Source organism: Sebastes umbrosus, chromosome 6 (genome assembly GCF_015220745.1).
Source record: "Sebastes umbrosus isolate fSebUmb1 chromosome 6, fSebUmb1.pri, whole genome shotgun sequence".
In the NCBI taxonomy this organism is placed as follows: domain Eukaryota; kingdom Metazoa; phylum Chordata; class Actinopteri; order Perciformes; family Sebastidae; genus Sebastes; species Sebastes umbrosus.
This window is the reverse complement of record NC_051274.1, coordinates 14103322-14322645: the sequence shown is the minus strand read 5'-3', so window position 1 is coordinate 14322645 and position 219324 is coordinate 14103322. Positions and strand designations below refer to the sequence as shown.

The 219324-nt window shown below is 39.4% G+C and overlaps 13 protein-coding genes and 2 long non-coding RNA genes across 25 annotated transcripts; 9 read left to right on the top strand and 6 right to left on the bottom strand.

Moving 5' to 3' along the window:
- Positions 1–420: 420 nt before the first annotated feature.
- On the bottom strand, positions 421–3230 carry oard1 (O-acyl-ADP-ribose deacylase 1). 2 transcript variants are annotated; one of them, XM_037771527.1, is made up of 6 exons: positions 3077–3230; positions 2912–3004; positions 2584–2749; positions 1033–1091; positions 826–938; positions 421–714 (listed from the first exon to the last, which is right to left on the bottom strand). In XM_037771527.1, the coding sequence occupies exons 2-6, from the start codon at positions 2954–2956 to the stop codon at positions 567–569; spliced, it is 531 nt and encodes a 176-aa protein (XP_037627455.1). In that variant the 5' UTR covers positions 2957–3004; positions 3077–3230; the 3' UTR covers positions 421–566. The 2 variants fall into 2 exon arrangements, with proteins under 2 accessions (XP_037627455.1, XP_037627454.1); XM_037771526.1 differs by having other exon boundaries at positions 2912–3208.
- A 1453-nt stretch (positions 3231–4683) lies between these two features.
- guca1b (guanylate cyclase activator 1B) lies at positions 4684–7461 on the bottom strand. The gene is made up of 4 exons (XM_037771663.1): positions 6958–7461; positions 5900–6049; positions 5642–5756; positions 4684–5457 (listed from the first exon to the last, which is right to left on the bottom strand). Exons 1-4 carry the CDS (start codon positions 7159–7161, stop codon positions 5333–5335), a joined length of 594 nt encoding a protein of 197 aa, XP_037627591.1. The 5' UTR covers positions 7162–7461; the 3' UTR covers positions 4684–5332.
- A 2343-nt stretch (positions 7462–9804) lies between these two features.
- On the bottom strand, positions 9805–16215 carry LOC119490344 (serine/threonine-protein phosphatase 4 regulatory subunit 2-A-like). Of its 2 annotated transcripts, XM_037773676.1 has the most exons (9): positions 16065–16215; positions 14746–14827; positions 13872–14042; positions 12988–13081; positions 12853–12890; positions 12605–12679; positions 12240–12389; positions 11726–12015; positions 9805–11000 (listed from the first exon to the last, which is right to left on the bottom strand). In XM_037773676.1, exons 1-9 carry the CDS (start codon positions 16096–16098, stop codon positions 10693–10695), a joined length of 1242 nt encoding a protein of 413 aa, XP_037629604.1. In that variant the 5' UTR covers positions 16099–16215; the 3' UTR covers positions 9805–10692. The 2 variants fall into 2 exon arrangements, with proteins under 2 accessions (XP_037629604.1, XP_037629605.1); XM_037773677.1 differs by lacking the exon at positions 12605–12679.
- A 1546-nt stretch (positions 16216–17761) lies between these two features.
- LOC119490102 (eukaryotic translation initiation factor 4E type 3-like) lies at positions 17762–24701 on the top strand. 2 transcript variants are annotated; one of them, XM_037773311.1, is made up of 7 exons: positions 17762–18327; positions 19852–19924; positions 22289–22383; positions 22477–22537; positions 22619–22685; positions 22807–22962; positions 23225–24701. In XM_037773311.1, exons 1-7 carry the CDS (start codon positions 18164–18166, stop codon positions 23266–23268), a joined length of 660 nt encoding a protein of 219 aa, XP_037629239.1. In that variant the 5' UTR covers positions 17762–18163; the 3' UTR covers positions 23269–24701. The 2 variants fall into 2 exon arrangements, with proteins under 2 accessions (XP_037629239.1, XP_037629240.1); XM_037773312.1 differs by having other exon boundaries at positions 18259–18327; positions 22286–22383.
- A 1664-nt stretch (positions 24702–26365) lies between these two features.
- On the top strand, positions 26366–42245 carry LOC119490203 (forkhead box protein P1-B-like). Of its 2 annotated transcripts, none has more exons than XM_037773437.1 (16): positions 26366–26515; positions 29090–29230; positions 33899–34036; positions 34142–34231; positions 35357–35477; positions 36722–36824; positions 36960–37067; positions 37369–37456; positions 37839–37916; positions 38014–38209; positions 38439–38515; positions 39283–39384; positions 39535–39662; positions 40889–40943; positions 41145–41311; positions 41414–42245. In XM_037773437.1, exons 2-16 carry the CDS (start codon positions 29105–29107, stop codon positions 41574–41576), a joined length of 1740 nt encoding a protein of 579 aa, XP_037629365.1. In that variant the 5' UTR covers positions 26366–26515; positions 29090–29104; the 3' UTR covers positions 41577–42245. The 2 variants fall into 2 exon arrangements, with proteins under 2 accessions (XP_037629365.1, XP_037629364.1); XM_037773436.1 differs by having other exon boundaries at positions 38014–38215.
- A 518-nt stretch (positions 42246–42763) lies between these two features.
- LOC119490125 (myoD family inhibitor domain-containing protein 2-like) lies at positions 42764–46408 on the top strand. The gene is made up of 4 exons (XM_037773338.1): positions 42764–42832; positions 43068–43152; positions 43565–43798; positions 45156–46408. Exons 2-4 carry the CDS (start codon positions 43068–43070, stop codon positions 45416–45418), a joined length of 582 nt encoding a protein of 193 aa, XP_037629266.1. The 5' UTR covers positions 42764–42832; the 3' UTR covers positions 45419–46408.
- A 710-nt stretch (positions 46409–47118) lies between these two features.
- Positions 47119–49140, top strand: LOC119490179. Its single transcript, XR_005207348.1, has 3 exons — positions 47119–47772; positions 48424–48498; positions 48993–49140. It is a non-coding gene; the product is annotated as an uncharacterized LOC119490179 (long non-coding RNA).
- A 1752-nt stretch (positions 49141–50892) lies between these two features.
- LOC119489657 (microphthalmia-associated transcription factor-like) lies at positions 50893–88949 on the bottom strand. 3 transcript variants are annotated; one of them, XM_037772388.1, is made up of 11 exons: positions 88607–88949; positions 71510–71750; positions 61108–61323; positions 60905–61000; positions 59940–60048; positions 59563–59655; positions 59424–59474; positions 59146–59221; positions 58476–58532; positions 57423–57570; positions 50893–55984 (listed from the first exon to the last, which is right to left on the bottom strand). In XM_037772388.1, exons 1-11 carry the CDS (start codon positions 88708–88710, stop codon positions 55589–55591), a joined length of 1587 nt encoding a protein of 528 aa, XP_037628316.1. In that variant the 5' UTR covers positions 88711–88949; the 3' UTR covers positions 50893–55588. The 3 variants fall into 3 exon arrangements, with proteins under 3 accessions (XP_037628316.1, XP_037628318.1, XP_037628317.1); XM_037772390.1 differs by lacking the exon at positions 58476–58532 and having other exon boundaries at positions 71510–71747; positions 88607–88948; XM_037772389.1 differs by lacking the exon at positions 58476–58532 and having other exon boundaries at positions 88607–88947.
- A 7593-nt stretch (positions 88950–96542) lies between these two features.
- frmd4bb (FERM domain containing 4Bb) lies at positions 96543–122448 on the top strand. 2 transcript variants are annotated; one of them, XM_037772386.1, is made up of 24 exons: positions 96543–96739; positions 105729–105794; positions 107152–107246; positions 107361–107453; positions 107790–107874; positions 108222–108278; positions 108381–108403; positions 110611–110694; positions 111281–111346; positions 111620–111677; positions 111770–111856; positions 113364–113440; positions 113633–113771; positions 113870–114011; positions 114711–114844; positions 115019–115135; positions 116404–116632; positions 116710–116763; positions 116868–117012; positions 117216–117383; positions 117571–118349; positions 119783–119921; positions 120317–120436; positions 121559–122448. In XM_037772386.1, the coding sequence occupies exons 2-23, from the start codon at positions 105729–105731 to the stop codon at positions 120432–120434; spliced, it is 2955 nt and encodes a 984-aa protein (XP_037628314.1). In that variant the 5' UTR covers positions 96543–96739; the 3' UTR covers positions 120435–120436; positions 121559–122448. The 2 variants fall into 2 exon arrangements, with proteins under 2 accessions (XP_037628314.1, XP_037628315.1); XM_037772387.1 differs by lacking the exon at positions 120317–120436 and having other exon boundaries at positions 96544–96739.
- A 1486-nt stretch (positions 122449–123934) lies between these two features.
- Positions 123935–127447, top strand: lmod3 (leiomodin 3 (fetal)). The gene is made up of 3 exons (XM_037772449.1): positions 123935–124497; positions 124641–126245; positions 127037–127447. The coding sequence occupies exons 1-3, from the start codon at positions 124210–124212 to the stop codon at positions 127082–127084; spliced, it is 1941 nt and encodes a 646-aa protein (XP_037628377.1). The 5' UTR covers positions 123935–124209; the 3' UTR covers positions 127085–127447.
- Positions 127448–127828: 381 nt separating this feature from the next.
- Positions 127829–132707, bottom strand: LOC119489703 (PRA1 family protein 3-like). The gene is made up of 3 exons (XM_037772450.1): positions 132409–132707; positions 130684–130901; positions 127829–129194 (listed from the first exon to the last, which is right to left on the bottom strand). Exons 1-3 carry the CDS (start codon positions 132588–132590, stop codon positions 129019–129021), a joined length of 576 nt encoding a protein of 191 aa, XP_037628378.1. The 5' UTR covers positions 132591–132707; the 3' UTR covers positions 127829–129018.
- Positions 132708–135473: 2766 nt separating this feature from the next.
- Positions 135474–144928, top strand: LOC119490245 (NEDD8-activating enzyme E1 catalytic subunit-like). 2 transcript variants are annotated; one of them, XM_037773514.1, is made up of 18 exons: positions 135474–135554; positions 135658–135696; positions 138535–138658; positions 138813–138893; positions 139002–139084; positions 140021–140101; positions 140200–140243; positions 140332–140396; positions 140481–140636; positions 141196–141298; positions 141404–141514; positions 141681–141734; positions 143698–143734; positions 143820–143901; positions 144021–144121; positions 144205–144268; positions 144358–144412; positions 144518–144928. In XM_037773514.1, the coding sequence occupies exons 1-18, from the start codon at positions 135535–135537 to the stop codon at positions 144604–144606; spliced, it is 1389 nt and encodes a 462-aa protein (XP_037629442.1). In that variant the 5' UTR covers positions 135474–135534; the 3' UTR covers positions 144607–144928. The 2 variants fall into 2 exon arrangements, with proteins under 2 accessions (XP_037629442.1, XP_037629443.1); XM_037773515.1 differs by having other exon boundaries at positions 135503–135554; positions 135658–135725.
- A 2676-nt stretch (positions 144929–147604) lies between these two features.
- Positions 147605–150523, top strand: LOC119490246 (chemokine-like protein TAFA-2). Its single transcript, XM_037773517.1, has 3 exons — positions 147605–147818; positions 149939–150094; positions 150339–150523. The coding sequence occupies exons 1-3, from the start codon at positions 147671–147673 to the stop codon at positions 150482–150484; spliced, it is 450 nt and encodes a 149-aa protein (XP_037629445.1). The 5' UTR covers positions 147605–147670; the 3' UTR covers positions 150485–150523.
- A 4022-nt stretch (positions 150524–154545) lies between these two features.
- Positions 154546–158280, top strand: LOC119490207. The gene is made up of 3 exons (XR_005207359.1): positions 154546–155220; positions 155614–155616; positions 158268–158280. It is a non-coding gene; the product is annotated as an uncharacterized LOC119490207 (long non-coding RNA).
- A 10314-nt stretch (positions 158281–168594) lies between these two features.
- On the bottom strand, positions 168595–198277 carry LOC119489969 (chemokine-like protein TAFA-1). 3 transcript variants are annotated; one of them, XM_037773048.1, is made up of 6 exons: positions 197829–198277; positions 196495–196636; positions 170675–170815; positions 169463–169587; positions 169169–169289; positions 168595–169041 (listed from the first exon to the last, which is right to left on the bottom strand). In XM_037773048.1, the coding sequence occupies exons 2-5, from the start codon at positions 196634–196636 to the stop codon at positions 169257–169259; spliced, it is 441 nt and encodes a 146-aa protein (XP_037628976.1). In that variant the 5' UTR covers positions 197829–198277; the 3' UTR covers positions 168595–169041; positions 169169–169256. The 3 variants fall into 3 exon arrangements, with proteins under 3 accessions (XP_037628976.1, XP_037628975.1, XP_037628974.1); XM_037773047.1 differs by having other exon boundaries at positions 169203–169289; positions 196495–196639; positions 197829–198276; XM_037773046.1 differs by having other exon boundaries at positions 169203–169289; positions 197829–198275.
- Between the last annotated feature and the right edge of the window lie 21047 nt (positions 198278–219324).

Genomic DNA, 219324 nt, shown 5'->3' with positions numbered 1-219324 from the left:
CTTTCTTTCTTTGACTCACATCTGGTACCTCCAATGTGTCCCAGCTGCATTCAAAGTACAATAGCCAAGCGGATCAATAATGGATCACACAATACCTCAACCATTTGCAGAGGCTACAATGAGCACTCTGGAAGTTATATGATCCCCCACAAGAGAAACGCAAAGACGCTGTTTGCTCAATCAACAACATGATTGCCTGGTGGATGAATGTGCAAATAAAAGAGATGCCCGATGTTTTTAGGCTGGTGTAAAATAGCATGTGACCTGAAGGGACAGGTGAACCAATTCCAGTGTCATCTGGATGTAGCGACAAATCTAGATTAGCATGTTTTGGAAGCATCTTGTCAATAGCTGAAAACCAGTATAATAGATGAGTAAAATGTGTCTTCTACTTGCAGAAGTTCATGAGAGTTCAGTTGATTGTGATGTGCAAAAAAAAGAAAATTTTATTTTCAAGTAATCTATATACATTTGTTTCAATGAATTACCATCGTGGCCACACACTGTGGGAATAATTCAGAAAAGTGAGAATACTTATAATTACAATAAACAAACTTTTCCATCAATCATCTGCGCCAGTTTTCCTTCATCGTCGTGGTCTCTGCTCTCTTCGGGAGGCTGTAGACTGTGATGGAAATGTTTGAATCTTTGAAGACCTGCTCCAGTATCTCCGACACTTGGTTCCATCGCAGTCTATCCAGGCCACAGCCAATACTGTCGGAAAGAAAGAGCCAACACATGTCTTGTCATACAGTATTTAAAATGCATTTGTAGAACAAATTAGCATTAGAAAAGTATCACTAAATGACTGAAAAAGATACAAACCGAGGTATTGATATTCTTGTCACTCCGTTCTCTGCACAGTGGGACTTCATGTCCTCCAGGCTCTGTGTCAAACTCTCATAGGTGGGCTTTTGGCTGTACTTTTGCTTTGTGATCTGCAATATAAGAACAGGAACGATAATATTAACTACAATATTAATGTTAGGATGAGAATTTACACAGGGAACCATTCTAATTAAACATCTTTACCAGATAGTAGACAAAACGTCTGTCTCTTTTCAATACAGCACACTTTCCTGTCACCTTTTCTGTTTGGAGATAAAAAGATAATAGCCACATCAGAATAAGACACAATACAAACTCCAGGCATTTTTTTGAACCTCTTAAACCTCACTGACCCACTGGTGGACAAGTCATAACAAATTCATGCATGCTGTACAGCAAAAAAATAGTGTAGATACTTTAAAGCTTCAGTAGGCAGAATGTTTTTGGCATCATTGGGCAAAAATGCCATAATAACCTGCCAGCATATTGTAATTCAAGTGTTCTGAGAGAAAACTGGACTCCTGCATCTCCTCATGGCTCTGTTTTCAGGTTTTAGAAAATCTAGCCTGTGACGGGAGACTTTGGCCAATCACAGGTCATTTCAGAGAGAGAGTGTTCCTATTGGCTCAACATGACTGCCAGGTCACAAACTTTCTCATTTTATAGCTACACTACAAGATGTTTCTGAAAACATTTGGGGCGAGAAATAGGCGAGAAATAAATGATGGATAAATGTGTACAAACAACAATATTTTCATGTGATGGTGAAGCCCATAAATACATCCAACTTTTCTATCAATTGATACAGAGTATACAGCATATGTGATATTGTGTAGAATAAGATATTTAAAGGGACTGTTTGTAACTTCTTACACGTATAAATCACCCGGGTCAGTGTCCCATGCGCGCTCGCATATGCGTGCTTGTGTTTGGCTATCCTGTTCAGACAAGACTCCAACACAAACTACACGGAAGCACCAAAACCGCAAAGTTATATCTAGTGAAGCCCGTCTTGCAAAACAGTGTTGGCCGCGGGCGGAGGACGCGGGGGAGACCGTAGCTTTGGTCTCCAGGGCCGGAGTCTCTGCTGTACTCTGCTCCTCTGCTGCTTGCCTTCACTCAGCTCGCTCCACCTCACGTGCATGCTCGTACACTACACACTGCAGAAGACTTCGTAGCTCTGAGAATATCTAGTGAATGTACAGAGGACGTTTGTGCAGAAATAACTGCTGCAGCTCCTCCAGACCAACAGAGGTTTCCCATGTCTTGTGAAGTGACGGGGCTCCGCAGCGAGAAACGTTATCGTCTCTGACCGGGTGCCGGTGTCTCCCCTGTTCCCTCCGGCCGCGGTCGGGAGGCTGAAGCAGGAAAAGCCAACACTAGGATCAGCATTGATTCATGGAGAGACCTTCGTCTGGTCAGCTAACATTACTGCCAAGCAGGTGAAATATAGAGTGATATTGTGGTTTTAGCTGACGTGTGTCGCCTCACTGTTTTGAGCGATGCTCGTTCACGTCTATTTAGAGCGAGCACAAGCGCGAGCCCGACGCTGACTTTCGTTGACTTAACGGCCACAGGTGTCGCTGTTAACGAGCATTTCTGACTCTTAAAAACAATCCCTTTAAACTTTGAATTTTCAAAATCAAAACATGGTTTCTCTGTCCTAAAAAAAAAATGATTGCCTGGGATTTAATAACCCTAAAAATAAGACATGTTCACTACTGATGAATTTTTAATAAAAAAGGGCTGACTCACTCTGTGCCTTTAACTCATCTACCCCTTTGAACTTCCTCTTGAACAGCACTGCTATGCCTGCCCCCATGTGGCAGTCCTCACTGATGCAGTGGGCCAGAGCCTCGTCCGCAGGGCTCGAGAACAGGTCCCCGGTGACATAATCAGGTCTCCAGCTGTCTTCTGCAGCCTGGACAGGAGGGGGCAGCATGGCACCGTGGGATGAAGAAGCACAATGACAGAACAAGAAATAATACACACTGGAGTCTGGGACTGGTATGTCAGAAACATCACTTTTAGTGCACGTAAAACTAAGACATTAGACGTGTTTTCCTGCAAGTGTAAGCTTTACCTTCATGTCGTCAGTGTGGACTGGTTTCTGCAGTTCAGACGACATTGTCAACAGTGATTGGAGCACTTGGTGAGTTGATGTCGGTGTTACACTCATTAAAACAACTGCTAGAAGACTTGCTGGCTAGCTTATCATGCGACAGTAAAGTGTCTTTGTATAACTTACAAACCGTTGACTGCAGATGGCCGTTTTAATGATAAATAAAGGTACTTTTCGGGATGCTCTTTGATAGCGAAAGCAGACTAGTCACTTTGTTTTGAAGCAGCCACGTATATCCTCTCGCGAGAAAACACGAGACTTTGGAGAGGGGAGGTACTTCCTGAATGAATGGATGATATTCTGTACAAACAGCATATATTAACACCAGAAGATGACCCCTAGAGCTACTATGGAAGAGTGCAGTATTATTATTATTTGTTTATTTATGAATATCTTTTTTGTTCCTTGAATTATTTTCTACCCCCTTTTTTATTTTTGTTATTATATTAATTTTTATAATTTAAGTTATATTTCCTATCCAATTGTGCCTTGTATGTTAGATGTATTAAGTTTAGATTACAATGCCTTAATGTTTGTAAATTAATTTTCTTCAATTAAAACAAAAAACACCAGAAGCCATAATTTGACTACCTATTTGTACAAAACTTTTTCATAAGAAATATTTACAAAAAACTGAAATCTACCACCAATGTTTTTTTTGTTGAAAATCATGAAATTGTCTTTACTAAATCTGATAAGGAAATGTAATGCCTTTTGAATTAAATTGTATTATTCTCAATTCTCAAATTAGTGCATTGTTTACTTTATGGAAAACATCAGATTTCCATCAAACAAAACCGACAGTGTGAAATTGGTATTTATGTATTGTTCTTAAAGACCCTGCAAACCCTCACAGGTGTGTGTATTTATTCAGTTTTATTAAATGTCTATTCAAGTTCAAGTTGGGCCAAGCCATGATGGAAATAACATTATAGGTCACCAAATGAAAATGATAGTTATAAGGAATCAGCTCCATACAAATGTGTATTGGTGTAGAAATCACAGTTGAATGATGACTGGACATATGATCTTAAGGCTGCTAATAATCTCTCTTGACAGAAATAATTTCCCACACACAAATCAGTGCTTTCCATTCATAACAGTACAGAATCATCTTTTAAAGACTTGAAACATGTAGAGTAATTTGTCAAAGAGAGCAAAATGTCAAAATTGTTCCTGCTTGTAACTTAGCTTCAGTTTGACAAAGAAATAAACCAAATGTAATATTCACTGTAATAGATTACTACATTTTCTATAAACATACCTGACAGAATCATTTGTCTGCACAGAAAATATTGTCAGGAAGACAACGCCATTTCTCCTTACAGACTTCCAGGTTAATGATAGACACATCCACCACTATCAGCTCATCAACAACTTCACCACCGCTACTTGTGAAACCCCATCCAGCTACATGCCACTTTATTTTTTCTTTTATATTCATTTCAGATATGTGAAGTGGAATTCTTTGTACTCTGTTATCCAGTCCAGCCTTCCCAGACAGCTGGAGACGCACAAAATCAGAAAGCAAAACTTAAAAACTAGCAACGTCTTATTCCATAACATACTTCTTCAATTTAACAAACAATTGCTGGAATATAGAGCTGATAAAAAAAAAATTATGATGTCACCTGAGAATATGTGCTTACTTTGAGGAGCATGGTGTCATTACTAGTTCTTACATTCACATAGATGGGTGTTTATATCTCTTTTCAATGTATCTACAGTAGCACTAGCACTAATGTGTTAACAGTAAATTACCACAATTTTAAATGACATATAACATCTGTACTATAGCCATAATGCTAGACAAATTACAGTGACTAACTGTGAAGATGTTTTATGTTAGGGTTATTGGGCATCTTGTGGTTTTTAACTGTAAAAATTACAGTAAAGGCTAACAGTGTAGGTGCAACAAAACTATGAGTGAATGAGGAAAATGTCAATCAATCTCAGTCACACAGTCCTGAGAAGAGGTCGGATCTTCCCTTAATAAGTAAAAACACCTCTCTGTGGTTGTTAATTTAGTTTATTGGATCATTTTTATGCTCATTTTGTGACACAAAGCCAAAAATAATATACAGTTAGGCACCTTATGTCTGCAGCATCTATAAAATACAGACATGTAAACAGACATACAAGAACATTGCTGGCAATAAATGGTCAAAATGACTGTTGCGCAATTGAATAAAGAAGTAAAGAAAGTATAGCATTGTTGTGGACATGCATCTAAATCTTATACGACAGCATACAGAACAATGTCAGGATGACTGTGGTGTTGTCTTTTATATACAAACTGCAATATATACAAAATCACAGCATGTTTGGTCACACATGAAGGATGCGCGTTATGTGACAGATTGGCAGTTCCATGTTCCAGCCTCAACAATCAGAGCTGGGTGTTCGCTCGGTCATCCAGTCCCCGGGGTTGACGTCCATCTGCAGCATCTTCATCACCCACTTGTCCCTCCGTGCTCCATCAATGAACTCATCCAGCGAGAGCTCTCCTACGAGTGACGAGGGAAAGTCATTATTTTACAATACATTTCTCCGTTCCTGAATTCATGAATTTGATAAGGAGGAGATGATTGTATAGCTACAACGCAAAGCCATTACAGCAGCCTGACACTGACCTTTTGAATCATTCATGAAGTGTTTTAAACTGTCAGGAAAACCATGACAAATACTCACCATCTCCATTTTCATCCACCAGCTCAAATATCCGGTCAACCACTTGGTCTGGGGTCAGCAGATTACACTCTGCATCCAGCTCTCCGTGGCAGGCTTTCTTCAATCGATAGATAGACTGAGAGTGACATGAAAGTAAGTTCTTACAACCACTCTGACTACGTTTCATTACAGCCCACTGATTTATCAGGAAATATTCTTTAAAATGTTTTTGAAAGCTGTACAGATCAATAGTTGCACATAGTTACTAGTAAATATTACCTCCACAATTTCAAGAAGCTCTGTTTTATCGATGCATCCGCTTCCGTCTTTGTCATACATTTTGAATGTCCATTTGAGTTTATGTTCCAGTTTGCCCCTCAGGACTAAGTTCAAGGCTGCTACGTACTCCAGAAAATCAATAGTGTTGTCCTGTGTACATGAAGAGAAGGCGTTAAAATGTTTATTATGAAGCTTCTTTACTTTGACAGGCAAAAAGATGAAATATAAATAGTGCTCTTACAAGATACAATAATAAAAGAAAATATGCAGGGCTGCAACTATTATCAGTATTGATTTATCTGCCGATTATTTAGACTATAGTTTAGCAGAAAATATTGAAAAATGCCCATCGTAATTTCCCAGGGCCCAAGATGACATATTCAAAAATTGTTTTTTGCTTGTGTTGTCTGATATTCAGATAAGATAGGACTATGAAAATCGGCAAATATTCACATTTCAGAAGCTGCAACCTGTACATGTACGGCGTTTTTTATCTTACTTTCCCCAATTAATCAACTTCTTTACAAATTAATTTTCCATTGATCGACTATAAATCAACTAATTGTTTCAGCTCAAAAATATGTGCTCAATAATGGACATTATCAGCAATTGTCACACATGCTTCCAATCAACAAATCTTCACTATTACTGCTGCAAGTGTAGTGTTGTGTCAATACTAAAATGAGACACATGACTATGTACAAGGCTTCTACTTCCACATAAGCCGGTATTAACGACATCCATGATATTTAAAAATGAAATATTGATACCATGTTAATATACATATATGATAATATCATGTAAATAATCCAGCACCTCTTAAATCACTTTATACATACAGTTATGGCTACAGACTCTCTCTCCCTACACTCGAGTGTAATTCATTTGCCAAAAAAGAGACAAAATGGCAAATAAACAAAGTTAATAATGAATTTGAATATTTTTTTTTTCAAATGTTCTATAGATATTGCGATAATACCGTATCGTGAATTCTTTCGGCCACGATAATCTGACATTGTGACAGCCCTACATTCCACACAACAGAAGTTTGTACTTACGCCGTTCTTGTCGAAGGCTCGAAACATGTTTTCAATGTAATCTGAAGCCTCCTTGTTATCAGCGACGCCAAAAAATCCCTTGAACTCGTGCATGAAGAGAGTTCCACTCGGGCACTGCACGACAAATTTTTTGTACCATTCCTGCAGCTCGGCCACTTCGATTTCCTTGTCTGGGTCATTCTCCTCGCTAAGGCGCTGACCCATTGTGGAAATCTGTTCCTTCAACTCCCTTAAAGACTGAAATGATTTCTTACATTACATGAAACTGTTTGAGCCGGGGAACTCTTTTAGAGCTTCCCTCTGCATTACAAACTCCACAAATGTTAGTCCTCGGTTATCTAGCCAATTACTGCAACAAACTTTGTGCAAATCTGCAAAGACCAAATTGATCAAAATTACATGAAAGTCCATGCAAGCTGAGTTGTTTTTGTTTATTGTGGCAAATCCCCTCCAAGAGTCAGGATGAGACTGTGAGGCTGTTATGGATTACATGATAAGGGATTAGATATGGACACCAGTCTAAATCAATCAGTTCACAGATAGATCATGAGAGGATTTCCATGTGGCCTTTCTTCTACCTATCCAAGGAAGTAGGCTACATGTGTTAGATTTGTAGAACCACACTGCACACAACAATACATTATTATATGAAGAAATGTTTGCTTAGTATGACTTAACAATATATGTGTGTAAAGGTACAACAGGATTAAGCCATATGATGATGTCAGAGGGGAAGTGTCCAATTAAGTGATTTTTACACACCAAGGTCAGTTTACAATCAGAGAAGGTCTGATGAAAAGATGCCATTTGTTGCATTATGGGAAATGTAGGATTCAGCATTTCTGGAAGAGCTTGACCTACTTCTTCTAGCTAATAAAAATCATGTACTGCTGTTTAGATTTTGACAATTCTTCCGACTCTTCCAGGTCCCCAAACTCTATGAGAGTGGAATACTAAAATGCTGATGTGCTCCTTTAAGTATTCGTTCCTAGTATTTGAAGTTCCTAACCAGTCTGATGATTCACACAATCAGGCCAAGCTCTGACCTTCAGAAGCCATGTTATTTACTGCTCCCCCTGATTACTGTTTACGTGCCTGCTTCGGTCTCACTGAAGCCTATAATAAATGTGTTGTAGCTAAATTCCCTAATGATAGACATTACAACGTAGGCGTCGAGAGGGATATATATTTGGGAAATGTGTGGAAGCATCTCGCAAGCTTTTGACCTTGTTTGGGTATTGGGCAGCAGTACGTGTAAATTTGGAAATAACTGCATTCATTGGAAGAAGAGTGTCACTGTTTGTTAGTGGTAACCGTAGCCATTGTTTACAGGTGAAAGCTTGGCCTGGCACTGTACGTTCCAGTGCTGACAACAGGGATGATGATAATCATAGCTTAGAGGTGTCAAGGCCACATGACGTGTCACTGGATGTTATCCTCACATGATTAAAACGATTCGTACTTTCTGTTCTTATACAAGAGATATTTTAAACCCACCCATGTTTTCCTTTATACAATCATTTTACATAAGTTGTATTACTGTACCCAGGTGTTAAGACCCCCCATTTCTGTACCCATGACTGGCTTGCATTGACAGGACTGGTCCCAGGTATCATCTCTATATCACTGCTACTTCCTGTACTGTTTTGTCTACAGCCATGCTTGCAGCTTTGTGAGGCTGTGCTTGAGCTAAATGTTCACATGCTTATAGTGATAATGGTAGCATGTTTATGTTTAGCGGGTAAAATGTTATCATGTTCACAAACCGTGTTGGTTTAGCGTGTAAGCATGCAAACAAATAGCAAACAAATAGCACCAAACTTTAAGTTAAGTTTAGGCTGATGGGAAGGTCATGAATTTTGCAGACATTTGGTCATAAACCAAAATATTGGACAAAATTAAATTTTGACCAGATGATGGCACCAGATGAGAAGTCAGGAGAGAGAAAACAATTCATCCTCTGGGGACCATGACAGTGTGTATGTAAGCATGCAAACTTTAAAGGGATAGTGTGTAGGATTTGGCGGCATCTAGTGGTGTGGTTGCAGATTGCAACCGAGTGCCCCTTCGCTCACTCCTCCCTTTTCCGAGACAGCGGTCACGTGAGCCGCCAAGTGTCAAACTGTGGTAATGGTGATCACCTCGCTCAGAGGCAATCTTTACCATAATAACACTACTTTAGGAGCAACGGAAGTCAGACGGCGGCTGGCGGTACCACGGTTTTGCACTCTGCGGCCCACATTACCGCAATTTCACAAGCGTGTCGGAGAACTACGGTGGCCTTCAGGAATTGTAAAAACACTTTCTCTAGAGCCAGTGTTTGGTTTGTCCGTTTTGGGCTACTGTAGAAACATGGCGGACTCTGTGAAGAGGTTCTTCTGCCTATGTAGATATGAAGGGCTCATTCTAAGCTAACGAAACGATTCTTAGTTTCAGATGATTATACACTAATGAAAACATTCCATTTCTGCAAATAGATCCCCCAAAATGTTACACACTGTTCCTTTAAATATGAAATGGCTCATAATGCAGCATTTTGGCTAATGTTGGTATGTTTACATGTGAAGGCTATGGTGTGCAATCGGCATGTTAGCATATTATTAAAGTCAAAGTACAGCTGAAGACAGGAATCTCATTAGTTTCAGAGGTGTACTATGATGAACTTAGTGTTCGACAAGAGAAATTTTTAGCTATTGATGGGTGACTATTACAAGAGTGACACCCCAAGCGAGGCTAAAAGGTAATCCCCAATAATTCAGTGTCCCTCATTGTTCTGCAGATATGAAACACAACTGGATTTGCAACTCAAAAGAACAACTCCCCTGATATTAACTGAGCACACTACACTTTAAATTTTAGCATTTATTGCTTTCCATGAATACTATGATACAAGCTCAAGCATTCAATTTCCAGCGATCATCAGATTTATGAAGGCAGTGGACATGTATTACAAGTCTACAAAAACTGATTTACAGATGCGTACTGTAAAAATCCAAGCTATCAAAAGAGACATTTTGTACAACTAAGGTATGATCTAGAGAAAGTGTAAAAGTACCTTGTGTTCTGTTGACTGACGTTGATGCAGAAATGGCTTCCCTTGAGCCAAACCAATATTCTATCTAACCAAATCCGGTTACTACTGGCAATACTGTGTGTTTATATTGGCTTCATACAGTGACAAAGGAAAACTGTGACATTTTACACATCCTTCAGGGGGTAAATGCAAATAAGTGCAATATAATGTTAATAAGAAATACATTATTATGTTATGTGCTTCATAGAAAAAGCAAACAGACATCTGTGAAGTGTCACATTCTTAATGGCATGGGTCAAAACAACTATGCTTATAGGCCAAAACACAACTCAAATTGTCAAATGTATCTTTTTTTGGAAATACATGCCAAATGACTTAAAAATGAAATTACTGAATACATCAGTTATCAAGGTTAAATTAATATCGCTCATATAAAAATCAGGAAAAAAAGATTAGAAAATGTTTTAGTCAACAGTGAAAAAAAGTCTCCATAATCTTGAAATCATTTCCTTCCAGTTTAAAGACGTGTGTGGACTTGAGTAGTTGAAACTGAAGAGGACAAAAAAGATCCTTCTGTGAGGGATCTCGAGGTTCACATCGCTCCTGGTCCTGAAGTCCAGAGGTCCACAGTGCTACAGATATACCCTTGGTGTGGTATCATACAGTGTAAAAAACAGTCAGTTGGCAGGTTGGGCTTCCAGTTAGTCATGTTCCCCTGGCTCTACTGCAGTCTTTGCGCTGCTTGAACTGTCAGCGTCGCCCTCTGTTGACAAGTCAGGTGAACTACTAGAAGAGGGGACCTGCTTGTCGCTTGGTAGGCCCTCTCCATCACTGCTGCTGCTGCTGCTGCTGCTCTCTCCATGTTCCTGCTCAAAGCTTTTACTCGTCTCTGACGGAGCAGGCTGTTCGGGTTGATCCACAGCGTTGTCCTTCTCCACACTGTGGACATCCCCCTTCTCAGACGAGTCTTCCTCACTTTCAGGAGGTTCTGTCTGTGTGCTGCTGGGCTCTGAGGACCAAAGTGGACAACATTAGGGCTGAACTAATGATTATTTTCATTAGAAGTTAATCTCTTAATCTGTAGTTTGTTTATAAAATGTCAGAAAATAGTGAAATGCCTATCACAAATTCCTAAAAGCCCAAGGTGACTTCTACAAATGTTTTGCTTTGTCCGACCAAACACCCAAATATATCCAGTTTACGATCATAGAAAACTAAGGAAACCAACAGACATACACATATGAGAAACTGGAACCAGAGAATTGTTATTCTCTCTTAAAATAATGACTCAAAGTGATTAATCGACTATTATTAATATGTAATAAGAGTCTGTGGTTGTTAACTAATAATTGTATTATTTATATGATGATAGACAGTTAAAAAAAAGACTAAAATTGATGCAGAAGAACTCGATTTCCGCTTTTTATTCCATGCATCCTCCGTTTTTTTCTTTGTGAATGCAGAATCTGTTTATAAAGATTACCCACAATACAACCTGACTGAAAAATAGGGTTGTGCAGTCAATCTAATACCCACATGTTAATGTTAAGATTTTCTAAAATTCACTTTGTGATAACAAAAAGCAGCCAAGAGATTTGAACCAGACAGATCCATTCTGTTTCTTTTGGTCTCTGTGCAGACAGTCTGAAAACAGTTCACCTAAACTAGACTATGAAATACTTTAATACTTAAATATACATACGTCAGCCTACATGAAGATGAGTTAACACTTACCATTATCATCTGAAACAGTCGGTGTATCACAAGATGTTGCACTTTTGTACTCTGCGTCACAAGATTCTTCTGAAGAATCCGGTGTCTCTGACGAGCTCTCTGACCCTTTACAACAAGACGACTTCTTTTCTTCACTTTCTGTTTCGTCCTCTTCTTTTTCATCAAACTTGAGCCTCTTGACCTCATGCTTGCCAGCATCAGAATCCTCCTCCTCCTCTTCCTCCTCCTCGGAGTGTTTGTTCTTTATCCCGCTGTTTGGTGCAATTTCACCCTCTGACGGCGAGGAATCACTGCAGTAATGACAGAAACACAGTCAATTCAGTTGTATAAGATTAAATGAATGTGTAGCTCCTATATATCAATTTTAAAGATAGGGTCTTTGGAGGGAAATGTCAGGGCTTGACAGATATCATCAGTGTTCCTGCATTTTAAATAAAAAATATTGAGTAGGCTCACTCAGTACACTACACCGTCACTCACGATGACACACATGTACCATACTTATTTCAATTACCGGATATGGTGCTCCTCCACCTCCTCTGTGGTTGCCTCTGGCTCTTTACTGACTGCACAGTCAGGGAGCCCGTTGGTGGAAAGCGAAGCCGACAATGACAGCTTTGGTCTGGTGAGCGGTTTTGGCGTGTCTGGTCCATTTACATTTCGACTGCAAAAAAAACAGAAACGACCATTTCTTACGTCAGATAACAAGATGGCAAATCAGCAGAACTCCTAAGACCCAAACTGACAGGCCAGATATAACTGCCCTTACTATATAGCCTTGTTGGATTTTGGATATTTTACTTTAACTTTCCACTTGGTGGTGTATGAGGCAATTTTAGATTTGTGGAAGTCAATAACTGACAAGTATGTGGCTCCCACCTGTCTGAATATAGAGAAGAGTTACCAGGAAACATCACTCCATTCATTCTGTTTACACTGGATGCCCCATTTTTCCTTCGAAAGAAGTAGAAAGGCACAAAGACAACTGGCTGTTAATTGTAACTTTGTTAAGTGTGACTGAATAAGCAAATTCAAGGGAGCTGCCAATGTGCATCAGAAGCAGCTTAACAGAAATACTGCAGCCAGCAGAGCAAGGGGAGCAAAAGCTTCACGGCTGATGTACTTACTCTGATGTGGGGTACACACTGCTGACCACCATTACATTCTGCAACACATAAACAACAATAATATGTATTAGAATTCAATTTAAAGCCATGGAAAGTATGTTTAAAACAAAATTCATAGTGCAGTGTAGTGCTCACCTTCTCTAAGCCCATGAGAAACTTGTCTGTTCCAGTGTAGTTGCGTTTGGGGTCCGTAAGGAGTTCACATAGACGCTGGATAGTGAATGGGATTCTGGAAAAGTTATCAAGATATATATTTAGGATTAGCCATCACACAGCCAGCATCAACACCTGGCAGCACAGGAGCCGAATGAGAAAAAACTTGGATCAATATGAGCAAACTTGGTTGACCCTAAATTTTAACATTTAAACGTCACAGTTATTCAAGTATAAAGAAATGTAAGAAAATAGAAATAAAGGAGTATGCAACATGTAAATTATGTACATAATGCTACAATATATAACACAATATATGTAGAGAAACAGAAATAAGAATAAAAAATAAGAATAAGAAAAGAAATTAGAAATATGTACAAATATGTGCATCAAACATACAATATATAACCACACTGTAAATAAGTACAAAATGCTGAGAAGTGTGATCTATTTAGTGTGTTAAATATAAATGCAAGAATAGAATAAATAAGAATTTAAATAAGAATATTTCTTGACATGTACAGTAAATCATCATCATTAATTTTCAAATCATGAAGTTATTTTGCTATGTTGAAATTCAAGAAGAGATTTCTAGGCTTGAGGATGAATGGTGTTTATGCAAATATGTTTTTGGGAGAGTCACATGCAAAACATTAAGTTGAGTATCTTTCTGTCTCGTGAAAGGAAAACTAGCCCATTATAGATAAAAAGACACTGAAGCTCAGTTTATAGTGAATTTCACAAATAATTTTGCAATTGATGAGGAGGAAGTGACACAACTCTGGCAGATTGAAATGAATGAATTACAGCACAACGCGGGTCAGACCTGATTGCAGCTAATTTGGCTTATTATCAGGTTTACTCACCCATTGTAACCATCCACTATTTTCAAGATCCTCGTCTTCATGTCTTCGAAGGGCATGTAGTCTACATTAGGATTATGTGGCGCTCTTTGCTCTGGCGTTGAAGTGTGGAAATCATCCATGACTTTTTCCAATTTAAACACAAAGTATGTTTTGAACTGTGACCACGAGATCCTGGAAGATATGGGAAAAACACAAGTCTGCGTGTCATACAAACAAAAGAATGGAGGAAAAAAAACAAAAAACATATTCTCAAAGACTGGAAGACTCCAACTCCACTGTGCTTCAGAAACTGGTTGCATGAATGGTCTCAGTTATCCACATGGAGAAATTGCGAGCCAATAATTTAAAATATCAACATAAATGGGAAGAATCTTGGGGCCCCTTTCTGCAATATTTGGACTCAGTTTGACAATATTTCTATTCATATATTGATTGTTTTGTTTTTCCTTTTCCCTGTTCTGATGTTGAATACTCCCATTATGGACAGCTTACATTTAACTATCAATTGGATGATGCTGTATGTAACAATATGTATGTTTTGTCCTTGACATGCGGTTTAGATCATTTTTTCTTAGTTATTTGTATCACTCCTCCCCGGGTGTAAATGTGTGTGGGTGTGTGTGTGTTAGTGCAGATGCGTAGATTTTCGGGTTGGCTTTCGGGTTTTGATTTTTGTTTGGTGTATGTGTTGTCGTTAAAATTTGTCAATAAAAATAATATACCAAAAAAAAAAGAATGGAAAGTCTTGAGGCACATTTTTACTGATGAGAGTGATAAAAAAAAGTTCAGCAGGTTTCATTTGGAGGAAAACTGGTGTGTCTATTGCTGTGTGTGAAGTTTTAATGTTATGTGTGAACCCTTGAGGACTACTCACATTGTCTGGCCTGTCTTGGCAACATGACATAAGAATTGCTCAAGTTCAGGACAGGTCTCTTTCTTGCCTTTCTTCTCAAAATCTGTAAATGACCACATGAAAAACAGAAATTAGTTTATTGGTAATAATAACATTAATCCAAAAAGCACACAAATCTGACCCAAACTGAACCAAACAATGTTTGCACCTGCATTAACCTAAAGTTGAAAATGTTCAAAACAACCCAGAAGCATATAACAATTAGAGAAGAATGTATTCTGTAAATTACTTATAAGATAAGATAGAACTTTATTAATCCCGAAGGAAATTCTTGTGCCAGAGATTGCTCAAAAATACAACAAAATTACAACAAGTTCAATTGTATAAAATACAAGTGTATGAAATAAGAAGTACTATTTCTAGCACCAGTGCCTGATAGAATAACAATTAAGTAAGATACATTTAGTAAAATGAGTAAATAAGATAAGTAAAATAAAAAAAGGTAAAGTAAGCTAACAAACAGAAAAATAAGTAATATTGCACATGGACATTAATATTGCACACAATGAACAGTTATATTGCACATGAGAATTTAAAAAGTAGTATTGCACATGACATTGATATGTTACATTAATTATAATGTCAATTCAGTTCAGTTCAGACAACTTTATTTATTTCCAAGGGGGCAATTCATTTGTAGCATTCCCAGTCCATACATCCATACATACAACAGACAACCAATAATTAGGGCATGGGGCAGTTGGAGGGACAAGTTACAATAAGGACCATATAAATACATAGGATTATGGCAATAAAAGCCAAAAAATAAGGAACAATATATAAGAACAACATATCATAAAGTTCCTCTACATAACAGTCAGTTATTTATTTATTATTAGTAGCTCTATCAAGTGGAAATATGCTAAACAGGAAAAAAACACCACATCATTAATCCCCAAAACACCAATTCCATCTAACTAACTGGAAAGTTGATGTAAAAGTTAGTAAGTGTTAAAGCATGTGTATTGTGATGCTACACAGCTAGCTGTTTACATAATCTTCCAGATTAAAATGGGTCAAACGTAAACAACGTGAAGAACTTATTCCTCTCAGAGGATAATCACTGAACTATGTAGGCCAAGCAGAGACAGGTCAGCTTGTCCCTATAGGAGCCTCCTCTTCTCCTAAACAGCCAGCTTCACCGCTGCTCAGTAAGCTAACGTTAAGTTACAGTACGTAGTTAGCAAACATGAACACGTTGTTTCTGCTGGCATCACAACAAATCACAACATTCATTCACTCATAACCAAAACGCTTATTGTAAGAAGTGTAAATATTGCCTTGAAACGCCTCCAGTAACGCGTCGATGTCCATAGCTGTGTCCAGTCACAGGCAGGAAATACTGAGCGTGCTAGTTAGCATGTAGCATGTAGCATGTAGCAACAGCAACAAAGCTGCTGGCAGCAGGGACGGACTGCGCATGTCTGGAATGACGTAGGCACCATATGCATGGAGAAGGTCAACCTTTTTCCTTTTTTATTGAACAAATTCAAATTCACAAACAACATGGCTCATAGATCATTGCATTAGAGTAAAAGGACAAGGTGCATACAGAACAAGAATAAATAAAATATGTAAAATTATACATGAAAATAATAATAAATATATATAAATATATTTATTTATTTTTATTAATATTTCAAAATGACAGTATACATAGTATCAGCAGAAAACATTAAAAACATTTACATACAAAAGAAGCATAGCGAAAACATAAACAAAGAGCTGTGCCAAACATAAAAGGACAACAGAAATTAAACAAAACCAACATAAAATTAAAAAAAAAACACAATAAAAAAATAAAAATAAATAAATAATAATAAAAAAAAGGCAACGAGAGAGTATGACAATAATTTCACTTAAAAACTTTAAAGATATTGCCTATATTCATTGTGTTCATTGCTTTTTTGTTTTATGAGGAAGAAATTGTTGACAGATATAGATCCATTTCTTTCAGAAATACAAAGAAATTAGGCTTTTTTTGGGGTAAATTTACACTTGTGAATGTGGAACTTCGCGAGACTTAAAATTAAATTAATAAGGAAAAATGCATTGCTGTCTTTGTCACTGTAATCGTAGCAACCAAATATAATATTTATATAGTACAGTGCAAAATCTGAGAAAATGTTAACAACTATTAAATTATTGACATCTTTTCCACAATTCACATGTAAATTTTACAGGACCAGAATAAATGAGAGCAAGTTTCAGGATGTGATTCTACAGAAGGAACAATGGTGGGTAGAATTTAGAGGGACTGTTTGTAACTTTTTACAGGTATAAATCTGCCGGGTCGAGATCCCATGCTCGCTCGCGTGTGGCCGGACTCGCTGCTCCTCTGCCTGCTTGCCTTCACTCACAGACCGCGCGCGTTCTCACTCCACCTCTACACATGGATGCGCGCTCACTCCACACTGCAGAAGAGTTAGTTTAGCTCTGAGAATATCTAGTGAATAAATGCTGCAGCTCCTCCAGACCAACAGAGGTTTTCCGTGTCTTGTGAAGTGACGGGGCTCCGCAACGAGTTACGTTATCATCTCCAACCGGGTGCCGGTGTCTCCCTGCGGGCGTAGTCGGGAGGCGATAATGTTTCTTTTCCTTACTTCAGCCCCGGAGGCTGAAGCAGGAAAAGCCAACACTAGGATCAGCAGTGATTCATGGAGAGACCTTCGTCTGGTCAGCTAACATTACTGCGAAGCAGGTGAAATATAATAGTGATATTGTGGTTTTAGCTGACGTGTGTCGCCTCACTGTTTTGACCGATGCTCGTTCATGTCTATGTAGAGCGATCACAAGCGCGAGCTCGACGCTGACTTTCGTTGATTTCACGGCCACAGGTGTCGCTGTTAACAAGCATTTCTGAAAGTTACAAACAGTCCCTTTAAGAGTAGCAGTAAGGACATGATGTTAAACACTTGTGTACAGTAGGTGGCGGTATATGCAGCTTAAAGTTGGTTGCGATCCGCCAGTAAACTGAGAGAAGAAGAAGCACTTGAATGCTCCCCCCTGCAGCAGCAGCAGCAGCAGCAACGGGAATAAAAGCAGCCACACTTGAAATATTGCTTGTTCTTATAGCGTTATAATATTTCGAGTGACAGTTATGTGTCGACTTCTTCAGTGAGAGAAGCGTGTGTATCTCTGCGGTGCTGCTGTGGACTGTAGGTGCTGCAGGCAGTCAGCGGGCGTCATCGTTTCTCTGTTGTTGTTGTGTGACGGAGCAGCAGCAGACCGGTGAAGCGGCCAATGAGTCAGCAGCTGATCATCGGGGGTTTATGAAACCTAACCAACCTATATATATATAACGATAACAGCTCTGGTGGAAAACATTTGCAAAAAGACAACCTTTAACGAAGTCATTCGGGTTTTGCAGAGGTAAACAATGTCAGTTCCAGTAGTAGCTGCGTTACAGCTGAGCACATCATCATCCAGCCCGGTGCTGCTGGAGCACAACAACATCCACATCAGGGACAGAGATCTGATTTCTAGAGACAATGAGATCGACACTCTGCCTTTACATTCACCGTGGACCTTCTGGCTTGACAGGTAAGACAACTGCCTACTTATTTCCCCCCTTCAGTTGTTCTATTATTAACCTTTAAGTGCCAAGTAGGTGAACTCTTTGTTATTGACCTTTTAATGAGAACAAAGAGGGGATATGAGGAATGTATCATAGGCCTGCTATTTAAGTCAGCCTTATCTGCGACCCAGATAATTATAAATGTGTTTAACAGTTTTGTCTTAATAGATCACATAATAATAATAATAATAACATAACAACAAACACCTTGCTTTATGTGATCTATTAAGACAGGCAGCTTTATTTGTATAGCACATTTCAGCAACAGGACAATTCAAAGTGCTTTACATAAACATTCAAGAACATTGCGACAAAGTGCAAAAGAACATTAAGACATAATTAAAACAGTTATAAAAACATTAAATATTAGAAAATAAAAACAAGCTAAAAATAACAGCTAGGATCGAAGCTCAAATAGAATATAACACACAAGAGTAAACGTTATAGTGCAGTATAAGATCAACATAATAATAATAACATAACAACAAACAGCCTGTTAATGGTGTTGATTGAGCTTTTCTGCCAACATGTTGTCTCTCTGACCTACATACAAGTCCTCCATTTGTTTCTCAATATAAACAAAATTAATTATGACTAACTGGATAAACATAATAACTCAACCTGATTTCAGTTAGTTCAACCTTATAGCTTTTTACTTGTATTTTTATGATTGGACATTAGTACTGTCACTTGCTAACCAGCTTTTAAGAGTATTTATTGCTAATGCCTATTTTTTTTAATCTTATTTATTCTTATTCTATTGTTGATCTTGTTGTGTGCTTGTTCTATCTATACTTGTAGTCTATTTTTACCTTATTTATTCTTATTCTATTCCTAATCTTGTTGTGTGCTTGTTCTATCTTTTGCTGCTGTAACTCAGATAATTCCCCTTGGGGATTAATAAAGTATCTACCTACCTACCTACCTACCTACCTGATTATTATGGATGTTATTTTTAAAAACCTGTTGTGTCACTCCTCATGTGTCTGTTAGGTCACTGTTTAGTGAAGCATTTTTTTTTCTGTTGTTGGATTAACACTCATGTAGCTCAAAACAGGCTTTAAATTGCCGGATACAAAGTTCCTAATTTAAAATGAAAATGTTTTTATTATTTAAAAGTGATTTCAGCATTAATGTTAAGCAACGACAACAGAATTGAACACAGGTGACACACAGTGCGTTACACAAGGCCCGTCATCCACAGTGTGTACAAATCAGAGGGTGCTGTGTTCAAATGGGGTCAGTGTTGTTTACTGTTTACTGGCTTATTTGTCATCTGATCACCCCCCCCCCCCTCAACCCCTCTCACCCCTTCCAACCTGTCTGCTCAGAGGGCAGCAGCTCACTGAAACATGTCTGAGTGACGCAGCACTGAAACATGTCAAGTGAAAAGGACCTGATATCTTTACAAGCTTGTGATTTTTAAAGAAGCAAATAAATTAAATGTAATTTAATTAAATGTGTGTATCTGTTTTTTGTGTGTGTGTCAGATCTCTACCAGGAACAACAGCAGCTGAATGTGAGTCAAACCTGAAGAAAATCTACACCGTGGAGACCGTCCAGGTAAGACGCTTTACAGTCTTGATACAAGAGCACAGCTCCAGCCGGCACAGTGTTGGTGCCCCACTAGGAGTGGATGTGATGACGCATTTCAAAAATAAGTTTTCTTAATTACACTGAAATCAAGATTTTTTAAAATTCCATTTAGAATTTTTTTAACCAGGAAAAGCTTTACTGAAATTAAAAATCTCCTTTTCAACAGTGTCATGGCCAAGACAGCAGCAGCACATTAAACAAAGTTTCAGACATACAACAAATAACAGTTACAGACAATAAAAAATTCTGTTACAGCATGAGAATACAAGCATGAGTCTCAGGTCATCATATTCTAGACCACATAGGGTCATGTAGTTTAGACAAAGCATCTACAGCCTGCTGACCCTCCAAATCCTTCAGTCTATTTTTAAAGAAACCAGCTCCCCCAAACCCGAATCACTCTGCAGGAGCAGGGGCAGCGTACCTAAACGCCCCTTTTTCCATTTCAAGACGATAGCAAGAGTAAGTTTTGCGAATATATATCACAGAGCTGATACGGTAGCTTGCAGCATTTTTCAGATGGATACATTTACATACAGTAGTTATGAAGGAGGCAATTTAAAGGAACAGTGTGTAGCATTTCGGGGGATCTGTTAGCAGATAATGGAATATAATATTAATAACTATGTTTTCATTAGTGTATAATCATCTGAAACTAAGAATCGTTGTGTTTTTGTGAGCGTAGAATGAGCCGTTTATATCTACATAGGGAGGGGGTTCCCGTCATGGTCGTGTCTAGAAGGTAACCCCCAAATTGCAAAATCTGATCTGAGATTTTCAAAAACTCTAGCGAGTTTTGCTGCCCGACGACCTATCCTAACCTTAACTATTTGAGATCAACGCCTATTCATAACCATCTCGCGAGAGTTTCCCCAACTTGCAGGTTCCCTTTTAGACACTACCCCTTTTCACAGAGTCCGCCATGTTGCTCCGCCATGTTTCTACAGTAGCCCAGAACGGACAAACCAAACACTGGCTCTAGAGAGAGCCTTTCATGTTTTTACATTACCTGAAGGCCACTTTAGTTCTCCGACACGCTTGTGAAACTGTGATAACGTGAACTGTAGTGTGCAAAACCGTGGTACCGCCAGCCGCCGTCTGACTTCCGTTTGCTCCTAAAGTAGTGTTATCATGCTAAGGATGACCTCTGAGTGAGGCGAACAGCGTTACCACTTTTTGCACTCCGTCTTTGAAAGGGAGGAGTGAGCGGAGGAGTACTCAGTTGGTTGCAATCTGCAACCACACCACTAGATGCCGCCAAATCCTACACACTGTCCCTTTAAGAATAGCCTTATAAATAAGGACATCCCGGTGATTAAGTCTACGGATGGACAAAGTAGGCCAACCAACCCTAGCATACAGGGAGCAATGGTGAGTTAGGGCCTTAAGATTTGTAATGAACCTCAGCGCCCCACGGTATACAGTACAGTATCAAAGGAGTTAAGGCACTGAGAAGATGCATGCATATATAAAACATCACCGTAGTCAATCACAGGCATGAAAGTAGCAACAACAAGTCTCCTCTTTGACTTATTTCTGAAATAACAACCCATCCACAGCTTCTTCACAAGTTGCTGAATGTGAGGCTTAAAAGAAAGAGAATCACCAATTAAGAATCCGAGGTGTTTATATGAAGATACAGACTCGATGACATTGCCCCGAAACTTAAAAATAGACGGAAGGCTCAGTGGCTTTTTCTTTGAGTTTGTAAAATGATATGCTGATTTCTTTCCACGCTGCTGTTGGAGTTTCTCTTTTCTCCCGAAACACTCCAAAACCACTGCCAAACCACTAATTAAGACACATATCAGGAGAAACTGAATGTTTTGTTCCTCAGCTATGTCTTTGTGCTTGAAAGTAAACAGTATTCAGGTCAAACCACATCATCAACCTGAGGTTTAATAGCGTCACATATTTTTTGTCAGTGTGTCATTATGTGCTATAACTTACTAATAAAAAGTTTAGAGAGGTACTGATCATATGTTAAAATGAGTCTGTTGACATGGAAACACCTGTTAATTACATGTTAATCTGTTTAATTACTGATTACTGACCTAATTAGCATGGCAGGTTATTTTAATTGCAGCAATGTGATCATGGCAGGACGTTGAAGTACCACTTTATGAATCCCCAACCACAGCCGTGTTGGATAAGGACTCATAAATGTGTGTGCGTGTGGTTAAGAGCAATGAGGAAGAGACCTTTGGCAGTGATTTTCTACATCGTAACACATGTGAAATATTAACAAGGCCAGCTGTCTGCATTCCATGTGCCAGTAAACGGTTCAGTAAGATAACCTGTTTCCTCTCTTTCACCTTGGCACTGGAGTAGAACTTCTGGAGAGTTTACAACAACATACCCGGCGTCTCCAGCTTGCCGTTGAGATGTAGCTATCATCTGATGAGAGGTGAAAGAAAACCACTCTGGTAAGTTCAAAATTGAAGATAAATACATGTATGTGTTCATAGCATTTGAAGCTGTTTAAAATTGTGTAACGTTACGTGCTGGTTTGCATCCAGGGAAGAAGAAAGCAATGCTAAAGGTGGTGTTTGGAAGATGAAAGTACCCAAAGACTGCACTGTAAGTGACATAATTAATATATTTATGTAGTATTTTCTTATAATGATTTACTATTTAACACATTTGTCTTCATATTTACAGTCTGCTGTATGGAAGGAGTTGCTATTGGCCACTATTGGAGAGCAGTTCAGTGATTATTGTGCCACAGGTACATTTCTTGATTGAGTTATATGAAAATGCATTGGGTTTTGAAGAGAATTGCATTTTATGTACACAATACCGCAAGTCTGAATCGCATTAATCTCATTCTCTGCTGCTGTTTCTTGCAGACGATGAAGTGGTCGGGGTCAGCGTCAGCGTGAGAGACAGAGAGGATGTGTTTCAGGTCTGGAATGGAAACGCTTCTTGTGTTGGCGAGTCAAACATTGTCGGAAGGATCAATGAACTACTTCCGCAAATACCGTTTAAAGCAGTGTTTTACAAACGTGAGTATTTTTTCTTGGAATATTAAAGGGATAGTTGGGGTGTTTTGAAGTGGGGTTATATGGGGTACTTATGCTTCTCCAAACTGGGGGTGTGCTGACTGTCATCTACTGTAGCTAATACACTGACTATGGATAACTACCTCATACAATCCCACTTCAAAACACCCAAACTATCCCTTTAACACTGACATAATCGTTTTTAAAATGGATTGACAATAACGCCATAAAATGTGAGTCATTGATGTCTTTGTTTATATTCCAGCACACGAGGAGCACCACGCTTTTGAAGGAGGCCGAAGACATTAGCACATTTTGCACATCAGATCCTTCGACATATACTGTACATGTCTTGTTGCTTATGAGCATATTTTGGATAATATTTGGGCACATTTTGACTCGATTGAGTTCATAGTTGCTTAATGTATCATCTTAATTACCTCAAAATGTAGCCCGTGCATTATGATCTCTCAATCATTGGAAATTCCCATCTTCTGAGCACTGTCATTCATAATAATATTCAAAATACTTTTATTATAGTCGAAAACCATTTTAGTTTGATTTTATCTGTGGCAGTGTTTGTGTGTTTTTATACTCCCAAATTTTGCAAATCCTAAACCAAAACACCAGATCGCGTACATGTCAGATTTTTGTAGATGTATTATAGCATATTTTGTGCAGTTTCCTGAGCACAGACAAAGCTATAGGTCTTTGAATTAAATACATTTTTTGGATATAAGAGGAGGCATGGTTCCACAAAGCAAACCTTTTATCTTAACAATACATGACAACGCTTTTCTAGTGAGCTCTTTTCTCCCTTTTGTATGTTACAGCCAAAATACCGTTGCCTGACATAAACATTTAGTATGCTGTAATGCTCATATATGAGCAGAAAATTGCACATTCTTTTTTTATTTTCTTTTTTTAGGATATGAGCAGATTGTCAAAAGGAATATGTTCTTGTTACAATACAATGACCTCAGTACACAAATCGTGAGTAGATGCTGAGAAATATATGCAATCATTTCTATTCTGTAGAATTTGCAGCAAATTTGCAGTGTTGTTGTGGTTGTCATTGTGTTCAAGCATCGGTCCCAAATCAAGCACTTTGTTTCTTACTGTGTGTGTGTGTGAGTCGTGATAACTGAGACCAAATCCACTTTGGTTTTGTGTCACCTTTTCTGATGAAGTGTAAAGCTGTTTTCTCTGCTTTTAATAGTAACTTGAGATGTGTAGATGTTAAAGTTCTAGGCCGAATAGAGCAGAGCAGAGCAGATTTCTTTGAATACTAGTACTATAATACTTAGACATTTGAGGTCATTTCTGCATAGCTATGGAGTGTATGCATAGAAACCCACAGAAATACTGCTGCTATGATTTCTCAATCAAGTCAAATGTTGAAGTATTCATGACGCTGGTGTCTTGGCTCGGATTCTCTGCTTGAGAATATTCACAGGAGGAAGTTAGTTTTCAGACCACTGACTTTGCCAAACTTGTTTTATTTTCCCTTTATTCATGTAATATAAGCACATACTGTAGGATAAGAGAATACTGTACCCTTGCACATAATACAGTTCACTTCAGATCTCAGACTTTGTAACTGATTGTTGATCTTGGATGGTGCCTTGTGTTTACCAGCAGTTAGAATGTCATCCGTGTTCAGCATGTTCAAATTGTAAATAGTCATGTTTCTCTGTTTTAGTTTTACACGTGTTTGAGAAATAAAGACGCCTAAACTTCCACCTTTTACTGTTTGGAACACTTACTGTATGTGTGATGAGAATATCAATATTACTATTAGATTAAAAAAAACAGCATTTAGACCCAATTTTCCTAAGAAAGATTGTCAGATCTTTGTCTTCAGGCTGTTCATTGGCAGACAATCCTTCAAGGCTTGCTGTTACGTTCCAAAATGTGTACATGGATTTGTTAATTTTTTTTTTTGCGTTGAATCAAATATAAGATAAAATTAAACTGTATTTATCCCAAGGGACATTTTTCTGCAGCATGTATTAGACATATTTAAATAAATTCAAGTCTTTTCATGGCCATGGGAACAACAATGACTGTGGATTTTAAAGTGAGGCACTAAAAGGCCTTCATTTCACATGAACTCATCACAACCCTAGTTTACCTCAGGAATTGTAAGCCACCATTTCATGACAGCCAGAAGGAAAATGTCTCCCTCTAGAGGTTGCATCAATGCATGGATATAAGATAGTTTACAAGTAGGCTACATTTGGAAAGACACAATGATTTCATCTCCATGTAAAGGCAGTCTTAAGCACTTAGAAATAGCCTATAATTACATACAGATGAATATAACATATGCAGCACCAATGGCACCATGTTCACAGTACTGAACAGGATGCTTGTATTGACTATATTTGGATTGTAAGCTATGGATGAAATGCCTTTTTATGACCGAGACTCTGTATGTTGAGTGATACAGGGGGGCATTGTTTTGCACATCAGCCTTTGCACTGGATTGAGAAGCCTCCCTGTGCACTGCAAGCTTTATTTGGATGGGGGATGTCACAAAATGTAGGTTTGTTAATTAGGCTACAATAAGTTGTTTTAAATGAGGCATAATATCACATCTTACCCCAGGGATATGAAAAGTAAAAGATGTAATGTTTCCAGGATGGACTGAGCTGAACCATTAAAAACAATTTCTTGATTGTAGAAATCATTAAGTACAATGTGTGACAATATGTGACAAAACTTAGAACAATAGGCATCATACTGAAATACAGGCACCAAAACAGGCATGACTCCATACTATGCTGATACAATCACCATTCAGGACATAATGGTAATTATAGGAAACTCTGAAAACATAAGATAAGATAAGATAAGATAAGATGAACCTTTATTAATCCCCGGAGGGAAATTCAGGTGTCGAAGCAGCAACATCAGCAAACAGAGCGAAACACAGGAGAGGTAAAGGTATACAAAGATTATAAAAACAATAATAGAGATATAAATAGATAGAAAGATAGATACAGAGTGAATGGGTGAACATAGTGTGTAGGCTACAGTATGTACAATAAATAAATGTAGTATGTACAATAAATAAATGTAATATGTACATATGTGCAGTCTATAAAGTGGTATAGCCTATAGGATGTATAGTGTAAAGTAAGTGTAAAGTGCACCAGTGGTTAGAGTCCAAGATGGTTGCAGATAGTGCATGTTTAAAGTTCTTAAAGTCCTCATAATAATAATAATACAATAAAAAAGAGAGAAAGAAAAAAAAGACAATAATATTAATTTTATAAATAATTATTTAACAAAGAAGGTAGGCACTAATACTTGTTTATTTTATTTGGGATTATTTTACATTTGTGTCAGTAACAGTATCGCACGTGACGTCACCAATGTTTACTTTTACCTAAGCCCCGCCCCCCATGTTAGCATCTAGTGGCTAGCTCGTTAGCAGCCACAGGGAACGAGGCAGCAGAGCACCGAGAGACCTGTTCATCTGTTCCTCAGTCAGACACCACCACCACCCACCGGAGCCACAGACTGACTGTCCGCCCGGCCACTCAACTCGGTGAGTTAACGTGAATTCAACAGCGCGCTGACACTCACTGACTCATTGTGTAAGTCAACGGTAGATTAATTGTTATATTACCGAGAGAGAGGAGAGAGAAACGGTTATCAGCAGCTAGTCGTTCTGCTAGCTGTTGTTGTTTAGCTGTTAACGTGAACACCTCCCGACAACAAGGTGGGTCAACAACTGTTGTCCAGGCTAGCTAACACACACATTAACGACACTTGGTATTTAATACTGGTTAACTTTAAACCTCCTGTTTTCTCTCCGTATAAATACCCAGTTAAAGGCTCAAATGATCAACCTCATGCGATGGTTGGTGTTGAAGGGATATCGATCCCATTCATATCAAGCTAATCTATAATGATAAACCAGCAGAACTACAATCAGTTGCATCAGATAACGTTCATAACGTGTTGGATGCTGGTTGTATTGTTTTGTAGGTGGATTTAACGTTAAGTAAACTTAGTGAACCCAGCTTTTTAAAATGTGATTATATTATTGAGACTTGATTTAACAACAAAGTATAACTTTCTACAGTATTAAATCTGACTGACGATCAATCAGATCAGACAGAAGGTGATAACAATCTAGACTGAAACCTAGAGAGAGCAAATAACTGGTTCAATGCAAGACAAACTATCATATCCATTATGAAAAGGGTTTTGATCATTACAAGTTGTAGTTGTAGCTAATATACTTGGCCTTTGGTTGTGATAACGCCTGTCATCTCATCAATATACATATTGTATTTTTATATTTTATATTATATCAAATATAATAGAGATAATATTATTATCTTTTATATATATTTTTTTTAATATTTATATTGCACTATCTCTTTTTTTATTGTATTATCTTTTTTAGCACCTATGGGATTGTCACAATTTAATTTCGTTGTACTACACAATGACAATAAAGGGCTTGAATGTTGAATCTTTACCTTAATATAATGCAAATATTATATTATTATATTGTTATTTTTTATCTAAAATTGGGTGGTCTGCTGTATCAGCAAATGTTAACTTGCCAAAAACATTAAGTTTATTCTGCTACATTGTGTAGAATCTTGTGGATTTATCTGTATACCAATCATATCCAGCTGTTATACATATATATTTAAACATCCGTGATTTTAAAGTATATTATTTTGCTTTTTTTGAAGGGCACTTCATGATGTAAGCTTCTTTATTTTGACATGGGTAGACATTTTGATGAATAGTTCATGTGAAACCAGTTGTCAAAAACTATATTGTTAAGGAAAAGGGTGTATATTGTTTCTTTAGGAAAGGCCTCTTGGCAGTGTTTCCTCTCCATTCTTTGAAGAGTGGTGCCCCCCGCTACCGCTGGAGAGTTGCCCCTGTGGTGAGAACACTTTAAATAAAGTAAAAAGTAATCATTGGCTTATTACGCAGTTCATCCCGAAAACAGTTGCACTGCAGCATGACCGTTCAATTATCATAATTCTACAGTATCCAGATAATATCTGTTTTTATGCATAATGGAACTAATGTGGAATGTACCCAGTAGTCATCCTGGTTCTTACGACCAAAATTCACCCCTGACGCCTTCAAAAATGTCTACAGGAAACACTGCCCTTTGTCTCCCAGAACTAATCCTGATCCTGAAAGCAAAAGTAAACAGAGTGGAAACTTCACCAACAACTGTCTGTTTTGATTAGATAGGTTTTAGGTTTACATTACAAGAGTTAACCATCTAAGTTATGACGCATCGCTGCAGCTAGACACAACTTACTGTTCAGTAGTCGTCTATTAGTCATTCTCAAATGCAGGAAACACTGTGTGCAGTTTTTCTTCTGTAATTCGTTTGTAGCTAACTGTTACAGTTTTGAGTTTATCTGTACGGATGTCTAATCAGATCATCTGCCAGATGTCGGTTCTCAGTGGTGCTTAACTGATTGATTGATTAACTGATTGATTTCAATATTTTAATTTAATAGTTAGGAAACCCTGAAAATAACATTATCCTTAAGGCTGTCTTCTTTTCATTTGAGGCTCTCTGTGTAGCTTTCCATCTGCTCACATTATTTGTTTGCTTACTTTATTTACCTTTGTTTATGCTGCTTAGCGTTTGACTCCAACACGCCCAAGCTGTATACATAAAAGCCTACTTGTGCATTGTACTACCTGCCACAGCAGTTTATCGCACCACCTGGTTAATGGTAAATTGTTCCAGAAGGAAGATATGTTTGCACATAAACACGGACCCAGGGCCCCTGTGTTTACAGTAGTCATGGCAGCACTCGGTTATTCAACAAATAGACCTAGCATGTTCCTCTCTCACTTGTAGAAGAGAATGTTTGTCTTGGTGGGTAGAGCTGTTACCGTGCAGTTCTTAACTTTTACATTCGACACAGGTTTCTTTGACATGGTGAATGACTACATTATTGGGCCGTTTCAGAGATATTTAGTTATGTTTTTTCTTTCTTGGAGAATGGACCTTATCACCTTTGTGAAGTAAAGGGCTTGTCAAACACATCTGTTTGTCAGCTCCCTGTATTACACTGCACTGCTTTATCCAGCTGTTTTCATTTATATGTGTTTCCTTTCACAGGTCAGTGAAGTCCAGATGCATGAGTCTGGGTCAGAACCAACAAGCCACATCATTCCAGCAAGTCACACAGAGAACGGGAATAATAGTGAGAATGAAATCCGAGTGAGGAGCAGTCAGACTCCTCCTCCAGAGGCACCAAGGGTCAGTCATATCCAGCTGCATCGGTTCAACACATCAGCAGTAGTTTTTAAATGGATATACTGTATATAGATTTTTTTTTCTTTTACAAATGTTGCAATATATGTAGTGCTAATCATTTGCATATTCCACCTAATTATGACATAATGATAATGCTGTATATGTATGTATGAGCTGAATATGGTTTGATAAATTGATTGTAGTTCAACAGAAAATTAAGATGCAGCTATTTTGCTTATTGGTTAGTTGTTTGAGTCCTCTTTCAAGCCAAAATGGCACATTTCCTGGCTCCAGCCTTACAAATGGGATGATTTGCTGCTTTTTTTTATGCCTTACATGAACAAGATATCTTTGCACTTTGGACTGTTGGAGACAAGTCACTTGAAGATGTCACCTAGGACTTTGTGATAGGCATTTTTGCTTACTATTCTGTCACATATTATGGACAAGATGAATTATTGATAGATGAAGAAAACAATCTGCAGATTACTTGAAAGTGAAAATAATCTTTAGTTGACTTTCATCGCTTTTCAAACACATTCGTTTTCAGGAGTTTCACTGCTTTCGATGCATTACATGATTGATTAGAGCATGTTGTTGATGTTATTATAGAAACATTTGCTCAAGACATTCAATATTCTAACAAACGTGTGGGTGACGTTGAAAACAAGGAACACATAGGTTTGTGAAGTCAGGATTTTGGACAGCTAAGTTTTGATTTCTGAATATGCTTGATTTAAAAAAATGTGGACACAAGTGAGTCATATGAGACAACCGTTGTGATGATTGGCTGCTTTTCTTTGCTTCATGTGATAGTAAACTGAATGTTTTTGAGTTTTGAACGAAACAAAGAATTTAAGACGTCACTTTGGTGCTGTAGGAAATCGTAGTGGACTTTTATAGACCAAATAATTAATCCAAAAAGAATGATTGGCTGATTCACACATAATGAATAGTTAGAAGCAGCCCCATCAAGCGAACAATGTTGTGTTCAGAAAAGCTTTTTTTGCTGTTGAGTGCAGTTCTATCAACAGCTGCATAGGGGCATGTGTAAATGTTTGTTTTGTGAAACTAAAAATATGTGTTGCTGCGACCGATGCAGCTGCTTTTACTTCACTAAAGTGTGAATCACAATTAGTTATGCTACATTTGAATTAATGTCCAGCCGGTCTGGTATCCAAACATCTTTTCTTGTCAGCATTCATAGACATAGGGGCAGACAGCATAGCCTTCTGTTGTGTGAGAACGTGAGGTACTTTGTGTTTTTCTTCTGTTTTTTATATATTAATGCTGAAGGGGAGCACAGCAGGGATGGGGGGAGGTTATACTGGGGGTTGAGAAAGGGAGGGAGAGCACAGCTCCTGCTGGGCGGAGGGATCAGGGATCAGTGTTGTATTGTTAGTTTGGTTCATGCTCACATCGTGTAGGTTAGCGAAGCTCTGTTAGATTGTCCGGTAGAACGTTATTGCTGTTTTTTCATTGCCAAGACAGACTTTTCAATGGAGACTATCAGGTTTGTCCAACTCCTTCTGTATTTGTTTTTATAATAGCAGGCTATGTTTTAATCAGGTTTCTATATTTGTCTTAGTTATAATCATTGTAAATGATGTCACATTTCTGTGGCTATTTATATTTGTGATATTTATTCAATCAGTCAAATTTGTTACCAAATATCAGTATGTTTTTTGCTAGTGACACTCTTTTTCTCGTGCCACACCCATAAAAGGGCCATATTAGTAAATATTAAATCTCATAAGGGAAGCAGGCAGATTGTGTTTGTTTTTGCAGCAGAGTTTTCAGCGTTCCTATTTGCTGTCAGTCATCTCAGAGTTCACAAGACCAGTCTTGCGGGAACAGATCCGTGTTTACACTCAGTTGCTCACTGGTATGACTTTCAACAATAACAACAACAGAAGATGTTTGGACTCGCTGGCTGCCATGGCAACAGGGATTAGGCAAAGGCTGTTGTTGTGTTGATGGTGTCCACAGAAAAACTAGCGGGGCCAACTGGCTCTGCTTGTGGGATAGACCTGTTTTCATTGCTTTTGGTGGCCACCTCTGGAGCATTGAATTTCATAAGAAAAGGACAGAGTAGGAGGCAGTCATCTGTTATTGTTAGCCCAAAGCCTGTGTGAAATTCACTGTCAGTTTGTTTACCCGATTCCGAACAGACTCTGCCTTGGAGAGAAATGTTTGTTTGTGGTTCAGACCTTAATTAAAATACGAATCTCAAGTTCTGTTTTCGTAAACAGGCTCTGTATGCTTTTTTTTTTATTCATTATTTATATGTCTGTGCAATTTTGATTACTCTGTTTATGTTTACTGTAAACATCCCTTGAGCTGTGAGGCTTGACAGTGAGGGGGGATGGTGTGTGGTAATTGCTGCGTGCCTAAGCAGAGGATGTTGTTGTTGTTTTCGTGGTACGGGTTGTTGTTGTTGTTTTGATGGAGTTCAAATTCCCCTAAGACTTTCAATGTTGTTGTTGTTTTTGCTTTTGAGTTCATTTTAGCAGAAGTGGCAGTAAATTCAGATGGCAAGATTGACCAGTGAACTGGGAATAATAAATAAGGAGTACTGTGAGTTACTATAAGTTATTTTTTTTGTATTTGAAGAAGAGGCATGGGAGTAGAGCTGCAATGATTAGTCGACCAACATAAAATTAAATGGCAGTAATAATTTTTTTAATTAAATGGCAGTTTAATTTTTTTTTTTTTTTTTACTGGCAGTAGTAAAAAAAAATGTTTAAACCACAATGTCAAACACGTGCTGGTTCCAGCTTCTCAAATGTGAGGATCTGATTCGTTGCTTTGTCATACACGATAGTAAACTGAATATCTCTGGGTTTGGGACTGTTCTGAGTGACATCTGAAGATGTCGGCTTGGGCTGTGGGTATATTGTGGAATTTTTCATTATTTTCTGACATTATATAGACAAAACTAATAGAATAATCGATTGATCAAGAAAATAATCATCAGATTATACAACAAAGAAAATAAACGCTAGTCGTAGCCCTATATAGGAGTAGGTTTGACAGTTTGCCATTACACATGTGTGTGTATATTGGGGTCCCTAACAAGTCATTGACTATGTACAGTACACTCACTACATTTACATGAACGCAATTACAGGGAAAAACTTATTACTGCCAAGGTTTTGGACAACAAATCTATGGCTGCTACAATTATTCTTTTGTTTGCTATTTTCATTCTTTTTTACATTCATAGGGATGTTGATGAGACAATGAATATTTAAGTAAACCACCTTCTTACTCTACCTACTACCATATTAACCAAGGCTGGCATATATTAGATGTAACAAGACTCGGTCAAAACCGAATATATGGCTGGACCGTGTATGGTCAGTCTGTGAATTTGACGCTAAATTGTTACACAAATAGTCAGTGGTCATGTTTATAATGTGAAATCCAGCGGTCTTATCCACCAGGTCCAGCGAGGACACTAGGAGACGCGCTGCCCCACTCAACGGGCCGTTCAAGCGGTGACGCACACCATCGTTGAATGCACGTGATTGGTCCCTGGTGTGCTGCTTATCGTTTCAAACAGGAAACAACATGACGGCCTGCTAGTAAACTTTGTTATTCCGTCAAAACAAACCACCAAAATCTACTTCTTCTTAAACAATTCAAGCGAGAAATAGGCTATGCCACTGCTGAATCCAGTCTCATTTTAGAACTACATTGTCTAGTTTGACAGCTCGGTCCAAGTTTCGTGAGTCGGAGGCGTCGTGCCACTGAGGAAACTCCAACACTCGGCCGACCAATCGTGTAACTTCAACACTCACTCAGTCACTCAGTGGCAGACTTTTGTGTTTGTAGGGCTGCCCCCTCTTAGTCGATTAGTTGACTAATCGGTCATTTTGCTCTTAGTCATCTAAAATTTCCGTAGTAGTTTTTTTTTAAGCTGAATGACTTATTTCCAAGAAACTGATGAGCACATCTCTGGTAATCACAAGATTTAAAGTGGTGCTTTTGTGTGATCCTTTGTGGAGAAACTCAGATTTACAGTTGACAAAATCGTATGAGTGTTAGTCGACTAAGAATTTCTTTGGTCGAGGAAAGCCCTAGTAAAAACAAGACTTATTTTTTTCCTTTAACATCAGAACACTTGGACTGACGGTGCTGTTGAGTGAGAGAACAGACTCTGTAGTGAGAAAGCACATGATTTATTTCTGTGTGTGTGTACGTGTTACATTTTACAAATAACCTACTGTTTAGCTGTGTGTAGACCTGTTTGTTTCAATTTTAGTTGAACTTTGGATTTAATTAATGCACCACAACAAGATCTTCTTTTTATCCTGCCACTCTGCTGTCACACAGTGAAACTTTTCCTTTCTGGTATCTTTGTCTTGCACATGTCCTTTTGTTAAAATCTCTGTTAGAAACTCTGTATGCTGCATACATGACCAAGAAATCAGGTTACTGCCGGAGAAATGTGTCTCGTAATCCTTTAACCTGATTAAAGAGATACGGTTTCTTGTTTACATGTAAACACACTGATTGTCTGCTCTAGAATACAACACAAATGTTGTATATGTTTGTCTTTTAAATTACCCTTTCTAAGCGGTTCTGTCATAGTGTTTTTTTCTTTTTTTTTGTGGTATGGATTTTAACTTACCATTCTGTTATGTTTTTTTTCTCTCGATGATACAGTTTCCAGTGTCTTTATCCATGATGACCCCACCAGCAGAGGCCCCACAGCAGTTACAACAGACGCCACAGCAGCAGGTCCTCAGTCCCCAGCAGCTCCAAGCGCTGCTCCAGCAGCAGAAAGCACTCATGTTACACCAGGTAATGTATGTTTAAAACAGCTATGTGTTCTTCATCATCATAGCCCACATCAAACACAATGCTTTTATTCCTCTTTACTCAACATTTTGCCAAACATTTCTGCAGCAACAAATTCAAGAGGTCTTCAAGAATCAGCAAGAGCAGCTAAATATCCAGCTGCTGCAACAGAAGAATGCTGGGATTGTTAGTCAAGAGGTAACTATTATTCATTATAGCATTACTTTTAATCAGTTCATAAATGTTTAATCATTGTAGCGATATTCATCATGTAACCAGGATCATTAATTCCTGAATAAGGGGCAAGTCTGATCCAGTACATTTGTACTAAAGGTTGAATGGCGCCATTACTTAACACGGAAATTATAGTAATTATTATAACCAGTTACACATACCGTACAGTCTGGAATATTCTCTGTGGCACACAAAGGAGTAGCAAGTTCCTGGTTCGACATAGTGTGTCAGTAATACAAAAAATAGGACTTAAGGGTGAAGCTGTGAACGTAATAGACCTTGATTACACAGGAAGTGTTTTTAGCTGCGGATGGCACTTATTTGTAATGATTTCCAATTAGTTTCAAGGCAGTTTCGTGTCGTGTCTCCAATTTAAGTGCCTCTAGTTTAAGGTGCATTGCATGTTCAGAAACTACATGTTGCTCTGTCCCAGTAGCCAAACTTGCAGTCTTTGTGAAGGTGTGTGTCATATGTTTAAAAAAAAAAAAAAAGCCAAAACACAGTGCCGTTATCAGCTTGAGTGCATGTATTTGCATAACATCATCAGTTAACACATAGAAGGAACCTGGCTAAGTGCACGAGGCAAAAGGTGTTGGAGACACAGAAAAATACTTTCATGTACTCTACATAGTTGTTTTCCAATTAGATGAAAGCTAAAGTGGGCATTCCCTCCATTAGGTCTGCTGGACGCAACCAAAAATGGAGGACAAATTGGTAGCATTCGTTCATGCTCACAATGTTTGACCTACAGAGAATATCATGATGAAAACAAGCAGCATCAGCCCTGCTCAAACAGATGTTTGTTTCTTCTTTAAATAGCTAATGACATTAGCTGATTTCATTAACTTTGTAAGCTAAGTGATTGACAGCGCCTGACTTTATGGTTGCACAGTGAGACAGAGCTGTGTGTGTGTCACGTTTTCATCCAACCCTACAAAATATGTCCATCGTGTTCTTCTGTCATATCGTCTTAGAATTGATTTATCTTAGATAAAGATTTCTTGCCTGAAACTCAAACTGTTGAGAAATCCCAGAACAAGCTGTATTCGTCATTTTGCTGACGGGTGTTGTGTCGTCTCTCTGTCACAGCTGACAGCCCAGCAGATTGCCATCCAGCAGCAGCTCCTTCAGGTGCAGCAGCAGCATCTCCTCAACCTGCAGAGACAAGGCCTGCTGTCTGTCTTTCCCACCAGCCCCATTACACTCACAGGTATGTTGCATTACAGTCCTTACTGCATTGCTATTTTAAACACTTAAAGGGATAGTTTGGGTGTTTTGAAGTGGGGTTGCGTGAGGTACTTCTCCATAGTCAGTGTATCAGCTACAGTAGATGACGGTCGGCACGCCCCCAGTTTGGAGAAACAAACAGGAGTTAGCGCACGGAAGCAAAGCAATGTACTGCTGTGGACGGGGCCGGCAGCAAAACGTATTTTAGCCACCTAAAAAGAAAGGCTCACCTAAAAATCAATAACACTTTAAATGTACGCCATATTTAGAATATTTTCAGCACTTTACCTTGCCATGAGACAGCTATACCGTATATGTTTCAGTATATGAAGCCGTTATCTATGCTCTCACCAAAGCAACCAGACTCCTTTGGGGAAAAAAAACTGTAATTTTACCTCGCAGAAAATAGGAGTTGCTGTTCTACCGCTGCCTTGGTTGGTTGGTTGGTTGGTTAGTTAGTTTGTGTTATTGTGTGACTTTGGTTAGTTCGGATTCACCAAAGTCACACAATAACACAAACAAACTAACCAAATCAAGGCAGCGGTAGACCAGCAAGTTGTGTTGTGCTCTGCGAGGTAAAATTATAGGTTTCTTCAATAGAGTTTGGTTTGCTTTGGCGAGAGCATAGATGGATACAACAGCTTCCGTTCCCCGTCAGAAAGGGCTGTCTGACGGCAAGGTAAAGCGGTGAAAATATTCTAACTGTAGTGTACACTTAAACTGATATTGATTGACTGTCATCTACTGTAGGTAATACACTGACTATGGATAAGTACCTCATACATCCCCACTTCAAAACACCCAAACTATCCCCTTAAACACTTGGGGAAAATACTTGCAGGGACCATACTGAGGTATGGGTGAATGTAAATTCTCAAATATTGAGCCTTGTAGGCATTATACTGACCCATTTATATCAATGCCAGTAACCTAAATAACAGAAACACCTCTCAGTTCAGCAGCACCACAAACTACATCCTCCGAAATGCTCATAAAGCTGAATCACCTCTCTAAAAGAGTTTCAACACAAACTGAGCATTATATCCTTCACATGAAGATAGGATTTATTGCAGGGCTATAAGCTGCATTTGCCTAATAAACTCAGTGTGTATCCTCAGATGTTATGATGTTAAGTTAATTTGGTTGACATAATAAAGTGACTCATGCAAACATAGTGGCACCCCAGTGTATTCTAACACAACATTTTATTTATATATGCAATTCCAGGCTGTGAGAATGGTAGCATCCTGTGCGCTGGTGGAGACACCAGAGAGTCTTCCAGTCAACAATCCACCACCAACGGTCATCACGCTCTTCTGAGGAAAGAAAGGTGCTTAAGAGATTTATACTCTTCCTGTCGGAGCTTTTCCTCTATATCCTGTTTTTAATGTGCCTGAGCAGGAACAGCATGTTGACTCAGCGATGTATCATTAATTAATGGTTGATTTTTTTGTACTTTTTGCAGTGGGTCGCTGGATGAAAACACACAGAACAGCCACGCACTGTATGGAAATGGCATGTGTAAATGGCCTGGCTGCGAGACTGTCTTTGGAGACTTTCAGGCATTTCTCAAGTGAGTGGTGAAACTTCTGAGCTGGCGTAATGTTAATTCTATCAATCATGATGTAGTATACAGTAGATCAGCTATAGGAAATATATAGGAAATATGTTCTTTAATTTGTAATGTATATACGTTGGAGCTGTAAATGTCACATTTTAATCAGATCTTGCTGTTGCCTCCTCTTATTTTACTATTATTATTTCCTATTTTTGTGGTGTAAAACCCCGTGTTTTCAAGTTGAAATGAATTTATTCTTGAGGTTATTTTTTGCTCACATGGTTTCCATAAAGCATGTCATGATTTTTGTCTGCAGACATTTGAACGGTGAACATATACTGGATGACAAGAGCACAGCACAGTGTCGTGTGCAGATGCAGGTGGTCCAGCAGTTGGAACTGCAGGTACACATTTGATTTATTTTCTTTATAACCTTTTATATTTCTTTTTTTTTTATAATCAAACACCAAAAGGGACAGTACATCTTTTGATTTATTAACAGCAGTTTTTTGTTTTTTTTGACAAATATAACTTAACCATTGTGGGGTATCCAGTCCTTTTTTTGGAACTGTTGGAAAAAGAAAAAGGAGAAACTTTCTACTTTCAACTCTGACTGTAGCAGTGGTGGTGTGTTTTCACACCGGGGCTAGAAACAGAAGTGATGTCTTTAGATAATTACACTTTTCAGGATGCCAGAAACCAACACTGAAGGTGATTTTGTCATTTAACGCAAGCCGTGAATTCACCGACTCTCAACTTCTATTTCTGTCCTCTCATCTAACACAGTTGAAAAAGGACAAAGAGCGACTGCAAGCTATGATGGCTCATCTAAAGTCCTCTGAACCCAAACCCGCAGCGCTGCCTGTAAGTACCTGCTGTTTGCTTCAATTAAAATAAATATTGTTTTGCTTGTAGTTACGCTGACGTTTTCCTGACTTAACTGGTTTGTTTGTTTTTTCAGGTGAATCTGATGTCGAATATATCCTTCTCCAAGGCAACATTGCCCAAAGGCCCTCCTCCTATGAGTTTGTCTCAGAGTGCCACGGCGCCATCCACACCCCTGACGCCGCTCTCTGAATCCCCCTCAGTCCTCACTCCCAATAGCATGTTCACTGGAACCCCTGTAAGAAGGCGATATAGTCGCTCTGTGAGCCAAGGTAACGGTGAGATCATCGACTGAACTTCATTCTTTTTGTTGTTGTTGATTTCGAGCTGGAACATGCCTCTGCTTAAATGCACATACCGATAATTTCATAGGGCCACAAGGGGCTTATTATCTTATTTACTGTATATTACTTCTATTTTCCACAAATTTGAAATGTTTTCTTCTTTGTTTCATGTTCATTCTGTAAATGTTTATGTATGAATATTAATGTGTTTCCACAGATATAGTTGATAATAAGGAGTTCTACTTGAGCACAGAAGTTCGACCTCCATTTACATATGCGTCTCTCATAAGACAGGTAATGTGTACTTTGCCCATTTTACACGGCCACAAAAATATTATAATATATTATTTATAATATGAGTAGGGCTGTCAAAGTTAACGTGATAATAAAGCGTTAATGGAAATACATTTTAATGCCACTAATTTCTTTAACGCATTAACACGTTATGCAAATTTTGGTGAGAAAAAAATGGCATGGCCATTTTCAAAGGGGTCCCTTGACCTGAAAATGGGTTATGATAATCACGTGTAGTTTGGGGCAAGTCATGGTCAAGTCAACCCAGTGACACACTGACAGCTGTTGTTGCCTGTTGGGCTGCAGTTTGCCATGTCATGATTTGATCATATTTTTTATGCTAATTGCAGTACCTGTGAGGGTTTCTGGACAATATATATATATTTTTTTGTGTTGTTAATTGATTTCCAGTAATACATATATATATACATTTGCATAAAGCAAGCATATTTGTCCACTCCTTTGTTGATCAGAATATTAAATAATGGACAAATCTCCCTTTAAGGTATATTTTGAATAAATAAAAAATGTGTAATTAATCATGATTAACTATGGACAATTATGCGATTAATCGCAATTAAATATTTTAATCGATTGACAGCCCTAAATAGTATATTATAAAAATATTTTGTAAGTAAAAAGTACTGTTGAAAATAGGAATTCACATTTTTGCACAACAATATTGTCCTTCTAAACTGAAATGAAGCAGATCCATATTTTTTTTTTTATTATAACTTTCTCTTACCAGCTCTTTCTCTCTCTTTCAGGCGATATTTGAATCACCTCGCAACCAGCTGACATTAAATGAAATCTACAACTGGTTCACAAGAAACTTTGCATATTTCAGGCGCAACGCAGCCACTTGGAAGGTATGAACTGTAATACATGTTAAATTTCTTTGGATAATTAATATATGAAACAGGAAAGGTCTACGTCGGTTGCATTTACATTTTCATGTGCAAATTCAACCCTTAAGGCATTTAGAAGTCCTAATTTCATTCTTTTCTTTCATCTCCCAGAATGCCGTCAGACATAATCTCAGCCTCCATAAATGCTTCGTACGTTTGGAAAATGTGAAGGGAGCCGTGTGGACGGTAGATGAGATCGAGTTCCATAGGAGACGGCCCCAGAAGGCTGCTGGTAATGGGTAGGTGTTGGACACGTAGCCAGAGCCCTGTGTGTTTTCATAGAAGTCAGATAAGCCTGACATTTATGACCTTCTAGCTCCACCCAATAAGTACACACACTATTTACTGTAAGCGAGCTTTCCCAGGCAAAGTTGGGCTACAACCAATATCAGAATAGCATGTTCACACAAGCAAATGGACGCCTTTGCGAACCAAGTGAAATTCCACACTACTGTCAGCAGCTTTATGGTACAGTCAATGGTAAATGCCACATCATTGTTTTATCTGGCTTGTCATTTCTTGCAACAGTGACTCAAACTCTTTAACCGGTGTGGATTCAATTAAACAAACAGACCTGGAAGTGCAGTGTGTATGTTGGCAGTTGCTCACAGTGCCAGCAGTTTAAGGATATCCTACTAAGCCTCGCCCGGCCATTTAGTTTCTGTTGCTACGCCAGTCAACTTTCCCGTTCATAATATGCAGTTTATTCGGATTAAGCATACTTTATTGTCCATTAGATTTGCATAAACTCGAAATTTGTCTTTGGCACTGGCATATAAGATATAATGATAACGGTGGCAGAATTACCTCTTAAAATTCTTAGTAATTGATTCTGATTTCAGATCATGTTAGCTCCACTAGTTGGTTAAAATGAATTCTGTGGACTTTTTAATGTTTGCAACGGACCTGTTATAAAATGAGAACCCTATAAAAAAGGGCTTTAAAATATGCCTTTTAATGGCTACATGCAAGATATAGTGTTAAAAGACTAAAAGTCATCTTCACAAGTTAATGAACCACGTAGAAGAAATAAAGAAACGGTGTTCTTATACAGGGTAGAGTAAAGTAGTATTATAAATATGAAGAGGAAAAATGTAAGATCAGACTAATATTTCACTCTAGTAGTTTTTGCTTGGAATGCACATCCCTAATTTTTCAGTATGTTTCATTTTTAAGGTTACAAGAGAAAATGCAACCAGTTTGGCTGTGGTTGCTCCAGTGTTAGCTGGGCATCCTAATGTTCGCAGCTTTACGTTAAAGGAGACGAACACACTGAAATCCGTTCCTTACACTTTCACTCTTTTGTTCTTGGAGAGGCTTTTAAAACATCCAGCACCCTCCAAATTCTTTAGATACCGAGTATCAGCCCCCCCAATCTATGATGCTTATCGTCGGTCCTTTTTGGTGTTTTGATACTAAATTAAATGGGTAATTAAAACTTTCCGTTGCCTCTCTGCACTAACAGGTCTCCGCTGAAGAACTCACAGAATCTTCAGAGCCTAGCTGGGTCTGCTCTTCAGGTAAGAGACGTCTGATGTTTCAAGCTCTATTTGTCAATAAGTGTATCGTAAATGAAGATGACGTATATAACATGAGGCTGCAGTGTACATACAAAGCTGCACTATTCCCGCAGAATATATATCGCAGTAGCCTGAGGATTGTCACAGCTATATCTGTTATGTGTTGATGCAGTGTTATAACGAGAGTGTTAACTTTTTCAGAGCGGCGGTCTCGACGGCAACAGCTCTTTCTACAACCCGGCCTCTATGGGCAGCATCCCGTTTCACTCCCTGCCTCACGTTCTCCAAGAGCAGATGAACGGAGCCCTCGCTAACGGATCCGGATACCAAAGTGACAGCAGCGCGACGCAGTCCCCTCCGCAAGCTTTGTAAGTGTGTCCTCTCCCAGAGCTACTGACCTCTGTGATTGAATGTAATCATGTGATCTCAAGTCCTGATTGTTTGTTTTTTCTGCATGTTTATCAAACCAGCATTAAAGAGGAGCAGGAGGACGAGGAGATAGGCGAAGGTTACCCCTACGAGTCTCCGGAGAGCACGGACGAGCACGGCCACAGCCCGGAGACGAACCACGACGAAGACAACGGCAGCCCGGAGAGGCTCAATCTTCACTTCGATCGCGTGCCTTCTCTCTGACTGTGAGGTCCATATCCTCCGCTCACAGCCCGTGTGACTTTGTGTTCCCAAAAAAACAACTGTTTCATCTACGTAACCAAACATTCTTCTTCTTCTTCTACTTCTTCTTCTTGGGGACATTTTTATCAGCATTTCTTATTTTATTTTTTGTTCTAAATCTAGCTCTCAATTCTCTCTGTACAGTAGAGTGACACATAAAAACGCATCTGTTCATGATTTGTCTTATTTTATACATATATGTGTGTACACAAAAGGACCATGATGAGCAGAGAAGCCAAAGGAAAGGGAACATTGATAGTTAGCACTTCAGAAATGAAAAATCCCCCCTACCCTCCTCCCCCCCTGTGTGTAGCTACTTTATGCTATGTTGGGGCCACACTACCTGATTTTATTTTAGTAGTCATAATATATATATACAAATTTGTAGAGGTAAAAAAAAAAAATGTTGCTTTAAAAAATGTTCACTGCCAACATGCTCTGATATATTTGTATTTAAGGTATAATCGATTGATCAAAAGTAGCTTCTTTATACTTGTCGGTCTTTTTCACCCCTTCCACGAACATTGCTGAATTCGCTCTGATTGAGCTTGTAAGAGTAGAAAATATAGATTTACCATTATTGTAAACCGATGCATCTCTATGGATAATAAATCCCTCATGAAAAATGTGTATACTGTGTGTGTCATGATTGCTTACTGGCGGTAAGCTGTGTGTTTCACACAATGAAATTATGGCCGTGTGACCTGATAGCAGCACCACTATCTCTCAGTAATGACTTTCTTAATGGAAGGTGATGGATGAAAGCAAAATGGTCTAGCTGGGGAGAATTTGCACTGTGGTCTTGTGGTATGTCCGGTTTTATGAATGTCATAAATCCACCCGTGTACTGTCAGCAGATACAAACCATTGTGGTGTTTTGAAGCACTGCTTGCGGCAAGATAATACATTGTGGTAAGATCATTTTATTATATAAATGTTATTGTTTTATTATCTGTCATTATTTGCAGGTGTTTAAAGAAGTGGCCCGGCTTGACTTTCTATTGATACAACGCCATAATTGAATGGATCTTTTATGCATTATGTATCACAGTATTGTAGTTGGGTGCTTCCTGATTGGCTGGTATCGATTGATGTGGAGTGTGCTCACAGTGTGGGTGTGTGCATGATGATGGGAGGCGCTCAAAGAAGCTCACAAAGGGGTTCACAGTTGCAGATGCTGCCGATCACACTGCTGGATATTTAACCAGTACAGACAGGTAATCTTAAAAAAAAGGTATAATTAATTAAGGAATATGTGTTTTTATTCATTTTCAGCCTCAATATACGGGCACATTTCTTGCATGATTTTTTTTTTTTACTTAAAAACAGGATGTTACAGTGATTATTTATTGCTATCTGTCTTTAGTCAAGTTATTTAGGTTTATTCTGATATTCAGGCAGCTTTGCATACGTGTCTCACTCTGTGTGTATTCTCTCTCCACTTTCCATAAGATGACAGCTCCTTTAAAGCTCCCTGTGAGTGATCATCAGGATGGTATGGCGCTTGAGAGGATAGAGGAGGACCATGTGTCTGATGGTATGCTGTTGTTGTTTACTTCATGTCTGATCAGGCTGCTTGGATGAAGTTATTGTTAGTTACAGCTAGAATAAAACTGCAGTGTGATTGATAGGTGCGGTGCGTGCCAAATGTTACTGGAGGAGTATATATCCACACAGTGTATCGCCTATTTTCCTCCTGCCCGATTCAATCCAGGAAACTAGATCCAAATAAGAGCTTGCAAATCAATAATCTCTCCTCGCTGAAGTTTTATTGAGCAAAAAGCCTCCTCCATTATACACTCCGAGTCTCACCTCCCTGACTTACTGCATGTTAATGGTGCTCTGAATTATTAAAACTGCCTTCGAGAGGATCTGAGGAACTCATGTAGCTGAATTTTTATGATTTTTTTTTTCTCCTTTATTGTTTTCCATCATTCTTCTTTCAAAAGGCAGCATCCCTGAGCCAGTGATGGACGGTCCACCTAGAAAGATGACGGGCAAGTTGGTCAGACTGAGCACCATCTCAGAGCAGGAACCGGACAAGCTGGACACCGATCCCAGTTCCCATGATGCCCCGGGGGGCGGTGAATGGGGTGGATCCAGCTTCTCCATGTGTTCTGACAAGTTTAAAAACAGCAGCAGCCATTTCTCCTCTGATGATTCATACCAGCCTGGCAGTGGAGGTATTGTTTAACTCCTTAAGCACGGCAGTTGATGAAATTGAGAGGCCCCTGAAAAACTGTAGTGTTATCAGTCATACAGTCAGTGTCCGTTCCAAACATGCCTGTTCAGAACGGGCTGAATGCTTTGCCCTTTGGTATTGCTACTTGCAGCTTTCTCGAGGAACCGCTCATACAACTTCACACTCAACACTGCACTTCATTGGGTACTGAGCAATACACCTGCCAAGACATAGTTGCATCACACATCGCAGCTACTCACGGTCAGAAACACAGGTGCACGAGCGTGACCTCTATGTTCACGGTGTGTTCACTGTCACGGGAAAAATTACACCCAGGTTGCGGTTACTCGGGGACATAAACATCGGTGAAATACACTTAGCGGAGGCAATTTCCAAAAAGTTTCTTGCTTTGACTTTGCTTTGAGTATGGATATAATTAGCGGAGGTATTTTGCTGGCGGTGAAGTTATTAGTGTTATAAGTTAGTATCAAGTCTGACACCGGGGAAATACCTTACTCATGGGGGAAAAAACACAAACAGGTCGCAGCTTAAACTCACGGTCACACTGGTGAAATACACTTTGGTTTGATTCTGCTTCCTGCCTGTTCAGAACGGGCTGAATGCTTGCCCTTTGGTATTGCTGCTTGCAGCTTTTCTCGAGAACCGCTCACACAACTTCACACTCAACCCTGCGCTTCCTTGGGTACTGAGCAATACACCTGCCATGACATAGTTGCATCACAAACCCAAGTCGCAGCTACTCACGGTCAGAAACACAGGTGCATGAGCGCGACCTGTATGTTCACGGTGTGTTCACCCGTTCATGGGGAAAAATCACACCCAGGTTGCGGTTACTCGCGGTCAGAAACATTGGTGAAGTACACCTAGCGGAGGCAATTTCCAAATAGTTTCTTGCGTTGACTCTTCTTTGAGTATGGATATAATTAGCGGAGGTATTTTTGCTGGCGGTAAAGTTATTATTGTTATAAGTTAGTATCAAGTCTGACACCAGGGATATACCTTACTCATGGGTAAGTGCTTGTTTATTCAAAGTATATTATTAATATTGAACATGTTGCATGTCCAAATTGCCCCAAATTCAAAACTTGGGTCCCAAGCAATGCACCCGTCGATCGGATGAACGGTTCTCGAGATATGCAAATAATACTCAGACGGACAGACAGACAGACAGACAGACAGACAGACAGAGAGATTCCTTGCTTTATTGTTAGATTAATTATGAATGTAGTGTAGTCGATATCAGGTCAGAGGTGCACTGGACGACACTTTAAGAGGGTGTTATTTCTTATTTCTTTTTCCACTTCTCTTTCTCTATTCCACCTCGTCACTGCCACCAGATGACTGCGCAACACTTGTCCTCGCCTGTCTGCACTGTCGTTCCCACGAGTTTATGGTCCTCCTGCTGGATTCATGCGAGAGGGCTGTGAGTTGCTGTTTTCCCTCCTACAAATACATCAAAGCAGCCAGTGAGGCAGACCAACAGGGACTGGACTGCTGCAATTACAAGCTGGAGCTGGACTGTAACTGCTGTGGCTCCTGTCAGGACGTAGGAGAACTCATAGAGCTGGCCATGGAGATATCAGAGGTCTGCTATCGCTGAGAGATTATGGAAAATCACAAAAATTATAAATGTTAAAAACTTGAATGCTCACCAAACATAATTACGGTCTCATCTTATTCACATTATGTAATAAATTGCCTGCATTACTAAGTTTTTTTTAATATATATATTGGCCTCATGTGGAAATTCACATGCTCTGTAGCTTGTGTGTGCCTCAACATTATTCAAGCAGGTAACTACTGCCACCCTGTGAAACAGTGGAGAGTTAGTTGTTATAATAAAAGAGCTCAACTGTTGTTACAGCCACACTCGAAAGTCATCAAATGGCAACATCCTGTCCATAAAGCATGCCAGGGTGGGCTGAAGACACTCAGGAGACCGGGGATCTGGGAGAATACTTTCAAATAACAACTCCAGTCATTCACAACAAACTGAGTTTAATCTGGTCCCAGTGAAAGGAACATGGATTCAACAAACTGAGTGGAAGTTATCAGATGTTAAAATGTAAGTATAGAATGGAAATAGATTGATTATATGCATTAAAAGGATTTTTTTTTTTAAATGTAATGTAAGAAATGATTCTGTAGTATGTGATAGTAATGGGTTTATATGTTCAATGCCATTATATATCAATTTAATTAGGCTGCTATAGCAGAATAACGGCATGCCTCTTTAGAAATATTGCATCTCTTTTTCTCAAAATACGTTTTCATTTATAATTTGTTCAGCTTCATTGGTTATACGGTATGTTCACTATATACACTCTGTGGTTACAGTATACGTCCATTAGTATGCTCCAGGGGAGGTGAAATACCTTTCTATTTTAGGCTGCTGTCACTTATGTGTGAAACATGTACAGCGGTGGTGGAAGAAGTATTCAGATCTTATACTTCAGGAAAAGTACAATAAAAGTACAAGTAAACCTGCTGCATTAGAGTTCTCCACAGATTTAACATTGCACTCCTATAACATTGTCAGACTGATGAAGGACAGTTAAAAAAAAACATATAGTGTTTTTTTATGCCATGCACACTTTCCAACTCCACACCCCCAATTTCTTAAAATGTTCAACTCTTCAAACCCGACTGACGCTGCCTCCAGTGACATCACTCGATGCAATTTTTGCTCGCTCCCTCTGGAGCCACAAAGCCTTATACAACTTTTTTCCCCCATAGGTAGTAGTACTTCCCAAGACCCGTAAACAGATTTTGATGTGTAAAATCTATGGAGTTCACATTTAGGTAAAAGTACTGAAGTATTAAGGTATCAAAAGTAAAAGGAGGTGTACTCGCTAATGGAATGACTTAGATATTAAAGGTACCATATCATACTCATTTTCAGGTTCATACTTGTATTTTGTGTTTCTACTAGAACATGTTTACATGCATGTAATGTTCAAAAAGCAATTTATTTTCCTCGTACTGTCTGCCTGAATATGCCTGTATTTACCCCCTGTCTGAAACGCTCTGTTTTAGTGCATTTCAACAGAATTGTGTTGCCTGGCAACAGCTTGGGTCCATGTTTACTTCCTGTCAGCTGATGTTATTCAAATACACTGCAACAGGAAACACACTGGGACGCATTTAGAATGTTTACGTTTAAAACCGTGTAATGATTTAAATATTGTATATTTGTGACATCACAAATGGACAGAAATCTTAACGTCTTGTTTCAAATGCACAATTTCTGAATACGGGCTGTGCGTATTTCTCCGTATATTGAGCGTTTTGATAGTTTAACAGTATTCATATAGCACTTAAACCTCCTTTATAATATAAAAGCCATGAAAATCTCACTTTTTACAATATGGGACCTTTAAAGGTGCTCATCATTGTGTGATCATTGATCAAGAGAGTGACTTTCCTGATGCATGTGGTAGCCTCTGAACACCAACACACTGTGCCCATACTACCATACTGTTTAGTATGAAAGAAAAAGATTTTGTATATTCCAATACATAGTATGTGAAATGCAGTATGCCAAGAATACCAGGATGTCCTACTACATCCGGTCGCATATTGCAGTATGTAAGGCAGCATGTATATATGAGCAAGGGGGTCAAACTTCAATGTTAAGAAGTAGTATGTCCCAATTATATGCATACTGCATGCAATGTACTTTGTATGGGCAGTTGCAGTATGTACTAAAAGTAAAAGAAAAAGTATAAGATTTGGAACGTGTGTGTGTTGAAAGTCTTCCATGTCTGCCATGATGACCCTGATGAGCTCTGGGAGGAGCCACATGCTCACCTGTTGCTGTCTGGAGTCAACTAGACACAGGTGAACTCAGTCAACCCTGAATCAGTGCTCTTATAACTAGGAGGAGAAACCATTGCTCTGATTGCTCTGCCACCAACCAGTGTGGTACCTTATGCTTGTTTAGTGCATCCAAAAGTGAGTTATTCTTCAAAGTTCATCAGTTTGATAATGCCGTGCGTTCACAGTGTTTATTCGCAGAAATAAAAAAAAAAAACTCCTGGAGTTTCCCACAAGCACTTGAATGCGCCAACAACAAAAACCACAGTTCGTTCTTATGAACAGGATTTACAAGACACAGAGGCAACCAAAAATATTTATTGAGGTGAAGAACATACCGAACAAACAAGTTTCAAGTCTCTTGAAGCTGATTTGCATAATGTCCAAAAATGACTTCAGTTCCTTAGCAACAAAGGCTAAACACCACTAATGCATTTAGCATATTTCTGAGAACTTATCAACATTGATTTCCAAGTTTGGACAATTTTAGCTTGTTTTGCTCTGCTAACAATGCGGATGGATTTGTGTTTCTAAGGCAGCTGCTGTTATTACATAACAAACAGTGTGTAGTAGAAGCAAGCATGCATGTTGTGACTAAAACACTTGTTTCCTAAAGGTCAACTGAGCTGATTCTTCTCTAAAGAGGATTATTTACAGAGTCCCTAAACCTTCCTATAAAGCTTGCAAACTGTGCAATAGCTTCTGAGTAGATTTATGATTATGTAAAGGTATATCAACTGTGATTTAATAATATTTTTTTTTACATTTCCATCTTTTCTGACTGCACAGAGGGAGTTGCCAGCGTGTGCTTCAACATGGACATGTCCCTCATGTCCCTCATGTATATATGTATATAGTATTTTTGTAAGTATTTGTACTAGTAAATATGTGTTAATGATTAAGATCTTTTTCAACTTTAAAGAAATTGTTTGTAAAACAACATATATAAACATCACATATAGATATTTGTAATACTTTGTTAATTGTTCACAATTGGTTTGTAAACCATCTGTAAACATTATTTGGATGACTATTATAAAGTTGCAACTAATGATTATAATACATTGAATTCAAATCAAATGGTTAATAAATACTTTGTAAAGCGTCTATAAACCATATTTAGATAGATACTTTGTCAATGGTTAATAATTGGTTTCTGGCCCATCTATGTAATGTTTATAGATGTAAAGTGTTACCAATATTTTATATGTCCTCATGTCCCTCATGTCCCTAAACCTTCCTATAAAGCTTGCAAACTGTGCAATAGCTTCTGAGTAGACTTATAATTATGTACAGGTATATCAACTGTGATTTAATAATGTTTTTCTTTTACATTTCCATCTCTTCTGACTGCACAGAGGGTGTTGCCAGCGTTGCTTCAACATGGACATGTATCCCTCATGGTGTGTGTTGCCCAGCAGAGGGGGCTGCTGACGGCAGACGAGAGGAACCGCAACCTGCAGCCCGGCCCTGGTGCACAAAGCCCTCAGGGAGCATCTGAAGAACTGTGCTGGCTCTCTCTGAGGATGCCTCTCCCCACAGGAATGGGACGTGCAGGTAAACAGGTAAAACACAATTCCTCTGTTAAGATGAAATGTGTTAAAGGTCCCATATTGTAAAAAGTGACATTTACATGGCATTTATATTATAAAGCAGGTTTAAGTCCTATATAAATACTGTGAAAGTATCGAAACCGCTTAATCCACAGAGAAATACACACAGCCCGTATTCAGAAACTGAGCGTTTGAAACAAGCTGTCAGGATTTTCTTTCCATTTGTGATGTCACAAATATACAATATATAGACCATTTCAAAGTTTTAAACGTAAACATTCTAAATAGGTCCCAGTTTATTTCCTGTTGCAGTGTATGTAAATAACATCAGCTGACAGGAAGTAAACATGGACCCCAGCTGTTGCCTAGCAAGGCAATTCTGTTGCAATTCCATTGAAATGCACTAAAACGGAGCGTTTTAGACAGAGGGTGAATACAGGTATATTCAAGCAGACACTATGAGGAAAATAAAGTTTTTTTGAAAAATTAAAGTAGGTAAACATGTTCTAGTAGAAACCCAAAATACAAATATGATCCTGAAAATTAGCATAATATGGGACCTTTAATTAAAATGTTTCTGTTCTTTTTTTCTTCTTTAAGTCCCTCTATTTACCATTTATTAGCAGCAAATAAACATTTACAGGGTTCAGAACACACTACAATGTAGTTGTAAGCAGATATAAATGTTTGTTAATGTCGTTCTGTGGGCACCTATTAGTGGAAGCTGCGGTATAAACGGATAATGAATGACATTATAGTAAAATACAGTTGTAATAAAATGTCTTCATAGGAGAGGTTATAATTGTGGACGAATACATTAATAAACACTTAAAATATAAACACTTTACATCTATAAACATTACATAGATAGGCCAGAAACCAATTGTTAACCGTTGACAAAGTATCTATCTAAATATGGTTTATAGACGCTTTACAAAGTATCTATTAACCTTTTAATTTTAATTCAATGTATTATAATCGTTAGTTGCAACTTTATCATAGCCATCCAAATAATGTTTATAGATGGTTTACAAACCAATTATTAACAATTAACAAAGTATTATAAATATCTATATATGTGATGTTTATATATGTTGTTTTACAAACAATTTCTTTAAAGTTTACAAATAATATCTTAATCATTAACACATATTTACTAGTACAAATACTTACAAAAATACTATATATATGTGTGTATATATGTGTATACTGTATATACATATATATATGTGTATGTGTATATATGTGTGTGTGTGTGTGTGTGTGTGTATATATATATATATATAGTATATAAAACATGTGTGCAACAATAAACTGTTGAAATAAATATAATAATAAATTATAGCATTACTAATAATTAGTAAAAATTATTAACTGAATTATTATTTCGCCTTTTGTTAACAGTAAAATAACTATTAACTAAGTTTAGTTAAATATCAATTTACCACTTATAAATGATGGTTATTATAAAGTGTTACCAAAATATCCATATATCTGCTTATAACTTCATTATAGTATCTTATAAACCATTTATTTAGTGTTTGTATATGGCTTATAAATGTTTAATAGGGGGACTTAAAGTAAACCTTTTTAATAAATAACTGGATCTTTACAAAAAATAGTAAGTACTAGCAGATTTAGCTTTTAGATCATATCTTAAATCATTAGAATTTATATTTTGAGGAAGAAAAACACAAATTCTACAAACATTCAAATAAAACTTTTAATATTTCTCACAAGATAGCTTCCACATTGAGTACCAGTGTTTGAGTTCACTAATCTGAAACCAATGTGTACAGTAACTATTGCTACATTCATCTCATATAAGCTGTAACAATAAGAACAGTAGCAACATCAGCGGAGAAACGTAGTCTGTGTGAACCACAGGAATGAGAGGGATCTAATCTGAGCTAATATGGTTCTTCATTAGTGGTTGACCCATAATGTGCCATAATAATTAACAGCTGGAAGTGTCATCATGAGGAATCAGTCGTAGTGATGGCTTTTAATTAAGTGGCACCACCATCAGGTACAATGCTGATGTTCATTCGTACCTGTCACATTTCAGGGTTTCGATGATTTATATTCCATTAAAGAAAAAGCTGATTTGGGTTCAGTCAAAGGGCGGCGTTACAGGCCTGTGTGTATTGCACTATTAAGGCTCAGTAGCTGGGATTGGTGTCACCATAAAGGCCATTCTGCTGTCCACTGAGGCAGTAATTCACCCATGACACACAAAAATAATCAACTTAAGGGCCGCTTACTTGCTTGTTCTGGGCTTTCAACCACATCTCACGGTCTTAGCGACAGACGTTTCATACTACTTCACTGTCACGTGATGACAGCTGAGCTATCTCTATCTGCTGATAAAGACTGCGAGATGCAGTTGAAAGCTCCAGAAAGGCTATCATGAAGCAGATCTTCAGATCTTCTTTTGTCAAACTACTGTTTCCGAGGACAGAATTTTGACTTTCACAATGTACTTCACCTATTTGTAGTTTACTTGTGGCCTGATTGCCGTCATGTTTTAGGTATTGCTCTATTGTCACTACAGAAGAGAAACTCCATTAGGTGCATTAGCTAAGCTGTTAAAATTGCTATTTATAACTTTTATATAAACATATTGTATATTTAATTTTGGCAACACATTTTGGCAGTTGTCACTTTGAACTACATTCATACTAGTCTCGAAAGGATGCTGAATATTCAGTACAACTTTTAAAAAAACTGCCTTCAGTGTCAAATTTGACCTTAATAAAGATAAAACAGAATAAACAGCCACGCCAACGTGTTCAATATTAAATAAATAAAGACATGAAATATATAATTATGTGAATAAACAAGTCTACAGCCAAGCTATAGCGGCTCTGTGAGTGCTGGTTAGCACTAAACAGAAAATACAGTTGAGGCTGACTATGCTTCCGCAACAACGCCATCGGTCAAGGTGTTTTAGTTATATATATATTTATATATTTTACATATTTCAGTCTGGACCAAAGTAGTGGGCTGACCGACATCGTCATCCCAAAAGACGCGCGGCAAGTGAAATAATTTTATAACTTCATCAAAACTCAACTCATCACTACGAAATGTTGTTTCATCATTCTTATTTTCACAGCATTGTACTTTTCCAAATGACACTTTTTATTTCAAAATGATAGTTTTCATGTCAAGGTAGTTTCAACCAATCACATGTTTCCCTCTCAGCAGGCTCAACAACTGTCAGCAAGCTCGCTAGCTCCTCTTGGCTACAACAACCAAACACATTTGTGCTCTTTCTCCTCACAGAGTTATGTGTCTTTCTCTGAGGAATAACTTTGGACACACAACATGTTGTGCGAAATAAAAGTAGTGGTTAGCTACTGTGTCCATGCACGGTTTGGTTGCTGCAGCGGCTATAGTCAGGGTTAGCTTTGGCATTGTCGTTGCTCTAGCTAACGGAAGCTCGCTGGATATATTTCGTGGCTGTTGTTAAGCCTGTAGCTACAAGGAGGATTGAGAGATTGCCTGAGGGGATGAAGCGGTGGTCATATTTCTTAAATAAGGGGGGTTGTGACAATTTTGAAATACAAGTGTCATTGGGGAAAAATGCCATTATTAAGTAAAAAAACAAACTTTTGAAAAAGGGCACTTTGAAATAAAAAAAAATCTGTACAGAAGTAAAAAAAACCAAAATAAATAAAACACTGTTAATATGAAAATACTAATGATGAGATAACATTTAATAATGATGATGAGTTTTAATCATTTATTAAATGATTTACTTGATATATTTGACTCTGTTTACTTTTATAATAATTTATTTCATAATGCCTTATTTATTCATTTAGTACTGAACACTTTGGGGTTTCCATCATAAACCTATTTGTTGTGGCTCGAGGCCGAGAGGTTATCTTGTACTGACAAACGGCCCTTTCCTACTACTTTTATAAAGTACTTTGGCACTCTTCAGTAAATCCACAAAGCACCAAACACCAGAATAAACATCCACAAAATATTGCATCACTGTCTAAACTCCTCTTACATCACCAGGGTAACAGAAACGACTGTAAGGCACTTAAATCAATCAGAAAGAGGATTACTTTGACACTGCTTTAGACTAATTCATAAGGAGATCACATTGTCGAGACATGATGCGGCTCTGCAGGCACAACTTCAACCATTGCATAGTTTAACAAAACGGAGGCTGTGCTGTAACAGGGCTCTCAATGTATGGCAGGTAGTTATTAACAAAGGCATATACTTACGCAATGTGCTACAACTGTTGAAAACAAACTGCTGAAATATACAACAACCGTACACCGTGAAGAATCTACAATCTCATACAATATTCTGTATGCATTTGAAAAGCCAAATACAATAGTTAGTTTATGCTTTTGATAAAAAAAAAAAATAAAATAGATGAACAAACCACGTTTCAAATTGCAGAGGTCATTCCAGTGTTTTGACAATGTCATACAAAATCCCAAAGCAGTCTCCTTATACTCCTTGGCAATATAAACGTTCACATACTTGAAAAAAAAAACTTGTGAAATGTCACCACAGTGGTGTAAAAAAAAATAATTTAGGAAATGGATGGACAATTATATAAAAACTCAGCACTTGCATCGACACACGTCTGAAGTATTACACTGTATGTGCTCAAATAGAAGCAGTTTTACCAGTTAGTGTGATCGCTACAGACAAGAATACAACAACAACTTAACTGATTCATCTTCATTTTGCATTAATCATCTATTAAAGATATATAGAATTATGTAACAATCAGATCTATCAAGTGAAATCAGCTTCTTGTGCGTGTGTCAGAGCTGCAACAGGCTTTTTCATTTTGATTTGAGCTACTAGTTTTGAGTTGCATTATATAAAAAATCTTTTACTTAAAGGGGAACACCACCTAAATTAAGAATTCCAATATGTTATTACTATGGCCGAGGAAAGTTCAATCAATATTTGTGAACATGAGCTACTCTCTCTCAAAGTCGGAAACCAGAAAAGTAAGTCTCAAACTTGTGATGTCATAGGGTACAAAGTCTGGAGCTGCTCCACGGACAATAAATGGGAGACAGATTTTGTGGACACACAGAGTGTTTGTTTTCTTTTTTATACCCCAATTAGCTTTATTGTTTTAGTGTTGTCAGTTGTGAAACAGAAACTGTTCCCATATACTCAGATCATTGCCCTGGGTGCTCTCAGTGTCACCTGTAACCTCTCCCCCAATTCATTGTCTTTATGGAGCAGCTCCAGATTTATGCCCGATGACATCACAAATTCCAGTTTTATCACTCTAGTTTTTGGATTTGGGAGAGAGTTGTTCAGGTTGACTAATATTTTTTAAACTGTCTTCGACCATAGGAATAACATGTATGAATTTGGAAAATGGGCTTAGTTCCCCTTTAAAAAGCATTTCAGTGGTTTTGGCAGTGAGGAATGTATATTTATAATATATCTGGTACACACTGCTGAGCAGTTGGCACTGGATGGTTAAAGGTTGCATCAGTGTGGTGACTTTTCTCTCTTCTTGCTCATTATGACACTGAATAAAAGACAATTATTATCAATGCTGATTTTGTTCATTTTAATTATCTTGAAGGAGTTTCCTATTTTAATGTGCTTTTACTTATTTTTATCATCTCAGTTATTTAAAAAAAAAAGGCCCTTTTAAATGCCTTGTTATAAATAAATTTTGTTGAGGGGAATGTGTATATAAAGTCCTGTTTACATATAGATACATAAATAATATCAAATCTACAAATGATTAATATTTTGTCGAGGAAGAAATTTCAACTGGAAGACTGACAAAAGACTCAGCTAACAGCCAAAAAAAAATGTGCATAGCAATACAACATCGATGTGTACACATCTTAATAAGGCATTGGCACATTCAAGTTCAATCTAAGACACGAGGAGTGTAAAGCACTATACTGTAGTAATAAATAGATTTGTTTTCTTCTATTATTGCTTGTGATTTAAAAAGCAGTGTTCACCTCAACACAAAATATCTACATATCTGACCATGATTTCTAAACTTCCCTAGATTCTTTGGAATCAATAGAAATAAACATAATCTAGCCTCTATTCAAAGATTTTTTTTTTTTAAATATAAAAACTTCTATTTTTTTGTAACTCATTGTCATGAAAGTGTTGATTAAAGCAAACATACTTCATAATCAGTCCTTGAAATCAAGTTGGAGGGCTTGAAAAGACAAAGATATCACAAAAAAAACTAACAAAAAACATGAATGGAAAAGATTCAGTACATGTAAACACGGGTGAGGGAGAAAAAAAACCAAACAGAAACAAATGAGACAAAACAGGAGAACGGCTCTCCAGCAGCTGGGAGTGTGTTAGCTACTGACAGGGACACTTGGAGATGCAGGCGAGGGGTCTTCCAGTAGCGGGTGCTAACAGCACTGATCATTCTCATCCATGCTCACGCTGCTCTTACGACTGCTGTCCTTTGAGGTGTCCGGGGAGACGGACGAGAGCAACGGGTCCACCCCTCTCACCGGTGACAAGGTGTCTTCCATGAGGATGTCGTTGAGCTTGGAGCCCGGCTTTCCGTGAGCGCTGTAGTGACCCTCTGGGAAGTTGGAGTGGCCTTCGTTGACCTCCAGGGCTCCGGGTGGTTCTGGAGTGCAGGCCGGGTGGTGTTGGTGATGGGGGTGGAGCGTGTACAGGTCCTGGCGACAGTCCTCCAGAGAGGACTCCTGCTTGATGGACCGGGCCGTGAGTTCAGCGGCGCAGAGCGCTGAAGACGTGATGACCAAACCGTGAGCCCGCGCCTGCATCTCTAACTCCTGCAAACCAAATACAGGTTAGTCACTGAAGAGTCTCATAACGTCAGGGGTGGATTTAGTGATTTTAGGGCCCCGGTAAAACGTTAGTGTAGCTTTACTTTTCACCCTTTCTAACTGGGAATGTTGGTATTGACACTGGTAGAAGAAGTACTCCAAAAAAAGTAAAACTAACCACTATAAATAGTAAAACTATTATTACTGAACAGTAAAGGTCCTGCATTCAAATGTTTACTTCAAGTGAAGAGTGAAACAGAGGCATCATCAGCACAATGTACATAACGACTGTCCAAGGTGGAGCTTTCATTTAATTGATTAAATGAAAATGTGTGATTAATTGCAAATTAATCACACATTTTTTTATCTGTTCAAAATGTACCCCAAAGGGAGATTTGTCCATATTTATTACTCTTATCAACATGGGAGTGAGCAAAAATGTTTGCTTTATGCAAATGTATGTATATATTTATTATTGGAAATCAATTAACAACACAAAACAATGACAAATATTGTCCAGAAACCCTCACAGGTACTGCATTCAGTATAAAAAATATGCTCAAATCATAACATGCTCAAGCCCAACAGGCAACAACAGCTGTCAGTGTGTCAGTGTGCTGACTTGACTATGACTTGCCCCAAATTGCATGTGATTATCATGAATAAAGGTACAATAATCCAAATTGGTTAGCGGAGGTGTGAAGTGCTCGTGACTTTTTTGTTTTGTTTTAAACCCCCAGCTGACGGTGACTGACTGAGCCGTTCGCCTTCACTTTTCCCACTTGAAACAAGAATCATCGCCTTGCGGTTGTATGCCTCCGCCAACCAGTCAAGTGTCAGTTTACATCCATGTCTGTCCAAAATGTCATCATGATTTTATTAGTAAAGAAAATATTGTCAAATTGTCATAATTAGCATATGAGTTCTTGAGTTATGGCCAAAAACGTATTTTATGAGGTCACAGTGACCTTTGACCCCCATGTAATCAGTTCATCCTAGAGTGCAAGTGGATGTTTGTGCCAAATTTGAAGAAATCCCCTCCAGGCGTTCCCGAGATATTGCGTTCGAAAACATAATGCCTCCGGCCTCGGCTGTTTATGGCGCTAATAGTGCTGCTCTAAATACTCACCATGACGCAAACGCACAATGTGATCAATCAATCAATGTCCGCGGAGTCGAATCACACAGATCCTCTTGTCTTGTGATCAATTAGTTACAAGATGATGGGTCTAAACAGCCGCCTCCCTCTTCAAAATACGTAGCCTTTGCTGTGCGATTTAACGTAAGTACTTCACTGCTGAAAATCCTGTGTAGTTTTTCCTTTTATTTTCATTATCAGTATGATAATAAAGTAATCGTGCAAATAGCGTGGTTATGATGCGATTCAACAACTCTGGGACTCCACCTTCCAATCACTAGACTATAGTCTGTGCAGTCGGTTTACCTGTATCCTCAACATCAGGTGTCGATTGGCGTGCTCGAGCTTCTTCTGGCGAGTCTCCAGCTCCTTGGCTCTCTGCTGTTCCCGCTGTAGTTTCCTGATGTAGTCCACCGACGCCTTCAGGATCGTGCCCTTGTTCCAGCGCATGTCCCTGAAAATCCCAGAGAGAGGAGCCATTATTTGTACATCCTACATACAGTCTCTTAGATCCTATATAGTTATGCTTTTATCAGACTATAATAGACCGCTCGCTACCATTTAGCTCTGCTCAGTTAGAAAAACAAGAGATTAATGAGGAGGAGCAGAGCTGCTCCGGAAGGTCACAGAGGTGACCAGCAGTTAAAAGTCTGCATCATAAATGTGTACAGGGGAGGTCACTGAGATCACAAGCCGTCATAAGGATGACCCCGAGCTCCCTGAAGAATTGAGGGTCGCAGCGGAAGTTTTGCAGGGTTTAAAATCGATCTTTACGAGACTAAACAGGAAAAATCTGCATTATAGATCCAACAATTATGCTGAGAGGTGTTTTAGTTTTGAAGAGGGAACAGAGAGATGTTTTTGTTTAATGATTGTATTGATGAATTCAAATTTAAAGTAGTTCTAATGCTAACAAGTACATGTACAGCATGTTTTGTTATTCATTGTGTGTTTATCTATAATACGAATTATGTTAAGCCAGGTCTGTTTGTGAAAAGCAGTCTCTGAGTTTGTGTGTATGTATATGTGTGCTGGGATTTAGCAAAACAACCCTGGGTGGATAGCCACAATAAAAGGGGGCTGCTGGGATTTTCCCACGCCCAAAGCAAGGTCAAAGGGCAGAGGAAAAGAAGAGTGAGCTCAAAGTAGTCAATACGTACAGAAAATACGATCAATATACCCATAATCTGACCATTTTGTGTATAATTTATATTGTATGTGTGTATCAGAGTTTATTCCTTTTACAACTTTGTGATTGATTTAACAAATTCAAATGATGTAAAAAACCAACAGATCTGTGTAGCCAAATAGGTCCATTGCTTAAAGGATAGGTTCACTCTTTTTTTAAAATATACTCACATGGAATAGGAGATGGGGGATAAAATCGACAATTCCTCTTTGTGTTCCCTTGATTGGCTGTGTTGGAGGCATAGTAACACAAAGAGGGGAATTTGTACTAAGAAGATGGCAACTTTGGTAAAATGTTGACTTGATTTGTCCAACTACTGAAGCCTCATATGAACTTTAGTTGAACTTTAGAATACACTTTTACACAGAACAGGGTCCGTGTATTACAATAAAATCACATTAGGAAGGGATCTCTTTGCGGAGCAACGATTACAGTGACTAGTAACTCTTTCAATGAACATATACAGTATGGGCATGTCAGTATAGTTTGAAGACACTCTTTCAATACTCTATTTGGTTGTCTCTGAGCTAAAACATAATTGTTGGAATAATCTCCTCTACCCCAGCCTATTTTGCCATTATGATCATGACTAATAATGTAATAATTAATCATTTCTTGCAGACAGGCTACTCATCTTATGTTAGATTGATGGCTGAACTGGGTGTTCATGGTAGCCAGTAACTGTAGTACAATTACAGGGTGAATTACTCAACTGTATATAAGCATTTCACTTTTTAAGTGACAAATGGTGAGTCTTGTTGTCAAGGAACGTTACTAATTATGTTTTAAATAAGAAATAAAGTTTAATAATCATGAGAGTGAATAAAATAAGTAACTTACGGGTCGTTGGATTTAGGAATTAAAGTGCCCAATTCCTTGATTCGATCATTGATGTTAAACCGTCGTCTTCTCTCAACTACAGAATAAAAACAGAAGAGAAAAAAAATCAATGTTTAGCTGACAAAACACCATCTAAAAATGTATTTTCATAATTGTTTGTATAGAGTAACAAAGAGGCTGACACTATTGCAACCATAACCACATCGAAGTATTTCAAACATTCACATTTACAGAGTATATATAAAATTAAGAACAATTAAAATGCAATTAAAACTCACTCAAATTATGATTATCCTTCTTCTGCCTTTCCTTTGCCATCGCTCTTACCTCTGCGTTGGAAAAAAAAAAAGTTTTGATTGATCAATATAATCAATAGTGTACGGTAAATATGCTTGAAGCTAAATTAACCCTACGTACCCACAGGGAACCCTTCAGGTCTTTGATAGTTGTCAAACTTGCCGCAGGATCCAGACTTATCCAGCATGTGCATGATGGCCGGGGATTGTGAAACTGTGATAAATAATGTTGTTTTCAATATCAAAATGTGCAGAATGGATAGAAATACATTGAAAAACATGTCAGTGGTGCACACAGGGGAGGATTACAAAATTATTTATAAAACGCTACATTAGTTGTAAAGCTTCATGTGTGGGTGTTTTCCACGCAATAGAGAAGCTGAATGGATATTACTGTTTATTTTAACAGCTCACAGATCTGTATTAACATTTGATATATTTTGAGGACAGAAGCCAAGTGTTTGTACGTCTCTTGCTGTGACAGACTGCGCTGCTTACCGGAGTATTCCCTTTTGATGTTGGCAGGGCAGGAGTTGCTGATGGGCAGACACTGCTGGGACATCCCCTGATTACCGTACATGTCCATGAGGTTAGCATTCAGGGGGTTCTGAGGGGACACGGCAAAGACATTAAGCAAGAATCACACCCCCATGTATAGATGAGCATGATAGGGAGGGTGGTGACATAAAACAAGCCTATTATGCAGAGAGAAAAGATGTTATAATATACAAATATTTGTGATGTCACTGTTAAAGGAATAGTTCTACATTTTGGGAAATTTGTTTATTTGCCTTCACCATAATGTGTAATAAAAAATATTAATTCAACCGGCTAAACCGATCCCATACCAGTGTTTAATTAATAAGCTGTATGCCTCACTGTGTGGAAGTGACTGGATCAGGCTTGATTTAAACATTACTTTTCTAACTTTGTAAAACAAAATGTAACAAATAAATACATAGATACAATTTTTACTGAATTTTATTAAAATAATAAAATCGTACACCAGCAACTTAGTAAAAAATAAATTATAATTCAATTGTAAACCTTTTTAATGCAGCAACAAATTAGTCAAAACTTAAAAATTCCAGTATATAATGTATATTGTATACAAACATAGAATTGAACTGAATAAATCGGCCCCATACCACCGATACCTGATCCAGCTATTTGAGTAATCGGCCCAATATCAGATCTAGTATCGGTATTGGTGCTTCTCTAATTTCTTTAAATGTGTGCAGCTACAGATTGTTGGTCTTCCAGGTAGTAGAGCAGCGGTTAGCTTTAACATTCAAATAACTGTAGCCACAGGATTGAGATTTTATTTTTTCACAAGTTTCATAGAATTATTTTTTTTACCTCAAAGCACACCAAACGAGACGCCCTAATTAAATATGGTGACCCTTTAAAAGAAGTGCCTGGTCTGATGCAGGCTAAGCACACATCACACATACTGTACATACCGTGTTAGCCATCTGAAGCCCTGGGTCCATCAGGCCGAGGATTTCATCACTGTAACTGGACTCCAGACTAATAATGTCATCGATGACATCATCCATCTAAAACAAGGCAACATAGAAGGCAAAGGACATTCAGATAAAGCCCGATTAAATGAGAGAAAGATCACAAAAAGGCATATTCCATGTGTCAAGTCACAAGCAGTCACCTCTTTCTCGCAGTTAGCGTTGAGGGTCAGTAAGGCCATAGGGCTGTTGGGGGCGCTGTTGCCCGGCCCTGGCGGCATGCCCCCGTGGTCAGAGGACTGGTTGTGGCAGGGCAAGCTCAACACCTGAGAGCCGAGCTTTCCCAGGTATCGCTTCACCTGCTGCTGCTGGGAGTGCTGGATGTGGTACTTGGTTGGGTTCTCCAGGTGAGTCTGGACCTATTGGTGGGAGCAGAGAAGGACGATGGGAAAATGAGAAGACAAAACCAATAAAAGATGTGTATTGGACAGATATTGTTGGATGGTTGCAGGTGCAACATGGGAAATAAATCACATAAATGTTCATTTCAAATAATTCCACTTTAAACAGAAACTATATTATTCTTGTAGTCTTTTATTAGATTAAAAAGACTAAATATATTTAGATATATACAGAATAAAAACACTAAATATACCTCAAAGACTAGTACTGCACTGAACAGACTGCAATATTAAAATAAACTTGGCACAAAGTTCAAATCAGAAAATGCATTATGCATTTTTCCTTTGAGCTGTCAAGTGCTGTTATCTCAAAGAGTCTCAGTAGAAAACTATTTCTACATATTTTTCTTGCGTTCTGCTTTTCTTTTTTTTTTTTACATTTTACAGCCCGTATATTTTAAGTAACAAAAATTACACGCACGCCCGTCTCTGCACTCCACCGGTTACGGATGCATTTGATTTCTGTGGATCATTAATCCTCACACGCAGCATTAATGATCCAGAAAAAGCTACTGCAGAGGCACATAAACAAACTTCAGACGCTGTGTTTGTCAGGCTGTAACACATTTTAAATGGAGCAGTGCTGCTGCATTCCAGCTGACATTTGGAGTCTATATTTAAACCTTCTGTCTGTCTATTGCCTGAATGTTTTGGCGGATTCTGTGGTTTATGAAATAACGACACAATAGATACATAACACATGCAGTAACGTGTAGATAGAGAATTTAGTCTCATACTGTCATGCTATTTTCCAAATACCGCTCAAAAGTTAACTTTCATTTTAAAACATACCTCATAAGGTTGGTATCCAAGCAGCTCAAGCATCATTTACAGTAAACTGATCCGTCCAATTTAAAAAAACTTCTGTGTTTAACTTCTATCTAATCTAAGAAGTGCTGCAGTTGCTTCCCTCTTGCTTGCACCAGAAGACTACTAAGGAGAGACACATCCAGCTTGTCTTTTAAAAAGACAAGAAAAGTGATTAGTTATGCACATCAGTGAAGCACAATGAGCTTTTTCAAATTTGTGTTGTTTTATGTAAAATCTGAATTTATCACTTGATGTCAGGATGTGCTGCTATAACAGTTAGTGCCTTTGTATTGCAAGGCCACCCTCTTTTACTGAGACTCGCCCGGGGCTGTTGCTTTGCCGCATCCACTTTTCTTTTTTTATTATTAACCCTGTGGATGCTAGCCTGAGAGTTCCCAGTTCAACACAGCACAAAGAGTAGAGTCTCTTACATGCGTGTGTGTGTGTCTGCATCTTGCCTCGCCTCTCCTCGTGTCTCTAAAAGACATTTTTAATCGGCAACAACAGGCATGCCGTGTCTCAAAAGCAACGGATAACAGCCATTGCTACTTCATTTTATAAATTTGTGTATTTGTTCTGCTTAAGCGCAGAGGTTCATTATTAAAAGAGCTGAGGAGGGCACAGACTCCAGACAAACTCTAAGCTACCTCTGACATTTCCTCTGCTCCTGTGAAAACCCCCGTAGTCTGCACACTGCACTCGACAGTTTAGATGATATGGTTATTATTACACATGGAGAAAATGAACAAAAAGGCGTTGACACGCTGTATTGCTGAGAATGGATACTCAATATCTGTGACTGCGAATTAAACTTAGCGATGATCACAATAACACAATGTGACTAAACTAGGGATGCACAGGTCCGGCTTTTTTAGTCCCGATAGTGATACCTGGGCCTTGGGTATCGGCCGATACAGAGTACCGATCCGATACCAGTGTTTAATTATTAAGCTGTATGCCTCACTGTGTGGAAGTGACTGGGATCGTTCTTTTATGTATAAGGCAACATCAGGCTTTGCTTTAAACATTGCTTTCCCAACTTTGTAAAATAAAAACATAGATTTACATTTACTGAAGTTATTTTATTAATAAAATAATAAATCGTGCACCAGCTACTTGGTAAAAAATCTTCAAAATTAACAGGAATTACAATTCAAGTGTAAACCTTTTTAATGCAGCAACAAATTGGTCAAAACTTAAACAGGAATGAATGAATAAATATAAATATAAAGTCTATAATGTATATAGTATATAAACATAGAACTGAATTTAATAGATCTGCCCATTGTCACCGATACCCGATCCAGCTATTTGAGTCAGTATCGGCCCGATATCCAATCCGGTATCAGTGCACCCCTAGACTAAACACAATCATGCATCTGTCTAGTTCATCACCTGTCACACCTGCCATCTCTTTGATTGTACTTCTTATATATTAATATTAGAATCAGTCAGGTTAAGTTGTCTTTCTGTGACTATTCCATTTCTCCCCTCCTCACCAGAACAGACACTCTTTGAGAGTCTCTTCTCCATGCTAAGAGATAGTAACATTGTTCTACGGGGGGATGCTCATGTGAGAGGTGCATTAACATTCATCACGCAGGTATGACGTCATTACAGGGTTGTAAAGCCGGCATATTTACCGCACATCAATTAACTCATTGAGAAGAGCCGCGTCACGCTTTGGGCTAAAGGGCAAAACAATGACATTCATTAATGTCAGTCACTACAGTCTGTCAGTCTTTACTTTGCTCTCATTATGGTGTTTAACTCAACTGTGGTGTCGTTACTCATGATTATTTCTTGAGGAGCGTTTCCATCGTTGTCAGATCATCAACAATAAATCAACTCCTCTGCAAATCCACAGTCATCACCATCCGGCACGCAAGCATTACTTTATCCAAAATGATACGCTTTATACATTACGGAGCACACAGTGACGTTGATCCTGAAAATAGACTGAATGCTTGTAATGAGTATTTAGAAACCTAATCCAGATGGATAATACTTAAGCCATGAATGAGCGGTTCAGGTTGTTTGCACTCACATGCGTAAACAATGGCTAAACAAACCATGACTACTAGTTAACTATTACTATAGACCCACTGATTCTGATACACAAGTTGGAACAATACCCTGAGTCTAATAAATTGTAACGTATTCTAAGATCATATACTATAAACATTATAGTTTAAGTTTTGAAATCGATGTTGAAGTCAAGCGTGATGTTGCCTTGCACATAAAAGAATGATCCCAGTCACTTTCACAGTGAGAAATACAGCTTATTAAAGACAATTTTAATTTTCTTTCCTCTCTCATATCTCTGTGTTTTAGGTCTGTTGATTTTTTTGATCAATCTGTTGATTATCTTTTTGATTAATTGATTAATCGTTTGGTTCATAAAATGTCAGAAAAGTTGACATTTAAATTGCTTGTTTTGTTCGACCCACAGTCCAACCCCCACATACTGTAAATTAGGATTAATATCAAAGAAGATAAAGAAAAGCTGCAAATATTCACATTTGAGAAGCTGGACGTAGTGATTTTTGTAATTTTTTATTTAATAATAAAATGAAATAAAAATGAAATAATAATTTCAATATTTTGTTGAAAGCCAATTGAAAGTCCAACTTAAATAGATTGAATAAGGGCTTTGAAATGATTCATGTTGAATAAGGATATTTGAAAAAATAAAGTGCTGTTGAACTTCAAGTCTAGAGTGAATACCAAAAACAATATGCATATATTATGTGGTTGAATTGTGTGTTAATAGTTTATTTTATTTTATTTGATATGGACATCACAGTAGCATTAGAATTGTAACATACATGTATGCACAAGGACGAGATGCACTGTGTTTAGTATTTGTAGAGTAATGCTAATTTATAGCACCTGTCCACCGGAGGCTTTTTAAAAATTATATAATATAATAATAATAATAATAATAGTGTTAAAATAGAAATGTTTTGAATGTCATTTCATTTATTTTTTCCAACAAAAGCACAGCCATAAACACACAATGCTATTTCTTTCCTTCAGTCTAAGTGGCATCTTTTAATTAGCGGTCAGTCAGCTACTGTCATAATATTGAAATTTAATATTTAGCTTGCAGGAAAATGTACAGAAGAAAATAGTTAATCCTGTCCGTCTCATCGGTTGGTTCCCGCCAACACTTGAGGTGTTCCCACTGAGTCTGCCGTCCTTCTCTGTGTGGGAACAATTGCTATTTTATAGCAGCTGCTGTAGCAGAAAAACAGTGACCAGAGCAATGGCAACTTTTGTTATTTATCCTGAAAACACGCAGACAAGGGCAATTAGTAGTATTGTGTAGTATATACAAATATTAAAGTATGCTTTTTCCTATTTCCACATCCTGTTAATCACCTTATGACTCTTCAGATTTATTTTAGGACCACCAGGTTGGATACTTCTGCTATATGCATTCATGTTGCCTACAGCAAGATTTTTGTTACAAGGACCCAATGACCCTGTATCTCTCTCTCGGTATGTTCACGTGCACTTACAGAGAAGTTCACACATCCACAGAACTGATAGCTGTTACTGTCTAAAAATAGAAACAACCCCGATGTATAAAGGATTACTGCAGGAGCCCCGTACAACCATCTTTCTCTCCGTCTCTCACTGAGATTAGAAACAACCAGGTCATTAAGGACATTACAGGTGTCCCCAGTATGACTATATCGAACTAGTATTTCAGTAGATGCAACAGTGTCAGTCTGTAAAGTCTTCTCTTTATGATTTCCTCACTGCAGAAGTTATGTTTATGTCTAAAATTATTAATCAAACGATTTGTCTACTGATGGAAAATGAAAATGCTACTCTATTTTATCAATTAATCATTTAAGTCAAGGCTTAGGAAATCATGAAGGGCATTTTTCACAATTATCTAACATTTTACAGACTGAGCGATTATTCGCTAAATCCAGAGAACAATCAGCAGATTCATCGATGAAGGGAATTGTGGGTTACAGCCCTAAATGGATTCATCATTCAAGCATGTTTCTTTGCTGGTTTCAGCTTCTCAAATGTGAGGATTTGCTGCTTTTCTTTATCGCATATGGACTGAATAGCTTTGGGTTTTGGACAGTTGGTCGAACAAAACAAGCTGAATTGCATCAACTTGGGTGCGCATTTTCCTTTATTTTCTAAATCTATAAAGACCAAATGATTAATCAATTTGTTTAGAAAATAATAAGCAGATCAATCAATTATGAAAATATAAAAGCCCTAAAATCTGCATGTCATTGATATAGTAAATCACAGCCTACAGTAGACCTCTTATATTTACTTAAAGCTAAAGTTTGAACTTCTTCAAAAAATGTTTTTTGATATATTTGTTGAAATTCTCTTTAAATCCCGACAGCCATCAATAAATCAAATGCGCTGACAAAAAAAAAGAAAAAACGGTATCTGTGGCTGTCACCGGACTGTAATAAACCCGTCCAATCATTTAATTCAGCCTTCCTGCGTGCACGGAGGCCTGAAGCGACGGGCTGCCAGTGTTTCTGAATTGGCAATTTTCTCGCTAGATTTAGTGACTTTTGGAGCTGCTGCTGCTGCTAACTACTTTTATTGGAAAAGAGTTGGCACCACTGGGCTCGGTTTTTCAGTTGGATAATTAATCAAATTCAGTGTACCGTTGATAGTTTCTTAGGATTACCAACCCCAGCTTTAACTAGCTGAGGCAGTTAGTTTTATCTTTACGTTCATGTGCATTTGTTATTTTTTCAGAATGTTTTTGTCCGGAGGGATTTCCTAAATTATCACAGATGATTAGATGATCTCATTGCTCTGACTTCATTCGAGCCCCTTGGGGGTCACAGACCTCAGGATGGACCATCAGTATGCTGTAACTTTTGTCAGGATGAACTGGTCTGAGGGTGAAAAAATATCTGTTTTTAAAGACCTGGGAAAAGGATCCGTTTCTTGGTGTGTTTACAAAGTTGTCACAGTATATAAAGTATGCATAAGGAGTCTAAACACAGTGGTGTGCATGTAATAAGCCTTGGTTTAAGTCTGAGATACACTGCGATACATCTGTAATAATGCTAATCATTCAGTTTGTCAGCTTGGTTAAGAGCCAATGAGCTGAACAATGGATTATAGAGAGATCTTAGCGCCAGCGGGACTTGAACTTTACTTCGCCCAACTTCACTTAATGTACTCTTTCCCAAAATACACAGTTTGGAAATGTGACGTCAACTGCTAACTAACGGCAACTGCAACCACAGCAAACAAGCCAGCTTGTTGTTTATCAGCTCGTTTTTTAGCCTTCGACAGCGCCGAGGGCATCGGCAACATCAACCCTCAAAGAGTCCGAAAACACTCCGCAGAAACGCGCACAAAGCGCCCTGCTGTACTGAGAGAGGACGCAGGGTGAAAGCTGACAAACACTGATCTGTGTTTTATTTTATGACTTGCATGCTTTGGGCATTCCATGATGGGCCAACCAGGATACATTAACAAGAATGCCCCCATTTGCTCTGCAGCCTAGAAGAATAGGCCACTTTGTCTCACAGTTAAGCTGCTAACGTGCTCTGTGAAACTTGCAGACAACAACTGTGATGCTAATGTGAAGCAGCTACATCAGTGCAACCTGTGGTCACCTGCACCTCTGATGTTTTGTTATGCTGTTATGCAAATTACCCACGGAACGCAAACCTGGTGTCCTTCAATGGGAGATGTTAAAATCTTAGAAAATATGTCTTGACTGTGTGGTTTTGCTGTTTTATACACTCATAATGTACAGCTGTAACATTTAGAAGGCTAATAATAAATTGCTAGGGGTAGGGGAAAAAATCTATACGGCATAGTATCGCGAAATGTGTGCGTGGGAATACTGTATTGACACATGGACGTCTTGCGATATCCAAGTGTGATATTCTGTCTTTCAGAGGTTGTAGCGGGCTCAGTCTTAAAGAAGAGTGAAAGTACTGACATCATATGAATCTAGAAATCCTAAGAAATCCTAAAATCGCAACAAGATCGTATTGTGACTTAAGTATCGTGATAATATCGTATCGTGATAATATCGTATCGTGATAATATTGTATCGTGATGATATCGTATCGTGATAATATCGTATCGTGATGATATCGTATCGTGATAATATCGTATCGTGATGATATCGTATCGTGATAATATCGTATCGTGATGATATCGTATCGTGATGATATCGTATCGTGATAATATCGTATCGTGATGATATCGTATCGTGATGATATCGTATCGTGGGGCCTCTGGTGATACCCACCACTTTAAATAACAGTGACTAAATTTATTAAGCAATATTGTAGACAACAATGCACGTAAGGTTTTATTTCATGAAATGATTACACTGCACAATACACACTACATATTTTTACACCAGTGTTTTACCAAATAAAAAGTTTGTTTTAGATTTAAAGGTCCAGTGTGCAGGATCTGGCGGTATCTAGCTCTGAGGTGAGGAGATTACAACCAACTGAAGTCTCTCCTGTGTGCCAAGCGTGTTGGAGAGCTACGATGGCCGACGCGAAAATGTGTATGGCCTTCTCTGGAGCCATTTGGAGCAGAGACAGTGCATAGAGTGTGTGTGGGAAGTGAGTGGTGAACCGCGATGCACTGTGTGTTCTGACACCTTTCTATCAGAACCAGCATTAACTTTTTCAGCAATTTCAGCTACAGTAGCTCTTCTATTGGATCGGACAACACGGGCCAGCCTTCGCTCCCCACGTGCATCAATGAGCCTCGGGTCTGACCCTGTCGCCGGTTCCCCGGTTTTCCTTCCTTGGACCACTTTTGGTAGGTCCTGACCATTGCAGACCGGGAACATCCAACAAGAGCTGCAGTTTTGGAGATGCTCTGACCCAGTCGTTTAGCCATCACTATTTCACATCACAATCCTTACGCTTGACCATTTTTTCTGCTTCCAACACAAAGTTCAAAGTTCAAAATGTTCACTTACTGCCTAATATATCCCACCAACTGCCAGGTAGCATTGTAACAAGATGATCAATGATATTCACTCAGTGGTCTTAATATTATGGCTGATCGGTGTAAACGGCTCATTCTAAGGTAACAAAAACACAACGGTTCCTATCAGGTGATTATACACTAAAGAAAACCTACCTGTTAATATTACATTTTGCCAATAGATCCCCTAATTGTTGCACACTGGTCCTTTAAGATTACAAAATGTGCATTTTCTGTCAAATGTCCTGTTGCATTAGCTCACAAATCAACCGAAATGAGACACTGTGTGGCATCTTTTGCAAACTTTCTGATGCGTACTGGTCACGAGCTGCACCGATTTTATAATCCAAAAGAAACGTACATTTTGTACAGGGTTGAAGAATACTTTGTTCTTTTCATGGCACCATAAATCCTTTGAAAAAGAAATCATTTTTTAACCCTTTTAGGAAGTTATCCTACATACATTTCAAAGCAGTGTTTTTTTTTTTCTTCTCTTAAATATGCCAAGGAATGAAGGCTAATTACGAGCATTCTTTGCTGAATTAGCGTTCGGTGTGTGGTAAGGCTGTGCTCGCCTTTGTCTTGATCCCTAAACTGATCCCTTACTTAGTCCCCTGGGGGTCAGAGGTCACTTGGTTAATTAAGGGTCCAATCAGTCTTTAGATAAACTCATCTGAGCTTAATGTTTGCACTTTTTGAGGTCCAGCAGCTCTGCCTGGTACCCCTGAGCTTTTTGTGGACTCTGCTAATCTACCCACAGACAGGGGAGTAGGTTAACCCAGCTCAACAGCGCCAAGCTGGAACGGCCTTTTCATTTGACGACTTCAGTCAATGAAGAATGTCTGTAAGCTCTCGCCAAAGCGGAGAAATTACTCTAACTTGATGTATTGTACGCGGGGCGAGGGTTCGGGGGGTGGGGGGGTGCCCTAAACCTCTCAAAGAGCTCCTGCAGATTATGGGGAGTAAGTAATGTTTATGCTGCGTGTTTTTCAATGGATACACTGTATTTGTCCGTCGCTGCTGGCTCATGCCACACACATCCAGGGTGATGAAAGTGTGGCTGAGCAAGTAACCATGAAATCTCTGGCTGTGTTGTGGATGGATTTAGTTCAACAGTGATTACTCAATGGCCCCTAGCAGTACTTTATACAACACCTAATGTGAGGTTATACAATTAAACCTTTGATGATAATTAAAGCTCCTCTTTTCCATCGAGGGGTATAAACAACTGCTTATGAGTTTAAGTCGTTATATCATCATCTTGGAAAGTCAAATGCACAAACACAACTATATATTTGTGCAAAGATTTCCCTAAAGTGTCACAATATTTTCATCTATAATAGCACAGCCCTTAAAAAATCAATGTAGTGGAACAACACATGTAATTCTCTCACAAAACCAAAGCTTAATTTGTGTCTTTCTTAGAGATATGGGAAGTCTAAAACACATGGAAAAGCAAATACATAGAGTACACAGGTATGCATATGTCCTCATGATAAACTCCACAAACATTTCCATCACCTTCACAATCACCAAATACTTCAAAAAAGTACAAACACAAAACTGAAATTGAAGCGACTCACTAAACTGTTTTGTCAGAAACACAAAAAAAAAAATCCTTAAAATCTTTGTATTGTGCAAATCTTTCCAAATCACAATCACACACCAAGTTTTAAATCCTATCAATCGCTTAAATTAAAGAAAAATGTGCGAGATAAAAAAAGTAAGGAAGTGACCACAAAATAGAAATAACACATAAATTCTCATACACATGTTCGCCGCCACACAACACAGCCAAACACATTTCTATTGATATTTAAAAAAAAGACTTAACTCTAAGAGAAGACAAACTTACCAAACTGCCTCGTTAAAATGATCCCTCAAACAAAACAGTCTCTACTCTTACAGAAAATCTCCACGGTCTCCTGTCCCTCGGACTGCCAGGGAATCAAAGCTATGAAAAGATGTGAATCTAGCTGAGCAAATAGGATTAAAGATGGCTAAATCCAAATGGCTGGAAGCACAGCATGCATTAAAGAGGAATTCTCTCAGGAAAGATAATCCCCATATACGCATTTTAACACACTTCACTCACTCCTGTGTTTTTTTTTTGTTTTTTTTTACACACTCATAGTAAAACCACGATTGCCTGACTGTCCACACACACACGAGTCAATAAAATCTATAAATACAGCGGCGCTGCCTGGACTGTTCAGACTGCAACCATGACACATGCGTCCTCTAATTCCAGAGGTGGAAACTTTATATGTACACTGTTTGACAGCCTGCTAATCGTACATGTTGCCATATATAAAGTATATTATTCCCCTACCATGACAAACTAGAACAAAGGTTTTACCTTGAGCACCTCCATTGGCACCTGGGAAGTCGGCTGTAAACTGGCTGGGACGCTGACATTGATGGCAGGGGTCTGGGCCGCTGTGGTTTGTGGGTACTGGGAGGCCTGTTGTCTCTGCTGTTCCCGCCGCTCCTGCTCCTGAAGCTGCTCCCGCATCAGCTGCTGCCGCAGCAGGATGCGTGATGTCATGGCCGAGGAGCTCAGCGGGGGCTTGGAGGAGCCGTGCTGGCCCGTCGGGCTGCTGCACGGGGAAGAAAAGATACCAGATGAATGAGCAGAGACGGCGAGAGATGTGAAGATAGCGAGAGAAAGGTGAAGAGAGGCGAAAAGACAGAGAGTGATAACAGAGAGAGGGTAGAGAGAGGTCAGACAGGGAGGGAGAGGTCAAGCAAAAGAGACGAGAGAGGAGGAAGATTAGAGAGCAGGAACGATAGAAGAAGATGAAGGGAAAGTAGATGGAATAAAAGGTTAATATGAAGATGACTGAAGGGGCAATGATCAAAAGAAACATCTTAACTGTAGAGCTGCAACAACTAGTCCATTAATTTGAAAAGAAAATTAATCTAGGGCTGCAACTAACGATTATTTTCATTGTTGATTAATCTGACGATTATTTTCTTGAATAATCGATTAGTTGTTTGGTCTATAAAAAGTCAGAATATGGTGAAAAATGTCGATCAGTGTTTCCCAAAGCCCGAGATGACGTCCTCAAATGTCTTGTTTTGTCAACAACTCAAAGATATTCAGGTTACCGTGATAAAGGAGTAAAGAAACCAGAAAATATTCACATTTATGAAGCTGGAATCAGAGAATTTATTTTTTTTTCCTTAAAAAATTACTCAAACCGATTAATCGATTATCAAAATAGTTGGCGATCAATTTAAAAGTTGACAACTAATCGTTTAATCGTTGCAACTCTTAATTGATCCGCAACTATTTATATAATCTTCTAGTCATTTTTAAAGCACAAATGTCAAACATTTGTAGGTTCCAGCTTCTCAAATGTAAGGATTTTTATAGCTTTTCTTTGTTAGTTATGAAAGTAAATTAATTGTTTTTTGGGGTTTTGGACTGTTGGTCGGACCAAACCAGCAATTTGAAGACGTAGCTTTGAGCCTAGGACATTGTGATCTGTATTTTTTAAAATGTCTTTTGACATTTCATAGAAAATTAAGAAAATAATTGGTGAATTAAATTAATTAGTTGCAGCCCAGTATTTCTTAGAAAGACAAATACTACAAATTAAACCACTTTAGCGTCAAATTTCAAACAGCTGAACCGTCTGATTCGGATGATTTTGGAGAGCAACAAGCATCCAGCTGAACACACTTTATATTAGCAGAATTAAACTCAGCAGAAAAGAGGAACAGTTCTTCTCATAAAAAGGTTGCTTCAGTTTTCCCACTCTCTTAAATTTAGACGGCGACTCCCCAGACAGAGCCCTGCGCTCCTAAAATAGAGCGACTCTGCTGAAGCAGAAGTGGTCGGGACGAAGCCTTCATCGAGTGAGTGATCCTTTTGACAAAACTCAGTAAAACGTCTGGCCAATCCAGCTGTGCAGTAATCGCACTAATTAGCCAGCGGAGTCAAACACAGCTTCGGTCTGCAGCGTATTCACTGGGTGTTGAGCCCTCAACATACCATAATTCTCCCCCCAGCGCTGCATATAATCTCATTGTCTGATACCACACCCACTGAACCCTGCACAAGAGCAATAATACTGTAAACTAAGGTATAACATGATGAAGCCACATTATCAGATCATTATCTACAAGATTACACCAAGGACTTTAACATAGATAATGCTGATGTTGATAAACAGATTATTGATCCTGGATAAATCAATTAATAAGTAGATTTAATGGCTGAATTACAGCAGAACAACGACTCTGAAAGTACTGTAGCAGTTTGGATCTCAAACTTGTTTTTGGTCAGGTTTCTTTGTACTTCACCCAGTACATAGAATCAGTGTTTATATGCATAATAATTCATTTGTCTGTGTGACTTTGGCTGATTGTGTTTCCTTTCATCCACTAAAAATAGTCACTGTATCTAATGTTAAAACAGCTTTATTTGTTAATTTCCATTCCAGACCTTTGATTTTTCGTTCTTTAATCTGCTTCACTGTTTGAGTGGTTGAATTTCAAGAAAACAGTAGTTTCATTTCTTTCTCCTGCTCATATCTAGTTAGAATAAACTGAGAAAAAAAGTCAATTTCTTTCAAAATCTAAAATTTTGAAATACAGATGACATTAAAAATATTAAATATATGCTGATCAGCTTTATGATCTTTACCATATTACGTCTTAAATAGTGTCTTGTAATGTCAAATGTAACAAAGGACAAGTACAGTGAGGTACTTTACTGGAGTATTTCCATTTCATACTTTATACTTCTTCATTACAATTGTGAGGAAAATAAAGTAGTTTTTACTCCACTACATTTATCTGACAACTACTTTGCAGATTCTGATTAAACTTTCTATTTTATTTTTTTTTTTTTAAACTTTTTATTTATACAAATACAAGCAACAAATAAATTATGATGTATTATTACAGAATATAAATTAGGTTTTCAAGCAGTATATAAATTAGTTAAAATAGGCAGCTGCCACATTAAAGTGATGCTTACACATTAATGCATCAATAATTATAATCCAATGATATAATATATATTATTCTGAAATAATAGGTACTTTTACTTTGAATATATTTTGATGCCAATATTTGTGTATTTTTACTTAAAGGTGCCCTATGGAGTTTCTACAAGTTGGTCATCGTTTTGTTTGTGTCGCTCAAGCATGCGGGCATCGCGATTAACATCCTCGTCTTTGGTTTCGCGCTATTCTGCTGATGAGGAGTTGCCGGCGATAATGCACCAACAAAAACAGTGAAGAAGAAGAAGACTGCAAGTCAGCATACATGTATACAAACACTGCACAATTTCAAATATTCAAAAATATTGGCTTTGCAAATGTTTTATGAGGAAGGAAATACATCCAACATGCCTGTTAGACCTCAAAGATACACACAATGTGCTCTGGTGAGAAACACTCAATGTAAACACAACTTTTGTTTGTTTACGATAAAACTCCACAGAGTGTCTTTGAGTAGTAGCCGCCGCTAACAATCTGTCTGTCCTCTGTTTGAACATGAGGAAGTTTATTTTTATCAAGGTGGATAAAAGTGTAGTAAAAATATAAAAATGTAATGTTTACACACTTCACTGACAGGCTATGCCTGATACAGTTTGAGTTTTAATAGTTTTGTTATTGACTCATCTGATTACCCTTAGGCAATCTGAGCGAAAACAACTTCTCCGTCACCTAAACAACAACCTGAAAGTGTAGTAGTGCTTCCAGGCACAAGAGATGATACACCAGTTTCTGTCTCCACAGACACACAACTGCTGTCTTTCACCACATGGACCCCAACGTCTCTTTAAAATCAGACTATACAGATTCCCACACTGCTGCGCAAAATTATGTATATTGCAAATATAACACACATCCGTTTTATCCACTACATTTAAATTGAGCTACGTAAACAAATCCAAGAGAGCGTTCTTACTAGCTGCGCCCTGACCTGTCATTTCACACATTTCCCCTCACCTTGACTTTGGAATGATAATATAATAATTATAAATAATAAAGTGGACATTTTAAAGGGAGTAAATGACAGTGTTGTGAGGCTTTGGAAGGCAGATATCGTGACATTAACCCAACAGACACAAGATTTTTTTTTAAGGCAAACTCTGATATTTACCGTAATTAAAGCTTAAAACATACTGTATGTGAAATAATGCACAGCTCAATGCTAACACCAGCACCAACATGTTTAGCAGTTGTAATGTTTACCACCTTCCCCATTTTAGTTTAGCATGGTAGCATGCTAACATTTACTAATTGTCACTAAACAAAAAGTACATCTAAGGGGAATATTGTTAGCTTTGGATGTAGTTGGTCATAGACCAAAGCATGATCTGGTGGCGCTAGAGAAAAAGTGAGGGGATCACCAAAGTTATTAGGACTCATCGTGTGGCCACTATGTATATCTGTACAGTATTTCATAGTATGGTGTAGCATGTACTGAGCGGGACATGATTTTACAGTTATAATATCAATTTATCAGCACTCTCTGGTGGACAAAAATGGCGACACTGTTTTCTAATCTTTGTTTTTTCTGAATTTTCTTATTTCTTGTTGTTATCAGCCAGCACATACTGTACATCAATATCAATATATCTGTGATAAGCTAATATCAGCCGATAAAATCAGCCATGTCAACGAACCAGTCAGGTTAAATATCACAAAGTTTACAATATCAGCCCCATCAAAGGTCTGAATAGTTTAGCTACACTTGGATGATTACTGGAATTCAATCCCAACCTGTTTCCAAATAGAGGAGATCTATTGAGAGTTGTAGCCACCTCATGATTTTCTTTAATACATTCCTGATTATCAGATTGACTTGTGTGTGTTTGTGTGTGTTTGTGTGTGTTTGTGTGTGAGCATGAATGACCAGAAATCCTCTCTACAAAGCAAAGCTCCACTTTTCTCTCTTTCTGTTTCTTCATTTCGACTGTTTGGTGGCTTTTTTTGCCAAACACTGAACACATAAAAAGCTCTTTTGTCCTTTTTAACATTTTCACTCTTGTGTGTGTCTGTGTGTGTGTGTGTGTGTGTGTGTGTGTGTGTGTGTGTGTGCACTTCCTCTCATGTTTGTGTGTATCTCAAAGGGAAAAAAAACAACAAAAAAACAATGGCTGTACAGTGCTGAAGAGCCCCACCCACCCAACTCATGATTCCTCTGATTCTGCTCACTATGCTACTCCATCATCCTCCATCATTGGTCAAACAGTCAGAGCTGATGCGTCTTTGATACAGGTTTTAATGACAAACAGCAAACAGGGAAATTAAGTAACTCTGCATCAAGAGAGAAGAGATGGCAAGCGACAATATTCAGTGCAGCGACAGAGGTGTGATCAGAGTCAAAACACTGAGCTGTTAAAGGAAAACTAATGTGCAGAACAGACACACTGCACCACTAATACTGCTGATGATATTACTGTAGTTAGTGCTGGAGCTAATAGCTCTGCCTAATAAACAATAATGGCATAACAGCATCCTTATCTAAAAACTAATGGCATTATATTAAGAACTTTACTGTTACAAACGTATACTGTATATAAGAAGTGGACGTAGTCACCATGACGTCACCCAATGGTTTGTGGACTGCTGTTTTGAAGCCTTGAGTTTGGCATTTTGGCTGTCGCCATCTTGGTTTCTTGCAACCAGAAGTGACATGAGGGGGTGAAGCTAAGTATGACCGAACACTGCAAGGCCTCGATCAGACAGAGACGTGTCGCCTCAAAAACACCCCTTGGCCAAAGGAGTCGGGTTAAACAGCTCATTAACCTGGCTATCAAATGTGAATAACAGAAATGTGCGCTCTCTTTCTCTCAAAGACAGCAGTGAAACTATCACGACATGAGGTATGAATTCCCCCTTCCCTCTCACATACTAAGCAACTCTACTACAGTCCAACAGCTATCTAGCTAGCTAGCTAGCTGTTAAGGAATTCCCACAAGTCAAAACAAGAGGACGGAAGTTGTAAAGTAGTAAAGCCCGCCTCTTGCTTGATTTGATTGGCTGCCTGGATCAAGTGTGACATTGACGAGCGGTGCGGAGCGTTGAAAAGTTGAGAATATTTTAACTTTTATTCCCATCTAAAAACCACTAGAAAAAGCGGCGCAAGAAAAGAGTGCATGCCAGGCGTGCCGTACCACAAGAAAACAATGGTTTTGCGAGCGATGGGTCTCAGTGAGATCGGGGCCTAAGACACAAAAACATGGACAACTCCCAGACCGGACAACACCGTGGTAGCGAACCTGTCAATCAGAAAGTAGCCCTAAATCATACCCTGCTTTATGGTGTATTTTACTTTAAATTAGACCATAATTTACTAAATGAACATCATGCTGTATTGAAGAAGACTTGAAACTAGTGATTGAGATCATAAACTCATGTTTACAATGTTTACTGAGGTAATAAATCAAGAGAGAAGTAGGGTCATTTTCTCATAGACTTCTATAAAATCAGACTTCTTTTTGCAACCAGAGGAGTCGCCCCCTGCTGGCTATTAGAAAGAATGCAAGTTTAAGGCACTTCAACATTGGCTTCACTTCTCAGACCCGGTGGTAGCCCACTGGTTACAAACAACTTCAAACTCCTTTTGTGGGCACTCAAAAAGGGTGAGTATTATTTGTCGCACAAAATCATTATAGGTATTAAAAATCAATAACCAACTTTAATCAAGTCTATGCTTGTTTGACAAACAACTAATTATGATGTTGACTATTAACCAGAACCAGTTTAAGCCCAAACTATTTGACACAAAACACACAAGGAGAACCGTGCTGAAGCTGTGATTGTATATACTTCCCACACATAGCTCTGTGCATGTCCTTCATGTGTACATAATAGCATTGTACACACACCAAAACACTCCAAAATCCTGCCTTAACACACGCCAGCATGCCGAGGCACCATACTCACAAACGGTCAAATGAGCAGGGTCTGTACACTTGCACTCCTACGGCCTCCATATTTGTTTGTTTTTTCCTGAAGGTGCACCACCCGCCCTTGGAGAGCAATGAAAGTCATGCTGGTGGCGCAGCGCTGAAAGTGTGTCAGAGGGGGGAGGCTCCGGGGCCCGGCCTGAAATCTCCAATCGCCACACAGAGTCCCAGTCAGAGGACCAGCCCCGTCCAGTGCAACAGCAGAGGACAAGGCATGCTCCCACTGGAAACACACTGCCCATCAACACGCTGCTTGAAAACCACACAGATACTGTTTCATTTGGAGACATGTGTCGTCACCGTTCAGTGGACGGCCTGCAGACAACTTTTAGCCACTGCATGTATCCAAAATGTCAAGTTTTTCAGCGCTGTTTTCACCTTTGTGATGCATTTCTCAGATAATACAATTGTTTTTAAATTAGCTTAAAGTTCAGCTCCTCTCAAAAATGTGTTTTGCTTCACTGTGCAGAATGATGTTTGTGCAGATGTTGATGCTAGAGGGCTGTTTTTACACTTATCTGCGGAAGGGGGAAAGTTTCTCTGTGCTCACCTTAATCTACGTGCATGCATGATTTGTGCCATCTCAACTATTTAGTGGAAACCAGGGTTATTTTAGTAAACTAAAACTAAAACTAAAATAAAAATAAGCAGTGAAAAATATTTTTAATAAACTGAAACTAAATAAAAACAAAATCCTTTAAGAAAAAAACTAAAACTAAATTAAAATTATATTTCCTGGTTAAGAACTATTGAAAATAAAATTAAAATGAACGTAAATTCATTTCAGTTTTAGTTTTTTTTAGCTATAAGATATTCACTACCTAAAAAAAGGAGATGGCATGAATTAACTAAATACATAAAAACTAAAACTAATCCTTTCTGAAAAACTGAAAGTAAACTAAAACTATCAGACACGCTCTGAAAACTGAACTGAACTTGAAAAGTCAAAACTAAAATAAAATAAAAAATAAAACAATGAAAATTCAAAACTATTTTGGTGGAAACTTGAAGCCTCCAGTATACATACACTGACTGGGGATGGACTTTTCAGAGAAGTATGAGACATCTTGTGTCCAGTGGAGCTGCAACAATTAGTCGTTTCATGAATTTGAAAATCAAAGTTCTGCAACTATTTTGATAATTGATTTACTGCTTAGTCATTTTTTAAGCAAAACAAGCCAAACATTTGCTGGTTCCAGCCTCTCAAATGTGAGGATTTGAGTGTGAGAAGCTCACTTACACACACGCATGCTTACTTTTAGCATAATACATGGTGATATACAACGTATAAATATAACGGTATAAAAACAGCACACTGTGATTGATTCAAATATCTTCAAATTAGGTTTATAAATTATATCTCAGAAAATCATACCCCAAATTATATAAAACACAACCACTGAAATCCAGACATTAAACGTCATTTAAGCCCTTAACTGCTCTCCCACCAGGGGGCTGCTCTTTCATCTCTTAGCTCAGTGCAATTTCTCTCACTATCATTCTGTAATTGTGTACTGTGGGGGGGAAAAAAGTGGCAATACACAATGACTAGTGAATATCACATAGCTATGAAGGGAGTGCAGCGTAAGAACAATGAGAAAGGACAAACTAATCTCATGTTAGACTATAGCCAAGAAATGGCACACTGCTAAAGCACCGTCCTGCAACAAGCTGCCAGTGATGATCGAGTCTTCTTTTGCTCGTCTGTACCAGACTGCAGGTGCAGAGTAGATCAGGCCCTCCCGGCTGACTACACTACACAACCTCTCAGCTGGAACACAGCTCGGTGATTACGACCCTACATGACAGCACATTGATCCGCTCGCACTCCCCTGCTGATCACAACACCCCCGCATGCTGCAGCTGGCATCACCCCCCAGGAGATACTAGCAAGCAAATCAGTGATAATGGGAAGCATCTGTATGCAGGTGTCAAGTCTAAACCGTCAATTATGTAGGCTTTGCAGCCAGGGGGAGGTGAGAGAGAGGGAAGAAAATAACAGCACAAACAACTACAGCAAGGTACAATAGTTGAACCGAGCAAACTACTCTGAGTACAAGCTCTGTATTTACATATAGTAAGTGGGACTAGTTAAATACACAGTTTCACACAGTCAACATCACCAAATAAACCAACGCAGCATAGTGTCAAACGATAAAACATGTGCATCCTGCAGCTGACAGGCCAAACCAATAGAGCCTTGCATCTAGAGTTGAGATAATTTGTCCATCAATGAATTAATTCACTGACAGAAAATCGTATTTCAAGCAAAAAATTATAGAAATGTATCTTAAGTGCTAATAAATTGAGTATATTTGGGTTTTTAACCCATTTTTTAGACATCACTCTGGGCTTTAGGAAATGGTAATGCACATTTTTCACAAAATGTCCAACATTTTAAACAATTACTCAAGAAAATAATTGGCACATTAATCAATGAAATATTATTATTGTCAGTTGAAGCCATGCATATTTGCACAACACGTTATTGTTTAGTGCAATTTACTGTGCAGTTCATAATAATATCAAACAGACATGGACAAATCTATAATTAGGTGGGTTTTTTTGTGACAATTATTTATCTGTATGAAGTATAAAGGATATAGATACAAAGTCCTATAATTAAGAGATTCACAATAATAAATCCTATTGCTTAACACATCTAAATGTAGATATGTCCATATCTGTTTGATGTCATATGTACTAGGCATATAATCACACGACACAAAAGTGCGTGATGCAAGTATGGCAGCACTTTATGATTATTTTCATCACTGATTAATCTGCCAATTATTTTCTCAATTATTAGTATAAAATGTCAGAAAATGGTCACAATTTCCTAGAACCTAAGGTGACATCTTTAAATGTAGATATGTCCAACCCAGCATAAAATCAGTTTGAGAAAGTCTAAATTCCTCTAAGAGAAGTAGCTCAACCTGCCCCTCTGGTAAAGAGCAAAACAAAGCAGGGTGAGCTGTTAAAAACATCCAAAGAGATAATCAGGTCCTTTCCAGGAATCCAGGAGCGGTTGGGATAACTTGAACTTGCCGGGTCTTATTTCTGTAATTACATTATGTGCCCTGCTTCATAATTCCCTTTCCAGCAGGACGGCCCTTTGCTTGCTCCTATACTCCCATCTCATCCCTCTGTGCTTCAGTACGGATAAAACAGAGCATCCAAGGACAATTCATACACTTCCCATAAGGTTTTCAGGTTCATTCAAATAAAGACGTTGTACAAACACAACAAAGCAGCTTTTTCCGGAAAATCTTAAGGCTGAGTTTTCCTTGATTTTCCTTGAATGTGACAATAACAGACAACCAACACATTCTCACATTGTAAAGGAAACAGTTCACATCTGAAAAATGCGCTTAAGCCCCCATTTTTCACACACAATAACCATGAAAAAAACACATGTAACTGATTGTGACTTTTCTTGACCTTTTGTGAAAATGACTAAAGTGCGTCTGAAAGAGTTTTTTAGAGTTGTGACCACCACAACTGTGAGGGGAAGAGTATATAAATTAGATGGTTTAATACTAAAAGCCCTGGTAAGGTTAAACTATCCTTGTCATTCATGCTTTTACTTGTTTGCCATGTATAGTTTCCTGTGGCTGACTCTGGTCAGGTGGTCTGTTGATCACAGGTGTGAGGGGGCGTGGCTGGGAGAACAAAGGGAAGTGAATTGTTTCGGGGCACGGAGAAGGAAACATGCTTTTGGAGGTAGACAGAGGAGTTATGTGAGATCCATGGCTGCCAACAAGGGAGATGGGAAAACACATTCAGCTCTTTATTTATTTATTCACATTTATCCATGTGAAGAAAAAAGGGATTCTGTGAGACGTGAGGACTGGAGATCAACTCTAGGCCGGACTACTTATTCCTAGTTCTACGTCTGGTAAGTTTGATTCTTTTGTAATTGCCACAAAGGTTAGTCCAACTAAAAAAAAATCCTCCTCATAGAGTCTGCATAGTCCAACCAAAATGTCAAAAAAACAAAAATGTAAAGTATGTTCTTCCTTCAAAATTCACCCAAACTCTTTAAATTCCCTCATTGGACCAGATCTTAATAAATAGATCACACTAGTAGCTCTCAAATTATAAATGTAAGTAGGTTTAAAACTTCAGCTGATTGTTAGAGAGTTGTTGACTGATATCTTTATTTTTCAAATGCTGAGCAGTGGTGGACGTGCAAGGCTGCAGGCTCTCACAGAAGCTCGCAGAAAGCAATGGGTCATTGTACTCATAGTCACATCATTTTAGAGCTAAAACGATTGATTGATGGTCTCAGCTTCTCAAATGTGGGTATTTTCTGCTTTTGAGTGTCTTTGGGCTTATGGGTTGGCCAAAACAAGCAATTTGAAAACGTCGCATTGGATCTCTGGGATATTTTGCTCGTCATTTATCACTATTTTTCAGACCAATTTCATTAAATCATTCTGCAGACGAACCACTTCAGAAAATAATAGTTCTACAATAGCTCTACAATATTTAGCATCAGGCAGGATGTGACCTAGGAAGTGTTTTCAGTGTTGTTGCAGTCCCTAATGGTCACCAACAGAGGCTGACAAAGATCACATATTGCTATTATTAATACTCATGAAGCAACACCTGTCTCTCTTAGATCATGGATGAAACCCTTCACCCTCAGGCATCTCTGTCTGGGACTCCCCCATGGGAACAGGCCGTTCCCAACGCTGACTTTCATAGCCCTCCAGCTCTGACTCAGCTTTCTGACACAGGCAGATTTAAATGTCATTATTTTTCTATTGCCAATTTCACAAACAAATCTTGACACACGTTTATAGACAAACTGCAGCCTACTATAAAGGTGCAATAACCATGTATGTCATATTGCAATATTTTAGTATTAAGTGATACGTCTTCTACCAAGGCAGCCATATTGAAATATGAGTATTTAACCTCAATGCTCTCGGCATACTGACTGATTTTCATCTATAGCAACCTGTCAAGTACATAAAGTTGTCAATGAATGTTTGATGACATTATCAGTCTTGTTGGTCTATTCTTTGATCAAATATTTCCCAACTTAAATCCGAATTTTGTTATATTTCAAACTGAATATTTTTAGGCAAAGCTATTGCACGGGTCATTGTGTTTATACGGTATTAACCTTTTCCACTCTCCTCCTCTTTTTCATAGACCCGTTTTTGTCTTTTTTTAGGGGGGTACAGGGTGTCTATAAGGGGAGATAGCAAGTCAGCAGTAGATGTCACATAGAAGTGGTGTACACCATCTGTAAGCTGGGAACCTGAAGATTAATTTGAGATGCAGCTCAGCACTGTGTGTCAAGTTGTTCTAGTCATAAATCCTAAATAAAAAATAATTCATTCATTCATTCATTCATTTAAAAAAATGTTGAAAGTCTATAAGAGCGTAGAATATTATGATAGAAGTATATGATGGTCATTCCCATGCTCTATTATGCCTCATAAGTTGTTGCAGCAATTTTGGGGTTGAAACCATTTGTTACACAGATTTGGTGCTAAATTTAAACATTTTTTACCACTTGAGAATTAATAAAAATGATCACTAATCCCTCCAAAATACCACATTAAGACACCAAGACTTTGAGGGACACCATAGAAAAAGTCATGCTGTGATTTGGTATCAAAAACTTCTGACATTTGGAGATTTCTACAAGAAGTGCATTTTTTGGCGATTGGATGGCAAGCACTGGAAACTGCTCAGAAACCCCCTTATTGTCAATCTACCTAGGAAAGCCATACCTCCTCTGAATGCCCTAAGTCTGTAGTTTGTGGTTGTAAAGTTCCATGAGGCTGTGATTATCCTAGAGGTCACCACAGGTCATTTTATACAGTGAGGTCAAGTTTCAGAAAATAGTCTCACTATATGAAATGGCTACTATGGGGACTTACATCTTCAAACATGAATACAGTTGGGCTCATTGGATCCACAAGAGTCTCAGCTTTACAGTGATACCGAATTCATGTAATTCCAAGACTGTTTAAGGACCCCAGTATGCAAAAATATTAAAATTCACCATTTTCGAATATAGGCGAAAATAACACATTTATACTGCATTAAAGAAACCACATGGTTTTTGCCCCAAACTGCATGTGATTATCATAAGTGGGCATGTCTGTAAATGGAAGACTCGTGGGTACCAATAGAACCCATTTTTATTCACATATCTTGAGGTCAGAGGTCATGGGACCCTTTTGAAAATGGCCATGCCTGTTATTCCTCACCAAAATTAGCATAACTTTGGAGCGTTATTTATCTATTTATGATTCCAGTATCTTCACTCTAGTTCTAAAACTGAGCCAGCTACAGCCTCTGGAAAAGTTAAGTCGGCCGAGGGCACCGGCGCGGTTAAACAATATTACACTTCAAAGGTTTGGCCTCGTGTGAAGTAAGTAAGTAAGAAATAGGCAAGTTCAGCATAGTAAAGAATCTCTTTTTGATGCTGCTGATGCAAAAACTCTGAGATAATATCTGAATTATGACCATTTTAAAAAATATCCAGCTTCTGTCTTAATTTGCCACATTGCTATAGAGAGCCTAAGACTTTCAGCCTCAATTTCACTTTGCATGCCAAGTAAGCCTGCACATAATGATCCCCCGACTCCCAGTTTCAGATATAACACATCCCCTGCTAAATTTACACAGCTTATTTACACTGCATAGAAGACGAGTTTCTGTCTCGCGTCTATGTTTGGCTCATAATGTCTGGCACGTCGTCTGAGCGCTCTGTCACACTGATAAATGAATATCTTCAAAAAGCTAAAATGACATTTTGTCACACTTCATATTTTATACTTAGAAACAGCATGGGAGTAGACATGACGAGACATCACACACCTCAATAATCAATCAAACTATAATTATATCCGTTTTGCGCAACAAAGTCCCACATCGACACAGTCATCGTGACTATTTTTGTGAAGCATCATCCTCATGTGATGGGAAGAGGAAGTGGGATACCTTCAATCGAAACAAAACAACTTCATATATTCCAAAGTAAATGGCACGACATGAAATAATCTGTGATACTTCACTTATACAGAGAGACTGACTGGCTCTGCTGCTCTGCCAGCAGCAACACAACACAGCTCAGATTCAGTGTAACAGTATAATGACATTTCACTAATGAAGAAATTAGTTTAAAAAATGCAGAAGTGGGTTAAAGGTTAGGACTGTGCAAGATGACAGCTTTCTTTTTTCCTCCCTGAACTGGTGTTTTGGTTGAATTTAAAGAAAAAGGAGATAAACTTCCAATCTGCAACAAAATGCCCAGAGGGGGAAAAAATAACCGGAGTCTAAGCAAACGTCTGCAATAAGAGCTCTGTCTGTCTGAACACAGAGGCGTACTGTCTTCTGTATGTCTCGCCCTGACAATGAAGCCATGTATTACTACCGCTGAACGACATAACGGAGACGCGTGGACACAAAATACAGATAATGAGACACCATTCTGTTAATAGATGTATTGTCGTCATCGTCGCCGTCATCGGCATCGCAGAGGCAAAGTGTTGAGTTTCGCAACTTCCCAGCTCTCAGCATCACAGCTGAAAAGTGTTGCATAATGTATTAAAAACACCCAGCATAGGGGGTCATATTTTTTCATCATAACTAAAAATAAACCTGGTTATACTTTGTTAGTCAATAACTCAAAAATATTCCGGTATTTATCTATATTTAGCACCAACTGAGGTCACAATGCATCCATTACATGATGAGCGTATATTACAGGTCTCTGCCAGCTAGTAAGGAGAGCATTGACTAAGTTTATACTCTTTTCCCTAAAGAAACAGTTTGACATTTTGGGTAATACTTTTTTCCGCTTTCTTACACATAGTTAGATGAAAAAATTGATATCACTCAGGTCTGTCCATTTAATATGAAGCTACAGCTAGTTAGCTTAGCCCCCCAACTCGACTGTTATCAGGCCATTAAATAGGTGTTATCAGTCACTATAAGCACCATAGATGTGGGTCATTAGGGGCCTACTACGCCTACTACGTTGTAAAAGTGAAAGTGAAACTTCCAACACACTATAAAACTGCATGAAATGTTACGTTTAGAACACAAACAAAAGGGCTTCTTTAGGTTTAGACAAAAATAATACAACTTCTTTAGGTTTAGACAACAAAACTACAACTTCTTTAGGTTTAGACAAAAAGACTACAACTTCTTTAGGTTTAGGCAACAAAACTACAACTTCTTTAGGTTTAGACAAAAAGACTACAACTTCTTTGGTTTTAGGCAATAAAACTACAACTTCTTTAGGTTTAGGCAAAAAAAACTACAACTTCTTTAGGTTTAGGCAAAAAAAAATACAACTTCTTTAGGTTTAGGCAAAAAAAAAAACAACTTCTTTAGGTTTAGGCAACAAAACTACAACTTCTTTAGGTTTAGGCAACAAAAAATACTTAGTTAAGTTTAGGGAAAAACAGTGTTTTGGGTTAAAATAACTACGAACACAAAGACAACTATATATTGTTGGTTTCACACAGGATGCAAACTCCGGTCTGCTGGGTGAAAACCCTGTGTTTTGTGGCTGTCGTGTTCTTTTATACCTTCTTACGGGGATCTACCATGTGACTGAATGATAAGACCTACTGGTGGGTGTAGCTGGCCCCTACAGTATTGACCCACATCAATAGGGCTTATAGCAACTGATAACGCCTATTTAATAGCCTGACAACAGTCTAATTGGCTAGCATAGCATAAATCCTCTTTATGACAGCCCTAAAGCTCTCTAATTAACACATTATATCTTGTTTGTTTAATTTGTACAAAAACTGAAGTGTTAAAATTATATGTTGGGGTTTTTATGGGAGTCTTGTCTCCAGCTTCACATTCAACAGACAGACAAAAGAGCGGTATCAATCTTCTTCTAATAACTCTCTGCAAGGAAGCAAATAAGCGTATCTCCCCAAAATGTCAAACTGTTCCTCCAGTGAATTCCAAAGATCCCGGGACAGATTACGACTGCACTGATAGCCTATGTGACATCAAACAGACATATCAGACAACACACAGTACTTCCAGAGGAAAGGGTGAAAGGTCAAATCAGACCACATAGACCTGACTCAGCTCAGTGCTGACTGTTAGGAGAGGCCTCGACATGTCAAAGCTGAAAATAGCTTTCTGATAAGTCAGTGTGTGAGTTCATGTCCTCAGACACCTTCATGTTTGCAACATTTATTCTAGGTTTGTTTCATCTGTAATACTATGATAATTAATATAAATGCACAGATAGGCCAACATTTGATTCAAAAGATTGAAGATTGTCTGTTTACACTATTAGAGCTCTAACCAGCTATCAACTAGTTGATATTAACTGCATTTTTTGCAGTGTATTTCAGGAAAAGCTCCACTACAATAAACATATAAATATATATGTATATATGTATTCCACTGTAGATGGATTTTAAGTATTCAACCACACAATATTGTTTGACTAATCAAACCAACCTGTGGGGTGATCGCGCTTTTGCTGTCGCTGCTCCTAAACTATGGAACAAGTTACCCCCAGATATACGCACTGTCACTGACCTAGTGCTTTTTAAATCTAAGCTCAAACTTTTTTATTTAGATTGGCTTTTAATACCCAGTAGCGCTGTGACATTTTTCCTATGCTTTTTATGTACCTTTTTATGATTTTATGATATGTTATGTTTTTATTCCTGTTATTTCTTGATATTGATGTAAAGCACTTTGGGTACCTTTTGGTTATTGTAAAGGTCTATACAAATAAATGTTGATTGATTGATTGCTATCCTGCATATTGCATTTTTTTTTCTATGCACATTGCCACACAGAGATAGCCTATAATGTCCACAGACACCTTAACTGTTTGTAAAATGTATTCTAGGTTTGTTTTCATCTGTAATACTATAATAATTAATATAAATGCAGAGATAGGCCAACATTTGATTCAAAAGATTGAAGATTGTCTGTTTCCACTATTAGAGCTCTAACCAGCTATCAACTAGTTTTTTTGCAGTGTATTTCAGGAAAAGCTCCACTACAAGAAGCATATATTATATATTCCACTGTAGATGGATTTTAGGTATTCAACCACACAATATTGTTTGACTAATCAAACCAGTTATTGCTATCCTGCAGATTGCATTTTTTCCATGCACAGAGATAGCCTATAAAAAGTATTTTTTAGGAGAATCCATCAGCTTTAGCAGCACACCAGAGTGTATGGCATCAAAGTGACCTGTCTGCTCCTCTACAAGCTAATATTTGAAGTTCATGTTGACAAGACAACACCCAAGTGTTGCATAACCATCATGCCAGCAGCAGCAGCAGCAGCAGGAGGAGGAGGAGGAGGATAACCAGAAGGAATGACAGGCAAGTTGGATCCCAGTACAGAGAGCTCAGCACCAGCAGCTCCAGTAACATCTGTGCAGAAAAGCCTCATACATGCTCCTCAAGTCTGCAGCCTAATTATCACCTCAACACCAAAAGCGCTCCGGCTGTGGGAAATAACTGTCCTCAGCTACTAAAACAACTGACCTGTTTTTCAAGGGTTGACTCTTCAACTCGTAATATGTTTTCGGCTCCTCTTGAAACTCCTCTCCGACCTCGAAGTCAGGAACTATTCCCGACTCGGACTGCATACTTGCAGATGTGCAACTTTTTGGTAAAAAAAAACAAAACCCAGCAGCAGACGGACGATATTTGTGCTCGTACTTCGCCTCAGTACCAACCGCTGTCAACGCTGTGAGCCGCCTCTGTGTCCAGGACCCGGAGCTGTGTAGTTCCTCTAGGGCGGAGGACACAGCGCTGCTAACGGGCTGCAGGCGGAGAACGGACTACGACTCCCAGGATGCACCTGGGCTGTCAATGTCAGCATGGTTCTCATTGGCTGCAGCCTTTATTTGCTCTGCACTGTGAAACTCGAGCGTCATAAAGTTTAATTTCCTTCAGTGATAACTATTAATAAAAGTGAACAGCTGTTTTTTTTTATTTTATGTATTAAATCTAAAAAAATGTTTGTTAGAAAAAAGAGGTTGATGACACTTTATTAGCCTATACCTTTTACAGACAATAACCTCACATAACACCTGACTGCACTGTAATAAATAGGCTACATATTTTTTTTAAATATTGATATCAAAAACGTATACAATCTGAATTAAGGTGAATTATCCTCCATTATATCCCTGGGCAATTTCACAAACAAATGGAGGGAATTAAAGCACATTTGCATGAGAGGACAACATCCATAAATGGTCAATTATTATATATTTTTTTATGCTCAAGGGACCAAACTCCCAGCATATGTATAGAGTGACCTTGAAAAAGCACTACACACCCAAAGTATGAATCAGCCACTGATGATGATGTCATGCTCAATAGATTTCTCTTAATAGAAAAAAAAACAGATTGCAGTTCGCCGCTGCATCTATTCTGATTAAAAACAACAACAAATGTCCACTTTTGCAACCAAAACAACACACAATCATCATTCCATTGTTAATAAAATATAGCCTGGATCTTGCATTTCTCTTATCATCAGCTCAATTATGCAGGTATTACACCCAAATCACAACAAACCTGGAGACTCTGTCGACCCTCATGTTTCCCCTCCGTTTCCTGTGCAGACAGACTGACCTGACTTTGCTGCTCGTCTCCTCGCGCAGCTCCTCACTCCTGCCTCTCTCTGCTCACCAAGTTTGGTCTCCTCACTGATCTCCTCTCCTATGATCTACCACGTGGTGGCAGTATATAGCTGGAGAAGACCAGTGTTGTGGGCTCACTGGGGGGGCACTTTCTATTACAAAATGGAAATTCAACTTCAATATTTGCATTCGCCTCACCCTGCTGAACTGGTTTGAGTCTGCTTTTTACTTATGCAAAATATCATGCAAATGTGCTTCTGCATGGAAAGCACAGACTTAAAAAACACCTTAAATGACACGATCATAGATGAAGACAGTCATATCTAGAATAGGAAACAGAATTTGCCAGAGGTTTTGTGACAGGGAAAATGAGCAAATACAGAGTCCTATATTGAAAGCAAACTGAGTTACAGTCAGAACAGGAGATGTGATGCAGGACCTGCAGGGCTTCACGTTCAGTCAAAGAGAGCCAGACGCACAATAGACGAGACAACACATATTATTCTTGTGTTGTTGGTGGGTGAATGGCAGCGCTGATTACAAAAGGCCTCCAGCTGAGGGAGGCCCCCAGAGTTTGTAGACTACAATGCCCTTTGTAATTCCTCAAGTGGGTATAGTGTATAAATATTTAATACTTCGGTTCAAATTGTTCGGTCTTTTGAAGCATGATGTGGTTGAAACTTATAAGAATATCATTCTGGGTTTCAACCCTATGACTATGGGCTGTTTTGACCCACATGTTAGTGTTCTAGCTAAAATATGGTTTGGTGTGTTATTATCTACTCTAGTTCTTTTTAAACTTACATATTACTATTTGTCACCGATTGTTAATAGTGATGCAAAATGGGAGGGATGGGATACTTTGAGTCAGGGTGAAGATTGGAGTTAAACAAAATTAATATATAAATAATGTCAATAAAGGTCAACTAAAGGGATGTAAATATGTCCTTTTTTTTCAGCTGAATGGAATAAATAATTCTGTAAGCGAATGTATCTAAGTGGATATTTATATGAACGCGTGTTTAGAAATAGACATATGTATATACTGTATGTATATGTATCTATATATGAGGTTGGTTGTATGAATATGAATATGTATGTATATTAATATGAACTTATCTCTTGACACTGCACTATTACAACGGGTAGTACTATTTTTTCTTTTCCTTTTTTATGTTTTTTTGTTTGTTTATATATGTTGCTGCTGCTGTCTGTATGTCCCTTTACATGTATGTGTATGTATTCCTTTAACCTTAAATAATTTTAAAAAAAAAACAGTGATGCAAAACTGAACCATAAAAAAACGAGCCATTCAATGACCGTACAAACCGAGCTGTGGGCTTAATGAACCGTTGCACCACTATTAAATACAGGCCTGCTAATTATCTGACGAGGTGCTGGAGACATTGAAGAGGAAACCAATAAGTAGCCTGCCTTATTTCATGTATAAAATTAGTCTTATGGCTTCATATAATGTAGAAATATCATTCATTACTATATCTATCTATTTATATATTTTGGAGTTCATACACATTGGAAATGGTTGTTTTTCTTCTCCTTAATGTGCAAAGCAAACTGAACCAAAACCGTGACACAAAAACCGCAATACAAACTGAGCAGTGGGATTGTTGAACCGTATAGCACCACTAAGTAAGGGATAATGTACACAGCTAGCTTATTACACGGCTACTTACTTAAGAAATCAATAATTTGACACAAAAATGGTCCTCCAGAGTCCGAGATCATAACTGCGCCCATAGCAACGGCCTGTTATACATAGCAACGGCCTGCTATAATGAAATAACAGACCGTAGAAAGCCGTGATTGACTTATCAGAGTCGAGTATTCAACAAAGTTGTGTAATAAGTGTTAATAAGATATATCCTTTGCAGTTTGGAATGTCATGTTCACACTGTTTTGTTCAACTAACAATAAATCTGTTTTAAGGTCAAATCTGAGCTTGTTGTGTCTAACACAGGGTCAAAATAACCAAATTGTAGTTTGGGTAAATAAGAAAACAGTAATATTAAAAAAACTATCACTAAAACTGGATCAAAACAGCACACTGTTTTAGGATTGATTGGTGACCCAGTGGTTTCCTAACTTTGAATAATGAGATAACGTATTGTGTCGCTGCTATATTGACCCAAATTGGATTAGATTATAGCATTATAGCAAAACTGACATATTCTGAACCAGGGACTGATTACCTTTGACAGACAAAACGTACAATCAGGGTTATATCAAACCCCAGAAATTCAACAGGTTACATACAGTATGTGATAACTGATTAAGCCCCTTATTGTGTGCAATCATTTCAAAACCTCTCCCTCCTGCGTCCACATCACACATTCTACCATTACAACATGTGCATGAAGGCTGTAGCACACAAATGCAGTGGTGGAGACTGATATACTGACATACATAAATGCATACATACTGGCCGTGTGCCATGAGATGACTGAACACACGGATGTAATTACAAGCAAGATTATTACATCATCGTTTACACACTGTTGTGCAGATTTAATAAGCTGCCGCAGCCAGTGCAAACACTGCCGGCTAATGAGACAGAGCATGACCTGAAATTTAGGCTAACAACATCAGAGAAAGGTGTGAGACAAGACAGTTCTCTTTACCTTTTTTGTGTTCATGGGAGACAGCCGTCAGCCAATCATCAGACAAAGAGCTCTTCCTGTTTGTTGCAGTCAAAACAAGATCCTGGAGCCAAAGGTGTCCGTGTGCTCCAGGATATAAGTGAAGTTTCATGTTGACTGTCATCTACTGATCTGTTTGTCCTGGAAGGGAAACTGAAAAACGGCCAGGAAGCAGAGCCAACAGCCAGTACGGATAACAAATAAAGACTATGATAGAAAATGAATTGGTCCATACAACTGCAGTGTTTCACTTGCATTTTAAGTTCTTTTCTCTTGGGAAAGTTTAAATATATAATACACATTATTTAAAATGATCTATGCAAGCTAATGATACTTTTGTATTGTAAGGAAATTCCTCTATGCTTCTTATAACTATTTCAAAATGTTGATCCCACATGTCGCACCGTATTTGCTGATAGTGACGCGTCCAACTTTCCAAAACTCTCTGATCACGTACATGAGATTATTTTCCACTCATTGCAAATGTTTTTAGACTTTTTGTACATAACATTGGCAGCACTCTTATTCAAAGTATTTCTGTATGCGACCACAGATAGTTATGTTGTTGTTCAGCTCCTTCAGTTTCTATTGTTGTTATGGGTGTGGTTGCGTTTGCATAAAGCATTTGCCAGGCAACATTTGACTATACTTAAATGGGGACTGAAAAGTAATTACACACAGTGAAATTATGCATAAAAATACATCCACACATCACACACAGCACATTTTGCATTTTTTTTTGCAAAATGATGAAAATATACAATATCCTGCAGATTCAAACTAACTTGGCATACAAATGAAGAGCAACCAACAGTGTTAAATGCATACGTTCCTTCTGACTTAAGCTTGTACTATAACATGTACAGGATCTGGTGAGAGTTTTACATGCCAGTTACAACAACAAAAGCACTGTCTTGGATGTATTCCCTGCATTTATTAAAAGTCCAGCTTGCCATTGATGATATAATTAAATTCCTAATGAGGGTAACGAGGGAATCCTACTCTTTTGTTTATGGGAAGATTTTCCTGTAAGGAGGCGACTCAATGGACAGATGGTTTTGGGGGATCTTAATGAGATACTTATTCATGTCTGATGTCAGAAATCCAAAAGGGGGGGTGGGGAAGCCTCGCTCTGCTCTGCTGACAGCATTTACTGTAGAGACTGTGAGGACGTACTGTAGCAATACAGCTCCTTTATCATTTATTTGAATTGTTAGGTGCTGATTGTCAGAGTATCCATCATATATACTATCTCAATATTTACTTGTGTAACAGAATTATGTTTTGGGGACTTTAACAAGGCCGCTGTGCTTTGCGTCTTTGGGAATTTACCAGCGGAGTAAAGAATAAAGAATAAAGACGGTGATGAATATTTCAGAGGCACCGTCACTCCTGAGCTGAAATGAATATCACATGTGAAACACACACCAGTAGTCTGGTTCAACAGTATTGTGTCTTTCGAATTGGACGTGTCAAAGATGTTATCTGATGTGTAAAGTGACATAACTTAATAACAGCAACCAAACTGGTTTTATTGTAAATTTGCTCAGCATATACGGTATATATCTTCTGCACAACATGAAGCAAACAGGGACATTTAAAAAAAAAAATGACAGAATAATCAGTTTTTCCTATTGAACAACATGTAAACTTTCTTCTGCTGAATGTTGACTTTGACCCATATTTCAATGTAGGTCAACTTAGGTTAAAGCTGTAAAGTCCTTTTTAAATATGGCAGTGGTTTTTGACTATTACATATGCTGAAAACAAACCTCAGAGTCAGGGGCATACATCACAGTGCCAGTGTTCAACAGAGAATAGTCATTTCTTGAAGCTAGTGTTGATGGTTATACACATTGTGATAAAAATGATGTGTGAACTGTCAATGGTTACCATTTCCTGTGTTTTGTCAGTTAAATAAACCTTCTCAGTAGCTCACGTTTGTTTTACCTCTTACATCCTGTTTTATAGCCGCGGGTCAATGTAAGTAAGGAAAAAAAAGTCCTTGTGCAAATAGTGCATCCAAGCAGACTAAAACATACATAAAAACCTGTTAGCTTGATTGTCGGGAATCCCCTTTAGTCACATTTACTAAAAGACAGAAACAGTACGATACATATTTAAAAGAAATGTGTTAACATACTACAGGGATGCAGTAAAACATGATTATTTTCTGGAGGTACCCACAGTTATTGAACAAGGCAGGTGAGGAGAGGTCACATTACGCTACCTCACCACAGACTAATGCAATAAAACACACGAGGGTAACAAATGTGCATTCAGGGGGATATAGAACGATAATACACTGTAAGTACTTTAATTACCCAGTACATATTGAATAGTTACAAGGTACAAACAGGGTCCTTTTCACAACAGCTGCGTCATGAAAAGGAGATAAACTATACTGCACTTAAACTCAGCTAAAAAGAACAACAGACAAACTTTACAAAATATACTTTAATGTAATGTAATTTCCAGTCAGGTATTTGATCATTAAAAAAACCCAGAAATTTACCTATAAAAGAGAAATTTAACATGCAATTTCCCAAAGTAATTTAGTAAACATATTATTTTGAAAAAGAAAGATAACATTAATAATTTCACTTCAATATCAGTGTTACCCCACATTGTTCCTACCTTGTTATAATAATTATAGTACTGTACCCTTTAACTGTTAAATAGTAATTTAAAAAAAGAAATACATGCAATGTAATTTATTTCTAGGCCCCTCTTAAAGGGACAGTGTGTAACATTTGGACCTATTAGCAGAGATGGAATATAATATTCATAACTATGTTTTCATTAGTGTATAATAACTAGAAACTAAGAATCGTTGTGTTTTCGTGAGCTTAGAATGAGCCCTTCATATCTACATAGCGAGCGGGTCCTCTTTACGGAGTCCGCCGTGTTTCTGAGGGGAGCGGAGGGGTATTCAGTCGGTTGCAATCTGCAACCACACCACTATTCCGCCAAATCCTACTCATTGTACCTTTAAACATAAAGTCTTTACACTCTTTGTTCCCCAACCCTTTGTCTTCTTTACTTACAGTACACACAGGTAACCAATATTAAAAATATTTTATTGATACTCTGTATACACGAAATAATTACACAGTAATTTGCTAACTGTAATCTAAAGCCTTGCCTTATGTATTGTTACGGTTTATTGTCATGTTTTATTTGTTTGCCTGTCATATATTTGGTTGTGATATCATCTTATTGGATAGGGTGTAATGGTGACGGTGTAATTATTTGTTAATTACAGTATAGTTTTTAATATGGACCCTAGGATGAGTAGCTGTTGTCATGGAAACAACTAGTGAGCATACCTAATAAACAATAAACTGATGTTATATGATACAATAAGGACTCTTGTAATTAAATATTGAGTGTAATAGACATAAGGTATCACCATATGAACATTGTGAGAATTATTTTTTTTTGCTCAGTCTTTTTATTGGTATTCTGTACAAAATCCAATAAATAATTATATAAACAAATTATACCCACCCTCCATCCCTATAACAATATTACCACACCATTAAATAAGCAGAGTTAATTTCATAAACAATTACATTTATACATATAAATTAATTAAATCCAATAGCAACATAAATGAAACATATACCAAACAAGAACTAAAAAAAAAAGAAAAAGAAAAAAGATTAAAAAAAAACAAAAAGAAAAAAAGGAAAAGACCAAAAAAAAATAAAAAAAAATAAGAAAATTAAAAATAATAATAACAAATAAATAATAATAATAAAAAAAACTAAATAAAAAAAACTAAGTAAGGGTTGTGAATTATGGGATCAGCAGCTTAAAACTTCAATGTCAATTGTATCCATTTTTTCATTGTGAGAATTTTGAACACAAAATCCACTTATGAGGTCACTATTGATCAGAATAAATAGGGAATACATATTCAGCTTTAAAGGCCTGTCATAAGACATAATAAAAAGTGTAATATACAATAATGTATGTATGTATGTACAGTATGTATAGGCTATAATATGATATAGAGGTGCAGCCTTGAGGCCATATTTGCTTCATTATTATGAGGATTGAGTGTGAATCAGACCGGCCGGCAGCTGCTGGATGAGAGGAGGAGGGAGGAGGGAGTAAGGGAGGATGGAGGAGGAGGAGGGATGCTGGGCTTGTTCACATAATAGCCGGCGGGTGAAGGCGTGGTGAGTGTGGCTCAATACGAGGCTGGTGTGTGTGTGTGTGAGCTACAGTATAGTACCGGAGGATGAACATGGACAGCGGCTGCACGGAGCCTCCCTTCCAGAGCTGATCAGGGAGGGTGAAGTGATCAATATGCAGCTATACCTTATCAATACCTAAACGGGGATACAAGGAGAGCGAAGGTAAGGCGATATATATACATGATGATGTGATGGGAGGCAGACTGAAACCGCCTCAGTGGAGCTGTGAGGAGACAAAGTAGACCGAGTCATGGACGCATGTGTGATCATCAATGAGAATTACAAACAGCATGGGTTTGGCTCTCTGCAGTGTTTCCTCCTCAGTGAAATAAGGGAGGAGTGAGCTTTTTATTTGGCACATCTGTCTTAGTCATGCATGGGGCTCAGGTGGAAACCACCCATCTAACAGTATACAGTATAGCCCACAGTATAGCTCATTCATTGTTCTCCTCTGCACAGTGGAAACCGGCCCTGAGGTGGGCTATAGTCTCATTAAAGGAGGATGCTGTGGACAATACTGCTATGTGTAGTAGTGGATGTGAGACAGTTTTATTAAAGGGGTTTGAGTAAGAAAAAAAAAAAAAAAGTAGTTTTATAATAAGATATTTGTCTGGTTTGATTGAAGCTATTAAGGAGATGCAGGGTGTATAATACATTGGTTCTAGGTATAGGGTATGTATTGGCAGGAATCTGGCGATACGTACCACAATACGGGGTTACGATTCAATATATCGCAATACTGTAAGCAAGGAGATATATTTCGATTTTAAAAAAAAAAGAAATCGGAGTAAAGTTTACTTTTTTAATGCAATCAGAACAGTGGGATCTGTGATTGCATTCATCACATCCAGCATCATACTACTACACACCACTTTGAGAGGGCACAAACACTGAAAGGACGCATATCTTTGCAAATCAAATGTCTGAGTTGAAGGTTCAGTAGGCAACAATTTTTCAGCGTTATTGTAATACAAGTGTTCTGAGAGAAAGCAAGACTTCTGCACTTCCTCGTGGCTCTGTTTTCAGGCTTTAAAAAATTTCCGGCTGCTGGGCGGTGCTTGGTATTTCCTCAGTAGATCTCAACATGGCTGCCGGGTCACAAACGTTCTCATGTTACAGCTAAACAGTTCACTACAAGATGTTTCTGAAAACATTGGAGGAGAGAAATAGTTCAGTAACAGAATATTGATTCATATTTGATCAGCGCTGCCTAGTTTGATCGGAGTTTGCGAGTGATTGACTCGTGGCTCTCATAGACAGCAGCTTGACAGCAGACCTCAGAAAAACTTTTTTTTTTATCATATTTGCTCCATTTCTACCCACTGCTTCTTTAATCTTTGCATGTTAACTACTAATTAAAAATCGATACAGCATTTTGGTGAGTCGATACAGTATCACAAAACATAATATCGCAATATTCAATTTTTAAAAATATTTTCTTACACCCCTATTAGATAGTATTTAAAAAAAATGCTTGTCCAAAGCATAGCCTAATTTCTTGAGTTTTTTTGTGCATTATTTTGTGCCTAATTATCATTTTCTATTTTGAAGCATATGCGATTTGTGACTATGTTGACTACTGGTGAACCAGGTGAAGCTTACAAGGACAATAGTTATTATACTTTTGGTGCAGGTTGGCCTCCTTGGTACCTTTGTGATTTTTCCATTTAAATGTCTTGTTCTGGCAGATTCTGGATCTCTATTTTTACTCCACTGGTAAAAACACGGATGAGCCCCGCAAAGACTGACACTGACCTACTGATATTATCTCAGAGTTGAAGGAAGAGACGCACACGTCTGTGTGTATTTAAAGCGCCATACGTTGTAAACAGGAATTGTTGCTGTGGTGGTTGCGTCTGCACATGTCCAGTGTGAAACTTTGTTGCTCTTCCTTGTTGGACAGGATGTCCTGTGTCATTTGTCACACCTTGTCAACTTTTTGAGGGGCAAGGGTCACTAAAGTTCTTGTTAACTCCTTCAATACATCTTCAACAGAAATTTTTCTTGAGCATCCTCACTTGTTTGTCAGTCTGAGAGCTTAAAGAGGCAGGTGTTTGATGCTGCTGCTGAGAAATGTCTCAGCGCTGTCGGTTGGCAACCGTCCATTTATGAATCAAAGCCTCCTGAGACTTTCTGAGAAATGTGCTAAAGACAGAGAGAGGGGGGGGGGAGATCTATTTTTGGACAGGCAAATAATCTTGTAGTCATACACTTCACACAGATGGAATGAATCTGATATACTATATTATAATAAGGTGCAAGCATAGCAGCATCGCTGAGGTGAAACAGGTTGTCAGGTGAGGATTTGGGGTAAGAAAGCATGTAGCTCTCCTGAAAATCCAAACTGATTAATCCAGTTTCAACATATCATAGCTGATCCTTGACATTTAGTTAAGGTTAAATCAATAAATATAACTTGATTACATCCCTATTATTCCTATGATAATGATGATTTTCACTGGGCTGCAGACACTCTGGTTCTTCGTCCAGATCTGGATATTTGGTCATGTTCCATTTTCTCCGCCCGTTCGTTCAACGTTATGCCTCAGTGCCTCGTCCCTGAGCTCTGCAGAAAGTCACCGCAGTTCTCTGTAATGAAATTCTGCAGTTTTGTGATAGCAGGAGTGTCAGTGGGGACAGCAGAGAATGACGGCAACTGGTGGTAAAGCTCTCATGATTGCTTTAGACTAGTCAATGTTTTGAATCAGTCCTATATGCACTACTGTGTGCTTTTAAGGTATTTAGATTTTACACTGAGACACTGCAGTTAGACAGTTTGGGGCTTTTGAAATATCTTTGACTTGAGCATCTTCACTATGATCAATAAAAGTGGAGAGATTCAAAAAACAAATGTATCTTGGATCCAGGAATAAATATATAAAAATGAAATTCTACATGTTAGAGTCTTTTGTTTAAACTCAAGATATCCCAACAAACGCACTCATGTTCCTCAGATGATGAACCCACTGAATAATTTTGGAAACTTCATGAGCTTTTTAGCACTACCTTTAGACCAACGTATAATCTTTGCACACAGATAATAGTACATAGTAACATTATAGATGGTTCCCCATGAAATGCTGAGCACTTTTATATTTCCTTGGATAAAAACTGTAAGGCTGTCCCCTCTTAGTTGACTGATCGGTCGTTTTGGTGTTAGTCGGCTAAGATTTCTTTAGTCAATTAGTCCTTTTTTATGCTTTTTCATGCTGAATGACTTATTTCTAAGAAACTTATGAGCACACTCTGGCAAAATGGTTAAGGTTAAGCATCGACCTTGAACAATTAAGGTTAAGATAAGTCGTTGGGCAATGAGTCTCGCTAGAGTTTTTGCCAGTTTTCGCAATTTGCGGGTTACCTTCTAGACACGACTCTTGGACAAATGCTAAATGAAATTCACTAGCAAATGTTGGCATGCAAACATGCTAAACAAAGGTGGTAAATATACCTGCTGAACGAGAGTATGTTAACATTGTTGCTGTACGCATTCTAACATTTAGCTCAAAGCACTGCTGTGTCTACATACAGCCTCACAGATACGCTAGAATGGCTGTAGACTATTAGTCTTGTTTATTTAAAAAATACTTTTTAAGTGTTTGTTGTGTTTAAGTGCCGAATCATCATTTTGAATTTCTCTGCAAATGCTATTACAGGTTTGTCGTGATCTAACAGACACTGAGCAGGTGTTTAAGTCGCATTGTTGCCTAACAGCACAGATGAAAGCCTTTCTTTGATTATGTGGCTTTTCTTCGTTTTAACACGCAGTCACAAAGGCTCAAGGTCGGTTCTTACGACAGCAGCTGAAACTATGTGCCTTCGAGCAGGACGCTCTGGAGAAAACACATGGTGATGGAATCTTTAATATTATAATATATATCTTGTACATCCATAAAATGAAAATATCTTTAAGGCTAACTTGTATATTTCGCTCCTACTGCTAGCATTACAGTCCTACAGAGACTGATAGAAGCAGATTTGACCACTAATGTCAGCCTTGAGTAAATATATCACAATGTCCTACTGCCTTTGTAGACGTCCTTTTCTGGGTGAGAATAAGAACTTGTACTGCATGATGACATCATTCATATGAATCACTCCTCTGTGATCCCCCGCCCTTGTAGCCCATTACAAGAGGTGCTGTGATTTATAAAAACAAAATGCATATTTCTTCTTTCAGGTTCTAATTTCTCCATAATATCCTGAGCCTCATTGTGCTCATGAATTTCCCGGATATCACAAACAGCCAGACTGGTGTTCTTTGGGAGATGCTGCTAGACAGATTACCTTTTGACCGCTGACAACATGAGTCATGATGAGATATCAGATGAGGTTTCAGATAATCCTGCGCTGTATCCTTCAGCCCTCAGCCTCTGTAACCATGCAGGGCTTCTTGCTGCAGACTGTTGAGTGTTTTATTTATTATTTTTCACTGCCAATACGCCTACTAATTAAGCATCCTGTCAGTGAGATTTCTTTAGGAGAGCTGAGACTTTCTTGCCATAATGTAAGACCAAAAATAATATAAATAAAATAAGAAGAGTAATCATTAATCATGCAGGTCTCTCTGTTGTCAGGGTCAGAGGTCAGCTACATGAGCTGCAGCTATTGTCCTAACATTATAGAGGAACTGTGTAAAATATCATGTACTCAAAACACAGAATTTAGCGTGTTTCCCTTTACCAACATCAGTGTATTGGGTGTCACATCCTTGATTTCACAGCTTTTATTTTGATTTCTGTCTTTGTTTCTTTAACCCATTTGTGCCCAAAGACTAGTATGATGAAGGAAAAATGCCACAGCATTTGTTCTGATTGGTTAAAAGTCTATGTTATTGACATACTTTGTATATAAGTATCTAACAGTGCAACTTTGACATTTTTAGATCAAATAAAAAATCTCATTTTTATTAACAGTCAAAGAAAATAACACAAAATAACACTTACATTATGTTTATTGGTTATTTTACACTACATATGTGTGCATATATTTGATATTCAACTTGTTATGAGTTCATAGATACTAAATACTTGTTTGCGCTTCTTGTCGTTTATGAGATACTGCCATTTTATTATCATACTATATCTAGTATTTGGGCCGATGGGACGGCTGTTTCTATTGCAAAAAACAGTAGTTCCATGTGCCCAAAGACTAGACATAGTATGATGAGAAAAATTCATTTTTTCAGCCAAACAGTTTGACCGAGTTTGGAAATTTCTTCACATTTGTGCTTATGCAAGCCCGGAGAAGACTAAACACGAAACACATTTTAAAAATTCACTGGCAAGCACAAATGGATCAATGGGCGTAGCCAGTCACTAGTTTCTTTATTGTGGTACTGGTGTTCTCAAAAACAAATCTAAAATAAAATTGTTTGTGAATGTGTAAACTATAATAATTTCCGGCTTTGTCTGATTGCAGTGGGCGTCTACATAAGAACATGTAACCATAGAGAGCAGACACCGACTTGTGCGTGATACAATCCTTCATCAATAATGCATGAAAACGGGAAACTGAGATAAGACGGGCTGCAGTCTGGACATGACATTTAACCAGTGTGACGTCTTAAACACTGACAGCCAGGTTACTCGGAAGACGGAGAACTTCTCCTGTTAGCTTATTGTACAACTTTCAGGTGTGATATGGTGTTATTTTGTTATAATTTCCATGTATTGTGGGATTTACATGTCTACATCTTAACAACCTATGTCTTATTATAATGAACATGGCTATTCTTTGTTTCTTTGTGAAGGAGGCCACATCTGCACATTCTCCAAGTCTCCACCGGGATATTTCACTGTAGCACAATATATAACAAGCTGTCTATATGCCAACCTCAGGCTCCAGTCTCGAGCCAAACCCGCACCCTGCAGCGTCTCTGGAGAGACGAACACAAAGACTGACAGCTCTTTCATCTCTTCCCTCCGTGTCTCTTTTACATGAAGGTTCAGTGCTTGTTTTAACCCCACAGGGTCCAAGGCTGGCCTTTTTTTACCGAGGTTGAATAGGTTGTGTTTGGTTGACTAAGCAGCGCCGTCTGCTGTGCTGTGACGAATACATCATGAGATGACAAATGATGAATGATTAGTCGTTTTAATCGATCAACAGAAAATTAATCTGCAACTATTTAGGTCACTTTTCAAGCGATTGGCTGCTTTTCTTTGTCTTATGCGAGTGTAAACTTGTTGTCTTTGAGTTTTGGACAGCTAGACTGACAAAACAAGCCATTTGAAGATGTCAAGTTGGGCTTCCAGCATATTGTGATGTGCATTCTTTACTATATTTGGACATTTAAATGTTATATTAATAACATTTTTATGTAGGCGAATAATAATAATAAAGAAAATACATCCACAGAGCTTTTAGAAAGGTGAATAAAAGCCAAATAAAGGCATCACTTTTCCTAAAAAAAATATTAGGATTTTAATCATTTAAAAGATTTTGGAACAAAATTAATGTTTTGTTTATCTCTGTAGATATCTAACGTTTGGTTCCCACTTCTAACAAGGCTTGTGAGACAATAGCAAAACAACATTGGTATCATGTGCCTAAGTCTCACTCCACTTGACCATAAAATATGCAGGTTGTGCCTAAATGTAATCAATAGCACCTTTAATCAGTGAAGAACATAATCACAAGCTGCCGCTCCAGTTGCTCATGTGCATTGTTGATTATTATTGTGTTTCCACCATAGTTTTAAATCCCAGCCTGTTACTGGTGACTTCTGTGTGTTGTGACAGAGAAACTGTTGTGCTGTCAGATATATAAATAGCGGGTCTTGTAATGATTATATAGCTCTCAGATGATTAATAGTGTAGATTCCTCCAACTCGCGGCTCCTCCTCCCACTCTCTTCATCTATATTGCATAAGCACAAGTCATCCCAGCTGAGTTTGATTCTCGTCTGCTGAGCTAATAACTGCTTATGAAAATTCCTCAGCGGCTTGTTTAAGAAGCCATTTTCTCCATATGAACTTCTTCTTCTTCTCCATATAGAAAAATAATAATCCCTGCACCATCTAGTGGCCAGTGCCTTTACTGTACACGCTTATTCCAGAGACATTGTGTGACCCCCCCACGATGCAGTCATAACTTCAAGCTCAAATCAATGCAATAATATTCCTCCACGCTCCACAAATTAATTGAACTGATTGAATGTGCACTTTTAATTTAGATCATGAAAGAGAATTTATGAGTGTGGCGAAAAAGACAGACGCATTATTCGGAGGCAATAATTGACAAAGTGCTCGTTAAAACATTACAGACGGCGTAATTTAAAGAAGTGACCACAGGTGTGTCCCCATTCTGACCCATTCAGGAAGCAGGGCAGTTTGTTTAATCATTTATTAGTGCAGCAGTGTGAATGAGAAGTGTGTAAAGTAAAGCCTCCTTTGAGTTGTTTCAATCACTTTAGTGGCTCTTTTATCAAATCACTCAGTTAAAATGTACACGAAAAGGAAGTATAGGAGAAACCTGATATCCAAGATCCACAGAGCAGCACACAAAGTGAGATAAGCATTCAGCAGACAATATAGATATTAACCACCTCATATCGACCTCTTGTGTTTCCTGTCTGACCCCAATTGTTGGTATTAAGAAGCAGTAAACCCTAAAGTGTGGTTAGGATTCTGCCCCAGCCTTCAGTCAGCTGTTGATTTCTCATAAACTGGCTCCGCTGTATATAAGCCGTCGCTGCACACAGCTCAGGCCCGGCTGCTCAGTCAATAACCTGGAACCTGGAACAAGTTGCCGGTTAATCCTGACAGTCTGTTACTGCTCACTCCAAGCCAACAATTTCATGGTCTGGATCCGTAATAAGAGTCTCTTATTAAAGGATGAGGTCTGGTCAGGGATGCATCCACACCTGCACGCTCCCCGGAGAGGTTTACCAGGTACAGCAGCAGCTGCACGGTTCACTGTTCAAGTGTTAGAAGTTGTGATCAGCCTCATTCTGTCAGGAGAGGAAAGGCTGTTGAATCTGTCTAAAGTGTTGCTTTTTTTTCAGTTTGTGAGAAGGTTTTGTTGTGAAACTGGTTAACCTCAATCTGTCATTTTTACTAGCTATTTGATTTATCGGGCGTACAGACAGTTTCTCTCAGTGTGTCTTAGTAGGCCGAGCTGATTTTGTGATCTAAGAATCGTTGTTTGGAGAGCATTGTGGTCCAAAATGATCTTGCACAAGGAAACATGATTTAGGTACGAATACCAGGGAACTGGATTCAATGGATGCAGAGTTTAGTCAGAATCTGTTATGAGGTTGCAGGTTATGGCTATAAACAGTTGCATGCTGGTTGGAACTTGATGCATAAATGTTTTATTGAACAACAGGATGCAAAGCTTGCCACATATTCCAATTATGAAGATATAAGCAGTGGTGGATGAGACATTCAGATCTTTTACTTAATTGAAAGTAGCAATACAACAGTGCAAAATACTCCATTACATGTTAAAGTTTAAAAATATTTCTTATGTAAAAGTACATACTGAAAAGATTTACTTAAAGTATCAAAAGTAAATGTACTCATTATGCAGGAAGTTGCCCCTTATATTAGTACATATTATGTTATATTATTATGTTTGCATTCATGTCTGAACAGCATTTTAATATTGTGGCTAGTGGAGGTGAAACTAATTTTAATATATTGTTGGGTAGTAGAAATGCATCATATTTTATATACTGATCATCATGTGTTTTGTGTGTGAGTAAAAAGTACAATATCTCCCACTGAAATGTATTGGAGTAGAAGTATAAAGTAGTAGAAGTACAGTAGTAAATGCTGGAAAGGCTGAGAGACTGAAAGAGCAAAAGTTAAATGTGAAAGGTTCAAAATGGTACAAATCCTTCCTTTGGTTGCTAAGGCAACAAATCCTTGAGACAATGTTTTTATTGTCCTCGACAACGTCAGTGTTTATTTTTCCTGAATTTACCACCGAGGCCTTTGCTCAGTTTGGCTACTGATAGTTTATATAGTAACTCTTTAAGACACTCTAGATATTTTAGTGTTCCAAGACTTTATTATCAGGCCTTATGTGTGCTGTATGGCTGTAAAAACATCACCAATACACGGGACCTGATGTTATTGTTCCTCGTGATGATGAACAGCTTGCAATCTGTTGTCACAAGCTCTGAACTTCCTCTTTTCTTCTCCCTGCAGATGACTGAGGGCAGACTGTGCCAAGTGCAGCTGCTGGACGACAGGAAGCTAGAGCTGCTGGTTCAGGTATGAATGCTCCCGACGTAAAGCGCCTATAATCAATGTTTTTACAACAACAATTGATCGAATGGCTATGTGTAATGTGAAAGGGGCTGCTGGTAATAATGGACCCACACAAAATGATCACCCTCAGCAGCTCGAATAAGCATCTTTCAGCTCATTGTTTTGTGTTTTTGGTTGCACCTGTACCATTTTAACTCACTCTCACTGTGTTGTTTTTGCCATTGTTTTTAGCGAAAAGGCTCTAAACACCACCTTTACACTACATGCTATGTACCAAGCAGCAGACAGACAGTCAGCAACTAGCTGGTGAACATAGTGGAGCAATTAGTAGCTAAAGAGCCAGATATTTCCCTCAGGAGTTGGTGGAGACCAAACCAGAGCTAAAAGGAGAGTGAATATTGAACTTTATTTATCAGGGGGTCAGAAATTATGACTCCAAATAAATGCTGATGTTGCTCCGTATAGATCTGGACGTGTAAATATAAGCAGGTGTTTTGCTAAGACGTTCGCCAACTTAAAATATGATGTCAGTGTCTCTCCCCGCAACTGGCCAAGTGACCTGTTTTTGCAAGTTTAAAGGTGCTCTATACAATATTCAGAGCATTAATACAGCAGCAAACAACTACTTGCTATGTAAAGATATAGAGGAGTAATGTCTACCTGAGCGGAGAATGAAGCCACTCTCCTTCTGTGTGTGAGCTTCTCCTTGCTCTGTTGCCTTTTAGTGTATGTCCGTGCATGTGAGCGTGCCCTACTGGCCGCCGCGCTGCACTGCTCGCATACTGCGAATACAGCTGATAACGCCGTCCCAACCGATGGTGCCGTCGTGGAAGCGTGGCACCCACCCTCCGGTTACCCTCAGGTTAACACAGTTAGCTCAGCCAGCAATAGAAATGCTCCGAAACTCGCATTTAGCACCTTTAGAAATAATAATGTCATAGAGATGTTTCTGTAATGTAATGATATAATGTGTGTTGCATATTTTCAGTGGGAACATATTACAAAATTTGTAAAAATGTTTAGAAGGGAGGTATATTTCCTCCATCCCATTCCCCCAAAATATATATGATTAGGCAGCATGTTGGTGAGTAGGAATACCACCCTCCAGCAGCATGACTTGGGTTAAATCCCTGAGTATGAGCGCTGTTGAAGTGTCCTGGAGCACAACACTAAATCCTCATTCCAGTGCTACTGTCTGCCCTCCAGTTGCTCTTTCAGTCTTACGTCTCTTTGGAGGGAAGGAAGCAACAGAAAAAACAATTTGCTGAAGTATCTGTGACACATTTATCAATTATTGTACAAGGTTTTTTTTTTTAATTCCAGTTGGTTTACAGCTAAATCTGCAAATCTTCCTCCACAGCCTAAGCTGCTGTCGTATGAACTCCTCGACTTGGTTTCCTCCCACTTCAACCTCAAAGAGAAGGAATTCTTTGGACTCGCATTTTGTGATGACAAGTATGTAAATTGTTGAGTTTATTTCTTTTCAGTGGTTTGAATATTCACAGATTTCCATACATGTGTGTTCGAAATGCAACTTTTTCTGAGGCTTCAGCCTGTTTGCTTTTGCAGTGGTCAACGTAAGTGGTTGCAGATGGACCGCAGAGTTCTTGAACATGACTTTTCAAAGAAATCCGCTCCCATCGCCCTCAACTTCCTGGTCAGGTAATAATTCATTTTCCCCATGCAAGTCACAAGATCTCCAGCAGGGAGCACCACTTTGTTGACATGGAGTATTAAAGCTGTAAGCTGTCAAACAAAATGTCCAGGGTAGTTCCTATCCTGATGTCTTCAACTGGTGGCTGAAAAAGCTTTGACTTTAAAGTGTCTTTTGGTAGTGTTCACCCTCACTCTCACCTACATTTCACACTTCTAACAAAAGCATTCACTAGGCAGAGAAAAGTGCATTGAGGATGTCCTATAATAAGCAGCAATAACCCAGTTAAGTTATCTTCATTTAACCTTTAAATTGTTGTGTGCATCTGCTTTTATCCTCCATAGGTTTTATGTAGAAAACATAACAATGCTTAAGGACATCATAACAGTCGAGTTATTCTTCCTGAATGCAAAATCTGCTGTCTACAACGTAAGTGTTTTTCTCCTGGTTTTTGAAGCAATGAAAAATGATGCGGCTAGTTGTTTTTGTTCTCCGCAGCTCCCCCGATGATTCACTGTCTCTGGACCCCTTGCAGCTCAGCAAACAATGGCTGCAGGGCACAGTTTCCCTACTCTGCCGGCTGGAATGTAAAGTAGACAGTCTAAGAAAATAGAAAAAAAACACAAGGCTTCATTTCATCCTGAGAAAAAGCAGAGGTTATTAGGGCAACGCAGAGATTATTCTATGTTTGGATCTAGAAAGCTTTCTCCACATGGACCACATTTCCTGCATCTTGCTCATTTTGTTTCCTAATATTGATTTATTATGTCTCTCAGGGGATTATAGAAGTGGAAAGTGAGAACGTCTTCAAATTAGCTGCAAATGCTTTGCAGGTTAGTGCCTTTTAATTGCCTCATATACACACGTTAATTACTGCATCTAAAATCCCTTTAAAGTATGTAATCTAATAAGATGCATTTCCCTTTTATAACTAGGAGGCGAAGGGAGACTACACGAGGTAAGTGCCTATTATCAGCTGGGTATTAAGAAGTATTTAACAGCAGCCGGACAAGTTAATAGTAAGCTTTTAGCGAAGGCATTCAATAGGTCAAAGCAAAAATCAATGGCAGTGTTATGTGAGGTTTACCACAGACTGCTGAGAAGCTTGCACCATGCAACTAATGAATCTCATAGTGCTGATAGAGGCCGAGTATTGCAAAGCAGAGACATTGCAGAGGGTAAGAGACTGTGATCTGCGTTTAACAGGACTGTCTTTTGATATTACACATGTAGTGATCAGAGGGAACAGTGCAGGTCTTTGTGCAGGTCGCCACCTGGCTCTGACTGGTGAAGTGAGATGGTCTAGGGCAGGGGTCAGCAACCTGTACTATCAAAAGAGACATTTTAAGCCAAAAAAAAAATCTGTCTGGAGCTTTAACACATTAAAGCATTGTAATGAAGGTAACACAGTCTATTAAGTCTAATGTGTGAGGGCCCAAGTGCAAATGAGTGGCAGGACATTGAAGAAATATTCTCAGGACATTTGGCTGGAAGCTGTCGCTGGCTTTTCAGCAAATCTAGTGTGCTTGTTCTGGAAATGTCTTTAAATTACTTTTTTGTTGTTTTCGAATCTGTCCACGCTCTATTAAATTGTTTATTTTCCTCAGAGAGTATTCTTTATTGGGATTTTGAATCCATAGCTAACCTATTGAGCTATTGAGGTTCGGCAAAACTAGACGATACATTGTCGGATGTAGACATACATAGGCTATTACGCCCATTTTGATTGACTGAAATGATAAAAGTTATTTTTATTCAGTGCATAGGCTACATATTATTACAATTGGAGAATGTAAGAATCACCGTAGAAAACAATGATAAATGAAAATGTTAAAAAAATAACAGGTATTAATTTCCATTATCCATTTTTTAAATCTAAAGAGCCATATGTGGCTTCGGAGCCGCAGGTTGCTGACCCCTGGTCTAGGCTTACAGACATCTATGTTTATATGAGTAAATTCTTTATTATGGTAGCTCTTAGGGTTGTAACTACCAGTGAGGGCACTGAGGTCATGTCCTCTGTATTTCTTCTGGGATTTTGGGGGGGATTTAAGCAACTTCAGGAGTAATCTACAATTTAAAACCTACTCATTTAGTGGCTGATTCCAGAAGTTTTTTTTTTAGACACTCAGTATATTTACATTTGAGTGCTGGTAGGCCAAAGAATAAAGGATTAAGTATTCCTGGAAATGTGAAGAATACAATTTACACAGATTGACAGTGCTGGGAGAAGTATTCAGATCAATTACTTAAAAGTACAGCGTATGGGATTCGGCGGCATCTAGTGGTGTGGTTGCAGATTGCAACCAACTGAGTACCCCTCAGCTCTCTCCTCCCTTTCCAAGACTGAGGTAACGTGAGCCGCCGAGTGCAAAACCGCGGTAACGCTGTTCGCCTCACTCAGAGGCCATTCTTAACCCATAATAACACTACTTTAGGAGCAACAGAAGTCCGACGGTGGCTGGCAGTACCACGGTTTTACACTCTGCGGGTCACATTACCACAGTTTCACAAGCGTGTCTGCGAACTACGGTGGCCTTCAGGTAACGTAAAAACATGAAAGGCTCTCTCTAGAGCCAGTGTTTGGTTTGTCCGTTCTGAGCTACTGTGAAAACATGGTGGACTCCGTGAAGAGGACCCGCTCCCTATGTAGATATGAAGGGCTCATTCTAAGCTAACGAAAACACGATCAATAGTTTCAGGTGATTATACACAAATTAAAACATAGCTATGAGTATTATATTCCATTTCTGCTAATAGATGCTACACACTTTTCCTTTAAATAAAAGTTGCAATACCACAGTGTAAAAAAGTACTTGTTATGCAGAATGGGCCCTTTAGTGTTAGTGCAGCTGTTAGAGCTAATTTTAATTACTTTATTTACTGTTGGGCAGTTATTCTTAGCACTTCATATTATTCAAAGTAACTCCAGCTGTCAGATAAATGTACTGAAGGCCAACTGTTCACAATGTGCTTCTGAAATGTAGTGGAGTAGAAGTTGTAGACTATCAAAATACTCAAAAACATCAAAATTGTGCTTAAAGCCATTAATTGAGTGAATGTACTTACTTAAAATATGAACAATCCAATAAGTGCAGTTAAGAGGGAGATTGCCCACTCAGCTTCCAAAAGTGTTCTCATAGCTATGTTTCTTCTCTGTTTCAGTGATGAAAACACCAGAGCTGACTTGAAGAAACTACCAACTCTTCCCACCAAAGTACTCAAGGAACACCCATCACTTGCATACTGGTATGCTTACAGGAAAATGCCTATACTTGTGTCTTAAAGAAGACCTATTATGCACATTTTCAGGTGTATACTTGTATTTTGAGTTTCTACTAGAACATGTTTACATGCTTTAAAGTTCAAAAAACGCTTTATTTTCCCAGTACCACCTCTTTTCACCCTCTGTCTGAAACGCTCTGTTTGAGCCCCTGCCCCTCCTTCCAAAAAGCCCTGTCTGCTCTGATTGGTCAGCTGGCCCACTGTTGTGATTGGTCAACCGAACCAAACTCTTCAGACTCTGTTCCAGCTCCGCTCTAACTAGCTTTGTTTGAGGGCATGCCAAACCAGCCGCCAGGCAGGTATTATGTAAATGTGTTACTTGGTGACATCACTACATTACGGAAGAAAAGACTTCAAGCAAGGCGTTTTAGGCAGTTCAAGAGCAGTGTTACTGTGGGGGAAAAAAGCACAATAGGTCCTCTTTAAAAAACATCTTAAAAGCATTCACTGATTTTAGTTTTTACATGCAGCTAAAATACATTCATACAGAATGGTTTGGTCTTATACTGTCCATCAGTTTAAACGGTGTCTTCTTTGTGTGATATTGCAGTGAGGATCGCGTCATTGAACATTACAAGCCGCTGAAAGGAGTCTCCCGAGGACAGGCCATTGTGCAGTAAGTACTGAAGAAAATGGTTCGACCCCAGTAATGAGACGATGAATGCTATTAAGCTTTAAGTTCATTAATCTTCCTCTCACCTCTATTAGCCTTCCCTTCTCTCCGTCTCTCTCTCTGGCACTCCTTTTCTCATCATCTGATAGAAATCAATAGCTCCCCTTCAGTTGCCGTCCAGTGAATCACCCTGATTCACACGTCTATCTTTTCACATTTCCAAGGTAAACCACAAAAAGCAGCTAGTGGTTTTAATAAAGATTGTTTTTGTTCTAGGTATTTGACGTTGGTGGAATCGTTGCCCACGTATGGCGTGCACTATTTTGAAGTAAAGGTAAGGTTTTCTGCTGTGATTTAATGGGAAGTGACAGCTGTTGCTCTTGAAACTGAGTCCAACAATCAAGCTGTGTTCTTGGCTTACTGCAGGATAAACAAGGGATCCCGTGGTGGCTTGGAATCAGCTATAAGGGCATCGGCCAGTACGACCTGCAGGATAAATTAAAACCTCGAAAGGTAAACATTTCCTGCTGCACCGTCTCCGAAATGGCTGCTGCTATTTCTCTATTTCACTAAACCGACAGTTGGACATGATAGCACAGGGTTAAGGATTGCTGCTGTGATGATTCACCACCTCAGATTCATGCATCATCTAATTCACTCCAGCAAAAGGCTGGGCTTCAGCTGCTGCAGCAGACGAGGCCAGACTTGACTTGACAAAATTGGAGCGAAATCTCAGTCTAGAGAGTTTAATGAGGCTGGAGAGTTTTCTATAAAGTCTGTGCCAATCGCACATGCAGTGTGAACCTGCTTTTCTTGTTTCATTGGTGTTGTTTTAGCGTATGGGTTGATGGGAGAAACACCCATGTGAGTGATCCATCAGCTATGTCGTCCAATCTGGTATATCTACAGGGTGCAGAGGTGCAGCGCAGGAGGACGAAAGTTCAAAACAATTCACATTAATTTATTGGCTCTGTCTTCCTGTTCGAGCCTGGCAATCGCTCGACGTGGTGCAATCCATCTTTGGCTGCGGAGTTCCAAAGATTGTGCAAGCAGCAGCAGCCGGCTGTGCAGGCAGGCAGCTGTGTGTTTTTGGGAGAGGAGTGGAGAGGAGGGAGTGAGCTGGTGATGTCAAAGAGAAAGGGGGCTGGATTTGGGGTGTTATAGTGCATGTTCTCTGAGAATACCTGAGGAGACAAGTTAGGAGCTGACAGAAGAAGGAACAAAGTGTTTGTGTTGACGGCGAAGTAAAGGAGGATTTAAAAACTTAAGAAACGGAACCTGTGAACATACATTAAACTGGTAAGACTGCACTTCTTTGTCTGGTTGGAAGTTTTTACTGCAAGTAGACTGAGATTTTGTTCTTTAAATAACATTTACTAACATTTGAAATATTCAATCAACAATCAATCTTTAAAATGTATATTTTTTATAGTAAAACTGGGTGTTTTCCTCTCCATTGTTGTTACCGAGTGATATAAAAAATACCCCCCAAAGCAGCCACATGTTGGATCGTTTTCCGTGCCTCATTCAGATCTTGTCCAGACACACAGTGAGTCACTGACCCTAATAGATTGTTCATTTGTCAGTGAGCACCTGGGTGATAACAGGGATGGACGTGATGAGCCATGGAAAGTGTTGTGTATATTGCGATGAGTCTGTGCGTAATGTACCCTTGTGGCATTCTTAGCTTTCCAACACCTGCGTTATTGCAGACTTGGCATCCCAGACTGTAAATGACAGCTCATGTTACAGTCTGGCTTTTTTTAATGACAGGCTAGCCAAAACACCTGCACTGATAATCTTTTTTTTTTCTAATAGTTTATGTGATGTCAGTCATGATGGTCGTGGCAGTAATGCTACAGATGGTTTTGGTAATAAAACGTGAATTTTCACCAGGACTAAAGGCTCAAATGGACACATTTTAAAGCCATTATCCCTGACGCTCATCTCTCTGCAGGTTGTGGATTACAGAGCATAATATTCATTTCCCTAATCAGATATTTCTTATTTCTACCCACAGCTTTACCAGTGGAAGCAGCTGGAAAACTTGTACTTCCGGGAGAAGAAATTTGCTGTAGAAGTTAATGATCCACACAGGTGAGCAGCAGGAGAGATTCGCCTTTGTAAACCGCCTTTAAGTTGATTATTTTGTTGATTATTTTTGTGTTTTCTAGCCTCTAATTGAGTCTCTCTCTCTTCAGTATTTATCTAAAGAGATCATTCATAGATCACTGTTGCTTTTATTTGAATTGTGATTTTAAAAACTCAACCCCTGATTTCTTGCAACAGGAGAGCAGTAACAAAGCGCACCTTTGGGCAGACGGGCCTACTCATCCACACGTGGTATGCCAGCCATTCTCTGATCAAAACCATCTGGGTCATGGCCATCAGCCAGCATCAGTTCTACCTGGACAGAAAGCAAACCAAAGTAAGTGTCAGTCATCAGCCAGTACATTACTTTTAATACTTTACTTTTTTAACACCTTCCACTAATCTTTGTTGTACATTTCTTTTGAATTCTTTTAGACTAAATTAGGAACAGCAAGAAGTGTGGAGGAAATCGCCATGGATCTCACGGAGCACGGAGGAGCCAAAATAAACCGACTGGGAGACGCAGGCCTGAAGAATAACTTCATAACAGCCAGCAACGGGAGCCTGGTGTCTACAGGTATGTCAGTTCATGAAGCAAGTATCTATTAAGCAGTGGTGGAATGTAACTAAGTACATTTACTCAAGTACTGTACTTAAGTACAATTTTGAGATACTTGTACTTTACTTGAGTTCCACTTTATGCTACTTTATACTTCTCCTCCACTACATTTTTTGAGGCAAATGTAGTTTTTACTCCACTACAATTATTTGATAGCTTTAGTCACTAGTTACTTTGCAGATTCAGATTAATAATAACAAAAAAATCAACCTATACAATTATGATATATTATTTAAGATTAAGCTACCCAGCAGTATATACAGTCATTGAAATGAGTTCCACCTTTACCAGCTGCGACATTAAAGTAATGAGCACATTGATTGACCCAGTTATATAATATACATTTTTCTGAAATGGACCATTCTGCATAATGACTACTTCTGGTAACTAAAGTATATTTTGGCGCTAATACTTTATTAATTTTGAGTACAGGACTTTTACTTTTTTAACTCTACTGATCTGAAGACTTCTTCCACCACTGCTATGAAGTTTTTTGTTGTTGTATTTTTAACAAAATTCTTCATTTCAGATCTGATAAACTCTGAGCTGTTTGTGAATTGAAAAGTAAAGGTGACATGTTGAAAAGTCAGCTCACAGTATCATAACTTGGATGTCATTTTTAGATGCATGTTGGCAGTAAGAACATTGTGTTCACAGGTTCTGCCGACTCTGAAATGAGTGAAGAACAGAAGAAAGAGAAACTCTCTGAGCTGAGAAAGAAAGAGCAGGAGATCCAAGATATTCTGGCCAAGAAAACAAAAGAACTGAAGAAGATTTGCCTGAGAGAGGCGGTGAGAAATCATTTTTAATTAACACTTCTTCTGCTCTGGTGCTATGTTTTGCACGGCACATGTACATTTTTTTCCAGTCAGCTGAACTGTTATTAAGATTGATGGTTTCTGCTGCTACGTTCGGTTCAAAGCCTTCTAGGTATTTTAAGGGGCTTGTTTTTTTTGTGTTTTCAGGAGCTTACTGGCAAGCTGCCAAAAGAGTATCCCCTCTCCTCAGGTGAAAGACCGCCGCACGTCAGACGGCGAGTTGGCACCACTTTCAAGTTAGATGACCTTTTCCCCTACAATGAGGTCTGTATTTAACGGTTTGTCTGTAGCATGCATGTTAAAGTTCATATGTTTCACTCTTTGGCTTTAAACAACAACAAATCCCACAAAAAGATCACAACCAACAATGAACTGATCCTACTAACAAATATATTTTGTGTAGCCATAGAATGGAGCATTGGTACATTTTTCTGTATAAGGCCATATTACAGGATCTGCCTCCGTGTCTGTGTTCTCTACTGAAGCCTAAAACTATCAGTAGCTGCAACCTTCAGTCATGTGGACAAATTATGTACGGCATTCCTTGAACCTGTGCCATTTTTGGTGAATGTGCTCTTCAATTTTTTGCACCCTCATCATAGTGTGAGCTACAGAGACGTTTTAAACTAGATTATTTTATAAGCATGCACGATTGTAAAAACAGGATTAAGGACTACTTGTATGTAGTTTTGTGTTTTATGTGAATTTTTCTATGTTGTTTTTAACTTTTTGCTGTATGTTATTTGTGTTTTTATGTGGGAAATTGTCATGTTTCTCTTTTGGCCAGTACTCCCTTGGAAATAAGATTTTAAATCAAGATTCAAGATTAGAAAAACTTTGTCTATCACATAAAATTGTCTTAAATTAGGGGCTTACAAACAACATATAAACATACACCCATGAAAGACACAAAAAAATGCATTAAAAACACAAACAATTCCATATATAAATAAGAGCCGGTGTGCAAAGCTGCATTAAAAATGCAATGGGACTAAAAATCGTATTCCCCTGTGCCATTAGAGCTCCGTTGTTTTCCGAAAAAGTATTAAAACTACATCAATGAGCCACACTGTTGTGCTGTGTGACTGTTTGTTCCTTCATTACAATCAACATGAGCACTGTAGTTAATCCCACATTCAGTTAGTGCTACAAATACTTGCTGAATCCGCAGCTAAAAATAGTCCCCAACTAATATAAACTACTTACTCTTGTTTGAGTAACATTTGCTGAAGAGTGCAGTGTTTTAGGAAAGTATCCAGCCTTTTAAAAAAAATTAAACTATATCCATTTTTAAAGATTTACCACTTCAGTAGGAACCAACTGTCTTGTGCCACAGAGTAGGGAAGTCAGAAAGTATTGAGAGTGCTGTTGGTTTCAGTCTTTTCATGGAATTTGTTCACAATATCTAAAATACAGAATATCGTCAGCCTTTTCCTGTATAGCACGTACACTCAGATATCATCAATAAGGTCAACTTGACATAAAGACCTGATGATTTACTTATTGTTATCTCTGCTTGTGTTTGGCTGCAGGATCCCTTCCTGAGGAACCTGGAGAGCAGGTTTGCCCTGCAGCAAAAGATCGTGGAGGCGGCTAAGAAGCTCGCAAATGAGTCCGAACTGTGCAAAACCGTCAAGAAGAAGAGGAGGAGAAACTGTTTGGACGCCATGCACAAACTCCAGCAGATAGAGGACGAGATGAACCAGTACAGAATCAAGAAGGGGAAAAAGCCCACACAGCGGGCCTCGGTGATCATTGCAGGTACGGTGCAGCTTAATCTGGGATTATCATTTTAGTCATATTCAAAGTAAACATGGATATATTTCCTCTTTCTCCAGATGAACTTATCCGTTCAGACTGTAGCTCTCTGTCTAGTCTCCCACTGGATGACGGTGAGTCAGACATCTGACCTGTTAATGACCTCCATAATACTGATCATTATGACGACTTTTAAAAGAGTGTCAGTATTGTTACTGTGTATTTTCTGTGTATTCAGATGACTCAGACGGTGCCAGTCAGAGGCCACGGTCACGGTCTGTCCAAGGCTCCCCTCAGCTCAGTCCGATGCGATCGCTGGGAGCTGAATATGATGAAAGACAGGGATCTCCGCGGGAAAATCACCATAACAAGAACCACAGCAGGTGGGGAAACAGATTTCCTGTCTAGTCTACTATAACTTGTTTCACAACTTTTGATTTTATTGAAAAGCTTTCCTTGGAATGAAACAATTATATTATGATTTGGCAGAGAGTCTGTAATATTTGTCGTGTCATGAAACCTCATTCCTTTCCTCACGTCTCATCTCTTCCCTTTTTATTTTTTGTTCCTCTCCGCCCCCTTTTAGATTAGCTTTTGAAGGCCAGGATGCTTCCCACTACTACCAGAATCCAAGAGAGGTCTCCTCCACCCACAGTAGTCCCTATAAAACCCTTCCCAGACCTCCTAGAGATCCACGCAGCATGCCTCCCACCCCGGTTATGACCCGCAATGCCTACAGCAGCAGCCAGCTCAGGTGTGATCCGCTGCATTGCCAACACTCCTTCTCCTCAACAATAACTTCACTTTAACCTAACCCTCACTTCTCTCAACCCCCAAACCTTTCACCATACAAATCCCTAACCTTTATTTGAACTGATAAATCCGGAAATATTATCCCATTTTGTTCTTTTAGGAGTTTAAAAGTTGTGTCCCTTCTCCAGGTCGGAGGGGTCTCCTCATTGCTTCAGGCATCGCAGCGGAAGTCTGGAGTCGCAGCCCCGGCTAAGAAAAGATGGGGACTCCGAGAAGCCCGTCTTTATCTTGTCGCCGGCCCACCGCAGCAACAGCACAGAGGTGTTAGAGGACTGCTCGTCCTACACCAGCCAGTCCAGTCTGGACTACTGCGGGGCGGCCAACTCCCACTACAGCACGCTGGACTCCCGATCCTCAACCATGCATCGCCTCCACAGGAAGGTGGAAGTGTATGGAAATACCGGGAGCATGCCCAACTTGGTCCAGCATCATTCTTCTGGTTGTAGTTATTCATGCGACACCTCACCACACTATGCACCCAGTGCCTACTACGTCGCCGGCTACCCCTGCCCCGACATGGAGCCTTACGCTAACGGTGCCTACGTGTATGAGAATGAAGTAGAAGGCCACTACAACGTCAACCCTTCCTACCAAATAAATGGCTACCACGGACACGACAGGTTCAGGAATTACAGCAGTGACCGGGCGGATAGTCTTTCCCAGAATCCGTACGCGACAGTGAGGCCGCCGCGGAACAGAGAGGGGCCCAGGAACGAGCTGTTGGCCAAGAACATGCAGAAGGCGCTGGTGGCAGAGCATCTGAAAGGCTGGTACCAACGGAGCAGGGGCGGAGGGAGGGGGATGCTGGCTGGATACGACTTTGACAGCGGCTCCCAACTCAGCCTGGGCTACCAGACCATGCCGGCGGCCTTCAGCCACTCCAGCAGAACCACCTCCTTTTCATCAGGTGAGATGACATCCCTGAGCAGTGTGAAAAAGTCTTGGCGTTGGCAGGAAAATATAACAAATAACATTACAACCCCCAACATGCCTCAAAGAGCTGCCAACCCACCCAATGTAATTTAATTTATGTAGGTTTCAGTGGAGAGCTGTGTCCAAAGCTTTTCCAGGCTGCCAATAATAGAAGAGAAAATTAGCCCCAGTTTGTGCCTCTAATGTCATTACAGTCACAGAGCAAAGCATCTCTGTTTTCTGAAAGATAAACGCTTGGTGGTTGACTTACTGCTGATCAAAAGGTGTTACCAGAATCTCCAAAGACTCTTCTAACCATCTGGATTTATGAAAAAATGTTGTGTTCTGCACGTTAAAAAGGATGTTTAAGTTCAATTCAGACATGTTGACAAAGGGGTTGAAAGTCTTTTTTATTGTATGTAATAGTGAGATATGAGATGTACAAACTGGTACTAGTAATGTATTAAAATGGTATTAAAAGGTATACATTAGGGCTGTCAATCAATTGGAATATTTAATCATGATTAATTGCATGATTAGCCATGATTAATTGCGATAATCACACATTTTTTATCTGTTCAAAATGTACCTTAAAGGGAGTTTTGTCAAGTATTTAATACTCTTATCAACATGGGAGTGGGCAAATATGTTGCTTTATGCAAATGTCTGTATATATTCATCACTGAAAATCAGTTAACAACACAAAACAATGACAAATATTGTCCAGAAACCCTCACAGATATTGTATTTAGCATAAAAAAAAATGCTCAAATCATAACATGGCAAACACATGGCATTTGATTATCATAAAGTGGGCATGTCTGTAAAGGGGAGACTCGTGGGTACCCTTAGAACCCATTTCCATTCACATATCTTGAGGTCAGAGGTCAAGGGACCTCTTTGAAAATGGCCATGACAGTTTTTTCTCACCAAAATGTAGTGCAAGTTTGTGTACATTATTTTCCCTTCTTCACAACAAGCTAGTATGACATGGTTGGTACCAATGGATTCCTAAGGTTTTCTAGTTTCATGTAATGTCAGTATCTTCACTTCACTAGCTTTAAAACTGAGCCCGCTACAACCTCCGAAAGGTCGATTGCATTAACGTGTTAAATCAGTGGCATTAGAACGAATTTGCGTTAACGCGTTATCATTGACAGCGCCAGCATGATTACATGTTAACTTAGATATTGGTCCAAAAAACAAACAAAAAAAGGTTTAGCATGTCTATATCCCAAAATTATGAGTTTTTTTGTGAAGTGGCAGCAACAGCGCTGTAATAACACATTGCCATATCATGTGAAGGGTAATTGTTTGTTTTGGCAATAGTGAAGTTAAGCAGTACTTAAGAGTGTTTCCAATAACAACAATTATTTTGAGTTCGACTCCAACATTAGCTGAGTGTTTTTGCTTTTGTCTTGTTTGCAGTGTCCTCAGTGGAAAGTGCAGGTAACTGGCGCAACCAGCTGGCAGTCGGCCTGACAGAGTACGATACGCCCGACACACCTCAGTACCCGCACCCTGCAGCGCCTGCATCTCCGTACAACCGCAGTCCCTCGCACAGCAGGTGAGTGCTGCAGATCACTAAATCTCCACACTGAGCCGTGGATGTCAAGTCAATTACAGACAATTGGGGGTTGTTCTTTCAGTTTAATTATTAGTGGAATTTTAGATAAAATCCTGCTTGCTATCTTAAGGCTGCAATAATTTGATGCTCAGTGGCAAGATATCAGTGCCACTCCTGTTTCCTGTAATGCATGTTGCGATTTAAGGCCTTTGTTTTGTGTGCTGCTCTGCCTCTGGATAAAACATCACATTGTATTTCTGTGCCAAGAGGTTTTATCTTGTGTGACCTGAATCTATTGAGCTCATAAAAAAACCTAACCTCAAGGACCTTCTCTCTCTTTCTTCCTGCCTTTCCTCTTTCCTTTCTTGACTTATGATTAACGTTCATGTGTGCAGATTGCCTCCAGAAAACAAAGTGTCTGACACAATGCCTAAACAATCAGAGTCAGTAGAGGTGGTTGGCTCTGAGGCCACTAGTACAGATGAACCGTCAGACAACCATTCTAGCACTTAAGGGTGAGACCAATCACAGCGGGCTGCTTTGTGTCGTGGTGCCAGTCATCTCCATTTTGATGTCCCATCTTCATTCGTGTCCTGTAGCTTTAGTCAATTCATGCACATTTTCGTATTGTGATCCGTTGATCTTTTTTTACAGCACCGCCTTTTGTATTTGCACAAAAATGTTCCACTCATTATCTTGATGATCTTGCACCTGACATACAGCGAGGAAAGGACATACCTGATTGTGGTTCATCGCAATGGCAATGCAATGGATGGCAATCCATTTTACAGTATCTTATAGATATTTCAGTCTGGACCAAAGTTGTGGACCGACCAAACGACATTGCTATCCCTTGAAACGTCCAACTTTTTAGCCGCTAGCATGACTTAAATGTAAGTTAACATTACTCCATGTAGCCAAAGTCATATTTCATGTCTTTTTCTCAGATGTGTGGACTCGAGTCACAAATTTGAAGACTTTAGAATTGACAAAGTCAAAAAAGACTTGCAACTCAACTTGGACTTTAACACCAATGACTCGTGACTTCTCTCGGACTTGAGCCTTTTGACATGAAAATACTTGATACTTTACCCCCAAGCCCAAAGATTAAAAAGTATGTTATTTAAAAAGTGTGACGGTTCATTTCCTGAACCGTTAACGCTATTAATTCCCAGCAGGTCAACACTTAATTCCCTAAATCCACTTTGTTTGAACCAATCCGACAGCATCCAATCAAGTTGCAGGAGAGAACAATGAAGAGCTAATGTTACGTTACAGAGCGCCAGTTGGAAAAAGTAATACCAAAGATGGTTTTGTTTGCGTACAAAAACTATGCGGTGGTCAAAAGAAAACGCAGTATGCAAAAGTGCGGGTCGAAAATGGCATTAAATCTGATGAAGAGTGCATTATGACTTCTTTAGGACTTGAAACTCAAAGTTTAGGACTTGGGACTTGAGTGCAAAGACTTGAGACTTGTGACTTGCAAAAACAATTTGATCCCACCTTTGCTTTTTGGTGTATTGCATTTCCATTTCCATCCCTCAGTTTTTCCCCACAAGGTTCAGTCATTTGTTCCTTGTTCTCAAACAGTTGAACTACGGTAGATTTGACATACTCTTGTCTCACTGTGTGTACAGATTCCACCTGGACGGAAGCTACATGAGCATCCGCTGAAGAGGACCAAACCAAACTTTGGCACAAATAAAGCCATGGCCAGCAGCACATGAAGGGGGTGAAGTTGAAACAATAGGCTGTGTGCACCAACTGTTGTTGCTGCCAGACAAGACAGGGCCTTGGGAGATGTTCTGTCTGCAGAGTCTATGTGTACGCTGTCCTCTGAACACAGTGATGATGACACTCTTGAATGACTTTCCCATGTGCCTTGGATTGGATGAATTGTACAGGCAGATGAGAATGTGTCTAGGAACTTTAAGGTGTTGCACAACCACACTGGATTCAAACCCTATTGTGTTTTAAAGAAGAAAAAAGAGGCAACGTTTGTTTTACTGCGTGTATTTTAACAGGAACTGGCTACTGCCTTATACAAAAACAGTAGGTTATACAATAAAAATGATTTTCACCACTTTCATCTCAGTACAGTATGATAAAATCATCTTAAATATGACATATAAATTGAAAACAAAGCTTGAACATGTTCACAATGTGACATTACATGAACTGAATTGATCATTCGTTAGAGCAGACTGTGTATTTGATGAATTTCCATTTCTTCCTTTAGTTCAACTTTTAATCAGAATGTATCATGTCAATATTGTTTATAGAACCATTTGTCTTTGTTGGTGGCGTAATGTGTTTTAAATGCATGGTAAGGATATTGTTTTTTTTTTATAACAACTTCTTTTTATAGCCTATTAACAGAAGACCACTGCCGTAAAAAACATATTCATATCTCGTTTGTTTTCTCACATATTTGTACAGTCAGTGTGTAGTTATATGTTGTTAGATGTTGTCATAAAATATTTTCCACTGGGAACAAGGATGTGAATAAATACATGTGTGACATAGACGGCTGTTGTCACTTTATTTGATAGGCTTGCGTGGCTGGTAAACAGCCGGTTCAGGTTCTGTTATTGAGTACGTGAGTAAGCCTTAAAAGAGGAGTTCAACTTTTTGGTATTCGTATTTGCTTTCTTGCTGCGAGTTAGATGAGAAGATTGACACCACTCTCATATCCAATACATTCTCATCCCAACTCGTCACTTTATTTTTGGCATCAAAACTACTATAGTTCCCCTTGGTGTCACTTTAGGATTAGGCAACAAAACCACTTAGTTCGGTTTAAGGAAAAAAACTACATGGTTGGGCTTAAAACTACTATGTTTGTAAAGTTAAAATGAAACTGAACACGGGATACGAACGAACAGCTGGTTGCAAAGTGAAAAGTGAAACAGCAGTTTCCTGGATGAAAGTCCTGTGTTTGTTGGACCATCCACCAGGGCTGCACAATTAAAGTGGCTGTAGGCAGAATATTTTTGGCATCATTGTAATTCAAGTGTTCTGAGAGAAAATTAGACTTTCGCACCTCCTCATGGCTCTGTTTTCAGGCTTAAAAAAATAGTCTGTGACGGGAGACTTTGGCCAATCACAGGTCATTTCAGAGAGAGAGAGAGAGCGTTCCTATTGGCTGTTCATTCAACGGAGGCAGCTGTCAATCACGTGCAAACTCTGATCAAACGGTCAAACTAGGCAGCGCTGATCAAATATGAATCAATATTCTGTTACTGTAATGCCTATTTCTCACCTCAAATGTTTTCAGAAACATCTTGTAGTGTACTGTTTAGCTGTAAAATGAGAGTTTGCTCCGGCTGGTGGGCGGTGCATGGTATTTCCTCAACTGATCTCAACATGGCGGCCGGGTCAAAAATGTTCTCATTTTACAGCTAAACAAACCGAGCACACTTTCTATTCTGTGCGTTTACTATTGCCCCTGACGGGTTTACATTGTAGTTAATAGAACGCCCAGTGCGTCTCATGCTTGCGCTACAGTAAAGGGTGCCTTGAGCAGCGGTATCATACACCGATGGACGTGAAAAGGAGTTGCTATTTGATGCCCTGAAGTGAGAACAAGGTGTCATATCTGTCCATCAAAATATGAAACTACAGCTGTTAGCTTAGCTTAGCATAAAGACTATAAAAAGGGGGAAGCATCTAGCCTGGCTCTGTCCAAAGGTAAGCACATTTCTTCTATAAATAAAACCTGAATTTTCAAGGCACCAAGAAATTCCTGCGACAGTAGCTATGTATCAAACTGGGCTTTGATGGTGATCTAAAAAAAACATATAACTGTTAATATCTATTCCCCTAATGACAAATTACTTCTTAATTACCTCTTCTGGCTCGATCTCATGTGTTTATTGTGCAGCACTTCAGAGACTATGAGCTGCGGGAGACTGGGAGGAGCTCTGTGTGCAGTGCAGGCTTTACACGCCCCCCACCCCGCCAGCCCAGTGAAAATGGTCCACCTGCTGCTGTCAGTCCTCCACTTCCCTTTGCCTGAAGCAACTGTCATCCCCAAAAGATCCTGACAGCAAGGCCAGCTGGGAGCCGGCGCTTAAAAGAAGAATGTTAGCATGTCTCCCTGCCTGCAACTTAAATATCTTCCATGCAGTTCACAGGGTTTAATTTTAGACTCCACATGCGGCCGGAGCAATTGGTTCCTGGCTGTAGTCAAAGCCAGAAGCTTCTCAGTGTGCTCTCTCCTGAGTCATAAATTGGACAGAAGTTGTCCTTCCTTTTGATATCAGCAGAAGAAAGAAGTTACGCAAACATGTCAGACAGTAAAGACCTCGAGGAGCTCAATGAAGAGGATATCGACGAGGATGAACTCCTTGCTATGCTTTCACCGGAGGAGCTTAAGGAGCTCCAGAGTGAGATGGATGTTATTATTGCCCCAGATGAGAGGGTACCGGTGGGACAGAGACAAAAGGACCAGACGGAGAAGGCTCCGACAGGGACGTTCGACCATAGATCCCTGGTTGGTTACCTCTACTGGGAGAAAGAGTCCAACCGTATGCTGGAGGAAGAAAGAGTGCCTGCTACGCTGCTGCCCAGTGAGGTAAGAGGTCAAACTCTCAAGTGTTTGGGTACAGATCAATTTAAAGTATTAATATTTCTTTTGAAACCATGTGAACCTTCTACTTGTGAGATGTTAAAAGGCAGAATAGCACAGTTCTAACCTTGGTCTGATGTTTTCATCAGAAAACTTTGAGGGAGGAAACTGAACAGAAGGACAAAGAGGAAGAAGATGTGGAATATGAAGTGATAGAGGAAATCATCGAGGAAGAAGCTGTAGATGGTACGGATGGAGAGGAAATTATAGAGGAGATCATTGAGGAAATTGTTGAAGAGGTTGATGAAACAGATGAAAAGGACAAAGGAGTGGATGTGAAAGAAGAAGAAGAAGAAGAAGAGGTGAAGTCACCTGTGAATACAGACAAACAAGAAGATCTTCCAGAAACTAACACAGAAAAAGTATCAGAAAACAATACAGATGACAATCTGCCTTTTTCAGACACAAAGGAGAAGAGCGTCAGCATAGCCCCAAAACACAGCCCATCACAAGTTGAAGAGAAGGAGGAAGTTAAACCTACTGACTCTTCGCTTCCCAAAGAGGCTCCAGAGGAGCCAGAGATAAATGAACCCAATGATAAGCTCCCGCAAAAAGAAGAGAGAAAAATTAACAAATTAAATATTCCAAAGCTGGCATTCAATAACATAAAAATGACATCAAGACCCTCGGGAAATGAGACGAACTTGGAGTCGACCCTTGACAAAATACGCAACAACAACCCCTCCATCACGGAGGTGAACCTCAACAACATAGAAAACATCCCCAAAGAAATGCTCTTAGACTACGTCAACGCCTTGAAGAAGAACAAAAATGTGAAAACCTTCAGTATAGCCAACACGGGTGTCGATGAAAACATAGCTTATAACCTGGCCAACATGTTACGAGAGAATCGCGGCATCACGACTTTGAATATCGAGTCCAACTTCGTAACCGGGAAGGGCATCGTCGCCATCATCCGCTGCCTCCAGTTCAACGAGACTCTGACGGAGCTGCGTTTCCACAACCAGAGGCACATGTTGGGTCACCACTCAGAGATGGAGATCTCGCGCCTGCTCAAAGCCAACAATACCCTCCTGAAGATGGGCTACCATTTCGAGCAGCCGGGGCCCAGGATGGTGGTGACCAACCTTTTGACCCGGAATCTCGACCGCCAGAGGCAGCTGAGGAAGGAGGAGCAGCGGCAGCAGCAGGTGAAGGAGCAGAGAGAGCTCATGCAGATGTACGAGAACAGTCTGAACCTGCCTCCTGGTTTACTGGAGATGCTCGGCTACATACCGCCTCTAGAACTCCTGCAGGAGCACGGGCTTGTCCCACCCTCGTCAGAACTGAACGCTGTCCCGCAAACGCAACAGCACACGGAACAGCACACGGAACAGCCACAGCATCAGAAGAAGCTCAAACACAAGAGTGCTCCCAAACAAGCCAGCGCCGAACCAGCAAGCACAGTGAAGGAAGTCCAGCTGAAGAGAACTCCCAAGAAACGCGACCCTTTTCTGGACCTGGACCCAAGAGATAACAAGGGACCAGAGAGAGCAAGTTTCCAACTGAGGAAGACTCCCAAAGGGAAAGATGTAGGCAGTGGAGCGGCGATGGATGGAAAAGCAAACCTGACTGACGTGATTAAGACTTTGAAGCCCGTCCCTCGCAGACGATTGCCAGCTAAGGTTGACCTCACGCCACGTGATGAACTTCTAACTGAGATCCAAAAGAGCAACGTGGCCTATCTCAAATCTGTGAGTATCCACAAAGTTGTACTGTGAAATCAATCAAGTTGGGATCCTGTGTTTAGGAGAACTTATAACATTTGACAAGTTTGTTTTTTTTAACTGATACAAAAGGGTAACTGTTGATGGTGTTAAAGGAACAGTGTGTAACATTTCCAGGGATCTATTAGCAGAAAAGGAATATAGTATACATTACTATATCCTTCATATCTACATAGGGAGTCCTTCATATCTACATAAGGAGCAGGTCCTCTTCACGGAGTCCGCCATGTTGCTCCACCATGTTTCTACAGTAGCCCAGAAAGGACAAACCAAACACTGGCTCTAGCGAGAAACTTTCATGTTTTTACGTTACCTGAAGGCCACCATAGTTCTCCGACACGCTTGTGAAACTGCGGTAATGTGAGTCGCAGATTGCAAAACTGTGGTACCGCCAGCCGCCGTCTGACTTCAGTTGCTCCTAAGGTAGTGTTATTATGGTAAAGATGGCCTCTGAGCGAGGCGAATGGCGCTACCAAGGTTTTGCACTCAGCAGCTAACGTTACCTCAGTCTTGGAAAGGGAGGAGTAAGCAGAGCGGTACTCAGTTGGTTGCAATCTGCAACCACACCAATAGATACCACCGAATCCTACACACTGTACATTTAAATCTCTCAAAACAAAATAGCATTTATCGCATGTGACTGTATTAAATTATCATACTTGTTTTACAGTTTATAAGGTGTTAACTATTAGGATTTTACACCGCTGTCCTAGAAATCGAAGTAATCTTTTCATTCTTTCCTTTGTTGCTGCTTGCAGGTGCCGCTCCCTAAAGAGCTGGAATCAAGTGAAACGAGTCTCCTCTGAGGCGGCAACTTCAGCTCTTTGTTTTTCTCACAATACTCTATGTTTATTTTACACCTATTCTCAAATGAATTATGCTAAAAAAATGAGTGAACCGTACTTTCATTACACAAAAAAAATATTGGCTGGTTGTTGTTCCACTTTTGTGTTGTTAACACTCTAAATGCTGTTGTCTTTAGGAAGTCGTAACAATAACGGTATAAAAATGAAGAACACCCTATGTTCAATTTACATTTAAATGTATAACCTTTGATCATTTGCATATTTCTTAATATTTTGTGCTAAAAAATAGATTTTTAAAGTAGGTTTGTTTGATTAAATGTTAGATATTTGCATTTTGCTATTAAACAATCTTCCACTCTTTAACCAGGGATTCTTTTTCCTTCTTTTTTAAAAATGGAATAGCTCTATGTCAAACTACATGGATCCCCAGTGACTCATTGCAGCTACTCCCAGTTGCTTTTTGTTGTTTTTCTGATTCTTAAAAAGGTGCAGATATGACAAAAAGACAAATTAATTTAAGGGAGAGAAGTCAGAATCCTGAAAAACGAATGTGATGCGGATAATTAGTCAAACTGAATTGTGTACAATCCTGGAGGGGATATTCGTTAGTTCACATTCAGTGGTGTTATAAATAGCTTTTCATTTCACTACTTTGTTTCACAGAAAGATTAAATATAAATAAGATGAGAAACACTTAATTTTGTGATAAATAATTATCTATATATTCACACTGAGACTGCAACATAAATCAGGTTCTCTTTATTTATTTTTATAGAGGACAGCCATATTTTACTTCCAGTTCTGTGATTTCATCATCACTTTTAAAGAATGAAAAAGTCACATAAAAACATAGAGAATATATAATATAGCATCCGTATAACATAAACAGTCGTTCTGAACTGCCATTTTGTGAAGGTAGCATGCACAAACTGCAGTCAAAGTGCACGTGTGGAGAAGCAACAGAAAACAACTGCTCCTACTATCAGGAGTAACGGTATAAAATGAACACTAAACATTACAGATGACAGATTTAATTTAGATTTTTAATTTTCAAGAAAAAGGCCCAACAAAGAATAGGGAAAATAGCATGGGAGGTTAATTAATTTAGTATATATATTTTTTTTCTCAATGAAAGTTATGTACTTTGTATCCTGTAGCCATTTTATACATTTCCGCATGCTATATCGTGAAAATAAAGACACATCAGAATTAACAACAAACATGTACATATCATGACATAATATTGAAACAATAAAGCTGCACTTGCCATTCATTTTTTTTTTTTAATATTGCATAGCTGTGATCAGAAGGGATACGCTCAGGCCAGCCTGTATGGTCAGGAATATTTAAACTCCAGAGTTAGGCCATATAACCATGTCTACACAAGAAGCAAACTGGTCTCAGATCAGTATTCATAAAGATCCAGAGGAGTGACAAGATGGAATTTATTGCTGTTTAATAAGCAGTTAACAGTTCACTGTGTGTTGGGTAAATTAAACATGCTTGTTTTGAGGTAGCAAACTGAAAGGATCAGATTTTTTTTCTACAATTGGTATCTAATAACAGCACATTCTGATTCGTTTTGCTGAAATAAATAACCGTCATGTGGAACAAAGTGCGTCGTCGACAAAGATACGATTTGCTTTTGGAACATTTTTTTGACACAGGAATGACCTTTGGTAACATTTGGTGCCTTTCAACATCCAATCCACGCTGTGATTGTGTTATAATGTTACTATCTGTGAGTAAAGTCACACTAAAGTATGAGAGAATAAAGTAAACCAAATGGATAAAAAGAGTGGGAATGCAAACATCAGTAACTTTTACATGTATAGGGGGGGATAAAAACTCAACACATGGGACAATATGCTATGGAAATTTTAAATCCATACTGTATGACACTGACTTCCCTTGGCACGCGTTTGGCTAGAGCCTTATTCCTTCAGCTTGCTCTCAATGAAATCCCGAACCTTGTTCATTTTCTCCTCCTGCTGATCCAGGAGATCCATGATGACGCCCATGGGGGTCTTCTTCAGCCCGGCGCCCTCGATATTGTTCTCCAGTCTGTTCTTCATGTTGCGCAGTCTCAGAGAGGCGTGGATCAGAATTACTACAAGAGAAAAACAAGAAGTTATTTATATTATGTGAGAAATAAAAAACAGAAATGTTTGTGTCTGGGTGATTTTTCTCTGAAAGACATCTTAGGAAATAAGAAAACATAATGTGATACTGTTGCAACTCAGACTGTAAAGCAGGTGGAAGGATCGGCGTGTCCTTTATTCCCATGGCAGGCAGATACTGAATGCATGACATCAGCCAGCAAATGGAGTTCTGTCCAAATCAACAACCCATAGCAACCCGTCAACACAGGCAAAAGTGGGCAGGCCTCCTGGGAAGCGATCACACTGCCTCATCTATCCGCCATGATGTTAGAACTGTAACGATCCAACCCATCAATTATCTAAAAACCACTCTGCTGACTGCCTCCCTGACTCAAAACGTATTTAGAGAGCCGTAACAAATCCAAAACTACACCTCTGAACTACAGTATAGTTCGCCCTGTACTGCTGACTTTATTTTGCAATGTGTGTCATCTGTGACTGTGAATGCATGTCAGTAGTTCTGTACACGCTGTCCAATCCCTGCACTGACTCAGAATGACAGAGTGGGCTTGGAAAAACTTGTTCACCCACAGAAAAAAACCTCAATTATGCATCGCTGTGTGACTCACCATCCCCCTTAACGGTTTATCATATAACATTAGCCAAAGAGTGTTTGCAATATACTGTAGGGAACACAAGTTACAATTCTAATTAGAGTAGGCCAAGCCCTATCTATATATATACCTAAAGTATACGTAGTACCCAGAGAGAATACATATATCACATCATTTAAGTTTAAAGGTTGTGAAGTCGCAAGTAAAACAACTGGTGTTAACCAGGGAACTTATCTGATGCCTCAAAATTAGCAGATGTTTTGCATTTTGGTGTCAAAAACACAGCGTTGTATAAGATGCAGGCAGAGAGTAAGGAATGTGTGTGTGTGTTTTCTCGTAACTAAATGTAATTTAACAAGGGCCACGCCCTTAAATTACATGTGGGAGTGTGTGGGAACCTAAAGAATACAATGAAGAATAACTGACAGCTCAGTTTTTTCTATTATGTTCTATTATGTGATGTAAGTGTCTTTAATTTACCAGGGCAAGCACCTACAGGAGAGGTAATAGCAACATTGACTATAATAAATAAATAAATAATAAATAGAAAAACAGAACAATGTCGAACTTGAATGTTCATTATTGATCTTGGAAACAGCAGTTTCATGTTATCACATGACCAAAATTCCTTATTCATGTGGTAACAATTAAAAACCATCTGAAAAAAAAAACAGTTGACAAACTTTTTTCGTTCCATTGAGGGAATTTTTTAGGGAACTGTATAGTGCAGAAATGTCACACTTAGAAATAATTCAGACACTCAAATAAAATGTGTGTGGGGGGGGGACCGTAAATGTAGTGCATTATATGACAGCCTAAATGTAATTTCATAACTGAATTCTCCATTCCCTTTTATTAACGTAAACAGAACCCTGTGACTTACACAGCAAAGGGAAGGTGATTCCAAAGATGAAGACCATGACGCCGCCACACAGCGACAGCAGAAAGTAACTGGTGCCCATGACCACGATGATAAACAGAGTGGGGTTCTTCCTTTTGAAGCTCTTCACCATGGCCTGGTTCTCTCCTGCCCACACCGAACCCATGAAGACCAGAGTCACCACAGATCCTCCCAGGAGCATGCCAAGTGGGTTCAGGAACCTGGATATTGGGGAAAATGAAAGTGGCATATTGTATGTACATGATGAGCTTCAGTGGGTGTGGGCCAGGCATTGTTTTAAATAGCACAACCTGGTGGTGGTAATAACAAACAATAGCTGATATCCTGGCCTGCTGGTGTACACTATAAGAGGGCCTGCAGTAAGGCCTACACTCATCATGACTACATCATGACCTATTCAAAGTAAACTACCAAACCAGCTTCATATTATGCAAAATCACCACCAGCTAGCAGCAGTGATGTGTGACTGTAGTCCTCTTGTCACCACAAACTGTCTCCTTACTCTTTATTATAGTCTAATTTATCCCTATCTTTCATATTGTAATATAGTTTGGGTGAGTACTTTTCCTACAAACCTTCATAAAATTTTAGTTCTCCAAAAACGTTTTGTGAGGATTGCAACTCGATCAGAGTCACACATCTCGTCTTGCTCCTCTATTTAAGAAACTCCAGATTCTTACTATTTATGATATCAATATTTCTCAAATATGTGTTTTTATTTATAAGATACTTTCTGGTGAAGGGAATATTCCTGAGCAGTTCTATTTTTAAAACAAATTCTCAGGTCCATTCTTACTCAACCCGTCAATCTCTAGATCTTCATCCTCCTAACTTCCTCACTAGTAGAGGTCAATTTTCGATAAGATTTAGGGGAACCAAATTATGGAGAAGCTTTTCACATCTATCAATAAACTGTTCATCTGTCAAATGTTTCAAAAGTCGCTTAAAGGGTCATTTAATTGCTGTTTTGTAATTGCTTTTCCTCATGTTGTCCGTGTATCTGTTTTTATGTTTTTATTTTATTTTTTCCCACTCACAATGTTGTTTGAAGAAGTCTTTATAGATATTTAAACCAATATCCTCCTCACAAACACTAACCATACACTTCCATACTTCTTTTTTTTTATATATTTACTGTACTGTTATTGTTATTATTATATATAATTGTTTTGTTATCACTAATATGTAGTCATATTATTTCTTTATATTAATCCTGTCTCTAAAGGTGGAGGCTTCAGATAAGCCCAGTGGGGTTTTTGCCTCTTCCTGCACTGTATATTATTCTTTTTTTTTGTTTTTTGTTATGTTGTATATACTTAAATTGTGCAAAACAAATAAACAATAAACAAACTGTGGGAGCTCCAGATCCAATGTAGCATTACTGGCTCTCAGAAACACTCAAACAAAACCTGGTAAAGTAACATAAGTAACGTTTTAGAGTAAAAAGGATGTGTGGTTGACCGTATATGAAGCACTTGCACATATTTATTGCTGCTAAAGGAAACAAAACGTGCAGCTTAACTGCTGACGTCATAGGCCACGCTAGGTGAATGTGTAAAGTCAGAGGCTCCACAGTGTAAAGGTTAGCACAACAGCACAGGAATAGCCTGCGTGGTCATGTTGGGTGTGGATGTGAAGGTATGCAGGCTGATTAAACACACAACCAGATGATGGTAGCTCGCTTCCGTTAGCATGCTGACGACTCACCCTACGATGAGGAAAACCACCACAGCCACGGCGAAGTAATTGGTCTGGTAGTACAGCAAGTTACTGATCACTCTGTTGTTCCACTTGGTTAAATCTCCGAACTCCGGTTTGGAGAACCGGTCGGTACCGGGGTAGAAATCATCCCACGGTCTGAGGGGAGCGAGCTCCATCTTGGCTGCCATGTCTAGTTCAACGTGGAGTGAAGAGACAACACGGACACCAACATTACCCACACACACATGCGCGTAATGCTGCGTAATATTATGACAGGCCAGCTGATCAGCGTCCTCTGAGCGTGGAGGAGGAAGAGGAGGAGACGTGCAACATCTAGTGATGTGTCGGTGAGAACGAGTCGGTTCAAAGAACCGGCTCTTTTAAGTGAACGATAGGAGCCGGCTCTTTTTTTTTATTATTATTATTAATTCAAGGCAGAATGATAGGACGATTTTCTCCGCGCCACGGGCACTCCATGCACTAGTGATGTTACATGCTGTGCCGAGGCTTCGGAGCGTGTGTCGAGTAATCCAGGAAGTTTTCCGCGATGCGCGTATCGAGGCTTGTATCGTTTTAGACCAATGACGTCATTGATGACGTCCCAAGCCCTGCTGACCGGCCATACCACGTGACTGGTTCAGGAAGTGGTTCAGATCTTCACTGGTTAAACCAATGCCACTTTCCAGAAGTGACACAGAACACTAATATTACCCCTCCTGCCATTATTATATTACACTACACTACAATACAATTATTGACCAAAGGATTGGTTTACACACATAAGATGCATTACTCATAAAACAATTACATTTTATTATACATGTATTTTATATACTCATAATATACTTACTAGAAAATAGACATTATATTATATATTATATAGATATAAATTGATTACATGGTAATATATATATTTTTCATTGTTTATAGTCATTCCCAACAGCCTTTACTGGCGCAAAATACAGTATATCACAGATCACATGGTTAAGATCATATCTGCCTGTTTTACACTCTTTGACCACCAGGTGGTTTCATGTGCACATGAAGCCTCGAGAAATGAACCCTTTTCCGAACCACTTTGCTGGAAAGCTTCAATGCTTCATGAAGCTTCAGCTCGCCATCACTACCATGCACCGACTGTGTCTGAATGTTGAGTTAATGACGTCCGTGCGACCAATCAGGTGATGACAGACAAGGATCATACCATCAAGCAGGGAGGGGCGGGGATGCGCGGCCTGCTGGCGGTCTACAGGTACAGAGCAGGAGGGAGAGGAGGAGAGAAAGAGAGAGAGGAGTGCGGTGCACGATAGCAGACAAGATGAGTGATGGTCGGAAACTAAGCAGCATGTAAAATTATGGTATTTTGGAAATTATAAGGTTTAGTATAATTATATTGAATAATTTAAGTGATACATGTGCACACATACTAATCAAAGGTCAAAATAGCGCTACATGTGGCTAAATTATAAAAGGCAGAAGTCATAAAATGAAGAACCGTTTGGGAGCCGAATGAGCCGGCTCTTTTCTTGGTGAGCTGAGCCAAATGATCTGGCTCACTAAAAAGAGCCTGAATTCCCATCACTGCCAACAACAAAGCCGTACTCTCGCTCAAGATCTCGCGCGAGAGAGTCAGATTCTCGGATAAGTGTTTGGAGTGTTACACTTGCGTTCTAGAATGCGCAGCAGCACCAATCAGTGTGAAGATTCCAGTGAAAAACAATAGAATATATATAATAAATAATATAAATCAACATCTAAAAGAAACAAATAACCCATGACAGTTATTTAAACAACAATGTAGAGCGTAAAAAAAAAAACTCCAGAGCGGTTGTTGATTCAGACAAATTAAATAAAGAATTTACTAATGCTACATACATGGATTTTTTTGTTGTTGAAAGAAGAGCTCGATTTCCTTTCAGGAATTAAAAAAAGTGCTATATAAATAAAGTTATTTATTTATTTATTTGTACATATTTAAAACTGCACAAAATCCAGTCAATGAAAAAAAACAAGAAATGTGTCAGGAGAGGTCAAGAAGCCACAGGCTTATACAAAGGACCTCCCCCAAACCCCAGGAGAAAAAAAAACAATAACAAAAAAGAAAAGAAAGATCTAAACTAACATAATTTTAAAAATACAACAAAAGTTAAACAACAACAAGAAGTACACAAAATGTGCAGAAAAAACTAACCAAACAGTGGAAAACAATCCAATAAAAACAATGAAAGTTAATTTCTATTATTAAATCACTACAAATATTATCAATAGTAAATACAGCAATCTCGCACATATATAAATATCAGTAAATAAAAAATAAATGTAGCAGTGTTTTTTAGATGTGCATTCCAATATCCGATTTAAATGTGCTATTGATAACATTCAGCCACTAGATTTGCATTCTCCCTCCCTGGTTCCATTGCATTTACTTCACAACAAGTGGTTGCCAGGCACTTATACCGTCAATCTCAGCCATTTATCAGTTTTTTTTCCCCACACGAACTGATACCAACGTTGTTTTACTATTGGCTCACAAGCCTTGTTAGAAGTGGGAACCAAATGTCATATATATTCTACAGAGATAAACAAAAAACAAAAAATGTAGGACCTGCCAAATGTTTTTTAAAATGATTAATTCACATCAACATTTTTTTTTTCAGGAAAAGCTACACTTTTATTTTGCACCTTTCTAAAGGCTTTGTAAAATGTATTATTAAAATATATATTTGTATACATCAAAATGTTATCAATAAGACCTTTAAGCTTTCTATCATATATATATATATAGAGAGAGATATATATATATATATACATATATACATACATACATACATATATGTGTTTATATATATACATATATATACATACATATATATATAAACATATATATACATATATATATGTATATATATATTTATACATACACATAAATATATATATATATATATATATATGATACGGCACTTCTATTTTAATCATGGCCATTTTTTTAAGGCCAGTATAAATTGTATTATACATGTATAATAATATACAATAAAAGTATATTTTCCCTATGTGGTTACTTGGCGCTGCTGTGCGCAGCTTCGACTCTCAGAAACACAGCAGACACAATCGGGGACATGGGACCGTGAAAGTATGGCGGATGCCGAGGAGCCGTAAGTCTCAATGGACGAAAAATATGCATTTTAATCGTAGTTACCTCTCGACTTCTGTCTCTTACCCGGCATGCTTGAACCCTGTTTCACTTTGTGCTTCCAGGGAGAAGAAAAGAAGGCGAATAGAGGACGTGACTGAGAAGTTAGTGACGAATGACTGGCAGAATAAAGGTCTCTGACTGGCAGCAGGTTTGCGTTGCAGCTCTGAGCAGCGACTGCTGGTTCCAGGAGACACCAAAATAAACCTTTCAGCAATAAGGGACATCCTGAATAACCCAGTTAGCTGTTTGTACAATGCATCCGTTTACATAGTTTATCCATTCACAGTATATAAAACATACAGCAGAGAGCCTGCACTGCACCAAAAGGTGTCTTCCAGCACATTATAGCTGTGTACCAATTCCATACTATACATACTAATCATAACATGGTTGTATATAGTGTGTTCAAACTGGAAGACTGACAACAAGTAAACAAGTCAAGTAATGCAACCTAATAAACATTTCACTCCTGAGTGTGATGTGCACTAATGTCCCACAATGCAATGCACACAATAAAAGGAGGAGCTTCTTACAGCTGCGCATGCAGCAGGTACAGTGGCATTCCAGATGTGCATATTGATGTGTGATGGGGCATTTATTGTAAAATTTCCTGTTTGTATAAAACAGTATTGATTTCTTGTATTCTAACAGCAAAAACAGTATACTGTAAAGCAGGGGTTCTCAATCTTTAGTAACTTGAGGCCCACTTCTCATTGTTAGAAAATTTCTGAGGACCACTTTCCCAAATAAATGACAAACAGGGCTATAAATATGTGTTATGCCACCATCAGGTGTAATGACCCACATAAATATTCAGCTTACCCTCAGCCATCACTGCCTGCCGTTATGAATCCAAACTATTCAGGGTCATGCTTCCTCACCACACGCTTTGGAGCTTTTACTGGTGCAGGGTTGTCTCCAACATCACTTTTCGTTTCAGAAAATACTCCATTTTGTGTCACTGCATCCGATACATGTATGTCAGTAAAGGGGAGACTCGAGGGTACCCATAGAACCCATTTACACTCACATATCTGGAGGTCAGAGGTCAAGGGACCCCTTTGAAAATGGCCATGCCAGTTTTTCCTCGCCAAAAACTGTAGCGTAACTTTGAAGTGTTATTTAGCCTCCTTCCCGAAAAGCTAGCATGGCATGGTTGGAACAGATGGATTCATTAGGTTTTTTCAGTTTCATATCATTCCAGTATCCTTCCTATGGCTTTAAAACCCACCCGCTACAACCTTTAAAAAACAGAATAGCGGCCGTTGGATTTTGAAGAGGTTAATCTAACCATTTGTCAGTACCTCCGCGGCCCACTAGGTGGCGCTCTGAGGCCCACCAGGGGGCCCCGGCCCAGTGGTTGAGAATAGCTGCTGTAAAGTATACCTGTATACCAGTGATTCTCAAAGTGGGGTCTGGGGACCCCCAGGGGTCCGTGGCACTCTGTCAGTGGGTCCGCGAAATGATTTGCTCTAAATAATAAAATTGTGCTGTATCCTTTAAAAAGTGCATATCTGCAGATGGGGACCATTTGCACCAATAAAACAAGCATATTGTGTCCATTACTCCCACCCCATGTTAGCTTTGAGCCAATAGAAACTCTGATATGATTGTGACACGCAGCAATAAGTTCATTATTTTTAAGTTGAAGCTCTTACTGAAAGTCAGTTTTAGACTGGTAAGTTTAAATATCTGGATTTATTAGGACTACATGTACTGTATGCCAGTCTTGCTACTGTTCATTTTCTGAAAGCTTTTGAGATCAATTACTTGAAATGTAGGCTATTAATGCTGTCAAGTTTAGTCAAAATGCAATTTGAATAACACCCCCCTCTATTTAAAGGTACATAAGTGGTTTTAACATTCAATAACATTGCAAATTTCGCTGCTGTGGTACTAATAAAGGATCATCTTATTTTAACTTAACATGATTCAAACTGAAATGTGTTTCTGTTTATCACTATGAAACAGGTCTGAAGTATTTAGGTTGAAATGTTTTAGAATACAAATAGTTCCAATAACATTTAAGAGTACAAACGGTAGTAAGCATTATGTTTAATCAGTGTTACGATTAAGAGGGGATCCTTGGAAAATGTTCTCTGGCCCCAAAAAGTTTGAGAATCCCAGCTGTATACAATTAATATGTAGTATGGAATTGAAACAAGGCACGTGTTTATAAAGATTCTCTGGAAAATTTGGTTTTACGATGAACTTGCTACACTGTTGTCAGTTAGTCACATCTCTTAGTCCAGTGGTTCCCAGCTTTTTGTCATTTCTGCCGTGTCTCCTGAGTGCATGTCTGTGAGATATGAGACATTTAACTGAAGAGGGATTTTCTCCTCACACTGTTTACTATCTTTTTTAGGGATCACAAGAATAACAGATTACAGGAATCAGAAAACAAACCATTTTGTTCCATTTGTTGCAGAATTGTATTATTTCCTACATAGGTAATCATCTCGTGGTCGCTTAAATCCACCTCTTAACCCCCTTATTGGGGTCCTGACTCACAGGTTTGGAACCACGATCCCTAGCAGACAGTCAAAGACAACTAGGCTGTTGTAATCTCAAGAGATTAGTATACATGCACCATTTTCATCTAAGTAACACGATTTTTCACATCAAGTCCAGGTGATGTTGACTCATATGACCAATTTAGGGTATTTCCTAAATCAGTGATCAATAGTAGTTTAATAAGCTGGTTTAGTTGCTGTCATTTTTGCACAGCAGATAAAATCTAGTATGGTAGCCTGTTAATCCCCATGACTGTTATCAAAACTGCTTTCTTTCACTGCCTTCTTCATACCAGTTTCAGGTAAATTTCTCCCTTGGAATATTTAAAAATGCATGTTATAAGGGTTAAATGGCTTTATTAGAGGGATAAGTAGGGAGGAAGTTGTGGTAGAAGTTCAGTATATGATGGTGTGTTGTGTGTCCAGAATGGCTGTAGATGGTGTACACAGGGATGATGGTTGCGACTGGGATGGCCGGTGGAATCATGTGAGGAAGTTTTTGGAGAGACCTGGCCCGTTCACCCATCCGGACTTTGAGCCAAGCACTGAGGTGACGTAGAAATATACTTTCATGGAAACGGAGAGCATCCTTTTCATATGTTAAACTGAAGTCTGTAGCTTTCACACTGTCCAGTGACATTGATATTTCAAATCACAGTACATTTTTATTCTTTAAATAATGTGGTGTTTTTCTCTCATCTCAGTCTCTACAGTTCTTGCTGGAGACATGCAAGATTCTGGTCATTGGAGCCGGAGGGCTCGGATGTGAACTCCTCAAAAATCTGGTAGAAAATAGCTTTAATTTATGTTAAATTAATGAACTACTGAAGTATAAGCTGAGCAAACACAAGCTTTATTTAGAGAAGTTCTTACGCAGTCTTGTTGTGCTTTAGGCCCTGTCTGGGTTTCGACTTATTCATGTGGTTGACATGGACACAATTGATGTTTCCAACCTCAACAGGCAGTTTCTTTTCAGGTAGGTCTTTACCTCTGTTTGTCCTCCTCTTTATAGTTTTCACAGTAATTTAAAGGTTCTCTATATCCAGAGCATTAATGTAGCATCAAGCACCTATTTGCTATGTAAAGATATAGAGGAGTAATGTCTACCTGAGCAGAGAACATAGACTATATATAAGTTAACACTGCAACGTTCAGCTGTAACGTTACTGCTAACTTTACTCTCTCCCTCTCTCCCGCACACTCGCTAACGTTACGGGCCGTCGGGCTTGCAATACACTGGCTGGCAGAAACCAGTGTACTTTGTCATCCCGAAAAACACGATGCACTTTAAAGTAAACAAACACAACGTGCCCCTCGGCTTGGCACAGATTGCTGATGTAGGCTACATTTTAATTAATCATAATGACACCGGTTCAGCCGCTTGGCATTAAAATCAAACCGGTGTAAGATCGTACACCGAACCGGCAAAACCGGAAATCGACCCAACTCTAGCGGTTACAGCTGATAATGTCATCGCGGAAGCGTAGCGCCCACCCTCCAGTCCAGGCTAACACTGTTAGCTCTGTCAGCACTGTCGATGCTGCTAGCACCGTTAGCTGCGAGCCGTCACCATGTTGAGAGCCGTGTGGAGGCAATAGATATGCTCTGAATTTCACATTGAGCACCTTTAATATTTGAGTAATACAGTAAGTGGTGAGAAAAAAAAAAAAATATATATATATACACCGATTATCCATAACATTAAGACCACTGAGAGGTGAAGTGAATAACATTGACTATCTTATTACAAGGGCACCTGGCAGTGGGTGGGATATATTAGACAGCAAGTGAACATTTTGAACTTTGAACTTTGTGACAGTAGTACTGTAACAATACCAGTGTGATAAAAATCAGATTAAATTCAGCATCTCATATGTCTTAAAATGAATAACTGATACATGCCTCCATTTAGGCCTAAAGATGTTGGACGACCAAAGGCAGAAGTGGCTGCTGACTTCATCAACAGTCGTATCCCTGGATGTAAAGTTGTCCCGTATCCTTTGCAGCAACAGTTTTTACAGCTGGGTTTAGTTTACAGTGTATAACATATCTTGACCATGATGATTTTTATTCCTTATTAATAACATGCAGTCACTTTAAAAAGATCCAAGACTTTGATGACTCTTTCTACAGGCGTAAGTGTTTTTTCTTACAACATCTGTGCGTTAGCGGAGCTTATAGCGAGCACCTCAGAGGTTTAAAACACTTTACATCTCTTTGCAGAGTTCCACATCATTGTATGTGGACTGGACTCCATCATTGCCAGACGCTGGATGAACGGGATGTTGGTAGGAAAGAGAGATTTGAGTGTTCACTTGACATACTTTTGCATATTAGTGTAATCTGTGATGAGTTATAATTGCCTTCTCTAGATATCCCTCCTGAGCTATGACGACGGAGTCCTGGACCCCAGCTCCATCATCCCTCTCATTGATGGAGGAACGGAGGGCTTTAAAGGAAACGCTCGCGTCATTCTGCCCGGCATGACTGCATGCATCGACTGCACATTGGAGCTCTACCCGCCACAGGTGTTTTTTTCAATTTATCTTCCAGTTTCACTTTAAAAGATTCATATAAACACGGTAACAGACAGTTCTTTCTGTTATTAAAAGATGAATAATATGACAGATAGTTAATCAACCTATTAACTTTTTACTAAAGCGTTTCACATCTGCTGTTCGGCTTGTCTTTTGGGTGGGAGAAAGCATCTGTGGTGCACAGAAGGTGATGTTTCACATTTCCATCTGCACCAACAGCTGTTCGCTTAGGGGGAAAAAAGGAAAAGATTTGGGTCATAAACGTAAGCAGTGATAGCTACCAGACTGAACAGACGAAGAAATGGCACCAGAAAATTAGAGAAAACGAGTCACATACAGACAGAGAGGTGAAGTGCAAAACCAGCACAGCGGTGACTATTTTGATAAAAACACTCAAAAACTGAATTATTAAAATATGTAAGAATTTGATGATTCAACTTTTTCATGCAGTTATTTTATAGTTTTGATATTATAGCTGTCCGGTTTTACTGTGCAGAGCAGAAAAAAATAATTAAAATTAAATGAAATTCATTATTTTGACTATCCACAGATTAATTTCCCCATGTGCACCATTGCGTCAATGCCTAGGCTACCAGAACATTGCATTGAATATGCCAGAATCTTACAGTGGCCCAAAGAAAAGCCATTTGGAGGTAAGCTATTTTTTTTTTTTAGTTTAACTCATCTAATCACATTACTTAACTTTCTGCCTGTATACATTATTAAGGCTAACTACAAGGGTCTTTTTTCTCACCTAGATACCAGCTTAGACGGAGACAGTCCAGAGCACATCCAGTGGGTGTTTGAAAGAGCCCAAGAAAGAGCTGCAGAGTTTAACATTACAGGAGTGACATACAGACTCACTCAAGGTGAAGTTGTGAATTGAAACACAATCATTTATCCAACACTAATCACAATCACAATCAGTCTTTTTTTCTGACAACTTTCTCATTATAATTGACAGCCCTCGAGTTCACAAGTATCTATAAATGTGTGCTGGAGTGAAACCGATAACCGTTTTTTGTTGTGCCACAGGAGTTGTGAAGAGGATCATTCCCGCTGTGGCATCAACTAATGCTGTTATTGCTGGTATGTTTTTGAGCCAGTAGCTGTTGCTCTTGACGGAAAGAAAATATTTGAAGACATTTTTTGTTATATCTTTGCTGAAATGTCAAAAGAAATAGACCGTTGTCTGAGCCCCCTGCAGCTACTGTTGACTGTCCTGTCAAGCTAGCTGAAAATTCGTTTTTAAAGTCACTATGAGGAACTTTTAACTGGTTATGAAACAGTCTCAATTCAATACTGATGCCTCTATACGACCTACATAAGTAAAGCATCAGCGACCAGCCCGCTGTGGACTGACCCAGATCCGGTTTCGCTGCCGCCTGCGATCTGCAATCGGAACTCCAGCGGGAGGTGATGAGCTCCACGCTTGGACGAGGCAGCTCCTCCTCCGGCCAGGAGCAGAGCTTCAGCTCGCTGCTCCGCTGGTCCTCGCAGGGAGCCAACACCGACCCCACGCTGCTGGAGACCCCGGCCATATTGCTGGGCAGGGAGGTGGGAGTTGGGAAGGGAGGCACGGGAGAACCAGAACCAGGACTGAGCGGGGAAGACTGTCAGACCCGACCCTGCTGCAGTACTAAAAGGACTCTGGTGCTTGAAAACACTACCGCTTTTGTCCACAGGGACCGCCAAAATCAACACAAAATGGAAATTCCTCATAGTAGCTTTAAACTATGGGTCCTCAATTACGCAGACTTAAACAAGAGCAGGCCTCTTATATCTGGCAAACGAGCGTGATTTTGTTGGTTAAAATGATTTCATCAGCTACAGCTAGCTAGCTAGTTATTGCTATTTCCATTACTTGAACACTCTGTCTCTAGTTGAGGTTTTAATGCTACCCACTACTGTAGGTAGTAAGCTAGTTAACATCATTAGCTGGTCAACAAATACAATGTTTAAAGCTGCAGTTGGTAACCTTGAACAAATATGATTAAAAGTTATTTTTATAAAACTGTCACTATATCCTTAATGGCATTTGTAAGATTTCACCACGTTCGAATGAAAAAACAACCAATCAGAGCCGAGCAGTCTCTGAGCAGCTGTCAATCACTGCTTGCGAAACTCGATCAAACTCGCAAACTAGACAGCGCTGATCAAATATGGATCAAGATTCTGTTACTGTAATGCCTATTCCTTTTCCTCAGATGTTTTGAGAAATATTTTAGTGTACTGTTTAGCAATAAAATGAGAAAGGGTTGTTAGGCATTGATGTTGAATGGTTAAGGTTAGGATAGGTCGCTGGGCAGCAAGTATCGGAAGAGTTTTCACATGTTTTCACAACTTGCGGGTTAGCTTCTAGACACGACCATGAAAAAGTTTATGACCCGGCCACAGTCGAGCCAAAACCAAGCACCCTCCACCGGCCAGAGCAAACTTTCGCATTTTACAGCTAAACAGTACACTACAAGATATTTCTGAAAACATTTGAGGCGAGATATAGGCGTTACAGTAACAGAATATTGATTCATATTTGATCAGCGCTGCCTAGTTTGACAGTTTGATCGGAGTTTGCGAGTTTCGTGAGCAGTGATTGACAGCTGCTTAGAGACTCCTCGGCTCTGATTGGTTGTTTTCCTTCGGGCACGTTGCAAATGCCATTAGGAGCACAGGACGAGGCAGAGGAACATGATTTTTTTTCACAGATTATCTACCTCATGCACTACTGTCAGGATATAGTGACAGTTTTTAAAAATTACTTTTTTTATTATATTTGCTCAAAAGTTACCAACTGCAGCTTTAATCCATTCCAGACTGTTGGTTTTGGAAAGGCAAAAAAAGAGACCACCCTACTATCGCTCTTACTGCAGCACCATGCACACTGACTCAGCATGTGGAGAAATCCAAAGCTTGACAGGCCTGCTGTGCCTAGTTACGGTTGCTAAGATATGATTGGACAATGGCTGTTTGGAGGAGCGGTTTATGATATATTGTACTTAAATAATTGTACAATTCACATAACCAGACTTAATTTTGCCTTTCTTCTTCATAGCTGCCTGTGCCACTGAAGTTTTTAAAATTGCTACGAGGTAAGGAGCAGAAAACAATTCTTAATCTCTCATCCCAATTGATTTGTCAAATGAACATTACTTAACATCCGATTTTATTTTGCAGCGCGTATATTCCTTTAAATAATTACCTGGTCTTCAATGACGTGGATGGACTGTACACCTACACTTTTGAAGCTGAACGAAAGGTTTGTCATGCCCTAATTGTCCGTAACCATAACCATAGCAACTGTCTTGTCAGCAGTGTAATGTACATTCATCCATATAGGGAATAACCAGTGTACTCTGCATCATCTTTTATTGGCAGGAAAATTGTTCGGCCTGCAGCCAGGTACCTCAGGATCTCCAGTTTCCTCCTTCTGCCAAATTACAGGAGGTTTTAGAGTACCTTACAGAGAACGCCTCTCTGTGAGTATGCAGGAGAAAACATTTTGTAATGCTTCTTTAGGAAAAATAACATCAGGTTAAAATTGTGTATAACTTTTTTCCAGACAAATGAAATCCCCGGCTATCACCACAACTCTGGAAGGGAAGAATAAGACGCTGTATTTGCAGGTAATATACAGTATTTAATATTTGAGAATGCTGTATTGTGTTTGGTCACCTTCATTTTCTTATAAACTACAATTCCATTTTTATTCCAGTCTGTTAAGTCCATTGAGGAACGAACAAGGCCAAACCTCTGCAAGACTTTGAAAGGTAATAAGAAACGGTACTCCAGTCTGTCCAAAGTTGCCTGTAGCTGCACAACTTTCATGATAACATAATATATAATAAAATGTGTTTTTTTTCCTCTTGATTCAGAGCTGGGCTTGTCGGATGGACAGGAACTAGCCGTAGCCGACGTCACCACGCCCCAGACGGTTCTCTTCAAGCTCAATTTCACCAACTGAACATTCATTACAGCACTGACGTCAGATCGACCGCATCTGAATGCAAACTGGGTCTTGCATCTTCACTCTGTGATGTTGCAGTAGCATATTTGACATGATAATGTAAATAAGACGAGTGAGGTCTCGCTTGTGGGATTGGATCGGTTGTCATACGAACATGGAATCATTTAACGGAATTGTTTTCTATTAGTACAATAAGTTTACTTCTTGATGTACTTGTCCTGTTTTTGACTGCTATTGTAGTGATTTCCCTGTCAATCATATGAGAATAATGATGTGCACTATTCTCTAATAAAGTTTTATTATTATGGTTGTAGAGGAAGCCTCTGTTGCCAGACTTTTTTTGTCATCTTAGAAGCAACAGGGCAGCTTTACTGTCTATCTTCAAGAACTTTAACTGTATTAAAATATTAAAACTAGATTACATCCACAACACATAAATCTGTTGTTAAGATTAAAATTGATGTTTTATTTATTGAAATAAATGTTTTATGTGACAGTCTTAAAGGAGTGGTATCAGTCAGTGGGCTACCTCCGGGTCTGAAAAGAAGCCAATGTGGAAGTGCCTTTAACTTGCATTATTTCTAACAGCCAGCAGGGGGCGACTCCTCTGGTTGCAAAAAGAAGTCTGATTGTATAGAAGTCTATGAGAAAATGATCCTACTTCTCACTTGATTTATTACCTCAGTAAACATTGTAAACATGAGTTTATGATCTCAGTCGCTAGTTTCAAGTCTTCTTCAATACAGCATGATGTTCATTTAGTAAATCATGGTCCCATTTAGAGTTAAATAGACCATAAAGAGAGTATGCTTTGGGGTGTGGCTGCTTTGTGATTGACAGGTCGCTACCATGGAGTTCCGGTCTGGGAGTTGTCCATGTTTTCGTTTTAGAAATTTAAACCTTTCACGGTGTGTTTTCAGTTCATGAAAGTTAATATTAACATTTTCGTCACCTAAAAATCTTTCATTCAGCTTTCGGTTGTACTTATCTCTGTCCTCTCGTCACTTCTGGTTGCAAAAAAACAAGATGGCGATGGCCGAAATGCCGAACTCAAGGCTTCAAAACAGCTGTCCAACAAAAAGCAACGGGTGACGTCACTGTGACTCCCTCCACTTCTCATATACAGTCCATCTCATCTACCTCTCGCTTAATGAGCGAATTTCCCCATAACGTCAAACTTTTAATTTAATATGAATCACTGAGCTATTAAAATATTTTTGTGTTTTTTTTTTTTTTATTGAGAATGAAACTGTTATTTATATACCTCAGTTTGACATTTTACTTTGAGTGGTGTGATATGCTTCATTAGTGGATTGCAAATATTAATAATTTGCATCCCCTAGAGCCTATGAAGCAAAACAAACAGGTGTGAGATCTCACCTTTTGCTGTTTGGCAAAGTGACAGCAAAAATAAATAATAAAAAATCTGTTTTCAAATATGAGCTTAAAGCAAATATGTGGTGAGAAGAGAGCAGAGCAGAGCTCGGCCTTCAGATGCAGTTTCTATCCTCTGTCTGTCTGCTGTGCTGACAGGACGTCGATACTCACTTTAAGCTTCTTAGGGCTCTAATGAAAGTGGCCGCGTATTGTCCGGGGATGGACAGATGGTTTCTGTCTTGATTAAGTTTTAATTTTCCTGACGAGGGGGAAAAAGCTGGTAGGATGTGAATAATCCCCACTGTGCTCACAGAAACAACACATCTCTCACATCACATCCTGCCTTCTGAAAGGTATACTATAGTAGCTCCAGGTGGAGTGTGAAGCTGCAGGTTTCCACTGAGTCGACGTGTTGACTGTTATCTCAGCCGTGGGTCGTTATTCAGCAGCGGACTGGAGGGAGGTCTCACGCCTTTTTTCTCTCTCTGAATATTCAGATTTGAGGCAGAAAACTTGTGAAACTGGAGGATCATATCGTGCTGCAAACTTTTGCATCCTTGCTTGAAACGATTGCTATAGTATGCATAGCATACTGAGGCAGACACTGATGGAGACTCCTGTAGCAGCTTATCATGCATATCAATAACCTGAGCAGAGGTAAGTGGTGGAATATTCATAAATTCATCAATCACAGTCAACAGTCTGGAAAACTTCTTTTATTTTGAAATATGATTTTGTTTATTCTGTAGTTAAATTTTAAAAGGCAGTCAGATTATTTGTTATTGATGATGGTAATATTATACAAAAGTATGCTATATATGTGTAACAATGTACTGTGCTGGCATAGTGTTTTGGCACAAATATGAATAATAATAAATAAGTTAAAAGTTAAAAAGATAAAGGAATGACACCTTTATTACTGAATATAAATTAATATATTATATAATGTGTAAATGTAAAAAAAAAAATAGATTACTTGAGTAGCACATCAACAAAAAATGAATGGCCTACTATTTTGATAATCGATTAATTTAAAAATTGATTAGAAATCAATCAAAATCGCATTTTAAAGCTTTTTCTCTGTTTTACATGATTGTAAATTGAATGATTTTAAGCTTTGGACTCTAGACTTTGGGTTCTGGGAAAATTGCGAAGGACATTTATATTATTGACTGAACGATTAATCGAGAAAAAGAATCGACAGGTTAATCAATAATGAAAATAATCGTAAATTGCTGCCCTAAACTGTAGCCTATGGGGTTCAGTTGTGAATGAAAACGCCTCAAGCAAACTTGTGAATTAAGCAGTGATGTCTCACTTTGTCCTGCATTAGTTATTGCTGCGATTTGACATTAAAGTCCACGTCCCAGTTTTTCTGTGACTCATGTGGAATACAACTTGTTTTAGAGGGAGAATTTAGCTTTCAAGGCAGACATGTTTGCAGCTGAAGGGTCAATATGAGTCAGAAATGAGTGCAAGGAACCACTCTCATCTGCCTCCAAAGATCGGGCCTCTGATCCAGCTTTTATTGGCATTTCTTTGATTTGCCTTGGCTTAGCTCATGTGAGAGTCAAAATTGTGCAAATAGATGCAATGATCTCATGAACCACATATCAGGAGATGTTATGAATTTACGATACGATCATACACTTTAGGGGAAAACTATTGACCTAATTCTGATTAAATGTGCATCAACCTCTTTGTCTGTGCAGGCAAGATGATGCTGAACATAATGGGTGGGTCATTGCACCAGGGACTTCTGCTTCTTTGTATAGTAGGCCTCTGCAGCCAGCTTGTGTCCACTGGCAACCAAAGCTCCCGAGGACAGACAGGTAGGTGTCAGACCCAACCAGACCAGTCACACTCCCTGAGGAACTCATGGCCCCTGGTCACCAGTCTGGTCACCTGGTAGAGAGTTCAAGCAACAAGAGCCTGAAACTCACTTATATGCTTCTCATTAGAAACAGAAATGAATATGGATAATGTAGTTTTTCATGTTTAATGTTATATGACTGAACATTTAACCTCTGCAGTATCACATGAGAGACTGATTGTTTAATTACTGCAATGAGGAAGAAGCATCAAAATCTTTTACTTTGATAAAAGTAGAGATAAAATAATGGAAAAGTACTATTAAGTCATTGATTTAAAAAAAAAAATGCCGACGTATCATCATAAAAATCAATCTCAGATCCCATTGGCTGTCTGAGCCTCTGGGGGCAAAGAGTCGTGTCTAGAAGGTAACCCTCAAATTGCGAAAACTTGCAAAAAACTCTTGCGAGACTCACTACCCGATGATCTATCCTGACCCTAACCATTCAAGATCAATGCCTAACCTTTCTCGCAAGAGTTTACGCAATTTGCGTGTTACCTTCTAGACACGACCGGGGAACGGGCTATATTTCTGGGGTTCCGGTGTAGCCAGCGGATATCCGGGTCAAGACTTCCTTTTTTCTGTGCGCTACTCATTGTTTACTGTCCGATTAGCAACTCGAGATGCGAGACTGGAGTTGATTTTGAGAGACGACGCGGATTGTTTCACAAGTAGCCAGTTAACAAGCTAATTTTGAACCAATAAAAAGCTGAATCATCGTCAAGCGATAGTCGGTGGCGGCGGGTTCCCAGATTGCATTATGACCAATGCATACCGCGTCTTTTGCTCTGCACATTGACTGTTTACCTGCATTCAACCAAAGCCTGCTCAAACGTGATTGGTCAATACTACTCAGACTACAAACGGAAACCCGAACGCTTCCAACACCAAAATGATGTCCCGTTGCCTCCAGATTCTACATGTGAATGCAGAATCTGTTTATAGAGAATACATGAAAATTGACTTAAAAACTGCTGAATCAATACATGAGCAGTATTTTACTTTAGATCGTTCAATCCAGCAGTTTCCAAACTAGGGGTCTTGGCCCATATACAGTCTATAGTCAGGCTCCCTCCAAGGAGGGATTGTGAGATAATGCAACCCAAATTTATAATCAGTTGCTTTTTTGTAAGGGGTCACAAGCTGAAAATGTTGGGAACCGTTGGTTTAATCCATTAGATTTCATTGTATTGTATAAGCCTATCCAGTGTTTTGTAAAAAGTAGAATATTTAGAAATGTAGAAGCATAAAGTGGCATGAAATGGAAGTACCTCTAAATTGAAATTAAGTCCAGAACTTGAGTAAATGTAGTAACTTTCCACCCATGCCACGCATGGATAACTCCAAACTGAAACCTGAGATTTGTCTTTGTTTTGTATAATTACGTGTTTCATCTTTTGATCTCTGCTTTGATTGTATAGTCCAATTTCAAACCCCACTTTAATTATGAATTAACCTTCCTCTCCTGCAGCTGTCGTCGGTCATGCAGCCACACAGACACCTCAGAGATAAATTAGCAATATGCATGCATTGGGTTTTCTCTTTATCTTTTTACTTCTGCTTTGTTGCACCCTCTTCTATTGCAAGTTCAGTTTAAGTGTATCAGCATGAATCATCAGAGGTGTAATAATCACCAATTAGCTGTGTTAAATTCCTTTTTTTGTGTGAAATGATGCAGAAGAAGCAGGTGTGGGGCATATTTCTGTTCATGCTTTTTATTCAGGTCATTTGTATTTATTCACGCAAATGATATTTTAAATTAGGTAGCTGAACATGTTGATTGCTGCTAATATGTTTTGACACTTGAATGTGTTTTTGCATGACTGTGGCATAAGTGCTGATGCTTTTTATCCACTTGGTGGTGCTGTAGCTTTAGATACATCCAAATTAAGGTTGAAGTATTTTATAACTTTGCTTATTTGGTCTTCTGAATGAGTGTAACAAAACTGTATTTAACTAAATTTAACATCTAATCAAGCCAAGAAATAATTACAATTTGACTATAATACTGCCATCTGTAAAGGCTGAAGTCAAAAAACACAGCATAAAAAATCTTTTCCTCTAAATTCTCTTCCTCAGGGTCATCGCAGGAGAGGACAGGGACTTGTGAAGTGGTCGCCGCTCATCGTTGCTGCAATAAGAACAAGATTGAGGAACGCTCTCAAACAGTCAAGTGCTCCTGTTTCCCAGGACAGGTGGCGGGGACAACAAGGGCTCTGCCCTCTTGTGTTGAAGGTAATATTATTGGGACCCTCTTCTACCTCTCTTAACCAGAAACATTCTGACATGACAGGAATATATTATTTTTAAAAGTAGAATCGGGTTAGTCAGTTTCACCAGAGTCCTCTGATTCCGAGGCTGTCAAGGACCAGAGAGTGTGACATCTGATGAATGTTTTTTTTCCAAACAAGGCTTTCCTTTAAGTCTTTCCGTCTAAAAAGTGACCTTCGGCTGTGCGTGGTGTGTTTTTTTTCTCCAGCCTCCATTGTTCGTCAGAAGTGGTGGTGTAAAATGGAGCCGTGTCTGGAGGGGGAAGAGTGCCGAGTTCTCCCTGACCTCACCGGTTGGTCATGCATCTCTGGAAACAAAGTAAAGACCACAAAGGTAGGGCCTGCATTAGTCTGAGTCACAGTGGCACCAATACTGTACAAAAGACATAACACAAAATGGCTTCAATTTAAGGCACAGTATTTATAGATGCTTAAATGCAGTCATACGGAAAATCTTCTCCCTTTTTTATTGCGTTGCTCTTATGCAAAACAGGGGCCGACAGACTTGTGAATACTCATCATAAAGCTTTATTTTAGTAAGCCCTCCTTTGATGCTCAAAGATTCCACAATCGAGCATAATCACCGCTCCCATTGGCCGTATCAGCCCTCTTGCTCTGTGCCAGGCACAGTTGGCTCACAAAACCCAATTCTATAATCTGGTGAATGATGGGGCCAAGAGGACAAACATGAAATAAGCTGTAAACTAATGCTGAACAGTAAAACCCATGTAATTAAATCTGACGGCCAAAGGAATCCCCGCTGCGTTTAGAAATGCACTTTCTCATAAGTTGCCTTGTTGTCGAGCTCTTCTATGTGTACGATTCCTGGGGGAAACATTTACAGTGAAGCAGGGGCAAGTTGGCACTGGCAGCCTGCAGTGATCAAAAGATACTCAGTAGTTATGTGGTCCATCCGATTTTACTATTAAACAATACAATAAAACAGAAGACAACAGTGATGGAAGAAATACTCTATGACTACTATGAGGAACTCTTAACTGGTTATAAAACAGTCTCAATGTAATACTCATGCCCTTATATGACCTACATAAGTAAACAAGACCATCAGCAAGAAGATTGGCTATTTCGTTATAGTTATTCTTAATGCTTGTCATTGGTGCCACCGGGTCCAATTCTGGTGAAATCAGACAAAATCATGCAGCTCAGACTCTAGCGGGGCTAGAGCTACCAGCCCGCCGAAGACGGATCCAGATCCAGCATTGCTTCATCTTCAAACCTGCAGTTGGAGCTCCGGTGGAAAGTGGAGAGCTCCGCGCCTGATTGAAGCAGCTCCTCCTACGGCCAGGAGCAGAGCTTTGCCTCGCTGCTCCATCGGTCCCTGCTGGGAGCCAACACCGCCACCACGCTGCTGGAGGCCCGGGCCCGCTAGAGGGACAGGAGGCACGGGAAAACCAGAACCAGGACAATGCGGGGCAGACTGTCCCTGCTGCAGAAACATGAGAGGTTTTCTAAAGGGACTCTGGTGCAAGGAAACACTACCGCTTTTGTCCACAGGGACCGCCAAAATGAAAATTCCTCGTAGTAGCTTTAAAGGTTCTCTAAACGATATCCAAAGCATTAATATAGCAGCAAATAACTATTTGCTATGTAAAGATATAGAGGAGTAATGTCTACCTGAGCAGAGACGAGCTTCTCCGTTCTTTGTTGACATAGCCGGGCCGGCCGCGTGTGCTTTTAGTGCATGTTCATGCATGTGAGCGTGCCCCACAATTTCACCGTTATCTCCGTCAGCAGTGTTACCTTTGCTTTCACTGTTAGCGCTGTTAGCACCGTTAGCTACGAGCCGCTGGCTCACCTGTCACCGCTTTGAGAGCCGTACAGAGGCGATAGAAATGCTCCCAATCTCACGTTTAGCACCTTTAAGTGAATGCAGTAATACTACAGTGTACACTGTTCTAACTTACACAGGCCCCGCCCTCTACTGGACTCTATGGTGGAGGGCTCCGGCTGTGCTTATAGAACTAGGGTTACAATATCGTAACCTTTGTTACAAGTAAAAGTTCTGCATTCAAAATTTTAATAAAGTAAAAAAGTACAAGCTTCAAAATATACCAAAAGGAAAAGTAATCATTATGCAGAATGGCCCATTTCAGAATAATGTCTATTATTGGATTATAATTACGGATGCATTCTGGGGCTAATTACTTTATATACTGAATATAATACACATTTATCATATCCCTCAGTTTTATATTGTGTAAAATACATTGAAATAATTGTGATGGAAATGAACAAAACCAGAGTTGTGAATGTTTGTACTTTCATATGTTTTTAGGTGGCGCGGTAGCAAGACAGAAGCTCCATTTAATCAGTACAAGCCTGTCCCGGCCTGCTGCAGTCACCTTAACTAACACTGGACTCTGAGGACAGTGAACGCCCCGTCAGATAGAGCAAAGAACAATATAGATTTAATTAGATATCTACTGGCTCAGCTTTAAACCGCAGGAACTCATTATTTTAATTTCCTTTTTGCTTGAACACAATTTTAGTTGGGGTTAATCCCATGGAGTGGACAATCTATTAGCAACTGACTTAAGATAAAATGAAGCAGACCTTCCTTTCCACAGTCCAAACAGGCAGCTACTGCAAACGTCTGTATCATTGTCTCAGTGCTTGATATGCTGGGCACATTGTGATGCACTCAATCAAAGTTTGGATGGGCCTGCTGGCAGTCACTTAAAAAGAGATTTTGTGGATTTTCAGGAGGCAGAATGTGAATCCAGTCAGTTACTTGTGACTGTCTCCGCCGATCAAAGCAGAAAACCACAAATACTGAGAAATTTATGATTATGTAGCATGTGTAACAATGCCGTCCCGTAGACTCACTCTGAGCTTTGCAAAGAGGTCAGATCCCTTTGGACTACTCCTTACCACAAAGAGGCACTCTTTCAAACACGCCTGCACGCACACACACACACCCACACACACACACACACATACACAAGCTGCTTTTCGATTCCACTGCTTGGACAGGCCACCACCTGCAAGGCTGCGGTGGCATGCACACAAGCATGAAGCTCTGATGCAAAACAAGGACTGTTTGAAATGCTAATCATGGGGAGAAAGGGGAGAGAGAAGAGAAGAGGAGAGGAGCTTCTTCACTGCTGAGAGTATTTACACCATGCTTTTGTTTGTCTCTCTAAACTGAGTACTCATGTGGAGGGAACTCTGCTTATAGTAATAATTGGAAATATTGGAGATTCTCTGCCTTGAAGCAAATTGTAGCCACTAACAGAACAGAATATTTACCGTTATTACCGTTTCATCAGTTGTCCTCTTCATATGAATAATATTCCTTCTGGACCCGCCCCGATTGCCTCTCTTTTATCTCTCGAGTTCAGTCAGACATTTTTGCATTTTACCTTAGCAATGAAGAGGCATTTTATAATAACACTTACACGGCGACTGCTAAATCATCCCATCTGAGGCAGCAGACTTGTATGAATGCCACATGCTGTGCCAGTTGAAAGCGGCTGAATTCTAAGCAGTTTGCTCAACATTTACTTAATGCAATTATGCATTATGGTTGTCTCGGCGGTGACAAGATTCTTCACTGAGCTGTCATGCAGTCCGAGGCACTTTGTGCATGGCTTTGCTTTGTAAACATTCAATTTCTGATTGCTATCTAATGTTTACAGTGCTGCGAATGTCATCAAAATCCTGTAATTTTAAGATAATGATATTGAATATGTCAGATATTTCTGGAAAACCCCTCCTTTAAATCATCCAGTTGTAGATGATAGATTAATATGCCTTTGGTGAAGCTTATCACATAACAAATTCTGTTCATGGGTGTCTCCAACATAACTGTGTCATATCGTAGCTGCTTTTATAAACCCATCAGAAGCTTGTGATGCAGCCGACAACAGTATTATAAACACGATCTGACAAGGTCAGTCAGGAAGATGGTGGATCAACATATTGTTTACAAAAGAGTGTATTTAATTCAGCCCGTCCGCACGAAAAGGCGTATGAATGCCACGATAATGCGCAAGGCTTTTAACGTGCCATACGGACGCCTTTCTCGCTTTTGGTGTGTCATTTGTACGCTATGTAGTCTGTATGTAAAGGCACCCACGTAAATATAGCCTAGAACTTTTCATCAGGAGACTGGTGTTTTGATTTGTTAGTTACGTTAGTGACGTTTGTCACATGTTTTTTAGTGATTTATTTTTTTGTGATGATTTTTTAGTGGTTTTCCGTGCTTATGTTACGTTGTTTCCGTACGTATTTTACTTAGATAACATACTTATTTTAAGCCCAACCATGACGTTTTTACTAAACCTAACTGAGTGGTTTTGTTGCCTTAACCTAACGTTACTGTAGTTTTGTTCGAGAAAAGTGGCGCACAAATAACACGTAAAAAGGCTAAAATGCATCTATGACACGCGGAATGTCCGTGTATTGTCATGCTCTTTATACGTCATCCCGTGACACCGGGTTGATTTAATTTAAGTGCTGACTGTAAAATGTAATACTATACAAATGGTGGATGCAATAACAGAAACTCTTTACAATATAATGCAATCCACTCCAACCATTCCACAAACTGCAGTATGGCATCAGAGCGACCTTAGATTTGAATCAACATCTCTGTGGCACAATATAAGCTTGACAAAGGCACAGCTGTTGTATTGTATTGTTCCCTGGTTAAGATTTCAAGGAGTGCTACAATGACCTATGCTTAAACCGCAGTTATTCAGTATTATTTCAGAATATAATACCAGATGAATTACTCAACATATAACTCCACCTTTTAACTGTGTAAATCGTTTTTCAATGCCAAATGTCACATGGTTCCAGCATCTCGATTATGATTTGCTGCTTTTCTTTGTCTTATGTGGTTGTTAATTCAATATTTCTGGGTCAGTGTTTCCCAAATGTTTTTTCTAGGGACCAAATTTTAAAAAATGACAAACCATTGCCACCTACAATAGTCTATAAATCAAATTAAATGAACGTTCCTGACCATTTTCACCACCATTTCTGCATCACCTTATATTATCTTGAATCGGTAAACCAGCCATGTTGAAGAGATACGTTTGATAAATAAAATAAATGCATTTTGGAGTTAACAGGCTTTCGTTTTTTCTCTCTCAGCAGTAAAACAAACAGAATGTATGCTAGCCTTTCATATTAGATTCAATGTTATAAGTAGGCTACAATTATCAGAATCATTCGAACATTCAGGCTCCCTCATGTGGCTCAAAGGTGTACTGCAGACATAATGTTGAATTAAAGACTATGGAAGAAATTCTGCAAATTTATTTGGCGACACTAATAAAATCTCCTGTGACCCACCTGTGGGTCCTGACCCAGTCTTTGGGAAAGGCTGCTCTAGGAGGTAATTCTTAAGGAAATCGGAAATTGACTTAGCAATTAATCCTATATTAATTATGCTATATAGTTTTTTATGTATGTAAAAGTTCTGCAAAGTTACAAAGCCCAAAGTCCACACCAAAGGGAGTTACTCTCCCCCGCAGAAACACTGCTCCTGAACTGCTTGAAACGCCTCACTTGAAGTCCTGCATTTTGTTCCGTAATATGATGATGTCACCAAGTAACACATTTACATAACGACTAGTTTGGCATGCCCTCAAACAACGCTAGTTAGAGCGGAGCTGGAGCGGGGTCCGAAGAGTTTGGTTCAGGTGACCAGTCACAACAGAGTGGGCCAGCTGACCAATCAGAGCAGACTGGGCTTTTCGGGAGCTCAAACAGAGCGTTTCAGACAAAGGGTGAAAAGAGGTGCTTCAGCACAGCCGGTATGAGAAAAATAAAGCGCTTTTTTGAACATTAAAGCCTGTAAACATGTTGTAGTAGAAACCCAAAATACAAGTATGAACCTGAAAATAAGCATTATACTGTATAGGTCCTCTTTAATCGAGGACCGGCAGATTAAGCAATAATGAGAATAATCGTTTGTTGTTTTTCATAATTTGTCATGTTTGATTTTGTTCAGTTTTGGCAACTGAAGCTTCTCTTGAATGCAGACAGAATCTTGTTAATGATGTAACTCTGGGAATAAACCAATAAATACAATCAAGTATTCGTAACGTCTTCATGCAAGTGGGATGAGATTGCTATATTGTTAAAGATGCTTTTCAGTGACTGATTTAACATCTCAGGCTTGAAAATGAGGTTTACACAGAGGAGTTAGATTTCATATATTACTACTGCAAGTTAAACTCAAGAGCTGGTCGGGCTTCTCTAGGAGTCCAACAGTAGTCTTATCCCATATTCCTGCTCATTGAACCATTTCCCATCTCGTATTTATGTATTCACATTGTACAGAAATGCAAAGCTCATTGAAGTTAAAGGTCCCCAGATTCCCCTCACTGTTCTTCAAATCTGAGTAGATCTGGACAAGAAAGCTTTGGAAAGATCAGGAACTCACGGAGCTACATTTTCTCACCGACTCGACAGAAGCTGCAGAAGAGATGAATCCACGGGGAATTGAGCAGAATAAGTTGATGTGTGACTTCCATATTATTACCATCCTTACACTCACTTCTGTGTTTACTTTTTCACATATTGAGATTTTTTTTTTGATTCCTGTATACTGTACACAGTATATATTGTAGCTACTGTCATGTTTGCATATTGTTTATAACCTTTATGGCCATATTTGTTCATAACAGATTTTGTTTTTCAAATTCTCAAAAACTTTTTGGAATAGAAGTTTGAAATAAGGTAAAAATCCTCTATGCCCCAGTGGGCTTTATGTCGACGCTGACAGCACGCATCTTCAAATTTGTGCCTATATCCCTAAAATACCAGAAGCGCTCACAACGTTCTTTTTCTGATTTGTTTTCAAAGGAGCCGGTGTGACATTCATTAGGTGACTTTCAGATGTGTCTTCGATAAACTCTGTGATTCATACGCACTCGCGCGGGTTCTTACAAAAGTTTAAGGAATCTTTCCGTGCTGCTTGATTACCTTTTATCTTTAAAATAACCTTAAAGCCAGTCAAAAGAGCTTTATCTCCGTTAGTCTGGAGAAATTGAGTAGAAACCCTCTGAGCGCCTGTCATAATGCGTGGCTTTAAAAACAAAAAATCACATCCTGATTTCTAAATGAAAGCAGCCAAAATAAGGTAATTAAGGTAGGAGTTATGGGATCCTCAATCTCAGCTGGAAAATGCTTTACAGATGAGGCAACAGCAGATGAACAGAAGATTAAGTAAGTTCACAATTTTATCCATTTCATCCACAATATGAGACAGAAATCACCTCAATTTCGAGTTGTTATTTACAAAGGTCTGAGCAATTATTGGGATTTGAGTCTCGTACTTCAAACCGCCCACAAATAACACGTTTCTGGCAGCTTCTTTGATATCAGTTTGCAGGTGATATAAGGCAGAGAAACCTCCCCTCTCTTGTGACCCTCTGTTGGGGACAGTAGTTCATGTTCACTAATAGAAAATCAACTGTCCTGGGGCACATGAAAAACATAATGGAAACACTGTTCTATTCCCCGTTAACAACTTTTTCCTCATATGGAGTTGACACTTGTAATAAAAAATGTAAACACAAATCTCCTTGTCTCTCTCGCTTTGTGTATAATGTGTATGTGTGTGTGTACTAAATTAGCCTTCTTTTACTGCAGGCAACTATATAGGAGACTCAGAGCAATAGATTGAAAGTAGTTTGGTCACAGCTCAGGGGTTTCATCTATTCGCTTTGGCATTATACATACATACTATCTGGAGCAGAGATTACAGTTTTGTGCTTAATTAAAATAGAGAGCTGAACAATTACACTTTAACGAACAAACATTAACTGGACGATATTAATGTTATCAGCCGCGTGCGATGTATTCATATGCATTCACGCCTCATGGCTGCATGTTACGCTAATGAAACAGACAGTGTTATGCACCCGTACAGGGAGCCTGGAGATACAACTGCACGGAGAATCTTTCTATATGTGAAGCTTTTTGACATTTATTGTTTGAAATGTTTTTCGTTTATTTCTGCAACAGGGTAAAAGAAAATGTAATGGATCTCATTTTATCATTTCTCTCCTCACCCAAGTGATAATAAGGTTTCATTTAACTGGTTTATGTGTAAATCATTCCATTTTTTTCATCAAACTGGTGATATTATGAGAAAAGAGGTCATTTTAATTCTGTTTAATAAAAATGTAATGGCAGGAGATGAAACTGAACAGCTTTTGAAGATCAAGGTTTTTGCAATGTGGTTTTAGAACCAGCAAACTAAAGTCGCTGCCTGAAAGTAAGTACAACGCAATGGATTTTCTGGAGGTTCTACTAGGCACATGTTTTTTTCCAGATTATCTGTCTCATGCACTACTGTCAGGATATAGTGACCGTTTTATAAAAACAACTTTTTTAAATCATATTTGCTCCATTTCTACCTTTCCTTTAAACACCACCCGCCAAGAATGCTAAGTGACTCAAGTCAAACGCACCCATGATCATTTGAGTCACCAACAGGTAGCAATACCCAGCATGCACCATGCTTAAATGCTATCCTCCAGGTGATTTCTAACTCCAGTGAGGCATGTGAGGACTTTCTTCTGTTTGTGACTGATAATTCCTGATGTGACCTTTAGAGCCTCATTCAGCTCAAAATGTTTGAAAACTTTGAGGAGCACAGCGGGACAGAGAAGCTGAGTAGACTGGTTTATATACTGGGACAGAGAGGTTTCATGGACTGGTTATCTTCAAGGATGAAGGAGCAGAGAAGTTGAAGCTGGAGCAGATGGAGGACTACACAAGACTCACAATGTGCTGTTCAGACAGGTGAGTACAATAACAAACTGAGCTGTTGTTACTCACTGCTGGCTACAGATGAGAGCGTTGCCTAGTAACTTTGTCTATGTCTCTCCTTTTCTGTGATGCAGTTGCCATGGAGTTTATATTGTTGATCCATCTCTGTGTTGTGTCTGCCTTGGTGATGTTTTATTCTGTTGTTGATTATAAGAAGTGTCAGGCTAATTTATGTAGCTTAATAATGCTTGCCCTCCATGGTGTCCAATGCTCCTTTTATTTATTGCCTGTCATTTTTGTTTAATCGTCTGAGTTTTGTGCTAATTTCTGGTTAATTCTAGAAAGGCTGCTGCACTGAGGAACGTTATAATTGATAATCGGCTGAATGCACAGGCTGCAAAGTGCAGTATATCTTAGAAAATAATGGAACTTATTGTTGGTTAGGACATAAATGCTCTTGTTGCTGATGTTGTTCCACTTGTGTGTACTTGACATTTATTGAAATTTATCTTGCAGCCTAAAGCTGTTCTTTTATTTTACAGTATTTTCATATATCATCATGTTTCTTTACCCTGAGTACATTTTTACACAAGTATTTTTACTTCAGTATAATATTCTAGGACTCTTTCCGCACTCTTTCAATAGAAATAGTGCTGTATTTCTTTCTTTCTATTCATATTCACAGTTGAATATTTCTGTTAGCAACATCTCTCCATATGAGACTCCTTCAGAGAGTGTCGAAGAGTCCTTGAGCAAGAACCTCTAGCGTCTGCCATCAGTGTATAGATGTGCGTGTGAATGTTGGCATGTGTTGTAAAATGCTTTGAGTGGTCAGTAGACTAGGAAAGCAGTCCATTTACCATTTAAATTATATTCTGGAATTTACAGGGACCCGGCGCAGAGAGCCAATATGGGAAAAATATGATCTCTTTTTGTAGTTCTTGTCCGTACATTTGCGGCAGCAATCTGGATCAGCTGGAGAGTTTTAAAGGTCCAGTGTGGAGCAGAAATGAAAATATATTCATAGCTATGTTTTCATTAGTGTATACTCACCTGAAACTAAGAAAAGTTGTGTTTTCGTTAGCTTAGAATGAGCCCTTCATATCTACATAGAGAGCGGGTCATTTTCACGGAGTCCGCCATGTTGCTATGGAAGCCCAGAACGGACAGCCCAAACATGTTTTTACGTTACCTGAAGGCTACCGTAGTTCTCCGAAACTGCGATAACGTGAGCCGCAGAGTGCAAAATTGTGGTACTGCCAGCCACCGTCTGATTTCTGTTAAGTAGCGTTATTATGGTAAGGATGGCCTCTGAGTGAGGCAAACGGCGTTACCACGGTTTTGCATTTTGCCACTCATGTTACCGCAGTCTTGGAAAGGGAAGAGTGAGCGGAGGGGTACTCGGTTTGTTGCAATCTGCAACCACACCACTAGATGTTGCCAAATCCTACACACTGCACCCTTAAGGGACTTGTTGGGGCAGCCTGATAATAAGGTTTTTGCAATAATCCAGCCTAGAAGTAACACATGTATGGACTAGTTTTTCTGCATTGTTTTGAGACAGGATGTGCCTGATTTATTTTCAATGTTGCGTAGTTGAAAAATCCTGGTGGTCATCCAGGTTTTTATGTCCTTAAGGCATGCTTAAAGTTTAGCTAACTTAGGGACTTCCTTATAAATGGAAGGGGAAATTAAACAGAAGAGTAAATAAATAAGAGAATTAATAAAAAGATAAATGAATAAATAAGCAAATTAAAACAAAAAATATAAATTTGTCACATTTTATCAATTAATTAATGTCTACATTTATTTTTAATATTTTTGCTACATTTAATGACACATTTATTTATTTAGTCATTTATTTTTGATTTTGTCAGGTTCCGTCCTCCATGTAAATGAGTGTCCACTGAACTTTCAACTTTCATATGACGCGTCCGCCCCTTACAGAACGCCGTTTGGCGAGGGCCATGTGTTCATGTGTTCACCCTTCGGATTAGGGCAGCCTAATTTCCTAAACTATTTTTAAAGTGTCTTGTATGGGTAATTGTGATTTACCGTCAGTCTCCATTAAAGTCAAGTGTAAGGGTGAGGCCAGAGTGGCGAGGAAGAAAATAACCTACAGCAAGACACCACGGTCGGGGTGAAGGATTGGACATGAGTCGGTCGCTGCTCATTTCACGTCCTTCGCCTCAGAAGATGACGCTCACATTATGTCATTATCTGCCATGAAACTTACAAACTATTTAAAATCTCAGATAGACAGTTTCTTGGTGATAAACACAATAGTATCCTCATCTGATAAAATGTTTTAAGGATAGATATTGTGAATAGGTGGATCTTAGAAGACATTTCAGTCCCTTGTAAGCCACAAACCTTTTTATGAAGACAATGGAGAAGAAGCGCTGCTGGGTCTTTGTGGTAATCAAATACAGGTGCTCTTTGGATCCACCAGGTGTATTGTCCTCCTTCAATCTTGTGAAAGGTTCATTGCATGGGTGGAATATGCTCTCAAAAAAGTACAAAATATAAATCTCTCTCAAAAATAATCCAAAGCACACTGTAGTGTTTGAACAAAATTAAAATGCCTTTATTTTACATGGCAATAATTGTTTAAAATAATCAACGCGTTGCGACCAACATAGGTCTTCATCTGGGTCTCAGTACCCTGATGAAGGTCGCAACATTGGTCGCAATGTGTTGGTCTTTTTAAACAAATATAGCCATGTAAAATAAAAGGACAAACCTTTTTATTTCCAAGGCTGAGACTTTAGAAACCCAATCTACTGGCCTCGTTAAAGTTGTTAATATTCATTTGCAGCGCAACTCATTTTTATTTTTTTCAGAGACAAAATTTTCAGCCAGCAATTCCAATATACCAATAACAAGAGCACACAGCCCACTTACTCAGCCTTGAGGCACTTCTATGTCACGGTAAGTCTGTTCAGCTTCTCCACAAAGCTCAACTATTATACCAAACCTATTTTTGCATACCTGTAGTTATTGTGTACTATATGCTGTGTTGTTCACAATAGCCCGACAAAATGCAGGGTAGCTCATCTTTAATTCAAGGGAGTCTTTCTCGCAGAGATAAATCCTCTTCGCACTTATGAAAAGAAGAAGGAAAAAAGCCTCCAAGTATTCATTTTTGTATTCGGCAATTATTTAGCCTACCTGTGTCGTCTGCAATTTCGGAGAAGGATTCAATTTTCTGTTTCCGTTTAGCTGATGCTCTTACCCAGAGCGACACCTGAGTTGCTTAAACTGATCCTTTTCCACAATGCCAGCGTTCCAGCCCGCAACATATGGCCGACACACACTTGTCACGTTCATTTCCAAACAATCACGTCAGGTTCACAGCAGGTCTCGCCCTATTCAAATTACCACACCGGGAAACTTAACATTTTGTTGTATTTTGTCTTCACGGCGCAGTGTGATTCTATTAGAAACCCATTTTTAGCCCTCTGATTAAATTTCCTCTCTCATATTTGTCAGCATGAATATCTGTAAAAACGTCCCTGCAAAAACACAACATGTCAGCTGAGTGCCTCGGCATTGGCCTGACATAACTTGATATAAGTCGGTGCAACAGACACTGTGCCGGTGTCATTGTAAATCTGTCTATGTTTGCTTTGTGTGATCAAGTTGTTATTCCTTAGCGAGGACCTAACGGCATGAAAGGCCTGGTGTTCTCTGCATGAATCATTTAGATGAAAGCCCGAGGAGGAGGGGGGAAGGGAAGGAGCATGAGGCACCTGATGTCAACTTTAATTAGAATCCAGTTTGGTCGGCATTACCTTGACTTTAAAATCTCAGAATCCTGCAGGGGCAGTGGAGACAGTTCTCGGTTACAGGATGTGATTAGACTGGGTAATCGTGGCGATTGCTTGATGCCACAGAAAACAACTAGAAAGAGGAGTTAATGACTTTTATCTTGTTAAATGCTGTGTGTACACTGTATGTGCATACCTTGCAGTTTCTTGTGCAGATCTATTGTTCGAAACAGCCACGCAGTTAATTTCATACGCTCCTAATAAAAAAGCATCTTCAGCATTGATCTTCTCTCAAGCAGATTATTACCAGTGTGTAGGGATTTTGTCTCGATAGGAGTTATTTCACTCTTAACACCTTATCATCATATCCTGTTGCTTTAAGTTGCACCTTGATATTCATGGAAACAGAGCAGCGACTTCCAAGTGCGGAGAATGGAGCATGACTAGACTGTCTGAGTGTTTTGAATGAAATGTGTCTTCAGAACAAACCCATGGGAGCCTCAATTCCCAGGATGTCCCTGGTGCATCATAAAAAGAAGTCAGGGCACATCACCATCACTTGTGTCTTATTTCTCACTGTTCTGCAGCTTGATGTGAGACATCAGAGCCTACAGCGGCAGCCCAGGGAGCCACTCCGCAGACTGACAGAAAATGAGATGCTTCTCGCTGCCATCTTGCACATATTATGCTCATTTAGCAATCCCATGTTGGACAGGAAACATTATTTCAAAGGCGAGTTTGAATTGCGATAGCCTGAAGCAAATAAAACGCAACCTAAACAGCATCTTCATGTATTCGTGCAGCCATGTGTTTACATTGAACGGCAGCTGGATTCTCGAGATGTAACGAAAAACAAAAATCCATCTTGTCAGGCTTCAAGTAGTGCGTTTGCATCTGGCAAGTCAGTGAACAGACCAGTCAGCGTCCTGTAAGGAGCTACTGGCAGCTACGGGAATGGTTTAGGTGTTTGAGATGACACGGAGAGGCGACTGTTCGTCCTAAACAACAATGGCGACCATACATGCCAACCCTCCCAATTTTCCTGGGAGACTCCCGTTTTTTATTGCCCCCTCCCGGTTTCCTCCTGGGGTAACAATTCTCCCGATTTATCGCAAATTATCATACTTTTTTTTTTCTGTTATTTGAACCTGTTTCTTGCACTGTACAGCATCTATAAGCTCTACTGTTTCCACCCGAACGACAATAGAGCTACACCAATTGTTTACCGGCGGAAGAGAGCAGTCTATGCTCGCGTCACCGTGGAGTTTGAGCTCATGTTTGCTTGCCGCTGCATGGGTTCAGTGCACATCACAGCCTGCAGCGCCCGAAGTGGGGCTTTGCTCGACTCAGTGAAAAGCCGGCGTGGAGCGACGCAAGCCATTGGAAATAATGGGATTGTTGGGATGGTGCCGCTGTCGCGTTGTGGCTGAAAGGGCCTTTAGTGAGTGAGAGACGGAGAGAGAAATTGTGAGTACTATCTGAAATCAATACTCAAGCATGTGCAAAAAATCTATAAAAACTGATGAATATTAGTTTATGCTAGAGATTCACACAAGTTTACACCAGAGGGGTGAATTATTCAGTAAAATGAAAAGTTTAACCTAAAAATGCTGCTGCAGCGTACTCATTAGTTTGTTATTTTCATTCTTTTAAAGTCCTCCTGAAGAGGTTATCGTAGCTGCAATAGCATCAGTTACTGTATATCAGAACTGGAGGGTATTTCTTCATTGAAAGATGAGCAAAGAACGGCACTAAAGGCTTTTCTCGATGGAAAAGGTGTTTGCTCTTCTCCCGACTGGCTTCGGCAAGAGTTTGATTGACAGATGGTTCATCGCATCACTTGCCATGTATTTTTTTGAACGTGCCTTTCCTTTTTCCAAACACTTTCCAATGACGGCATCTCAGATGGTTCTGTGTAACAAACCATCTGGCGGGTCAGGTTAGCCATGTTTAGCAGTCACTGCAGCCTTGGACAACTGTTGTATTTTCAGTACAATGGATGATGGACAGTGTGTGCTGTAATTTGGCATCTGTGTTTATTCTGCATGATCCACAGCACAGATGGAGCCAACAGACAACATGTGCAGTGGCAGACACCCAGCAGGGAAACAGTGAATACACATGCCTATTCATTTACCATTGATCACTAATATAAGTACACCTGGATTTACAGTCCATTGTCCTCCTTCTCATTACAGCCGAACATGGTTGTCTCTCCTCGTTAAAGTTTATAATTGAGTTAAATCCACAGTCTGCATGGTAATGAATGGGGGCGACATCTGCTAGTATGACAAGTACTGTAGCAACTATGCAAGTTGACTCTAGTTGCCATGCAAATAACATTAGCATGTGTTTCATTTAGAGCCAAAGTGTCACCCCACTTCCAGGTTAGCTTCTGCTCCACTTGCTTTTGCTACTGTATTTTTTGCACAGTGGGTTTCTTTCACAAGTCTTTCTAGAAAGCTGAAATTTATAGTTTGGTTTGGGGTTTTGATTTGTGATCTCAGCGCCATACTCCATACGTCACTCTGTGATTCTGTCACATACTGTACAAGAGCACAACTTATGGGAAAAGTCAAACCGTATTTTTTTTTTTAACAGTTATACAGCGGCAGGTTCTATCCTCAGAGGTATTTTCCTGACCCCACAGATTTCTACTGTCAGCCCAGAAAGATAGAATATTTGCTCTGGGGCAAAACCAACGTTTAAATCCTATATTTCCACAGACTGCCACGGCCTGTGCAATGGACTTAATGCATGTTCTTGAAAAGAGCAGAACAACACAGTCTGAAAATATTGGATTCAAACATTGGTTTTGCCACGGGTAACCATTTTATCTCTCCGAGCCCAGCAGTAAGTGGACATCTGTGGGATCAGGACAATGCATTTGAAGATGCAGTCTGCCTCTGGATAACAGGCACAAAATAACGTTTTGACTTTCCCCCTAAGGTCTGCATAATGCAGTGTGACCGAATCACAAAGTCCCAAAAATGCAACCAGGGTTTTGAGAGACTCGTGGGAGCTGTCATTGTTGAAGGCTACCAAAAATAATCACTGTTTTATCTTGGTTGAAATGACAAGATGATCAAGTGTCACTCACAGGTTCAATGGTAGCTACCTAGTATCATATCAGAAAAAAATGATCAAAGGAACCTCTTGAATGCATAAATAAACTGTGCAAGAGGCTATTGAAACAGAGGCTCTCTATTCCTGTCAACACTGTTGATGTCGGCAGATCATTGGTCAGATGGCTGTGGCAAATTTATTTTTAAGTTTAAAAGCAGATGACAAAAAATCAAGCATTTATATTTTTATCTCATGAATGGGAGATGCAGCGCGTTTGAATGAACAGACAAACAGTTCTTTTAAACACAGCTGAATATAGCCAGGTGGACAGTGGGAAATAATGAAACAAGTGGAAGGTCCAGGAAAAACTTTCATTTTTCCAGAAGATGGATGACCCACAGCGCCAGCAGTCACCCCGAGTTCCTCCTGGAATAATTCCCGAGGGGCAGAGGCTGTGAAAGCAATGGCCAGCATCCCACTGTGATAATGCATCAAAGTGTTGTAAATACAGGAGCGAATCCTGTTTCCCATTCATCTGCTGTATGTGTGTAATCGTTCTTAGCTTTCTATACCTGTGTGTACAGAGAGCAAGAGTAACTCCGGTTGATAATCTGGGTGTCTGGTTTAAAGATGCAAGTCTATAGGGGTGATTGAGATGTTTTCGGTTGAGATAATTATGATTAAAGGTAGTTTGACATTTTCATTCGCTTTCTTGCTGAGAGTTGGACGAGACGATTGATACCACTCTCATATCTTTCTATTAGATATAAAACTATAGTCACATTATCCACTACATGCTATTAGAAATTGCAACCTGCGTGATTTTAATAAACTCCAACCGCAATTACTTTAGCCATGTTTCCACTGCATGGTACGGCTCTGCTCGACTCACTTTTGGTACCATTCCTTTTGTCTATGCTGTATTAGTGTACAGCTGATCGCCGTTGTGACGGCTTGTGAAACTGCCGTGACATCATCTTCAACGAGACACTCGCTGCATCATTTCAACGGCAACCAAACTGCACTTTGTCAATTGTACGGCGTAGTGTACGTAGTGTGTCCGGCATAGTGTACGTAGTGTACGGTGCAGTTTTGCGAGCTGCCATTTTTCAAAATCTGGGTTGAGTGAATTAAAAATTGCGGTCGCTATTGACGGTAGCTTGGGTATTTAAAAACGGTGGGTTGGTGCAGGATGTCCCATGTCCGTGACGCGCTAGTGGTGATACTCTCTGACCAATCAGTGATCTGCAGTGTTTTATCACCACCTTCTAGTATTGGCTCAGCTTGCTTGGAACCTCGACTGAGGTGAAAACGCAAAAATAGCCTTTCTAATGTGCCACAAACTGGACTCGACTGGGCTGCCTGGTGAAATTGTGTGCCATTTGTGAACATACAAAAACTCCAGCTCCTGTGGAAATTTCCCAGCATGGTTCCTGGGAAACGTGTTCGTTAAAGTCCTCTAAAAACAGAAATACTGAATAGACAATATTTACCAGGCGCGACAGCGACACTGATATTGTTTTCACCTTGTGAGTCATCATGGAAAAATGTGTTCCTGGAGACACCTACTGTAGCGGGAACTACTACAGAGGTGGTTTTGAGCACTTTGCCAGGTGTTTATATTTCTGTCTCTCTGTCTGTGGACAGAATTTGTCACTGCGATAGCGTCACAACCGTGCAAGATGCAGTCACGAAACTTTACAGATGTGTAGTTTAGATCAAAATGAAGGCAGAGTTTGAAGATGGGTGTGGTCTGAGCAAGGACGGCGGAAGAAGGGAGGTAGGAAGTGAAGGGGCCCGACCAATTTAAACCCCTGGTCCGATTTGGCGTCATGACTGGTGTGATCCCATTGCAAGATGGTCTCTAGTGTATCTTGCTGTCTCTATCCTTATCTTATCCACATGACATACTGTTGAGTAGGGCTGGATTTTTAGTTATTTGTAAGTTATTTACAGGATTTTTGAATGAGGTTTACTTCAGAACCCTGAAGTTCCGGTTTCACTTCGGCTCCCTATAATCCGACCGATTATTAAAACAACAATTTGTCATTTTTACAGTTTGGTTTTAGTCGGATTAAACAAATGAGATATGTGTTAATTAGTGAGCTTAGAGGTGCTGGTTGGCAGATTTTGTTACCTTTGGAAAGAGCCAGGCTTGCTGTTTCCACCTGTTCCAGTCTTTATGCTAAATTAAGCTAAATCTTCCTGATCTTCATATTTACCATACAGACATGAATGGTGTTAATCTCCTCATGTAGCTTTCAGTAAGAGGTATTTTGGGAAAATGTATTTCCCAAAATGTCAAACTCTCCCTTTAAAGCAGTGGTTTGGCTACTTTAGCATCAAGGTGTAATCAGATTACTATGACTGAACGCTGGTAACTGACCTGACCTGTGAGGGCAGTGGCAAAGATGCACTCACGTTAGTTACAGGAACAATGACTTTAATGAAATTTCAGCACATATCAATAGATGGCTTCATATATACAATATCATCTTTGAATGATTTGACACAAATAAGGCATTTCAAGTATCGAAAAACAACCTACTGGTATCACATTTTTGGGTGAATCGATCAGTTTCAGGGTAGCTGACGCGTTACCAATTTCGACTGGTAGAGCCATTTAAGAGGTGATCAAAGGCATACAAGTACCATACAAACAAAATGGTAAAATGTACAGTATCAAGACACACAAGCTTAAAACATCTCCCTCACAATGTCCTCTCTTTTATCTTAACATCACATCCTTGAACTGGTCCAACTTTGGCTGTGTTGGGTTTTGTGGGTAACAAGAGGGAAGATCAGGACTGCATTCAGGGACTCGAATGATCGTTTTTTCCATAAACCACCATAAATAAAGCTCATGTACACAAGAAAAGGACAAACAATTTATGTACAATATTTTTCCTCTTACAGTATTTAAAAAAAAAAAAAAAAGAAGAAAAACCTGAGGGCTGTCAACTACTGTACTTGCTCATCCCGCATCCTTTGATGTATTCCTCTCCCATTTGGTGCTTCGTAGTGAACATCTGTCTTAACTGATGTCTGAGGAGGGACGTCGGATGCTCTCCAGAGATTAATTCAAATGCACAGACATTCACGTTCCATCTCAAAGTCGGAAAGAAACGATGAAAATATATTCATTACAAGGTTATGATGAAGTTCCCCGCAGGCATCTTGGAGCGTCAGTATTTTCAGTAGCCTTGAGCGGGATGTGCTTTATGTATTCTACATCTTTTTACACTTTAATCTGAGAAGTGTTCACATTTCTGAGAGCAACAATAGGTTCATTGTCTTTGTGATAATTGGTCCTGTGACGGCGCTGAAAACGAGAAGGAAAAGGCTTACTTAGGATGATGTGGTTATCACAGAAATGAATACAACTTGTGTGTTTTGCCCTCCACAAAGCTCAGCAACTGAGACAGTTTGAGAGAAATTAATTAGCATACCGGTGTGTGTCCCGGTATAAATGAAGAGGCTGACCTGCAGATTAACCTTTCCACCAGAGGCGTTCCCTTGCATCCTTCCCGCCAAGTGTTAATATGTTGATGTTGTGTATGGCTGAGTGTTCTGACAAGAAAAAGAAGGAGGAAATTGAGGGGTTAGACGGTGTTGTTAACAAGTCAATTTGCAGTGAAATGCAATCCCGATAACTATGCTGTGTTGTCGCGGCGCTGTGCCTTTCTCTCCCACTGTTCTGCTGTAACGTCTCGTTTACCCGCGGTCAAGATAGGTTATCTTACCCTTGTGGTTTTGATCTTGTTGCCGGCGTAACACATCCAGCCCGAGTTGTCAGGGAGCGTCTTGCATTCCTCCCCCTCCAGGCAAGGCTCCATCTCACACCACCACTTCCCAATTACTATGGATGCTACAGGCAACAAAGACAAGAGAAATGGTGATGCAGGTGCCTTTCACCATTAACAGAGTGCAAAACCAGATAGCACACACCAGCAATTTGCAGATAGATGGCCATTAGGTGAGGGGGCGGCTAATCCTAATTATCAAATGTGTCGTGGCAGTAAGTAAGTTGGCATGTATGTGCTTCAGACAACTTGTTACAGTGCAAAACTGTTGCCTATTACAATGCGGTTTCTTTATTAGATGCAGTTATAGGCTGCACCAAAGCGGTGGGTGGAACTGGGGCTTTTCATTGAGTGAGTGGATCGGTAGACGTGACTGTGACTTGACTTTAATGCACGCCACATTTCCACCGTCGGGAGAGAAAATTGCCTTAAATACAGGGTAAGTAGACAGTAAATGGTTTGTAATGTGTGACAGAGGAAAGGAATCTGTCAGAGCTGACATCGAGCAACCTCATATTCCCCCAGTCCGCTCAGAGATTTCAGTAATATTTGCAAAAGGATTTAAGATAAAAGCTGCAGGTGAGAGGTTTTCTGAAAAGCCAATATGTGTTTTTAGTTGTGCTAGACCTGAGCACCGAATCCATTTCTTACAAGGGATTGAGCCTGTGTAGCAGACATTTGTCAAAGTAAAAAAAAAACCATCATGAAATATCTGCGAGGTACCTATGTAATCAACCACCGCTTTCCTCTGCATCTCCTCGCTTTATGCTGTTCTTTATTTCTTTACTCTTCCCCGAGGTGTGCTACATTCAGCAGTTGTGTTTGACTGTTGGAGTAAAGCTTACCCCTGCAGATACCTTCTGCTGTCTGTCAGCAACAGAATCTGGATGTGACATTATCCCCGGTAATGTTAATCTTATCTGGGACAAGGCATTGCATGGGTGACTTAGGCTTTTATTTGAACAGATCTCTGTATCTTTACAAAACATAGCAGGTTTTGTCTGTCAGGACTTTTTTTATGGTACCATGCATGTTTAGTTGAATGGAAACCTTTCTTTTCCTGCACTGTGGCTTGCATTCAAATCAAATATTTGTGTTCCTCGTGCAACCTTTGGACGGCTTCGTAGTAAAACCTGATATTAAAATACTCACCGTCGACACATGAGGGTCTGTTTCTGGTGGTTCCAGCCACCTTCCCCGGGAGACAAGAACACTTGACCGTCTGTGACCGCTCCTCAATACGATTCTTATTACAGCACCGGTGAGCAGCGATTACTTCACATGTGCCCCCCTCTGATAAGAGAAAAAAAAAAAAAAACTACATGAAGTCAGCATCTCAAGGGTGATCAAACAGCTCACTGTGTGGACATTTGTGGTTAGACTGTCATCAGTGGTGGAAAGAAACTAAGTACATTTAGTCAAGTACTAATTACCATTTTGAGGTATTTTACACTACTTTATACTTCACTACATTACAGGAGGAAACCTTGTACTTTTTACTCCTCTAAATTAGAGCTGTCCAGATTAGTCAATTAGTCGATTGTGAGAAAATTAATCACAACTGCAAGGTTTTCTCTGATTTCCTCTTTTCTATATCGTTGAACGCTAAATATCTTTGAGTTTTGGACTGCTGGACATTTGAAGATGTCTCAATTTTTGAGAAACTAATTTTTTCACAGTTTTGACAGCAAACAATTAATTGAAAAAATAACTGACAGATTAATTGTTACACCTGCAGTAGGCAGAATATTTCTGGCATCATTGGGCAAACATTTCATAATAACCTTTCAGCATATTGTAATTCAAGTGCTCTGAGAGAAAACTAGACTTCAGCACCTCCTCGTGGCTCTGTTTTCAGGCTTTAAAAAATCTAGCCAGTGACGGGAGACTTTGGCCAATTACAGGTAATTTCAGAGAGAGAGCGTTCCTATTGGCTGTTCATTCAACAGAGGTAGCTGTCAATCAGCAAACTCCGATCAAACCGTCAAACTAAGCAGCGCTGATCAAATATGAATTCCTATTCTGTTACTGCAATGACTATTTCTCACCTCAGATGTTTTCAGAAACATCTTGTAGTGTACTGTTTAGCTGTAAAATGAGAAAGTTTGCTCCAGCTGGTGGGCGGTGCTTGGTATTTCCTCAACTGATCTCAACATGGCTGCCGGGTCACAAACTTTCTCATTTTACAGTTAAACAGTACACTACAAGATGTTTCTGAAAACATTTTATGCCAGAAATAGGCATTACAGTAACAGAATATTGATTCATATTTGATCAGCGCTGCCTAGTTTGACCATTTGGTCGGAGTTTGTGAGTGATTGACAGTTGCTCAGAGACGGCAAGGCTCCAGATCGGCTCTGATTGGTTGTTTTCTTTCGGTGTGTGAAATCTTGTAGATGCCATCAGGAGCACCGGAGGACACAGAGGCACATGTTTTCTTTTCAGATTACCTGTCTCATGCACTACTGTCAGGATATAGTGACAGTTTTATTAAAAATAACTTTTAAAATCATATTTGCTCCATTTCTACCCATTGTTGGTTTAATTGCAGACCTACATGAAATTAATCCGACAACTGTAGTTACTAGTTATTTTTCAGATTAAGATTTAACATACGGTAACCTTATAAAATGCATTGTTAAAGATTAAACCAGTGGTTTTCCAAGCTTGTTGGCTTGAAACCCTTCATTAAAAAACAGTGCCTGGTTGTGGCCCCTCGTTTTGTTTCAGATGTGAGTTGTTAGCAGTTCCACCAAAGACACAATTCCCCTCGAAAATACTCTAAGGTTTTAATATAAAGGGCGAGTGCAGTATTATTTCTTTTAGGTTTTTATATCATTCTGTAGTTTCCCAGTAGTGTTCATTATGTATTCAAATCAGAACATTCAAATTTTGGTCAGAGTATGTATGTTTTGGCATCAAAATGCCATTTTCACAAGCTCTTTTAAAATCTTTTTCCCACGTGACCTGATGATACTACATATACAGTATCCATGCTTCACAATAGTCGGTGTATTAAGGTTACAGTAACTTAGACGGCTGTCGGCACGCTACTAGTTTTGAGAAGCAGACAGGATTACTGGCATGGAAGCTAAACAATGTACTGCCGTGGACGCCATGTTAGTTCAGATCCAAAAGTCACAAAATAACACAAAAAAAACGAATCGATCTTTGCAGCGGTAGACCAGCAACTCCTGTGTTCTGCGAGGTAAAATGACTGTTTTTGTGAATGTAGTCTGGTGGTTATGAAGACTGTGATATAACTGCTTAATTTCCCTGTCGAAAAAGGGCTGTCTGATGGCAAAGTGAAGTGGTGAAAGTATTCAAAATGTAACATAGCTACACTTAATGGGACTGTTTGTAACTTCTTACACATATAAATCATTGCGGGTCAGTGTCCCATGCGCGCTCGCGTGTGGCTACGCTGTTCAGACGAGACTCCAACACAAACTACACGGAAGCACCAAAACTGCAAAGTTATATCTAGTGAAGCCCGTCTTGCAAAACAGTGTTGGCCGCGGTCGCACTTCACACACCACGCTCATTCTCACTCTTTCGCTCCACCTCTCACGTGCATGCGCGCACACTACACACTGCAGAAGAGTTAGTTTAACTCTGAGAATATGTAGTGAATGTACGGTGGACGTTTGTGCAGAAATAACTGCTGCAGCTCCACCAGACCAACAGAGGTTTCCCGTGTCTTGTGAAGTGACGGGGCTCTGCAGCGAGAAACGTTATCGTCTACGACCAAAACTCCGGTGTCTCCCCTGTTCCCTCCGGCCGCGGTCGGGAGGCTGAGGCAGGAAAAGCCAACACTAGGATCAGCAGTGATTCATGGAGAGACCTTCGTCTGGTCAGCTAACATTACTGCCAAGCAGGTGAAATATAGAGTGATATTGTGCTTTTAGCTGACGTGTGTCGCCTCACTGTTTTGAGCGATGCTCGTTCATGTCTATGTAGAGCGAGCACAAGCGCGAGCAACAGGACGCTGACTTTCGTTGACTTAACGGCCACAGGTGTCGCTGTTAACAAGCAATTTCTGATTCTTACAAACAGTCCCTTTAAACTGATATTGATTTATTTTTTTAGGTGGCTGAAATCCGTTTTACTGCTGCTCCCATCCACAGCCGCTTTACCTCGCCATCAGACAGCCCTTTCCAACATTGTATCGCTCTCTTCAAAGCCACCAGACTACATTCATAGAAGCAGCAATTTTACCTCGCATAACACAAGAGCATTCATACAACCCCACTTCCAAAAATCCAAACTAACCCCTTCAATTATTTCCAAGGTTCGATTAGCTTAGTACGGCCTTTAAATAACTGCTCATATTATCCAATATGTGATGCAAAAAGTGAAGATTAGATTAGGTAAATATTAGGTATAATAACTGTGAAACATTACACAAGTGTGCTGTAAACAAGAATAATTGTGCTTTACACTCTTTGAGTGAGCGAGACCCCTGCAGCTTGTTGAATGTTGATGAAGAGGTGTGAAAGCGGGCAGGAAAAAAAATACATCTATTCGCAGGAGGAGAGGCCTGCTTCAGGGTTATCATGAATATGAACACTGGCTCCACCATGCAATTATCACCGAGCTACTGGCTTTGCCCCGAAGGCTAAGAGGACTGGACCGAACGGACTCGACCCACCTCAACCGCTGGCCTCTGCCACCCACTGTGCTCAGACTCTCCACATATGAGAGCTGTGCAGCAAAGGACCATCTGACAATTACACCCGTCAGCATGACACAAGATCAAGGAGGTTGTAGAGAGAAAGAGCCGAGAGAGAGGGGAAAAAGTAGCTAGTATTTTGGCAGCAAAGTGATTTGAAGTAATGTTTGACAATGAGCCGTGGGTTTGTGAAATGTGTCATGGCCAGATTTGCATATATCGCTTTACTACATTTGAATATTTTGGTTTGTGAGGCCCTCCCGATGCCGAGCAGTTTTCTTAGAGGCAGGAATGCAGCATCTTGGAAGAAAACCTGCCGTAATTAGGACAGCAAGCATGCCACTGCAGCTCAGTCAATCATAATTCAATCAATATAAAAGCCAAGTGGTGACATTAAACAGTCCTTATTTCAACATCTCCTCATTAGCATTTAGAAGCAGTATAAACACACTTAATAACACACAATAATAACGTAGTTGCAAGCAGATATAAAGACATTCTTATTTGTAAATAACTATAACGCCTCCTTTACACCTCGTTCTATGAAGCATCCATAGCTGGTATATAAATGGATAATTACTGCTAGGAAACACAATAGTGATCAATTAATTGATAATTCGACTGAGAAAAAATTAATCTGCAACAATGTTGATACTAAATCATTAATAAAAATATTTTCTTGTTCCAGCTTCTTAAATTGTGTGGATTTGTGACTTTTCTGTGTGTTAATGTTATATAAATTAAATATCTTTGGGTTACGAGTCACACTTAACTTGAGCACCCCATATTAAGCATTTATTAGCAATTTATAAACATTTAACAAATGGTTTATAACACACTCTAGAAGTGTTTTTTAATGTATTGGTCAATCGATATAACTCCTCCTGTGGGCACTCATAAGTGGGAGAAGTTATAATTGTTAACCGATTCTGTATAATAATGAACGATTGTCCTTATATCTGCGTACAACTACATTATAAACCATTTATTAAATGTTTGTATACTGCTTGCAAATGCTAAATAAGGGGGTTAAATTGAAGTGTTACAGGGGTTGGTGACTGTTGGTCGGACATTTGAAGATGTCATCTTGGATTCTCAGAACTTGTGATGGTTTAATCGAAAATAGTTCTTAATTCAAGCCCTAATGATTATGTCCTCATGGATTTTAAACACCCTAACACTTTATAAACATTTTGAAACTGGCATGTGAATGATTTGTACAAGTGTATGAACAGTTAACAAAAGTTTTATAACACAGGGTGAGATTTGGTTCATATATTGTCATATATGATTACAGCTACGCTATTCATTAACTGATTGATCACCAGTTATGGATGCTTCATACGATGAGTTAAAAGAATGTTTTAAAGCGGGAACTATTTAACTATAACTATTTATTATACCTCCGCACCAGCCGTGGCCAGACACATTTTGTTTTCAGGTTGTCCGTCCGTCCGTACCATTCTCGTTAACGCGATATCTCAGGAATGTCTTGGGGGAATTTCTTCAAATTTGGCACAAACATCCACTTGGATTCAAGGATGAACTGATTCGATTTTGGTGGTCAACTGTCAAAGGTCACTGTGACCTCACAAAACACGTTTTTGGCCATAACTGACAATTTTACCCAAATGTCTAATAAGATGAAATTATGAAGTGATGACATTTTGGACTGACATGGATGTAAACTGCAACTTGACTGGTTGGCGGAGGCATCCAACTGTGAGGCGGTAATTCTAGTTTTCATTATGCATTAATTTGCAGCTGATTCTATCAAACCATTAATCGTTATGTCTATAATATGTAAAAAAAAATTGCCGTTACAAAAAACAATTTCACCCGAGGTAATGCACATTATTCAGATTACTTGTTTTATTGAACAAACAGTCCAGAACCCAAGGAGCTTACTATGATATATGACAAAGAAAATGATTAAAGCAATGAGTCATGTATCAAAATGTTCTGTCAATCGACTAACTGATTAATCTATTAATCATTTATTTACTGCCTATAAATGCTAGATGGGGGCTAAAATGAAGTGTTATCATTTAGCTTTGAATCTCTGAATCTCAACAAGTCATTTGGGATTACAAGAGTGTGGACGCATCAATTTTCAGATTGTTGCGTTACATAGAACATTTGTTCAGCCCACAGTTTTAAAACAGCCAAACTAAGCCATAAAGTAGCTTAAAGTCAGAGAGGACGGAGAAAGAGAGAGAGAGAGAGAGAGTTGAGTGTCAGTTTCTGGGTATAATTGAACCATCATGTGAGCTCCTGTGGGGATTAACCAATAGGGCCCCACTTGACCTGCTGGATAGAAGTAGATCAGTTGGCTTCTCTCACACTTGATTCTCTCATTTCTACCGCATTGTATTACAAAAAACATCTTCCCTTATGTCCATAAAACTTGATAAACTTGATTGCAGTTCATTTGGGAGTCAGTGTTTCTCGAGAAGAATGGCAGAATATGTGCAGCGCCTGGTTGTAAATCTGCTCGCGCAGAGGTAAATGACAAGTAATAATAAACAGAGCTGGTGTCAAGGTGTTGATTGGATAAGGTGGTTTTAAATATCAAAATTAATAGTCAAATTTCAATACAGGAGGAGGAAAAGAATTAAGAAAGCATGTCTTGTTCCTGCTTGTTGCCAAGCCTGTTGAGTTTCTTGGGGTTATCATGACTCCTGGCTCTGTATTTGAGAAAACATCAACAGCCTTTGGTTTAACTGAAAAATATCCAGATCTTGTATCTGGTCTAGGAGAACGTTGCCTGCTGTCTGATGCACTCAACAAAAGGGCATGTCTGCACAACGTTAATCGTGATGTACCAGTGGAAGCAGTGGGGCATCATTTGAAAACAACAGCCCACAGGGGTTTGTTCTTCTTAATGCATCTCCTTAATTGCATAAGACAGCCCTAGATTTCCTCTTTGATCTATTAAAAACACACTGCACAACTGAATTAACTTGCATTGCTCGTTGCTAGCAAACAGAGCAAAGAATCGGGATACTCTATATTTGGAAATCATCACCTCCGAAGAATACATTAAAATCAAATAAAAATGCAAATCGGTGTGGTGTTGCCAGCTGGCAGGTGTACTGGGTACCTTTTAAACAAAAGCAATGCAACACGGATGAGCACGCCTCAAGTTCGCTCATGGTTTCAGCCTGCGACTACAACGCGCTGCATGCTCCGAGACCCCATCTTTGCATTATAAATATTTCAGAGGGAGACGGAGAACAACATGGCTGGGGATGAGCGCTCTCATCAGGTGGAGGCTGGAGCCATGCAAGGGTATAATTGTTTTCTGTATTTCCATTTTCCCCTATTATCAGAGACAAAGTCAGTCTACCAGATGACAGCTTCAGAGTGCGAGCGTGAGTGTGTGTGCGCTTGTGTTGCGTCTCCAGCAACATTTTTGATCGACAGCGAACAAGGGTCACACCGAAATTGTCATCCGTGGGGGTCAGAGGTCACACAGAAGCAGAGGGTCTCAACTGGAACTGCCCTGTTTTTGTTGCCATGCTCTGTGCTCCTGCCTCTTTATTACTCTGAGAAGGAAAAAAAGAGGCTGTCAGGAAACAAGGTGACCACCTAAGACCTGCGGCCGACAGGGCACGGCTCATTCTCAGTCCTAAAAAGGAGCTGAAAGAGTCCTAACTTTGTGCGTGAGTGGAGGTTCTGTCGTGGTTTCTGGGTTGATTTGTTCCTGGTGTAAGTTTCTTATGTTGATTCATTTCTTGTGCTGAGATTTCTTTTGTGGGTCTGTTCTGGCTGTGGAAAACTAGAATTACCGCCTCACAGTTGTATGCCTCCGCCAACCCGTCAAGTTGCAGTTTACATCCATGTCTGTCCAAAATGTCATCAATTTATCCTATTAGATATTTGTGTAAAATTGTCATAATTAGCATAGGAATTCTTGAGTTATGGCCAATAACATGTTTTGTGCGGTCACAGTGACCTTAACCTTTGACCTTTGACCACCAAAATCAAATCAGTTCATCCTTGAGTCCAAGTGGACATTTGTGCCAAATTTGAAGAAATTCCCTCAAGGCGTACACGGCTGTCGCCGGCGCGGAGGCATGAAAAAAGTAATCCTCCTCCACCCACTGTATTTAGTTTTGCAGTGCATGGTCCAAATTTCTGTTCTCAGTCTCGTCTGTACTCATCTTGACTTAGTCTCGGATTAAAGTGACTTGACCAAGTGGACTATTGGCCTTTTCATGAATTGCACGCTGTACGGATGTCATGTCTCATTTTTATTCCTCCGTGCCGGGGATAGCCGTGGCCGGAGGCATTAAGTTTCCGGGTTGTCTATCTGTCTGTCCGGTCCATTCTAGTGAACCCAAATGCCTGGAGGGAATTTCTTCAAATTTGGCACAAATGTCCACTTGGACGCAAAGATGAACTGATTCGAATTTGTTGGTCCAAGGTCAAAGCTCACAAATCATGTCATAACTCAAGAATTCATACGTTAACTAGAATAGCACTCAAAACAGATCACAGCTCACAGCTGGCGGTACCGTGAGGTGGCCGGCTTATTATTACCACGGTGTGTTTCTGTGTAACGTATCGGCGGATGCCTCTCTCATTCAGCAGCCTTGTTATGTCTGTATAACGTTACACTACGTTGTCTCTCATCCTGTCATGTAATGCTTTTTTCTTTCTCACCGCGGACGGCCAGCAGCTCCACACATCCACACACGTATCTCTCTGCTCGAAGAAGGAGGCAGGGTCACGCGTCATCAACGTGTCATCAGTTACACTACGCATGTGTTATACCCAGAGGTCTAAATATTCTGGCTGAATATACAGAATCCGTAAAAAAAATCCTGAATCCGGATCATGATCCCGATCGCCACCAAAATTGAATGGATTGTTCATTGTGCCACACCACACCCCTCCAAAACATTTCATTCAAATCCATCGCGAACTTCTGGAGTAATCCTGCTAACAGACAGACAGACAGACAGACAGACAGACAGACAGACAGACAGACAGACAGACAGACAGACGGCGGTGAAAACATAACCCCCTTCCTAGGCCTTTGGCCTTGGCGGAAGTAATTATGACAATTTCACACACGTCTAATAGGCTGAAATGATGAAGTGATATAATTTTGGACAGACATGTAAACTGCAACTTGACTGGTTGCAGTTTAAGGCGGTAATTCTAGTTATGAATTAAAATGAATTCAACATCCGTGCCAAATATTTAGCCAAATTAAATTGAATTGGAAAGCATTTTGCTGCAATTGCATGTTCATTCAAGAATTGCTAAAGTACATGCAAAATGACATAATTGCTTTGTTAATTTGTTTTCTGCAGTATTTACATTTACACAGAGGTGGAAAGGGGTTAATGATAAGGATACTATCTTGACTTTCAGTCCCCAATATGGGTTAAACTCCAAAAACACTGGATCCTACATTTCCCATAATGCAATTTGATAGCATCTTTCATTAGATCCTCCACTGCCTAGTCATTTTATAAAAGACAAAGAATAGAATAGAAAAGACCCACACAGACTGAAAAATGGGCTCAAAATTAGTGCAGAATTAATCTTAATCAATCTTTTTTAACATTTCTTTTGATGTGATATTAAAGTTGGGGCTCAAATATGATAAATTTCACGTCATTATAGAAGTGACAAAATAATTTATATATTTTGGAAAACTCAAGTCGTCATACACCCCTTGTTTCTATACGGAAGACGTATAAGTCGATCAATCCCTGTTATGTGAAACTCTGTGAGAATGTTTTTCTAACTTTGGAAAAGCTCCAGAGTTGTTTCAGTGAGACAGAAGAGTCTGGCAGCTTGCTATAGCATTAGACAGGTCTGCTATTCAAGTAAGTTATTCATTGTTGACCTTGGAAACAGCAGTTGAGAAAACACCGCAAGGTTTATTCGTGATATTTCTACTTTTTCTTCCTGAGTGCTTCTTCCAAGTCTGCATTTACAATTTAAATGATATTTAATTATTATTATAAGTAAGATACATACAGCAGTGATGGAGTTATAAAAACAATCTCACCACTATAGCTCCATTTTGTAAGCGTTCTGGGGCTTTCGATCATGTCACATGGTCTTCATCAGCAGAGAGCAGCCAATTTTTGTTCACAGCGGTGTAATGTATATTTACTGTACTTAAGTGCGAGGAACTTGTACTTTACTTGAATGTTTCCATTTCATGATAGATTGCACTTATACTTCACTACATTTCAGAGGGAAATGTCATATGTTTTACTCCACTGCATTTATTTTAGAGCTTTGTACTTTTTTATAGATTTAGGTTTGTTCTGTGCAAAACTCTCCTTCTTATCAAGACATTTTAGTCTATATTGAGTTTTTTTTTTATAAATCTACCGCAACGATATGCGTTGTACGCTCTTGTTTAAACATACAGTCAGTTCTTTAGACATGTTAATTGAATAAAAAAAACAGTTGCAATACTGAAATCTTCCTGCACTAACAGATTTATTTACTTGTTTTATGAAAATACAGTTTTTAGGACCTAATTATGCCCAGAATTGTCTTTTAAAGATTAGTTTAAAGATGGAGCTGCCCAACAGTATATAACATAAAATGCTACTTATATAGTTTATGTAACACTATGAAATGGGCCATTCTACAGTACATTTACTTTAATGCGTACTTATTTACTTTTACTTATTTACGAGTACTTGTAACAGAGTATTTTTTTTTTTTTACATAATTGTAATAGTAGTTTTTTACTTAAGTAAATGATCAGAATATGTCTTTCACCACTGAAAGCACTTTGAGGACATTCTTCTTTTTAAACTGGGCAGAATCCATTTGCTGATGAAGACAATGTGATATGATCGAAAGTTCCAGAGCTCCTGCTACTAAGCGGACATAGTGGCGAGATTGATTTGATAACTACATCCCTGCTGTATATATTACTAAGTCACTATCTCTCGAAGATCTCCATTTTGTCCTCTTTGGCGGCACCTAGGGCGATAAGCGGTAATTGCATGTGTGTTTTTAGATCTCACTTCCAAGATATCCAAACTGTGTCGCCGATGGTTGTTTTTCCTGGTAATGTTGCCACATACGATCACTTCGTAATACTGCAAATGCAAGGGCTTTCATCAGTGGGCCATAGGCTGAATCTCAATTCATTCAGTGATAGATTGTGACTTAAGGGTAGGGTTGGTAAAGATTTTAGAAACATGTTTTGTTAGTTGAAATTCTCATTACATCCCGACAGCAATCAATAAATCAAATGTTCCAACAACAAAAAGTAAAAAAATTGGTATCTGTGGCTGTCACAGGACTGTAATAAACCCGTCGGGTCATTTGGCCCCGATGAAATGATTGGACAGACTACCTGTCTATCTGTCTACCTGTGTGCACTCTGCCCCTGCACTCATTGCGTGTCACCGGAGTCTTCCACAAGCTGCTAGCTTGACAGCTGTGAGTACTAACAATAGCCATGTTTGCAGTTCACGTTCATTATGATATGTTTATGTTCATAATGATGATAGTGGGGGAGTGGCTTTGGAAGGAGGCCTGATGGGACAGACTGTCAGTGTTGCCGACTTGGTGAATTTCTCCTGGTGCTGCTGGCTACTTTTATTGGAAAGTAGTTGACAACACTGGACTTGGTTTTTTGGTTGGGTCATTTTTAAAAATCTAGTGTACTCTTGCTAGTTTCTCAAGATTGCCAACCCAGCTTTTAACAGACATGTATATAAATAAAAATCTTGGAGATTAGTACTTTAACTTGTAGAATATCATTTAAATTGTAAATGCAGACTTGGAAGAAGCGCTCGGCAAGTAAAAGTAGAAATATCACGAATAAACCTTGTGGTGTTTTCTCAACTGCTGTTTCCAAGGTCAACAATGAATAACTTTCCTCAATAGCAGACCTGTCTAATGATTTTCTCATCATCTGACGCGATAGCAAGCTGTCAGACTCTCCTGTCTTACTGAACCAACTCTGGAGCTTTTCCAAAGTTAGAAAAACATTCTCACATCAAAGGATTGATTGCTTTGCTGTATAGGAACGTGAGTTGTTTGTCTACTTCTGTTTTCCAAAATGTGTAAATATTTTTGTATATAATAACGTGAAGTTCATTACATTTGATATCCAACCAGTAGGCAACCTCCGGGTCTGAAATGTGAATGCAGAAGTGCCTTAAACCTGCATTCTTTCTAATAGCCAGCAGGGGGCGACTCCTCTGGTTGCAAAAAGAAGTCTGATTGTATAGAAATCTATGAGAAAATGACCCTACTTCTTATTGAAAACATTGTAAACATAAGTTTATTGTCTCAATTGCTAGTTTCAAGTCTTCTTCAATACAGCATGATGTTCATTTAGTAAATTATGGTCCCATTTAGAGTGAAATAGACCGTAAAGCAAGGTATGCTTCCGTGTTTTCGTCTCACAACTTTAACCCTTTCACAGTGTGTTTTCAGTTCATGAAAATTAATTATAACCCTTTAAAATGTCTTATTCAGCATTCGGTTGTACTTAGATCCTCCCTCTCGAGTCACTTCTGGTTGCAAACACACCAAGATGGCGACGGGCAAAAACCAAGATTGTGACGGCCAAAACGCCAAATTTGAGGCTTCAAAACGGCAGTCCATAACGTCGACGTCATGGTGACTACGTCCACTTCTTATATACAGTCTATTATCACACCAAAAGAAATATGAAAAAAACTCAATTAAGTTTAAGATTAATTCTGAACTCATCTTGACCTCATTTTTCAGTCTGTCTGGGTCTTCTCTTTCATTTTATTCTATTCTGTTCTTTGCCTGTCACAAAGTGGCATCTTTTATATTCTGCAAATCAAGATGTAACAGTGTGTTGACACAGTTACTGTAAAAATAAATTGAATAGTGAGAGTAAAAAATGACTTTTGTGAAAAACTAACAAACCCTCTGGCACGCTCCACAACTTCTCACAGAGGGATCTGCTTTTGTTGGAGTCCGCCGCGTGGAATTCTGTCAGGGCACTTATCTGTAATGCTATTATCTACACAAATGACAACACCTGGCATCAGCAGTGTCTCAGCTGCCGGCTGGAGAGCGAGTGCCACTGAGTCGACGCCGGTCTCTGGCACAATGAGTCAACACTGCATCAGAATCGGATGAGTTATGGACAGCAAAGCCTGGGTGAAGGCGAATGCTGTCAAATCATGCGTGACATGAACGCGTACAGCGCCGATTCAGAATTTGTGTGGATCTGCGGTTCTGCCTGCCTAATGAATGTGAGCGCAGTTCACGTGGGACCAGTAAATGGTTCTTCAAATGTGATGTAACAGCCATTGCGCAGAGGCATATAGTCGGTCCATCTCAATAGAAATGTCAGAATGCAATAAGTATGCAATGACTCTCTGTCTACTGTAATGAGCCCAGACTGTGTGGTTGTCTCCGGAGGACGCTGATAGCAAGTATATCGTCCGAATGGCAACACTCCTCTGCCATCTGTTCCGTTCGTTCGACACATGCAGAATACTATATGTGCAATTTATAGAGGGATTCGGGACATCTATCATTTGGGTAAAACCTAATAATACAAGTGACATATGGATTTAATGAATACATTGTGTGAGTGAAAGGATAGCAATGAGAGTAGTCACTGTTACACTCCATATACAAACCAAATGGAAAGCCTGAGGGACTCAATTTAGCAGGTAACCTGTCTCTCTGGGGCTTTTGGATGCCGGTGATTGGCAGCCAGTGGCACTATTTGTACAACCTTTGCTGAATGTGCACGCACACATATTTAAGTGGCGATAGAACTGATAACTGTGTGACATCTGAATACCTGTAGCTCACTACAAGCTCCGTCCATGTCACATGTAAGTCCACATAACACGCGGTAATTGTTTTGACGCTTAAAAGTCATTTACAAGCGACAGCAGGCCCTGATTTCCAAAACACAGCAGTTTGTGTTTTGGAGCAGCATGCCTGTCACCTTTTAATGGGAAATTCATCCAAGGTGACCCATAATAGGCTCCTCTTGCTCCGTGCATGCTCTCTGCAGACATCCAAGCCAGCAGGCTACGGCGGTTCTGCCGCTGACAGCAAATGGGAGCGCCAGATTAGAGAATGTCAAATTAATGCAGATGGAAGACAGTGAGAGTTACAAAACATGTGACTGCATGGTGTCAAATTGAGTGACTATTTTTTTCTCCCCGTGCCTTCTGTGAAAACATCTGAAGCCCCAGTAGTACTGTTGTTATTCCAGACATAAATGCTGGGGTGAGAGTGAGTGACATATTGCTCGATAAACTCCGAGGCAAATTTGTTTTTCGAGGCTGAAGAAAAATGCAGAGGACTCGTGTGAACGATTGCAAAACGCTTGAGTAAACTTGAGAATTCGAAATGTTTCGAGAATTAACGGGGGGGAAACGCTTCAGATAGCAAAACACGTGAGGGTATTTTTTTTCCTTAAACTAGATTTCCTTTTTTTTGATGCATGTGTGTGTTTTAAGTTTACGTGAGGAGAGGAGTGCATGTGCTTGCTGGAGAGAATCCAAACAATTTACAAAGCGTACCACTTGCTACTCTAAAAAAAAATCCCTGTCCATGACAATAAAAGCATAGACAGTCTTGAAATATGGCTGGCGGTTTTGACAGCGTGTCACACGAGGAGGCCGTGAGATTGGTCCTGTGCAGCGGGCCAAAGACGGGTGATACTTTATTGAAATGCAAAATGACTACTCGCAGAGCAGAGCTGGTGTTGTTTTTAAGATGCATGAAAACTGCATGGAACAGAGGAAGCAGCGAGTAGTAAAGGGAATGGATTCTGCATCTGCATGTGCAGCCTCAAAGGCTGTCGTCTCTGTTGTCACACACACACACGCGCAACACAGGCCCAGGACACATCACCGCGAGTCTGGTCCTGATCAAGGGCATTAAATACTATTCAGATTCACACAGGAAAAAAAACGCCCTTGGTTATTTGGTTTTTACGGTGGCTTGTTGAGCATGACAGCGATTTACTGTACAACAGCAATCACACAGCAGCTTTCATGTCCATTAAACACATATAAACACTCCATCTACGTTATCCTCTTCTAACACACATTCACATTCTGAGATTTTAGAAAAAAATAACAATGCAAAAACACGTCTTCTGTCAGCGAGATGTCATTCCTTTTTAAATGTCAAGCTGTCCCCGTCCTGCGTCCCCCCGCACCCCACAACTGGCAAACGTCCAGAATTGGTATTTCATATTTTTAGATCGCCGGCGCTGATGAAAGAGTTACATTCAGAGGGAAGAAAAGGAAACCGAGATAGAGTCAAGTCAGAGAGCCTTTAGAGAACAACTGCTAGCCTCTGATGTGACTGCTGGCCTTCTCGCTGTCAGCCAGACAATCGACGCAGGACGCCAATGCGCCTGCAACATGTAAAGCCATGTATTAATGCATAATACAAAGGCGAAATGACCTTTCGTGCTGTATGATGTGCTCCGAAGGGGTCGACGGTGACGATTACGCAACACCTGCTAGCTGATAACGGGAGAAATTGGCGGGGAGGGTTCTTCACTTATTCAGCATGATGCAACAGAGCAGAGGGTGTCACATGATCAACATTTTGATCACATCTTACTGCAGTTAAGGGATGGTATAGAACACGTGTTGCTGTGTGGTGTGATATTTTCAGCACCTATGCAACATGTTTTATATTCTAGATATGTTTATTTTACTGTGTCATTTTTGTTAAATTACAGGATACAGCATCAAATCATTATAGGAAGCTATAAAAAATTATGACATATACATGTTTTTTTTTATTGTAGGACATAAAATCTTTCAGTCAATCCTGCCATCATGTTGTTCATATTTGACAAAATATATTTCCCCACTTTTCCCCCCCGTTTTCACACATGAACACCCCGGTCTCTCCAGGAAAGGTAATTGGATCTGTTCTGTGTAAATATGCCAGATGACTTATGGCACACGAAGGAGATATTAGAGCAGAGAAATCTGCAATAGAGCCTGATAAACCCAATATTAATTACTTTGCTTATTTCTCCTACTACCCTCCCCCTTGGAACCAATTAGTAAGTTGAGATGCTTCTTTTCAGTTTAATGAGGTCTAAGTAGTGATAATGAATTTCATATTCCTGCCAAGCATTTAAAATAGGCTTGTGGAGCCACAAAGGCAATTCCATATGAAATGATCTCTCAAGCATAATTCCCATTCTGCAAGAAGTATATTTCTTTCATTGAGAAACTCAAAAAATTAGGAAATTAGGTCCCATTTTCACCACAAATGCAGAGGATGAATTAATAGAAGTACTTTTTTCCTCACGCTGATGCCGTTTGGGGACGATAGAGCATTAGTCACATCAGAATTTACAGACCCGGTTTTAATTAGATCTTAATAAACGATGTGTCTCACAAGTGGGTCACTAAATCTTCAAAAATCACATCTAAATCTTACCACGAATGGCCAACAGTGAAGTGACAAAAACCCTGTTCATCATCTAAAGAGCAGGGAGAGCCCGAGGACCGCCACACCTTGAAAAATCCTCCACAAAGGCAAAAAGCAAAGAGAGGAACAAAAGCACCCCGTGACAAACTTGTTATGTCGCTCTATATAATGTGGGTTAGCAGGAAAAGTAGGCAGCGGGGTAGCCTTTTACCTCGGCAGGGGTCATATTTGCAGGACTAATCCTCAGTGCACATAAGACAAGAAGGTCTGATCCGCCTGATATAATATTTACAAACAGTGGGGACACAAAGCTCTCATTAATTTTACAGTAGCTTTTGTTTCATGGGGAAAATGTTGAATTAAAGAGGAGCAGCGCTCACACATGAACCCGCACAGGCTTGTGCAGCCACTGACATCAGCAATTACTGTGAAGTGTGGTGATGATGGGATCCTTTCCATTGTGAGGGCTTGTTTTGATTCTCTGGCATGGGAACAAAAGAGAGAAGAGGTTGGATTGAATTTTTTTTTTGTTATTAATCAAGAGAAGTGCTATCATTGTGGCGGGCACAATATTTACTGTAGTCTGTCATCCTGTAACTCAGTGGGTTTAAGGGTAGGACTCCAGGTATGGTGCTGTAAAGTGCTTCGGATTTGTGGTGTTCTCTTTCCTATCATTTTTTAAAGGGGAACTACGCCAATTTTAAAAATTCAAGACAGTCCAAAAAAATATTAGTAAACATGAACAACTCCCGCTCAAATCCAAAAACTAGAGTGCTTAAACTCAAATTTGTGATGTCATAGAGTATAGGAGCTGCTCGGAGAGGTGTTCTAGATGACACTGAGGCCCTCTTCAGACCTGGAATTAACATGCGTCCTCAGTGATCCGATCACAAGTGGACAGCTCTAAGTCCAGGTGTGAATGCACTCAAAACGCATTGAGGACGCATTGAGATCCGTTTGCTCAGACCACATTCAGAGGTGGTCTGGGCCACATATGGTCACATTCTTTTAGCAGTGTGTACGCGAATGTGTCCTGGGCCACATAAAGGACTGACTACTCTACTGATGTCCTGCTGGGATCCACCGGGTCTCACTGCGCTCTTCAGGTGAATAGACAGGCAGACGGTTGTTTTTTGTTGATTCCTGTAATATTACGTCACCACGTCTGTGTTTACTGCGTGTTTATTTGCATATAGAGCAGGGAAGTGAGATCCGATCACAAGATGTCACTCAAGAATTCTAATGCCAGGTGTGAACAGATGTACTTAAAACTGTCCACTTGTGATCCGATCACTCAGGGCGCATGTTAATACCAGGTCTGAACAGGGCCTGAGACTCTACATTTTCTGTTTCACAGCTGAGAACACTACAATAGAATAAAGCTAATTTGGGTATAAAACAGAAAACAAACATCTTGTGTGTCTACGAAATCAGTCTCCCATTCATTGTCTATGGAGCAGCTCCAGATATTATACCCTATGACATCACAAGTTTGAGACTTACAGTACATCTCTGGTTTCTGGCTTTGAGAGAGAGAGTAGCACATGCTCACACACATTGATTGAATTTTCCTAGTGCATGGAAATAACTTATTTGGGTGGTGTTCCCCTTTTAATGAAAGGGCGTTTTTTCAGTAACACGATGACTTCTTGCTTCTGCATAGAATATTTTGTCTGTACGCCCCCAGGCGTTCGGAGAATACTGCAGCGGAGAACGCGTCGAGCATAAAAAGCCTCTGTGTGCGCTCGTAGCTCACGCACCATCTGTGGTCGCCCCGGCCACAGTGTATTGCATAGCGAGCATAAACAATCTTTAGTATCATGGATGTATTACTGAACGGGCCTACCGGATACAGGCTCAGGGAACCTGGACCAGAACCTCTGTATGAAGTGACTGTTAACAGTTCTTCTTGGAAAGTCACTCAAACTCACTGCAAAGAGACCCAGATCTGGTCCTACTCTACCCACATATGGTCCTTTTCTACCCAGATCCGCTCCTATTTCACCTAAATCTGGTCCTATTCTACCCAGATATGGTCCTTTTCTACACAGATCTGGTCCTTTTCTACGCAGATTTGGTTCTACTCTACCCAGATCTGGTCCTACCCTACCCAGATCTGGTCCTACCCTACCCAGATCTGGTCCTACCCTACCCAGATCTGGTCCTTTTCTACCCAGATCCGGTCCTATTCAACCTAAATCTGGTCCTATTTTACCCAGATATGGTCCTTTTCTACACAGATCTGGTCCTTTTCTATGCAGATCTGGTCCTACTCTACCCAGATCTGGTCCTACCCTACCCACATATGGTCCTACCCTACCCAGATCTGGTCCTACTCTACCCAGATCTGGTCCTACCCTACCCAGATCTGTGAAACAACTACAAAGAGAAGCAAAGACACCCCCATGTAACGCAAAGGGGCCCATTGACTCATAATCTGTCTACAGTATGGTTGTGAACTATTTGGAGTTGCAAATAGCAGCTATTTATTAATATTAATTCAACCAATATTTTAATTTTAATCTAATACAATGAATAGACAATGTAACTATTAATAATGTACCATTTATTATCGCCCAGAACCAGGACTTCATGTGAGTCTTAACACATTTGTATTCTAATTTTACAAATGTACCCCCACACCCCTCTTTAAAACTGTGTCCCAGTCTACCCTCCCCCCTTTCAAATGTTTCTAAACCCCTGATCTAATGCAGAGGCACGATTCACAGTAGTCGAAGTTTAACACTAATTACACATTAACATCATCATTACACATTTATCAATATGAAAAATTAATGAAATACATAAATTCTGTTAAGAAGCCGCTAATTTATTTATTTTTATAGTTCTAAGTGCTCTTCAGGCTCAATAAGTTTCCAGAACATTGTTTAATATCAGCAAAAGCACTTATTTGGTTTGTCGTTTGCACACATAACAAAAAGAATAGTGTCTGTAATAGCTTGGCTTTGTTTTGGACTATTTCTGGATTAAAGCAAGCGGAGCGCTTTTATCAGGACTCAGGGTTTCAGAGTCAACTATCCTTCAGCTATGTCAGCTGTCACAACAACATATTTAGAAAACCGCTGCTAACTACTAAACAAAACAAGGCTCTTAAAATCTTGCTAATGACCCCAAGAGGATGCTCTGCTACTTGGAGCAAAGTGGTTTGAAATGATCAACTAATAATGCCATTCTGAGGCAAAATGTGTTTTGCAGTTATTAAAAAGCAAACGTCTCTTAACTACAAGCCTCCTTTATGTGCAGTCATGATTATTTTTTCTGGCCAGGGGCTGCAATTCATGCAGCAGTGCTCTAACATAAATGTGCTTCTTAATTTGGGTTGCAACAGTATATTCCCCATTAGCTGGAACAGGACATTTGGTTTAGTACACAAAGTGTTTCAGTTCACTCTATCCTGCAATCCAAATAATTACATACTTATTAGTATAATACAACCTACTTACAGTTCACATCTTACAAATTGTCCCACAAATAAAACGTTGGTGTCAGTGTGTCGACTAGCCCAGTTCATGTACGGCTGTTTAATGTTGACATTTTTTTCAGGTCGGTGTTCCACCCTATCTTATTGATTCAATTAAGTCCCAACTGTTTGTTTCTAACGATTCTCTTGTGTCAGAATCATAGACTGTATATAAAGATGGACGATGTGTCTCAAGTGAAGCCAAAATATCCAAGATATGGGAGCTGCCATCTTGAGATTTTGACGTCATTTGGAGCCTGCGCAGTAGTGATGGGGGCGGCGGAGCCGTGGTATCGAGGTCACCCGCCCGAACCAATCGTGAGCCGAGCACGGCTGCAGCTTGTCAGCGGGAGAGAATCACAGCTGCCAATCATGATGTTTCACCCCCTTTTTATAGTATCAAATAACTAAATAAAACCAAACTTATCCGAAAAATTAACACTTGAACATACATCAGCGTGATAAGAATAACCTAAAATGATAGAAACCATCTTTGGGAAAATTGTATTTGACGTGAACTTTGACTTTTTAGTTTGGCCCATGTCGCATCCGCTAACATGGAGGAGGTGGGATTTATGACCTATACTGCTGCCAGCCACCAGGGGGCAATCTAGATGTTTTGGCTTCACTGTTGGGAGCTATCATTTGGTCCATCTTTATATACAGTCTATGGTCAGAATGCTGAAGTTGTTGGAAATCCATTTTTCTGTAGCTTTGCTAGCAGCGAGGCTTCGTGGATGGCAATGTCAATTTGTCGGTTGGTCGGTCCACCACTTTGGTCCAGACAGAAATATCTCAACAACTATTGGATCGATTGCCATAATATTTTGTAAAGACAGTGATGGTGTCTGGAGACTTGGTCCATTTCCTCTATTGCCACCATGAGGCTGACACACACACACATATGACTGGGGTATAGTTAATGCATCGAATACGCTAATAACATTCCCATCAGCCTCAGCTGTACTTTGTTTTTAGTGCTAATTGGAAAGTATGATGGTGAACATGTCCCTGATTTTAGCATTTAGCTCAAAGCACAGCTGTGCATACACTAAGTACAGCCTCGTCGTTGTAGACACTATATCCTGGTATGGTAGTACCAGGTAATGTTATGTTTTCTATTCTTGTTGGGCCTCACTTTGTATAACTGGTACTGTGAATTAACGCAAAAACAAGAATGAAGAAGTTGTTACCTGTCACAGTAACATAATGGGGACAGGAATTAAGCACTTGTAGGGTTTTGATGACCGTAAATATAAAAAAAGATGACGTGCCCGATGATGAGGATCATATTTGTGGACACAAATAAATGGTAACTACAATTACCGCCTCGCAGTTGTATGCCTCCGCCAACCAGAAAAGTTGCAGTTTACATCCATGTCTGTCCAAAATATCCTCACTTCATAATTTTTCCATAATTAGCATATGATTTCTTGAATTATGGCCAAAAATGTTTTTTGTGAGGTCACAGTGACCTTGACCTTTGACCACTAAAATCTAATCTGCTCATCCTTGAGTCCGAGTGGACATTTGTGCCAAATTTGAAGAAATTCGATCAAGGCGTTCCCAAGATATCACAAGAATGGGATGGGCGTGAGGTCACAGTGACCTTTGACAACCAAAATCGAATTGGTTGATCTTTGAGTCCAAGTGGACATTTGTGCCAAATTTGAAGAAATTTCCTCAAGGCATGGAGGACAGACAACCCGAAAACCATCGCTCCCATGCATGAACATGCAATAAAGCAGGCACGGCCGGCCTGGCAATCGCAACAAAGCACGGAGAAGCTCAGATTATGACACACAGAGGGAGAGTGACTTCATTTTCTGCTCAAATAGACATTGCACCTCTATATCTTTACAAAGCAAATAGTTGTTTGCTGCTATATTTATGCTCTGGATATCATATAGAGTCATATATATGTAGGAATTTTGGAAAAACACAACACTCACTCAAATGGAAAAGAAATTCATAATTCCCACTGCACCAAAAACAACTGTGACCTCAACACAGCGATACGTATCGAGCCGTGAACGTTGTCTGCCGTTAACACCCCTTTTATTAATGCTTGGGGATTCTGGCTAAGACAAGAAACAGCTGGTGTAGTGTTAAGAGAGAACGCTGGCTAATTAATTAAGCTGTGGGCCACAGAAATTCATTTTGCATATAAGCGTTGTGACCACAAACCATAGCCCCTGCACAGAATTGGCTGAAAGACCTCAATTAAACATGCTGTTTAAACAAATATCTACAAGCTTAGAGGAGCTCTCTCTTATGAATAATTCAAAGCCTGGAAGAGGAAATAAATGGGAAATACTGAAATATGTAAAACCTATTTGTAGCTGTGAGCATACAGTAATAATTATGGCGCTGATTGTCCTTAGATTCATTTACTTAAATATGTATTTTTCTTTCAGGCCTAAGCAATTCATTTATTTCTGGGAAAATATATGATACAACACCGGCAAAGTAAACAAGCTTACTACAGAGCCAATAAAGCAAAGGAAATCTTCACTTTGAAGGCTATATAGGGGAAGTTTGTGGTGTTTTACAGAGTGGTCCTTCGATGTCACAGTGGCATGTGCAACAACATCAGGACAGAGTGGGTTTACTGAGCTCCAGATGTGGAGAGGCCTCGGGCTGAGGCTGCACGCCACTTCCCATTGGCGCTGCAGTGGAGCAGCGATGACACTAGTGAGAGCACGGTTGAGAGGAGGTCTAAGGGAGGGGTGGAGGAAGATGTATGTCAAAATAATGTGCCTCCAGGACGCATTATATAAGGCTATTAAATTGTCAGTGTCTAAAACCGCGCATAGAGGATACAACCTTTGTTTGTGACAGCCGAAAATCCATTTTTCATGTTTGTTTCATTGTGAGCTTTGCCAGCGAGTGGTTTCTTTTGTTGGAGCGCACTGAGGAAAAAAAAAAAGCCCTGATCCTCTACTCCTCATTAAAGCTCCTGAAGGGGAGACATGAGGGATTTAAATGATATTTTCACTCTGGAAAGAAATGAAACTATAGCAGCACTCCATATTCTGGATATTAAAGTTGCTTAACATTGAAATGACATCCATGTTGAAAAGGAACAGCTGACAGGGTCGAGGAGGAAGGGCAACTATAGCTGCTATAATGGACTATCATTGTAGGTAACAGTGTGAGGTGAGAGGACGACAGTGAAACGGATATTACACAGAGTAAAGTATTTATGACTTAAGTCTGAATAAATTATAATATACAGTGGATACTTACAAGTGAGTTACTTCTGCTTGTATCCCCGCTTCTGCTGCTCTGAATATCTTATCTGCTTCTCGTTCCCTGGCAGCTGCACATTTTACAGCAAACCACTAGGTAAGAGATTATCCGCACAGCGTTGAGAATAGATGACCTTTCATTTATGAGCAGGTTGACCCCGCAGAGCCGACTGTTGGTGGGAGTAAGTTCACGAGGGAGCAAGGCCACCTCCGGCAGCCTCTATCTGCTTTTTGTCTCCGTTATCACCTGATGCACTGCATCACCAATGGCATGATTTCCTCCACAGGAAACAGACTGCTGCTCGACACATTCAATGCACCTTTGTTCTCACTGCGGTGAGCGTATGTTTCAGTCGAATATCATACAAGAGCTGAGATGTTACTCCTGAAAAAGACGTGATTTGTCACACCTGCAAAGCATATTTTCATGTTTTCAGTAGCCGGATTAAGTTTGAAAAATCGATGTAAGCAGGAGGTTAGTTTTTCTTTAGCAAGTCAAGAATAATTTCTGTGGTTTCCTCTGGACATGTTCAGGGGTCGAGAAATGCGTGACCCCAAAAGCAACATCTCTGCCCGGCACTTTACAGATGCACGAAAAAAATAGGTTCTCTTTTGTGCATGCTCTTTGCACCAAATAAATACAGCACCTTATCATACCGCAGAGAGCAACGCTGCCTGTATAAGGGAGGCAGAGAACAGCCGTGAGCATATCCAAGAGAGTGGCAGGCAGCAATCTGTAAGTAGAGCTGCAGGGTGCGAAGCAGGCTGCCTTGTCCGAATCACTCAGCACACACAAGCACCTACTCAAGGGTCATCCGGCTAATGGACCTCTGGACACACATTCGTTGCAATAAGGCTGTCAATATCTGGGTGCACGAGTGGAACAGTTGCTTATATGCTGTCAAAAGAAATGATTGCGTTCGGAGAGAGCCAAAATCTGTAATCTTCCTGTCTCGTATGCCTTTTCACGCTGCAGGTGTTCTTATTCACAGCTAATAATTTATCTAGAGTTTGAGTGTGTCTGAACATCAGGTCAACATTTTCCCAAATGTGGTTGACTTGTTTTCCTAAACAAAATCCCCTCAATAGATCTAAATTTCTATCGGCAAGGACACAACTGATCTCTCGGCCTCAGTAATCTCGATTTCCGCTGGCAATACCAGTCACCGTGAACTTGTGGCATTTCGCTGCCTTTAATGATTGGCTCGATGGTCTGCAACCAATGGCCTCCTTGCCACCAATTCATGACCCGTCAACCCCAATCCTCCCACCAATCCAACAGGCACACGACACGCAGCACAGAACAAATGTCCCAGTGTCAGAATCAATCCAGACAGGCTTCCCATCTTCCTCTCATAAAACTGGCATCTCATTTATCCAGGAGTGAGGACTAGCCAAATGGAATGACAGGGCATTTACACTTTTAGTGGCAGAGGGGTCCTGAAGGATTCGAATTGTTCGCTTTGAACTCGTCTGAGGCGCCCGAATGCACGTTTGAAATATTAATTCCAGTTCCCTTTTGTTGACATGAGACCACTTCCTAGAAGATATCTTATTTGTGAGTGCATTTTTTTCTCATTTTAAACATTTTTTCTCCTCCAATACACACGTGAGTAATGAAATAAAGGTGTTGGAACAGAAAGTCTCCTGACTCGCAATATTGAGAATATTGAAAAGACCCCTTGCTGATATGCTTGAGGTGCACCGGCGCATAGAGGAAATAACAGACACCAAGGACCTGCACGCTCATGCAGCTACTTCTCCCTTTGAAGTTCTTCTGACAGCATTCGGCTTCCTCTCCTCTGCTGAATCCCGGGATCATAATTATTTACCATAACAGTGGCGCGCATCCGCCTGATGAAAACAAAAGTTCGACCGCAGTGATTCGGTCGTATTCTATTCAGTGCAATTTCACAGGGGCCCGCAATCGCACAGATCAAATTGAGAAGGAGCAGTGTAGCATGAATATCAACTGTAATAGCTCAAGAAGGAAAGCAGCAAAGGCGTTCATTGTCTGCCTTTGTGATCTTCAGTACAGAAATTCTCGTGCTATCAAGAGCAAATCTTAATGAAAAACAGCCTCTGTAAAATGTGCTCGCTGAATAATTGGTTGTTAGTCCAAGCTTAACCAATAATATATCAATGAAGGTAATGAAATCAAGATGGAAATATAAACCCAGAATGAAATAAAGTGTTATTTTCTTTGACAATCTAAACACAACCACACCCAGGATAACAAGTGGCGATGGTATCAACTGAAAAGGTGACACTTAAAGCTGCAGTGGGTAGAATTGAAGCAAATATGAATATAAAAAGGTTATTATATATTATAAAACGGTCACTATATCCTGACAGTAGTGCATGAGACAGGTAATCTGAAAAAAATCATGTGCCTCTTTGTCCTCCGGCGCTCCTAATGGCATCTACAAGATTTCACAGACCGGAAGAAAACAACCAATCTGGAGTCTTGCTGTCTCTGAGCAGCTGTCAATCACTCGCAAACTCTGATCAAACGGTCAAACTAGACAGCACTGATCAAGTATGAATCAATATTCTGTTACTGTAATGCCTATTTCCTGCCTCAAATGTTTTCAGAAACATCTTGTAGTGTACTGTTTAGCTGTAAAATGGGAAAATTTTGACCCGACAGTCATGTTGAGATCAGTTGAGGAGATACAAAGCACCGCCCACCAGCCGGAGCAAACTTTCTCATTTTACAGCTAAACAGTACACTACAAGATGTTTCTGACAACATTTGAGGTGAGAAATAGGCCTTACAGTAACAGAATATTGATTCATATTTGATCAACGCTGCCTAGTTTGACTGTTTGATCGGAATTTGTGAATGATTGATAGCTGCTTGTTGAATGAACAGCCAATAGGAACACTCTCTCTCTGAAATGACCTGTGATTGGCCAAAGTCTCCCGTCACAGGCTAGATTTTTTAAAGCCTGAAAACAGAGCCATGAGGAGGTGCAGAAGTCTAGTTTTCTCTCAGAACACTTGAATTACAGTATGCTGGAAGGTTATTATGGGATTTTTTTCCCAATGATGCCAAAAACGTTCTGCCTACTGCAGAAAAGGAAACATTTTGATGCTTTCAAGAGATCTGTAGCACCCAGAGCGGGAGAGAAAAAAGCTCCGAGGGACTCACCGATCGTGTGGATGGTGGTCCGTCCGGGCCTCGTCCCATGATGCTGTTGGATGGTGTCGTAGAAAGTGGCCTGACACAGCTGAATAGCAGTCACGCTGACCCAGAGGCACAGGCAGAGCAGCCAGGACATGACAGGACACATCTGCTAAGGACCGGCAGAGGTGGAGTCAAAGCAAAATACATCATGTTCTCAACCTATGACCTCAACCACCCTCCCCTCCCCAACAAGCGCACACACACTTCATGAGTCGTGTGCAAAATAAATACAAATAAATACATTTTGCACAAGCACTCTGGTCTATAATTGGCCTTAACGCTCCTCAGCGTTCGTCTTTTAGTCATCGGAATTTATCATTAGCATGATTATATAAGTATGACTTCTTCACTGTTTCGTCTTCCTAGTTTGCCCTGTCTTGTCCCTGAGCCACGTCGCTGCAAATGTGGAGTGATCCCTGGGGAGTTTTTCCCATGCAGCAGAGATTTCCCCTGACAGGCCGACTCCCTTCAACTCCTGAGCTGTGCTCCTGCCTCCGAACCTAAATCAAACTTAAAGAAAGATACGATTTTTGCAAGCAGCTGGCTGCCGAGGCTTTTCTGTATCTGTCAGAATAATGTGACAGTGACACAGCAGTAATGGGAATCAAAAGCCTTGTAATGTTTCACCATGCTGTTCAGAAAAAAAAAAAAAGAAATAGAACAACAGCGAGGAATGCTCCTGGTCATAGGAGAAGGGTTGCTGTGAAGGAAATCTATGCAGGAGAAAATAATAGAAAATGTTTCATCAGGTTAATTCACAGCAGCATCAAACTGCCAAGCATTAGATTATTAACCATCTTGTTAAATGCATTAATTCAGCCTAAAATTTATGATTGGATTTAATTCTTCAGGATATGATTTCAACATTTTTTCAAGTGCATACAAACTTTTATCAAGCCTTAGGAAGACAAAAATATGTATTGCATCCATTTGTACTATTAAGGTCATAAAAGAAGTGCATTCTCCTGATTCAACTCATGAGTGCAGAATACTTTACAGCCCTTTCACATGTATACTGTGCTTTTAAGCATCTAAATATACAATTGTTCAAAAAATGGCTTAATTAACATCTTAAATGAAATTTAAATTCTCTGTATAGTCAATATTAAGTCATATCATAGAATAAGATAACAGAAAAAATGCATCTCAACAATTAATGTGCTCAGATCTCACATTTAAATACAAACTGATTTTATGGAAAACGTATGATTTGCAAGTTTTATGCAAAAAGCTAAATCTCTTGACAATGCCATGATTTATTTTTTTTGCCCCAGAGAGGAGAAAGAAGAAAATCTTACCTGAGCAACCCAACAAAGAGTATATAAATATCTCAACAGAATGACATAAATCCATCCATAATGCCGCTCATGTTGATCCCATCCAATAACTCTGAATTTAGCTCGAGGAGGGAACTCCAGTGACTCTGCCTCCCCGCTCCGCACTTTGATAGCAACAGTCCAGTGATTCAGAAATGACCGTCAAGCCGGAGTCAGGAAATAGATTTACAGCTCTTTCAATTCCACCTTTGAAATATCACTGCTTCCCCTTGAGGAGCTGCTCCCACTGACACTGAATTCATTTGCCCCTTCGCGTTTATAGGCACGTGCGGAGTGCTCCTTAATTAACTGTAGTGGAATCTCTCCTTTCACCGTCTGCATCCTTCCAGTGAGAGGCAGCCTCTGAGCGGCGGGCTCTCGCCGAGTCCCCCCCCCACCTCAGCGAGCACCAAGAAACAAATGTTCCCGTGCAGCCTCGCTGTGTGTAAAGACTGTATCACATGTCTTAAAGCCAGACTGCCTCTGGATTAGATGGCATGGTGGGACTCCACCTGATCATATGCTTCTGACAAATGCAAATCAGGGAAAACTGGCAGCACTCACGTCACTGTGACCACATGATTAACAATTATTTACATTTAGAATGGATTTCTTTTTTTCTCCTGAGGGAACATATCCTTTTATTCTTTTCCTTGTTTTGCTGTTGTCAGTTTCTACTCTGCTCCGACATAAAGAGAACATCTTTTAAGTGATTTAAAAGTTATTCCGAGACATAACGAGAAAGTCAGGATGTGGTATTACCAGAGAAATAGAGTAAATCCTCGGCCCTGAGCTTACCTTTTTGTTTGTTAGAGGAAAAAAAGATTAGGAAAGAACATGTTTTAACAAGCTGAGCAGATTGTGACGAGATATAACAATGCCCATTCAGCTGAAGGTAATCTTCACCTACAGTGGGGGAGTTCTCCAGTGTATGATGGAGATGTAATGGTGATCGTAGGGGAGGTGAGTGCTGTTATTTGGAGTAAATCAGTGCCAAACTGTGTATGTGTGGGGAAACGGCTCCATCCTCCCCGCTCCTCGCCACCTTCACTATACGTGGTGAGCTCTACTTTTGCATTGTGTCTGGATTTTTTATCGCTGGCATGCAGAACATGCCCAAGGCCTGCAGCTCACACTGCCATCTCTACGGCATAAAGACTTCACATTTTTTATTTTGATGCTTGCTCAGGAAGACAGGGTGCATTCCCAGTTCAGGAAGGAGTGAAGAATACGCAGAGTGAGAGGAACAGCGAGAAACTGCCTGAGATGTAGGCGCACGGAAACGCCGCATTAATGTGTGAGGCTTTGGCAGAGTCAACTCTGTGCAGAGGGGATTTGGGACATATAGGAGGAAGCCAAATAGCATAAATTGCTGAGTTGTTCTGAACAGAACAATAGTTTCCAAAGACGGGGTGGTCATTAATTGTTCATAGGGATTTTCCCATGTTGACACTGTGCTTTGACACGCTAGGACTGGATTTCATCCGAACCATCTGTTTCACAGGGAGTTTGTTCAGAAATATATCGAATTGTCGGAGCACGTCGGAGGTCGTTCCACAGGACCCATTAGAGTTGGAGTGTGGAGCTTTTGTCCCCCCCCTCTGGCGGCAAGAGGAATCACCATGGGAGAGACCATAGAGTGGTGCATCATTGAGCCCTAAAACCCGGAAATAAGTTAGCATTTGAGCACTTCCAGTTCCCTCATCACGAAGTCAATGGGTTTTTTGAATATGTTTTTGATTAGATGCCTGAAATAAGGTCTGTGGTCAACACAAGCTGAAGAGATTTTAACATTTTGTTCTACGATATAAAATATGTAAATACCCCAGTTGTGAATTTTGAAGCTTTTAAAACTATTACAGTAAACGTCAACACACTGACACGTCCACCTTTTCAACAAACGTTAGCTTTTTACTTCTGGCGATCGCATTTACGCTACAAAAATCATAAAAGTCGTGTCCATTTGTGGAGATTATCTTGCTGAACAAAACGTGTAAGTATCATAAACATGTGTTTGCAACAGAGTTTATATTTGCAATAATCCAAAACCCAATCGAAAAAATCCCATTGGCTTTGTTTAATGGGAACCTGTGCGATGCTAACGTCCTGGTTGGTCTATAAAAATACGTCATCCCTGGAAAACTCTACAGAACTTAGCCTTAAATGGTTCCATTTGTAGCGGGTTTAGACAGCTAACATTTGTTTCTTTGTATCTTTAATCTGTTCTGTGTTGGCGGATGTGATTACCCCCATGACCCAGTTGCTAAGCAAACCTTGACAACACATTAAGCCATCCACACATGATCAGCTGTAAAATCGCTCTGCACTGACTGTGCCATTGTTTCCTATGGGGAGAACGGTTCAACTTTGACCTCGGTTGCCGCTGACCTTTGAAAGCGCTTCCAATGAGAACAGATGCAACTGTTGTTGCCTAGAAACAGTGAATGGCGTTCCTTACGCTCTTTTTGTTGACATATTTTACCTGTTGCCTCTGGAAGGCTCTGCGCCCGACCTTGCGGCGAGTGAGGAGCAAATGTCTTACGTATTAGGCAGCTTCATTGTAACGTTTTTCTCAGACGCAGAATGATACTGAAAGTGCTAAATAATTAGACATAGCAGTGGTATGTGGGTATTATATCACAGTAGGTGTTATTTCCATCTTAAATTAGTGATCTCCCAGTTCATGCGAAACTTACCCTGTCTGTGGCACCGCCCCGAGTACATTGGTTCCTATAGAAAACGTAAATCTTTAAAAACTGGCCACAAATTTTTTCTTTTTAAAAAGTGTTATGATTTCCTTAAACAGCTGGGCTCTGCAGTTCTTTTAAGCAAAAATGACTCAAATAGGAGTAAATAGTATATAAATGTTGGACTATTTTCAGTGGCGGATGAATAAACACTTTGGTGCCCCTAGTGCAGGAGTTCACTTCTGATTGTTAACAAATTTCCAAGGACCACTTTCCAAATAGATGATAAAAACAACGACATAACATGACAAAAAGGGGAGAAAAATAAACTGGGCGTGTGTAAAACCAATGTCAGCCGTAGTGACCAAAATAATGATCTAATTACCCTCAGTGAGTGATTTTTGGTTGCAGCTGCCTCCCCCAGTAACTCCACAGCGCTAGGCAAGATAAGCTCCTCTGCGATCGTAAGCTACGAGCTACACGAGGAGCAACCATATAGCTAGCTTTCAAAGTGGCTTTTGACTGAGTTGTTAAGCTTGTGATGACTCTCTGCTGTCCCTTTTCTTCAGGAAATATTCATTTGGCTTCCCAAGGCATCCCGGGTGCTTTGTGTTTAAGTGTCTCTGGAGCTTCGATGGTTTTAGCGCCTCATTCAACAGGATTTCACCACATTTAACACACTGTGCTGTCGGCTCAGCATCACTGCCTGCCATCAGGAATCCAAATGTATTCAGGGCCATAGTTCCTCATCACACGATTTGGAGCTTTTACTGGTGCAGCGTTGTCTCCCACATCAATTTTCCGTTCCAAAATCCATTTTTGTGTCCCTGCATCTGAGGGAACGTTAGCCAGCTAACAGTGGCAAAACACGCTCGTCTCTACCGGATGATGTGTCGTGATTGTCGCGGTGATATTCAAACATAACTGGTCTTTAAAACTATGCATGTTACATTCAAATGTTTTTATTGTGTTTTTAAACATTTACACATTATACAGTATGACAGAATTGATTGAATCCCATTAGGGTACTTTAATTTGATGTTTTTTTATTCATGTGAATTATTGAGCATGTTTGTATATAAAATTAACTAGCTTTGTAAGATAATAATAATTACATTTTAAATTGAATGTAACCATTTGGCAGTACCTCCGTACTGGTTGAGAATGGCTGCTCTAGTGTGTTTTTATGTGGGATTGAGTTAAAAATATACTACAGTGCCCATGTTCATGGATGCATTCAGTGCAACGGCCCTGTCTGTCTCTCACCAGCAGCCCTCTCTGTGTGCCTGTCATTCTCCTTGTGTGTTCCAGGACTGGGCTCACTGGCCAATCACAACCAAGTCAGTTAAACTTGAGCTTACACCATAGGCTCCGCCGTATAGCCTACTCCATTGTTGCGGCTGTAAAACGGTGGATAAATTGTTTTGAAGCGTCACAACCCCCCGCGAAATGACTCGTTTCATCTCTTCGGCCCGATAAGATTTAGAAAATTAAGATCCGCATGATTGAATTATTTTATCCCCATTTAAGTTAGCATAGGGCTGAACCGGAAGTTAACCGACTCAGCCGGCAGAAGTCTCTGATGTGCATTCTGCAAAAGTAGCAGATTTGTCAATAATTTAATACTCCTTTCAACATGGAAGTGGGAAAATATGCGGCTTTATGCAAATGTATGTACATATTTATTATTAGAAATCAATTAACAACACAAATCAATGACAGATATTGTCCAGAGACTCTCACAGGTACTGCATTTAGCATAAAGAAATATGCTCAAATCATAACACGGCAAACTCAAGCCCAACAGGCAACAACAGCTGTCAGTGTGTCAGTGTGCTGACTTGACTATGACTTGCCCCAAACTCCAGCATAAAGTGGGCATTTCTGTAAAGGGGAGACTCGTGGGTACCCATAGAACCCATTTACATTCATATATCTTGAGGTCAAAGGTCAAGGGACCCCTTTGAAAATGTTAGTTTTTCCTGACCAAGAGAGTTATTTAGCCTCCTTCTTGAAAAGCTTGTTGGTACCAATGGATTCCTTAGGTTTTCTAGTTTCACATGTGAGTATTTTCAGCTTTAAAACTGAGCCTGTGACAATCTAAAAATCGCAAATTGTTTTGTTATTGTAATTTAATATACCTGGTGATGTTTTTAATCAATCAAATTTGGCCCGGTGTTTAATAACACATTTTCCTGTGATGTGACAAACTCAGAACACATATTTATTTTTGCGTTACCCAGACTTTAACTTAAAACTGAAAAATTACCATGTAGATATAATCAATACAAATCAATCCTTCATTTGCTTGTTTTGTTTAAATGGTAATATGATTCTGCCTTTTAAAGTGTGTTGAGTTGCATTAACAAGGCCGAGTATGCTTTCCTGTGACACCCCTTTACTTCAATGTCTAAAAATGTGTTAACAATTTTGAATCTAGTTTTCAGAAATGTACGTTTCAATGACTCACAGTCACTTCGCCCATAACAAAACGCAAACTTTAATGTGAAATCATTCCAATTCTGAAAAAACACAAACGCCCCTGAATCTATGCCTATCATTCTTGCAGTGCAACAAACAAATCAAACAGACTTTTTCCTAACCTGCAGACCACCAGTTTCTGTCTGAAGAAGGTTCATGCACTGCTGATTCAATGGACTCCTCCCTGAAAGGTTCTGACGGCTGCTCTCTGAAACGCAACCCTGAAAAAAAGAGAGACGACTTTTGCAAGAATGTTCACAAGAGTTGTCTCCTAAATCTAAAACGGTCGGTACAGATATGGCCAGGAAGCAGACAGCCCATAAGCTCCCATGGGCTTTTGGCCTGAATGTTACATACCTACAGTGATGAGATTCTCAGGGACGCGTCCGAGGCATCGCGCTCCTTCTTACATCTGCAGAAAGACAACAGAAAGTCATGTATTTTACAAATAATGGCAGCAATATGGGTCTACTCTTAACGCCTGTCTGATTCCATGTCAAATTCCCTTTCCAAATGGCATGCCCACGAGATAAGGTGTTGGTTGCTACTTTATGCCGAGGGTGGCTAAGCAGAGTAAAAATGTCAATAAATCGTTGTGTTTGGCTCAGGGTGGGAGAGCCGGAGATGTCTCGGGAAAAACTATGGAGCAGTTTTCTATTTCGCTCCCCCCTCAGCTGTGCCTACTCTTGTCATGACAGGAATCACTAAAGGTTTAGCTGCCCTAAAAAATACGTGACATTTTAAGATGATATTACTGTTGATTGCAGTAACTCCATTACCTGGAGGCCGATTTCTATTAGACATAGAGGTTATGCCATACTGTAGATCATGTCACGCATGAGCACACAACGCCTTTTGAAGAATAAAGGAGCAGGGGGGGAGTTCTTGTAGATAAAAGTCATATATTTCTACAGGCATTTTCCTGCTATAATTTCACACAAATCCTCACATGCACCTCCCGCTTGCACAGGCTGCATGGCTGTGACAAGAGGCGTTAAAACAGTTTCAAAGATTCAACAAAAGAAAGGAGATATTATCTCGCTGTTGGCTTAACAACTCAAATATCTTTTTCCTCTGAGATCAATAAATCACTGCCAGGAAATTACTTACAGTGGAACAGTGAGGGATCCCTTTCAAGTGATTCATTTGCATTTTCATTGAGTGTTTTTGTTTTCTGAAGCATTCTCTGCTCCTCTCTGGAAAGGTCAATGGGAAACTGTTGGTGTCTACTTTATCTGCATGAGCCAACTCACAAGTTCAGCCAAGTAAGAAATAAGATTATCTTTAGAGAAGGCAGTGTGAGAATCTGGCCTTTGAATCTTATTCAGTAGAGTATTAATGTCTTAGTGGGCAGAACCAGCCCAAACTGTTATTAAAATAACTGAAAGTCTTGAGCGGGATCTTTTTTCAATTCGCTGAGCCCCTCATGTTTAATGGAAATTGAGTGTCTCACCTTTTACATCAGCTGATCTCACCATTTAATAGATTCTTTTAAGGATATTAATCTTTTCCATTATATCTTTGTCGTGGATAGGAGTGAGGCATATTTCTCTCAGGCCAAACAACTCATTAATTTCCCAGACACAAACCTTTCTACACCTGAGGTGTGATGTGAGAAAACTCAGGTGAAAACGTAATGCATGCCTCGCTCTGTTATTTTTTAAAAAGCAGACCACTCAGAACTGGAAATGCCTCCATTATTTCCCCGAGTCCGATTGACATTTACTGAGAGCTACACTATTTGATCCCACCATTAAGCCAAATGTCATTGCATGCACATTATGAAAATTTCAAATTAACAAAGAGGGCTACGGTATTGCAGTGTCAGGAGGAAAAGAAAAAAATAGAGCTTGCATTTCAACATAAGTAGCCATTCTTTTAGCCCAAACTGCTGATGACAGTCTCCAGAGAGAGAGCAGATGTTGTTGCCTTCTGGCTTCGGGCTTCACCGTTCCATTCCAGTAACCGCTTCTGTGCCTCCTGAGATTTGCTACTGTAAAACCTGCTCCCTCTCTCATGGCAGGTGACGAAAAAACACTGATACAATAGGTGGCTTTTCTACCTGCCTTTTAAAAGTGTCATCACCCGTCGGCGGTTTATCTGGGTTAAGTGCCCGGGACCGTGCTAATAATTGAGATTAAACGTATATGTGTATCTTTAACTTCGTAGAATCAGATAAGAAAACATTAAACAGGCAGATTACAGCTTCTTCTTTGAGGGATTTTGAAAATCTTTTCCTTCCCTAAAGTCACACAATCAATCATTTCCGTCGCCTTTCGTGTCCTCCTCGTCTCATATGGTTGACATGGCGCATTGAAGTCATGTTGGCTCCATCGCATCACATGACAACCCCCGAAATTGTGGTAGCTCATGTAATTGAACTTGCCAGTCCTCCTCTGATGCCTGTATTCATCTCCTCCTGAGATGAAACCACATTTGCCCTCCAGATGTTTACATTAGCACATGAATGGCGTGAACATAATAATTTGGTCATGTTCCTGTAAACGCAGTCTGTTATATGACAGGGATGCACGCGCCAGATCACACCTGCAAAGGCTTTGTGTCTGTGCTTATGCTGTTAGTTGATGCTGGATTGTGTAAATACATCCTCTTTTCTTTTTCTGCTGCCAAAAACTAGTCAGAAAACTGGTATAATGCAGAGAAACCCCCCTCTGACATTCATACAAGGACAGACAATTGTTTTGTGTTTTCTTTTTTGTGATATCAGGTGACTGCTACAGCAAGTTAAAGCTCCATAATTCAGGATGAAATCAGTGAGACACATGTCAAATCTCTGCCGGTTTTGAAGGGATTCAGCAGAAATCTCAGTGTGACCCTCCTGACAAGGTCAGAGTGCCTCGTGCAACCCTTTGTGGAAAGCACTCAGCACAACAAATGGACCCCAAACGGTTTGATACCTGCTGTTTGCACTCTAAAGCTCAGCTCACTTGGGTCGACTATGGAGAGGCACCCCCGACACTCTCCGTCCGAGACTTGCAGTACTTTGAATTGAAATTCATTTTTTAATTGAATTTGAAAGAAATCCCTCACTCTGTGTTTTGACTTATGTAGTTGGTCAAAATTGTAATTACCACAAAGATTTTTTGTATTATTCTGCAGTAATAGCGCCCCCTATTATAGTGTTCTTCAGGAAGAGCGAACTACAGCTACTGAAATGTATAATTGTGATTATTTTGACTGATATTGCAATTGCGATATGATTGGCAATATTAGAGAGGTTGATCATTTTTACATCATTATTCTCATTTTCAGTGAAAAACTTAAAACTTAAAATGATTTTTGCGGGGATCTGTACCAAAAAAAAAATGTTTTTCTTAGGTCTGTAGAATATGATGTGCAGGCCAAGACATCTCTGCAGTACGACAATGTTTAATTTAAAATGGTATTTTGACTCACATTTCACATTTAATAAGTATTGCGCCTCCTGTGATTTGAAAATTGCAGTAGACCATATTGCGATTTTGATTAATATTCGATTAATTGTGCGGCACTATAGTGAATTGACACTGTCAGTCAGTACTTTAATTTGATTAGTAATTTAGTATGATTTCTGTGTGGGCATTACAACACAAACAACTCACTACAACTCAATTAAAATCACACTGACATTTGTAAAAAATGCAAATAACAAAAACATCCAGCCTTATGTAACATAACAGTATGTTGTGGATGGTAATTACAAAACACAAATCTAATATAGTTATAATAGTCATAATTACCATTACAACAGCATGTGGCTGGTATTGTTTCACCCATTGAGTTTGTGTGTAAGTGACTCATCATAGCAAAATGTGTTCATGGGGACAACTACTGTAGCGGAAACTACCATGAGGCAGTTTATAGTGCTTTGCCAGGTGTTTATTTGTCTGTGGACAGATTTTGGCATCACGATTGCGTCACAACTGTGCAAGATGTAGTCAGGAAACTTGGTCACAGGTGTGTACTTGAGATCAAAATGAAGGCAGAGTTCGAAGATGACTTCCTGTGTGTTTTAGCCCACACAGTCCGTAAATATTTAAGCCCAGCCTGTTCCTGGCTTAGAACTTTTACAATTAAGAATCATTCCACCTTATTTATTATTATTTATTTATTGACAACTTCACTGAGGATGTCCCCTGTCCGTGCAATCAATGCAATTCTTAATGTGTTCTTCATATTCAAGACGGACAGATATGAGAGTGGTCTCAATCTACTCATGTAACTCTCAACAAGGAAGTGAATTTAGGATATTTCTTTAATATGACTTTGGTAAAGTTGAGAGAAACATCCTGACTTTATGTTACTGTAAAGACAATGCAATACTTTCTTGCCCAGGAAGAACAAAGAATTACCCATATTTGAAATAATAATACAAATGGTTAAATGGAAAGGTCCACTACAAAGCCGGTCTACAAAGCAGGCTGCACAGAAGGATTAGAAGATGGTCGAAGCGAAAGAATTACTGCAAGTCTTTTTTGAATATTTTCCCGAGCTGTTCAAGTGAACTTCATTCCGCCATTACTGCGCTCACCATTTCTCCCCACCTCCACAGGAATAATAGGAAAATAGCTAATATAAAAACTGAAATTGTATTCTTTCCTCTGTAAAGAGAGATGATTGCATATCAAGTTGGCTGGTTGAAGTACCTCCTGTGTATGACTCCTGTGTGGTGGGAGAGGAAGCATTTTTCTTCCAACCAATGGAAGAGTGAGTCAGGTTTATGACTATGGGGAGCAGAGGGTGGCCTTTATTTCCCTGAGAAGAGTCATTATTATTGCCCTGCAAATTTATGGCTTGCTTCTGGAGAGAGCCTACCAGCAGAGTGCCTGTCATTTCTCTCACTATCTTATGCATTATTGATAAGTCTATGGTCCCATCATCCATTGTGTGCTGTTGCCATAACTCAACAGCGGAAAACAACATATACAGTATACTGTAGGTGTGTAGAGCGAGTCTCTCTTTTGTTCTCTCTACTGTATTTTACACCACTATTTTATGAGGACTTTCAGCTGTTAAAGTTATGGTGAAACCAAGCATGGTATCAACTTTGACCCCTCCTAAAGAAAATATCATCATTTGTCTCATAATAAAAATATAAATTTCTAATAAAAATATACATTTTTATTAGGGCTGTCAATCGATTAAAATATTTAATTGTGATTAATCACATCATTGTCCATAGTTCACAACTTAATCGCACATTTTTCATCTGTTCAAAATGTACCTTAAAGTGGCGGTAGGCAGAATATTTTTGGCATCATTGGGCAAAAATTCCATAATTACCTTTCAGAATATTGTAATTCAAGTGTTCTGAGAGATAACTAGACTCCTGCACCTCCTCATGGCTCTGTTTTCAGGCTTTAAAAAAATCTAGCCAGTGACAGGAGACTTTGACCAATCACAGGTCATTTCAGAGAGAGAGCACTCATGTGACAGGAACTTGGCGTTCCTTCAAGAGATTTCCCCGAGATTTCACAATGGCTGCCGAGTCACAAACTTTCTCATTTTACAGCTAAACCGTGCACTACAAGATGATTTTGAAAACATTTGAGGCGAGAAATAGGCATTAACGTAACATAATATTGATTCATATTTGATCAGCGCTGCCTACTTTGACCGTTTGGTTGGAGTTCGCGAGTGATAGACAGCCGGCTCTCATAGACAGCAGATGGACAGTAGACCTCAGATCAGCTCTGACTGCTTTTTTTCCTCCAGTCTGTGAAATCTTGCAGATGCAGAGGCACACGTAATCAGGTAATCTGTCTCATGTACTACTGTCAGGATATAGTGACCGTTTTATAAAAATAACTTTTTTTAATCATATTTGCTCCAATCTCACCTACTTTAGCTTTAAAGGGAGATTTGTCAATACTTTTATCAACATGGGAGTGGGTAAATATGCTCGCTTTATGCAAATGTATGCATATATTTATTATTGGAAATCAATTAATAACACAAAACATTGACAAATATACCCTCACAGGTACGGCATTTAGCATAAAAAATATGCTCAAATCATAACTTGTCTCGTGGGTACCCATAGAACCCATTTTCATTCACATATCTTGAGGTCAGAGGTCAAGGGACCCCTTTGAAAATGGCCATGCCAGTTTTAACTCGCCAAAATGTAGCGTAAGTTTGGAGCGTTATTTAACCTCCTTCGTGACAAGCTAGTATGAGATGGTTGGTACCAAAGGATTCCTTAAGTTTTCTAAGGAACTTCAACCTAAAAATCACATCAAATTAAAGTCAGTGTCATGAACCAGTTTACTTGGGTTTGACGCTCTGGTTCACATGAAGGTCAACGAGATACGGAATGATGGCTTTAAACAGAGTCGACGTGTGCTGTAATGAGCACGCTTATCCACAGCAAGAAGCTCTGGATAAGACACAAGGAACAACAGTAGTTTCTCCTTTCAATAATGCAGTTGAATTCGGCTAGAAAAACAGAATAAAGTTAGTCATTAAAACACTTATTATAAAACCAAAATGACATATTTAAATGTGATTACCACTGGCTATCATGTGGTTACAAATGCTTTATTTGGCTGTGCAAAAGTAACGCGTCACGTCGCATGACAGTAGCCATAACAACTGATTAATCGTGGAAGTCTGCTTCAATTAATATGTCCTGATAAATGGTTGCTATTAGCCATATATGCGGCAGTTACATGGGGAGATAATTAGATCATCATGCTGTTAAAGGATAATAAGGATCAGCCTCTTGCAACAAAGGATGCCCTCCTTTGACTCTGTTCTTCACCTGGCCGTGAACGCTGCTCAAAGAAGAGAGAGGAGAAAAAAAGCGTCCATAGGCTCAAACATCTTTCATTTTCCTTTTATCAAAAGTGCCAGTAAGTCTGCAATCTTTAGACATGTGGACGCGCACAAATTGTAGCTGTATGTATAGGCCACGAGGGCAACCACACACACACACACACACACACACTCGTACATCAAAATCACTGCTCAGTACTAAAGAAGTTAATCAGCGATGTTTTATTTGGCACCTCCCACATGTGCTGCCTCTTTCTCTCTGTCTCTTTCCTACAAAGCTCCTCTCACTGAAGGACCCTTCAGACCTGCAGCAATCATCCTATTTAGACAGCTGAGAGGGCTGCTTTTCGAAACATGGTATTGTATAATGCGGCCTGCGCTTGCAATCATGCTCTTCACTCTGTGATGATGAGGTTAATTTCGCTCTTTTGTGTATATTTTGTTGTTTTATATAAGCAGTTTAATTCAACTGCAAAACAAGCTTGTTTTGAATGTTTTCTCATGTCAGATTATGAATCGATCACATTGGCCTTGTTTTTAATTTGGGCTTTTTTTGTTGCCAAAGCATTGCTGTAAGAATCATTCCCACCATATTTTATGTGCTTTCTTCTTGATTTGATAATAAAAATATGTCTGAGGGACATATTTAAAGCTTTTCGTGCGGTGATGCATCCTGAGCTGCATCAGTAAAGGAGGATAAAGACTTAACAAATTTGTTTATTAGCTTCCCACTTTCTGAAGCTCAGCCAATCCATCACCACCGAGCGACCTTATGAATACATTACAATACATTAAAGCTGATTGGCTGCACAGGAGTCAGTTTGTGAGTTATGTGGTTTGTCATTCTGTTGCATTAGCTCTTAACTCTTCTCCATTAAAAAGATAGATGCTGCGGTGGCGGTGGCTTGCTAAAAATCTCTGAAAATCTATGGCAAATAATTCGTTGAGGTGTAATTTTCCACATGAAAGAAATAAAGGAAATGATTTCTAATTCTTACTTTAGGCTTCAGTGGAGCCTAATATACATGGATTGCGGAACCAACAAATACTTGAAAAGGTTGATCATTGATTTGTGCTGCCTGGCGGTAACAGGAGTGACTGGGCTGATTTTAGAGGGGAAACAAAACAAAAGTTAGAGTTGAAATGACGTGGAAAATATACATATAGGTTATATAAATTAACCAAAGCACCAAAAGCAGCGTCTAAAGCAGCAATAATCTCTAATTATCACTGTTAACAGAAAGGTTTAGAAATGCAAACTGCTGCAGTTGAGCTGCCACTGAAGGCAGTTCAGTTACAGAATAAGTCCTCCTTTCCTGGTAAAGATCCAGTATCAAGAAAATACTTTTAAATCTTAGATGCACCCAAGCAAAATGTGATATTTTGACATTGTGACATCAGTTACAGCAGTAGTTCTCAACCTTTTTAGTGTCAATGACCCCTAAAGTGATGCATATTAGGTTATGGACCCCCATTTTTTAAAGTTCCGATTCAGGGACCTCCATCTGAAAAAGATTTTGGTTGTTAAAGACCAGAATTAGTTGTCAACTACAGTTGAGGAGATAACCGTAGAGGGAGTGAAACCTATTATCACAGTATGACTCTTACTCACATTGGGCTCACTTCTATATAGGGCTGTCATAATAATTGCAATATTGCAATACCGCGATATTGATAAGCCATCCCATTTTTAAATTTTTTTTATTTTTTGCAATGGGAGCACAGCATTTTTACATGTTGCTACAAATGGCAGCAGTGCGACGAGATGCTGAGCATCTATTCTGCGCTGAGCGCTGCACATATGGTGTTTCTTTCCGGTTGCCGAGAGTTGAAAAATGTTCAACTTTGGGTAAAACTCCACGATGACCAACCGTCACATCCTACATGTAGGCTACAAGTGAGAAAATGAATACAAATAGACCGGCGGGTCCATCCTCTCTCTTCAGCCTTCCCTTCATCCAGAGCAAGTACTCTACCTTGTGCTGACATTTTGATATTCCATATCATACTGTAGCAACCAAAGCACAGCTGAAAAAAGTGCTGCGCCTCATTGCCCTTCTGTGTTCTGCATTTAACAATAAACAAGTATTAAATTAGTTTTAAAACTTTCATCTGTCATTTAAAAAGCAACAATATACCTAATAATAGCCTAACGATAAAGCGTATTTATAGAGCACAAAAATCAGGATGAATAAAGTAATTCGCAAAAAAAAAAGAAAAGATTTGCAATAATACCATAATACCCGTATACCACGCTGTTGAGCCAGTCATTATCACCGCAGGGGAAATTCCATCACAGTGACAGCCCTACTTCTATAGTGAATTAAATATTGAAAATAAACTATTCCTCAAGGACCCCTGGTTGAGTTACAGGGTCCGACAGACCTGAAATAACATAGCAACTATACTACAACCATAAGGAATGTCTTTTAAATTAATACATATTCATTTTAAAATCGAATTAAACAGCAAAATGTTTACATAAATGTGTATTAGTTTGCAAAAGTAAACCAGCAATATGTTACTGTGTTTTCTCATATCTTATCAAACTGATGCAGAAAGAGATCTGTGACAAGGCAGAGCTGCTCTGTGTAATAAGTGCTAAAAGTTATTATGACAAGCTGTATTGAAAATCTTTGATTTACTGTTTTTAGTTTTCATTAGAAATGAACTGATCTTTTTCTTAACAATTTAATTGAAGCACTACTGGACAGATACATTAAACTGAGGCTTTATTACAGTAAAATATGTATTGCTTAAGAGAAAACCTGCCAATTAATTTTCATGGGAAATAGGAAGTCATTATAGTATTGTTTTGTATTCAGAAACAGTATGGGTTAAGACAAACAAAAGGTGTGAGGACCGACATCATCGACACAGCTGTGCTTCTGTTGCCTTGTTTCCCATACTGCTAAACCACACATCTTCTGCTTTACACTGCACAAATACTTTAAATGATTACATGTGCACTAGGTGATGACAGTATGTTTATTTCTAACAGAGAATGTATAAATAATGTTTCTAATTAGGATTTTAATATTTCAAGCCATTTACTCAAGTCAACTTTCACACTTCGAGCTTAATATTCCCCTTCACAACAATACATATAAGCATCGGCTGGACAACATATTTCATATCAGTGAGTGTCATAGTTGCAAAATAAAACTTTTTTCTGATCTCACTGCTACGGTTAAGGTTTGGTTAGGTTTAGGTATAAAAACTGCTTGGTTACTGTTTGGGAAAGGTTGTGGTTTGGGTTGCAATAATTTCTTGAGAGAAGAAAGGAGGTTAAACACGCTTTCACAATTGGACTGTAAACGAGCAGCGCAGGAAACAGGAAGTCTTGGCCCAGATATCCGCTGGCTACACCAGAACCCCTGATATATATCCCGTTCCAAGATTGGGGTTACAATGACTTCTTGATTAAGGTTATGGAATGATGGCTGTCATGGTTAAAAGAAACCAATATTGACTGTCATTAGGAAATGGGAAGCGAACCGTAGAGTCCCATGTTACAGTACAACACTTTGTTGACCTATCTCTGTAACAACGTGACACCATTTCCTCCCTTGCTCCTGATGAACGACAATCATAATTTCCATTTAATAACAGTCTAATAAGTAAAGCAAGCAAGTTGAACAATGACAGCATCTGTTGTTTCCTCATTGCCCAAATACAACATCCCTATATACAATTTATTTAAGTTCAAGTGACAAAACCCTCTAGCAGCTGTAAAAAGGTGATGATACTATAGTGAGACAAAGTCATAGGGAAGAGAATGGGGTGGATGGATGGGTCAACAAAATATTGGACATGGGAGATTATACCCCCGCGACAACGTCCTTCCGTCCGTTCGTTTTCCGGAGCAGAACTCAGAAACTATTTAACTTAGGAACTTCAAATTTGGTATGATGGTTGACAGTGTGGTGTAGTTGTCCCTTTTTAGGGTTAGAAGTCCAGGCCGCCCAAATTTTTTGAAGTTTTGGCCAAAAGTTTTTTCAACTTAAATTGTGTTTCCGGAGCAGAACTTGGAAAGTATTTAACTTGGGAACTTGGTATGATGGTTGACAATGTAGTCTAGTTGTGCTTTTGGGTTTAGAAGTCCAGGGTGCCAAAATTAAAAAAAAAAAATTGGCCATCCTGGACTTGAGGAAGATGAGATAATAACAAGCTAGATTGTGCTCAATAGACTAATTCCATTAGTTCCAAAAGGGCAAAACCTTTGGCCCTACTTTAGTAGGGGTCAAGCGGTGAGCGGGGGTATGTGAGCCATGCTCACTTTGGCCTTGTTCTATGATTTGGTTATTTATTTCAGTTTCACCTTGAAGCTGAAATTTATCCTGCCACTTCTGTTAAAAAACAAAATGGAAAGCCTAATTGAGTCAGCAGGAATATGTTTAATTAAAGCAGCACAGTAATGTGAATTTTTCAAAATGACTCAAAGACAAAGCAAGATAATGAAATTCAATGAAGCTGTCCTTAAACGCATCTGCAGTTTAAGAAACCGTGACTCTCAAAGAGAGGTTGGAATTTACCATTGGATGTCACAGCACAATTAGCATGGTTTGGTTTTTCCATTATGCCAGTCATGTGTGACATGAAGAACTCAGGTTATAACATATATATATATATATATATATATATATATGTAAACCATGCCCCTGCACCTAATCTGTCTTGTTAGCAGAAACCATTATGTCAAACTGTAAATGATTTACTGGCTGAAGGACGGGAGGACGTTTTTACAACAAATCCATTGAAAGGTCTAAAACTAACAATGGATTAATCCATTTCTCAAGACTACTTCCGTATCATCTGTGTGGCACTTAATTCTCCACTTTGGGCCTGTTGACAATACCAAAAATATGGAACAACAGCGCAACAATCAACAGCTTTATCCTGTAATAGTGGTTTAATTCTAGTAGTTTTAGCATTGTGCTAGTCCTTGAAACAGTTTTTCAAAAATACTAAAGAATACTATTGAAACCTTCAAACAAGAAAATTAGGTTTTGAATGACTTTCTCTCGACCTGTGTAGCTATTGACAACTCCTTTTTAAGAACGGTTGCTCAACTACATGAAATGTGAAAAAAAAACATTGTGTTCATCCACACTGTGTGCTGCACACAAACGCATCCAGTTTCTATTGTCATTTCCTTCAGAGAGAACCTATAGGCTCTACTTTAAAGACACTTTATTGACTTGTCCATATGGTTTATAGGTTTCTAAATGGCTCCACTTCTCTTTAGGACAAGAATGGGAATTTAATCACACACCTTTGGGGGGGTTTAGCGAGGCAGCTGCGACAGTCAACAACCTCGTCATGTCAGCCTCAGACTCAGGAGAGACTGTCCTTGAAACACAAAGAACCCCTGATGACATTGATTCACTCCAGCTACTGTAGCGCTCATTCGCAGTTACAAAGGCCAGTGTGCTCAAAAACCTTTTCAGCTCAGACATGCGACAATAAAATGACATAGTGCGCTCTGGGTATCAAAATAAGTTTGTCATTAATGCCTCCCACATTCCCAGAGACGGCTGCCATCATCACGGCTCCCTGCTCATCAACAATTTTGGTTCAGTGTAATGATACATTTAATTATTCTGGGTCTTGGCCAGAAACGTGCAGATGACACAATTTGGTAACAGAATCTCGGTATTACAAGGTTCCTGATGTGTAATTACACAGATGTTATGAGTGAATCATCAGGTACTGTATTAAAGCTTGCAGTTGATTTGTGCCATCATGTTTCATCCTGCTTTTCATTTTGAGCCAAGGACAAGCCGATACGCCTCACTTGCTCTTATAATTATTTCTGCTCCTCTCCCTTTTCCATGCCCGGTCTCTCTGTCATGCTCTCAGTCTCAGCCCAGGCCTGGGTGTCGATCCCTGAGGACTTGACGCTGGAATGACTATCTCAGGCGTCTGCACATGGGGATTGGGAACGATCTTAGATTCAATACTATTTTCCAAATCAAGGCTGAGGAATTAAATGAAATCTTACAATGTTATCTCAGGTCGAATTGGTCACTCAAGTGTGCTGCCCTGATAGACTGATAACACAAGCCACTTACTTTTTATCATCCACATGCCACAGATTACATTAGAGGCTGCGTGTGTGCACAATGTGTAAATGCTACAGCGCTTCCGGGTAGTTTATGTCATCAACTCTTTAAGCTCTTCAATCAAAATTGTTTATGTAGCAGTGCAATTCAGTGTGGTATTCAAAGGATAGATTATAATCCACAGGACAATCCTTGTATTCTTCCTGTAATATGCACACAACAGCACCACCGTCCCCCAGACATGCAAGCTTTAGTGGTTGTCTGTGTTCACCAGATAAAGACGAACAATGGTTCTAATAAGCAGCGGAGAGTCTCCACAACCAGTGTTTCAGCGGCGCACATTTGTTCTCACAAAGGCTAAATGTATTTTGAGTGGCAGATTAAGGATATTGGTCAGGGGTTCTGCATTGTCAGCTCTGAAAAGTGGGGTAAATGTGTGTTTGGATGATAATTCACACATTCTTAGGCTCGACGGCGAACAAAAAAGCCGTAGTGTCCTCGGTTTTGGGAAATGTATTTCACAGATTGCTAATTATGGGAAACATAATCTCATTAAGTCCTTTTGCTTTGCGACTCAATTTCTTTTACAAGCATTAGTCATGATTGAGTAGTTTAGGGGTTTAAGTTCCTCTTTTGTTTGAGTTCAAAAAATGGCCGTCTTCATAAGGGCCTGTTTTGTCCAATTTGTATTCCACAAGGATGACTGGTGTCCAGCAGCAGCAACAGCACAGTTTGCCTGGTCGAGTGTCTGTAATACCAAACTGTCTTGGCCTGGTAAAGATATTCAAAAATGCTATTCATCCAAGGATTGTTGTGAGACACTTTTCCAGTATAGTTTTGGCATGTTTCAAACCTCTTGTACATTGTCAGTACAAAACAGCAGTGGTGGAAGAAGTATTCAGATCCTTTACTTAAAGCTATAATCTATATGTTAGGATAAAAATGTATCAAATGAAAGACGACGCTCATAGTGATGAACCTACAGAGAGCTCCCCTTGGCATTAAAGGAGCAGTGTGTAGGATTTGGCGGCATCTAGCGGTGAGGTTGCAGATTGCAACCAACTGAAACTTCTAACGTGTGCCAAGCATCTAGGAGAACTATGGTGGCCAACGTGCAAATGCGAAGAGTCAATGCTTGGTTTGTCCGTATGTAGATATAAACGACTCATTCTAAGCTAACGAAAACAACGATTCTTAATTTCAGGTGATTATACAATAAAGAAAACATACTTATTCATATTATTCAGCAAAATAGCTTTAAAAACTCATAGTACACTTCCTGCTCAGCACCAACCAGCAGACAGACACCGTGAAAACTAGCTGGTGAACATAGTGGAGCATTTAGAAGCTAAAGAGACTGATTTCCCTCATGAGTTGGTGGAGACCAAAAACCGAGCTAAAAGAGAGTGAATTATTGGACTTACATTCATCAGTTAGTCAGAAACACAACTCCAAATGAATGATAATGTTGCTCTGTCACTGCTAGATAAGCAACTGTAAAACATACCGTTGGGATGAAACAATTAGTTTATTAATCGACTAATTCATAAACAGAAAAGTAATCAACAATTTTATAAAAAATATCCCAAAAATGTCAGTTTCCCCGCTGTAAGGATTTGCTGCTTTTCTATGTTTTATAATTATTGTTAACTGAATATCTTTAGTTTTTGGAATGTTGGTTGGACAAAACAAGATATTTGAACATTTGAATATGAAACCTTGGACTGGGGGAAACTGGGATGGAAATTTCACTTTTTGTTTTACTTTTTGAAGGCTAAACGATTAATGAAAAAACTGTCAACAGATTGCTAAATATGTATTACTCTCACCTCTAGTTTAGTCTTTAATAATGGATTGTATTTCGTAAGGTAAAATCCTATTTTGCAAAGTAACTCATAACTACAGCAGCTAGATAAATGTAGTGAAGTAAAAAGTACATTACCTCTGAAATTTAGTTAAGTAGAAGTATAAAGTAGCAGCAAATTGAATACTGAAGTAACAGTCACATGCAAGTACCTCAAAATTGTACAGTACTAAATTTACTTAGTTTCCACCACTGCAATAGACAGCGCACTGTACATATATCTGTTTACAAATGTCCTTTCAAGATGAACATTAACGAGTATAATGAGCTATCTGAGTATTTTGTAGAACAGACATTTCTCATCTGATTCAGGCTTCCTTCCAGGGATTAGAGACGCTGAAACAAAATCTACACTTCCTCTTTTTTTTTTTCCTTCTACACATTCAGATGTTGACTGCTTTGTGCTAGAGAGATTCTATTTTTCAAAAGATACCAGAGAAATAAAGATGATTTTACGCCACAAATATCGAGGTGACCATGATCGATGTTACGGTAGCTGTTTGCAAAGATTATTGATTTTGAGAGTAGGGTACTCTGTGCCTTGTTTTCACCAAATGATGTGTAAATCTTGTGTTTCGTCAGGGGCGACAGTCGGTTAAGGCACACTGCAGGACATGGTGTCTCTAGTCTCGGGAAGATGTGATTGAGTCCTTGAGAGCTCCTTGGATAGACTGACATGGTAATTGCTCCTCTGTCGACATGCCCTGTGTATCCGAGTTAGCTGCCCTGGCTATTGATGTTTATTTTAGACCAGCGATGTGTCATTAATAGCGCCGTCCACAGGGCTGATGAATAAACTCTTAAGTCTCTCGTATTCACATGACGTTGCCTTCCCTCCGAGTGCAAACATTGTGAAGACAGATTAGTTCTGCTGCTGTGGGTAAAGAAGATTAGCAGAGATTATTAACAAACATGTTGGATTAAATAGACAGTATCACTCCCTGTCTTTACAGACATCACAACCACGTGGTTAAAACAGAACCTCGGGTTCAGCATGGTTAAAACATCTTGTCTCAGCACGGTAGCAGTCATCACAGGGATTGGACGCAGAGCCGCCCTGGATTTAATCGTCTCGGTCCCAATTAAAGTCAGATTTACTGACATCAGTCACAGTTCATCACAGTGATTATGCTCAAGCTGTTCAGTGAGGAGTCGATACAGAGTATATGGGAACTGCCACTAATTGGAGGTCTCACTTTGTGTCGACTCATCAATATTTTCCATTGGAATAGATGATAAATTTGTCACATATCTACATAATCGTATTTTTTTCTATATTTTTTTTAAGACAGCTTTAAATAATTTGTTCATGCTTCACTTCACTAAAATATGATTTGGTTTGCGAACTGCATTTAATCCAGCCATTTTAAATTTTCATGTCACTAAGAGCTGTCAATTAATAAAATATTAATAATATTATATTATTAATAATATTATTATTAATTATATTAAAATATAATTAGGAATATTATTAATAGATTTTGGCTTCCCACATTTAAACCTGCAGTAGGCAGAAAGTTTTTGGCATCATTGGGCAAAAAATAACCTTTCAGCATATTGTAATTCAAGTGTTCTGAGAGAAAACTAGACTTCTACACCTCCTC

What these genes read in the sequence shown, in the direction of transcription:
- frmd4bb (XM_037772386.1), top strand. Translation starts at nt 105,729, where the DNA reads ATGACTGAGGGCAGACTGTGCCAAGTGCAGCTGCTGGACGACAGGAAG. An exon ending in TGGACAGAAAGCAAACCAAA is followed by an intron (nt 113,772 to 113,869) that starts GTAAGTGTCAGT and finishes GAATTCTTTTAG; the next exon opens with ACTAAATTAGGAACAGCAAG. An exon ending in AACCACCTCCTTTTCATCAG is followed by an intron (nt 118,350 to 119,782) that starts GTGAGATGACAT and finishes TCTTGTTTGCAG; the next exon opens with TGTCCTCAGTGGAAAGTGCA.
- LOC119490102 (XM_037773311.1), top strand. Translation starts at nt 18,164, where the DNA reads ATGTCAGTTCCAGTAGTAGCTGCGTTACAGCTGAGCACATCATCATCC. An exon ending in TGGACCTTCTGGCTTGACAG is followed by an intron (nt 18,328 to 19,851) that starts GTAAGACAACTG and finishes TGTGTGTGTCAG; the next exon opens with ATCTCTACCAGGAACAACAG. An exon ending in ACACCGTGGAGACCGTCCAG is followed by an intron (nt 19,925 to 22,288) that starts GTAAGACGCTTT and finishes GCACTGGAGTAG; the next exon opens with AACTTCTGGAGAGTTTACAA.
- LOC119489969 (XM_037773048.1), bottom strand. Translation starts at nt 196,636, where the DNA reads ATGTGTCCTGTCATGTCCTGGCTGCTCTGCCTGTGCCTCTGGGTCAGC. An exon ending in CAGACCCTCATGTGTCGACG is followed by an intron (nt 169,588 to 170,674) that starts GTGAGTATTTTA and finishes TGTTGCCTGTAG; the next exon opens with CATCCATAGTAATTGGGAAG. An exon ending in ACAAGATCAAAACCACAAGG is followed by an intron (nt 169,290 to 169,462) that starts GTAAGATAACCT and finishes TTTTCTTGTCAG; the next exon opens with AACACTCAGCCATACACAAC.
- LOC119490245 (XM_037773514.1), top strand. Translation starts at nt 135,535, where the DNA reads ATGGCGGATGCCGAGGAGCC. An exon ending in GTGAACTCCTCAAAAATCTG is followed by an intron (nt 138,894 to 139,001) that starts GTAGAAAATAGC and finishes GTTGTGCTTTAG; the next exon opens with GCCCTGTCTGGGTTTCGACT. An exon ending in TGGAGCTCTACCCGCCACAG is followed by an intron (nt 140,637 to 141,195) that starts GTGTTTTTTTCA and finishes GACTATCCACAG; the next exon opens with ATTAATTTCCCCATGTGCAC.
- oard1 (XM_037771526.1), bottom strand. Translation starts at nt 3,007, where the DNA reads ATGAGTGTAACACCGACATCAACTCACCAAGTGCTCCAATCACTGTTG. An exon ending in TCCACACTGACGACATGAAG is followed by an intron (nt 2,750 to 2,911) that starts GTAAAGCTTACA and finishes CCTCCTGTCCAG; the next exon opens with GCTGCAGAAGACAGCTGGAG. An exon ending in AGATGAGTTAAAGGCACAGA is followed by an intron (nt 1,092 to 2,583) that starts GTGAGTCAGCCC and finishes ATCTCCAAACAG; the next exon opens with AAAAGGTGACAGGAAAGTGT.
- LOC119490246 (XM_037773517.1), top strand. Translation starts at nt 147,671, where the DNA reads ATGTGCATCAACCTCTTTGTCTGTGCAGGCAAGATGATGCTGAACATA. An exon ending in AAGCTCCCGAGGACAGACAG is followed by an intron (nt 147,819 to 149,938) that starts GTAGGTGTCAGA and finishes TCTCTTCCTCAG; the next exon opens with GGTCATCGCAGGAGAGGACA. An exon ending in TCTGCCCTCTTGTGTTGAAG is followed by an intron (nt 150,095 to 150,338) that starts GTAATATTATTG and finishes TTTTTTCTCCAG; the next exon opens with CCTCCATTGTTCGTCAGAAG.
- LOC119490203 (XM_037773436.1), top strand. Translation starts at nt 29,105, where the DNA reads ATGCATGAGTCTGGGTCAGAACCAACAAGCCACATCATTCCAGCAAGT. An exon ending in GCAACGCAGCCACTTGGAAG is followed by an intron (nt 39,385 to 39,534) that starts GTATGAACTGTA and finishes TTCATCTCCCAG; the next exon opens with AATGCCGTCAGACATAATCT. An exon ending in CAGAAGGCTGCTGGTAATGG is followed by an intron (nt 39,663 to 40,888) that starts GTAGGTGTTGGA and finishes CTGCACTAACAG; the next exon opens with GTCTCCGCTGAAGAACTCAC.
- guca1b (XM_037771663.1), bottom strand. Translation starts at nt 7,161, where the DNA reads ATGGGTCAGCGCCTTAGCGAGGAGAATGACCCAGACAAGGAAATCGAA. An exon ending in GAGCCTTCGACAAGAACGGC is followed by an intron (nt 6,050 to 6,957) that starts GTAAGTACAAAC and finishes TCATGTACACAG; the next exon opens with GACAACACTATTGATTTTCT. An exon ending in GGTGGATGAAAATGGAGATG is followed by an intron (nt 5,458 to 5,641) that starts GTGAGTATTTGT and finishes CGTCACTCGTAG; the next exon opens with GAGAGCTCTCGCTGGATGAG.
- LOC119489657 (XM_037772388.1), bottom strand. Translation starts at nt 88,710, where the DNA reads ATGCAGTCCGAGTCGGGAATAGTTCCTGACTTCGAGGTCGGAGAGGAG. An exon ending in TGCCAATGGAGGTGCTCAAG is followed by an intron (nt 61,324 to 71,509) that starts GTAAAACCTTTG and finishes TCCCACCAATAG; the next exon opens with GTCCAGACTCACCTGGAGAA. An exon ending in GAAGGATAATCATAATTTGA is followed by an intron (nt 59,222 to 59,423) that starts GTGAGTTTTAAT and finishes TTTATTCTGTAG; the next exon opens with TTGAGAGAAGACGACGGTTT.
- LOC119490125 (XM_037773338.1), top strand. Translation starts at nt 43,068, where the DNA reads ATGACAGCTCCTTTAAAGCTCCCTGTGAGTGATCATCAGGATGGTATG. An exon ending in GGAGGACCATGTGTCTGATG is followed by an intron (nt 43,153 to 43,564) that starts GTATGCTGTTGT and finishes TTCTTTCAAAAG; the next exon opens with GCAGCATCCCTGAGCCAGTG. An exon ending in ATACCAGCCTGGCAGTGGAG is followed by an intron (nt 43,799 to 45,155) that starts GTATTGTTTAAC and finishes CACTGCCACCAG; the next exon opens with ATGACTGCGCAACACTTGTC.
- LOC119489703 (XM_037772450.1), bottom strand. Translation starts at nt 132,590, where the DNA reads ATGGCAGCCAAGATGGAGCTCGCTCCCCTCAGACCGTGGGATGATTTC. An exon ending in GTGGTTTTCCTCATCGTAGG is followed by an intron (nt 130,902 to 132,408) that starts GTGAGTCGTCAG and finishes CCCAATATCCAG; the next exon opens with GTTCCTGAACCCACTTGGCA. An exon ending in AATCACCTTCCCTTTGCTGT is followed by an intron (nt 129,195 to 130,683) that starts GTAAGTCACAGG and finishes TTTCTCTTGTAG; the next exon opens with TAATTCTGATCCACGCCTCT.
- lmod3 (XM_037772449.1), top strand. Translation starts at nt 124,210, where the DNA reads ATGTCAGACAGTAAAGACCTCGAGGAGCTCAATGAAGAGGATATCGAC. An exon ending in CTACGCTGCTGCCCAGTGAG is followed by an intron (nt 124,498 to 124,640) that starts GTAAGAGGTCAA and finishes TGTTTTCATCAG; the next exon opens with AAAACTTTGAGGGAGGAAAC. An exon ending in ACGTGGCCTATCTCAAATCT is followed by an intron (nt 126,246 to 127,036) that starts GTGAGTATCCAC and finishes TGCTGCTTGCAG; the next exon opens with GTGCCGCTCCCTAAAGAGCT.
- LOC119490344 (XM_037773676.1), bottom strand. Translation starts at nt 16,098, where the DNA reads ATGGACATCGACGCGTTACTGGAGGCGTTTCAAG. An exon ending in TTCTCATGGGCTTAGAGAAG is followed by an intron (nt 12,891 to 12,987) that starts GTGAGCACTACA and finishes TATGTGTTGCAG; the next exon opens with AATGTAATGGTGGTCAGCAG. An exon ending in GACTGTTTCAGATGATAATG is followed by an intron (nt 11,001 to 11,725) that starts GTAAGTGTTAAC and finishes TTTGGTCCTCAG; the next exon opens with AGCCCAGCAGCACACAGACA.